Genomic DNA, 288358 nt, shown 5'->3' on the forward strand with positions numbered 1-288358 from the left:
GGATATGGAGAGAAGGGTGGTTGTCTCATGTAATTATGCCTTTTTCTTGCCAAGATGTAACTGGTTAGATTTTTTTAATGATTATTTTTTATTTTAAGTCTGCAAAGTTAATCTAAAATGGCCAGCTTTCAGGTTGTTGCATGGCTGAGCCTGTCTGGGAGCACTGGGTTATATTCATTATTTTGAAGTTATCTTCATGAGAGCTTGTTTAGACTGTAGGGCTTCCATGTACATGGTAGAATCTTGAATCATCTGTGACAGTCAGAAACCACAGCCATGGTTGGTAGGGAGGTAACTGGTTCTAAATTTTAAGTACGACAGAGGAATTCAGTTCCTCAAATGATATGTTCTGGTTCAAAGGGTTGTTTAATTCCTGAATGTTCATTATACTGTCTACTCCAAAGCCAACACTTATTTTCCTGACAGTCATTTAGGTAAAGCCAGCTGTGTCAGAAATGTGGATTCCTTCTACTCTGAGACTGATGCATGTGTCTGATGAATGGAGATAGTTTGCTATCTCCGTTTGTGCAGTTAGTATGGCAGAGAACGCCTCTTCGCTTGGTTTGGCCACTCATGTGGAAGAAAAGGCACTGAATCTTATTACATTTCCTTGTGCTAAGGAAGCTACGAAGTGCATTCATGGTATTGCTACCTACCCAGTAGAGTAGCATAAGACGTTCAACTGCAGACGTGATAATGGTAAGTAAATATAGACATTCCACTACTTAAATTAATTTCAGTACCTAAAATCCAACTTCTGTAGGAAATTGACTCCTTATTTGCTGGAAATAGGAAGGTTATATGGGTTTTGGTTTGGAAATTTTTGTGTTTATTACAGTGGTAATTGAATATTGAGTGTAAGCTGATGTTAAATACTTTCGACCTAAAAGTCATCAAAAATGCTGCCGGTATATCATGTATGTATTTTTGTTTTTTTTTTTAAGCATAGCAATCTTAGCAGTTTGGAGGGATTTTTCCATGAACACAGGTATTAAAAGAGCCAGGAACTGAATATATTAGGTACTGAGTTACTGGCTCCATGTGTAGCATTTCCTGTTCATTTTTTTTCAGTTTTCTCTTCTTCAGAGAGATGAAGAAAGCACCTGTGGTCAACATTGGATATTTAAAAACTTTTACTCAGCGTAGCTAATTTGGAATAAGAACGCTTCCTCTGAGTTTAGCAAAGGCGACTTAACTTCATAGATTCCTCATTAGTAACAGTTTCACCAGAAGCACATACACGAAGTTGACTTCAGGACAGTTTCGCTAGACTAATTTCATTCACATTAACATACTTTTTTGAAAGTGTAGGTGGTTTACGCTTGCTTTTGAATTAAGATATGTTCTGAAGAAAACCACAGCAAGGTACTTCTCTAAAAAGCTGTCAGAATCTGCAAGAAGTATGTTGCAGATTTCATGCTAACGTAAGACTTGAATGAATATAAAGGGGAAAAAAAAACTGTCATAACTTGTCTTGCTGTGAGCCGTAGATGGATATCAGCCTTGACAGTGAGTACAATGGAAGCTGGTTTCAGAATACTAATGGAAATTTTCTGTGAGAACAATCCTTCAGTTAAAATTAGGAAGGGCCTGGAAGATCATAAATCTATCGGATTTAAAGTATTCTGTTATGGAGTTGCAACATGGTTTTGCTTATCGTTGTGATCTTACAATGGGAATGGTGTAATAAATGATAGTTAACAGTTCATAGTGGCTTACTAATCTGATAAGTATCGAGTTAGGTTTATTGATGTTCTGAGCCGTTGGGATTGTCATGTTTCTGTACTAACAAAAATTTGGTGTTAGCTGATCAATAAGTCTCAGACTAAGTAGTTCCTGCTTTTTGGTCTTTTCTAAGGTTGAAATTAGTAGGGATTTCTAATGGGAAGTACTGAGGCTTGTTTTTCTGTAATGCCAAGAGCTAAACCTTTACAGTTTATTACCTTCAGAATAACATTTTGAAGAGAACTGCTTTCAGTGGATAATAAAACATGAGTACGCAGATGAATTGTGAAGAAGCATTGCTGATGTTATGCATTTCAGAAGTGAAGCCTCCTGGTTTATAAAGACACTCTGAGGTTCACTGAGGTGTACACGGAACTCAGGTACAAATTGCAGTGGGGTGAATCAGAGAGCGGTCACATTTCAGCAAGGATGGTGCAGATTGCCCTCAATAATGGCTCAGCCTAAAGTGTCTGTTTTGGTACAGAGTTGCACTGGAGCGCTTATGGCTTATGTCATTTTTTGTGGAGTTGGTCAAGTACAGTTGCAAGTCGATGATCGTCCACTTATATTTTGTAGTCTTAGAAAAACAACAGTTATTAGAAATAACATTTTTAAAGCATCTTTTAAATTTCTATGCCCCTTTCAGACAACCTTCCTCCCTCCCCCTTCCCCCACCCTCCTTGATGCAGTGATTGACAACAAGGGAGGCTCCTCTCAGAGGAGTACTAAGGAGCGTATTTGTTTGGAATTCAGAGGGTTGACCTAGGAGTGGTAGAACCACTTATCTTCATTCCTTCAGAAAACTCAATAAACCATTCTTGTCTGCTCCCTGAGAAAATTTCAGGTTGTGTGACAGTGGGAGAAAGAAATCCTCAATTTATGGGCACAGTAATATAATTATGTGTGGCTTAACTAAGCTACTAGCAAGTATGTAGTACAGGGTTAAAAGCAAAATAGCCAGGTAGGTAACCTGGCAAACCACAAAGTAAAAGAACTTCATTTGGCTGTGTTACAGCTTTGTGGAATCGTTCTTATTATTAATAAGTCTGTCCTTTTCCTGTGAAAGGTAGATATACTTTAACCAGGCATCATCTAGCAGCCACAGCGAGATGTGAAGGGAATGTCAGGTGGTGGAGCTTGCCCAGGTTCAAACATCAGTTCAAGAGCAGACGCAGGTTCCTTGGACTTCATGTGGAAAGGTAAGGAGATTCTGTTCTGGCTAGTACGGCCATCAGGGCCTCTTCATCTTGGTAGGAATTTTAGAAGAATGGCAAGTAGAGAGTAGGAATATATCAAAGGGAGCTAGGGAAGTCTGAAGTACCTCTGTAAGAAAAGATGTTTCAAACTTAGTGAAACAGAAAAACTAAATGAAGAAATACCATTAGTGTGTATAACGGTGTTTCAAATGCTCTGCTCTGAGAGGTGAGTGTGATACCCTGCAGCTGATAATTGCAAACCTGCTGTTTTGAAGTGATGGACTAATTGCCACAGTGACAAAAAAACAAGAGGCAGCCCTGAATATCTGCTGTACCTGTTCCAGTGCCTGACCTGTTCTTCAGTATAGATGAAGAGTTAGTCCATTCTTTTTACAGTTATTAAATGAATATGCTTCTCACTGCTCTTAACAATCCCATAAAAGGTAAGTAAAAGTGGAGAAATATGAACTTAATAGGGCTTTATGAGGCCTCCATAATGAGTGATGTTTAGGAAACATCGTTTTTGTAGTGAAGCCTGCACATTGAGTCTTGATTTGCACACTTTAGCCCAGGGCATGCAGTGACTGAGAATAGGTGTTCCACCTGGGAAGCTGCAGTGACACAAAGCCCACTTAGCAGCCTCTTTAGAGATCTCAATTTGAGAATGACCTAAAGGGTTCCCAAATACAACACCTGGTTCCTCAAGCCCTGCATTCTGTGGGAGAGAAGTGACAGAGCATTTCTTGGGACTAGATTGGGATGCTGTTAAAGATTAGGCAGCACAGGTAGCGCAGGTGTGTGTAGTCTGCACTAGAGACGTGCTCGGAAATGAAGCTCTTTGCATTGATCAGTATGAGCTTCTGCAGGATTGCCAGCAAGAAGGATGGTAGACTTTAGTCTGAAGATGTTCATTTTTAAGTTGCAGCAGAGTTTACATTTTTTTTATACCAGAAAATAAACTGTCAGATGCAAAAGCCTGTACCAGGTGATAAAGCAGGTAGAAATGGCAAATATATTCTGTCTTATCTTATTCTAAGCTTCGTTTTGTCAGGATTCTCTCTCCTTACTAAGATGAAAGAGGATCGAGAATAGATGAGGCTTTGTGTATCCTGAGTGCTCACGGACAACACACAGAAGCATTTGTTTCATAGGCAGCCTTCACTGGGGAAAAGTTGTCAGTTTCTCTGCAGGTGAGTAGTTATTTTTGAAGACTCAATGGGAGATGGGAACATTCCTGTAGAAGGAATGGGAGACAAAGCATCCAGTGGAGACGGGGTTGTATATTCTAAGTTCTTGGTGACACGCAGGTGAGCAGCTTTGAACTAAAACACCTTGTGCTGTGTGCAAAGATGTCTCCTTATGACCAGAACTGCTTCTCCAGATAATCTGTGACCTTGTTTCCTTTGTGCTGGCTTTTTCCTCTGGGCATCAGCAAATGAGAGGGGAGAGCCAGTACTGTACAGCTAGCTTGACTTCTCCAGACCTAATGACCAACTAAAGTAAAAAGGGAAGAGGAATTGTGCACTGGTGCCTGCTGCTTTGGTCCAGCAGAATCCTCAGACAGGCAGACTTTTCAGAATTAAGACCAAGTGGTATGCCAAGTTTCCTGAACATGACTTATCTCAGAAATACAGTGGTCGTAGGCTATAAACAACAGTCTGGTGATAGGTTGGTACTCAATTACAATTTTACCATATTCAAAGTGGTGGATGGTAATGATCAGCAGAGTTTACTACTGTGCCTAAACAAATAATGTCTTAAGGGTCCAACACATGCCCCTGGGAATCTGTATGATATTAAAGCCGCCTTTCCCCATTTTGATACCTTCATTCTGAAGCAAAATCTGCTTTCTCAAAGGAAAAATTGTCCCCTCTTGTATCTGAAACACGCTGAACCCAACTTCAGGTTTATCTAAAGCCTGCCATTTCTATGCAATATAAAGAGCTATCTTAAATTCATCTGTTGAAACTTCAAATCTCGATCATTAGAATTCTTGAAGGGAAAAAAATACCAGAAACAAGGTGTACAGAGTACCTGGAACTCTGGAGATAAGAGTAAATACTCGCAGCTCCTTGAGGGGAAGGAAATATAATTCCTTACAGTTTGAGAAGAAATATGGTAAGATGATTTTCATATATTAACATGCCCATTTACTAGTATATACTTAAAAATATTTATGTATCCCTGAAACAGGAAGCTTCATGACTACCTTATGTTTAAAGTAGATTCTTTTTATACTTTAGTGCAATAACACAGATTTGCCAGGTAGTTTATGTAGTAGCAAGTCATTCAGTCACAAATAAGCAACTGATCTAGAAAGTATCATTACTGAATGATGGTATTCCCTCATACAATCTCAGTTCCTGTTAGCTCCAGTGTCTTTCCCAGCTGGGATACTAGTTACCTAAAATAAAAAGCAAAACTTTCAGTAGTGCAGAAATTTGATACTTAAATTGGTAAATAGAGCAGGCTGTATTCTAGACAAAATGTTCACGTGGTCTGAATTCATTTATTCAGATCAAATTATCAACTTGTAAGAAACACGGTTCTAACTCTTCAGCTAGTCATACATTTAACCATAGAACACCTTCAGCTGTCTCTTCCCATGTGCTGATTTCATAACTTGTCCTGCTTTCATACAGCTCCTCTTACTTGCTGAGTATGCATTCTCCTTCCCCAAAGGAGCAATTCAGGGAACACCACCACGTAGGTGGTGAGCATGCATTGTAACTAGGAACTAAGTTGCAGATTGTCTGGGAGAAGTCGCAAGTAGCTGTTCTTCGTGGCTCAGAAGAGAGGTTTAGCAAGCTATGTCTGCAAACAGGTCTGTGGAGGAATCATGGTCTTCTTCAGAAGCACCATTACTGCCAGAACTAAAAGTGGTATACAGCAATAACACCATAGTACCACTGGTCTATTTAATATTCCAGCAGTGTGGGGAACAAATGGTTCGGCATACCTTCAGGAACTTTGGCAGCTGCTGTCTGATGAGGGCAACATTGATCAGCTATCAGCTGTAGAGAAGCCTGGCTTTGCAGAACTTGCTGCTGAGCCCAACTCCTTAAATTTTCTCATTAAAGCTCATATTCCTCTTACAGCGGAGCTTTACCGTTGGGTTTTGTGCTCAATTTATACATAACAGTTAATACTAGCAGATCGCCCATATGCATCAAGAAGTTTCTTCAAAAAGCTTCAAAACTCATCCTTGTGTATGAGGAGAAATAAGTCTCTCTTCAGGCTTATGCAGCATCATCTTGTGCATCAGTCTGTTAGCATAAAAGAGAATTTTTATGCTTTTGTCATACCCCATATTCTTGCCAGGAAAACTTAACATTTATGTCCCATTATTATTTTTGTCTCTAGCCATTCTAAAAATGCCTATTTTTTGCTGTACATCATATAAATGAAGGAAAAATGTCCAACATACTGCATACATCCTCAGTCAACAAATGGTAATCAAAACAGCCTTGGTTATACAGCTAGCACTAACCATTTCTGTGAAGTGGTTAATGAAAGATTTAGCTGAAGTGCAAATAATGTGGTTTTTTTTGAGGGTGATAATAAATGTTGTTTAGCTCTTACCCTACACTGTTCCTAAATGCTTCATGTTCTCAGAGAAACCGGTTGCTCAAACTAAAAATATCACTCGGAATGCTGACCTAACAAAAACACTTCAGGCATCTGCTGTTGTACCTACAAAAGCTAAAGCAGTGGACTTCAGGGTACCAGCTTGCTTGTCGCTACTTAAAAGAAAAAAAATCTCTATATCAGGGTTTACATGATCAATAGCAGGAGGCGTGACAGATTTTATCAGTAGAAAGCCTTCCCTCATACAAGGTGACAGTCTTTAGCTGCACTGAGGCTTTTTTCCACTTTAACAAGTCCTGTGTGTTGTCTAGAACTCAGCTATGTGAAGACTTGAAGTGGGGGGAAATTTTTCACTATTTGAAAGGGGAAAATAAATAATAATAATAATAATAAAATAAAAAATAAAAACAACCTAGTCGTGTACAAATAAGACAGTAATTCATAATTTAAAGTAGAAAAGATACATTCAAGTGCATCAAGGGGGACAAAAAAACCCAAACTATTAAAGAACTATTTAATCAAGGCACCTAGGCAACTAATAAAAATTGTGGAAGTTCAGTTGAACACTTTTGTTTTGCCTGCTGCAGCCTCTCCCTACTCCAGCACTACAAAACAAAGGATAATAGATCTGGAAATGACAAAGAGAGCAGCAAAGATGTCCAAAAGTACAAAGGTGTTCTCTTGAAGAAAAATTAATGATGTAAGTTAAAAATGCCAAAAAATCAATTCATTTTCTAAAGGATGGCTTGCTGAGGAGGTGAGGTTAATTTTATACAGTGATAAGCAGCAATTGCACTACGTAAGAGATGATTTTTTTTCCACTATCTAACTCAATAATTTCACAGTACTAAATGAAAGTTCTTGAGCCATTCCTAAGCATTGTCACCCTCACAAGCAGAATTAAGTGGTGGAATGCCTTTCTCTGTGACTTTGGTGGGTGTTTATGCTCATGGTAGTTCAAAAACTAATTTGAAACTCAGCAAAAAAATTCCTTTTCAGGATATGCCCAAGATTCAAATCAGAGTCAAGAATGTTCTGGGAAAGTATTATATTCTTGTTATGTTTTTATAACTCTTTCCTAGGTATCCCCTGTTGGCCATCATCACAAGCAGGTTGCTCACCTGGATGAACATTTGCTGATCCAGCACAGCTATTTTATGTATCCGTTGAGTATCTCTTGTGAAAAACTTGCACTGCACTTTGAGTCTTACAGGTCTCATCTTATTTATGAGAGGCACAGGTGCTGCATCACCTAGTCTGTACCAGAAGTGCATGTCATCTTATGAGTGCTTTCCTGACACTTTCTAGTTCAGCAGAATCGAGGGAATGTGGCTCAGGCTCCTCCTCAAATGTGAGAATTTCACTCATTAACCATCAAGCTATCAGTGGAAACAAACTCAGGATGTGACATACTTGGTGAAAATAGTTACCTTTCCAGGACAGGATTTTCTTTAAACCCCATTCTAAACAGATAATTTCATTTAGATTGAGCTCTTAAACATGTGCTATAACATTCTTTTAACTATTTCCATTGGTACAGCTCTTCTTTTGCAATTTTTTTCTTGCAAATTCTCAAATCCAGCCACCATGAAAAATGAAAAAAATCCTCAATATTAGGTTAAATTCATACCTAAACAGCTTATCTCTTGCTCTTATACTACAAAAACTGGAGATTATACCTTTGCCAAACATTTACCACAAACCTAATGTTAATTTCTTCAAGCATATATGTAGTGTCTCCTCTATTGGTCTAATGCCTCTCTTTACAGGTATTCTCTGTTGGGGTTTTTTGGGGGGAGGTTTTTTTGTTTTTTTTTTTTTGTTGTTGTTTTTGCCTATATTTATTTCTTTATTTCTTGTGGTCTGTGAATTATTGCCTTCTGCAGCCACTTTGCAAATTTCCACTCTACATCCTTGTTTTAATGTCCCATGAACTACTATTTGTCAGAGGACAAATTACTTTCACCTCTAATATACTCCGTTCTTCTCTCTGTAATTTAAAAGACAAACTGTGCAGATCAATGATCTTTTGAGATGTTTCACCTATCTTTCTTAGCAAATTTTTCCTTTCTTTCTGACATTTTGTTCTCCCAAAGCAGCTCCCCTTCCCTGTTCTTCTAAAGACAATTCATGTGGGATTTTGCCCAGTAATCTAAAGGCTCTGTTGCTGTGTCCAGAGGTTAACTTATGCCCTGGCTTATCCCTATCCAATTTAATCTTGTAATATTGTGGATCAACTCGTGGTTGGAGAATGTGGTAGTCCAGGAAGCAAAGGTAAGAGCCCAGTCCCATGGAGGGCAGCACGCGATCACACAAGCAATGAGTGCAGGTCTGTACAGACAGTGCAGGGAGCTGACCCTCGAAAGGCTGTAAATCTGATTATTAGCAGACTATTAATTCAGTAACAGACAAATGCACGTGACTGCATTTGTAACAGTAGAACCAGTTTTCTTTACCTAAATGCTAATAATTATCTGAATTCATGAACTGAAGCGGTAACTTGGTGGACATTCTTAAAGTTTTCATCTGAAAAGTTGAATTGCCTGTTAATGCTTAATTTTCTTGGGATCTGAGTCTGTTCACATTTCTTACCTATTTGCTGAATGTTCTTTTGAAATTTATTTCAAGAAAGCTTTCTGCTGAAAAGTTCTAGTTAAAAATGGAAGTGAATCCTTTAATTTCAGCTTCTGGAAAGGTCCCACAGAAATTATCAGAACTTGTGGGAAATGATGCATAAGGGAAAACAGGTTAGATATGAAGGATTGTATGATGCAAGTTAGCCTCAGCAGCCTTATCCTTGAGAAAAACAAGTAATTTTGAAAAGGAGACATTATAGACTGAAGACAAAACCAATAAGAAAACCTGAAGGGCAAAAGCAGACCGTATGCAGAATAAACTAAATGCATTCTGCCTATGTGAATCTGTACTATAGCTTGCTGCCTAAAGAAACATATAAGATTAAACTAAAACACAAAAACAACAAAAAGCAATCTCATTTTGTTAAATAGGATTTCTGTTTTGCTGGCAAGCAAATCTCCTCAATGTTTTTCAGTGTAGCAGAAGTCAGGCATGGGCTGTAGAGGGTGCCCCGGGGTTGCACTACGGTGGAGGAGGATGGGGTAAAGCAGGTTGTGGCAGTACGTGGCCAGCAGAGCAAAACTGAATTGAGGAAAATCTTGAGTCTTCTCAGATAATGAGGTGTAATTACTGCCAAATAGGAATGTGTCAGTTTTATGTGAAATAAACATATGCTTGAACTTTGAATCTGTAATTTAGAAGAAATTTTACATAAAGTACAGAACTCAGATAGAAGCAGAATCTGACTTCTTTTCCTGGCTGCTGCTGGTTTGCTTTGAGAGTCACTTCCTATGTCCCAAATAGAGATGTGATGACTAACATAATATATGAAATATTTTAAATGTTACACATTTTAAAGAGTTATTCCTTATTAAAAGCATTAAAAAAAGAAAGACAAAAAAATCCCAAGAAGAACTGAGAGGATCAAGTTAGAAAGCAGTAAAAATGCATATTCTGAGGAAAATTAATTTCCTCTGAACAGGCTGCACAGAGCCTTGCTGTAAATGTGCACCTTATTTGTGTGGGTGTTTTTTTTTTTTTTTAAATGCCTAATAGAAAACATGTGGACTGGCATGAAATAATACTGTGCAGGCACTCTTAAGGAAATCCAATCCTGCCTGGGGCTTGTGCCAGGCTCTCTGAGAAAGGTCAGCATGCTGAAGTCAAACTGCAGCATTTCACCTGATGTGGAGGTCAAGGGAAGTGTTGCATAAAATGACAACCATCTGAGGGATGTGTCTGAAAGCTATTTTCAGCTTTCGTTTTCTAGATATTGACTTGTGTTCCCAGTGACGGTTTTTCCTTCAGAGAGTTAGGGATTTTGCTGTGCATTTGTGAACATGGCTTGTCTTCTCAACAGCACTTTTCTATGTGTCCTTTGCCCAGATATGCCCGTATGGGATTATACACCAAGTAAAAGGCAACGCCTGCTTCTCAAGGTAACTAAAAAATAGGCGCTTCTGGCTGAGGAGGTCTTCTCATGTTTGCAGCCCAGAAGCCCTTCTCGCTGTGATTTCCCAGGAGCAGCTGCTGAAACGTTTGTGTGTGTGCGCAACGGCCCATCTTCCCCTCATCTGCGCTGCCACAACTTGGAGCCTCACGAGCTGGGATAACCACAGTGCTGACGAGCATTCAGACAGCGCGGGATCTCGTGACTTGCTCCGCACCAAGAGGGCTGTTATTAACGTGAAGACGGCTTGAAGCCTTCCTCTCCAGCAATAAACTACATTCCAAACAACGCGTTCCGTCTCGGTTCTCTGTAACTTTTAGGGGGAGCCGAGCGGCGCGCGCACAGCGGGGCGGGGCGGGAAGCGCAGGGCCCGCCTTCCCCGCCGCCAACAAGATGGCGGCCGCGGCACCGCCCTCGCCCCCGTCACGTGCTGCCGGCGGCGGAAGCGGCGCGGCCTCCCCCGCTGGCTGGGAGCCGGCTCGGCGGCACCATGGGCTGGCTGCGGGCGGCCGGCGAGAGGCTGCGGCAGCGGGTGAGGGGCGCCGAGGCTCTGCGGGAGACGTGCCGGCAGTATCCCCTCTTCTGCTGCTTGCTGCTGGGACTGGCCGCCGCCACCCTGCTCCTCAACCGGTAATCCGGCGGGGGGGAGGGGCCCGCTGCTGTTTAGCCGTGTGCTGCTGCTTCCTGGCCGCGCTGCAGCCCGCCCTGTGCCGCGGCACCGCGGAGGAGCGCTGATGTGCGTACCGGCATGAAGGGAAACGTCGTCTTTCCTTGTTTTTCGTAAGGTACCTTCACGTTCTGATGATCTTCTGGTCGTTTGTGGCTGGCGTCGTCACCTTCTATTGCTCGCTGGGACCGGACTCCCTCCTGCCCAACATTCTGTACACTATCAAATACAAGCCCAAGGTAAGCACGCGTCCCTCTTCACGTTTGGAGGCTGTGCACGTGGATGGCAATTCGTGTGCAGCCCTACTTTTGAAGTATTAGATATCGATACCACTTATATCTACGTGCTGGCGGCTCTCGTGGCACGCATGTGGTGATTAGGACTGTGGATTCCTCCTGTGTTTATGCATAATCCCATCAAACCTATGAGTCTGCAGATTGGTCCCTGAAACTTGTTGCTGGGAGCCTCACTGGATGTGGCCTTTTAACCTTTTCACTTATTTTTCACTTGGCATTTCAGTAGTAAGTAGCTTAGAAAGTACTTAGTAGCATATTACTTTATGAATACTTTTTTTTTTTTTTAAAGATACCTTTTCTTTCGGTAGCTAATTTTGGCTACAGCTTTATTGATTGTAGTCAAGCTTCTTTTAGTGGTGCTGAACTCCATAGGAAAAAAAGCATTTATATAGGAGAGAAGGGGACAGGCTCTTTAGCAAGGTCTGTGGCAGTGGAACAAGGGAAATGGCTTTAAGCTCAAAGAGGGTAGATTTAGGTTCAGCATAAGGAAAAAGTCTTTTACAGTGATGGTGGTGAGGCACTGGAACAGGTTGCCCAGAGATGTGGATGCCCCGTCCCTGGGGACTTTCATGGTGAGGCTGGATCAGGCCCTGGGCAATCTGATCTAGCTGTGCATGTCCCTTTTCATTGCAGGGGAGTTGGGCTAGAAGGTCTTTAAAGGTCACTTCCAGCTCTAAGAATTCTATGATTCTATTTTATGAAATCCCTGTTTCTGTCTTTAGGGATACAAGCAAGGCAAGACTTGTAGAGAAACCGTTTGTTCTAGTTATAGACCATCTCACGTATGGGGAGATGTGAGATGTGAGAGGGTATCTGTCATCTTAAACTTTGTTTAGCAAAAGTGCTTTTTCTGTTTGGTTCAGTTGTTTCTCATATTGTACCTTGCTGCCTTGTTTTCCTGCTGGGAAACAGCTTTGTCTTTCTACCACTCAATTCTCTGTAACTGCATACTCTAAAGAGAAATTTACTAATGTATCAGTATATCATGAGAATCATCATTTCAAAAAATGTAAACTTGTCCAAATATTTTCTCTTAGCAATTGGAATTGCCGGAGCTATTTCCTCATGGTCACAGTTGTGCTGTGTGTGGCAAAGTCAAATGCAAGAGGCACAGGTAAATTAAATATGTGGCACTGACTGTCCTGTTGTTTTGTGCATGTCAGTGGGAAAATTGCAGTATTGTTGCATCAACTTTTCCATGGTTTCCTACAGACCTGCTTTACTCCTGGAAAACTATCAGCCGTGGCTGGATCTGAAAGTGCCTTCCAAGGTTGATGCATCCCTGTCAGAGGTAATGGCTGTTTCATTTCTTCAGTTTCTTGCAGCTCAGTGACTTCTTTAATTATGTGTTTCTTAGGCCTGTTACTTCTGGCTTGATAAATGAATCAGATGTACTTAGCATGCATGTTAACTTTTCATTTAACAATCAGATCAGAAGAATAAAGACTGGATGCAGAGAGGCAAGATGGCTTATTTGTTAACAGAAACATGACTGTTCCTGAACAGCACCCTTAGAACTCAAGAAGTGTGTGTGCACATTCGGAAGTATAGGAGAAAGATCAGGTATAAGTAAGTGACTGAAAAACATGTCTGATTTCAGTGGATTTCATTCTGCTTGGTTGGTTGAAATAGTGACAGATTAAAAGATTACCAAAAGGTACCAAAATTCTGTGATGATGTTAAATGTGATTGTAGGTATTTAAAATCATCAGACAAGCCGTAATGCAACTGATCAAAAAAAAAGAAGATATTGGATTTACTCAAAAAGAATAGCATAATTACTTTATTTTTATTAGATTGTAATTCGGGAATTTTGTTTTCTTCTCTTTAGAAAATATACGAAGAGCTGTTTTGCTTTAGGATCATTTATTTTTTTTTCTTTGTTGCTGCTTCATGAAGCTCAGTAGATAATCTCTGTCCTTTTTAAAAGCTTATAAATACAGAAACCCTTGGGTGGCTTTGTTTCCATTTATTTAGAATTTCCCCATTGGAGCTCTGTGGTAAAAGGAGGAATAAATGGCATGTCAGAAGTGAACAAAGCCATACATGTCAGCTCTCACAACTGAGAACCTGTGTGCGAAGCCAACTGTAATTCAGCTCTGTCTTCAGAGCATGCCCCTTAGCAAGTTGAAAAACAAAACTAACTCACAAAAAAACCAACATGGGGATAACTTGTTAACTCCCTTTAGTTTAACAGCATGACTTCTGTATTTCATAAGTAATCTTAGCCAGTAAAGTTTTTTGTAGTGTGTTACTCAGAAGAGCTGAGTAGATACTGTAGTTACATTTCAGGGGTGATCTTTTGTTGGTATACAATGACATTTTGTATTTGATTGCTGTTACTGTACTTCTGCTTTTACCAAAACAATGTGGCCCTTTTTGTTAGTTTTTTGGTTGTTGTTGCTTTGTTTTTACTTCATTGGCTTCTCTCTGGGCCTACTTTATTTATCAGCATAGACATGGCTTTTCTATATCTATGCTACATTTCTTATTCCTTTCTCTACTTTGAGTGCTTAACTGGAGGTTCTGCGCATTTCTGGTGCAGTGCAGCAGGGTCATAACCTTTGGTGGACCCAAATAGACTTCTGTTCGCATACCTGAGTCACCTTTTTCACATGCTGTCTATAATGCTGAATTTCCCTTTGTTGTTCCCTGTTACAACTCTTCCGTACTGGTTAAAGGTTCTGCCCGCACTGTGTTCCTTCCTCATCATCCCCTGCACTGGGAATTCAGCACTTAACATACAACTGGAACTAGATATCTGCTTAGGGTTGGAAGGAGAGACTGCTCGTGTTTTCTTTTGTGGGTTACTCACGCGTTAGAGGGAAGCTGATACAGTGAGAAGTGAATTAAGATTAATGAGATTCCAAAGCAGTGTGAAGCTCAGCCCACTTCTGAAAAAGTAGATTCTTCAAAAAATTAGAATAGCTCTGGGTTTTTTAATTCTAGATTAGTGTTTCTAGTTCTTCTTTTGCACGTTGAAACATTCTAGCAATGTTCTCATTTCCAAATGTTTTTTGTTTGAATCATTGTATCAGGCATAGATTTTCCTTTACTTACAGATAATGCATTTCAAACTTGAATCAGAAGAAATCCAAATTCTTGTCACAATATATGGATTTTTCACCTTAGATCGTGACAACAGTTCATCTTGTTTTGTAGTTTCTTAATCTTCTGCAACCTTGCCTTACTTATCTAGCCCCTCTATTGTTTTGAACAATAAGAGAAACATGTGATTGGACTTTCCTCCCTCCCTTCATGATTATTGTTACAGTTGAGCTCTGAACTCCCTCAGCCATGCATCTATCAGTGTTCGATCGTTTGGGCTGTATCCTGTATAAAAAATACTGCATTGACTTCACTATAATTTTGTTTGCAGTGTTTTTTTTTTTCCTATTGCCTTTTGCTTTATATTAGTTTCCTGGCGTTTTCTTTCTTTTTGAATTAGGATATTTCTGTTGGTCAGCTTAATCGAGGTGCTACGGATTGCATACAGGAGAATCAAATTCTATTATTCAGGTAGTGAGCTCATCTCTACTTACAAAAGGATATTTGCAAGTCAAACCTACAGAAAACTGCTCATTTGCTTGTGATCAGCATTGTTATGGAAATGGGCTAGTGAATCAGGGTGCTGTCTGTTGATCTCACCAATGTTTCATTCATGTTTAGTTTCTCAGATTCTTGCTCTTAGTATGGGACCAGATTTTTTTTCTCTTCTTTTCCTTTTTTCTTCTAGAAGTGAAAAATGTACAAATGAATGACATACTTCCTGCCAGCCCAGAACTCATGTAGCTGCCCTGTCACCTGCATGCTTTCATACTGGGAGTTGCTTGTTCTCTCAGGAAGCAGCCTCTGCTTTTTTAGGGCTTTTTATATTGTGTCTCTGGTTTACTTATCAAATCCTTGCTACTTTCCAGTCCTATTTGGCTTGGTAATTCTCATTCCTCCTCCTGGCAACTGGAGCCTCTACTATGAGAACAAACAGAAAGCTTGTCTCAGCGGCTAGAAACTGATTAGCTGCAATGATGTAGTACTTGCTAGAAATGAATTTCTTTTCTTTTTTTTTTTTTCCTCCTCCTGCTTATAATACTGCTACCTGCAGTATGTTTGGTTGTACATTTCTAATCTCTTTCCAATTGAAAACTTCACACATGCTGTAGGACCAGTCATTTTGTGAAATACTTGACAAATAGGTAGGCTTTCAATGAAATGACTCATTATTTCAATTTAGAGCTGGAAAATAATACTTTATAGAAAAAGAAATTGCTTCTCATTAAATGGCATTCTTTGAGATATTCTCTCTGCTTGAGTGATATTTTTGGTGCTGCTGAACTGAAAGTGGATATACATCATGCCTTATGAGAACATGGTGAATGGAGCATCATACTTAACTGCTTAGCAAATGTGTGAATAGGGATTACCTTCTATGTGTCCAGGACCAAGGCTTTTTTTTTTTTTTTTTTAAAGGTGATATAGATAACCTGAATTCTAATAAGATATGTCTTGACCTTTTGACCTCAGGATCACAGACTTCAGGAGTATTTTGGGTTAGTTATCTGCCTGGTTTCTTTGTCTTAGTGGATCTGTCTGCATGGCTTTATCCAGCAGATAATCATTAATACAGAGCCCTTACAGTCATACGGTACAACTCTGGAGGTAAGAGATACCAAAAGAAGCCCTGACAAATCATGTGAAGTGGTTCAGGTGGAAGTCAACAGAATGAGTCTCAAGAAGGTAGTGCGGGCCATCTGATCTTGCACCTTTCCTGCCCTCCTTGCTGATCTAATAATGACAGGAAATTTTTTAACAGAACTTGTATGTTTGGTTGAGCTAAGCAGAGTTGTTAGAAACAGTTCTTCTAGTAGGTTAAGAGAGCATCAATAAGTTATGTTAGCAGCTGATAAAGATGCATTAATGCATTTGATGGGCAGGTTTTCAGTTTCAAAATAGCAATCAGATAACGAAAGCTGAAGGGTAGTGCATTGTAATCCCTTTGAGTCTTATGGCTTGAAGGCTCTGCTACAAGGGGAAGATAATCTCCTATAGTTGCTATTGCTAGGGAGGTGTATAGCAAAAATAGACAAAGAAAAAGAATCTTTAAACAGATATGGATGCATAGAACAGATTTTTATGCAATTCTTTCCCTTTGATAGGCACTTCTTTTAACTCAGCTCTAGTATGACCCGTGAAAGAGGTTTTTGTTAGAAACTGCATGAACAAAAATAATGTTTCAGTACCTGTGAGACTGAAGTTTCTAGAGTAAATTGATGTATTATGTTCTGGCTGTATTACAGAAGGCATTGGTGAAATTGTCTTGGGTACTCTGATCTTTTGCTGTTAAGGCCAATGGTCTGTGTTTGCAGACTGCTGCTGGATTGATTTCCTCCCTGTTGTCTGAAGATTAACTTCCAAAGAAAATTTTCAGGTTATTTTTTTTTTTTCCTGGCTTGGGGTGTAATGAGTCTGTGATGTTGTCTCCCCTCATCCTTTTAATGGAAGTAGAGATGGGGGAAGTGGGGAAGGTGCTCTGCATCCATCATCATTATGTGATTGTATTACAATTTCAAGATTTCAGAAAAGCTTTGGTCCTGGGATTGCATAATTAAGGCCTTAGACTAGATGGGGAAACACAGAACAACGTTTTTGTTCCAACAAGAAAAAAAAAACAAACGTACTAATATCTGTTCACTTAGAGGTTAAAAGAAAAAAAAAAAAAAGGTGTTAATCACTTCATTCAGTCCACAATCCAGATACACAAAGTTATCCCAAACCGGGAAGCATCCTTTCATAAAGGGTGAAGGAACACTATTTTTTCTTCATTGTGAAAAACCAAAAGGGAGAAAATCTCTGAAGTGGAATAGTTGCAAAAGGAAGAGTGTCTTATCAAATCTGAGTAGACAGTATTCTTAGTAGAAAAGAGAAAAATAATGCTCATCAACTGCTTATATCTGAAGAACTGAGAGGAATTTAAAAGGCCATGGTATGTTTATTACTGAGTGTACTTGTATAATTATGAGTAGAGCCCTAAAGATAGCATAAAATTATTAAGTCTTGAGTTTCTGTATTGCATCCATAGCGTAAATGAGACCTGTCTCAAATGCTCTAAGAGGAATAATGCTTACTCTCATGGACTAGTGTTCTGCTTACAAAGAAGTAAGTTTGCTTCTGACAGGGGCCCTCTAACAGTCCTTCTCAAGAAGCAGCCTAGGCCTAAGTGATGCTCCCCCTTCAGTGGCTGCCCTTATGTGAGCACAGGGTAGGTCCACCCCTTCTGGTCAGGAGCATAGGAGCAAACAATGTGTTTATGCTCCCTGGGCCAGCCACAGCCCTTCACCAGGTGCTCAATCACCAGTTCAAACCTTGACCTAATAGGTTCCCCACTATTACGCTGTCATATCAGCTGTTATGTTCAGCTTTACTTTCATACAGACCTTACATTTTTCTTTGAACACAAAAACAGTGACAGGAAAAGGTGGTATGGAATATATCTTGGGCTATAGTGAAGGAGAAAAAATCTCAAGAAAACATCATCCTTCCTTCTCCGTTTTTACTTGACACTGTTTCTTCATCTCTTCAGAAGCTTTCTTTTTGCTGTTTGTGGTGCTGTGACTTGAAACATTTGTGTAGGCATAAGGAGAAGTGCCAGAGCTGCACTTTGGCTTTTACTTTCTATGGGAGTGGTGAGCATGCTGTATGGACTGTCCTACCTGGAGCACAGAGGAGAGTCAGAGAAGAGGAATGGATGAAATGAAATGGACGGATGAGTTCAGAATGGGTAGCTGTCCACGTGGGACACTGGACACTACCTCAGAAAATGAGGTACTGAGATACTGAGGAATTAGGGAATTAGGGAAGTGATCCAAGGAATTCGGGAACTGTTGTGTGAAGCAGGGTTTGCATTGCGGACTGGCCATAGTACTGTGCTTTGTCCATAGCACTGGTGAAAGCAGTTTCACTTTGAGACTTCATAAAAAAAACAGTTGATTACTCTTTGCCGAATGTACTGACTATTATGCAAAACAATTGATCTTACAATAGGTCTGCATTGTATGTAACTGTATGTTTAAATGTTATGATATAGGAGACTGCTGTGTGGTCTTCTCTAACAATTACTTATAGTGCACTTATTTATTTTGCAATGACTTCATTCTTCACAGGTGCTTGAATTGGTCCTGGAAAATTTTATTTATCCGTGGTACAGGTATGAGCTTTACCTTAAAGTTACTATTTTCAAATAGCATAAATAAAGTAATCATTACTCAGAGGGCAGTGAGGCACCAGCACAGCTGCCCAGAGAAGCTGTGGGTGCTCCATCCCTGGAGGTGCATAAGGCCAGGTTGGGTGTACCCTGGGCAGCTGAACTGGTGGGGGACAGCCCTGCATGCAGCAAGAGGTTGGGGCTGAGTGAGCTTCAAGGTCCCTTCCAACCCGAGCCATTCTGTCATTCTATGATAAGCAAACTGTTAAACAACATTCATTTTCCTTTAAAAAAAACCAAACAAGACATGCCTCTAAGTGCTCCATATTCATAATTATTACATAGGATAGAGCAGGACTGTTAATAATTTAGATATGGTAGAGATTGTCCTGAAATTTGTATTTCATCCTAAAAACACATTTTTAGATTGATTATTTTTAAATGTTAATTTTCGAAGAACTCTCACTTGAAGATTTGCATGGCTTAGTTTTTATAAAGTTTTAAATGAACTGAGCTAAAATTATTTCCAGACTAAAGAAATTCTCATCTCTGAGCAAAATATAATCTTTAAACATAGCTTTTCAAAAATAAGAATTCTGCTTTTAATTAGTGCAGAAAATACTCTAAATACACGTTTTAGCCTTTTTGTCACGGATTCTGATGATTTGCTGAGATTTAAAGCTATGAGGAGTGCCTATTTTGAGCTGAGCATATTAGTATTGTGTAAATAACCTTAAAATTAGTATATAAAGAAAAGTTTATAGCTGTATTTATATAAATTAGCACCTCAGTGTACTTTGTAGGAAGATACTAAAAGAGATTAAAATTTTAACTGGTTGTGCTGCTATTAATATGTTAAAACCACGTTCTTTTTCATTAAATGGAGAGGTGAAGTTCTGTGATAAAGACAATTCATATGTTGTTTTGTTCTCCACTGTTCTTTGTCTGTCTGGGATCTGGAATTTTTGGGCAGTCATTTTGCCTGACTGGTTTTTAATTATGGCTAACATCTGCATGCATCACATCTGTCTTTGTTGTCTTTGATGGGTACATTTAAGTATAAAACTCAGCTGCTTGTGCAAACAGCAGAGGGAGCTTGAGCACTATGTATTCACTGTGTTCAAGTTGGAAAACTCAAGGTTTTTAACTTTCAAGTACAGAAAACTAGGGTGTGCTCTGAGTTTGATCAACAAAGAAACATAAGGAGACAATCTTCTGCGTTTCATAATTTGAAATTAGGATTTTTTTTTTTTTTTTTTTTTTGTGACTGGTGGACAGTCACTTCAACATTTCACTTGGTTTTGGCTTGCGAGGAGATTTGTGTTCCACAAATTACCTGTGTGCATCTCCAGTATCCTGGATGACTGCTGTTTGGAATACAGCATGCAGTTGGCATAGCGTAGCTGGAATATGCGTGTCTGCAAGTGCAGTGCAAAATATACTTGATACGGAGCCAGCCAGCCTAGACCATATTACATTTTGCTTCCTGGTGAGCTGTCTTTTGTTTTACATGGCTACAGACCTCCAAGTTTTGAACTGGCTCCATAAATCCACACCATACTGATGAGATGCAATGGGCTTCCCATGAACTGTGCAGTGGGAGTTCAGTGAGCTCTACTGCGATGGTATCTCTGATTCTTCAGGGAGAGAGCTTGGTCCTGAAAGGTTTACAGGTTTCAGCCCAGCAGTAGCATTGTCAGCTCTGGTCGTCTTCTCTGTAGACATTCAGGTGGTTCTGTGCTTTCCTGTGATCTTCAGCAGTTTTGAAGATTAAAATTTAAAAGTAAATGTCCCCGAACTGGGTTTAATTTCAAGGAATGAAGTTTAGTACTTGAAGTCTCATGAACACTACTGAAGTAGATGGTTGTATCTTTGTGAATTGCTTAATTGGTATTTCTCAAAGTATATACATTGATTGAGTCCCAATACTTAAGTATTATTTTTCAACTCTGGAGTACTGTTATAAGTAATCCAAGTTTACAGAACTACAAAACACCAGTCAGAGTCAGAGTTGCTTATGTAGTCTTATACCACATGAAGTCTTGCTTTTAGCAACTAATTCTGGATTTTAAATAGGAGATTCTGAAGTTGGAATGTGTCCCTTCTATGCTGTTGCCATTCCAGCTCTCCAGATTCTAACCTACCTTAACCTACCTTACTGCACTTTTGTGATACGTTCCTGTGAAAACCTTTGTTCCTTGACAGTGACTAAAATAAGAGTTTTTGCATTTGCAGAAGCAGAATTTTTACTGAATTACCAAGTGTAGCATGACAGTTTGCAGTCTTTGTAGTGCTTTTTATAGGAGTTGGTCAAATTTCATATGGATAATTGACAAACAGAAAAAAAAAAATCACTTCAATATTTGCATATGTTTTTTGTTTATCAGTAGACCCCGTATGACTTTGCATGGACAAGCAGTTGGGTGTGTATTTTAGGAATTATTTGATTCAGTAACTGTTTATAATTAACAGACTGAGTCTTTTTCTTCTAGCGTGGTTTTTTTTTTTTTTTTTTTTAAAGCTTTTCCATTCTGAGAAAATGCTGCCAACTTCTAAAATGCTTTTAAAATGTTCTTTGGACCTTCTTGCCTCGCTGGAGATTTGGGGTTTTACAGTTGCTTGACCTTTTAATCAGTCTTCAGTCCACTGATGATTAAAGGAATGTCTCTGCGAACTGATGGCATTTCATGAAAGTACGTGGCATAAAGTTGTGTCCAAGTAGAATTAGCCAAAATTTCCACTGGTTATCCAAGTGTCAATAAACAATTTCTTGGTCCAAATTACCTCATGTATCCTATTATCTGACAAATATTAGTAATAGTCATACAATGTGTTTGCTGATCCCTTGGCTTCCTTACAAAGTGTAGATATTTGTGAGTCATATAGCTTCCAAAATGTGAGATCTTAAAGCAAACCAAGCCCTCCCTTACAGTATTTTTATCAACATATGATTAGCTATTGGAGGATCATTGTGTTCCTCATGCCAGGCCACTTTCTTTGTGGTGTTTTATCTTCCAGTTAATTATATACTTTGACTGCCAGGTCACCAATATCTGTAGCTAAGAGGTCGCCTTCAACATGCATTTGGATGCTAAGTAACCTAGGCTCACACTGCTTTAAAAACTCTGATGCTTAATAACATAAAATGATGCTGTGGGCATAACTATTTGCTTTTCAAACACAGCTGCTGCTGCTTGCACTAATATATGTGTATTTTTACACAAATGATGTTTGGAATTAGTACATAGGCAGAAACGTTTAGGGGTTTGCATATGCATTATGCAAACTGAGATCTGTGATGTCTTTTATGTGTGGTAATTAGGGGAAGCAATGTGTAGCTTTCTTGGTTGTGTTACTGCTCACCTGTTACAGTGCAGTTTTATCAATATCTTTACTCACACTCTAATGTCCACATATACTTACATTTTGGTAGGCTTTTATTTATTCCATTGCAATTTGTGGAGTGCCACTGTTAGGGTCTCTTCTTTCACTCAAACTAGTTGCAATTTCTGCATCTAAGACTTAGTATTTCCCATTTTCATCCAGTTTCCAAATGACATAGAATTAAGGAATTTTTTCCATAAACAACTTCAGGTATTTTTAACGTGATTTTTCACTGAACTTAATGTACTGCAGCAGGTGGAAAGCCAGATTAAAAGTTTAGATGATATTTTGACACAGTGACTTGGGAATGTATTTTAAGTTCTTTATTCCTTTTTTTTTTTTTCCAAGTAGAAACATACTAAACAACTTCCGTTGTTTCATGTGGCTGTAGGTAGATGTTCTTGTTTTGTTTTCTTTATAGTTTCTTCTGTACACTTCTTCTAGTGTATAAAGTTGTGGAGTACACAGGAATGGGAACATCCAGTTCAGTCTAGCTTAACTGGGGAAGATGCTTGCAGTTCTCTTACTCCAAATAATTTACAAAGACTACATGCTACTGAAATAGAAAACAATCTTTTTTTCAACTGTTTTCACATATGTGGAAGCTAAGTTAGATTTTACTTGTTCAAAATCATGCAAATCATAGAACGGTTTAGGTTGGAAGGAACTTTTAAGATCACCTTGTTCCAGCCTCTCTGCTATAGGCAGATAGTATATTAGAGCAGGATACAGTTCCAGTTTACGCTCAGACATTTTTCTTAGGGCACTGTTAAGTGCACAGATGAATGGTAATGCTGTGTATTTTGCTCAAGGAGAAGACTGCTCACTCTCTCCTCACACTCTGTAGCTTTCAAGCCAGTTAACGTCTGTTGATGTGCCACTGTTGGATGTTATTATTCCAGTTAGTATTTTTACTATTTTAGTTTTTTGTCTCATGTTGGATGAATACAAATGTTCAGGTTTTTTTTTCCTTCTTATACAACTTGTTTTTATGACACTGCAGAAATATTACTGATGATGAATCCTCTGTGGATGAACTGAGAGGCACACTGCGTTTCTTTGCATCTGTCTTAGTTCGGAGAATCCACAAGGTAAGGCCACTGAAAGGTATTCATATTCTTTCTCCATTTGCAGCTAGTTCTTTAGTTTTTCAAATGATAATTCCTAAGTCAATCTTATGGGTCATACATCAGTTTGTAATTTTTTTTGTGTGTTATCTGTTTCCTTGTTTTGGTGTTCATACCGTTTCTAATTGTAAACCATCTTGCAAGATTCTTGCAAATGGATGTCTTCTTGACACTGCTGCAAGGCAGTATTAAAACTTTGAGATGATCTTTTAGCTGTCCTTTGGTGACTTAATCTGAGTGGAAAAATTTTTGAGAATTATTTAGAGAACTATAGAAAATGGTCTCGTGGTTTCTCATTCCTTGGATTCTTTAAATACAGGTAAGATTCTTGTGTTATCTAAGAGGAAGAGACTTTAAGTGAGTAGCTTACTGTAAGAACTAAAATACCATTCTTATACTAATATAGTTGTTAAGAAACAGTCTGCAGAGTACGTTATAAACATCTAAGTAATTTGTTGGTGTGTTTAATGATTAACACATATACCCAGTATTCCAGTAAAGTGCTTCAAGTCTTTTTTACAAATAAGGCTTCAGAATTTCTGGCTGTTCTAAGCAGAAGGAGATTCTAACTCCGCATCTAGGTTTATTCAGTGCTGGCCCCTCTGTTGGAGCAGTTACTAGAAATTTGTCTTTTCCCCTCCTTCGTAACAGCAGTATTTTCTGCACTACAAGTTGTATGTGCACTCTGTGATGACTGATGAACAGCCAGATTCTCTCCTTTTTATATATCAAATCCAGATGACTTTCTTGTTTACTGGAATTTGAGTCTGTTGCTTTTAAAGCGAATCTGCAGGGAAATTAGGAAATGATCTATGTAGACATTATGTAGAGAGAGATTTGAAAGTGAAATAATTCTTTCAAAGTGAAAATCTAGAATGAGATCTTCACATTTGGAATTCTAATATGTGCTGCAGGTATTAATTACATTGTTTGTAGAGCCATTATTGGTGCAGAAAAATAGTTGCCTCCTCTGTTGATCTTGTAATAAGGTTTATTAGTTGTTATATCAACTGTAGTATCTTTTAGTATCAAGTTAGAATTTGAGTAATAATTCGTTGTGTCTGTCTTTGTCAGTAATAAAGTAATTATATTCTGTGACTGTTTAGACAATATATACAACAAAATAAACTTAAGCACGTACAAGTACTAAGAACTGTCAGGGAACTGTTTGCTTTCGTTGGTGGTCTTTGCATAGAACTAGGCTTCATCCACAGTGATCTGGAAATCAGACAGTATTACTATAATTACTGCAGTGGATGAATCACGTTGTTAAAAAGTTGAAAATAAATGTTAGCAGTATTGTTTACAGCATTTAGTTCTACGTGATGTTGTGTGCTTTATGCACAAGAATGAGCACAGTGTCCATTTATCTAGAGAGAATTCATTGGTTTGTTTCTGAATGATTCTTTTTATAGTTAGAATGGGGACAAATTAATATGTTTGATATTCGTTGTCTTTAAGATGCTGTAGGGAAGAAACTGGAATAATTCTGTTTTTATTTTGAAACTGTTACTTAGGTGGATATTCCAACTGTAGTAACAAAGAAAATGCTGAAGGCAGCAATGAAACATATAGAAGTGATAGCCAAAGCCAGGCAGAAAGGTACTGTAAAGATTTAATATGTTTTCATTTTCACATGGCAAGTATAAAAATTTATTTCTGCATGTTTGTTAATATGTTTGCTAAATCTTCTTATCATTGCTGCCTCCTGTTTAAAAACAAACAACATCCAACCAAAAAGATCCTTTCACATTTTTCTTAAGGAGGTGGAGGTTGCAAAGGCAAATAAGGAAAATGGTATGATACAAAAAATCTTTCAGATTTGAATTCTGACATACTTGTATCCCCATACTTTTGGAATATTAAACTTCTTTATCTGTGTGGTGAACAAGAATGTTTTTTGTCTGTTCAGAGCAGTCAAGATCATTTAGCAGTGCTTCCTGAAGATTTTCTTCTGTGTTCTATCTATGCAATTACAAATGAAAAGAGTGCATGTTCTGTAGCATGACTGTAACTTTCATAGCTTGAATGAGTTCACACCTAACACTGATTTCGTATCTGCATGTTAACGTAATGAAGTTGTTCATTATGTTGAAAAGATGTAATTATGCTCACGGACAATGCATACGTTTTTGAAAAGTAGCATCTTTTATTCATATCCAAATAAAAAATTACAAACTCTACGTTGAAGGAATATTTAAAAATACCACACTTAATGTTGTCTTTACTCTTTTCCACGGCTGTGTTCCACAGCACTGTATCTACTAAATGTGGTTTCATTCAATTTTTAAGCATAGATGTTTACTTTCACTGCAGTCATGAACTTTCCTCCCTTCCCTCAGAACATCTGCTTGATATCTATAAATACATACTGTTACTTGAACTTTGGAAATTCTTATTGATCGTGTGAGTAGTGGGTATGAATGAGAGTGTGATCAGATTAGATTGGATTATCTTGAAGTGCTGTTAATGTCACGTTTCATATTTCCTTTGATTTCTGAAAATGCTTTTCCCCATTGGCAAATGGATTTTAAATGTACAGCATTGAAAATGAAACAGTTTTCTTCAGAGGTTAAACACAAAAAAGCTTCTGAAGGCAGATACATGAAATGGCACCTGAAAATGACTTCTAGCAGCTCTTCTTAATAAATGTTGCTGAACCAGTCACCTATTGTACATTGTTTGGAGGTAGCTTTCAGGCCTTGCTTTAGCAACTGGTTGAACTTAGCCTTTTCTGTTTGCTTTCTATATCCTTCTTAAAATGATTTCTCGGAGAACTACTTCCTTTCCTCCTACTCTTCCTGCCTTTACCTCTCCTACTATTTCTGCAGACACCTCTACAGTTCATTACCTGTTGCTGCCAGACTGTGCCTTCCTCCTCTCTGCCTTTAGTGATGCCAACTAGGCAGACCTATCAGGCAGTACACGTTCCCACATTCCCCGTATCATCTGTTACAATAGAGTGGTTGGAAAGAACCTACAAAGATTGCCAAGTCCAACTTGCAGTTCTTAGTTGTGCAGCACAAGTTAGCAGTCTTCTGTAGTAAATTCAGTAAGCTGAGAACAAGCTTTTGCTTTGCAGATAGCAGGAATATATTCAGTGTCTACCCCAGTATGTTTCTTGGCACCAACGTGTGACGGATTGTTCACACAACTGGGTGCAAGTTATTGCAGCTCAATTCTTGTCTTTTGAAGTAACTTGGAGGAATGTAACATTGTTGCTGCTAATTAGTATGTATAGTTTTTAACCTGGTAAAGCAGGTACTCTTTCAACTCCAAGCACCTATTATGAGGCAGTGTTCCTGCAGTTCCCATGCTTGTCCTGGTTTGATTCATGCTGTTTTTATATGTACTAATATATGTTCCTTCGTGTTTATTTCTAAATGTTCTAAGAAGGAAAATGGATATAACAGGGCTGAATAAATGTTCAAGTTTACATTAATCTTGAATTGTATTGTATGCAAGGCAGTAGATAGAAGCCCAGTAAAATGGAGACCAAAAAGGAGGTCAGGAAAAAGCAAATAAAGATATACTTTAGCCAGTGCATTTTTTCAGAAGAATCAAAATGTTGAGTTCTTCAGTAGTGATGGATGAAAAAATCATTGAGGATATAATGCAAACTGCAATTATTTAGTGAGGGAAATCATATTCCTATGGGATTTTTCTTTTAGCATAGCCAGACTCCAAAGTCTAAGATAAGGTTCTTTTTAAAGTTACAACATCGTATTCCTTTGGCAGTTGTACATGTACTGAAAGTATTAATTTTTAGCTGAAATGAAAAGCAGTCACCTCTTATTTCACAATTAGAAAAAGCAACAGCTTGTGACGTATTTTTTTTTTTTTTTACTACTTCCAGTTAAAAATGCAGAATTTTTACAGCAAGCTGCCTTAGAAGAGTATGGACCAGAACTCCATGTTGCTTTGAGAAGCCGAAGAGATGAACTTCACTATTTAAGAAAACTTACTGAACTTCTTTTTCCTTATATTTTGCCCCCCAAATCAACAGAATGCAGGTATAAAAAGTATTTAAAGTTATTTTCTTCAAAGTATACACTTACAATGTAGTACTATAATTTTAGGGACAACAAAATGAATTCCAAAGTTATCCTCCTCCTCACCTTATCCCTTTACTTGCATATTCAAGCCAGTGCTAGCCCTTTGCTGCTGAATTATGTGATTGCTATTGGAAGTATTGCAACACTCTTAAAATGTGTTTTTAAATACTAAAGTATTTCCCGGTACAATGTAATGTTATTAGTGACTTTATTCCCTTAAAAATTGTTGTTTAGTGTGGGTATTGATTTTTTAATTTTCTTTATTTTCAGATCCCTGGCACTTCTTATAAGAGAGATTCTGCCTGGTTCTGTTTTCCTTCCCTCTATGGATTTCTTAGCTGATCCTGTAAGACTTTAAAACATAAGTAATCTTTATTTATTTAGTAGTACTGTTTTCATCCTAAGTGTGTTATGGTAAAGCAAATTACACTCACTAACTTGCTTGCTGTGGGCTTTGTTTAGCTTAAAGAAAAGGAATCTTTGTGGCTAATGTCTTTGTTCATTACAACTGATAAGGGTGAATAGCAACAGGACAAGGGGAGATGGCTTTAAACTGGAAAAGGGTAGATTTAGACTAGGTATTAGGAAGAAATTATTTACTGTGAAGGTGATGAGACACTGGAACGGGCTGCCCAGTGAGGCTGTGTATGCCCCCTCCCTGGAAACATTCAAGGCCAGGCTGGATGGAGATTTCAGCAACTTGGTCTGGAGGGAGGTGTTCCTGCCTACAGTAAGGGGGGTTGGAACTGGATAACCTTGAAGGTTTGTTCCAACTCAAACCATTATATGATTTGAATGCTTAACTGACTGAACTGATTAAAATACAGCATTAGCATGATCTCTTAATGTAGTTTTAATGAAGGACTACAATTCCTGTCAAATGAGGAGATGTTGTTAGTATAAGCACCCTCAAATTGATACAATTATCAATTCTATCAATTACTTGAGCTCTAGCTGTATGCATCTGCATAGCAGTTTAAGTAAGTTTAAGTAAGCCAGCCTTTTAGCACCTGTATTAAAATGAATTACTTTGCCCTTAATTCTGTAAATTAGAAGATATTTGCTTATGAAGATGGGATACTGCCATCTTTGATTTTCATAGAGCCACAGAATGATTTGGGTTGAAAGGGACCTTTAAGATCATCTAGTTCCATACCTCTGCTGTAGGCAGGGACACGTGCCTCTAGACCAGGTTGCTCAAAGCCCCATCCAGCCTGGCCTTAAGCACCTCCAGGGTGGGGGTATTCACAAAGTCTCTGGACAACCTGTTCCAGTGTCTCACCACCCCACAGTAAATAATTTCTTCCTAATATCTATCCTAAATCTACCTTACCTTCCTCTTTACAGGCATTTTCCTTCGTCCTGCCACTACCTGCCCTTATAAAAAGTCCTTCCTCAGGTTTCTTTTAGGCCCCCTTCAGGTACTGGAAGGCTGCAGTGAACTCCCCCTAGAGCCTTCTCTTCTGCAGGCTGAAGAGCCCTGGCTGTCTCAGCCCATCCTCCTAGGGGAGGTGCTCCAGCCCTCTGATCATCCTCTGTAGTATTTACAAATGTATCAGCAAACTATAAGCAGAAGATACTGTAACTGAAAGTATTAGTAGCTAGATCTGTTCTATCAGCAAAAATACCTTGTAGATAATTCCACCACTAAGTAAAGACTGTTTCTGTGCAAATCTTGTAGGAAATTCTCTGACTTGTAAATAATATATATAAAGTATTAATATGACTTTAACACAGTATTGAAATATTTCCAGCTATTTGAGTTTCTTTAATATTAAATTTGTATGATGTTTTCTTGCAGGACACTGTCAACCATTTGCTGCTCATCTTCATTGATGATAGTCCAGTGAGTACTAACAAATCATAGAATCATAGAATCACAAGGTTGGAAACAACCTACAAGATCATCTAGTTCAACCGTCTTCACGCTACCACAAGCTACTAAACCATATCTTGCAGCTCCTCATCCAGACAAAGCTAAAACCAGAGTAATTTATACTTCTTTTAAAGAAGCTCTCTTACCCAGTTGTTTTCTCTCTCTTTTTTTTTTTTTTTTTTCCTGCAGCCTGAGAAAGCAACTGAACCTACTTCTTCATTGGTTCCATTCCTTCAGAAATTTGCAGAGCCAAGAAATAAAAAGCCATCTGTAAGAAAAGGCAACAATTATTTGCATTCCTGTCTTGCCTAATTGTTTTACTTTACCTGTTGCTTTTGTTCTACAGTTCTTTTCTTTATTTTTGTTCTCACTGAAAATATGAAAATTGACTGTTCTTTTTTAAATTTCCTATGAAGGTCCTGAAACTGGAGTTAAAGGAGATCCGAGATCAGCAGGATCTTTTATTTCGATTTATGAACTTCTTGAAACAGGAAGGGGCAGTCCATGTGCTGCAGTTCTGCCTGACTGTAGGTAAGGTTACATGTATGTACTGAGCTGTATTTGATGATCTTACAGGGTTTAACCATTTGTATGCTTAAGTGAATATTCAGACACAGAGCGAAGCAGCATTGTTGAGGAAGAGATTACCTTTCAAGGTCTGTGTTTGTTTACTTATGTACTGATTCTTGAATGCTAATCTTGGTAATATTGATGTCAATGTGGACTTCAGGTCTTAATTGTGTTTCTGTTTATTGATAAAGGTTGTACATTTACAAATAAAGTATTTCTGTAAGAAGAAACTTCTAGCCACAGATACATTGTGCAGCTGCATCCTTTAAATATGTGGTTACTGAGGTATTTCTAAAATGAGCTCCACATCATGAAAAGATTTTCATGTTTAGACCTAAAGCTAAAGAGCAGAAACACAGCAGGAGCAGTAAAGCTGCTGGAACCTCCTCTATTCAGTAATCTTGGTTGTGATATATGCATTTGGTTTTACTGTTAGATGAGTGTTGTCTGAGAAGCATCTTGCTTTTTTGTGAAGTTTCTGTAATTTAGGATGGTTAAATGTGTTGACTTTATGTCAGGAAAATCTCTTCTCCTTACCAAAAAAGAGCCAAGTGGTTTTCAGTTTAATGCTAGTGCAATGTATAGAGCAGTCTCTCAGCCAATACAATTCTCTAGAGATTCTGCTTCTAGCAGGAAGGTTACTCAAACTCTGGCTATTACCAATGATCAATTTTTTTAGTAAACTTTGGAATTTTCTTATTTCTAATCTTCTCTTGTGTTTTTAAGTATGGTGAGACTGTATATTAGCTTATAAAGCAAAGGGCAAGAAGTAGGTCTCTCAGGTTATGCTGTATAAATATATACTGCAGGTGGTTTTTCACTTGGTGGAAATGTTTTAATGTTTTGGGCAAAATCAGCTTGAAGAAACAGAGAAAATCTTGGAAGACTTTCTCTGAAGAAGGTTATTTGTGTCAGTTAATTGAAAAATGAAGTGAACACTACCACGTCTTCCCTTCTTTCTGGATAGTTTTCATACCACTAATATGATGAGTAATAGATCAAACAGGAATTGCACAATAATTGTGTTGAATATATGTATATTTTATGTTGAATTATTGTGTTGAATATATGTAATACATATAGCCAGAGGAAATTAATTTTCAAGTTGTCCTGATATTAAAGATATTGAAATTATTAAGATAGGATGGAACTTGCATAGGATATTGCATAGGAATGAAATAGCAACAGAGGACGTGGATGATTAGTTTAAAGGGCTGTTCAGGCCCTTCATGGATTCATGGATTTATCCTCACTGTGATGAGGAATAATTATTTTTAATGCAATTTATTTTTAGGAATAATTTTAATAAGAGTGCAGCTACCTTGACATTTTGAGATGTCTTCTGTTTGTTCTAAAGCTGTATGAGTGACTGTATCTGCTGGAAAATGAATTTATTAATTTAATGCTGCTACTTGTTTGCCAAGTTGATCAACAAATGCATTTTTTTTCCTTAATTCTCAGAGGAATTCAATGACCGAATTTTGCGACCAGAGCTTTCAGATACTGAAAAGGTGGCTCTTCATGAGGAAGTCCAGAAAATTTACAAAACCTATTGCCTGGATGAAAGCATTGACAAAATTAGATTTGACCCCTTTATTGTGGAAGAGATTCAAAGAAGTAAGTTTGAATTTGGAAGGAGTGATGTATCACTGAAAGTTAGACAGGATTTGACAGGACTAATTTATCTGAACATGATCTCAGTCTTCTGCTGTAGCTGTTAAGACTTGTTAACCCCTTATTAAGCTGTACTTACGCCATGCTTTATCAGTTTATTTCTGTTTTTTATCTGTTGGACTTGTATTAGCTTGCAATGCTGATTTTTTTTTTTTAAATAATTATTCTGCAGTTGCTGAAGGTCCATATGAGGATGTTGTGAAACTTCAAACCATGAGGTGTCTTTTTGAAGCTTATGAGCACGTACTTTCTCTCCTTGAGAATGTTTTTACTCCTATGTTCTGTCATAGCGATGAGGTAAGTCTGAAACATTTTAAGACAAATCCTAAAGCAATATTGTTATTTTTTGTAGTTGTTGTTTTTGTAGGATACACTATTTATAAGCTGCACACATGTGTATCTGAGAAATACATCTTCATTTTTCACTTTGGTCTCAGCTCTGACATCTAACTAATCTCAGAAAACTAAATTTATTCTAGTTCAATGCGTCATCAACAGAATAAAAAAAGAAGAAAAAATAATATTTTTTGGTGTAATAATTTCTTGTATAGCACTGCTACTACAAAATCCCATTCCTTCCTCCACTTCTTTTATATGCAGGTTTGGTGCAACAGTTGTCTTCTTAATAGGCATAAAATACTATTTAGAATACCTTTGTTTGCTTGGTAAAATTCATTGATACTTAAAGTTACAAAGATTTTATTTTAGTACCTTCAGTGTTACTCATTCCAGCATCTGAAAATCAAGAGTATGTTCTCCAGAAGATCATTATAAGCCATTTGCGAGGTATTTAAGATTGTTCTATGATTAGTGAAGAAAACTGGGCTCTGAATGCAAGTTTATATAAATAATGTCATCACACTGGCCACACAGCTGCTTTTAAAGCCTTCTAATAGACAACACTTTAAACACAGAAGTTGAGTCCGAGTTTCCATTCCCTTTGTAATTTGTGTGTATGAATCCAACTGTGTGCTAAGCTTCTCACATTTGTTTGAGGCAGAATATATTGACTTATCCTAGAATCAGATATTTACCTTGCTTATGTTCTGTTTCATAAAATGTATCTCTCAAAAATGGTATTGATGGTCACTTTCCTAGAATAGCTATAATACTTCAAGGGCTTGATTTTTAACAAGGATTATACTGCTTAATTTTAGACTTTACTTTTAGCTTTTATTTTTTCCTGTTTGTTTTAATCATGAGATGATGTAACTAAAATAAGTAGTCCTGGAAGCATGTATTGCAAATTCAGTCAATTCTTTTCTAGAAGAATGTTGTAGCTGCAAGGTTATGGTTAGTTTTCCTATTACTTCTGGTCTTTCTTACTGAATTCGACAATGTTATGTCATAGTAGCCCTTCCCTCCTAGCTAGTCCAGTACTCTATTCAGTGTTTTATTTCTCTCTGTTGTAGTACTTCAGACACCTTTTAAGAGGAGCGGAGTCACCAACACGCAATTCAAAGTTTAACAGGTATCTTTAGCAGTATGTTTAATTTTTTTCTTTGCTTTTCAGTTGAAAGCTTCAATTTATTAAACTGGGAGTTTTGCTACTGCTTAATATTAATGTATGTAAATTTTTAGTAGTGTGTTTTTTAAAATGCCAAGTTGCATGCTGAAAGAACAAATTTTTTGAAGTGTTCTACAGAAAAGAATTTAAATTGTGATTTAGACTTCATCATTTTAGAGGAGGGAAGGGGAAAATAAGTGTACAAGTGAGAACAAAATAAGAAAATCAACATTTTATTTGCACGCCTGTAAGTGACTGTGCATTTGCATGCTGTTGTGTTGTGAAATGATGTATCACCTTCAGTTCTTAAGGGGATGCATGTAACCAACTTAGTCATGATATGAGAATTCACTTTAGTTGTGACAGGAAAAGTTTGCTATTCCTCCTGGGTCAGATGTGTGTTTATTCCAACAGCTATTCTCATTCATTGTAGAAATGTAGTGTGAGAAGCCTTGTTTCTGGGTTTGGGCTATATGCTTGCTTACCAACTTCACGCTCCAAATGCCTGTAGAGAAGAGTAAGTGTCTATTGCAGTGAGAGTGGGAGCCTTTCTACTGTGGTGTTGGAGCAAGTTAGAGCTTGAGAGCTCTTCTTTTCTTGTATTTTCTGCTATTCTGGATAGCTCAGTCATGGAAAAGCCCAGTTCAGAATCAATTTTTTTATATTCTAACCAAAAGAAGGAAAACTTCATTAAAACATTCTATAACTTGGGTTGGGTTTCTTTCTTGGGATGAAATAAGATCCACAGTACTGTAGAAAATACTCGTGTTTATCTTCTTAAATTACCTTCTATGGGAATAATAGCAAATTGTGTAACAACGTCTACACAGATACACCTAGCAACAGCCCTCTTGACTCGTAGTTTACTATGAATTTTATGTAACATGAGATCCCCTTCTTCTCTGCTAACATTCTGTTTTTCTCTTGTTTCTCAATCTGCGACATCTATGTGTAGTCTTTGTAGATCTCTTGACTCCAAGATTCAGGCTTAAGAGTAGTGCCTTCTCAGACTGGTGGTGATAAACTTCTGTTCCCTAGCAAAGAAGCATACAAGGCATCTTGTCCAAATTGTGTTTGTCACCTACGTGATATTTCATTAGGAATATTGACTTTAAACCACACTCCAGCTTTTCTTGGATGTGACTACAAGATTTCATACAGATCTAAAAATTTGCCTCTGGTATCTTTTCCAAAGTGATCTATCTCAAGAGTGAAAGGATCCTGTCACACACGTCCTAAATCTAGACAAATTAAGGAAATATTTAGGCTACCTTCTTGGTGCTTTGTTTTCCAAAACAGAAAGAGTGAAGTTACATAGAGTTTTTAAAATAAATCTCTGGCTACAAAATAACCAAATTTTATTCTGTTTGGGGAAGGGCTGTCACACTTCTTGGAGTGCAATCACCATTACTGAAAACATATCTGGTTCACATTTTAGAATGATTTGAATGCCCTGAGTAAATACAATGGTTTGCAATAAGAGATGTTGTTCGTTCCTGAAACGATGCTTAAGTGAATATTCCCATGAAACAAAGATCCTATCTGAAAGTCGTTTGCTCATTGCTTTGGATTTTCCCTCTGCTGAATCTGCTATGGATAATCGCTGCCAGAAAAAGTAGAGATTACTTGTGGAATTACTCCAAATACTATCCATGTGCATTATGCCTTTTCTTCTCTCTTTTAGCTTTAGCCCCAGTTGAGAGAAATTACAGGCAAAGTGATGAGTTTTGTTTTCCACGGCTTTGAAGTTTTGCTAGAGCAAATGCATGTATTGCATTGATATGGTGGATTAACTAAAAAGTCTGAGATCAAGTAGTAGATCTGAAATCCCAGAGGAATGAATATATGGGCAGTGTGTTGAAAGATTTTAGTTATCAAAAGACAAGGAAGTTATTTTTATAGAGCAATTTCTAGGGAGTAAAGTGGGAAATTTCTAGGGAGTAAAGTGGGAGATTATCAACGTATAATTTCTATTTTTAATCACTTTTTTAACTGCACAAAGCAATCATAACTTGTACAGAGAGACAAATAATGTCCAATGAAAACTGCTAAGGTAACAAGTCACAGGTATTTCTGGAGTGTAAAGAATTCATGCAGGATATTTTGATGACTGACTAGCAGTTCAACTCTGTCATTGGTATTTTCTACCTACTAGTTAGTGTATGTGGCCATGCTTCCCAGACTTCTGGGTTTTCTATACACACCTTGAACATACAGCAGAATAGAATAAAATAGTTCAGTTGGATTTTCAAAGATCATCTAATTCAACTGCCTGACCTCTTCAGGGCTAACCAACATTAATGAGGGCAATGTCCAAATATCTTGAATGCTAACAGGCATGGGGCGGGGGAGAGGGCATCTGCTACCTCTCAAGGAAGCCTGTTCCAGTGTTTGAAATATATACAATAAATATGTTTCTCCTTATGTGTATTCTGAGAAGAAGCATCCCAGTTTCTCATCACTGGGTGAACAATAACATTAAAACATTTTTTAAATGTAGGCCCAAATAGAAGATGTTAAAATTTTTGAGGAGTGTTTAGGAATAAAACCCACAGAGTTAAGCAGCTGTATCTGATATAATAGTTTCTCTTAGTCATAAACCTTTCCAGTTTGCTAGTATGTGTTTCCATTTTCACAGTTGCACTGTCTTTTATCATGGTGCCTTAGAAGGCAGTACCTATTGTAAAACAGAATCTGAAATTTGAGTATTTTAATCCAGTAAACTATGATGTTCATAAAATCGTTGAATCATTAAGGTCGGGAAAGACCACTAAGATCATCTGGTCCAACCACTGACCCTTCCCTGCCATGCACACTAATCGTGTTCCTCAGGGCCATATCTACAGGTATTTTGAACACCTCCAGGGACAGTGAATCCACCTCCATGGGTTCCATCAGTTTGTCCAGAGTTCAGTAGCTCCTGTGAAATAAAAATGCAGCATGTATAGTGATTTTATGTATGGTCAACCTGCTTAAACATTTCAGCAAGAATTAATGAGTCAATGGCTGAGGGATTGGTTCCACATACCAAAAAAAAAAAAAAAAAAAAAAAAGCTAAGTGAACTAGAGTCCTATGTGAATTTTTCATGTAGATTACAGAAGAACTTTGATACCTGCTTGGCACTGCAATTAACTTTAACAATGAAAACCAGCGTAAGCAGCTACTGATTTAAAGAAAATCATTCTTTAAAATGAATCTTAAAGAAAATTTTAGTAACAGGAGTTTTAAATTCAGAGGTCATTGTGCTGATGACATGTTCAAGCACTGTTCTCATTTCACTTTGTAAGGATTTTAGGTCAGAAACTCTATTCTCCCATAGCTGTGTTCAATCTGTAGCAATGGCCCAAGCCTATTCAGTTTTGTTGGGATAGGTCTGTTGAGATTTTTTGTTGTTGTTTTCTTTTGACATTATTTTCACCTGGGCTCTGAGGTAATGTGTGTGCCTGTTGTTGCAGAAGTAGCCTGAGTTTGGATGACTTCCGGTAAGTCTATCTAACACTCAATGAATGTTGTGTGTTAGTTGCATTGCGTCTATCATGACTGCATCACACAGCCTTTATAACAACAATTAATCATCCATTTTACTTTCTAAAATGTGCCTTCTTCAGACTAAACATTTGTCCCCATGTTTTCTGCACCATTGTTTAGAAAGTGCTTAATTACTAATTTTCACAAGTTTGCAGTATATTAATATTCATTGCTGTTAACTATTTGTTTATTGTTGTTAATTTTGGAATACGTTTCTTAACTTCATGTATCTTTTGCCTGTGATTGCTGGCTCCTCTGAAGCTTTCCATAATTTTCTTTACTCCACATTTCCAGATCATGTTTGAGGTTTCATCCACATAACGTCTTGTTTTGCCTGGCACAGCTGTGTTCAGTAGGATCATTGCCTGGCATTGCATGCTCACATAATGATTTTATAAGTATTATCATATTTAAAGTCAAGCACCATTCTCCAAATTAATCCTTTGTGCAGCCCTTCTTTTGACTGCTGGAGGTTTGATTACAACATATCCTGTTTTTTTAATAATTTTCTTTGTTCATGCTCTAGGTTGTCTGTCACTCGTTAATGCTATAATTGCTGTTCAGTGATTTTTCTCATCATTTATGCTTCTTTTAATACGTGCTATCCAAACTCAGTATCTTTTCATAAGGAACTTTTCCTGGAAGTTGTCAGCAAGGACATTGGTATTTTATATATTACTCATGCTATTCATGAGGGAGCATTAGCAACTTCATTTTACAGAATAGGAATCAAGTTCATGGGAACTTTTAATCTTTTACGTGCCAGCTCAGTTACAATTTGCTAGTGTGCTGGACAATTAATAACATTTTTAACTTACTCTGATTTTAAAGCAGTTCTGTGCACTCAGTGTTTCTACTAATCAGGTGTACGGATTTTAGTCGGACAAAAGAAGATGGTACTCTGATTTCATATACATGTAAAAATCCAGCTTGTCTGATAGCTATGACTTGTCTGGTACTACCTTCCCCACACAGGTTCACAGCAGCATTCTTCACCTGCATAACCCAGACTGACCACTTTATAAGTTTGATCCTGTGGGAGAATTATTTTGCAGCTCTCCATCATTAAAGAATGCTACAGTGTGGGATAGCACCAATGCAAACTTTCTTTGCAATTCCTAGCTCTGGAGTGATTAGCAATAACAATTTTTAATGTTACATATGTGTGAATTCTGGAACTTTTAAAAAAATAAAAATGAAATCCAACCTGCTGTCATCACATCATTCATCAGGAATGTTGGAACTTACAGAATCTCCCACCCGAAGCCCTGCCAAGAAAGTAACTAGATTGATGGTTTAGCAGTGCTGTTATGTGGATCAGCACTAGAGGGAATGGGATATTTTCCCAATGAAAGTTTTCTACGTTATTTGTTGACAGTAACAAATCAGCAAGTCTTGGTGGACTTCATTTCTGTTCCAAACTGGCCACCATCTCTCCTCTTTCTTCTTCCTTGCCTTGAACCTGGCCATATCCTAGCCCCATTTCTTCCTTTTCACCTACACTCTGAATCTGTGAATTTCTTGGGACTTTTTAAAATTTTGCTAGCTTCAAAAGCTTGATCATCTGTTATTTCTCTGTCTACTAACTTCCCTAGGTTTTGTCCATGCTCATCTTATGTCTTATGTCTCATGTCTTATTTGGCTTGTGCTCTGTTTAAGTATTTGGTCAAACCAGTCCAGTGTTGTCACCATTCTTTGCTGTGTGTCTGTGTAGCATACAAGCCACCAGTTTGTATTCTTAATTGGTACCATTCACTGTGAAGATAATCCTATCCTAATCCATCACTGCATAACTGCTCCAGCATAGTGCTTGCTCTGCAGTCATGAGGCATGTTCCCTAGGTAGGTATTCTGCCTACTGCTACATCATTATCAGAGTGAAAACATACCTTCACCAATCTGAACTTCATTACTCTACCAAGTCTATGAACTGGTACAAAATAATATTCATAATCTTGACTACTGCAAAAGTTTCATGCAAGAATAAAAACAATGTCTTTGAAAGTCAAGCCAAGGCTGTAAAGGATTAGCCTTCTAGGAAAACTGTCTAACTTTGAATATGGTTTGTATTTTGCTATCCTTGGGTTTAAGGTCTTGAACAAGATTCAGATCTCAAATGTGAAAAAAGATCAGCTCAGAAACATGTAGAGGTTGTTTAAAATTGAGTAAGATTGTTCAGCCATATGTTTGTGCTGTGACCTTTGGTTAACAGAGATCAGAAAGATAGCTGTTGTCTGTCTCTATGTTGGAACTGATAATAATGAGATAGGAAAAATAATACCTATGAAAGAACAGTGAATTATTTATGTAATCTTTATCATGTACAGTCTGGGTAAAATTACAAAACAGGAAGATAGTCTGTTAGTAACACACAGGTGCTTTGAGTCAGCAGTTGGTGATGTCAGCAAGGTTTTTTGAGGGGTGAAGATGCTTTACCTGTGAACTACTGAAAAGCAGTAAAAGAAAGATTTTTTTCTTTTAAAGGAAAAAGAAAATACTTTGAATATTTTTGTTCATGTAAAATATTGTCTTTTGAATCTTAGTAATCTATAAAGTCATAATGAGTCCTCGATTCTGCAGTTCACTGTATTGGTTTTTAAATTGCCTGTGAGCTGCGCAACTTTTTTCTTTCCAGAATTAGTCATGACTTGCTTTTCTTCTTAAGAAATAGTCTTTGGTGTCAGGTCTTGTAAGGGCATAAAAATGCTATAAAAACTGTTCTCAGTATGGAGTGCTATTCGTTTCCAAACTATCTTCCCGTAACGTGTTTCTTATTGAATGATTTATCATGAGTTCCTTTATTTCTGAAGAAGACTTTAATTCTTCATCTTTCAGTCAGACTGACTCTTCAAGCCAAGATTTTTCAGTTGCATCTGTTTTGTCTCATGCTCAGTCTTGTTCCTTGCACATTCTTTCTGTCTGTTCCTAATGCTTAAAAGTCAAGATTTTACATGCTTGTAAAAATCTGGGATGTTTATGTAAAAAAAAAAAAAAAAAAAAAAGTGCATCAAACTAGGCCATTTATAGTACTTGGCAACAGTGGGTAAATGTTTAAATAAGAATACATGGAAAAGGACAGAGTTAGTGACCTTCTTGGTGTGTGTGCATGTACAAATACCAGAGTTTCTGCTGTCAAAACAAAATTGTTTTATACAGTTTATTGTTTATTCTATGGACTACATTACTGTGATGCTGTTATTAGTGTGTTAATATTAGTTCACATTTAAGCATATGAGAAATCCAAATTTCTTGTGAGTGTAACCAAAAAAATTCAAGCTTTCTCTAAATGAATTTCAACTGAAGTAGAATTGTAGATATTTATAGTGTAGATGTATTGACTATGTATGTTTTGCATTTTTCTCTTAATCTACAAATTATGTGCAATGGCCTGCTGAGCTGAGGTTTGTAGTATGCCCTATAGTGTGAACTCTGGCTTCTGTAATCCTAGGACCACACAGAAAAGAGGAGAATCATTTGGCATCAGCAGAATTGGCAACAAAATAAAAGGTGTATTCAAGAGTTCTGCAATGGAAGGAGCTATGCTACCTAACTATAACTTAAATGATGGAGAAGATGACTTTGTAAGTAAAAGCTTTTGTTTTTCTTTAGACTTTATATTAGTTGTGTTGGTTTTTTTCCCTCACTTATTTGAAAATGTTAAGCTTGTGTTTTTCTGCTGTCTTACTTCGCTGCATTCCCTGATTAACTTAATCAGAAGCCAGCAACTTAGCCTCAGTTTTTCTGTAGTCATTTATAAGCCAAGGCTTCATCCCCAGTTACTGTACATTTGAACTGATTTCTTAAGTAGACTTTCTTTGAAGAAATACTAATTGCAGTGTTGTCATACACTTTTGTAAGCAATGCATTTTTCTCTAAAAACTTAGTGTGCCATGTTATAATTCTGGATAATAAGGTGGTATTCATGGGATGTGATTTTTCACTCTGAAGTTTGCCACCAGATCATAAAAGCTTACATTACTGGAGAAATTGCTATGAAGCTGGACTGTGATATGTTGTCTTTTCTCAAGATCATGAGCTAGTAGTCCTTTCTCATTTGTCTTGTGCATGTCTTTTTGCTAACGTTTTCTTTCATGCCAAATAGCAATGAATAGAGGCAGTGGTAGAATTATTGCTTGGGACATTGGTTTCTGAAGCATAGTTGGGGGACAAATGGAAAGTTTAAAAAAAAAAAAGAAAAAGAAAAGAAAAAAAAAAAGAAGTAGGAAGATTGGTCAGCTGTTGATAGCCATAGTTTTTTACAGTGTGCCTATCAACAGTCTTTCATACCTGTTCCTTACAAAATAAGACCTGTAAGCATTTATCAGCCTTATAAACTGCCAGTTCATTTTCCACAGCCTAAATAAAGACAAGTGTAAATACAAACTTACATTATTCATCTAGAATTTCTTTCAGAAGAGAATGGGAAAGAATCAGCAACTTAGAACTCTAAATAGTTGGATTTTTTTTCTTAAAATGGAATGCTTTCTGCAGTCTGAATCTTCATATAGGCCACGTCTTTAAACTGTTGCTATTAATTTACTAGACAGTTAAATTGTTGTTGATGTCACTTGTCTGCTCTCTCTTGGGAGGCCACATTATGATGAAAATGGATTTATTTTCCAACATCGTTCCTGTGGTTTAACCCAGGATGCAGATAAGCTTTTCATTTATTCCCCTGACTCCCAGTGAGGTGAGAGAGAAAACTGGTGGGAGTTTGTGGTGGAACTCATAGTTTGAGATAAAAAAATATTTTCTGAGGCAGAAAAGGGAGTGAGAAATAACAGTAATGATGATATGTGAGGGTGTATATTTACAACACAAGTGATGCACAATGCAATTACTCACCATCTATGAGCATGAATGATGCTCAGCCATTGCCCAAGCAGTGGTTACCCCCAGCAGCCAACTCCCAAGTTTTCAAGCTTTTTCATGTGATGTGTTATCAACATTGTTTTTCTTCTAAAGCCAAGATGTAGCATCATCCAACACCATGAAGATGATCAACTCTGTCGCAGTTGAAACCAAGATGATCGCTTTTATAGACTCTAGTAGCTAAAGGATGTTGAAGTATAATTCCCGTGTGGTAGGGAGGAATTAATAGATGAAGTATAGTTGAAATATAATTGAAGCAACTGTGCAAGAGAAGGAACATGGTTTTGTATCAGAGAGAGGGCAAGAAGTTAACTTGTGAGAAATTCCTGAATTCAGTGAGAGGCAGAACATATGGAGACTTATCCTTAGTGAGGTAAGTTTTCAGACTGACAGAATGATTTTATCTTTGGCAAGAATAGAGAGTTTTAAGTGCAGCATTATCTCAAATTCCTTTATTAAATTCGGGAGAAAGGAGGATTCTGCTCTTAGTAAAAACACTTGAGACAAACATTGGGAAAAACCTCAGTCGCTTCATTTGTAAGTGTGATTGGGAAGAAGAAAAGGGAAAGAAAACATTAAACTGTTGCAAGGTTACTGTGCTTCCAGTGTGCTGGACAGACCCGTGGCTTCGTTTCCTGAGTGAATACTGAATATAAACAATTCAGTAGTTTAATACAGCTTTAATAATGTCACAGTAGGAGCTGAGGTGTAGTTTCCTAGCAGGCGTCACAGAGTCAGAGGAAGAGCTGTCCCAGTCTAAACATGAGCTGGCAGTGCTTAAGACAGCATAATTATAGGGTAGTGGCAGTGCAGAGCACAGTCTTAGCAACTTTTGATTAATGTGTGTGTGAAAGAAATGAAAGTTATTTCCTCCCACTGAGTTTGATCTTGATTTAGTATTTAAATAATTGGTGATAACATAAGCTAGGTGGATTCAAGGTTAATAAAGAGTGATAGTGAAATGGTGTTTGGAGCATTACTGTGTTCTGACAAAAATTGAAATATCTGTAGCTTCTTCTATTTATCCTTTTCTCTCTCTCTCTCTCTCTCTCTCTCTCTCTCTTTTTTTTTTTTTTTTTTTGACAAAATGATGATTACAGCTGAAAACCTGTAGGAGAAAACCATGTAGTGTAAGGAAACTGCATACAGATAGAAATGAATTAGCAGATTTCTGAGGCTCCGCAGTTTTGCAAGCTGCTAATATGGTAATGCCAATTACGTGAGGGCAGCCTTAATCTCTGTAAGCTAAATTAAAATACAGCAGAAGATGTGCATATTATAGCATGGATATTGTTCCTAGGATAGCAAGAAGACTGGTAAACTTGGATTTGTGGCTTTGTTGGATAAAGGAAATAGAAAGAGACTGAGGTAGCAATGATTACTATGGGTTGGTAGTCTTATTAGAAAGGATTGAAAACCCCAGAAATTCATGCTTTCTTGCTTTCAGTTAATGTAATTACAGTGAGTTGCTGTAGTTGAGATGTGTAAGAAATTGCATAATGTCAGCACCAAAATCAGGCTAGTAGTCAGATGAGTAATCTGGTGAAGACAGCAGTTTCACAAACTCATGATAGAGTGAAGCCTTGGAAGGGTCATGTGAACAAGACAGCAAGGTTCTGGCCCTGAGGCCACAAGGATAATCCAGTGTATGAAACGAAACAGGAGGTGAGAGTTGCAAGCAGTAGTAAATTAAAGGAGGAAAGAAATCAGAAAATGTAGGCAAGAGTTCAGTATAGAATTGTGGATTTGATCAAGTCCTTAACAAAACAAGTTGCTGCTCAGAGCGTCTCTTCTTTGGTGTAAGTTAATCCTGTAGTTGTGGTGTTTGCAATTTGTTCACTTCAGGCTCAGTTTATTTTTGTTTGCTTTGTGAAAGCACACAATCTGTGATTTGGCTCTCAGATTGTGACCCATCTTAGCTGGGTGTGGTCTGTGTGGATTGACCATTGAGACAGCTCTTTGCGTGTGGCAGCTGCTCTTCTCATTGAATGAGAAGGGTAAACAGAAGCAAAAAGGCACACTGAGGTGATTCAGTTTTTGCATCTGTTAGAGGTCTGCTTTGGAAGACATTGGTCCACAGTGTGATTTGCTGGAGAATCATTCTAGCATTGTGCAAAGGCAAAACAAAATGGAACAAAGATTGCTTGCGTATTGATCTTACATGGCAAGGTTTTGGTAGCAGGGGGCTGCAGAGGAGCCCTCTGTGAACAGAGCCCAGCGCTGCCCCATGTCAGAGCAGAGCTCCAACTGCTCTCTGAAGGGGACCCGCCGTTGCCACAGCTGAGGGTGGACGGAAGGGGAAATGTGTGCAACAGCAGCTGGGAGAGGGGAGTAGGATATGGGAGAGAACAGCCCTGCAGTCACCAAAGTGAGAGCAGGAGGAGCTCCAAGCATGGAGCAGCCTGCAGCCCAGCAGCCTGCGGGCCCTGTGGCTGGTGGCGGTGCTGGGAGAGCTGCAGTCCATTGGAAGCCCACGTGGGACCAGTTGGGGGAACACCAATGTCCCATGGGAGTGACCAGGCCCTGCAGCAGAAAGTGGGTAGGAGAAGGTGGTTTTAGTTTCTCAAGTGTATGTGTCTGTTAGCAAAAGACAATAAATGAGATTAATCTCGCATATGCTGAGTGCATTCTGGCTCTTCTCATCTCCATCCACAAAGTTTTTTCAACGCATTTCCCTCCCAGCCTTTTAAGCAAGAATGAGAAAGCAGCATGGTGGCGTTTAGCTACCAATATCCATGTGAGACCACCACAGAGAATTGAACAACTTGTGCTTCAGGTGCAATTGAGTCATGGCTGTGTGAATGTTGTGGTGCAGACACAGCCAAAATACATTGGTTCACATGCAGGGAGCCAAATCTGCAGCGCAGATCTCAATATATCCCATGTATTCCAATACAGGCAAAACTTTTTCAGACATCTAGACTTGGCCTTTGAGAGGAATTCATCTGTAAACTATGAAGCTAGGGGAAGTTGTATCCGAAAGTTGGATTCATGCTTCTCAGTTTGCTTTAGTTTCACATGTTGTAAATTCTTGCATTAAAATCTCCTATTTTAACTTTAGCAAAGGCAGTGCTCCCAATTCCCAGCCCAGCCCTGCACTACCTTCTTGTAAATACTTGATTAATGCCTCCTCCACAGCACACTCCAGCGCGCTATGCTTTGGGAGTGAGAAACCTGCTAGTTTGGTGCACTGCTGGCTTCTGTCTCTAATTGTATTGGGATAACTTTGACCTAATAAGCTCAGGTCTTCAGTTTGGTTCCCAGTATGCCAGGAAATGCACTGCATCTGTGCTGGATGTAAGCAGGTTCCAGTAGCACTCAAATGGTCTGTGTCTAAGGCATTCTTCCAGCTGTTCCTTCCAGTGTTCTTCTCTTATCTCTCTCTCTGTTTTCTTTGAAATATCAGATATGAAACTTGATAATGCTATAAAAGCTTTAAGTTCTCATTAAAATATGCTAATTTAAAATTAATCTATAGCCAATCTAAAAATAAAAAGTCTATCAAGAACTCCATTAATGGCATGAGGGTTTTTTGTTCTTTTATTTTCCCAAGTGATCCTGAGCACAAATTTGATCACTTTATTATCGTGTGTGCTTTACAATGGTAGACTGAGCCAATTAAAATTGAACTCTCTGGAGTGTTTGAATCTTTACAGATTGAAGAAGGCGTGATGGTGATGGAAGATGATTCCCCTGAGGAGGCTGTTAGTACCCCAAACACACCTCGCAACCTTTCTGCATGGAAAATCAGCATCCCATATGTAGATTTTTTTGATGACCCCTCCTTGGAGAGAAAAGACAGAAAGGAGAGAATTCCGGTGTTCTGCATTGATGTGGAGAGAAATGATAGAAGGGCGGGTATGTAATGCTGTGGGTAATTAAAATGTCATTTAACTCAGAATGACTGCTCTGCTGTGCAGTATTCTCATGACTGTTTGCAGTGTGCAAATCATGCATGATTTTTCTGATTTTGAAAGTGACTCCTCAGAGTGAATCAATTCCATCTAGACTTAATGCAAAAGTTCCATAATTTCGTTTTCCAAAAGAGAGAGAGAGTGGGGAGAAGAGTTGTTGCTATGGTTCTTTCCTTGATCCTCTTTGAACTTTGGAATAATTAATAGCTTTATAAATGATATTACAATGTAGTTAGTAATGAACTGAAATATTTTGTACTGGGAGCCATTCTGGCTTGCAGGTAGCTTGGTTATACAGATAACAATATATCTGTACTGAGTGAAAGAATAGCATCACTCTAGGATCATGTGGATTTGTATTAATGAAAATAATACTTTCACAATGAGCAGGAGGTGTTTAAGTGTTTTTTAGTGGTATCTTCTGGTATCTTCCAGGAGGAAGAACGATCAGGATGCAAGATAGTGATGCTGAGAACTGCAGTATTTATGTAAATCACTTTGTTAAAAGTTTGAGAATAGATCTAACACAGTCAGTTTTGCAGTGCTCCACTGATTAGAATTTAGGTATCCACTAAATGAGATGATGATTTCCTTGTTGGTACATTCTCTCTACATTTAGATTGCGTTTTAATTTAATACTTTATACCTCAGTGGGATTTCTTATTTTTTTTAATTACTGATGTAGGGTAGGCTAAGTATAATTGAAATCTTTCCTATAATTATCTAACATATACTTGCTGTTGCATAATTCATCTTCCAAGTGGCGTAAAACCTGACTTATCTTTACTGCTGTATTTTTTTTTCCAGTTGGGCATGAACCTGAGCACTGGTCAGTCTACAGGAGGTATCTGGAATTTTATGTGCTTGAGTCAAAGCTAACAGAATTTCATGGTATGTTTTCCATTACCTGGAAACTCACTTTCCTACTACTGCAATTATTACCCAGTACCAAGCTGGAATTTAAAATAAGGAAAGCAATGTTTGTTCTGTTATGAGAATAATTTAATTTGCTCAATATCTTTGCTAGGTACTTTTCCTGATGCTCAGCTTCCCTCAAAGAGAATTATTGGTCCCAAGAACTATGAGTTCTTAAAATCCAAAAGGGAGGAGTTTCAGGAGTATCTGCAGGTATCAGTCTTGTGGAGCTGAGAATATTCCAAAACTAATAATTTAAGACTAACAAATGAATGTCTGCTATTTCTTTTTTCTTTGCTTCTAATTAATGGGTTATTAAAAGGGTTCAAGTGGACAAATGAAACTTTAACTGCAGGTTTCACGTGAAAAATATTTTGGAAATGACAGTTTCTATGGTAATATAACACTCTTTGGGTGTATATGTATATATGTATAGCTATAGACAAATTGATTTTTTAAAGATGAATTTTAAAGTACTTTTTTCTTTCCTTCTATTTCAAAGAAACTTCTGCAACATCCAGAACTAAGTAACAGCCAACTTTTAGCTGACTTCCTGTCCCCTAATGGAGGAGAGACTCAGTTTCTTGATAAAATGTTGCCTGATGTGAATCTTGGTATGTAATACGCAGTTGTTTGTGCTGGCAATTACTAATACTGTATGTTCTGTGATTAAATGATAGCAGTAATGAATAGATAAGCTTGTGTAAGTATATGGATATGGGAATGAACAGTTATGCTCCTTCACACCTCTTATCACTCACAAAATAAGGTGTGCTGGTACAATAAGATTTATGGCATTGTCCCAGGTCAAATCTAGCCAAGACAGACATTGCTTGTGGACGTGGTGGTATAAACTGTTTCTTATTATAATTTACCTTTGAGTATTAGTGGACCTGCTGGGGTGGCTGTGCTCAACAAGTTACCAAGATGTGGAATGAGTTTTGATGGTCCTCTTCCAGTTAAAGGGTTGGTTGGTTTCAGACAAAGGGAAAACAAACAAATAAACAAAAAAACCTCTTCCCTCTAGATGAATCTGTGTCATTCAGACAGGCTTGGCTCATTTACTTTAAGGCATCTCACACATGCTCATGTGAGAGTACGTGTCCCTCCCATAAACATCATTTTAGCCACGTGTGGCATTTCAGTAGGGCTTTTAGTGAGAGTTAGTAACATTATCATTTGATCCTTGCACATACTTTCCAATGTACGTTCCAAAATTAACAATATGTAGATAAGCAATATGTTCAGAGCAGTATTTTTCCTAAAATAAAACTAATTTTTTTGGCATTTAAAGTTACTACACTGTATTCTTATAGCCTTATCAGGAGAGAGAGCTCTTTTGAAGATCACAGCTGTAGCCTATCCAATTTGCAAACCATTGCTCACTGGTAGTTTCAAGGCTTCAGCCTTCCAGAATATCTCCAGATAAGCCAAGCTTTTCAGGACAAGAAGAGAATTTCAGTTTTTATGACTTTTTTGTGATAAATGATTATGAAGGATTAAGAGCTTAGACACCAGAAACTGTAATTGCTTTTTAAAGCAATCAGATAATCATCTTGATATTTTTGTGTTTAAGTATTTTATCTTGAAGAGTACTGAGTACTAAGTTATAAGCTGGATACATGGAAGACTTTTTCATAGCTTTTTGTATCAACTTTTAAAATAGTATTTTAAAATGAAATGCTAGATACTGATTGGCAGAGAAAAATGTCTTGTTATTGCATCTTACTCGTTATTTGTTGTGTGTTGTTCTTAGTTTTAATAACTATTTTAAAATTTGATATATCAAAATGCTACAAAGAGCTTGGAGTCAGAATGGGCACCATAAGGAATGGAAAAAATGGAAAATGGGGAAAAGAGTTTTACTGTGGTATGTTTAAGATCAAGCAGTGACTTTTTTATTCTTCCTAATTATAGGTAAGATTATAAAATCTGTTCCAGGAAAACTGATGAAAGAGGTAAGTCTTCCAGATTGCCAGCCTTTTAATTTCAATTACTAATTTTAGCAACTCAGTAATGTATAAGCTAGTGAAAAACTCGTTTGGAAACTCATGTTTTGTGGTGGCTTTTTTTCTTGTTTGTGTTTCTTTTTTCCTCCCCTTCTGTAATTATGCAAGTGACAGGCCACTCATTTCTTATTTCAGAAAGGTCAGCATTTAGAGCCATTCATCATGAACTTTATCAACTCCTGTGAATCTCCCAAGCCTAAACCAAGCAGGCCTGAGCTTACAATTCTGAGTCCCACTTCTGAGAACAACAAGAAGGTACAGTAAGTCATCTTCCTTCTCCGCTATACAGGAGTGGGGGAAAGCGATCATGCTCTGAAAATGCAAAGCAGAAAAAAATCAAATAAAGCAGCATATATATTTTGTGTTGCTTTTCTCCACGAGAGAGATCTTTCACTCTGTAATCTGTCACAATGTGAGCTAATTCTGTTTGGATTTTTCTTGTTTTGTTTTTTTTTTTTGTTTGTTTTTATTTTTAAGTTCTTACTGGATTTGGAGATGAGAATATAAAGAACCTGAGAAGTTCTGAGAAAAGAAGAGCTGGAAACTTAAGTGTAAAGTGGGGAATATTTTAATACTGTAAGGCAGCTTCCTTTTTAAAGTAAAGAACTTGAGTGCGTGGAAAGAGTGTTTTTTTGCAGCGCTACAAACCAGAACTGTCACAGTGCTGATACTTGTTATCTGCCTTTAAAATGTTTGTATACAGTACCTTAATGTCTGGTATACATTATGGGTCCTGACTGTTAGTTGCTCTCTCTAACATCAACGAATCTAAAGCCTAACGCTTCCATTCAACCTAGAGTATATTTGCAGTGCTTGCTGGTGATGGGCCTTTTGATTTCCCACAGTATGGCAGTTTTTTGGTAGTGTTATGACATTGGAGAACTTGCAACTACAAGTTCTATACTAAGTACAGTGGAGCTAGCTCTAGCTCCCAGTTCCTTCTCACTGTCTATCGTGGGAGTTTTCTGTTCCTCTAAGCAACTTGATTGTAGTTATCTGTAGAACTAAATACTTACTCATATGACAGCTATTTCAGAGTTTCCTTCTTCCCCTAGAAGAAATGAGTTTGAAGAACTTGATGGCTGCATGGAAAGCTTCAGATATTCATTCACCAACTGCAGAGCCACAATTATTATCAAATGATGGGCGCTCAAGATACTTTGCTTTGAGGAGTGCCCTAATTGTGCTACAAGTTTTGACCAGCATGTATGCACATGGCATTCACATGCTGACTGCTTTCTTGCAAAATTGCTATCTACTGTTCTGCCGGAGCACATATACTTACGTAATCACTGTAATTAGTAATGATCTGATGAGCTAGGGCTGAGTTGTGCTATGTTCTAGCCTCTTCTGAGCCTTTGCATTCGTGCTGTGAAATTCAGCTTTCAGCTGAATTGTTGGAGTGCTTGTGCCTCCTTTGGGAGCCAGTTTTCTCTTTTTCATCTCAGCCCATGCTTGGGAAAAGCTTTGTGCCAGTTCCACGACTCCAGGCCATTTGCATCTGGCCACTTCTTGGATTCATTTTGTAAGCCACACTGCTTTCAACTGCTGTGCCACTGTAGTTCAGCCTACTGAATTTGTTTGGGAAACAGATGTCCTGATCACCTCTTCTTGCCATACTAGAGAGCTGTATGAGAATTCATTAACTGAGATACTTTCAGATAAAACTAAGCTGGAAATGCAGGGGCTGTTCAGTGAACTAAGGTAAACCCAAAACATGTCTTATAGACTTCAGACATTTGGTTCTGCAGTCTCAATTCTGCAGTCTCAGTTCTATTGTTTCACTTGGCTTCATTCTGAAGATTATAAGTGCTGTGCAGCCCCAGCAGAAAGTGTTGGTGGTCATATATGCAAAATGTTTGTACAAGGATTGTGTGAACTACGTGTATGGAGTCAATGAAGAGATACTGCAGTGGAAGAGCCAGAGGAGACAGAACAAGCTGCAGCACTTCTAAGTGCCCATCTCTGAGAAGAGCGTGTTGCCTCATGGCAAGAAATTCCTCAACCCAGATCTTTTGGTGAAGTCTAGGGTAGATTTTCCATTGATATTTGCATTGCCATAGATGTAGATCTGCTTATTCTAGTGTCAGCATGCCAGAATCCACTGAGAGTACAGGATGTGCGTGTGTATGTGTGTGCTGCCAACTCAGTTGCCAGGAATAAAGTACACCCAGGCTATCCCTTCAGCAGGCTGAATAAGAAGTGCTGGAAGGTCTGTCAGGGCAGAGAAAGTGTGAGCTTAGTTGCAAAAGTTCCTGTTTCTCTGGAAAGTTGTCTGCATGCTGCTGCTTTTTTAATATTCCTGGTGTGCGTTTGTATGCTTGAAATATCAGTGATTTCCAGCTAATGAATATAGAATCATAGAATCATGAAGGGAGGAAAACCCCACTAAGGTCTCCTAGTCCAACCATCAGGTCATTTCCCCCATGCCCACTAACCATATCCCTCTGTGCCACATTCACACAGTTCTTGAACAGCTCCAGGGATGGGGACTCAGCATCTCCCTGGGCAGCCTGTGCCACTGCCTCACCATTCCTTCTGAGAAGAATTTTTTCTTAATATCCAACCTGAACTTCCCTTGTAACAACCGAAGGCCATTATCTTTGTCCCATCGTAATATGTAACGAATGTGAGCAGTTAACCTAAGTACAGCCAATAGCAATTGGATTTTATCCTGCATCAGATTCATCAGATCAAGTTACCAACCTTTTTTCTTAAACAACCGAGCAAAAAACTGCCCCTTCTAAGGGCACCAAACAGCATTTTCAGCTTTCCTACCTATGTTTCTAGTTTGTCTGTACCAGCTCAACAGTCTTCTGAATGTACTTCTGTCAGAATTGCTAGAATGCAACAGGACTTCTCAGCTGATGCAGGCTTTGAAAAAAAGCATGCCTGCAAAGGCATTGTGCTGCTGGCTTGTGGTGAACTGCCAATGACAATAAGAACTGTTCCGAAACAACAGTATAAGTTTATATTTGCAGTTACTTGGAGGAAAACACAGCTTTTTCCTTATGCTAATTGAAGTGGTTTAGATACATACGCTCTTCCTAGCATTTGGGTCCACATTCTCTACTTTGCAAATGAAGAAGGAAAATAGTTTATGCTTCTGGCTGTGGATGTTGTTCAGAACTGTGGTATTGTTTTTATCAACTTCACACCTACACAGGAATGTATGGGGGCATATGTACTTACTGGCAGTCAGGTAACTGTTAGATGCTTTATGTAGATGCTTATACTTTGCTGGCTTTTCCCATGGAGTTACAATAGGGAACCTATTGAACTAGAGATTATTTTGGTTGTTCTCATAATTTGGGTTTTTGTGTTTTCGCTTGTTTGAAGAGGTTGACTTCCCTTATTAGCTAGTACCATTAAATGGAATTTTCCCCTTGAAAGCCTTATAAGAATATTTTAGTGCTGTAATCACAATTACTGTCTTAAAAATTTGACTAAGGATAACATTGCTTGTATTTTTTGTGTGATTACAATAATGAGCATTATATCATGTCCCAGATAGTAAAATGAGCAGAAATGTAAAAGAGAAATCACATATTTTTCTGAGTAATGAGTATAACCCCCATGTTCGTATTAGGTACACAGTTATATGCTTTTCACTTTCAGTCAAAATCTTAGAGTAAAACGTGATAGTGTCTGCATCCTTCAGATGCACATTGCTAAAGACTGTAGAACACACACTGGATTAGTATGAAGTATATACTTTATTAATCTGTTCATCTGCTCATTTCTTAATGCCACGTATAAGAGTGTGAACTTTCAAAGCTTGGCAATGAACAAGGAATCATTATGCTCAAGGCGCAGGAAAGACTATCCATAAGCAGAGGCATAATGCAGTATTTGAAATATGTTGTTTCTGGTTTGGGGTGAAAGCAAAAATAACTTTTGGAAGCTGGAAAGCTCTGCCGGAAGACAGCATTTTGGTTTCAGGTTACCTACTGGAGTGCTGTTAATGATTTAATTTAGCTTGTACACACTCCTCTGAAATTTATCTCCATTGTACTGCAGGTTGCTATGAGTTGGTGCGCTGTGTGTTATCTCAGCCAGCTTGGAGGTATCGTAAAGAAAAAAAACAAAAACAAAAACAACGAAGAAAGCTCTTGTTGAAGTTGCACTAATTCCACTAAGATCTTTTCCACTGTCATAGTTCCAGTTTTGAGAAGGCATATAGACTTCAGTTTAAATAGGTTTCTTTAACCAACATACCAGGTGTACTCCATACAGTAGGCACAAATAATTATCTGCTCTTCTTTGGTTTGTTACTTTCTTGGATTCAGGTCATCCAGCGTACATCAACTATATTTTCTCTTTCATGTAATTTATGTAATGACTTGATGTTGTTTAATTAGGGTGAACTTTACGAAGGTGATGCCAGCTGTTTAGCACTGACAAAAGAAAGGACCTAATGAAGTACAAGTCAAATCTTCAATCTTGCCGGGTGTCCCGATGTAATTTTTTGTGAGAGCACAGAAACTCTGTTTGGAGACATGGTGGATTCAGAGTCCATTGTGACCTGGATGTTTTATGGCTTAATCTACTACAGGGAACTCTTTGGAGAGTAGACCAAAAACAAGCAAATTAAGGACCATTCTTCATTATTAATTTTTAATATGGGAGTGCTATGGAAAAGTCTACTGATAGTAGTCTTGTCAGTCTCATAGCAAGGAACTTCTTCAACACCAAATTTTTGGTGAACACTAGGATAGACTTTCCATCTAGGCCATACTATAATTGCACTATATTTTCTTCTAACAGTGAGATAGCTTTGTTAGAAGCTTGGCACAGGCTTTTGAGCTTTCTTTTCATAATACAGTAGTATTTCCTGATCTTTGCATCAACAGTTTTGGGGATGAAATAACTTAAAATAAACACTTAATGGTTTTTATGAGGTATTTTAAGATGTGGGCCTCCAGGACTCAACAGACTCTTCCTTTCTGACTGTTTTGTCCAGAACCCGTTGCCTATTTCATAACACAAGATAAAAGGATGTTTTAGGGAATACATGAATGTCCCCCTGTGATTTAGGGCAGACAGACTTGCACTCTTCATGCCTCTGAAAGTGCATTGAAAGGTCAAGGCCTTCAAAGTCTAGTTGTGTGAAGGTACTTGGGAGCAAAAGGGTCTGTGAAATGAAAAGCAAACACGCAACAAAAGCCTGATGGTCCTTTTGTTTTTGAAGGCAGTGTTTTCTATGTTATGTTTCTATTTTTAGCTTTTCAATGATTTATTCAAGAATAATGCAAACCGGTCTGAGAATACAGAAAGACGACAAAATCAGAACTACTTCATGGAAATGATGACTGTAGAAGGAGTCTATGACTACTTAATGTATGTTGGTAAGAAGCGATTTCTCTTAGTTATTCTTATACTTCTTTTCATTATGAAGGTCAGGTTCTTTGGTGGGAAATAAAATTCTATTGTAGATGTCATACATAACCTAGGACATGCAACCATAACAGTATACAACTTAAGAACACAGTCATTTAAAAAAAAGCAGCAAGCAACCCTTATTGCTGTGCTAAAATATTGCAATTTATCTTTCGTTATTGTTCAGTTTTGCTTTATCTTTCTGCCTTTCTGAGTATAAGTTTGTGGGTATAGTTTCTCAGGTGAGCCTATAGAACAAAATAAAAGTAGTTAAAGAGTATTTGATGAGTAATATGAACAAGAATCACTCTTCAAGCTGAAGTCTTTGCTTTCATGCATTTTTCTTTTGAGTTAGTGAAGTCATGGCTTCTTCTTTTGACTCCTTTGTCATCTTATTAAGAGAACTATATAGATATCTGTTTCTATAACTTTGCAGGTAGAGTGGTCTTCCACATTCCTGACTGGCTGCATCATCTCCTGATGGGAGGAAGAATTCTCTTCAAAAATACATTGGAACTGTACACGGACTATTACTTGCATTATAAGTTAGAACAGCTATGTGAGGAGCACCGTTTGGTTTCTCTGATAACGCTGCTGAGAGGTCAGCAGTGGTTCCATATTTGATTGAAGTGTTGCTTTAGTATGACATTTGAAATCCCTTCTTTTGAGTATTACACTATAATGCTGAACTAAAGCCAGTGGAATTCTAAAAGTCAGGTGGGCCTATAAAACCATTCCAGAAGTTTGTTGCTGAAAGATGATGTTAGTCCTGTTGTCTATCAAGCATAATTTACAGAAAAAAGAGGTATTATGAATATTAATTTATGAAGGAGTGTGCAGGAGAATAAAGGTAGGTTAGTGTGTCAGTTTGTGAATGGTTCATCCTTTCTTTATATTAGTTTTCACTTATGTGCTTCTTTAGTCCTGCTTTAGGTTTTTTTTTGTTTTTTTTTTAAATTCTCTTCATTATGGTAATTTTAACCTTCAAAGAAGGGAAGTAGACAAAGATTATTTAAAAAGAAACAAGCAAAACCTCACAACAGTAGAGACTCGGCTAAATGAACCATGTGGTCAGAGCTCTGCAATCAAGGCTAACTCTGTTCTTATCAAACCAAGAAGTCCTGTAAAAGACAAAAAGACAAAAAAAAAAACAGAAAAGAAAAAAAATGACCATCAAGACTGAACTGCAAATACTTCCTATGAACAGTAATTTTTACAAGGTGATTGCAAGGAAAATTTAAAGTAAGAAGGGTATAACAAACTTAAAGAAGGATTGAGCCAAAGCTAATGCTTTCAAGATTTGAGAAGAGACAAATCTGCAAAAGATTCTTGTCCTCTAAGTGCATGGGTTATTCTGGATTTGATCAGGCTAATGTAATCAAGGCTCAGAATTTTCTTCCAGTTAAGATCATACAGAAAAGCAGCTCAACTTTGAACCATAATCCAAACCAACTTGCTTATGCTGGTGATAAGGAAGCTGCCTAACGATGGTTTCATTAATGTGTCTTCACTGCAGATGCTGTGTTCTGTGAGAATTCTGAACCGCGCTCTGTCCAGGACAAACAGAAGAGAGCGAAGCAGACGTTCGAAGAAATGATGAGATACATTCCAGGTTAATAATGGCTCTTTATGACTATAGTTAATTGTTCAAGCGGAAGTATAACGCAAGTGCAGTAATGTTAGCTTTCCAAATAAAATAATTTCTGTGCTGCTGAGGTTTGACTGGAATACTTAGGTGTGAAAAACAAAGAAAAAACCCAAGAGTTCAGTTTCATCATTTAATTTAATGTTTCTGAGTAAGGCTGCTGTGTAATCATTCATGAAGACTTGGGGTAACAGAAGTCTTCACAAATGTCCTTAAAACCATAATTTCTTCATGTTTAGCTTGTTTGATTTGTATTTTATCCAGCTGAAGACCAGATAAAGAAGTGATAGTAGAAAAAGCCAGAAGATAAATCTGAGCTCTATTGAAACTATATAAACTACAGAAGAGGGGCTCATTTCCTGGGTTATTAAGAAAGTAATTAAAACATTCCAACTTGTCATGTATTAAAAAAAGGGTTAGGACAATAGAATGAAATTCTTAAAAGCATAACAAATACTTCGGTGTGCAGCACTGAAAGATGAGGAAGGAGGAACCAAAGGAATATTTGTTTTTTCCATTGACAACTGTAGAGGGATAAAATTTGAACTCTTTCTTTAATTAAAACCTTTTTTTATTACTGGAGGTAAAGAAAAATGCTCTCATGGAATTATGGTGTTGTTTTTGTGCCAACTAAAACTAATGCTCGGGATGTTACTTATTTAACTTCAATTACTTTGCAATGCTTCCTAATGACTTGTGTATTTGTTGGTGATATCTGGCCTAGATTTAATAGGCAAGTGCATTGGGGAAGAGGCTAAATACGAAGGCATCAGGCTTCTGTTTGATGGCATACAGCAACCGGTGCTCAACAAACAGGTATTTTGCAACACTTGGGAAACTTGCCATTTCCTGAAGTGAATGTATGGCTATGACAGAGGGCAGAATTCTCATCCAGAACAAAGATGAAAAGAGGTGATGTTGCTTTGGTATAACTTAGTGGCTGGCTTATGCCATTTCCTTCATTTTGTTTTAGTTAACTTATGTGCTGTTGGACATTGGGATTCAAGAACTCTTCCCAGAGCTAAGTAAGGTATGTGCTCACACTGTTCCAATAGGTACAAAATTCTTCAAGCTACTGGCAGGTTTCATCATTGCTGCACACTTGTTGTTCCCTTGAAATACATTAAGTTTTTGGTGGATAATCTGTTTTTCACTAATGTGTTGAAATCATTTGAATCTGGCTTTCCTAATTTCTGTTAATTAGGTTTGGAAATCCATGTAAATCTATTTACCTATCATGCAGTGAGCTTGGGGTGTCTTTCAGCATCAGTGGACAGTGATCGTTTGTCAGGATTCCCATGCCTTTCTGTATGATTGTCTCCATTTTAATTCAGGGATTTCCCATCTTTCAGAAGTGAGTTCCACATGCAGAGCTCAGGTTCAGAGCTCAGGTTCAGTTCCAGCACTTCTGTTTGGTAGATGAATTTCTTACTCTAAGTTTGGTCTCTGCAGCGTTAACTTACACCACTCAGATAAAGGAGAAAGAATCCTATCAGAATGTGTATCATCAGCTTTGTGATCCATCCCATTTGAAAAAAAAAAAAAAAAAAAAGCCTTTAATTTATCATTTGGATTTTTGTTGCATGAGTCCTGTGTCCAGGAACCACCAGAGTACACCACAGAATTGAGCAATGATTTGTTTTGCATAATAAACAAATGACAGATTTCAGGACAAGTTAGGGCACCTTCCATTGTTGCCACTGAAATGAGACCAGCTTGGCAAGTTTACCTCCTCTGTGCATTGGTTCTGTAGCTGACGTATTTAGGGCAGTGTTCACACAGTCAGGAAACAGAACCAAAAAAGCTGAGACAGGAGAAGCTTTCCTAGCAGAGGAAGAAGAGAAATCCAATAGTAAAAATATGCCAATGCCCCTTCCAGAGCCAAAATTTGCTGTGTATAAAGGAGTATGCTTAGCATTTAAGAGTGGAGGAGGTGAGAACTTCCAGAGAAAGAATAAAATGCCTACTTCAAGGAAAGTATTAAAAACCTGGAAACAGTAGCCTTCCTTTCTCTTATCTCTGATTTCAAGTAGATATTTTCAAATCTCATTCTGTTGTAGATCAGTTGTCCATATGTAAATGCGTATTTTCACACTTACGTCAGTTTCTTTCTTGATTCCTCTTGACAGGGTCCAAAGGAAGCTAGCTCTGCGACGTGTTGGATGTGAATGCAGAGACCTCACTGGACATGTGGTAGAAACATCTGCTGTGCATTAATGTAATGGATGTGTGACATTTTAGCCTTGCATTGTATATTTTTTTGTAAATAATATTAGATTTGAGTTCTAAAAATCTTTCTGCTATAAAGAATTAAAATTTAATACCACTTACAAGTAAATAACAGATATCTGTATTTTTATTTTATTTTCTTTAGCTGTTATCAGTAAAAGCCAGATTTATTTCCCTAAAGACTCTGTGAGCAACAGTACGGGATGATATAAAATAAGGCTGCTGAGTGCATATGCTTTGCTGAAAGTGCAGTTATTGTTGTGCTCCTTAAAGGACATTTAGAAGAACGGATTAGGATTACAGGGTTAAAAAGAAGACAACATGAGTCTGTTCTTAAAGTTTTCTAGAAATTTATTAGTACAAAAATGTGTGGAAGATTTTTCCAGTAAACCTGTATGTGTTGGCTCAGCCTTCCTGAAGGAGACTGCGCAAAGGAAACATGCAGGGATTTTTTTAACAAGTTTTAATTGCAGAACAACACAGAGATATTTTAATATCTTAAACATTTCTTGAGATTTTTGCTTTTCAGACAATTCCACTTTTTTGCTTTTACAAATGATCCAAAATAATACAGTATTAATGTTCTTTGTCTAGACAGTTTGCATTAACTGTCTTTATTGCTTTTGTAAACCTGTTCTTGCTGCTTGCTGAGAGAAGGTGTAGCTGTGTTATTTCCTTCTGGGCACACCAAAGGAGTTTGATCTCACTTCCTTTTTTATTTAAACAAACAAACACAACAAACCAAACAAAATACCTGACATGCAGATACAGCTCAAAATCTGATGTAAGGGTACAGATCAGTCCATACATACAGTCTCTGTTATTGGTTTTACCTTGGTTTGGGGAAGACTATTCTGTAAATTAATAACTTTAGGAGTTACACTGACAAGTCACCACTGCCACCAAAGTCGGCTGTTCCTTGCCTCCTTGTTGCAGTAGTTAAATTGTTAGAACTCTGTAATCAAATCTTTTCATGCAAAACTCCTGAATTTATGTGAATAGTCGTTAGATCTTGAAATTCAAACACACTGCAGTTTACCTTAATGTGATGCACCTCCACTTTATCTGTGGGCATAGAGTGTTGAAGAAGTGAGGTAACTTGGCTCTTGATAAAAAGTGTCATTTGCTTTCCAGAAAATCAGGGTAGGTTTATTCAAAATTCTGCACATCCATTTAATAGAGCAGTAAACAGTATGGAAGTATGTTGATGTCAGTTCTGAATGGAACTTCACATTTATCCTATTTCTGACTCGATCCTCATCAACTTGGCACTGACAGCTGGGTTTTTAAAGCAGTCTGTCTGTATAGGAAAGAGGCTTTTGAGTTATGATTGTTGCTACGATAAGCCAAGTTATGCTGTAAAAAGCCCCAATACTGGGAAACTTCCAAAGGATACCCTGGCACTGCAGGCATCTGTGTGTATCTGGTGTCCTCTGTGAACACTGCTGGTACCGGTAACTGCTGGGATTCCTGCCTAAGTGTACAATGGAGCATCTGCCTAGAAAATAACCTTAGATACTTTGTTCTTACTCTAGCTATAGTCCCCACATCAGTCGTATTAATTGGTGAGGCTATATATTTGATTTTTCAAAATTTATCGAAATCAAATCAAGCTTTCTTAATGGAAAACATAAGTAAGCTGCTGTGTCTTAAAAAGTAAAATACTTTTTAAATTGCACATAAATGGACCAGTGCTTTTAATGGCACTGAGTTTGATCCAACTTATGTAGGCATCAGTGCAGGTAAGACAATAACTGGAAGTAAGCTAGATTTCTGAGATACAAAGCTTAAACCATGAGTGGAGGTCAAAGAGAAGTGTGCGTGCTTATAATATATCTACTTCTAGAAGCTCATTTACATTACTGGAATCAGATTTGTGATCAACTTAATGAAGCAGCTGGAAGAATCAACGAGTTTAAAAGATCCCATTTTGGTCAGTGGTTGTTTTGCGATGGAGCATTGATACTTTGCTTCTTGAAACCTCAACCTGAATGGTGGGTCACGCCAGTTTGTGCTTGCTCTTTCAAAGTGAGAAAAGCCATGAATTCTGCCCCAGACTCACTTCAAAAATGGACGGATCAAAGACAGACAGTCCTTGCTATTAATTGACTCCATGCAGAAACCCAAACATTTGTTTTAAGGTTTGAGAAAAGAGAACAGTCCTCTTCTCCCCACCTCAGCACCATCTCTATCCTCCTTTCTTCCAAATGTAAACACTTGAGGAAGAAAAATCAGCAATGCCAGAACGTTACAGTGAGCAAAGCAGAAATCAGAGTAAGACTTCCTTGGATAAGACTCCCAGAAGAAAACTTTATTCGACCTTCAACTGCTGGGTAAACTCTCTTCATTCTATCAAGATAACGGGAAACAACCTCGATGTCAGGTTCACCTAAATAAACAAGCAGAAATGATGAGCATTCTCTGCAGCAGCCAAGCCCTTCACCCAATTTAGAACTGCAGATTTAGCACAAGCCTTAAGGACTGGCTTTTATATTCATGGCCCTTTTGACTCAGGCGGCTTACGGTCAGAACAGTGTAGGGTGGGCAGAGAGTTGGATTTTATGAAGAGATAAAAACACCACTTTGTGATGGCTTGTAGCAAAAAGTTTTGGTGAAAACATATTTAACTGGAGAACAAAACCTTTCCGTTGGCTGGCTTTCTTGTTTGCTTTTGTTATAATGGAAATTTGGGTAGTTCCCACCTCCTTTGGATAGAGTGCTATAGAGCTGGCTTTCTTTTAAAAAGAATGTCTGATCTGTGTATTGCTGTGCTGCACACAAAAATTGTCTACAGTCAAATATCCCCATGAGTTACTGCAGCCAACCATTTCCAGTGGGCTCTTTCTGATGCAGACTCCTGGACTTCTGAAATGCAACACATCCCTCTTCAAAGTAATTTCCATTTTGCTCCATTGATCCATGGAAAATGCTGCAGGAACCTTTCAAACTGGTCACCTTTCACTGCTCCTACTGGATTTCTCTGTGAATTTGTTTCTGCATCAACAGTTATTTACTAAAATCTACAGTCCCTTGTATAAACTGTGGACTGAATTTGACTGTAAATATTGCTCCTGTTTGTGAGAATCAACTTTAAATTGAAACATCCTGATGAACCAAAAAATAGTCTGTAAGAGGTCTGAAAGGAAGTGGTTTTTTGATAGTACAAACATGTTTAACTAAATCACCAGAAGTATAATCACTCTGGGATCAGAATGCGCCAAGTGCAAATTCTGTATGATGCAGATAGGATCCTAGAAGAATTTTTTTATACAGGGCATTTCTGAAATCACAATGTATATAATGAATTTCAATCTCAAATACTTTAAAAGTTTCCTTTTATCCTAAAAGATCCCTTCGTCAACCATTTGCATACTGATCTAACAGCTTGTGCTACGATAAAGGATCTTAATACACTGGGCATTGGGTAACACTTCTCTCTGTAGCATGGCTTCTGTCAGCACCCTGAGTTCTGCTGCCTTACAGCATCATGCTGCAGAGCTCATGAGAAGCATGATGCTATTGGGGTGTGAGCTGATGCCCCCTCCTCTGGTGGTGATTGCTTGAGCCCTATGTCCTGGAGTAGCAGAGGTGATCATTCTGTCTGTAAATACCTCCACAGAGTGCAAGTATGAGGTCTGCAGGAAACAGCACCTTTCCTTCAAATGCACTGTTTACTAATTAGTGGAAGTGCAAAGTAGCATGCAATACTTACTCTCCACTGTGTTTGTTTTGGTTTTTTTTTCTTCTTCTGTGGTTTACTATGATTCCAGAACTGTGCTCTGAACAGAGCCAAATGGATGAGGCTCACCTTCTTTGTGAAACTTTTGAACTTACTGAAATGTTTGTGATTTAACTGAAATTAAAGTGTAGTTGCTGACTAAAACCAAAACTAGCACTCCAGAGCCATCAGATTAGAAGCAAATTTATCCAATAAGAGCAAAAAATCTGACACTTTTCCTACAGAAAGATCTTTTAACTCTTAGGATTTGTCTGCTACATTCTCAGAACCTGTACATACCTTTGCTGTATGCTAGGTGGTTGTCTCTCAGCATGTGATAACCATCTCCACCAAACAGCAGATAGGACGGAAGAGTCACATTGTATTTTTCATCCATCTGCAGTGGGACGTAGGCTGGGACTCTGCAGGCTGTGCAAAGCACTTCTATGCTAACAGCTCTGCTTCCTGGGGCTCTGGAGAGATCATAGACCACGTGGATACCTAAGAAAATAGGTTTGAGTGTCGCTTTAAGCAGTGCCTGTTGAACACATGGCACTAGAAGCACCATCCTCCATCATTATTAAGATTCTATACATTTGCTTCTGTGACTGAGAGATTATGTTGGTTCAAGGGATGCCAGTTAATGCCCTGTTTTCTTAGTGCTCAAATCAACTTTTATGCAAGAAAACACATGAATTTAGAGAATTGCTGAAATACTGCCTTGCCTCACCTGTGTGATCACCTGCTCTCTTTTTACTGTAACTCTCCAGAAACAAACTGGAAACTGTAAGGTTGAGAATACTGTCTCTGATTGCTGTCAGCATCTGCTCTTTCCACTGTCTTGTTCAGTTAAAGTGACTTTTCAAGCCAGGCAGCCTATTATGGGTAATGAGCGCTGTCCTGAAGAAAGGAGAGCTAAGCCAAGATTGAATTTTGCAGCTCCTACTCACTGTAGGAGAATGAATGTTTCTCACAGTGAGCCCTCCTTGTGCAAAGCCTGGGCAGGGCTAGGTCGTGAGAACAGCATTACCAAGAATCTGCTGCTCAGGAAACCACTATCAGCCAACCTAAAGCACAGCAGCTCATCTGACCTTGGCTCTCTTCCTCTCTGCATCTTCTATCCCAAGCCCTTTTCAGAGCTACTAGGTATCCTTTCTTTGTAAGACATGGCAAGACAAGGGTAAGTGCTGCTGCCTTCCCTGGCGGTAGGTAACTCATTGGTAAGAGCACTTGCCACCTGCGAGATATGGGTTGTGTCCTTGTACATGGGGGTTCTGAATCTCCGGAGGAGTGAGTGCCCCCATCACCAGGCTATATGGAGAGAGGCAAGGAGGGAAATCGCTTGGCCTCTGCCCTTTGACCTGGCTTTTCTGCTACGTAAACAAAGAAATCTGTGCAGTATCGCAGGCAGAGCAGGAATAAACATGCCTGTAACTTAGCACGCATCTGGATAAATATCTGGGGAGCTGTGCTTCAAGAAATGCGTGCTTTTAATATTAACTGTTTTGTCTCTAAAATATTTAGAAATTCTCTGGAACAATTCCGTGGTCTGCCTGGACTAATTCTAAACACATCCCCAGTCATTAGGCAGTGGCACAAACTGATTTTGATAAACCAACAATGGGCAGCAACAACACTGGAGGTCTGGTGTGGGGTACGAGGTAGGCTGTTGGTGAAGAATTGAGAACAGGAGCTTGTCGCAGCGATTATCGTGTTAAAGCTCTACCTGACCATGCCTTCCTGTAGTTAATTAAAGCATTGAACTGCTGTTGCTTATGGGTTCCTGAAAGAACAGGAATCCTGTCTCTGCTGAAGAATTATTGATAGCTTATGTGCTGTGGGGCTTGCGCAGCTCAGCTAAAACATCTTCAGGGTAAATAGTGTCAGTTAGCTGGCACAGATGAAGCACGGAGCTGGAGTACGCTGCCAGTTTGCCTTCCGTTTTTGCAAAAGTCTTATAAGTGTCAGACAAACAAGGCCTGTGAAAAGGAGGGCTCTTTCAGAAAACCAAGGCAAGGAAGGAAGAAAGAGCATACCTCCAACCTGCAACAGCTCTCCTGTTCCTCTTCCATACCTGCGCACGCTGTGCTCGAAAGCTTCTTTCAGTGTGGAACCTGTCAGCGTTACCAAATCAAAACGACCTCCAAATGGCAAAACAGACAGCAAATCTTCCATCGTGATGCTACCTGGAGAAATGAGACTTTATTTACACTGGTTTTGGAAAAAAAAAAAAAAAAAAATTACTATCTTTAACTTTGGCAATTTTTCCAATTGGTTAGGATGAACTCATGTAACTCTGAAGAAGGATTAAGCTAAAGTGAAAAAATGTGTTTGTTTTCAATTTCCATTTATCTGATATCAAGAAAAAGGGATCTGTAAATTTCAAGCATTCAGAAAAAAAAGATTGGTTTCATTGCAGACTACAGAAAGCTTCCAGCAACCATAGCATATGTCCTTCTACAGTAGGAGGTGAAGAACAACTACTGTCTTCCTTTGTTCCACAGTAGCAAGGTGAAAATGAAATTATAAAAAGCACTGTGTATAAACAATACTAAAAACTTCTAATGTCAGCTTGAATGCAGTTGCACTGCAATAGCAGATAACTATTTCAGAATGTCTCATCAAAACAAGCCCATGCCTAACACTGTGTTCAAGCTTGCATATTAACTTGCTAATTCTTTCTTGAAAAGCCAGCTCTCAGCACGTAGCTCTACGTACCATTAGCACTCTGTTCATCGATGGATGCCCGTATCCCACCTCCATTCAGGATGCACAGTGAAACATGGTTCCATGACTTTCCATCTGGACGTCTGACATTCTCATAAAGCTACCAAAGGAAAATGTTTAAACTGATTTTTAGTCTTCACTTAGTCCAGGCTGTGGATGTTTACACTCTGAGACTGAAAACAAGTAAAAGGTTTTCTGTTTTCTCCAATATTAACTTTGTACCGACTGTAAAATACCGATTAAAAAAAAATATGGCAGATCACATTATTTTGCTTTTTTAAACTATTAACAAGAAAAATATTTGCCTTTTTCTTTAGTGAACCCTCAACTTTTTCCATGATCTGTGTGTACGTAACATTACAGGGAAAGATAGATGAACAAAGGATGATTTTTTTATGATTCAAACCATTGTGACAAAGAAGACAAATTATTTGAGCACATTTGGAGAATGAGAAAGTAAATAGAACCCTAAGTGCAGCTGTACACTACAAATATGCAGGGGAATGTACTGAATAACAGCTCCTGGTGAACATTGCAGGAAATTAAGGTTTTTTCAGCTTCTTTAAGATTGGTTTTCGATATTTAGAATGCTGTTGGCAAAGAAGTGAGATGTAGAAGAGTGGTGGAATATGAAACAGGCATGTTAGATCAGACCCAAAAATCTACTTCATGCAGCATCATGTCTCTAACTGTATCCAAACTCTGACAGAAGCAACTTGCAAGGACAAAACAGAATCTGCTTGAGACATCATAAGTAGTCAAAAAAATGGAGGACAGTGATTTACTCTGTTGACAAGCCTACAGGATCAATCATTAGAAATAATTGAGTAGAAAAGGAAAGGGTTAAGAGAAAGGAAACAAGGATAATGGCAGGGATGGACTCATTTCCATAATGGAATGGCTATGGTTATGTCTTGTCAGTTGCACAAAGAGACAACTACAGGAAGGGCAGGACAGAAATCAATAAATATCAAGAAGGGCATGTGGAAGTTGGATAGGAATCATTTCAAGAATAATAAAAGGTGAAAAAGATTCAGTGAGGGGGTACAAAGATGACCAAAGACACTGAAACACGTCTGATCATGGAATGCTGACGTGGGCTAGGACTGTCTGTCCCGTTAAAAGACAATGGAAGGAAAATATCTGACATGCAGAAAAGATCATGAGTGGTGTGAAGAGAGTGAATAGGGACCAAATGTTCCAGTGCAAGGACGGTTTCTTGGCCTCCAGCAGGCATCCAGCCAGGGCACAGCAGGCAGTAGATTGGAGAAAGCAAGATATACAGGTCAGCTGTGGAACGCCCTGCCACCGGATGCTGTGAACAGCAGAAAGGCTCAAGGGGGGGTGGGGTAAATTGAAAAACAGTGGTGAATACAGGGAATACAAAGGTGCTGCTTCTGCCTTGGGAGCTTCCTGAGCTGCAAGCTGCTGGAAGCATACTGGAGTATACAACATCTCCATAGGCTTGTCCATACTGTATGCTCTGCCCTCACCACCATCCCTCAGCCACTTTCGGAGATGAGACGCTGGGATGGATTTTCCTGTTTTCTGCTCTGGTTCATCCACTTCTTTTCTGCATCCCTTCACTGGATGTTTTGTGACTTCTAACTTATAGGTGCATAAATCCTTTGTTGCTCTGAGTCCAAATCCATTCTTGAGTTCATAACTCATACATAATGAGTTGATTTTGCCTCTTGCTGATTTTTTTCAATCTGAACTATACCTTCTGATTTAGTAATTGTCCTGGAACAGACATCAAGATTATAAATCTGTAATTCCTCAGTACCTAAAAAAAATACATTTAAAGTGTGCTCCTACACTCTCTGTTCTCTTAGCCTTGAACGCAGAGGCAATTTAGACAAGAGTTTACATGCTCCAGTTAACATTCAGTCATTTCCCATTTGAGTTCATTCAAATTATTTTGTAAAATGCCATCTACATCTGTCAACCTGTTACTCAGATGTTGGGCTCCTGTTGGAGAAACATCGCTGAACTACATGGATCTCTGTTATGAACAATTATTTAAACAATCTTTCCACATTTCTCAGTCTCCAGATTTCCCAGTGCGACTCTAAATATTCAAGCCCATGTTTTAGACAGGTCAGTTTTATCCCTTGATACCGCTGAATGCACAGCACCAGACAGGAAAGCAAATGTAGAACTTGTACTGCAAAGAACATAAAAGGTAACCCATGTGGATTTATGACAAATGCAGATGGTTGACAGTCTACTTAACTAGAACAGAATTTTATATTCCAACACACAATGTGTATCAAGAAAGCCCACAGGCTTCTGAAGGACAATGAAATGATTTTCTTTAATCTTAAAGAGTGCTGAAGTATTTGATCATTTTTTTTTCCCAAATAAATATATAGTAACATCTAGTACAAAGCAAGGTACTGCCTTTTTAGCAGAACTGAGTGCAGAAACACCAACTCTTAATCTAATCTGGAAATCAGCCCATGTACTAAAAACTGTCATAAGGATTACAGTGAAAGCCATCCCATGGACTAGATAAACAGCTTTTGGGAAATATCTAAATAAAAAGTTATTATTAACTGCAGTTTGATTTTGTGGCAATGCTAGTGGAGATCTATGGCAATTCTCATTTTCTGAAAACAGTCGCATTGGTAAACGTTTCTCTCTGGAGCATGCAAAGGAAATGGTGCTACTGTGGGAGAGTAAAACAACCCAAACCAATTGGTTTAAAACTGATAAGAGACTTCTAGTATGATGTGATGAAGCACAGTGACACCTGTAGGAGCAGAGCAAGGCTCCAGGATGGGGTGCTGGGAACACTGGGGTCTCCCCATTGGTCCGCTAAGGCAAGCCTACTTAGCCAAGGCCTGTCCTAAGGCCCTGACCAGGAGTGGGGCAGCCAGAATCACCAGTACAATCGCAGACACTGGACACTGGACTGTGAGGAGCCTGACCCTGGGGCTGGCACTGGGTCCTTGGGCAGGTGGGCAGGAACAGCAAGGGCTGGCAGTGCCCTCAGGGCTGGAAAGTACCCTAAGACTTTCCAGCTCCTGAGACCTGGCTCTGTTTCACAAAAAGTCCATAAAAGGGCACTGCCAGCACTGGCTGAGAAAAAAGCACTGGGCACGCTCACTTGTCAGAGTGAGAATCAGAACAGCAGAGTCACGGGCAACTGAGCTGATTCTCCCTCACTCTTAAAACTGCAGCCTCAACAGAACAAACAGTTCTCTATATGAGCGTCTATATTGAGAATAAAGTGCTCCCTACTCTACAAAGCGAGATTCATTGCAGCCTTGCTCCTGCCAGTCTTTCAAAGGAAGTATGACATGTTAAAGGGACAGAAAGTAGCAGAGAGCACATCCAGGGACAGTTCAGAAACTTGGAGCATTTCATCTGATCATTCCATCAGAGTAATACATAGATGTGATTGCCACCTGTGGTGGTAGCTTCTTACCATAGCATCACAAAGCAAGTTCCCCATGTTGCATTCTTGGAAACGGCATGCTTCGCCTGTACCGTTCAGATAAACACTAGTTGTTCCAATCTCTTTAGAGTAATTCCCCAAGTTTTTCCTCCACTTTTCCACTTCTTCTTTAATCTGCTCATCTTCAAATTAGCAAAAAAAAAAAAAGTGTGAAATAAGCAGTACACACATTTTCAATGTATACAAAACTTAGAAAAAAAATCCACACTGTATGTTTCTGAAATTTTACCCTTTTCCTAGAGGCTTTTCCAACAATATGGCATCCACACTCATTCTAAACAAAGCTTAGGGAGGGAGGAGGCAGAACTGCACAAACCAGTGAATAAGTTGTTCTCTTGCCACAGCAAAGCCCTCTCTTCTATTCCACTTACACATATTTTCACCCAGTCCTGCTGCAGCTTCCGAGCAATGGGGTTTCTGGCATCTGCCTTTGCAGATGGCAGCTTCTATTCAAGAATTTGTAATATACAAGTGAGCCTGGTCTTTCTTTTCATCATCTCCTTTTTTTTCCTCCTTCTAAAGATAGCTCCTTTCCCTTTAATGCTGTGCTAAAAGGAATACTTGCTCAAGTATCAGTGCCAAGGAATAAAGCCATTATAGAAAATAACTATATACACAAATCTGTGCAAATCTAATTCTATCAGAAAACAAACAGATACAAGAATGCTTGTGTATACAGATGTGTATAAAGCAGATAACTGCTTTATTAATTTTAAGCCATTTGCTATATAACTTTGTCAGCGACAGCAACATTTATAATGTTATGTCAAAATTGTATGTTTATGAAATCAGAGCACCTATCTCAATTTTTGCTTTTTACTGACTCCTAAGTGGGAAGATAAAGTATCACCTGAGTTCCCACAAAAGGACTCTCACTGATTTTAAACAGACAAAGACATACATTGCACTTGCGTGTATTCAAGGGCCTTTCCATCTTACTCTTTAGAAAAGGAAATACAGAGGAAAATGAATACAACAGTGACACAGCCTGAAATCCACACTGAAGTGAGCTGCAAGCGCAAGTAGAAAGCTGAATTCTCCTGCAACATCGTGCTACGTATTTAACACAGAAATATTGGAACTGTAGTAGAGCAGGCAAATTCAAAGTCCACTTACCTTCAGGAGCACTGCTGTCCAGCAGGATAGGATTCCCAACTGCTTCAACTACATTTCCTTTCTTGTCAAATGTAACATTCAAGTAACCAAGATATTTTCCATAAGCATAAGCTTGTACCACTGGCACCTTCCTCCCATCATCTGAGTCAACCATGAAGGGATATGGGCCAGCTGGCTGCTCAGTGGAGGGAGGGGTTCCTGCGCAAAACAACCATGTAAAGAGGGGCTTCAGCTCATGTGCCCTTCAAGGAATTGTAAGAAGGAATTTCAAATGCCTCCTATCCTTAAAAAAAAAAATAGTATATTAAGCAGAACCAACTATGAAGGCAAATGCACATTTAGTTGTTCAATTATGTTAATTCATAAGAGATGATGTTGTTTTGAGGACTTGGGCTCTAATTACTACTACAGTGTTTTTTAAGTTGTGACAGTGCATTCCTCCAATGACATCATGTCACAATAGCAACAAAGGCACTTTTCGTTCAGATGATCCAAATTTAAGCCTCTAAGTAATGCACACACCATCTTCTGGCTGAAAAGCCTTCATACTACATTGCTCTGTACCAGCTAGAAAAAAAAAAAAAAAGAATATGAGTAAAACAGAGGGGAAAAAAAAGATGTTGAGATAATACACAGAATACTGCAAGCAGTTCTGTAATTTTTTTTTTTTAAATCAACACCCAACTGATTTTTACTATACCAAACTTAGTCTCCAAAATTTCAGACAGGTTGCAAACCTGTTGCAAAAGAAAATTTCATCAGCATGAGAGTTAAGTAGTCATGGATTTAAAACTTACTGCCCTGCAAAGTTTGAAGTGTGTTTAGATGTAAGACTTGGAAACAGATACATTAAAACAAGATATTTCCAGAGCTCTTGGCTCAATCAGCATAGGCTACTTTGAGTTTAGAAACCATGCAGGGGAGGAAGTGGCAAAGCAAGCCATGTAGCACCTGTCTCAGCATGCCAGCTGCCTCCCTGTAGCCTTGATAATATACCTGAGTAGCATCACACCCTCTGATATTCCCATCAGCACCTATCGCCAGCAAAGGCCCAGGTTGGGTGGCTCCAAGAGGTGTCTCACGCATGGTGACAGGTCCTGCTGCAAAGCCACACAGCCTGCTGCTGTTTTCCATGTTTTCCATTCATGGGAATGCTTCCCTCTTACTCCAATGCGTGAGAGCTGGGCTGCCTGCAGGCAGGGGCAAGTGGGTGTGTGGAAGGGGGAGTGGAAGGAAAGCACACTCCTTACTTCCACTGCTCACAGCGCAGCTGGTTTCCTCTCATTTGTGGTTGTTTATGTAGCATGAAATCCGGGGATGATAAGCATGACAAATGTTCCTTCCAGAACTCTAATGCAAATCATATTCATCTCTAATCCCTCCTCTTCTCAAGAGGGAATGACTGTAACAAATGACAAGCTGAACCAAGTTCACAAGAGAATCATTTTTTCCTACTTTTAGCTTGACTGACAGAGTTGGTTTCATAGACGAATCCAGGTCCCTTCACAACTTAACTTTTATTTTGGGAAGAACTGAAGGAATCCTGTAACTAATGAGAACCCTGAAGTATTTATGCATACAAAAGTAGCTTTAGTTTTTTTGAAACTGGAAAATGAACTGGTTTTGATCTTTTGCCCTTCTCTATTCTTTGAATGAATGGAACATTAGCAAGAGAAAGTTACGCTTTCTGGTCATTATTTTAGTTTCTATCTATGGCTAATGAGTCCTTTGCAAAGGAGTCTCCATTCTGCCATATAAATCCATGATGAATGCACACACTGAGTACTGTATCCATCCTTCATTTTCCCATCTCCAAAACAGTTCAATAAAACTTCAGAAAGAATGCCATCAGCGGTCAGCAGGCTGCAAATAAGAAAAAAAGGGCAAGGTCGCTGCAGAACATGCAGCTCAGCAGTGGAATGCCCTACAACCAGCTGTTGCACGGAAAGGCTGAAGGGCTCAAGGGCAGATGGGGCAAGTTCAGGGAAGAGAAGTTCCAGCGGTGACTAAGAAATACTAAGGAGCTGCTTCAGGCTTGGGAACTCCCTGAGCTGCAAGCTGCTGGCAGTATATTTGAGTACAGCATATCCACAGACCAGTCTCTGTTATCACATGTTAGCACCATCACCAAAGGATGATGGTGCAGTTATGGATAGGTACCAGATATGAATATGGCCAGCATTGCTGGCAGTAAACTGTATTTGTGAAAGTCCTCTGAGTTTAAAGAGAAACAGTCAGTTTCAGTTTTGTTTTAGAAATAACACTTCAGCATGAAGTAAAATACCTGTATAGAGAAATGTATTTGTATGTCCTCCAATAACAACATCCACTCCTTTCACCTTTTGGGCAATATTTTTGTCCACAGTAAAGCCAGAGTGCCCTAGTGCAATTATTTTGTTTACTCCCATTGCTGTAAGTTTGTTCACTTGCACTTGCAATGCTTCAATTTCATCTTCAAAGATTACATCATTCCCTGGGGAAAAAAAGAAAAAGGAAAAAGAAAGGAGGAAGCATGAATAAATGTATTTACAAAGCATCTTAATTACAAGTTTTTCTAACACATAAATGTCATATTGGATTCTTTTTTTTTTGCACAATTAATGGAAAGTTGAATGGCAGTGGCTTTCAAATGTTCATAACTGGTTCAAGTTCCTAACCTGATCTGAAGTTCCTCTGTCTCTCAAAAATATCTGCATGCTTAGACTAATTCAAGTTTTTGGTACTGAAATGTACCTGCCTATACTAAATAAGTTACAATTCCACTTAAAAAAATTAATAATGCCAATTATTTTTATTTTATTTAGCTGGAAAAAGGAAACAAAATGTCAACAAGTGCCTGGGTGTAAACATTTGCACATAGAACTATGAAGCTTTTTTCTTCTCAAATTATATTTCTCTGAGATGTTCCCTCTTCGCTTGGATTAAATCTCTCTCTTTTTACTGTACACTCATCTCATTTTTTTCCCCTCTTCTGAGGCTTTAAGCATCAACTGCTTCAAAGTGCAGCCTTGTTATACAAATTATCTCATCTAATATGGACCTCTATCAGTAACGCCAAATGGCTGCACAGCAAATGAGCTGCTGTACCAAAATGAGAACATAAGGAATGGAAAGTCTGGAAAGGAGAAAGCTCTTCCGGACTACAGTGTTGGGAAACTCACAATCTTTCTGAAATGTTTCTGTGCGTGCTGAAATTATTCTAATGTGACAAACAGTTACAAGAACATTAGACAAATAGGGATTCTCATCCTGGTCACAGTGCTTATGGTTGCGCAAAAGGACTTCCTATGTAAGAAGTTAATTTCTTCAACAAAGTTTTAAGAACAGAGTCAACAAACTGTCAGCCTTAACTGTTCAGTGAAGACAACTGAATAACGTTCAACCTCATCTACCTAATGCCTCTTCTTCCTGTAGTTTTTCAATCAAGCAGTTTTGAAATATGCCTTTAAAGTCAAAAGATTTACATTATTTCATAACAAAGGGAGGAGTGAAACTAATTCTTAATTCAATGCAAAATGTCTCAGGAAATGAAGAGGAAACTGCCACAATAGAAGAGATAAAAGGGGGTTATATAAATTGGTTACCCACCACACCCGCTGAATAGCTCTACAACTGCCAGAGGGAATCTCTGTACTGCACATTTCAGAGCAAATTGTGTAGAGCATCCCCACATTTTTTTCTTGAGGACCTCTTCTTAGGATCAAAGAGTCAGAAATTAATTGAGGTTTGGAAGGGCCCTCCAGGGGCCATCAACTCCAAAACCTACTTGGAGCAGGAACTCAAAGCCAGATGAGGCTGCTCAGGTCCTGTCCAAGCAAGCTGAAAATCCACAACCTCACTGGGCAACCTGCTTCATGGCTTAGCCACTCTTAGCATGACAAATCTTTTCCTTACATCCTGCCATTATTTCCTGTGGTGCTACTAGAGCCCATTGTCTCTTGTCCCTCCTTTGGACCCTTCTCAGAAAGGTCTCTTTCTGTTTTCTTTCTATTAAGACAATGGAAGACATGAATTATATCCCCCTTAGCTTTCCTTCTCCAGGCCACCAGCTTCAGCCTCTCTGTGGGCTTGATTGAAGCTGGGCCTAGTGCAGAGCTCCTTGCAGAAGACAAAGTCTGAAAAGCGCTCCATGAACGTAGGCCCTTCATGTGCTCATCTCATCAAAGAATCACAGAATGGCCTGGGTTGAAAAGGACCACAATGACAATCTAGTTTCAACCCCCCTGCTATGTGCAGGGCTGCCAACCACCAGACCAGGCTGCCCAGAGCCACATCCAGCCTGGGCTTGAATGCTTCTAGGGATGAGGCATCCACAACCTCCTTGGGCAACCTGTTCCAGTGCCTCACCAGCCTCTGGCTGAAAAACTTCCTCCTAATATCTAACCCAAACCTCTACTGTCTCAATTTAAAACCACTCCCCCTTGTCCTATCACTATCCATCCTCATAATCAGCCATTCCCCCTCCTGTTTATATGCTCCCTTCAAGTACTGGAAGACCACAATGAGGTCTTCCAGGAGCCTTCTCTTTTCCAAGCTAAACAATCCCAATTCCCTCAACCAGGGTGCTCCAGCCCTCTGATCATCTTAGTGGCCCTCCTCTGGACCCGCTCCAAGAGCTCCACATCCTTCCTGTACTGGGAGCCCCAGCCTGGATGCAGTACTGCAGATGGGGCCTCACAAGAGCTGAGCAGAGGGGGACAATCACCTCCCTCTCCCTGCTGGCCACCGCTTTCTTAATGCAGCCCAGAACACAGTTGGCCTTCTGAGCTGCAAGTGCAAGTGCTGGCTCACGTCCAGCTTCTCGTCCACCAGGACCCCCAAGTCTTTCTTCACAGGGCTGCTCTCAAGAACTTCCCCTAGTTTGTATAACTACTGGGATTCCTCCGGCCCAAGTACCTTGCACTTGGCCTTGCTGAACCATCTGTGAACCAGCTACAACAGACACACACACCGCAGCATGAAGATCAGTAGAGAGCAAAGATCTCCAAATGAAGGGCTAGATGTGGAATGGCTGTGACAGCAGGCAGTTCCCTGTACCTTCAAAAGGGATTGCTGCTCTGGGGATGTGAGTACTGCTCTTACAGGCTTTCCCTAAGCTTCATGTCTTAGCCATTGCGTTGCTTCATTAAATTTAGCTGAAATTGGCCAGCAATTCAACACTTATACAGCAGGGAACTGCAATAGCAATTGAATTTCTAATTTCTCTAAGGCATGAGGCAAAAAGCAACAAACTGCCTAGTGCTCCACTGCCCGTTTTTTCAAAAAAATCTGAATTGAAATACGGTTCTTAACTGAGAGTTATCTACTGCTTCTGTCAGTATTTCACTTATCTCTCAAGTTATTAAAATGAAGTGACATCCTCTTCTCCTTTTAGCCAGGGGTAGATTTTCAGATAAAACATCCAAACTGAACTGAGGAAAAGAACTGGCTGCATGTTAAAAATATTATACAAGCCAGCCAGAACAAAGTAGATAAATGGAATTTAAAATTACATTTTAGAAAACCAGCCAATTTGACATTTTTAGTAAATATTTTTCTGCCATTAGGGTTTTTTTGAGTAAGCTACTTTGGGTTTGTACCTTACATGACAGTGGACAAAATGAGATGTATTATTTAACAACACAAATGGGTATATAGCAGGTATGTGGCACTTCTCGGGACAGATAAATACATGAATTATTTTGGGAGTTCACAACACAAAGAATAACAAGTCAGACACTCAGTGAGTTGGTATCATCATATACAAGAATGTTGACCTTCAGATTATCAGACACTGGTCTGTCAGCATATCAAGGTATGAACAACTCATGCAGGACATGTGGCTGGGCATTCAGCTGAGATAGATGTATACAGCCACTTTGAGAGGAACTTTAGAAAAACTGCCAATTTTCTCTAATCTATAAATTGCACTGAGTGTTGCCCATCCCTATGGTTTCCCATCAGTAAAATTAACAGTACCTTCAGCAAGGATTAATTGTTCCTTCACAATAGCAATGCTGAGGTTTAAGGACTTCTTAATTTTAGTGTGTTTTAGTAAGTTAGCTGTTCTACAGTATGAAAAGTGCAAACTTTAATAACAATTTAATAACTGTGTCTTGTTATTGAGATTTAAAGATGGAAGAAATCATACTTAAAAAAAAAAAAAAGAAAGAAAGAAAAAGAAAAAAAACTGTGGAAAATAGTGTATAGGAATTCACATTTCAGCATTTTCAAGTTTCCTATTATGAACTCCTGAAAATGCCCTAAGAGTGTAGAGCATGCCAAAGCCATTACAGCTCAGTCTGAGCAAATTGCACTATCTGAGAGAAGCATGTGGAGATCAGCAAGGGAATGAGTTTAAAATGCACTCTTTATGTTACTCATGGCTCTAAGAAATTAGGCTGATACCTATTTTGGTACTGACCCTCCTCTACCACAATTTTATCAGTCTGAAGGATTGCTAGGTCCTAGGTTCTAGTCACTGAGATACACAAACATATTTTGAACTCACAGTTTTCAAAGCTTCCAAATGTTCCTTCATTCACTCACTGAGAAGGCAAAGCAGAAAGCTATAAAAACCCTGATCACTATAAATGGTAGCTGTTAGATTTTGCCCTGCTGTTCACTTGCACTGTGGGATATACTTAGCTTAGTGCTTCTGTAGCTGCTTATACAGAGCTAACAAGCTTTCCCTTCTAATATTGTCTTTTCTAGTCATGGTCACTGATAAAATGTCTCAGCATACTGAGGCATTCAATACAATATTTTTATGTTGCTGGAGATGCATTTAAATGCTGCAAAAAAAGCAGTCCAATGTTATCTAGATTTTCCTCTAGTAGAATTACTTGAAAGGAAATCAGCCTGACATCACCATGCCAATACTGTTGTTTGGAAAAGGAGCAGAGATCTACTTTATTAACTGTGAAAGAAGAACAATATTGGACAAAATTAGCTGTATGAAGAGTTCTTAGACTCAGCATGATGTCAGATGATACTGGTACACTCTCATGCACTGGTGAAATTCTATTGCCTACTTACACAAAATATAGATTCATTTCCTTTTTCATTAGGGAAAAAAAACAGACAAGGCTCCCAGAACAGTGTTGAAAAATAGGAGTCAGATACAGAAGTCTATTCTGACCTCATACATCCGCTCCCTGATAGTTTAAATAAACACTGTAAGAATTAAATGGCACGGAAGGAACATTTTTACATCGCAATACTTGAATATTCCTTTTCTCAGGAAAGATATGCATTACTGCTTTAGCTTTGTTGATGTCCAATGGAAAGAGACATAAAATGAAATGGTTTCTTTTCAGTACAGAAAAATGTATTAAATCAATGTTTAGAGCATTCCAGTTCCTTTTAGAACCGATAGAAATCCAGGAAAGAAAGTCGGATTTTCTTAGAATGGGACTGAACAGTGAGCAAGCAGTGACTCAGATCTCCTACGGCTGATTCAGATGTTTCCATTCTGTTTTATTTATATTTATTCATTTCAATTTCTTTTTACTAAGACCAAGAAGAAAACAAAACCCCTAAATTGATGGAATAGTCAGAAATTGAAAAGTGTCTTCCTCATCAACTCTAATTTTACTCATGAATGAAGCAATTGTGGTAAAAGCTGAATGCACGTTCCTTCTTTAGTCTAATTTATAGAAATATCTGAGAGGCCAAAAACATCTTGAGCAACTTCTGCTTTAAAAACACAGAAGCTCTCCATGATTTTACTGGTGCTCAAGCATGGAGGCATCTGTGGGTAAAATTTCAACACAGAGTGATGTATTTGCCTGAACACACATCACTCTAGAGACAAGCTTTATTCATGACTTAACACTTGTTTAAATAAATAGCAAGATGAATATGTATTTAAAAAAAAAAAAAAAAAGTGCCAATAAAACTCCCCCAAGCCACTCCCCCCTGTTTTCCCATAATGTCACTGGCCTTACTATTATTCTTAGATATTCAGTGACGCAAGATAATTAACAAACCTTCACCAGTTTAAAAATGAGGAAATTAAAATGCTCAATCATACAGGGATGTACCAACCAAACAAGAAACTTTCCATTGAAGACATTCATCATCTTTGGGTTCAGACAAGTAGGTAAGCAATAAAACACAGTAAAGGGTACAGACATATTAAAACATACCTGGCTGTGAAAGAAAGGAAGTTTCCTTTGTAGTGTAGCCAACGATACCTATTCTTTCTGAGTCAACATGTAGTATTTTAAAAGGATGAACGTATTTCATCATTTGATTTCCTAATGGGGTTTTTCCCTTAATGTTTGCACTCAGAATTGTAAAATTAGCATTTCTAAGTAGAGGATCCAGTAATCCACGCACACCTTCATCAAATTCATGGTTGCCCAAAGCCTGTGAAAAGCAGAAGAAAATGTAAGATACTTCCTCCAAATCAGTATAAATACTCTTATAAATGACATACAAAGTATGTTTGAGAAAACCAAGTCGGTGTTCTAGGGAAGAATTCAATTTCTTGTCTAAACCATCACATTTCTGTTTCCCACAAACATAGGAATGTTACTTTTTATGGTTTAGGTTTCTGCTTTTCAGATGTTCTTATATCAGTACAGATGTGAAAGTGGGAATCTAAAATCTAAGTAAGTGCTCATATTCATAAATAGAATTCATAATTCAAATTCATAATTCAGATTGGAACCCAGCAGTTTTACATCCTCTAACTATGAAAGGATTAACAATAACCAGCAAGGAAAACATGCATTTTGTGTTGAGGAAAAAAAAAAATACTGAAAAAATGTTACAAGCCAATCACAATATATGTTAACTTTAAATAAAAAGTATTTTAAGAGCTCATGCTTGGATTGCAGTTTTAAAAATATATTTATTGATATTTAGCAATAATTCTTGAGGCCACACACCTGGGCCTCCAGGTTTAGCGCTAGCCAGAAAATCACCACAGAGGGCAGCTATGCAGAAGCTCAGCACACACAAGAACCTTGTATCACCCTGAAGTGTTAGGAAAGAAAAGGATACATCTATGGAAAGACAGTGATAGCATAAATTGGCACCTGTAGCAAGATGCCAGGTGGCAACTGAGCAGAGTATGAGGGGTGCTGAATTCAGTTAGCCAGCTCTTCTAAACAAAAAGGTGCTCATGATTTCATCCTGAAGGTTAAATAGGAAAAGCTGTATTCGTAATCTAAAAAGGCTTATATACCTCCCTGCTCTACAAACACACATCTGTGTTCCTGTTTTTATTCCCCAGACTACAGAAAGGAGGATCCTGAAGCCACAAGCATGGGAGGTCAGCATTTGAGCAATGAATTGATAATGTCTTTCTTTCAGGGGAGACAAGAATCCTGGCTCCCACAGGCAGAGAGATGCTGGTGTGTTGGGTGCCACAGCATGATTGAGGAAAAATCAAGACACCAGCAAGATCTTACATATCTTGCATTTGCAACCAACTGCTCCTGCTGATGCTAGTGAGAAAATTGCTGCCACCCCAGGGAAGGAGGAAAATGGTTCTCGTGCTGCTGCTTCTGCATTTTTCAAGCAGAACCAAGAACTATCTTGAAGAAAATCCTGACTTCAGAAAATGCAATGTGTTCCGACTGTGTAACATTTATAACCAAATACTGACTTCAATCTAATCTGTGGTAAGAAAAAAAGAAAAAAATAATCAAATCTATAGAAACTCATTTTGATGTCAACTGATGTCCTGAAAGAATGGTGACAGATTGATGGAGCATCTGAGAACAGTATCAAGCCATTTCCTTTGGCTGATGCACATACATTTTGTTCATCCTAAATACAAAACTATACCCCAAAACAACTGGTGGCAAAAGAAATAAGAATTGGAATTGCGTATAACAGCCATCAGCACATGAAAAAACAAATAAACAAACAAAAGAAAAACAACCAAAAAAAACCCCAACACACTTATGAAACCTTGTTTCTCTTGGCTTCGTAGCATTTGGATTATTTCATGTCCATTAGGATAAAAGCTTTAATCAAAACTTTTCCCATGATGTGGGCAGTTATAAAGTCTCTTGTTCATGAGAAGTCACTGGTGTCTAATAATACAGTCTTATTTTTGATGTGGCTTCTTCTCTGGGGAGAAAGATGTGCTGCTCATTTGGGGTTTCTTTACCCAACCACTTTATGCACAGAGCTTCTATGACTTTTTAATCTTAGAGAATAAACCTTCAACAAATCTGAATACACTGATCAATACAAAAATGATTCAAGGAATGGAACATCTCCTCCATGAGGACAGGCTGAGAGTGCTGAGGTTGTTCAGCCTGTAGAAGGCTGGAGGTCTGATATCTGCTGTATCTAAAGGGGGCTGTAAGAAAAAAGAGAACAGACTCTTAAGCAGCATCTGTTGTGATAGGACAGAGGAAGTGGTTTAAAACCAAAAGAGGGGAGATGTAAGGAAAGGGTTTTTTAATAAGAATAGTGAAGCACTGGGACAGGTTGCACAGATGTATTGGATGCCCTGTCCCTGGAGACATTCAAGGCTGGACCAGACCCAGAGCAACCTGATCTAGCTGTACACATCCCTGTCCTTGCAGAGGAGTTGGACTAGATGACTTTTAAAGGTCTCTTCCAATTCAAACAATTCTATGATTCTATGACAATAGGGAATAAACAAAAAGATGCAGGCATACAGCATGTGGTTATATAATCCCCCTTGCACAAGAATCGAAGCTGAAAATATTTCAAAAATCAGGATTCAAGTTAACATATGGATGCAACTTAAAAGTAAAACTAGAATGCTTCTCTCACCCCTCCATTTACTGCCTTTCTGGTACTTCATGTGGATTTCTGTGTTAATCACACCAAAAAGGAAAGCTAGTGGCAAGAGGATTTGGAACACAATACCTCGCTAAACGGGAGAAAATAGGCTTGAATTGATAATGGGCACAAATGAGAAAATGAGAAATCTAAAAAAAACAAGTTTGTCTGACTTGTGGAACAAACCTGATAATGCTGCCAAGCTGTCCCAAACACTTCCTTGGCTCTCCTGCCCTCATTCTGTTACGATTTCTGTGACTCATGTTCCCTTCATCTTGTTTGCAATCTTACTTTGGTATCTCAGCTTCCAACCATTTTGGTAAGCTACACCCCTTCTGCCAAAGCTATGACTTCTCAAATTGTACTTACAGAAGCACTGACTCACCTTTCTGCAGCATGGCTCTTTGCTCACTCCCTGTGCAAGTGGCTGACTACTTCACTTAAGGCATTAGCATTCACTACAAACGTCTGGATATCCGATATGGTTCAGATTTTTTATTACTTTTATTTTATTATGACAAAAAAGCTAATGAGGTGTCCTAACTGAACTGCTGATGCTTCCTACATTACATCTTCATAATACTGGGAACTAGCTCAATATTGCTGATCTTGCCTAAAGAAACAACTTCTAATACAACCAGGACTGAGAGAACTCCAGTCTTGTCCACGGACCAGTCAAACCAGCAACAACTAAGGGTGAGAAAGGGCAGCCAGCAGCAAGATTTGGGAAGGAAGGTGGAAAAAAATATCTTTAGTATCATCTTCCTGTGTTCCAGAACTCCAAAGCCTTTCCCAGTTCTGCAGGCACACATTCTTCCCCATTATCACTGTGAGGAAACCCCATGGCAACGTTAGTTTTAAAATTAAACAGTTCAGGGTGCCAAACCAACAACAAGCAGCATCCCTCACAGCACTGCCTGCCTGGCATGAGGTGTGGCAGGAGAATGCATGGGCCAACACTTCCCCTTCTGGAGCTGGGAAAGGAATGCCTTTCCACAGAAAGCAAGATAAAGACAGAGGATGCAGTGTGCTCAGAGCAAGATTTTCCTCTCAAGCTGTCTGCTGTGATCAAATAACTACACACTCCCAAACATAATTTCCATCCCTTTCCTCCCTTCTGGTGTTTTACACAAGTAGAACAAATTACAGTAATTCTTTATCATTCTGAGAGAAAAGGTTTAAGACCATGGGGTGACCATGTCCCCCCAACCTCATCCCAAATCCTCAGCCTTCCCGGCGGCGCTCAGAGGAAGCAGATTGGAGGCGCAGTGCCGGCTCCCTCAGGTGCGGTGACGGTCCCCATGCTACCTGCAGCCTGCCGCAGCCGGAGCCACTTCGCACAGGACCCTTACGTCCCCTCACAACCCCGGGACTGGCAGGACTGGACACGAGCGGGGGTGTTCCGACTAACACCCCAAATCCAAACCCTTTGAAGCAGCGCTGCCACTGTGAGCCGGACCAGACACAGCCGGGCAGCCTGCCCCCAGCATGCATGGCCAGGTGTAACCCCTCGGGCATGCGCTCCTCGACCCGTCAAGCCGGTCTCGGCTTTTTTTGTCGATTCCACCGAGCCCCTCGCCACCAGAGCCCCTCCAGCCTGCTCGCCCCAAGCCTCTGCCAACCAGCGGCTCTTTAGCCGCGTCCCATCCTCTCCGCAGCCTCGGCACACACTCCACTCCTTGGCTGCCAGCTGACGCCTTTACCCAGCGGGACGCCCTTCACCCAGCTCAACACTTCTCTTGCCATCCTTTATCCCCCCGAGATACTCAGCCCCTCCGCTGCAACACTCCGCAGAATCGAGCAAGGTAGGCACGCACCCGCCCCCCCGGGGAGCTAGGAAAGCCCCGCACCGCTCCTCTTTACCATGGCATCGTAGCGCAGGAGGTTCATGAAGTGCACGGCCTCCCGACCCTTGAATCGGGAGAACCACACGGTGCCCTGGTACTGGTCACCGGCGTCCAGGAGCAGCACGTTGCGCTGCGCCGCTCGTTCCGCCGCCACCCGCGCCGCCCGCCGCGCCACGCCACCGAAGCAGCTCTGCGGCCTCTCCGCGCAGCCCCGCGCCTCCACGTGCGCGTGGACATCGTTGGTGTGCAGCAGCGTGAGCCGCAGCCCCGCCGCCGCGCTCAGCCACAGCCACAGGCAGAGCGCGGCCGAGCCGTGCGCCATACCGCGGGCTGCGCGCCGCTCCGCGCCGCCGGGCGGAGGCGGAGCTCGAGCGGCTCCGCGTGGCTCCGCGGGGATGGACGCGCGGGTGGCGGGGGCTGAAAGCGGAGGAGAAATCAGGTGGCGGCGAGAGGACAAAATCCGGCGCTTCCAGGAAGCCTTGGTGAATGTTTAGTGCGCCGAAAGGAGTTTCTCCAGCTTAGATGAAAGTGTTTGTTTCCAGGGTTCCACCCAACCTATCCCCTCCTCTTTCTCCAACGATGCTTAAAATAAAGCGTGTTGTTTCAGCCTGAGAATGACTTTAAGAGTTGACTTAATTACAGCTTTCGCGTTTTCAGTGTAGGCTCACGAATTGCTTTCTGTGACTATTTCTGTGGTGAAACACTGAGCTTACGGTTGTGGCTTGGCATATGCTTGCTGACAGGAAAAATGACACAGATGCCTTAAATAAGCAGCTTGTAGGGAGCTGTGTGGGGTAATCACCGTTTGGGTAAATCAGAGAGACCGGTGACCCCCACCTGTCTCTTTAAGCTGCGTATCCACAACACAGTAGATGATGACCAAATCTACTGGAGAAAGTTATCTTTCTAAAGGCTCCCTGCATCCTTTGGACAATCTCATACTATAAGTAGCGACTGACTGGTCGATTTTTCCCTTAAGAACAGAAGCGTCCCCACCACACGGAGAAGTGTCAGTTTCCGCAGCACTACAGCGGCTGTGTGAGGCACTGCCTCCTTGCTGCTGGCTGATGTCACGCTGAGGTTTCCTGGGTACCCAAAGTCCGTGGGATGGAATCTGGACTCATTTGGTCTGTTTGTTTCCTCAGATGGCTGGAAAGTAAATGAACCCGTGTTTTCTTCTACGGTGACTATATTCCACTGTGCCTGTGCTCCCATACGTGACTTGGATTAAAATAGCTGTGGTATCTTCCCATTTCCTTGGATGACTGTGCTGTGCAGTACCTATCCCGTCCCTGAAAAATCCCCAGTGGCAAAATCTTGGTTGCACTTCCTCTCCTCCTTTCCATGTCCCCCTCCACTACCTCATGAAAACAGCCTGGCTGGGATCCAGTTTGAAGCCAAGGTACATACATTGTAGGTGTACACACACAGATGCCTACAGTTTGGCTAAACTTTCATTGTGGTCAATGGAAATTTGGATGGGACAGTCAGTGGAACTTAGAGAATGACTCAGTCATCCCAGAGCAGACACACGAGCTGTAACTCATTACTTAAAGTAAGGTGCTGGCTGGTGGTATCCAGGTGTCGTTCTAGAAAAGATGATTTCCTGCAAGTCTTTTGTCCTACCTGCCAGCCTGCTTGGATGTCTCCGGGCAACTGAGTGCCACCTGCCATGGCTGCTCTGCTGGGCTGCTCCTTGGCACATTACTCCCTGTAGTGACTAGATCTCCACTGACTTTGTGAGAATTTAAACCGCTCATCACAGGTAGCAAACATCTGCTCTGGAGTCAGTCATGCCCTTTCATCCTGATCCAGCTCTGAAACTGCTAGCCCAAATAGCTACAGCAGCATTGTCAAATACTCACAAACTGCCAGGAAGTCTGCCATGTTGACAACAAAGACAGCCCTGACCAGTCTCTTTTTGCCAGACTTGCACACATGTGTGCACCTACCACCTTTTAACTTGTTGACACCTCTATGACCTTATCTTCTTTCCTTGCCAATCATAGTTCACAGCCACACCATTTCTAAACAAGTCCTGGTCCTGCCCTCCACAGCTCTGTGCAAACATGAGGGCACTGCAAAAAGTTCAAAAGGAAGCAGAAAGTACTTGCACAATATTGTTTTTGACTTGTACAGCACAGCACAGCCTTAAATTCCATAGACCTACTTCACTTCTGGAACAGAAATTCTTTAGTCTGGTCAGGGAGGGTGTGTTGAAAACAGCCTGGGATGTTCCAAGGCACTGCCCCCTGTATCGGGGTGGGGGGCCCACACTGCCTCTTGTGCCTGCTGGCCATGGCCATCCACAATGTGACCTTATCAGCTTTCCCACTCTGATTCTGCAAGGATCTCACCTCATGTAACCTTCATTTACAAGGTGATGAGAAACATAAATAGACAGCAGAAACAGGAAGCATAACAAATAGTCCTTACTCTGGGAAGGACTCACTGATAACAATGCTTTTACCTTGGAAAACACCTTGGGCATTAGTTAAGGCAAGAAGGAACAGATGTGGGATCAACCTTGTGCTGAAAATGTCTACTCCAGAACCATATCTGGATGTCCAGAGCAGGAATATCCTGTTACTAAACAGGATGCACTAGATACCATCTACTATCACAGCCTCTCCAACCTACCACTGGTTTAAGGAAAAGCACAATGTTGTGATACTGCACAGAAGTGCACCTGAGACTGTTGGAATTGGAGCTAGAGAAGACAGTGGAGACATTGGAAAGTGAGTGCAGAGAAAATTCTATGAGAGGGGGGAAAATGTGCATGCAAAACTGTTAGTCGAACCCCTTCTTTCTGCACTTCTGCTTCTCTGAAATGAGTAAACCATGCTTTGGTGTGAGTCAGTGGTGCACCCAGTGATACAGGAGTCTGATCTTCATATTCAGCAAGTGAAATATCTTAGGACAGCTCTTCCACAGCTCCTTTAATCACTTCCAGAGCTCTCACACAGGGCTAGATCTGACATAGGTTGTAGATATCGGTAACGAATGCTGCAAACCTTGTCCGGGCAGAGGTGAACTCTCAAGCAGCAGCTCGGGAGAGTGTGGATATACTCTTTCCACTGTGGCAGTTTCTCTTCAGAAAGTGGATTGTTCTGTGTTATTCCTTGAGGTCACTCGATAGAGTTTTATGAGCAATTAGCTCTTGGTCTATCTTATTGTGGAAAGTAGCATAGAACAAAGTATGATGAATATGTAATGCTACCAGAATTAATTCCTGGAACTTTTTCAGTAAAAAGCATATCCTGCCATGCTATTTCTTCCATGCATCTCTGTCACGGGGCCTCATTAGCTCATTAGCACCAGACACTGCAACACATTTGGTTTCAGAATATCCAAAATAAAGATAAGGAGAGCCAAGGAGCCACTTGGCTGTACTGGTTTTAGAGGGACTCTGTGCACAGAGGCCAATGAACCCTGCATTCGGGGACTGGCTTTGAGGTGACTAAGAGCCGTCAGAGACACTGGCAGCTGGCTAGGTATGCACCCATGCACCTTCTTATGGCTCACAAGGCTGTCTTGGTTGAGCAATCAGCTGAGTGAGCTGCTCAGAACAGTGTTTCCTGGTATTCCCCCACTGAGACGTGTTAAGCAATAAGCAGACTTCTCTTCTTGACCTTAATGTGGAACTGAGCTTTCACTGTTATCCTTTCAGCTGTATGTTTGTAGGACTCTAAATGAAGGCCAGCCACTTCTCATCCAAGAGGAAGACCCCGGAAACAATGAGCTGTCTCAGAGGGGTTCAGAAAACTGTCAGTGTCCTGAAAACTGTCATCCAAAACCCAGAAAGAAAACTTTCTGACTCCAATGTGGTGTTAGAAAGTGACATTTATTACTTACAATATATACTGGGCCATTTGACAGTTCAAGTGCATGCTCTCAGAGTTCAAGTTCCACCTTTAAACAGTTAAGACATACCTATGCAGTACATTGCCATATATATTCATTATTTCCCAAGAACTCGTTAATATATGCTAATATCCCTCTGTGCATGCGCAGTTGCATCTAAGGTGGTCATACAACCACTTACTTTCTCCCCATTTTTCCATCATTATCTTCATCACAAAGACTTTCGGCTGATCTCTAGCTGTTTTTCCCAATTTGGCAAATTTCCATTGCTTGTTAGACCGTAATGAGCAACTTTCTACCTTCTACACTCCAATCCAACGAAGGATCTCTATAAGATAAGGTATAAATCTAAAACAAAACAGAAGTTTTGAGATCAAACTTGGAGTTTACCTGTGCAATCATTATTTGGAGAGAAATTACAGTCTGGAAATTTAATCCACTGATCAGTTTGTTCTCCTCTTGCCTGACCTGTTAACCTAAGTAGCTGAGTATTTTGTACCTACCATTAATAAAGTAAGTTGGTTGTTACTAGTAATGTGGAATATCATCCTATTTTTTTTAAGCTATGATGTATAATCTCTAGTTCTTAAAAATATTCCACATGATGAGACAGCTACCAAGAGTGGGCCTCACAGTAGTCAGTGTGAAGAGAGGCATCCTGACTCTCACAGGCACCTACTGTAGAATAAAATATCTACTGATTGGAGCAAGTCTAAATGACTGATGTTAGGCCAAATAAATCCCATTTGTACACAGGATATAAATATATAAACAATCTTATAAGCATGTAACACGTAAATCTGGATGAAAAGGAGGTTATCAGGAGTAGTCAGCATGGGTTCACCAGGAGGAGGTCATGCTTGACCAACCTGGTAGCCTTCTGTGATGTTGTCGCTGGCTGGGTGGATGGGGGGAGAGCAGAGGATGTAGTCTACCTTGATTTCAGCAAGGCATTTGATACTGTCTCTCATGACATCCTTATAACAAAGGATGGAAGTGTGAGATAGATGAATGGACTGAGAGGTGGGTTGAAAACTGGCTAACTGGCAGAGCGCACAGGGTCGTCGCTGGAGGTGCAGAGTCTGGTTGGAGACCTGTAACCAGCGGTGTTCCTCAGGGGTCGGTGCTGGGTCCAGTCTTGTTCAACATCTTCATCAACGATCTTGATGAGGGGATAGTGGCCACCCTCAGCAAGTTTGCTGATGATACGAGGTTGGGAGGATTGGCTGATACACCTGAAGGTTGTGCTGCCATTCAGCGAGACCTGGACAGGCTGGAGAGCTGGGCAGTAAGGAACCAGATGAGGTTTAACAAAAGCAAGTGTAGAGTCTTCCATCTGGGGAGGAATAATTGCACGCACTGGTACAGGTTGAGGGATGACCTGCTGGAGAGGAGCTCTGCAGAGAGGGACCTGGGTGTCCTGGTGGACGGCAGGTTGGCCATGAGCCAGCAATGTGCCCTTGTGGCCAAAAAGGCCAATGGCACTCTGGGGTGCATTAAAAAGAGCGTGGCCAGCAGGTCGAAGGAGGTGATCCTCCCCCTCTACTCTGCCCTTGTAAGATCTCATCTGGAGTACTGTGTCCAGTTCTGGGCTTCCCAATACAAAAAAGACAAGGATTTCTTGGAAAGAGTTCAGTGGAGGGCCACAAAGATGGTGAAGGGCCTGGAGCATCTCCCCTATGAAGAAAGGCTAAGTGAACTGGGTCTGTTTAGCCTTGAGAAAAGAAGACAGAGAGGGGACCTGATCCAGGTCTATAAATATCTAAGGTGTGGGGGGCAGAGTGGCGAGGCCAGACTGTTTTCAGCAGTGTTTGGAGACAGGACAAGGGGAAATGGCCAGAAACTGGAGCATAGGAAGTTCCGCACAAATGTGCGCAAGAACTTCTTTACGGTGAGGGTGATGAAGCACTGGAACAGGCTGCCCAGGGAAGTTGTGGAGTCTCCTTCTCTGGAGATATTCAAGACCCACCTGGACACCTACTTGTGCGACCTGGTGTAGGGAACCTGCCTTGGCAGGCAGGTTGGACTCAATGATCTCTGGAGGTCCTTTCCAACCCCTACGATTCTGTGAACACACAACATAATGAAATATAAAATTAAGATGAAGAAGATAGACGTAAGGTATACCTAAAAGAAAGAATAACTCAAAGCCAATAGTGGTCATGTAATGCTAATTTGTTTTTGTATGCTGACGTATTACAATAGAGTTTTAATTATAAGATTATAAAATGCCCTTCTCTTTTGGACTTTAGATCCATGTACTGTGCATGATGGACGATGGTATTCTTCTCTACTGTACTTGAGTATTACCAAAATGCTATTTAATTTCTAGAACAACCCTTCAAGGAAAAGTAGTGATCTCATCACTGTTTTATAAATCAGTGATTTATGACATATAGAAATTAAGATCAGAAATGTCACCTTCCCCATTCTCAGCATTCTGAGTGCTTGGGTGGGCAGTTCTTTTCTCAAACACGATACTTCAATTTCAGCCTTTGGTAGTCCTACACACTGCAGATCATAGTTCCTCAAGTCAAGTATGAAGAGGATATGATCACCACGTAGAAAACAAAAGTGAGCAGTGACTAGCAAGTGTTTCAAAAGTAAATTTCCAAACATCATAGTGAACCTACAGAGGTGCAGAGTGCTGAAGTAAAGTACTGTTCTTCAAAGTTTGACCTTTAGCTTTTACCATAATAAACCCATACCTCATGCCTCTATATAACTTATACTTCTGCATTAAAAGAGATCTGAGGGAGGAAACAAATGAGGTCTGGGGGAGAGAAAACACTTTCCATCACTATATAAAGCTGATCAATCCTAAAACTTTTTTTTTTTTTCCCATAGAGAGAATGAAACAATTCAAGTGGAGAAATAGTAGATGACCATCATTAATACACAGGACTGGGTAAAAACAATCTTAAATCCTGCTGATTTACCTAAATTTGATTCAGAGACCTTAAAAAAAAAATAAAAAGAGAGACCTTAAAAAAAAAAGAGAGATTAAAAAAAAAATTGCCTGTAATTTTGTAGGGCTTTTAAAAAACAAATTAAAACAAAACAAAGTCAGAAGTTCTATTTTGAGGTAATATACTATTATCTCCACGGCGGGACAGTTGGTTTGGAACCACTAAATCTGTACTGTAGACCTCTTCCTGCTGTTTTCTACTAAAATGACAGCAATGGCATGTTTTCTGCCTTTGTAGTGCAATATAGTATGAGGTCAGACATAGGGTTTCACAGAGGAAGCAGCTCAGTGTCACATGCACATCCTAGAGCCTGTAGAGAGATGGTCTTTACTGGTTAACAGCACACCTTTTCCTTGATCCTTCCTTGTTAGATCCTTCCTGTATCATCTCTTCCAGCATGTTTCTTTTTTTTTTTTTCCCCCATCTGGCTCCAGGTACTAATCCCATTCTCTTTATTTGTACTACTGCTTATTTCATTTTCTGTCCTGTCAGTCCTGAGAGTTCATTTGATTTCAATATCAATAGTCCATTTGATTTCTTATCACCAGGCTACCAGTCAATCTACCACATCTGGCTTGGATCTTCCAGTCTCTTACTTCCACTTCCCTTTCCCTTGCTCAGTAAATCCCATATTCTTTCTCCTACTTTCTTAAAGTAACGCTCAAAACATTGATGTTGAAAAATAGTTTATCACTTAGGAGTATCTAAGTATTATTCAAAACGCATACATGGAAAGGTATTCTTTTCCTGGGAGATTTGCTTGTTTACACCTGATAGCTACTATTTAATCAGTGGGAATACAGTTCACCATCGTTGCATCCACACACCACCCATCTGGCGTGATGCTGCACTCTGCTGGCCGTGACTTTGTATTGTTACTTGCATTTTCCAGTCTCCCTCTCTATTTTCCTCCCACTACTGTGTGTGTCCAGTACTTTCCAACATAAATGCAGGCTTGGCACAAATTATTCCTACTTAGCTGTACTGGCTTTCATGAAATCTGATGGACATCCCTCTTTCTGATTTGCTTCCATTATGCTCAAATCTTATAAAAAAATTAGAAGATAAAGAAGTGGAAAAACAGCTGATGATCCAGGTGTTTCCTAACTAAGTGTTTGCCAGACTTCAGTTCTGCAGGTGCCATCTCTTGTGAGAAAGGTCTCCATAGTCCGTGCCCCTCTGACCAAACATCCCAACTATGACAGGCTCCAGGCATCTTCCTGTAGCTCCTCTTTCTTAGAAGCACCGCTAAGGAAAAGTCTGCATGAAATTTGCAAACAATCAAAGACTCAACTGGTCTAATTAAAACAGAATGTACAAAGAATGTATAGGAAAGCTGGAGTGGACCAAAAGGACTTGTCTGAATAACTAACTCAGTTTACTCAGCAAATGTCAGGCCAGGGAGGTACATCTTGGATTCATTACAAAGGAAGCAATATCTTACTTGTCCTCTGCTCCTATCCTCGGGCAGCTGTCAGCAAGACAATCTCTTCCTTCCTCCCCTTTCTGATCCTCTTGACTACAGCGTCTCAAAGACACAGCCTCGAGTGTCTGACAATTCTCGTCCCTACTGCTCCCACAAACACCGTTCCTTTATAGCCTGTGACCACTTTTGATGTTCAAGTTGTGACAGATTTCATTACCTTATAAGATAGGCTGGTCACAGTTATATTTCAACAGTGAAATGTCTGCACCATCTGGGATAAGAGTCTCTTTTTCTACAGTGGTTAACACCTTCTAACATGACCCTCATCCCTGCCCCCTCCCCAGCTAACTCTGGAGTTATATTTCCCAATTTCCTTTCTCAGAACTTGGCATTTCAAAAGCCTCTTTGATCTTGCCATCACCTCAGTATGCCTGAAGGGTAAAGATGTGTAGACCGTGGTTTGCATGTCAGTCTCCCCTCATTCAAGGTGTTGGATTGGCTAGGTTGATTTGTCCATAAAGCAGCAAGACCGTTATTTTTGTACTCTTTTATTACTGACTGTCCTTCATAACACTGATGAACTATTGACAAATTAAAGTTTATTGAGCCCAGAGCCCTAGGCTAAAGGCACAAAGCACCTTTTGCTCCATGGCTGTTGGCTGTTTAATTCAACATTTTTTATATCTTATGTGTTTGATTCCTGTTTGACCTGAATTGTCAGCAAAGTCAAATATTCCATTGGTGAAATGAAAAGCAAAACAAAAGTAAAATACTGCACTTCTGATGTTATTTATGGCAAAGATGGGGACTGTGGGATCTGCATGGCCTCACCTATAAACATTAAGTCCAGTCAAACTTCGGATTAAAAAGTTACACCATATGTTCATACAGGAGTTGTTTCTCTTCACATAGTAATTACTGCCCGGCTGGTAATTCCCAGATCCCTTGAAATTGTTAAGTGGCATAATTTTTGCACTTCCCATGCTATGTAGCGACAAGAGGAAGTATTTTATTCTATAGAAATCCAGGATAACTTCAAAATACTAAGATTTTGTTGTAGTACAACTTGAAAAATCTGCAACTTTCTTCCCTGGGCTCTAGCTTCGGTATTTTCTTTCTGATGCTGCCCGTACTACAAGCACTTACTGATTCCCAAAGGCTGTGCACACAAGAAGGACACAGACGACCTGTGTTCTTTTGCCATGTTGCACTCTCATAAACCAGCTGCTGTGTCTGAACTGTTCTCATACAACCTAGCATAATGGCCAGAAGGCTCTTCACAGAAAGTTACCAATATTTCCCCTTAGCTCATTCATTTCCTATCTCCTGTTTTGGAAACAGCAGCTGCGTGCTTATTCTGCTTGTTACAGCCAGAACAGTACGTAGTAACAGGTATTACCAACTGATAGCTGTAGATACTAGAAGCACTGGGACCCTGGAAGAAAGCTGGGACCTCCTGGTACTTATGAAGTCAAATAGTGTTAGTGACATATTATAGTTATTCCACTAGACAATGCTATCTTTGGAACAGAAGCCACCTTAAAGAGATCCATTCCCATTAATCTCCTGGCTGAAAAGCATCTTGAGAACATGCTAAGTTCCTGAAATAGCTTGCTTCATGTTTTTATTATTAACTATTATTATTATTAAATTTGGAAATGCATGCTTATTTGGAATTTTAGTTAATTTATGTTAGAGTGGGTGGAAAAGTGTTAAGGTGAAAAAAAAAAAAAAAAAAAGTGCTTTTACTTTTTTTTCAATCCACCTAGCTTTCTTTCTATTCAGATCATTGGTTCACAAATATTTTTACAGTGTTGGCTCTTTGACTGGGTTTAGAGCAAGACTTGTTTTGCATTAGGATGGTATGACCAAGTGCCCAGACAACAGCAGGGGCAAACACCTTGATCAGGACTGAGACAAGACAGGTTTTGAAAAGAAACTGGAGAAGCGTTTAGGTCACAAGGTAGGGTGCGAACTCATATGGACTTGAGGCAAATCCTGGGAGCTGCCAGCCATAAAAGCCCCAACACAGCACAGCAACTCAGCATCTTCAAAATGGCGCTGGTGGCAGCTCCCACAGAGGATGTTTTCCCGCCTTATCCTAACGGCTCCGTAGCACCGAGCAACAGCGGGCCCCAGTTGTTCAGTGACCAACGCGCTGCCGGTGTACATCGGTCTGAGGTGCCGCAAGCACTGACATTGCCCCACAGCCTCCGTGGAGCCTCCCGTCCTCCTCCACCGCTGTACACCAGATCCTGGACACGCGCTGCGCCAGGAGGCCGCTGTGCCCGCCGGAGCGTCCTTTCCTCGGTCTCCACCAGAGGGGGCTCCGGCTCTTCTGCCCAGGCAGCTCGAGTGAGTCTTAGAGCTGCTTGAGTGCAGCTTGTCTCTTTAATACCGTTGTAATATGCATAGGATTATTAAATTGTATCTTACTTTTCTAGAATTTGTTCTCATGCTACGGCAATGGGCAAATGAGACAGTAATTGAAGTCTCAGCCCGGTATTCCCAGCTGAGCCTCAGCTGATGGCAATTTCAGGTGGAAGAGGGGACACACAAATAGCAACTCCCAAGCATTGTCCTGTTTCTAAATGCCTGGGGTTCTGCAGTAGGTCTGAAACCAGAGTAAAACCAGGCATGGAGATGGCTTGCTGCTGGTGTTTTTCATCCAAAGCTGTTATTTTCAGCTTTCATTGTCAGAGGGAAAATCTAAAAATGACATTTGCTTCAAATAAAAAAAAAAAAAAAGATAAAGTAGCCCTGAGAGAGCAGAGCTTTGCTAACAGCCCAGCAGACCTCTGAGCACAATGGCTGCTGCCTGTGTGCATCAGCAGAGGTAATAGGAAGCAGGGAGGATGCACCCAACTGCTTGCTCCCTTGATGCCATCCTTCTTTGCAAGATTGAGGAATTGATTTTGCTTTAAAATCTGTGAGTGTTTCCAGTTACAACTTGTTATGCACATTTCTCTCTATAATTCCTGGCTATTTTAAGACTCTTCAGGTAGTCAGACTAGAATTAAACTCTAATATGCAATTTATAAGTCTTGCAAGGGTTTAGATATTGCATATTCACATTTCTTTTGCCAGTGTATAGTAGGGAAGGTGTGTGGTTTATGCAGATTTGAGGAGGTTTTGTCTCACTAGAGGTATCAGCTCCAGTCCTGCTACTTGTTCAATTGAAGGGAGAGACAGTTTACACAGTGGTTGTCATCACAGAAAGCTCCAAGTATGTGGCTGTCTTCTAGCTACTACCTCTGTCTCAAAAGACCAGTTGATATCAGGATTGATAAAATGGTAAGTGACAGGGATGCTGACTATCTTAAGGACAGGTAAAGTCAAAGATGAAAAGGGAAAACGTCACTGATTACTTATTTTCTTACAGTTCTGTACTACATGTAATGTTCTAAGTACATGTGAAGCAGGGTTTGTTGAGAGTTTAAGTTTTATTAGGCTAGTTTATATAGCTGGAAAAATACAGACAAGCAGTTGGACACGTGCTTCTTCAGAGAGCTTGTCTGGTTTTTTTGTTTGTTTGTTTTTCTTTTTTTTTTTCCAGTTGTGTCCTGTTTTCTGACATTTAGTTGAAAATCTGAATTTCCAGGTGTCTGAGTTTGTCAGAGCCTTTCTCAATGTCTACTAGTGAAATCCTGTGATTTGTGTCTGAAACTTTTTGCAACTCGTTTCCTTTGAAGCTGTGTGTACATAGCTCTCTAATGCATCTTTAATATGTGTGTGTGTATACCCTTTAACATCAATGTAAATAAACTGCAATGGAAAGAGAAATCTACAAAAAATATTTCCGATAAATCAAGAGTAGCTAATGACATTTTTAAGTATACGGAAGACTGAAAATGTCTAGTGCAGGAACTGAGAACATTTTGTATTGAATATACAATTTAGGATGGGCTACTTTCCATATTCAGCTCTTCTCTCTCAATAATAGTTATTAACCATCAGAGGGCACTCCTGATCCTACAAAGAAATAATGTAGTTTGCTAGAACAATAGTGAGCAGTCAGACTTTCCTAATCTGGAAACATGCTTTACATGATTTATATCCCATTGGCATCTGGATTATGAGTCAACAGATGATAAAGTCAGATATTTATGACACCTCCGTTTACCACCCTTTACAGCACAGTGCTAAATACTGTATAACTGATGCACTTGATTTAAAAGTCACTTGCAGCATAGTAGTTCTAGTTATTTCTTCACAATTTAATATAGTGCTTAGCTCAGGCTGTGAAGGAAATTTGCTAAAAGAAATGATTAACAATAGAGTCTGTGTTTCTTTAGCAATGTCCTTAACGTCCATATAAGAACGTTAGTCTGAGTCAAGATGCTGAGTCTGGCCTAGTGCAAGTATGCTCTTACTAGCATTAATGTTAGAATAGCTTATTTGGCTGTAGGTGAAAGGAGCAACAGTCAGATGGGCTAGATGAGCTTAGCAAAAAAGTGTATAAAGCTTTGATGTTTCCTCTCAGATGGTCTTGCACTCCTGAAAATTGTGCTGTATGTATTTTTTTTTTTTGTATTTTTTTTTCCCTATAAGAAACACATTTCTTTGTTTTCAGTGCACTTACATCCTCTGAAAGAGAGCACTTTTTTTCCCTATTGCAAAAATCAAAACTTGAAAACAGTGCAATTTCTGAGTTTCTAATAGAATGCTCACAAACCCAGCAATTCAACTTCCAAGACTTCCTTTTTTTTTTTTTTTTTTTTTTTCCCTGCAAGGATTTTAATGTGTTGTTTAAAAAATGTTTTACAAGCTGTGATGGCAATCCCTGACTCTAAGAGGCATGGAAAGTGGGAGTAACCTTGTCATATATATAATTTTTTCCCCTGCAGCCTCAGTCCCACACGCATATTAGGATGTTTATTCCTTGAGTTGAGATCCTCACACAACTGATTATAGAACTTTCCTTGTAACACTGTCAAGGCTGCATGAAAGGGTAGGTGGGAAACAGGAACATATCCAAGCCAAGGGAACTGCAGGCACTGCTAAATAGATGTTTCAAGATCTCTTTTCTAGGGGAGACCAATTTGGACTGTTGTTAAGAGGTGTTTCGTGCAATTCACCTTAGCTCCAGTACTCTACTGTTTGAATGAACTTCATGTCCACGTGAAATGGTTTGTGTTGTTTTGAAAATGCTCCATGCTGCTTTGATGGTACAAACTGGGTTTGTACTGTAACATGTAACTTGACCAAAATCCCTGAACCTAATCAGAAGTGTTCTTCAGAAGAGTTGTGGAGAAAATCTGCTATCCTGTGTTAGATGATGGCTGGAAAGCTAACACATGTAGGCAGTTTCGGAGAGTCTCAGAGATGTCTGGAGTGCTAGAGGAAAAGTTGTCTCCTTAATATTGTTGAAATATGCGTAGGCTGGTTAAATTATATTTTACCTTTCTAGATTTTGTTTGTGTGCTAAGGCAATGGGAAAATAAGACAAAAGACATCTGATTACTTATTACCATATCTCATATAGGTGACAGAAATATGCAATGTGACTAAGACCATCTTGCTTCTTGGGTGCAGCGTGTTGTGTAGTTGGGTTTTAGGAGGTAATGCTGAGCACCAAGTCATTTTTCTGTTTGCAGTGTAGATTCAGAAATGCTTTTATCTAATGAAATGCACCCAGTCCTTTTCTGTGGATTGTTAAAATGTCTCCACCAATAGTAAAGAATAAGAAAACAAAGTGCGGCTTGGGAGGATTGAAGTGAGAACATGCCAAAAGTTCATTTGTCTTCATCAGGTCAAATGTTTCTGTTCTGGGAACAAGAAACATTTTGAATGGCCTGGCATATTCAACGGGAACTGCCTAGGGAGAGGGTGTATGATGTATACACTGCACTCCCAAGGGTTTGCCAGAAGCCTGTAGGCACAGACACAGCTCCTTGGCTGCATCAAGGATGCATGATGGCTACGCTGAGCATAGCTGAGCCAACTTGTCCCATATTAGCAGGATACTTGGACAGTCAGATACTTAAATCCCATCTCAGTCCCTCTGCCTAGTCTGTGAGGAGAACTGGGCAGCTCTGGTAGCTTCTGGAGAGCAAGAATATAAACAAGATGCTGAACAGGGAACTACCTAAAGGAAAAGGAAGGACAAGTTGTTTCCAGTCAATAAGAAACATTTACTGAATGTTCCTATGCTCATAGAACTGAGATTTGGGTGAAATTGAAGCTATTAGGACAAGCTTATTCTATTCTGTAATTCTCTCTCCCACCTTAAGATGGGAAGTACATGCAGTAACTGAAGGAATTGGGGCTGTTAAGTCTGGGGAAAAGGAGGCTGAGGGGAGACCTTATTGCTCTCTTCCGTTATCTGAAAGGAGCTTACAGCAAGAGCGGGGCTGGTCTCTTCTCACGGGCGACAGGTGACAGGATGAGGAAAATGGCCTTAAGTTGTACCAGGGTAAGTTTAGGTTGGATATCAGAAAACACTTCTTTACAGAAAGGGTTGTTAAGCACTGGAATAGGCTCCCCAGGGAGGTGGTTGAGTCACCATCCCTGGATGTGCTTAAAAACCATTTGGATGTGGTGCTCAAAAACATGATTTAGCGGAGGGTTGTTAGTTAGGGTAGTATGGTTAGGTTGTGGTTGTACTCTATGATCTTTAAGGTCATTTCCAACCTGAGCTATTCTATGATTCTATGCTGAATTAATGCTGAAAAGGCCAAAGCTAGTCATGCTACTTTCAAAGTTAATACCCATGACTTAAGATCTTTGTGGTTGGGGCCAAGAACTGATGTGACTCGTTAAGATTTTTGTGCTTAGGAAAGCACAGCCATCTTGATCTAACATCACTTTTTACCCTCTTCGAGATGGATGGTACAGTTTTTCTATGCTTCAGACTAGCTGATTATTAGAGATTTGATTTTGCCTTTTTTTTTTTTTTTTTTTTCCATATGTGGGAAATTATGCTGGAGAGAAGTTGTAATTATTTGGCTAAAAATTACTTTAAACTTTCTAGTGTTGACTGTCTATTTCAAAAGTACTTATCAGCATCCTTTTTTTTTTTTTTTTTTTTTGTCTCCTCATATGCTCACACTTTCACAAGATCCATTAAATGCCTGCCTGCTGGAAAGAATTCCGCTGGGATTTCTGCTCCTCTTAAATCAAGGGCAGCAGTCATAAGGCTTACACTGCATCTGCTCTTACGTCTGTTTTTATATTTTCTTGAAATGATTTATTCTTGGGGGAAAATGATGGGATAATGAGATTCTTTGAAATTCGGAGAGTCCATCTGAAAATGTGCTTCAAGGGGCTTAGTTAGGTGTGGTGTTGGCCAACATTACAGCTCTAGCTTTTTGTTAATTCTTGCTGCTGGAAGTTTCTGCCCCTGCAGCAGTGATAAGAGAGGGGTTGAGGCATGCCAGTTTCTGCCATGTCTGAAATGGAGTGACAGAAGCTGCACTTGTAGCACCCAGTGAGGAAGCTGACTATGTTGCAGCCTGGTGGCCTGCAAGTGCTTAAGGTCAAGTGACTGAAACGGTGAAGCCAAACCCTTCTCAGCAGTTTGAAGTGGCAAAACAGGGGGATGCAAAAACACAAGGGTGGCTTAGGATGTTACAGTGGAAGTTGGAAAAAGCTTTTCTCTTCAAAGGGCAGTGCAGCACTGGAGCAGGATACCCAGAGAGTACATGGAATATCTGGCCTAGGAGGCTTTTAGTGCTTGGATAAACAAAATCACATCAGACTTGAGGTGGTGCTGGTCCTGTTTTGGGCAGGCTTGGATTAGATGACCTCTGGAAGCTCTCCCAACAGCAACATTTCTGTAATTATGTGAAAAATGTAAAGATTTTGATTATAAAATAACACAGGGCTTTCAAGCGGCTTAGAAGAAGTGATTCCTTTATTAAAAATGATAGGCAAAAATGTTCACAGAAAACATTCACCACCACTTCTCGTTGTTTTAAGTGCAGCTGTAGGCTTAGCTTAAAATTTTTCATTTTGAACACTCTTAAAAAGTGAAGTTTATGTCACTTAATTTGCACTAAATAAAAAACTCCTTCTCTTGCCACTGGGCAAGCACTGTAGTTGATTAGGTACATCTCCTTATCCAGTATGAATAGCTGTTGTGCATGGATATGCGTATATGTGTATAGGATATCTCTAAAAGGGATAAATGCAAACATTTTTTCACTCAGCAGACTGCTAGCTCTCAGCTGTCACCTCATAACTATAAGTAATAGTTTTGGAGCTAGATGTAGTTCAGAGAGTCAGAAAGAGCAAGCAAGTAGAGGTTTTTTTTTTTTTTTTCTGTATCATTGGCACGCCATTGTTCCACTGTGGTCAGTGGTAGGATGTACAAACAGTACTTGAGATTCCATAGGAACCTGTTTTGTATTTGTGCTAGGTCAGCATCATATGGAGGGAGGAGAGTGATAACCTGCAGCTTGCTTGAGGAAGGCAGGAGAGATGCTCTTCCATGTTTAATGAAGAAACAGAAATTTGAAATGAAGTTGCACTAAGATGCATGCTTTTAGCACACAGATCTGCCTCCCCAACTAAGTTCTGTCATGGCAAAAGTGCAAAGAGGAATGTGGAAATACTTTCACCAGGTTGTCTTCATCTGAAGAAAAAACAAAGCAAGAAAAGTGAGCAAGTTTTAACCAGAAATTGTACGTTAGCCATTTTTGTGAGTCTTTTAACATCTATGGAAGAAATACTATCTTGCTGTGGCTTTTCCTCAGTGCGTTTGCAGGAAATGCCAAATAGTAATATCCTCCAGTTTAAAACATGACAAAAGGAAGACACACGTGTAAAGCTGATTTCTGGGCTCTTACAATAATTTTAATGAGGAAATGAGCCTTTTTGGTTTGTTGAAGTCAGCTTTTTGTTACAATCCTGTGGGGAGGTAACTGCTACTGCGGCATTGTTTTGGTTGTGCTCAGCAATACTCTGACAAAGTCCCGCTGCTCAGATGCACCCCAATTTGCTCCTGTCACATTAAGGGTGTTTTAAAAATGGCTGTCACTTACAGATTCCACCTAAAGGACTTTTCAGCTGGCCCTGTAGCATGTCTTTATGGCCATTTCCTCCACTGCTTATTTATCCTCAGAGAATAATGCAATGTAAAGACCAAGTAGTTGTTCGGGTTCACTGAAATGCACAGGAAGGATTTTTACTGATAATTTCAAGTCCCGTCTTTAGCTGCATGGAAAAAATACTTAATATCGTTAGTAATCTAGCCATGTAATTCCCCTTGCCGCTTTATCATGTTTTCATGCACTTTTAAAGGAGGAGAAGCCATACTGGAATCTAGCATTTCATCTAATATTTTTGGATATTTCTTCTTTAATATTATCCTTCTATCTTGGGTTCAGAGAGTAGTTGTTCTACATTTCTGAAGTTGTATCAGTGCAGATTAATGCTTTTGCAATTTGCTTCAATAAAGCTGAATTGTCAAAGAAGTGTGGTGTGGCTGTTCAGTTGTACAGTGATACCCAGCTAGCTATGTAGGTGGAAAGTGGGCTCTTCAGGCATAAGGAAATATAGATCTACTGGTTGGCAAACAATATATACTAAAAAAAAAATTTAAAAACATATATTAAAAGTAAATCTGAACCACTTGATTCAATTTTACCTTTAAGTTCATTCTTTTTTGCCACCAGGAATGGAAATACTAAATGACTTTCCCCAAAGTAGTGTTTCTGCTTATTTTATGCTTTCATTTCTATTGCAAAGGGGATTATTTGGGCAAATTGCAATAAAAATTACTGGTGTTTTATAAGTTTATCTGTACTTTACTATTTATTTCAGTACCAAAGGGCCAATGGCAGTTCTGTACAGTAATGCAAGTTCTTACACGCTTAAGTCTGGTCCTGTGAGTATAATAAATGAGATCTACTCCGAAGAATTTGGAAAGCCAGGAGGTTGCAGGGTTAGCCTGCTATGAAATATCAGGGGACTGAGGCCCTGATCCCCAGTCCATTCTTATTTGTAAAAGCACTTCAGCACACATGTATCTCTAGGCATGTGTTTAAGACCCATTGACATCAATGAGACTTTAGCTGATGCTTAACCTCTGAGCATATGCTTAAGTTTCCTGCTGAATAAGGAGGGCCTTGAGCATATGCTTAAAAATACCCTGCTGAATTGCTGATCTCTCTCAGGCCTCTAGCCTGCCCCAAATACAAACCCTTACTTGCTTCTCTAGGTCAGTTGTTTTGGCTTGGTCTTCAGATTTTTTTCCTTCTCCAGCATTTCCTTTTCACTCAGCTGGCCAGATCTATTTTCTACAGCCTCCATTATCACACACACATGGTGTTCATTATCACTCCACATTGCTCCACATTACAAAGCAGAGTACACCGTTGGCTAATTCAGTGCTTTCAGTGAAAACACTATCCATTTATAGTCTTCTGCAAATTTAAAATCATGTATGGAGAAGCTGTTGTCAGCTAAACAAACGTTGTTTATACTCAGGTGCTGTTGGGATACAATTCTTTCAGCATAATCCTTTCACACTTTTTCAGCATGCTATATTATTACTGTGTTAGGTGGGATAAAGGTTCCAAAAATCCATTGTAGATCTCATAGACTTTTGGAAAAGTTGTAATTGCTGTTGGCATTAGTATTTAGTGCAGAAAATTTTCTTACAAAAAATGTTATTTTAAGCTGAAATTTTATAGTGTTATATCCTCTGGAAAATTTCAATTTCCCTACAGCAAATACATTAAATAGTGTTTTTCATATTGAATTGATGTTTCAGAACTATTTTAGTTTAGCATATTGATTTTTTTTGATGGAAATATAATTCAAACGTTCTAAAATTGTAAAAGAAACCCCACATTGAAAATCGATTTCAAAGGAAAAAATCAAATAAAGATTTTTTCCATAGAACATTCCCCTTATGAAAAAGACATTTTCCATTTAGTTCTAGTAAATAATGCATAATTTACCTGGCATCTTTTATTAATGCCATAAAAGGCATGTGAAAGGACTGCCTCTGTATGGGCTTGCTATGCTCAGTCTTCCGTGCAGTATTTGTTGTGCTAAAATACTGACTGTGCTGATCCAAGCATGGATGTAGAAAACTCCCCGGATTCAAAGGGTGTCTAGATAAGTTTTTCTCTGACTTAGTAATGCAAATGATAATTCTTGAACATGTCTTCAACTGCTGGATTTCTGTTAGAACACAGAGTGATTTTAGTAGGTACCTGGCCGCATGGAAAAGGATAAGCATCTCCTAATTCCAATGACCATCTCTTTGGAAATCATAATTGTTAATTTTATTATCCAATGACGACTTTTCAGATATTTGCCATTGAATATTCATGATTCAAGGGGGTCTCTGCTGCACATACTGTTTAAATGCATTTGTTGGGCTAATTAAAAAAAACCCACCCAACTGAAACTCTAGCTCATGCTCTACTAGTCAAGAGATTCAAGATCCTCATGTTACACTGAAACATAACAGACTGTTAAGACCATTTCATAGTTAGCTGGCTTCAAGTAAGCCAGAAATACTAAGGAAAGGGTTTCCTCCAATTTTCGTTTGTATGAATTTGCCAAAATTCAGATCTCCTGCTTTGCTCTTTGTTTCAGTCACTGCATCCTTGTGCTAGTGTGGTGGATTTGGTTTTCTTTGCAGTTAAGGAACAGAATAAACTTTTTTCACCAGAGCATTATGATTCAGGCGTAAGGGGGGAGATTTCTGTTTTGCTGCTAACACGAGAATGGTATGAGTGTGGATGATGTATCCCTGTGCCTCCTTGCAGCACTGTTGTGGGTACGTGGATCTCATGTGAGTATCGGTAACTGGCATAGCCAGCATAATGATCCCTCAGGACTGATGGAATCCTACACATATTTTCAGATTTGAGGACAGATCAGATTCTTAATTCATTGAGAAATTCCTTCAGCTCCTTTCTTTTTTTTTGCTGACTCAGCATATTGTTTGCAGCTGGACCAGAATGTGAATGCCTGCACAGAAGAATTATATGACTTTCTGGCAAAACTAGCTAGTATGGAACTAATTGCAGCCCACCCAAACCTAGCAGGAGGCAGGGTTTTCCTTTCAATTAAAAGCATTCTGTTAAAAGGCAGCACACAAGATCTAATGTGTGCTTTCAGATGAACATTTAATTATAGCTTTCATGAGCTTAAAATAAATTAAAAAAAAAAAAAAAAAGTGGAGACAGGCCAAGGAACGTAAAGTGTCCAACATGAATCCAAAAATTGTGAATATCTTTTCTGGCAAGTATTTATTTTCTACTAAAGGGATAGATCTTAGTAAAATTACAAAGGCCAGTATTAATTGGACTGACCTTATTTCTTCAAAAGCCTGCGACAGGTTGGAATTATTCTTCTTCACAACCTCTCATCAGCAGATTTTAACCCTCTGCTTCTTAAAATGTCTGTTTTGAAGGTTTAAAAGACTGACCCCGTTCTGGTTCTGTAAGGAGGGGAGAAATTAGCTCCTAAAACAAAGGGAGCTGTGATTTAGGACAGCAGTATTTACTGAGGAAATCTTAGAGCAGTTTGACTCAGTAGACATTTATGTTTGTGCTCCTGCTGCGCAGATTACCCACAAAACCAACTTGTCCCCAGAAGGCTAAAGGGTTTGGTTTAAATATGGTGGAGGGACACTCTTCAAAGCAAGCTGGCTTGTCTGCCACAGTGTAAAAATGAGGTTGCCCAAGGAGGTTGTAGATGTCCTGTCCCTGGAGGCATTCAAGGCCAGGCTGGATGTGGCTCTGGGCAGCCTGGTCTAGTGGTTGGTGACTCTGTACATAGCAGGGGGGTTGAAGCCGGATGATCCTGGAGGTCCTTTTCAACCTAGGCCATTCTATGATTCTCTGTTGAGGTTTCAAGCTGCCTCCTCTGCAAGAGGAATTGTGAGCAGGGAAGAAGTGAGTGCAAATGAAGCTGTGAAAGAGTAAGGGGAGGACTTGATCTCAAATGGAAGATAGGCTAGAAATGGTGCTGACTGAATTATTTACTGCCATCGTGCCATGCAGGGATATTGCACAAAGGGGAATAAGATAAGTGAGGTGTAGATGGGCTGAAGAAGCCTGTGTGGAGCTGACCTCTGATGGCAGGAGGCTGAGGAAGGCCCACAGTGCTGAGAGGTGCTTCTAGGAAAGAGCCTAGGGAATGCATGAATGATGCTGACCAGACAAATGGGTGAGAGGCAATGAGGCGTTCCCCACTTCCACTTTTTCCTTCTGTCTGTGGTGAGATGCTACTCAAAAGCAGGGAGGAGACAATTGGGTAAAAGGAGATGAAAGGGACCTGTATTTAGGGAACAGACTGCAGGAGTCTGCTGGTGGCTTAAAGGGAAGCCCGCAGCGCTGCTACTGCTCAGACTTTGGATCCTGCTGTGTTTCTTATAATCTCACTGAAAGTAGCTGGGCTATTCTGCCATCATATAAAGTTACTCTTCCGCTCCTATGCCACTCACTGTCTGGGGCCTTTCGTGGATAATCTTTCCCTCTCTTTTAGAAATGTACCCAGTACTTTTGGATTTTTTTCCCCCATGTTTTTGGGTGCTCAGTGGGATCACCCTGTTATATGCTCAAGATCTCTGACTGCCTTTGAAGATAGGTATTTGGTTAAGGATTATTTTCCATCCGGGAATAATAGAGAAAGATGTGGACTTGATATTGTGGTGCAAGTTGCAAAAATAATTTCTGCTTGCTTGGTAACTTCATCCTTTGAAGTATCCAGATGCTCTCAAGGGTGTATGTGACCTCACCTTCTAGTTACCAAACTTTTCCAAATGTCGGATTACACTCAACACCAGATTAGGAATGTGCTTGACATTACTTTATAAGGTGCAGGAAAATATCTGGGTAGAGATGAAAGCAGATACAAGTGTAACTGGGATACTGGAATATTGCTACTATTACACTTCTCTTCCTCTGTTTCAGCCTACCTTTGTGCTGGAGCTTTGGCTAACATTCAGTTGTCTACATACTTTCTGAGAACTCATGAAAAATTGGTTCGTTTTAAGTCCAAATAACCTCAGAAAAGAAACTGCAACAGTTTGCTGTGTAGCATTTACATTTGGAAACTAACTGGCCGTCTACTTAGACACCCTTTGCTATTTACATCCCCATCTTAAATTGTAGGACACAACCTGGCACTGCTGGTCCAGTATAGCTGGCAGTTATATTGGACAATTTGAAATGCCAATACAGTTTGATAATGTTGCTATTTGTCTCCAAAATTCATGTGCAGCACACTGTAGACCAGCATCTGAAAGTGTTCCAAAATAATTTTGCTATAACAACAAAAATATGATGAATGTTTTACAGATGAGTGAAAGACTGATCATACACCTCAGGAAGATGCATCATCTGTCTTTGTGGATAAACATTTTTAAAATGCTGAGACAAAGCTTCACAATTTGGAATAGGAAAGAAACAAATTTGCTGGGAGATATGCAGGGCTATTCTATAGAGATGTTCAGCTCTGGTAATTACATGATTAATAGAGGCATCATCAAGATAACAATCTCTGAGCATTCAGTATTTCTTATTCATTCTTATTCAATAGCATTCCTATGGTGTATTCAGTATTCTTCTGGCATGGTTTATGCTAATACATTGTTGGTTTTCTTAGGGAGAATGAGTCTTAGTATTTATCATCATTTTAACTTGTGTTAATGATTCAGTGAGCAGAAAAATAAACTAGGTGTTTTTGCTGAATGACATATGCTGATCTGTTTACTTTTCTCAGTGTGCTTTGTACCTACTTACTGCTTTTACTTTTTCCCTGAACAGTTTTCCTCCAGCTGACTTTCCTCTGAGATAAAATGACTCATTCATTCACCTCTTGCTTCTTGGCTTGGTCTTGCTTAGTGTCTTGCAAGGTAGATTTCATGACCTAAGGAGACCTTTGACTGTTCAAACATTCTTTTTTTTCTTTTTTTTCTTTTTTTCCTCCCTTCCTTCTAAATAATTCAGATTTCTTCTTACCCTCTAGCAGACTAGGAGTGATGGTAGAGCAGATCAACTGTGTCCAGTACTGGGACTGTCCTGTCTGTCTGAGTCTGTGGCCTCATCTTACTTCATTGGCTGCTGCTCATCCAGGGGCTCCCAGTATAATGGTTTATGAGGCAGAAGCATATGATGACAACAATCTGAATAACACTGCGGTTAGCAGACTATGATAGAAAGGACTGAGCAGTACTCTTGATTTCAATGATAACTCTTCTATTTTGAAACCTTCATGTTTCTTTGAATCACCTTGCATACTGTATATATCAGGTTTTGAATATAACCTTAATTTCTGAATTGAGGGTTGTTTGAGGAAGAGTTTCCCTAGAACTTCTTAGCAAGTGAAAGCACTTTATGAAACAAGCAGGTGACAATGCTTTTTTTCTCTTGATTTTTGGGAAGATGACAGAGTTTGCCTGTGTTCATTTGAGATTCAGGCAGTGCCTGTGATCTCTCCCCAAATCACCTCTGTCACATGTCAGTCCTGCACATGCCATGGGTACTGTGGTAGATGCACAGGGCAGGACTGGAAGAAACATTTTGCAGCCAAGCCTGTTGCTAAAGAAAGTGGTTGGCTCAGGAGTGTGCTCTGTCATCACTGAACCTGCAAGCAACCCACACAGTGCAAGCTGAACCCTGTCCCTGCCAGAAATCTGAGAGTGGCTGTGGGCCTGTTGTTATTGTTGACCTCTGTCTGTCAAGGATTATGTTTTGTTTTGTTTTTACTATTGGGCGATGTGCTTTACCTAATCTATACCTAATTTAGAAGAGACTCTGAGGATTTTTTGGAAGGCAAAGAAACCACATGTTTTCTGCACAAATATTGAAGAATGACTGCTGACTTGTGGCTACTTTTCAAACCTGAGGGAATGCTACAGAGAGCACCAGCATCTGCCAATCAGTTAGTGTTGATTAAAAAAATTGGAGCTGAAGGATGCTTACGATACTGTAATTACACTTTCTGAATTGCAGAGCTGGTTGTAATTAAGATCATGGCATTCCTCATACACAGCACTGCCAGTCTGTGATGTTTTGTAAAATTCTTGATAAATTGCTCTAGTTCAGAACTGGGAAACACCAGGCAAGGATAACAGTGAGGAGGATTGTGAATTTGTACAGCATTCACAAGCTGAGGTCTGGCATTTGAAGAGATCGGGAAGGGGAGAATATGACTGGGTTGGAAGAAGTGTGAAGCTATTTGTGGCAGTAGTGCAGGAAAGGGATCAAGATGGATGTTCTCAGCTTTGGGAAACTGCTAGGGCTATTCACGTTAGTTAAGCCAGTCAGGCTAGTCCTGTTCTTAATCTGCCTCTGAAGGACCAACAATGGGGAGTCAAGAGGAATTAACATCTCTAGGCAAAAAGCCTTCCTGAGTTTTGGAGATATATAGTCTACTACAGGAAATAACTGAGAACTCATCCAAAACAATTATATATAACATTCATTATGGACACTGATGAAACCTATTCTTAAAACTCTCTGTTAATACACTGGAACTGTTAAGTTTCCATTGCACTGCCTCACTAGCCTTGTGAGATAAAGAAATCTGTAACAACTGAATCTCTACAGCAACCCTCCTTTGCTGTAAGATCAGAACATTCTTTGCCAATTCAAAATGAGCCATGTTCATGCTAGCTGGTTAATCCATTTCACTTTGCGCTATCTTATCTTTAAAGAGCTATTATCATTTTGCAAAATCAGCCTGCTCTTTTGTAGACTTCAATAGTCTGAGGTCCTTCAGTATTTCCTCATTTTCCTCATCTTTCTAGACATCTTCTTCAGACTTGCTGCAGAAGGTTCACATCTTCACTGGAGGCCTATGCCACCACTTGGCAAGGACACGTGGAATGGAAAAATTACTGCAAGTTTGGGGATGGCTTTTGGCAATGCCACCATTGTTGTTTCTTTGAAGAACTGCCATTTCTTCTGGACTCTTTTTTCTTCTTATCTGTTAAAATGGCATTTCTTCTTGGCTATTTTCCTAAAGCTTACAGTCTTTTTTTTGTTGTTATTCTTTGTCTCCTCTTCTGAAGAATTCACAGAATTTCACTCCCATTTTCCTTATCCTGCTTCTCCCTACTCCTTGCAGTGGAGTCCAGACAAGTCTTCTCCTTTTCACCCCATTTCGACAACTTCCCGGGGAGAAGTTTGCTCATGTATGTTAAACATCTAGACATTGAGTACCAAGGCCAGGTGTCCAGGCTCTCTTTCTCATCAGTCAGAGTCAGAGTACAGGGAGGCACAACCAGGAGTAATTTACTCCAGTCTGTGATATCAGTTTGTCACTTTGTTGATTTTAGAAATATTTGAGTATTTGAATAACTTAGATAAGACTTTTTCAACAGAAGGTTGGGAAATTAAATTCTCATCAACTGTATACCTCAGTTAAGGTAGTTTTAGTTATAAACACCACAAGACTTACCATGTGGATTTCCACATGTAATATTATGCTGTGCTCCAATCTAGGACAGTCCCAATAATCTTCTTTCCTGTTAAACATTATCCAAAGACCTTAAAGCAGCAAATTTCCCTCTGGATCTTTGAGGAGGTGTATGTGCTTGCTATGTGTTTCCTTGGCCATCCTGCTTGAACAAACTGCAGCCTCCTATAAACAGGTCTCTTCTGTTATGCCAATGAAGTTGTATATCTGATCTCATATGGCTTATAGATTAGCATTCTTTTTCCCATTATTTCCTTTCTGGAAAATATATTGTTCATTGACAGCCATCCTAATTTAGTCTTCTAAAACTTTATTGTAATTTTATCTTTGATATTTTAAGCCTCCTCTGCAGGTTGCTCTTCCTTAATACTTCCTTGAGGACTTCATCGTCTAGCCTTCACCATTCTGATTTAAAACTCTCATCACATTAGCAAGCCAGTATGCAAAGATCTTGCTTGTTAACAGAAAGCTTAGGATGTGAAGGAGAATACTAGGATGGTAGACCAGTAGTGACAAAGCATGTAGAAAAGATCAAAGCACAAACCTATACCTGTTCAACTTTGGAAGTATTTATCACCAAAAATTTGAAGTAAATAATTAAAAAACCTGTTTTGCAGTTCCGCAGTTCTGGAAAACCTCCTCACAACAGTATTTTTTACTTTTTAGTATGTTAGTCAGGTCACAAGAATTAACAAAAAAGAAGGATCAGCTTTATTTTAGCAAGGCTTTTTTTTTTGTGGCTTCTTCCTATTCTATTTCACAGAGCACTGATGCTTTGAGAACTTGACTTAGTGTAGCAGTAAGGAACTTGAAAGAGTATATAAAGTATGAAAGAAGTTTTTCACTGGAAATTCTGTACTGCAAGGTAGTTTCAAGCAGGCTTTGCCTTCATTCTGAAATTAGTGTGAGCATGAGAGAGATGTAAAGAACAAACCTACATGCTTGGCAGTGATCTACCTGATTTCCATCCTGCTCTAGAATGAAAGTCGTATTCTAGGCAGGCAATGATATTCCCTAATGTGTTGATTTTTTCCACTGGCTGAGAAAAGTAGCAAACATGGTTATGATTGTACTTTGTTAAATAGCATAGCTGTTAAACAGTATTTCAATACATTTCAATTAATATCTAGTTACTAGAGAACAGACCCCACCTAATGCATCCCATCAAACAGCTTAGCAGGTCTAATATTCTGTATAAATTTCAGATTTTCAGGCAATTGTTCAAATACCAGATTTGCAAGTAAGATATTTGACTACATTGCCCTTTCTTGCAAAGAAGCAAGCTGACTGGAGTCTGCCTAAATGTTGTGTCAAGCTCTTTGCTTATGTTGCTTTCTGAATTCTTTTAGAAATGATCCATCACACCACCCAAATCAGGTCAAAACTCAAGTTGTGAGGCCCTTCTACTTAAGACTCCTGCTGGAGTCACTGGTAGTCTCAGTTGGCAGTATTGAAATCTGCCATATCTCCTTTGCCCAGTGTTAATGCTGACTGGGCAGTTCTAGACCATCTCTGTGTCTGAAATATTGCTGGACTTGCTGAGAAATGCTGCCCAAATTGCCAAGTATGGGGTACGTATATTTATGGCAAAGAAGAGGGGGTTATTGATGGCAGTTTACAAGCTCTGGAGCTGTTTGTTTAAGAAATGAGTTCATAACCTGAATTCGTATGTGCAAATCGACGATGCCTCAGAAAGTAATGTAAAAGTTCACACACTGATTTCCGTGCTCTGCATGTTAATGTTGTGTCTCTGTAATTTGTAGATGTCAGATTTGTGGATATTCCAGTTTGAAGTGCAGAGCCGTATCTGGGAGAGAATATTTCTAGAGTTTTTACATGCAGAGCGTTGGTTTCTTATTTTGTAAAGCAAGAAGAATGTTTAAATATTTTATACAGATAGAATTGACTTTCTGTGGACTATAATGACAGGATAGTAAAGAGTGGGCGTTTTTTTGTGACTTGGACTAAGTTGAACTTCTTGAAGAACAAGCTCTAAGTTGTAAATAGGACTCAGAATAAAACTTCTTAAAATAGTCAATTATAGGAGAATGAACACCAGATCCTCAGCAAATTTGAAAGGTAAATTAACATGTCTTCATTGATGCCAGAGAAGCTGCATCCATTTATACTAGTTGAGGCTGTTAAATTTCCAGCATCTGTACTAATCAGAGGCCTGGAAGTGGGTGGAGGCATGAAATTATTTCAGTATTATTATTACTTCAGCAAGGCCTTCTGCACAGCTTCCTACCACGGGACCACCACGGAGCATTTGTCTGAGAAGTTTTGTTGCATCAAACTAAATGAGTTTCTGTTTCTGCTCTCAGTACTCATTCTCATCAAGGGCCCTCACATGGCTATTCCAGCACACAAGAATGCATTCAGGAAGGAACTGTGATCAAAGCTTCCTGGCCGAACTGAAAATTGGTGACTCCATGCAAAACCAATGCACCGTTGCATAGCAGTACAGCTGGAGTGTGCTGTACTGTGGAAGACTGAGGTGAGCAGAGTACAGCAGGCAGGTTCAGATATCAGTTCTGCTCCAGGCTGTCTTGTTTACATTGCCTTAAGTGTGAAGTTTTATTTATATGAATTTAATTTACTTTAATGATTTACTCTGATTTGTTTTTCGTTAATGAATTCAATAGAAAAAAATCTATACTGCGAATCAGAGAAAAAGCCACACAAACTGAACTAAGTTGCCTGATGTAGATTTTTCAAGAGTCAATGACTGCCATTAGCTGTGGCCCTGGCTTATTTCATTTTTTAGTTTTTGCTGGAGTGTGAGGTAGATCCTGAGTTGTTTCCTGCTTACAGGTTGCAGCAGATGTCTCATCTGGAATTAACTTGTCTCTCCCGAGGAATGGAGCTTCTCTATACAGACTGCCAGTTGAGTTACCAGCTTCATGAAACAAGAGTGGGCACTATGAGAAACACAGTCCAACTCCCACCCTCTGTCTGCATGCTCCAGCCACTTACCTTGGCCTTGCTGTGGGACATTGCCACCCCTGGGGGAGCTGATTCAACTCACTAAGTGGCAGAAAATAAGCAGTAAAGAAGTGGGAGATCTTTTGTTGTTTTGTGAGATAAATTGCCACAGCAAGGGTCCCAGGAGCATCACAGCTAGCACAAGAGAAGGGATGACATTGCATGAATGGAAGTAAGGGAGGAGGAATGGGGAATGAGACACCCTCTCTAACTCCTTTTGAGCAAGACGGATCCCACCCTGAAAGATCTGCTTATAAAACAAACAAACAAAAGAGTTGTTCTGTGTTTTTCACTGGAATGCCACTAACTGTGTTAATGACAATGGGGACCACCAATAGTGTGAACTCCCTGTTCTAATGCAATACTTCCAGGCTTCTTTAAACTACATTTTATAAGAGGCATCAAAGGCGAAAAAATACTGCATTAGCTCGATGGGAGCTGCGTGCATACATCAGAAGGCAATTTGGCCCCCAGTGTTCTCCCTGCAGTGAATTTGAGTCTCTGATAGCATCAGCGCAAGAAGAATAGAGCAGTAGCTTAGGAGGCATGTGGCATTTCCTGGCTGGGTGCAATGGATTCCCCAGCTGAAACCAATAAAAATCAGTTCAGGAAGAATTTTTCAGAAAATCAGTGGTGAAATTGACAGTCTTGAAATGCTCACACAATTCTTGCAGCTGTGGAGTCCTTAAAGTCAATGAGTTCCAGGAAAAATGACAATAGTTCTGGAAACTTTCCCATGACTGCCTCTGGGCAAACATTCAGAATAGCTCGTTTACTCAACGATACTAATTCATTAATCATTAGAGATACTTTTGTTCAGTTGCCTTTGAAGTTGGCCACAACTTTTCTTTTCTCCTAAGATGAAATGTGGTCAATTATATCCATACATAGATTTAACACGGGGCAGGTTCTTCTCTCTGACAAATTATTTACTTGCTTTGTCAATTCAGACTTCTAGCTCTCTGATGTTTCTCAACTGTATATACTGACCAGAAAATTCTGCGAGTCTTACGGTTTTACTGCATTAGATCGGCTTTCCTTAATATTCTAAATAGTTGTAGCAGATTTTGATGTGCTTGGTCCTAAATTTTCTTATTAAAGGACAAGCGATTTTTTGTGCTCACATGCAACTATAGCATTAACCTTCAAAGGCATGATTTGTCCAACAGTATCCCTTCTTCTGGAACTGATAGATTTTGGCAGCTTGCTTGTCTTTCTTGCCTTTCCTTCCATTTCTGTGCTGAAGGAAGAGCAGACTTGAAGGCAGATGGTGCTGCAGTGTTCCTCTGGGCAGGCTCAATCTTAACCAGCTCCGCTTTTTGAATGACTTGGACCCTTCAGCACTGCAGCTAGGTTTGGAAGAGCTCACTCTATCTCTCCTGATCCTCTTGAGTCTCTCCAGTCTCTCTGACAGGCCCTCTTCTCTCCTGTGGGTGAGGTTTCATGAGGCGATTGTCAACCCACAAGCTTGCTGCTGGTGAAAGGGGCAGGCGCGTTCCTGGGCACATGCTCCATTTAGCTCCGTTCTGTCATCTCTGGGATATGTCCCATCCATTAGTTCACTAAAGTGGTGAAAACTATTCACTTTTTCTTGATTTGTGTTGTTTTGTTGGGTTAGATTTCTGCCAGTTTAGTGAGCTAATTTCACTTTCTAAGGGGTCACATGAGTGCCAGAGCTAGTGAGAAGTGAGGGTAGGTCTTCATAGCTGGCAGCAAGAGAGGGAGTGGAAATGCTGCTGGTTAAACTAAGCAGTTTTGAAAGAGGATGGCAACAGCTGTTGCAGTTCTGATGTTTTTGAGAACACTTTGTGGACTGAGTGTCTCCAAAGAGATAATATGGACAGAGAGGTCTGATTTGGGAATCTTCGGTGTTCAGGCCTAACATAGGTGCTAAGCTGCTCAGGCTGTTCATGCTGTGATGTTTCCTAGTAGTTGTCCAGAAATGAAATTTGAAAGGACGAGGGAACTGTGGATTTTAGGCACGTGGAAAGTAAGCATGTGTGGGGCAAGAGGTACTACCTGTTGCAGTTTTGAGTGTTAGTGTCTAAATTTTACCTGAACTCTGTTTGCCTTTGGGTACTTCTTAAGTTTGGCTAAGAAAGTCATAGTGGAAGGGACAGTAGGATATCATACTGGTACTTGGAGGCTATATTTGGGCTTGCAATTTTAGCATGTAGTGCTATCTATGAGGGAAGCTCAACAAATGGTATAGTAGTCACAGGAGCGCTGTACTGATGCTCCAAAGTATAGCACAGCAGAGGGGCAAGCTTCTACCTTGCTGTAACATTAGAGACCTTGGAGCAGATCCTGCTGCTGGCTGTTTTGGGGAGTGCAGGATTTCCACTGAAGAATAGCAGATGGAACATTTCCCATCAGGAATGGGGTTTCCCATCAGCTGATGTCCTAAACTCTAAAAATGTTTACACCATATTTTAATTGTTCCAGGTGTCTGTATCTCAGTCACTTGAAATCAAGGTCACATGAGTCACTCTGTTTTAAACACACTACAAGGCAAATTTTGCTCCATTTTTCTCCATTGTCTAAGAAAACCTAGATGGACAAAACATTCCTGTATTGATGCCCACGTGATCAGCTGAATCTGGTTTGACAGTCATCATAATCAGTATTCTTATCAGTTTCTGTGAGTTCAACAGTTTTTTTACATTTATAGGACCAGTATATGTTTTCCTGATGACTGCTCAGCTGATTTATAGCTTTAGGAAAGCTGTATCAGTCTTTACTTGAGCAGAAGGGATAAGAACATGAAGAGAACTACAGGCAACCAGACACATGCAAGAATTCCAGTCTGGATGGGACAATTTCGTGGCAGGAAACAGGATCTGAAATTGCCTGTAGCAGATTGAAAAGAAAAAAAAATAGCAAGAGGTCATATTTTCAATAATCTTCTCTAGAAGAAGTCAACAAATTCATTTGCTTTTAAAGCTTTATATCATGAGTTGAAATGCCAAAGTTTACTCTCCTGAAACAACATCTTCAGGATGCAAGAGCCACTTTATTCTGACTGATTGGTGTATGGGAAGTTTGGGGGCCCAATAGTTTTTCAAGGAGTTTGTATACACAGAAATTAGCTTTAGACATAGAGAAGTCTGTTTTCATTCTTCATTTTGCTAATTAAATTGAATTTCTGACTTGTACTCATGGAAAGTTCAATATTTCTTGAAGGATTCATCTATTATACTTTTCTTTTTACATCCGCTGTACTTTATGGGAAGAAGAAAGATTAGTTCCTGTGTAAATAATTCCTGTGTAATTCCTGTGTAAATGTTGGTGAATTACTTATGCTTAAATGAACTATTTTCTGGAGTCTTTGCCTGTTTTTTCCAGCAAATAGAATTACTTTCTCACTTCTTTTTTTCTTGGTATTTTAACACAGCAAGAACTGCTGAACAAACTGAATTGGTAGTCACATTGTCTTCTGGATGCAAGACTGTTAATTATCATAATACACAAATCTGCCAGAATGACATATGTGTAATAATAATAGTGCCAAACATTTTTTTCTCAATCTTCATGTAAGTAAAAACCTAAGAACTTCACGCTTATCCCAGTGTTAAATGGACCCTGTGAAGATGTTGGCCAAATACAGTCTTACGTAGACAACTGCAGTTCTGCTAAATATCTTTCACTTTATTTGAGATGGCATATTGGATGGTGTGAAATGATCTTGGAAGAATAAACAGCCCCGATGGACATTAGCTAATGAAAAATACATGACATATACATTTGGTGGAGCCTGAAGAGCAAAAGGAAGTAAGCAAGAAGTACCAGGCAAAGAGTGAAAGAGAAAGCAGGCCTCTCTCATATTTAGTTTGATGTCATGGGATACTTGGGCCTCTTGGGGACCACATTTACGTACCTGATGCAATCAGCCACTCCTACCACTGACTTCAGGTCTGAGAGTTACACCCATCTACATCAGAGGATGGAAATGTTCCTCAAAGAATGCTTGTCTCTGTGGAGTTTTGACCTTTAAGCTACTCTACTTTGTCATTTCTTTTCTGGGAAGTCTCATATTTGTAATTTAATTCTAACTGCTGTTGCACTTGGCTTCTAGTATACGGGACCACGGAGATAAACTAGAGGTAACTTTGTGAAACAGTTTAAAGAAGCAACTCTTTTAGTTACACTGATTTTTGCTCCAAATTCTAAGTTTTCTCTCTTATTTCTTATTAGTCTAACTGATGAAATAGCACAGGCAAGCTTTCAGGCATACTAGTTCTCTTTCAGATATGAAGCAGAAACAGAAAACTGAAAATTAAGAGCATAAGTCACTGCATGCTTGAACACTCATGCTTCAGGGCAATCTGTCTGCTGACTTCAGTGTTAAGCTGGGAGATCATGTAACTGTAGCAGGTGAGAAATGATTGTGTTTTCCTAATTTTTCAGGCAAATGAGCTCTTAGGTGCTTTTCTACTGGCACAAGAGAAAAGAATTGACAGTGGAGAAAAGAGGTTGACATCAAGTCTGGGCAGACCATCTCTAGCAATACTCTGTGCTCAACACAAAATTGGGATTTATCAATGTGATGCAGAACTTGCACTTAGGAATACTAATCTCAGTTTAGATTGCAAAGTGAACACATCATTTGAATCTATCATCTCTCTCCTCTCTGTGTTTCTGATCAACTTACCTATACAATTTCTGATGCCTGAACCCTTGATGTCCTTTCCCCTGTGTTTCCAGTCTGTTGTGCCTGTTTTTATAAGATATTACCATATTATAATCTAAGAAACGCAGGTACCTCACTATTCTTGCTTGACTGTTGCTATAACACACTTGTTGCCTTTGTACATTATCCTCCATCTATACCTCTTAGGACTACCATTCCCTACAGAAATTTCTCCTTGAGTTGTTCTACAGATTCCTTCTGTCTTTGACTTCCATTGATTCTAAGAGGATATGAGATTATTTAGAATCTTTGAAAAGTCTAGAATGTTTTGAAGTAGATATCTGAGAATGGATCTAAGTGAAGATGGGAAAAACCTACTGAAACTTATTTAATGACTAACGCATCACAACTCATCCAGTGAGAAACAGTGGTCACCATCTCTACCTTAGCGACTGCATAAAGGATGTAAGCTGTGATGGTTTTTATCTGTGAACAGTATTCTCAGTTTAATTGTGTCCTTATTTCTGAAACCATGAACAGTATATTCCCAGCAATTAAGTTTAAATTAAGAAATAATGGTGGCACAAAATGGCATGGAGCTCTAGGCTGCACTGCTGGGAGTGACCCTTTGAAAGAAAATGAATGGTCTCTGACATTCTTTCTCTCTTCATTGTAGCTTAACTGGCATCAATACAGAGGTTTACATCTGTATTAAAGATGTTGGTGATTGCTGAATGCATGATACATGGATGGCCATTATCATCTGCAGAGAGTTAGTGTACTATACATATAATCAATCAGTTTCTGTTCATGTCAGGAGCTGGCCAGCTCGTTACAGCCCGTATCACATTAACCCTTGCAGTGGAACAATAAAAAGCAGAAATATTGTGGAATATGTTGTAAAACTCAAGAAATGAGCCAACCTACCTAATTCTTGCCTGCCAATCACATTAAGTGCATAGATTTGTTAAACATCAACCCAGGTAGCCTAAACAGTTAGTGTTCAGCCACTCGTGTTTAGTCTGAACCTGTTTTAATCCCTTCTAATCACTTTATAGTGCATTGTGTTCCCTGTACTTCTGAATGAAAATGTCTGCGTAGACTGAACTTACAATTAGTACAGAAGAACAGTGTGGTCACAGTCAAATATGACTGCATATGTTATGGCTGTGAATATAAATTGTGGTAGCAGGCCACATTGGTGGAAAATTCTGAATTTTGTGTCTGGCAGAATGTGGCATAATCTCTGCATTGGTTTGGCCTCACCTCAATCACAGTGCACAGTTTTGGGTGCCACATTGTAAGAAGGACTTAAAACTATTAGAGAACATCCAAAGGAGGACTACAAAGATGATGGAGAGCCTGTAATTCTGTGATCTGACAGCAAGATGTATGAGGAGCAGCTGAGGTCCTGGGTTTGTTCAGCCCAGAGCAGAGGAGGCTGACAGGAGGCCTTATGGGGGCTGCAGGTCCTCATGAGGGGGAGCTCTGCAGCACTGAGCTCTGTTCTGTGGTGACAGCAACAGAACCTGACAGAACGGCATGGAGATGTGTCAGGGAGGGTCAGGTTGGGTACTGGAAAAAGGTTCTTCATCAGAGGGTGGTCAGGCCCTGGATTGGTCTGCCCAGGGCAGTAGGCACAGCTCCAGGCTGCCAGAATTCAAGGAGCACTTGGACAAGACTCTCAGACCCAGGGGTTGAATTTTGGGTAGTTCTTTGTGGAGCTGGACTCAATGATCCTTCAAGGGTCCATTATAACTTGGGATATTCCATGACTTTATTATATTTCTGATTGACAAGAGAGGATTCATTTTCCTGGTTAGAACTGGGCTGCTGTTCAAATTCTAGACAGTGTGATACTGGCTGAAATCTTGTAGATGGGTTTGAAAACTGGACCTGGTCAGCAGAGTAACTGGTGTCTTCTGATGTGCTTTCATTTGCCTTCTGTATGATGGACTGGTGGTAAAAGCTCTTGCCCAGGAAGTCAGAGGTGATGAGTGAAGAGCAGGAGGGAGCCTGACTCTGGTCCTGCACTGCAGGCTGTATCCAGACTGAGGGCAGAATTTGAATTCCAGACTGTGTTCTCAGTCCTCTGTTGTTCTATTCAAATGGCAAGTTATTGAACTAAAGTAAAAACACATTGAGAACATGGTTTGGAAGGGCAGGTTTGTAATTTGCAGATATTCCAGGAAAGTAAGCTGGTAAAATAATAGAGGAAATACTGCATTTGCTGGAAAAGTTAAACAGAAATTAAATAATAAAGCTAGTTCAGATGCAAGATACATAGATTAAGAGCATTTATGGACTGTATTAAAAGGAAATCAGATAATCAATCTTGTTTCATAATCTAGAAAAGACCTTGCTGCTCTACTGATGCTTCAGGACCATGATGCTGGCTTAACTGGTTGCAACAAGTATGGAATGAGGCAGATCTTCAACAATATCTAGAGAAAAGATTAGCTATCTGGAAATCAGTCATTTTGCTATGAATTTTTCAGGGAATAGGGAAAAAAAAAAAAAAAAACCAACAACAAAGAACATCATGTTTCAATGGTTGTGACAGAGTTAAATTAATGTGACTATGCCTTTCTATGCTCAAGTAATTGCCAGGCTTTACAGGATGTTGAACTTGCACTGAGGGATAGCCCATGCCCATGTCTGAGAAATCCAAAGATGTCTTCAGACATGCTCCCACCTCTTGAAATAACTGAGCTGAAATCTGAAACCCGATAAACAACCAGAGAACCTCTTAAAATAGCCTAAGTATTTTCAGTGAGCTGATGACATCTTTGAAACCGTAGTCAGGCTTTGCAATAGAGAGTAGTAAAACTGAAGCTTCTGGAAATGCAGACCCAGACCCTGGCACAGATGAGTGCTCCTCACCCTGGGTTTGGTTTACAATTGTTGGCATAATTTTTGAGTTACTAGAATTTCAAGAATAAGAAATTCTTCTAATCTAAACAAGTAAAATAGCACTATAAATATCATTTAATCTTCATTGTGACTAAATTAATTGAAACAAGAAGTTATTAAATACATTCCAATTCATTGCCATTGCTTCTCTTAAATTTTATGTGAAGCAAGAAGCTGCAGTTGAAAGCAGTGAAAGACAAAGGTCTCTACTGGGCCAAGGATGTGACACAGCTGTGAAAAAGAGAAAATATAAATCTCAGGCAAGATACTGCTGGCAGAAGCATTAAATAGAGAGGATTTTATTTTGTGTGGCACTGATATGACTTTAGCTGAATTTTTACACAATTTCATCTGCCTGGCTTAAAAAAACAAAACACAAAAGATTCAAAGTAGAACAGGTGCAGAGTATGATGACAAGATAATCAGTGGAAAAAGAAGCCTGCATCAAGAGAGCATTACAAAAAAAAAAAAAAAAAAAAAAAAAGAAAGAAAAAAGATATATAGCCTGACTGATTAAAGTTGAGTAGGGATGTTAATATTCTTTATAAATACACTTTGTGGGTTAGGAGAGTGATAGTAAACATGATTGGGTATCTAACTCCGGAAGGCAGGCACACAGCTGAAAACTGACACAGCTACATTTAGGCTGAAATTTAGAGAATCATCTATACCCGTTGATACCTAACCCTAATCAGGGTCAAATCTTCACTGAGAAAGGGCCAAAAAAAAAAAAAAAAAAAGAGGAAATACAAGAGAAGAATTAAGGTAGGAGAGGAATTGATGGAAAATGAAAATGATGCTTGTGCTCATCAGCAATTTTGCTGCTACAGTATGAAGCCTCACACAGAACTGGTTAATTAAATGCATAGTTCATTAGAAATGTGCTGAGTAGCATTAATCTACAATTATATCTTTAGGAAAACTAAGCCAGATTTTGTGTGTGTGTGTTGTTTTTTTTTTTTTTTCTTTTTCTTTTTTAACTTTTATAAGAGAGAGGTATGGAAAAAAGCTTCAGGTTTCATGTCAAGGTCTAGTCATAGTAATAAGTCTGAATAGGACTGGTTGTTAAGACAGATGCCTGTGTGATACTGAAGTACAGCAGGGTTTATGAATAAGGTTCTTTTAACCTAAAAGTGGAAAAATGCTTCTCAGATTAATATCTTTACATTCCCGTGTTTCATTCACTGTACAGAAATGGTTGAGAGAAGTCAGCCTTGACAATGCTGTGTGCCAGAATCTGTCTCATAAAGACATCTTTCAAGCACTTGGGATTGTTAGTTTTTTAATGCCTCTAAAAGTAATATAGGAGAGAAACTGAAGACATTGCAGCAAGAGTCAAGAGCAAAATTGCTGAAGTAACTCCAATAGAAGAGGAAAATAAATTATTTCTTACTTTCTTTGGGAAAATTCATTACATTTCTCACCAGATTCAGTCTGGAAGCATAATTGCAACAAAGATACTCAAAGATGTTTCATAATTATCCTTTTATCTTTCATTCCCAGGTCTGTATTTACTTCCAGTCCCCATGAATTCACTGGAAGAATGGATGCCATTAGAGCTACCCAGCTTATGTGTCCCGAGGATCTCTTGCAGTTTCCTCACCAAAATCTCTTTGGATTCCTTTTGATATGAAATAGTTTATTGCTGTGATACGACAAAATCCTGTTTACTTAACGTGCAGGTAAATACATGATTGCTGTTGTTGGATGACCTTCTGGAATCAGTATAAGAACTAGAGAGGCTCTTGTTGATCCCTATTTTACCTGAACTGTTTTTTCAAGCCCTAATTGTTAGACAACATGTAGGGTTTTTAACAGTATTCATAAGCTTTGTCCTAGGGCTGTGAAAATACAAATTTGGGGCTTGAGGGGCCTTTTTGGCTTTCCATTTTACATGGCTTGTAGCTAGGAGCTCAGAAAAAAATCACTTTTACTTAGCTGTATTTCACATAAAATTGCATCGGAGTTCTCAGTACTTCAGATGTCTATCCTCCTGAATCTTAATGGCCTCTAGTTCTGCAGTCTCTGGAAACATTTTTTTCTAGCATTTCACTGTCTTTCTTTACTATTGGAAGGGTTTTCATTAACAGGTTTGTTACTTATGAGCTCTCTCTTCCTGTCCTAATACTCCCAGAGACAGAAGACAGGTTTGCTTTTCCCCTCTGTATCTTACCTGTTGTATGGTAACTGCTGAGTCATGGCCTGAACCACTCATTGAGCACCTGGGGAAAAGACTTGGTTAGCCCCCAGAGCACAGGTGAAGGCAATTCAGCTGTGTGACCCAAAGGGGTGGAGCCTGACTGTACCTCTCTTAGACCTCATTTAAGGGCTGACTGCCACTGGGGAAGAATCTCTGGTTGGAGATCCCTCCCTTGTGGAGTTTTTCCTATGAGACTAGATCTTTGGAGATGGGTGAACATTTTTCCTTTGAGACACCAGTCCATCCACACTAGTCCCTTTGCTGTTATACTTCTGTATTGCTCTTCTACTGCATTTATCTTTCTGATTGTAACACCTGTTTTGAACACTGTTATTTGTACGAGTCACAGTTGCTAATGGTGAAATCCAATTTCTTGCTCTAGAACTTTTACCGCAAGTAAACGTGCTGTTAAAGTGCTCAGGTAGCTTCAAGCATTGAAGGGGAAGACAGCACCAGTGTGACTTTATTTACAAAATATAAGCAGGGTGGCATACAGCATGGCAGCAGCTGGGGTTAGATGTGTGTACTGATGCTGTGAAGCAGGGAGCAAGAAACTCAGGAAAACATATATAATGATGTCTACTGGGACTGTAATTTTAATGGACCATAGTAATTTTGTAACTTTTAATGAGTGTTTCTCTGACATTAACCCAAATAGTGTTAATCTATTTCAACCATAGGTCACACCAGTTATGGAATAACACTTCTGAGTTTCAAGATTAGTGAAGTGAAGATTAGTGATTTGTCTCCCTGGTCTGCATGTTGTCTTTTTCAATGCTACTCTTTGTACGTTGGAACCGTTGAACCATTGTTGGAGCATTTTATATACCAATCTTCTTCTATAGTATTGCAATTACAGAAAGCGTTACGCTTTTTGATGTAAGTTAAATAAAAGCTTAAAACTTTAAAAGTCCTTTCTTCCAAAAATTAATGACCAAGTACTGTACCTAAAATGAGAAGTGCTTTGATGTGAGATGCATTTGTTGGCTTTGATTCATTTTGATATTATCTAGTGCTATTAAAGGGACTATTCTCCTTTTGGCTGGGGCTGACTTGCAGTCAGCCTGACTTATCCGACTGCAAGATAAGAACTCACCTAGGAGCTTAGCCTGGCTTCCTCTGTCACTGAGACAGGCACTAACATGATTCATCTTGCATGTTTTCAGCAGCAAGTCTAAGGTAAGACATTGCAGTCCAGAAGCATTTTCCTTCCTCCTATTCTCCACACCCAGGACTTAAGATTCACTTTGAATAAGTGTTTGATTTTCGAATAATCACCTTGAGATGGCATAGAATCTATACTGTTTAGGAAGAAGGTAATGTTAACTCCAGAATATTTGAAAGCTAGTACTGTGATCTAGTTGAAACTTTATTATTGCTAGGCCTATTTTGAATAACGTGCTTTGGTAGTGGCACTCCATAATCTTTATTTTACTTACATGCTGCTGGTTCCATTACTAGCTCATGAGAAGTTAGTGGTTTTTTTTCTTTTTGCTGTGTCGATAGGCCATCTAAAAATATTTGCTTAGCTTGTATTAGTTATGGTATCTCTTGGACGGCACTTGCTTGAGATAAATAAAATATGGTCAGTTTACACAGATTAAAAACATGTGATTTGAAACAAACATGCATTTAAGAAAAGGAGACATTTGGAACTTGTTAGTTTTGTGAGCATTTCTTGCAAATAGATGTAATTCTTATAGTCTTGAGGATCTATGCAAGGAAAAGAAGGACTTTCTTTCTTGACCTGTGAAGGAGAATGATTGGCAAGTATTGGGACTTAATTTGTTGGAAAACAAGTGATCTCATGGTTAATTAAAATGGCTTTGTCAGTGAGTGCGGTAAGAATTATGAAGACGCAAGTCACAGGATATGAAATAGATTTGGTTCCACATCATTTGGTTATCATAAATGTTTTCAGTAATGCACTTACTCTAGTATTTTCTGTGTTGATGTACAGTAACATCTGTTGGTCAGAGAAATCCAATTTTTAATAATTGTCTTGACGAGGCACAAAAAGATCAAGTAGCTTGTTCAAGGTTGCACAGAGTGAGATTTAGTTTGTGTTTGCAAAAAAATATTGCCTGGATTCCAGCCTTCTACTTAGCTGTTAGAGCTCTTATTCTCCTTAATATTTAGAACTGGTTCCATATAGCACATGATTAAAGTGGCTATGGCTACAGCTTCAAGAAACGCTGTTATTTGAGTTGGAACTTGAAGCACTTCTATTCAGAGTGCCAATTAAAGATATTAGATAGAAAAGTAAACAAAGCATGATCTTGTAATGTATATCTCTAATTAAATGGGAAAGCTAAGCTTGCATCTGCTAACAGCATAATTACTAATATGCAGTATTCTAATACAGCTGAACAAAAATATTTTTACATTTTTTTTCCACTCAACCAGGGATAGAAAAAAATCAACTCATGTATTTTTTTTTTGACAAACAGAGCTGGGAATTTTAAGAACATGATACTCTTCATCTCTTAAATTTTTTATTTACTTACAGAAAGATGTTTCACTTTGAGGTATTTTTGTGATTAAAAATAGTTCTCTGTGAAGAACATTTTGTGAGTTTTAAAAAAAATATGTGATGTTGCAAAATCTAAAATATGTTCCATGCTTATTCCCACTACATCTTTTTTGGCAAAATACTGCTTGCATCAGCTCACAGCCCGGTGAGTTGGTACAAATGTGTAATACCTGTATTCAAATCATAAAAGCATTTAAATGGCATCAACAGATCAGAATAAAGGTTCTTTTTATTGTCCTCTATCTCCAGTGGTGACTTGGAATGAGGTGGAGCAGTACCAGCCCCTCTGTTCTCTCCTGGCTCTGCATGATGGAAGGGACCAGGCATAGCTGAACCTTTCTTCGTATTACAAAGAGATGTTGCTTCACCACAGTTTTTTGAGATAAGCACTCCTAACCTATCCTACAAATATCTGCAATGATGCTCAGTTTGTCTCAATGTATATTTTAAAATGTTATTTACAGACTTATCCCAGAGATAATGTCATGGTTTTTAGCTTGCACTGTTTCAAGCTTTCTATTCTTCAGGTCTGTTTAGAATCATTTTCATTTGGAAAACTTATAGTGCATTTGAGTTTGCTGCCCACACAGTAATATCTAGACCATGACAGAAAGAACATTCCATTTGAGTTGTCTTTAATTTACTGTTTTTTTTTTTTTTTCCACTCTTTCAGTGTACATAATTTAGTCTTGTTTTTAATCTCCTCAATTCAAGGCTAGTCTGCAATAAAATCTTGAGTCCTCAGATACTGCAGTGATAGGACAGAAAAAAGTGTAGGTGTTTGTACTACATTAATATTCCAAATAAAAACAAACCAAATACCTTGGTGGCTCTTGCGCCATATCAATTTATGTTCCCTGGTTATTGTGGCAGATTAGAAAAATTAGAGAGGAAGTTCCAATAAAAAATATCTGTTGCAGTCATAAAGCTTTTCCTGTGTATACGACTTATTTTTCCCAGTATCAGAAAATGAGAAATAATATATAAACAATTGTTTAATTTTAAGCGTAGTATTGGCAGCTTCTCTCAATGATCTCTAAGATGTTCAGCTTCATCGTGTGTCAGGGATTGGGCATTAATGCCAAAGAAATAGGCAGGATTATTCCTTAACTACCCTGGGCACCCAGCTTACTGATATATTTCTCTGTAAGTACACACACAGTGTGAAGTTGTTACAGGATGGGGCGCTGCCAGTGCAGAGATGTGTGTATAAATGGGACCTTGACATTGCAGAGCATATTCTTTTAAAATGTTGCCGCCTTCACTTTATCCATTTGAACACTTGGATACCTTAAAAGTAGATGTAGAAGGACTGGGAGTGCTGTAAGAGTCTTACATCAGAAAGGAAGGGAGAGGAAGAAGGTACGGTATTAAGTATGGCAAGGAAAGGTGTTTGGCTCAAGCAATGCAACGTATGAAGACTCTAGTCCAGATCTTTCCTGAGATAGTCAGCTGGCCAAGAAGAAAACATGTTACACTTTTGGTAGCAAATAGTCCTGCCAATTTAAAACATTCCAGAATTGTGAATCAGGCCCCTGAAAACACAAGATTAGGAAGAAAAGGAAACCATGAATATTTGGAGCTATTTGTATCCTGTTCTTTGAATCTTTACTGTATGTTATGGATGTACTTACAGTTTTCTTCCACATCCTGTAGAAAAGCAGGTACTGCTTTAAAAACTTATATTTTTATGAGGTAACACAACTTGAAGAACTTACGCTTTTTGGAAACTCCTGGACATCAGAAACTTTGATAATACGTTCAAAAGGTTTAACAATAATGAATAAAAGAACATCAAAATGAAGTAGAAAGGCTTCATAAAGGTTGAACTGCATCTCTCAGTGAGTTGACTTGTGTTGTTACTGAAATTAAAGCAAGCCTGGCCAGATGAGAGGAGATTGTAAAGATTTTATTGATTAACCTTTTACAGGGAACACACATTTCATTTTTCCTGGTAAAACAGAGCAGGCTCCAAAGAGTAAAATGCGATGATTTAGAAAATGCTCAAAGGAGAAGCAATGACAGGATTTATGGCGTTCCTAGAAATGCAGAAAATAACAAAAATCTGGAAATGTTGGTCCATCACTCACACAATCCTTGCATTTTGATTGTGTTTTGTAAAGGTCTTATAGGGCAGGAGTACAAACAGCCTCGGCTCCAGCTAGGATACATAGCTTTCAGTTTCCAGAATTACCAAGCTCAGCAATATATATATTTTCTTAATAGACAGTCAGGAAGAACAATGAAGAACTGTATAAGAATAAAATTATCTGTTTTGATGACAATTACTACCCTGAAGTTTAGAAAAACCAGCTTAGGAAAAGGGGTAAGATTCTTCATTTCATAATCCTCCTCCAACCTCCCGCTTGACATTGCCAACAATTGAAACAGAAGCAGTGGAAGGATTAAACATCTGAGCCACAGTAATTAGACCAACTTCTAATGTTAAAGCAAATTCACCTGGATTTTGTGGAGGCAGGGTGCCTGACATATCTCAGGACTGCTGAAGGAAGAAGCAGGAAGAAATGAATTGTGAAAAACAGAAATACTCTGCTGTGTTCAGGGAACAAAAAGGACACCCAGTGGAGGATGTGCAAAGCTATTTTTTCTAGGAGGCAGTGTTCCTGTATCCAGACCTGTGGAGGAACTTCCAGAAGCCTTCAGGCTGTTTGAGGTTATGCATTATCTGGCAATGAAGGGCCCAAATGAGTGGTTGGGAATCAGCTTAGAGAAATGCTGTCTTCTGTGGAAGCAGTAAAAAGAAAAGGAAATTCTGAACATAAACTTTCATTCTCTAGTGAGTACTGGAGGACTCCTTTCAAGCTGTACTATTTCCTTGCAGGCTGGCTATGCTGGGCTTAAGAGCAATGTTTTTGGGTCGTGAAGTCACACTGAGAAAGTGGGCAGGGAAGAACACCATGTTCCACCAGAATAGGTTTAATAACCAGAAGTTAAGGGGTGGTATTTTGAATAGTAGGAAGGGCAATAACTGACAGGATGAAGATATTAAAGGATGAGAGTTTCTATTGGGCAATATGTGAAAGGAGCTACTGATAGGAAAAGGGGAAATACTGATAGGGCAGAGGAAAATATGGGCTGGATAAATCTACCCCAGATAATTTAGAGTTGCATTCTTCCTCTCACTTTAGTTCTTATTCTCAAAAACAAAGAGGCAAGGATGAGTAACTAAAGTAAAGACTATTGCAACATTCTGAGCTGTTTACCCTTCATATTCTTTTACTACAAAATGAAAGCTGTTAAGGAAGCTTTCTGGGAAGTCAATTCTTTGCCTAATTTACTGTTAAAAATAGTAGTTGTAGCTCTTAGCCTACTAATCTCTCTGAAGCCAGGCAGATTTTCTGCCCAAATGAATCTGAGCTCATGGACAAGAGATTTAAGTTATTTGTTTATCCTAGCCGAGATTTTTTGCCAGGTCAGCATGGCTCTTTACCTGGAAAAACAAAATTAATGATGGCTATGTTATTACACTGTGCTGGATACATTTGTACTGCTCTTTCAGTAAGTTAAACCTGAAACTAAGGAGTTGCATCTTTTTTTTTCCCGCAAGTTTCCTCTTTCTCAATGCCTTTGCCAGCAGAGATAGGTCCATACTTACACCTTAATAAATTCCACAGCCCTTCCATTCATGTGGAAGAGTAGCTATGGTGCTTTATGTCCTTTACATTAGTTTATTTTATGGAATATTAAGATATAAGTATATAGATTCATAAAAGATTTGGTGACTCAATAATAAAGCACAAGTACTGGCCATTAAAATGAATGGACTTTAATCTTTGAAGGGCTATGGTGAAAGAAGCTTTGTATGGTGTTCACATGTAAACAATCTAAAGGGCTGCACATCAAAGAGCAGCAACAGGATTAACTGCTGATTAACCTCTTTGAGGGCTGACTTCTAAAATTCAGATGCCAGGAAAGGGGAAAATGCATGAGATTTAGGCAGCACGTTGTAGGCTAAAAGTTCTGAAAGTCTTCAGCCATGCTGTAATTATTTACAGTGGTATGAACATGGAATTAGCTATGCTGAGCTGAAGACACAGCCAAGCAGCCATAGGGATTTTTGGGCTGAATAAATTCAGCTTTGTTCAAATGTAGCCAGTACAAGCAACACATCTGCTGATGCTTAAGGAAGCTTCAGTGTGGCTGGAAGACAATATATTGTAAATTGTATGAGCAAATTATTGTTGGCTCTGTCTGTTACTATGACAGTAATGGTGTGTAAAATATGAACTCTAGCCAAGGTCAGGATGGATGGTATCTCACTGAGTAAGATGCTAGGATATAACTTTCAGTGTCATTCTGTCCAAGTATAAATTCATGCTTGCTATGTTGTTTAATGTGGCACAGTTTAGGTCTCTGAAGACAGAAGAGAAAACCATGCTGTGTTTAATTCTCAGTTGATTTATCTGAAGATAAGAATAGATGCAAGTAATTCTGCATTGATAACAGTTTCATATGGAATATTTACCCCTGCTCTGTACAGTCTTGTCATAACAGTGCAAAATGTACAGAGGCATTCTGCTTATGTGAATTTAACAGATGACATAACTTATTGGTGCTAAGATTTGCATGTATCTGAACTGTCAGATATGAGATCATCCTTCTTTTTTACTTAAGTTGACCTTTTCCTCTAGAAAATATTTTAACTGCAGTTTCCATTACAGCTCTGCTTTGGATATTATGTACATGCACAAAAAAGCTTTCCATCCCCTCTGCAAACCTGAAAACATTGTGTTTCCTGGGACACATCAGGTGGAAAAGTAAATAAAGAAGTGAGAACGAAGTAAGCTGGCAACTAGTTGTGAAGAGTGTAATAAGTAACATTCTTAGCACCCCAATAGAGAATTGTCAAGCATATTTGACCTAAATTGCTCCATAAATTATTGACCTTACTTTACAAGATATGCTCATTTGCTTTTAATTTCACTACCACAACCTAACAGTCATTTCAGTTTATTTTCAACTGTAATACGTTTCAGTAACACATCCAACGAAAGTGGAGCAGAAGGCTGAAAGCTCAAATAACTTATTCACGTAAATGTTTTCATTTTGAAACTATAATTTATGGAAATCTGAGGGATATTTTGGGTGGCACATTCACTTCTGTGAAGTCCATGGAATTGTGTGAGATAAGGTTGGAGTTGGCAGTAAGTTTGTGCAGGTGCTCATTACAGGCTCTGGTTAGCCTCCTTCCTCAGAAAGGGTTCAGAAAAAAATAAAAACAAACAATTTAATGAAATTATACTCCTTATAAAGAGGATCTATTGTGTTAAATAGGTTCAGGTTGGCATCTTTTGGTCTCACCGTGGGAGAAGCTCAGCACTCAGACCCTTCAGGCTATTGCCGTAGGACCCAGAGCTGGACTCTAATCTGTTCTTTTAGGATTACTTACACTATTTTATCCCAAATTAGAATCTCAAATGGACAGACTATAAAGCACTTCTCTGTAAGATTTTCTGCTGGCTTCCTTTCTGACAGTATTGTGCATGGCATAGAGAGCATAGGTGGACTGTACACTGCTGATGGATTGGAGACTACAGGCGTGTAACATATAAATTAGCTATTTTGGTGCTTGCTAGCACTTGCCTGAGTCCTTTTGCAAGTGTCTTAGTAAAGCCATGACAACAGAGGTACAGAGGGAAGCAAGCAGTCTCCAGTCCTCAGAAAGAAACATGTTCCTAACAGTGGTCCCGTCTTCTCTTCATGCATGGAAGATGTTCTTCTCTTCACTGTTGCAGATCTTTCCCATCAGCAACTTTTGCTCTTTATTTTATTTAATCCTAACTCTCTCTGTCACCAGGTGGTTCTTTCAGCTCAGTGCCTTAATTACCAGGCAGGCTAGAGCTGCATGTGACTTACTGAATGGTGTCTCAACAAGTAAATAAGCTTCTTTATTCAAAGGAAATGAAATACAAAACAATAACGTCCATTGGTTTTTGCTTAGGAAAATAAGCCTGCTAAGATTGAAGATTTTAGTCTGTGTTGATATTTAAAAAAAAATTGCATGGATGCCAGAGTTCCAGATATTTTTTTAGGATAAGTTCATGAATTCTTCAGATGTGACTTTGAAGCTTTTCCCAACCTTTTGGAAGCATAAGTAATAAAATTGGGTGGGTTCAGTGCCTCAGATGGAATCTCCTAGACGTAAAATCCATCTACTAAGGTGTTTCATATTTTCTAAAAGCCAAAATCGTGCAAACTGCAGCCCAAACTACGAGGTGCTTGTTAAGCGTAGGCAGAAAACAGTGTCAAATGTTCTTTAGGCCACCTTTCATAATAACTCGTTGGCTCCACTCCTTTAGAACCTCCTTGTAGGAGGTCCTGGCCATGTTCTAAAATAATACATTTATCCATAGGCAGCAAAGACTACAGCTGCAGTCTGCTGCTTGTGTGAGATTTGAACACAAATGGAAAGGTCTTTTAACTTCCCTGAATTCCTCATTAAACTGCTAGCGTGTTTTCTATCTCAGCAGAGAGTAGCAGTCCAACAAAGCGCTGGAGGAGACTGGCATTGTATGTCTCTTCCTGAAATATGGCAAACCAAGAAATGAAATGGGATCTCCAAACCAGAAAAGGTTGGAAAAGTATTTTTACCACCAGCTGCTGTGTGTGTGGATTCTGCGGAGGGGGCTCTCCTGCGAGGAGCTAGTGGTGGGAAGTTTGAGGAAAGATTGCAGCCTCAAAACACTGCATGCCTTTCTGAAATCAGTTGTCTTAAAAAAAAAAAAAAAAAAAAAAAAAAAGTGTTGCCGCATCTTTTCTAGCTGGACTTTCCCCTTTCCAGATCATTATGTCCTTCATTCAGATCTCTGGGAGCTGAGGGAAGACAGGATAGGTATGTCAAGGCTGGATATCTGTAGGTATGATTATGAACAGGTTTATTTGTCCAAGGAATAATGAAAACCAATAGCCTGAAACTGAAGCCAGATAAAGTCATGTTGGAAATAAGACATGAGTCTTTAACAGGGAAAAGATTAGCTGTTGGAAAACATTGTTGCAGGGAATGTTAGTGTCTCCATCTCTGGATATCTTCAAGTCAAAGCAGAGCCTCATTTATGCTGCAGTTGTGTGTTGTCTGGCACTGCTGGCCTAAGAAAAGCTGGGTGCAAGTTTCTGAGCCCAGCATAACCTCCTGATCCCAGCACAGGAGTAACTGGATGCGATTTAGAGCTTTGGAAGGGCTGGCTAGCTATGTGAACCAGTTCCAGTGCAACCCCCTATCCTGAATGTGAGGCACTTCACAAGAAAAGAAAGAGTGCTGAAATTCAGCCCAGGTTGAGATCAACAGGCTCACCTCTATTACATATTTGATTTTACAAGATGTGTAATGCTGTAGTTAAAAGGTGCAGTAAATAGTTCTATTTACAGCCTGCTGAGGTGTGTGAGCTTTTGAATGCAGTTTCTCAAGGCTAGCATTTACCTGATTTATAGACATTTCCTAAAGCAAATCTAGTCAATTTTGTCATAATTTTTATTGCTTGTGCTAGAGCATAACAGATTTGCTACCTGTTCTTAGTGAAGTGATGGTCTATCAGCTGAACAAAGCCACTGTGCTTAGGTGTACTGTGCAGTGCCAGGTAAAATATTCAGTTATACCAAAATGGATGGGATTGGGCCCTGAATATTAATTATATTGAGAATTTCAGAGTCAGGCCAGCAGTGAATATTTGTTGCTTACATATTATCAGAAACTTTACATGTGGAAGATACTGTTTGTTTTCAAAAGCTTGAAATCTGATGATCTCAGTTTGCCCTTCTCATGGTGATTAGTCTGAGACAAGTCCAAGGACTCTGAAGGAGCCAGAATTAAATGTACTATGAGAGACAGCTGCTAGAGCCAGCCCTGTTACTGAAGAAAATAATTAGGAAGGTAATTATGAAAAACAGGCATGCATGTAGTGAAAACAACTGGAATTAGAAAGTAGTTTTTTCCATAACATCCCTTGAAGAGAAACCTGTGGCCATATCCCTGCCTTGGAGATGAAATTTAAAAATGTGTTCAGTTTTATTTATTGGGACAATTTGCCTATTCTACCACTTCATTGTTCAAAAAAAATGTCTTAGTGCTAGTGCTTAGAGCTTGGAAATGTCATCTCTTTTGCTGAGACTGATAGCATTATTTAGAACTATGATGTTCAGAATATCTGGGATCCTGCTGATGCATTTATAGTGGCAGCCACAGACAGTATTGCATGAGCTGGTGATAGCTTTATGTCTGAAATTTTTTATTTTAAATCCCATGATCTCCATGTGTACTTGGCACAAATCTGTTTTGCTGTATAAATTTTTTTTTTTAAGGATTAAGTAATCTGGTTTTCCCCTGACCTTAGAATGGCCATGAATTAAGTGACTTTATAAGGATTTTAGGGTCAGAATAATAATTTTATTGTAAGGTCAGGAAAGGGAAGCAAATTGTGGCTGGGAGTATTTCTCCCACTGTGGACAAGTAGCTACTGAGCCTCAAAAACTGATGCTATATTAAAGTGCTTTTACTTGAGGAGGAAAGAAGCAAAACCAGCAGTGGTTATCCATTTAAAAGAAGCAAATGAAAGAAAGTGCAGTATGTAGCAGTTTACCACTGTGCAGTAAATAATTGTGCTGGAATAGATTTGCAAGGCTTCACCTGGCCTTGATATATTGGTGTCTTAGAAGAAGTGAAATCTGTGTGAAAAATTGTGATGGAACACCCATGTGAAGGAAGAACTGGTGGTGTGGTTCAGTAGATGCACCAGTCAGAAAGGAAAGGGAATTCAGTCATGTAGCTGGGGACTTTACTGAGGGAGATTTGAAAAACAGAGGTTATAATCAAACTGTACCACTGAAAGGCACTGTGGTAGGAGCTGGACTTTAAGTGTAGAGTAGAAGAAGTAGGAGCTCAAGTGCTGTGTGTGATTGAATGTCTGCTGGTATTATTATGTTCCACCTTCCCGTTCAGATTCAGTAGCATAAAGCATTCATCACATCCTAGTCTAAAATACTGTAGAGAGCTTCTGTGCTTTGGTAAGCATTTATGACAGGTTGTCTTGAGGCTGAGCACATTTCAGCGGTAGATGAAGAGTTCCCTGTGTACATTGGCCATGTATCAGTTTAAGTTTGTAAAACACTTTGGAATCCTTTGGGGCAAAGGCCATGCAATGTAAGGCCATTATCATGTTTGCTAAGAAAGCTGACTTTGGTGCCAAAAATGACAAAATCTCCTTTAAGCTTTGAAAGTCTATAGCTAGAATCCGCTTTAAAATAGTGCAGGAACAAAACGAAATGGGACTTACCAGTAATTTTAGTGTTGCCTTGGCTCTGCCTCTTCCTGATCTAGGCAGTGTTGAACCTATTCCTTTTCACCTTCTTCCTCTGGGTTCTCCAAAGTCCATGGCTATAATCATGGGGTGAACTTGGCAGTATTATATAGGACCTGGAATGTGTTTTTCCAGCAGCCGTGTCTGGTTTTGTGGCTGACTTCTCTGGCTGACGCCACTACTGGCTCTGCTGGCAGACAGATCTTCTTGGGACTGTTTTGGGTTCACAGTGCTGTCAGCTTGCTTCGTGTTCTGACTTGGATACCATTTTCCTTGAATCACACTTTTTTTTTTTTTTTTTTTTTTTTTTGGAAGACCGCATTTGTGGACAGAATTCCTAATATGAAAACACATGATATGGCAAAAATCTTTCCATATTTCTGAGTTCTTGTAAATGTTTCCGTGTGAACCAGGAGGAAATTTGCACATTTGATCAGAAAAGTGACTCCTGCTGCAGACGTGGTCATTTCCAAATAAAGTTGTTTGGCTGGAGAACTTCTTTGGGAATTTCTGTCTCTTGTACTGTGGCAAATACCAATTTCCATGGCAAAAAGTGCCCCATAGTGCCCTTCACTGAAATAAGACCCCAATTTGCAAAGGTATTTACATGATTAACTGGTATAGCATCATAGAATGGCTTGGGGTGGAAGAGATTTCAAGGATCAAGTTCCAACTCCCTGCCACAGACAGGGTTGCTAGCTGCTGGATCAAGTACTAGACCAGGCTGCCTAGGGCCCTGTCCAACCTGATCTTGAACACTTCCAGGGATGGGGCATCCACAACCTCTCTGGGCAACCTGTGCCAGCAGTTCACCACTCTCTCAGTGAGAAATTTCTCCTTGACATCTAATCCTGATCTTCCCTCCTTTAGTTTAAAACCATTTCCCCTTGTCCTATCACTATCTACTTGTGTAAAAAGTTGATTTCCCTGATGTTTATAATCTCCCTCTAAATACTGGAAGGCTGCAATGAGGTCTCCCCACAGCCTTTCCATGTAGGTGCCTCATTTCCACTGACTCATATGAATAACACTTATTACTTTTAAGGTTGTGAGCTTATACTGTGCAGGCAGCCAGATCCAGTTACTCATGCCAGGTTGGCAGGAAGGATGCTAATTCCATCCTGGATTTCCACCTGATTGCTCATTAGCTGACTAATTGCTGCAGGAGTCTTAATGGATTGTTGTAAGCATTTTCACTAGGGAATGGGTTATGTCCGTTCACTGTCAACTGAAAGAACCCTGCTGGATCCTGATGAGAGCTGTCTGAGGTTTTTTTTGCTTTCCCTGAGATTTTGAAATGTATTTTCAGTCATCATTTTTTTTTCCTGTGTGATTTTTTTCACTGTCAAATCTTACTTTCTCTTTCTTTCCCTTTTTCTTCCTCTCTACCTTCCATTCTTTCATTTTTTAGATTTCTCTCTTTCAAGATAGCATGGAAAAGAAAGACAACAGGAAAGCAAGCAAAAGGCTGAAAAAAGGAAAATTGTGAAAACCACAGATCTCTTAATTTGGAAAACAAGCCACTCATCTTTAGAAATGCTTTGAGTAGAAAATGTTGGGAGCTATAACCGTGATAATGGTACTGAGGCAATAGTTCCCCATGTGTGTTAAAAATGCCTTTAGAGAAAAAATTATTTCCTCATGTATGTTAGATATTCATACAAATTGTATGGTTTGATCTCTGTGCTCCTTAGATGAAATCCTGAGCACATGCTCAAGGCCATATTGGAACGTTAGCAAATTTCATGTGGCTGGCACCATCTTTCAGCCGCAGGCCATGGCTTTCCCACTGCTCAGGCAGCAGAGGCTCTGCTTTGCTTCTGAGATTTTCTTCTCAGATGAGCCAGCTCTTAGTATAAGCTTCTTTCCTACACTGCTGAGCACCTAATTGACGTACATTAAAGTCAACGCCCCTTTACTGGGTGTGCTTGAGTCTAATTATTTCCAAAACAGACATATATGTGGGATGAGGCTTTGGTGAGGAACTTTCCCTGGAGTCTGTCTTGAGTACATTTTTATCTATTTCACCTTCTAATCCATCTCTAAAACACAGAAGTAAGACTAAAAGGGAATTAGTAAATAATGATACGGCTTTGTGCAAGAGTAGTGGGAATATCGAGTTTCTCTTTTGAAAATAAATGGGAATTCCAGCTTTTTACCAGGGAACAATTTTTTCTTGTTATAACGAGAAAGCTGAGCAGCAAAGGAAAGGTACAAAATAACATTTATTGAAGGAAAATGTGTATCCCTGACCTCTGGATAAGAACCACAGTGATTTATACATTCATTAGGTAGAGACATGAGAATAAAATAGCGGAAGACAGTGGTTTTCTGTTAGTAATTCCAAGATTGTACACTTCCTAAACAATGTTTTTTTTTTTTTTTCTTTTAATACGCAGGTTAAGTGACATAAATTACTAATTCAGTTGAATGAATCACCACTTGGATTTTGCTTTTTGTTTTATAGATATTATAAAAGAAGAAATTATTAAAAAATAGTAACTGGCAAACTCTCTTGCCAGACAGCCCCAGATAGATCCATAATGCTAGTGGATTTTTCTTTGGTGATTTATCCTGTTTGCTCTCAAAGATACTAGGAAATATAAGGCTCTTGATGCTTTGCTTCAGATCACAGAATCACAGAACGCCTTGGGTTGGGAAGGACCTTAAAGCTCATCCATTTCCTATCCAGTGCCATGGGCAGGTCTGCCACCCACCAGATCTGGCTGCCCAGGGTCCCGTCCAACCTGGATGCTTCTCTTCAGGTAAGAAAGCTTATTGTCAGGCATTTCCCCTAGCATTTTCACTGTATGTATTTGAAGTTACATCTTCTTGTTCCAGCCTGGTTATTCGTTCCTTTCATTGGTGTTTACACTCTTCAGATACTTGAAGTCATTAACATATGGCTGCTGGATATTTTACAGACAATAAATATCGTTCATGTAATCTCTCCTCATAAACCAGATAAACCAGCTCCTCCTTCAGTCTCTTTTTTTTTTTTTTTCATGCAGCCATTGATACATTTTTCTCCTTTCGATGTTGAAGTACCCAGAACTGTGCAAGGACTCCTACATACAATCTCCTCAGAGGCCAACTAATTTATTCTCTGCTACAATATCTGTGACCTCATACACAGCTAGCTATCAATTCTGCTTTGAGTTGCTGTTTCCCATCTGATTGTTTGATGCTTTCTAATACTTCCTTAATTCTGGCTAATTCAGAATAACATTTTGGACTGTTTGAAAGTTTGAATAATAGGTTTATGGTTTTTAGAAATTCTGGGAAAGATGATGTAAATCAATGATCATAGTATTACAACTAACGGTGAATAAGGACTGGATGTATTACTGCAATGTAAGGAAGAGATGTGTTAGGAACAAATATTATGAAATTGTGTAGAAATGAGATGTTGTATTTGTATACACTGGAAGATAATTGGTAATATTACTAGATCAGAAGAATAAGCCAGGAAGGATCTTATGATTCTCCTGGTTTATTATCCTGACCAAAGAAAGGTCCACTGTACTTTCATTGCTCGCTGATTGGCATCTTTCCTGTTATTAAGGATGCCCATGAGGGAAGTTCTGTAATTTCTACAGGAAGTCTATTACATTATTTACAAGCAATTCTACTAGAAGAATTTTCCTGTTTCACAACCTGCATAAATTTGATTTTCAGGATTCTCAGGAGAATTAAGAGTTGCCTCTTTTCCTACTTTAAATGACAACATTGATGAACTATGGGACTGGGACTTGGGTGCACCTGTTCCTTGAAGCAAGAAGAAGACATAAATGGTGATAGAAATATGGTGACTGCATGGCCTGTTGTTATTAATGATAATCACAATGAGCAGCCACCATGAGAGCTCTTGAGAATGACTGCCTGGGATGGATAAGGTGACAAGAAGTACTATTAATTCAACCATGAAGGCTTTATCCATGTCAGAGTACCAGCTGCCAGTAAAGAAGGTTGCAGTAGGGATGTGCTGATTTGCATCTGCTGAAGGTTTACTGTCTGTGTAGACCGAGTTTGTTTGAAAAAAATACAGAATTGTGGCAAAAAATCTGCACTTGTACCCTGAGTTTTACTGTTTTTCACAATTTAAATACTATCAATTAAAAACTGTCCTACCAGATGAAAATAGCTGTGAAGATGCAAATCTGCAGACCTGCACTGTAGAAAGATATTAATTTTTAAGTTGTATTTATAATGCTTTTTTCTTTTTTTTTTTTTTTTTCTCCTCCTGAGTATAAGTACATTGCAAATGGCTTGTGGTTTTACTGAGACTTCAATCCCATATTCTAGATGGTTTCAGGAAATTCAGGAGGAGATAATGCAGAAAACGCCACCCAAGTCTAGAAAATGTTCAGTGGTCAGGGAAATCATCCAGATTGGATATTCTAAGCAAAATCTAGAATGTTTTTAAAGTCTCAGAAGTAGTTCTAGTTCCCATGGAAGTTGTTGCATTTCCTGAAAATGTGGTACAGACATGCACATAGGTCATGCTTATCCCAAAAAGATTCATGTGGTGTACAAGTGAACACACTTTTAAGTAAGCCATTTCTCAATTTTGAACTATTGTTAGTGAAGAAATTAGGCGTTCAGACTATTGTGTGTCATACTTTCTGCCACTTGCTGCTCATAAATGAACTAATTATGGTATCCTCTGTGTGGATAAATTTGGTAACAAGACAATGTTTCCCCGAGTTAAGTACTGAGAAAACATATAAGAACTTTCTGATATCTCAGACAAGGGTACCACGAGTAAGAGTAGTTCTCTGGATATGCATCTATCAGATGTGAAGAAAGACATCAGATATGTCAGGAGGGTGCATCAACATCCTCCCCAAGTTGCCTAGAAGGCAATACAGATCTTAAAGTCTAAACCCTAGTGTTAGTAGAAAATAATTCTCTTTCCTTCCCCAAATCAAATCCGAACATTAACTAGAAAAAAAACCCTATGCTATTTACCATCTAAATTAAAATTGCAAACCTTAGTAGCCTGCTAATACCACAAAGACTCTTTCTACAACTCTCTTCCAGTCAGTCAGCTTCACTGTGTGGATTTTTGTGGAAACAGACAGTGATTTACTAGCCACCTCAAAATCAGTAAAATCAGTAAAATCAGTCTGGGAAATGTCCCATATTTAATACGATTCTTTCTCATTTATCATGGGACCCAGTCATGTGGGTGATGGAATTGCTTGTTTTTGGAACAATACTTAGAAAAACTGTGTAGAAGATTACTTCATACTACTCAAATTTTTTTTTACACAATTAAGAAAGCGTATTTCTGTATATTGTAAATTGTGTACCTACATGTGAATATATAATTATGTATTATATTTTTTCAAAAACACTTCTGTTTTGGTAAGGCCATGCCATCACAGAATTCTTCTATCTGTACTGATATTCATTGTTGGAGATGGCAAAGAAACTACGGGTTAAAGCATCTACTTCTAATAAACTAGGAGCTTTCATAAGGATAACAGTATCTAGTTGTTTGCATCTCACTAAACACTATCGCTTAATTTTAGAGTACTGTCTTGTGCTCTTCCTCTATTTTTCTTAAAATTTATGTTCTAAAAGAGAGATTTCTCTTCTGTAAATTAAACTTTAAAAATCAGTAGTCCATTTCTAAGCTAGTCAGCTTTATATCTGTAAGTATTCATCTGAAAGAAATGAGTCTCTCAGGGATCAAATGTATCTTATCTCTTTCCCAAAGACGGGATCACAGACTTGTGCAAACTGGAAGTGAGCTCTGGAGTACCTGTTGTAGAGTTTGCAGCTCAAAGACAGGCCAGCTGGGTCAGAATGCTTATAGACCTACCTAGTCTGGTCTTGTAAATCTCTTGGGAACCTTGTTCCAGTGTTGCATTGCTCTCATGGTAAAAAGTTTTTCCTTTTATGTGATCAGAACTGTTGATGCAATTGAATTGTCTGGGCAGCCTGTGCCTGTGCCTTACCACCCTCTGAATAAAGAACTAGTAAAGAACTTCCTCTTAACATCTAACCCAGCAGTGTCCAACCTTTTGGCTTGCTTGGGCTGCACTGAGTGAAGAGGAATTGTCTAGGGTTGCATCTACAATAGTTGCTCTGAAAGCAATGCCTCCAAATTATTTCAGTGAAAACCGCAACTGATACAAAGAGCGAAATAACACTATTTAATAGAGCAAATTCTCAGCTACAAAGCAATATTTTTCAACACAGTCACCACCATTAGCTGTGCAATTTTACTAGCAATGAACATGAACCTGCATGCTGTTCCTGTAACAATCTGCACCTGCACAGGTTCCCCACTGTCACCACTGCTGAAATGTACCATCCACCACCTCAGTATGCTCATATCCACTGTTAGGACTTCACAGATGTTCAGAAAATGTCAGTGAATGTCAATGGGTACAATTTTTTCTGCATGGAAGAATTCAATTCCACACCTTTGCTTCATCTGCACTTCTATGTCACATGCCATTTTGTCAGACTGTCCGTCTGCTGCCATCCATCACACAGAAACAGGATGTAATGGATTATTGGTGGGAAGGTTCAACCTCTACTGCCATACCATCAACATCTGCCTCTGATATCATGGGCCAACATAATAAAATAGAAGATATTATTTTGTGGCAGCCCTCATAAAATATATAATGCAGTTAGTGTATGTAAGTAACAAAACTTATTTTATTTTATTAAATCGTGTAAAAAAGAGAGCAACAAAGGCATTAAATTAGTGAGATATATGACCTCGGTGTTGTGAAACTAATGCATCACTCTGGTTCGATGGAAGTGGATTCAATTATTAGCGAACTCTCAAGGTGCTCACTCTGTGACTTTTGATGAAATGTTACTCCTCCTGGGCTTCATCCTTAAAAACAGTTGTCCACAAATACATGTACTACCAGAAAGTGATGACATGAATAAGGCAAATTGTAAAGTGAGGGGTATATCTTTCTGGTAAGAGGGGACTTACAGAAGTCTGGTAAAGAGGCATGATCAAATTTTTGATTGCAACTCTATATACGCTATTTGAAAATTCCCAAGTAATGTATTTATGTTGACTGAAAATGGAGTCACAAATAAGCAAAAAATTGATGTTGTGGTTGTTTTTTTTTTTTTTTTTGCAATCTTGAAACCTATTCTCAAATTCCTTTATCAGAATGGAAAGCACAGCTACATATTTTCACTGTTCATAGGACTGTGTTTAGCCAACGTATCAAAATGTGTGACAAGTCAGTCTCACTCCTTATAAGCTCCCTCAAGTATTAGAAGGACACTGTGAGGTCTCTCCAGGGCTTCCTCTTCTCCATGGTAAACAAACTCAGCTCAGTACTGCTGTTGGTCTGCAACCCTTTGATGTTAGAGGCAGTTTTACTCACTGGAGACCCATTCCCAAGGCGCGTGTTGCCCCTATGGGTTGTTTCAATGCTCCAAGTCTCTTGAATGTTAGACTTCATTGTTGGTTGGTTGATTTTTTTTTTTCTGGTTTTATACATCAAGATTGCAGTAAGAATCAAAAAAGATTACTTAAACTTAAGTAGACTGAAACAAGGGGGAAAAGCACTTTCTATCCTAAAACTCCTAAAGAGAGTACTCTATGTAATGCGCTGTGAATTTTAATTGCACAGTAGATGGAGTCACAACAGATACTTATGAGAGTGTAAAAATAAATTAATTAAAAAAAAATCAGTTCATTTCGTTAACATCTCTGCTAGTGCAGGTCTTCCTATAATGTATGATGTAACACTATTCCAGGTGATTTCTGCCTACGAGGAGAGAGGTGTTCCCAAAAAGTGTGCAACATGTTGAAGGCCTGAGTGTCTATCAGCAAGAGCAAGGGTTGGATTCCAGGTGACTGTAATGCCTTCTTAGTCCAGACCTAATGCTTGCAGTTAGCATAAGACTACGGTTAAATAAAACCTTCCTGTGCTTAAATGCCCAGAACCACTATAGCAAACAGTGCCAGATTAGCAAGGCAAAAATGACTTTATAGATCTTCAGGCTGCTGTAAAACTGTTGTATATGAATCTTAGTTACCTGTGAGCTCAAGGTACATCTGGTAGCAAGGGAGGAAGCAGTATTGAAACTGCACCCTCTAGCTGGAGAAGGGAAAGTGGCATACAGCTGCTATTGCTGCTTTGAATTACCCTATATTCCACCAGGAGAGCAGGTTGTTGTCTTTCTGGCTCTTTTGTATTGCAGAAGTGGCAAAGGCAACTGGGGCAGACCTGAGAATCACACTGTACAGCTCATCACATTTTGCATGCTGATATATTTTTTCCTGTTTCTGAGCAAATGGCAAAATGTTCAGTTGGCTTTAATTACACAAACTATAACTAATCACTCATCATGCACTTTTGAAGACACTTCCTGACATGGAATAATTATGTTGGAGATGTGTGCTCTTATAAAATGAATAATCCTCAATAAGTTTATGTCCTGCCATCTAGATTTGGTAGCATAAATTATAAAAAGAGGAATTATTTAAAACAATATTTTAAAAGTCAAAGCTATGTAAGCTAATCCTATGGAAATATGTCTTTAATAACCAATGGCTATTTTTTTAAAAAGTGCAATTAGAATCTTATTAAATCTAAATTAAAAGCTTACATGAAAAACAATTTAAAAATAGATTTTGAAACCTTAGAATTCACACTCTTCAATGTTTGCTCCTATTACGATACACACTTAAGAATTTCATAATTTTTTCCAGGTGGACAGAAACTAAAAATGGTTTAAATTTGTAGCTAGTTTCAAATTTTAAAGTAGGCAGGCTATTAAAATGAGAGGACATTGTTTGCCCTGTTGTACTCCTATGAGAAAATTTAATTTTAAACACATCATAAAAATAAGGCAGATTAACATTTTTAAGTAACTGCCATTTGAAGTGAGATTTGATTTTCATTTAAGACACTGAACAGGAGTTTTCTGACACGCAGAATGTGGATGAGTGATAGATACAGGGAAACAAACCAAAGGATGCGGTGGAAAGGCATTCATTTTTTGCCAAAAGAATTAAAATAAAGAAGACTGTAGAACCCACATGGTATTCAGGTATAAAGTACAGTACTCAAGTATCCATTGTTCTCTAAGAATTATCCTTTGTAACTCAAGAGGTTCTCGACTGAATTTTTGGTGGATAATTAACTCTATGGAAGAAAATCAAGCTCATTAGAGCAGGGTATTTCACAGCATTTCACACACAGGTTTGAGGCAGGTTTTCTGAAATGTAAATTTTTTTCCACAGCTGCAGAGGTGGGTCATTTGCCAGTTTACTCCTTGAGAGAGCAATGAAATGACTGGAACACAGTTTTCTTCTTCTAGAAGGCTGTCATAACAAAAAGGTCTGAAGTGGTACTGTATCGCCATCTCAGCAACATGTCTGTCTGGCTTGATACTCAAGGAGGTGGATGATGTAGCAGCATTTTAGACAAATACAGAATGTGTCATTTGACTTTTCTTATCCATCATGTAGCAGCATGGTCTTCACACCTCTCATGCTAGCCATGTCTAAATACCTGTCAGTATATATGGCTTACATGTCAGTAGTCTTAGGGAATTCTTTTAGTTTAATTGCAGGAGAGTTGCTGGGTTGTTGAAACTCATGGGACAGCAGCAAGTAGCAATGCCTGTTTCTAGGCATTGCTATTACAGTCTCTGTGACATAGGAATTTGTGGTAATGCAAGGACAGGGTGTAAGTAAGTAAGACAGCCAACAGTGGCTGTCTGGCACATGTGTGGGCTGTGTTCTGCAAAAGGGACCTCTTGGTAGCTTGAAATATTGCATGCTCACAGAGGCTTGTATGCAGAACTAATATGGAAAGGCACCTTTAAGATCTGAACCTTAGGTCTCCTCCTCTGCTGGAGAGATAATTGCTTTCCTTATTCATCCTACTGAACTGTGCTGTAGAAGCTAATGGTGTGAATATCTGTCAGCACTGGAAAGACACATGCAACATACTCCCAAAAGTTTTTTGTTGCCTGCTCTAGCTGCAGCAATGGATAGGATTGACATTTAAATCCTTTGGTCTAAATACTGGAATCCTCACTCTCACTTTCTGTTTTACAGGACTTACATTATAAGAAAGAATTTATAAAAAGTGACTGTCAATCTTCTTTCTGCTCTTAGAAATCTGTTACAATTACTAAGTTTAAATACCATGAATGAAGTAGCTGATGATGTTTAAGAGCTGCTTTGGTCCTTCTAAGACTCTGATACATGCTCCAGCTAAGGTCTTAAAGATCTTTCCATTGTGCTCATAGGGAGGACAGCAAATTCTAATGGCTAAAATGTTTGTGATATTAATGAATGCTCTGTTCTTGTTCCCAAGTCTGTGGAAAATTAAGGCCCCAAATTCTGGCAGTGCAGGTAGGCAGACCTTGAGGAGCCTGTCCAGGAAACTCTAATTTGCTCTCCCTCTTTTCCAGAAATTCAGAGTCTCTGCTGATTAAAAAGAGACGTTAGACAACCAGTTTAGTCAGAGATATCTATCCTGTAGATGGTTAAAGATGGGAAAGGGACATCTCACTGAAGGATCCTACAGCTTGCTAAAATCTCAGGCTGACTGATGCATAGCTCTGTTTGTTCCTGTGTCTTTGCATGCTCTTTTGAGTGTTGCTGTGGTGGTAGAAGTCTTAACATGGATGAGACTTCCTTCCTTCCTTGCTGGAAATAGATCTTTTCTGAAAGTACTTTATCTGTAAAGGACTACCCACAAAATATGCATGTGTAAGGGGCTGGAACCCGAATGCTGCAGCCAGTGAAGTAGCAGTTCTGCTAATTTTGATACTGGGATGTTTTATGCCAAGAGTCCTAGTAGAAATCTCAAATATTTATTCTTAAAGAGACTATGCTTATTTAGTTTGCTACACACTTTTCTGTAGTATTCCTCTGTATAATCTGTAACCGAAATCAACATCCAGAACTGCAAAAGTGGTGAAAGAGGTGAAGGGGATAGTTCAGTAACATTATGATGCTGACAAATTTTAATTTCAGATGTGTGGGTGGGCCAGTGCATGTTATGTACTACAGAATGTAAAAATTGTCTCTCTATGTATAAGAAAGTGTTTTTTTATAGAAGAAAATATGTTTATGTATTTTTCAGGCTCAGTTCTAATTTTGTAAGCACCAATATTATGCTTTTATAATGGTTTTTGCATGCTGCGTATCTTCTGAATTTCTTAAACTTTTCATATACCCTATGGTTAAAACCCAGGGAAGGAGTTGATCCATTTCCAGATAAGGTGTAATAGTTTTAACACTGTTTTTAAGGAACAAACAAAATGCTCCCGTTTCCCTTTTCTCATCGTCTTTCTGATATAGGCAACTGGTGATCATGAGCTGCCTCCTCTCTTTTTGTGAGCTGCTGATTTACAGGGTTTTGTTGTTCATAAGCTGTAAGGTGAGAGGGCTGTGAGAGAATGAGTCAGTCATTTCAGTCTCTCTTTAGCATTTTAGGCAGTGCGGATGTATCAGCGTTACAAAGGCTATCTGATGTCAGAACAGATGAATTATTCAGGGATTTTCAGAAGCTGAACAGAAATTCCTTCACTTGCTAAATTATTAATCTTCTTCATTTACGTATTTAAAGAACGGTGACATTAAAAGTGCAGTATGAATACAGTAACAGGATTTTTTCATATTTTTTCAACTAATTTTGCTTCCTCGTAGGTCTTTCTATGCATATATTTGCACTCCATACCCAGAATTTCCTGTGGTTTGAAATTCTTTTGCTGACATGAAAACAGTTGTGATTTGAAAAGCAGAACAGTGTTGAAAATGGTAATTCATAAAGCAGTTGAACTTATTAATATGGCTCAGAAACAGGATAGTAGTAAAAGGTGCCATTTCCTATGTGTAAATGGAAAACCTATGAAATGGAAGGCTGGGAATCTCTTGTGATTGCACTGACAGATTGTGCAAAAAGCAGGATCCATGCATAGAGACCCATTTGAAGGACCTAGAGCTCCAGTGTTTACCCCTACAGAGACTCAATGCGGCATTTGTTTGTACAAGGGACTGTAATGAAGTTGCTAAATGCTCCTTCAGAAGCTTTATGTTTGGGAGCCTGTAGCTGTGTGTTTCCTCTACCAGTCTATAGAGAGAAGGTGTGAAAGCCTCACTTTCCACTGTCACCTTGCCCTGCATCCTATTAGCATTGGCTGTTTATCAGAGTTGTAATAGTACTCTACTCAGCATTAGGTATTTTCAGTAACCTTTCCTGAAGTAGGATGCTGTGGGACTCATGGGCAATGCATTCAACTCCCCTCTTGCATCCTCCATCTCCATAAATTACACTGGTCAAACACTGCTCGGCATGACTCAGTGCATTTCTGGCCAACTGCATCTTAATGTATGTTTTCTCGCCAAGCAGCAATGTCCTCTTCCTTAGCTAGAAGCATATTTTTTCTTTACATTGTTTTAAATAAAACGATGGATTCCAGAATCCCTAGTTTTTTTTCTGCAGACATCACATCTCTGAAGCATAAATTTATCACCTGCTGAAGGGAAACAATTCTGTGGGAGCCACTTGTTAAAATACTGGCAACACCTCCCTGCCTGGGCCACCCATGCAGCCTGGCTGCCTGGAGGTGTTTCCATCGGCATGTGCTCCATTATCGGCTATAAGGCACAATGCTTCCTGCCCCTTCCAAGCTCAACACAGGATCCAGGACCAGCACATATGGCATTGACCCATTAACCACACTCATTCAGAGTGAGGTGGATTTTATTTTGAAGCGTTAGTATATGCGGAAGATGAGGGTTCCTGTTCAGATATGGCCGTGCTGTGCTAGCTGCAGATACATTTTTCATTGGTGTTGGAGCAGCTCGGGAGAAGGCTAGGTTGAAGCTAGCCCTTCAATACCTGTATGGTAAGTAAAGGAAGGAAATCTCTCTTCACATGATATCTATACAACAATACTTAGCTGTGGAACACTGAAGTAACTTTTATTCCTGCATTGTGCCAAGGAAGGCAGAAGGTGGCATATTGTTAATATTCCTTTATTTTAGTAAAACAATCGTAGAAATAAGAAATGATGTTGCCTTGAGGATGGAAAAACTAGAGAGAGATGGCAGGGACCCCACAAAGACTTTCACTCACTTAACATGGGCTTTGTTTTAGCCAGGATCTGTAATGAGGTCTGGGTGTTCTCTTGTGGCTGTCTTCTCTTTGGCACTCACATGGACACATGTGGAGTGAGTTGGTAAAGGAGAAGCTTCTCTTGCTCTCCTCTAAGAGCTTTCACAGGGGATGGAAGATGATGGTAGAGCTGCTTGGAAAATGAAGTTTCAACTCAGTGGAAAAATTAGAGAATTTTGATGCTATTGTCATCTGGAATTCAGGGATAAAGACAAAATATTAGAAAGTGTCAAGGAAAGAAATTTTTCATGGAAAAAAATGATGTGGAGGAAAAAGCTTTTGGACATTCATGGTCAGATTGAAGCGCTTCAGTATTGTGAAAGGAAATAGTAAATTGAAGTGTCAACTTACAGCTGAAACCATTTGTGTCAAACTGTATATTCAAACAAAAAGCATTTTCTAAGGCAAATGCAAAGCTGAAAATGCTGAGACACAAACATTGCATAAATTCTGCGGGAACCAGGTTTTCCAAGAAAAACTTTATCTGAGAATCACTCAGCTACCTCCACATTCTGACTTTTGTAGTACCACAGTCTCTGTGCTGCTTGTTAGCTTGGGAGCTCATAAAGCAATTGCCAGGTTTGTGCTCGCTCATCATTTGCCCCTGTCCAGAAACCAGGGGCCCTTCTGTCCCCTCTGGGTTTTTTCTATAACCCAGTGATTAGAAGGTACATACTCCTACAGTCCACAACTACCTAATTCCCTAGTTGAAAATGGATAACTGAGCAAAATCTAAGCCATTGAACTGTAATGGACTTAGCAGTGCTTAAAATATGAAGAGGCAAAGAGCTTCGATTCATAAATTTATGAAGAAAAACAATATGCATAGAACTCATCAAAATCTGTGGTTGTTTAAGTGAAAGCAATGTCATGAATTTAGCTGTAGGGATGACTACCCAAGTGATTCCCAAGTATCATCTAGCATTACTTAGAAATCTTTGAAAACCTTCTTGTAAGCTTGCAAATATGAGGAGTCTCAGTGCATCTTTATCTCTGTTGTAGTGAGCTGATCTCAAATCTGTTAAGTTGAGAGATACAAATTGATATAAAATTGATTTGAGGACAGACTTGGGTTCCAAGGTTAGTGCTATGAAAACATAACTAAGAAGCATAAGTATTTGAAACTGAAAGCAAATGCATGTTTTCAGTAGTAAGGGACAAATGTGGCAAGGGCACAATTGCAAATATGCAATTGGAATTAGATTGTTAAATTTACAAGGAAGTGTGGATTTGTTCTTTTCAGGGGAGATACGTTGCAGTCTCCATTAATTAGAATACACACAAAAATAATAAGTAAGTTAAAGACCAGGGCCATGAGCACTCTGTTTATTAAGACAATTTAAAAAAATCTGTTCTTACATTGCTACTTCTTATTTACTTTTGCGTTATGTTCAGAGCTTAATGAAAGCTGCCTGACCAGATTTATTTCCTGAATTGTGTGCGTAAGCACAAGTAACACACGTTTGGAATGCATGTATTGATTCAAAATACTTAAAAACATGTCTTCTGTCTTCACTTTTTCACTTACATGTACTGGATGCTGTACTGTTACAGTGGTGTTTATTCTTTTGCATCTTTGGTGTGCCCCAAAAAAATCTGTAACTCAATTTGTGATAGAAGTTGGAGGATACACATATAATCCTTTTTTGTGTTTAGAGGTGTCATATGTTCAGATTTAACAAATCTTCCTTCCACATCTCCCTTGGTTTCTGACCATCCTTATTTCTCTCCCACTCTTTCCAATTTTTTTTTTTTGCTTCTGATGCTTTGTGTGTTCTTTATTTATGTAAAATTTAACCTTAAAATCTCTGCTTTTTCCCCAAGCCTGGCTTGGTATGGTGGAGATAAAGCTGGAAGATTTAGGTCTGTAGTTTTAGATGTACATCTGAGTTGGTTCAAGTTTTTCTTAGCTTTCTTGTTGCAACAATAAGTTGGTTTTTCTTTAGACTGCTTCAAACTTCTTACAGTAAGTATTTGCTCATGGGACATGGGGAAGGCTGGTGGTTTTGAACCACTGACTAAAAGCAGCGGGCAGACATTTGTATGTTGCTGTGATCCGCCTAGCCTGGAAATCTTTCTAGCCTTGGTTTCTCTAAGGGCAGTTTGTTGCAGCCTGGGAAGAGGGGAGATCTGGGGAGAGACAGTCATTAGGAGGTTGGTGCCTTCTTTACCAGGGTGCCATTTTATTGGCATGGAAACACTGTCATCTACTGCCTTCAGAAGATCTTTAAACCTCATGTCCTGCTGAGGCAAAGGACTCCTGGTAATAGTTCTGCTTTCCATTAGTGACCGAGGAGGCACTTTGCTTGTGCTTGTCACTGCTTGAATGTTTGAAGAAGGAGATTGGTTGTTTGCTACTGTGGCCTGTGATTTCTCCTGAAGACATGATTTTCTGGCTACAGTCAAGTCCTCAAAATCCTTCAGATTCTCCTGAAAGTCCAAGAGTGGCTGATATATAGGTTCACATAATGTACTTTTGCTTGATGATGTAGGAAGTCCAAGATGAACCAACTCTCTGTCTGCAAACTTGGAAACTAAATAGAATATAGGATAAGTCAGATTGGCTTTTGCTGCAATGAAGAAAAATGCCATGTTAATATCAAAACAGCTTTGTCACATATTTAAAAAAATGATTGTCAACAGAGCACTTGTAAAGGCCTAAGTAGGAACAGGTCTTGACATAGGAGGCAATTTTGCACTTAAGATTTAAAAAAAAAATAATGATCTGGAGGTAAGCAACAAGCTTACCTGGCGTTCTGATTGGGTGAATAGTCTCTGCCTAATGCTGCCTGCCTTAATTTTGGTGTCCATTATTCCTTTATGTCTCTGGGGCTATTTATCCAATTAATTTAACTGTATCTCATATGTGAATAGATGTGGGCATGCAGTTACCAGAGCAGAAATAGGCCTATGTTCAGATCCGGAGTTTGATCATACAATATTATACACCTAAAAGTACGCGTATTTTTGAAGACTATTGAAAATGATGCCATGGAAGTGAGTGCAACAAATTCTTGAGTGTGCACCATATCCACATTCAGCTTGAGAATTCAAATAATATCCTTTTTTTTTTTTAACTAATAAATGTCTATTTTTTGAGGCACTGTAGTAATTAACCTGCATAATGACATACAATTATTTGTAAAGGGAACCTGCAAAATATAAATTAGATCAGGTATTGACTTGCTAGCTTTTTTTTCACCAGATTAGCATTAAATCAATAATCAAACTTGAGGGTGAAAAACAATTTCTCAAAATATTTATCATTTCAAAGCAAAGTGAAGGGATATTTCTATGCCATTTTTAGGAACTGTGTTCTCTCTTATTTTTCCCAGATGTGCATCCTAGAACTCTCTCAGGCCAAGATGCCAAGGCAGTACCTTTTGTCAATTTTTCCTGGTTTTCAGATACAATTGCAATCTCATCTTGTTGAATAGAATCTGGCATTGCCAGGGTTACTACAGAAGGGAAAGACTTACTGTCATGATTTCTGAGATTTTCCAGAGTGTCCATTTCAGCCTGCTGGGAAATTGGAATTTCTGACTCCCCATTCATGTGCTTATTGGGATTAATGTTGTGTTTTTCTACGGTGCTTTCCCTCTGCAAAATTATCAAACAGCATTCGATTAGTATGGAACAAAAAAACACTTTGAACTTGAAAGGAAATCACAGTACAACATGTGTAATGGGAAATCTTGCTTATACAAAGACACTATTTTTACAAACCCACGGTTCCTCTGAGCAGACTCCATGCCAGAGGTTCTTCTTGAAACTATGCTGCACATGGACTGACAGACCCTTCCTCCTTCCATACAGGACACAGGGAATTTTGGTGAAAACCCACATAAATATCCTGTTACAGCCTGAAACCCCGTGATGAGCTATCTGTACCATGTGCTGTTTCTCCTAAGACCCTCTTCCCTTAGGGCTGGCCTTCTTGAAAAAGATGTTTCTGCAATGCATTAATTGTCTGTGTGGATGTTCCAGTTCAGTACCAAGCTTTTTTTTTTTTTTGCACATTTTCTGCATCATCTCTGACAGACCCACTTTGCTGACATACAGCTGCCACTTCAAGGATTATCTATAGTGAGTTTTGATCTTTTCACTGGAATCCCCACCTCATGCGATCTTCTTGCTTCAGAAAAAAAAAAAAAAAAGTTTTCTTTCATTCTTTTCATAGAAAAATATTCCCCTTGTGAATGATATGTTTTTAATATAATGAGCCATCAGAAGAAAAGTGGGAGTAATTTTGGAGAAGAGGTAGTTTTGAAAGTTTGCATGTATTTTGTGAGATAGAAAAACATTTGGGAAAATCTTAAGGGCCTCAAACCTCGTGTTTGTGGGGTTTCTCCATCCTTCTTACATATTTGCAGCACCCAATCAAAATCAAGGAAATTATTTTTTAAGTATTTATAAGAAGAAACACAATATGTTAAAGTTGACAACATATTGCTAAAACCACATTAGATCAGCTGGGAATTGGAGATGTCATAAGCATTTTAGGCTCTGCAATCAAATAGTCCCCCAGGATTTTACACACTGCTAGTTAAGAAAACAAATTTTCATCTTACATTTTGCAAGCTGTCACCTTATATACAGTATATCAGAAAACTTGCCATGACTGCTTTTACTGCCAGACCTCTTAAGAGCTAATTGGTTAAGCACCTGGGCAGGAAGCTTTTTGGCAAAAACGCTATTTTCTGCAAGGACTAGCTATAAAGTTCTGGATGGCAAATTGTAATCATTAGGGCTCCCACTTCTACAACAGAACACATAAAATGTAAATACATCGCTTGGAGAAATTACGATGCATAAAAGGACAGGCTGTGTTTTAAGTTTATCCAATGACTTATGGCTCAGATTTGAACATGGAAAGGATCTTATGCTCTTTTCAGGATCGAGCTTTCAGCAGACTTCTCTAATTGCACCCAGGAAAATGAGAATCCCATCTGTTTGCATCCAACAAAACTATTATTTGTATGTACAAATGTTAGCTTGTGTATACAAGGAGGAGCTGCAAACACAATGACTCACACTGTTTTCCCAAACACAGGTTTTTTTGTACATGAAAAATAATTTCCATGAGCTTTTTTTTCCAGTGGTAGAAGTGCTGCTAAAGATTTGTCCCCAGGAAATTGTACGTTTCTTTGGTATTGTGTTAAAAATCACAGCCTAGTCTGCTGCCTGAAATGAGTTGAACGTGGTGGTTTATGAATATGTGTTTGAATACCAAATATGTTTTGCTCTGATTGTACTGGTCGAGCTTTTATTGCGTGTTATTCATGAGCACTGTCATGAACACAAATACTTTTCTGTTTGTGTTGATATTTGATATATTTGGCTCTTTACAGGCAGAACATTCGAAGGAGCTGGATGCCAACTTTCTCAACAATTAGCTGAGGAGAAGGAGGTTTTTAGCTTGCTTGTATTCCTTTACAAATGTTAGGTCTCCATCAACATCTCTTTTCATAGGCACAATATCCTTTATGGTCCTAAGCAGAAATCATTTCAGTGAATGGTGGATTATTTTCTGCCACTCGGTTTTACCTGTGACTTTGTTAGTTGTTATTATTTGCTTCACTCAGATTAAAACTGGCACTTAGATGCAAAAGTGAATGTTTATGCATTAATTTTATGCTCATGAGTTCCTGTTGAACTCCATAAAATTAAAGCAGATGCATACATTTGCAAGTTCTGGAAAGCTGAAAAAATGTTGTGTGGTTTATTGACAGCTCACACACTGCTAGTAATAAATAGCAAATAGTTGGCATTATGCAGAACAGAAAGAACATCTATCTATGCATTTTGAAATATCCTTGGCATAATTTGCAGTACAAGTATCAAATACCCATGCTGTTGTAATTAAGCTCCAGTACCATTACCAGGGGCTGAACTAGAAGGTGAAGAAAAAGTGGCAGGCTTCCCTTCTCACCCTCTGTTGCATCCTCGCACTCCTGTTTTGCAGCCACAGCCAGGCAATGCAGCCTGCCAGGGAACATGTGCTTGGCCTCTTTTGGACCAAAGAGTAGAATCCTCCCCAGGGCTGTTGCCCCACCAGAGCCTTTCTTTCTTTTTCCTATTTACTCCATTTATGCTTTGGGCTAAGTTTTCTCTTTGTGTCAGCATATGTGTGAAAGAACTTTTGCTGAAGAACAGACCAGAGAATACTGGAAAAATAAGAGCATCCAGTAAGAAAGCTCTGTTTGATATCCTAGCTAGCATTCCCAATCCCACCCTTTTTGTTGCCTGAACCTCAGCCTTTCTAGGCAGTAGGAATACTATTGGAGAAACTGGCAAGGAAACAGCAGCACAGCATCATTGTTTGAAAGAGCTCTTTGGGAAGAGTGACTAAGGCTTGAATGAAAAGCTTCTGAGAGGTGATCATTGTTAACTACAAGTGTTTGCAGAGCCTAACTGCCAACAAGGGAGAAATACTCATTTTCATAATGTAAAAGAATGTAAGTGGGATTAGAGAGATACAATTAAATAACAAACAATGTAGAGTGAATATTTGGGAAAAAAAAAACACATGAGCTTTATGAAAACTCTTAATTAACAATAATCTCTAAATAGTACTGCAAATGGTGCTCTAAATGGTAGCAGGTTGTGAGTTTTTTAGTTCATCTTTTACAAACTCTGTGATTATAAACAATAGGAAACAAGCCTTTAATGACAAGGAAAGATTTTCATTATTCTCTTAGTAACAGATATTACAAAGCATTGTTTATGTTAGAGTCCAATCTGCCACAATTATTCACCACGGGAAAAAAAACCCACAGTCATGCCTTTCTTAAGTTTGTCCTCTTCTCCTTCTTGCTCTACCAAAATCTTCAGCCTGCTTGGGCAACATATATATGCTGAGACTTCAAAACAATAATTTATACCACTATTAGCCAGCAGCCAAACTGCTTTTCAGTCTGTGTTTGAATTCCACTTAGCCCTCTGCCTTGGGAGGACCCTTTGGTTCCGGATGGCAGAAAGCAGCACAGACCACTTCTTGGTTTGTACCCTACTTTGTGCACTTGCTCGCTCCCCTGCCCTACTGGAAGAAGTGGCAGAGGATTTGAAATGCTGCCACTTACCCAGAAGGTTCCATCTTGGAGGGCTGTAAATCAGCTTGATATCCAGAGGTTCAAGAAAACTGGTCCACAGCCTTGACAACACAGCTCCTTCTGTCTGAGTTGTGATTTAGTGGACTCAATTTAAAATTATGATAGGAAAAAAGCCAGATATGTGAAGGTTGCCTCCTCCCCCATGTAAGTACATACTCCCCTACTCATAGTTTTGAGTTACGGCTCTGCCTGCAAACAATGCTCAGCCTGCTGCTACCTTGGGGCTGTGCATTGAGATGGAGATCTGGATCTTCTCAAGCTCATCTAAATAATTTCTGGAGGAGTCAAATGGACCTTCTCAAAATACAGCTTCTCCGGGGTGAAGGTTTTGAATGGGAGGCTAATCGCTGATGTGTGTTGTTTTGTAGCTGAAACTTTTCCCACTGCACTTGTGTGTTAGGAGCTGGAACTTGGCTTCCTGTCTGTCCAGTTTCTGCCTGAAGCAAAATTTTTATGACTGAGCTGTGAACCCCTGAGTGGAGACGGTTGTAAAAGAAAAGCTTACAGCCTTTTTAACTAGTTGTGGCCTTACTAGTGATTACCATAATATTTTCAATTTATTTTTTAAAATTTTTGTTTCCTCTGATCTCACTTCATGTCCCTGAGTGAGTCAAAGCTGGAGTCCAGGGGTAAGATACAGTGGCAAAAGCGCCAAAAAGATACTGGCAAAGAATTTTACAACTTTCATAGTTCTCCACTCACCTTCCCAGACTTTGGACCATACCTGCATGGAGCAGTCTGAAACAGAAGGGATGGTAAGGTCGTTGGGATGCTAATGCTCCTTTTCCCAAAGGAAAAATATTTTTTTATGTAAAGCATATTAATTCTCAATCCCATTACAACCAGCAGCTCATTAAAAAAATAAATAAAAATCGTTACTTAAAAAAAAAAAAGATATTTATCTCTGTGAAAAATCTTTTAAAATAATCGCTGCTGAGAATGCCAGAATGCAGGCTTCCAAAGGCTGCACTTAGATATGCAATTTCTTTACCATTTTGGGTAAGTTTTGTCTCCATTCCACAACCTGCCATGTTTTCCTAGATGCTACATGGCTGTAGCAATGTTCCTTGTAAGAGTAATGCAGAGAGAACACTGTGCATATCATGATCATCAAGTCTTACCTGGATTCTTCTGTGTGCTTTCTGGTACCTGAGCAGTTTCTTCAGCAATAAGTAATAAGAAGCCATGGCAGAAGAAGGTCTGTTATTTATTAGAATTTTGGTAACTTCTGAAAGACTGAATTCCATCATTTCTGTCATATAGTTTAAAATAACAGGATTCAATTCATCGAAGCAAAGTCTGAAACAGGAAAAAGTACTTAAACACAAGCAGTACATCCAGGCACAGTATCAGGATTTACTACGAGCAGGCATTTGCACTTCCCATGCTGTGTCTAGAGGTGGCTGAACAGGTTGAATAGGCACAGTGCTATACATCATTGTACAGAAATACTGTGCCTGGCTTTGCTAACCTCACTGCTGGGCTGAGGTTCTGTGACTGCAGTATTAAATGTTCTATTGTTGATATAACTGATTACTCTGAAAGGACATCTACCAGGATTAGGCTTGAAAAATTAGAAGGTGGGAAACAGCATTTTTTCATTCCAGTGTGTGTATTTGGGTTCTCAGTACAGTAATCTCAAATGGATTAACAGAGGGAGATAGCAGGGACATAAGAGGGCAGGAAGAGCCTCAAAGGCAGGAAAACCTTAAAGGACAAAAAGATAAAATCCTAAGGAAAGTGTGGGATGATTTTTGTTTTTAGAGACGTGAAATAGCAAAATTTAACTAATTATGTTATAATGAGAAATATTTTACTCACAGGGTACTGTGAGTAGTAAAGTCTACTAGAGGCATTTTAAAAATACAGTGGCTGTGGGTTCTAAGGCAGTGAAGATGTATTTTCAAACTTGCCCACAGAATCACAGAATTGTAGAGATTGGAATGGACCTCTGGAGGTCCAACTTTGATGCTAATGGGAACAGCTGTATTTCAGTGGAAGGGGGGTCAGAGATAGGAGCAATGGGCAGTTCTCAGAGAGATGAGCAAACTGCAGATAAGTTTCCAATAGCCCTGGCTACGACTGGTGGTAGAAGACACAGATTGTGGTAGGAAAGCCTTCTGTGCTTCCTGTAGACACCAATGAGGAGTTCAAGCTTTTATATTGGTCTTAAACAATACAATGGCTCGCTAAGGAAAAGTGAAGACTAATTATGTCCAGTTATGAGATGGATCAATATCAAAATCTTCAGAGTGACAGGAACTTCAGTGTAAAATAAAAATTCGTTCCCTCAGGTAGAAATCTGAGACCTTGTTATGCAGGAAAAGATTAAAAACAAACTCCCAAAATTAGTGGCACCAGTGAGGCATGTCAGGAGCAAAATTACTTATACCACAGATATGAGCAGTTTCATAAGAATATTTTCTCTCATATAAAACTTATCTGTGGTTAGAAAAGTTCACATATTTTCTGAAATAAAATTTCAGAAATGGCATTTTGGAGCACCCTGCAACCAGTAACAAAAATTTCTAAACAAAAACCTAAAAAAACCAATTCTGCCCTCCCCCCAAGCCCCAAATCCTGAAAACCAGAGGGAGATGTGAGATTAATTACCTGTTCTCACTGGTAGTAGTGTTCAGGATATTCTTGGTGAAACCTTCGTTCAACCATTTGTCTTTCATTGCTTCTTTGACTCCAGGCCTCTTAGCAGGATCAGGCTCAAGTAAGGACAGCATAAAGTGTACAGCTCCTGCACAGGATTTGGATGAAATGGTATCATTTCCAGTAAGCCCTGATTATTCAGGCATGTCAACATTTTCTTCTTCGGAAATGTTGCATGAACACTGCTTCTCTGCATTATAAGAACCTAAACTAAAATCCACTGTCCAGGGCTACTTGCTCCATAAGACAGCTCCAGTTCTCCTGAGGCTGCTGCAGTCCCATGTGGTCCCCTGTGTTCCCAAGGACATCTGAGCAAGTTGGACAGTGTGGTCCCTGCCAGGAAGCAAGATATGGACCTGTGGATGCTGCTATTGATGTGGCACAGGACCTTGCTTCCTAATTTGCTTGATTTATCTTGATGAATGTGGTGTATGGAATCAACAAGTAACTACAGCATTGTGCCCACTCAGCATTTGTTTAAGGCTCTGAAAAGGGGCACCTGAAGTTATTTTGTCCAACAAAGAAAATAATCACACTGATAAATCTCTGTATGGAAGGAGGGAAATGCACCCCTGTGCCCAGATAACATAATATGCTTTGACTTCCTAGTGTTGGGTCAGAGCAAGCTTAAATATTCCCGTATGTTGGCCATCTAGTTTCAATACTGCATGAAGTCCCTCTTTATTTATTTATTTTTTTTAATTTAAGAAAACTCTGCCAAAGTCTTCCATATTCCTTGGGGATTCTTTAAAATGAGCAAAATGGCAAGTGAACATTAAACTGGGGACATAATGCTCCTTTTACTTTGTAATCTCCTTCAGAAGAACTTAGATCTGAAGTATGCAATGCTGTGCTACTGCTGTCTCACTAAATTCCCAGTGGACAAGGAAACAATGGAGTTATCCACAATCTTCCACTGACTGTGTGGGCTTTGTAGAAAAACAAAGATAATGTATTTATTAGTAGCAGCTATAACAATAGCATAAATAAGAAAAATCAGAAATATTATAATTGCATCAATGGAGAGCTTGTAGAGAAATGAATCTGCCATCTGGTAGTCAATCTCCAAAGAAAGATAAATAAATAAGAATTTAATGTGTAAATATTCTGGAGAGCTAGAATAGATATCCTCATACCATTTACTGGGGGAGAAAAAGAAATTATATTATCACTTTATCTTAATATTGTGACTGCAGACTAGATCCAGCTAGCTCATCCTGGAACTGTCTGCTGCTTCCCAGTGCTTGGCTGAAGGCAGACACTGCAGCTCATCTTGGTTCCCCTGCTCATTCTTGCCTAATGTCGGAGCAAAGCTACTCAAAGCGATGGGGGGTTCTGGACTTGGACTGGCAGACTGCTGGGCAAGACTCAAATCATTCTCTGCCTTCTGCCTTCATCACTGAAGCTGCAGGATTTAAAGGGGCTGTGAGAAGCTGCCAAATTCTGTGATAGTCAACAGAGACGATGCCAGTCCAGGTGTAGAGAAAATAGGGACTAAAGCCAGAGGTGTGTAGGAATTCTGAGCTTTATGGAAGTAAATTTATGAACACAGATCCAGAATGTGCATACACCAATACTGCTCCTGTGCTTTAGAGCCGCAGGCTCTAATCCAGGCTAAAAAACTACATTTGCCAGTAGAAGACTCCATAGGCTGTAGATTGTTAAACACTGTCAGTAAATCTAGGTGGAAAAGGTTGTATTTCAATGGTATTTTTTCTCATGAAAACCATCAGGATTCATCATTTCTTTAATTACTTGAATTGATGCTGTGGATTTTGTTGTAGTCAAATGTAAATTATTCAGGAAAAAAAAAAAAAGTCTAATGTTTTAATAATTTAAAAGGGTTTTCTGGGGGAAAGACAAGAAAGAGTGCCTGTCTATAACCTGCATATGATGCACTGAACATGACGGTGTTCTCATTTTCTGCACAACTGCTCTTTTTTGTAAAAATAATGTACATTTTATTCCACCTGTATATAAGAACCAAGCATAGTGGTCTTTTCAAAAGAAACAGCAGTGTCATCTTCCTGCTGTCAGACACAGAGCTTGTCTAAGACACATAAGCTATTTCTAAGAGAAAACAAGCAAACTAGAGAAAGTTCATACTGTCTGCCAGAGAGAAGTTTATAGTATTGATGGATTGATTTTATCTCATGAATTAGACCTTTATATATATATTTATATATATATAAATGCACATTGGTATTCTTTATAAAAAATTGAGTGCATTACCAGGGGAGATATCTGATGGAATTGGGCTGATTTCTCCAATTACCATCTTTTGATGTAGTTGCTTGATATTAAAAGGCTCCACTGTGAAGGGTAATGTGCCAGTTAGCATAGCAAACATGCTAACACCTCTGTAAAAGAAAAAAACACAGACATTAGAGCTCTAGATAATGCTAATAAATATCCTAAAAAAAAAGGAAAAATGACAATGCTGAGTTGGGTTTCAGAGATTTGTCTTCAGTGTCAAGAACAAGTTTACCAATTATCAACTCCAAACAGAAATTTGCACTGAGGAGACATCTTACACATTTTCTGTTGAGTAAATGCTGTTTTATTGATAAAAGAATTCTGTGGGAAATGTACATAAAAGAGTCTGTAGAGTGAGTGACTGGAAAGCCTGCACTGTTGAAAGTGCTGTTTATTTTTAAAATAAACTCATTGAAGTGTTAGTGCAATGTACCCAGCCCATCAGAATAAAGTATTTCTGTTTGGAGACTGAGTGACAACACAGAACTGCAACTGATCCAGTAGATCCTGTTCCAGATTGTAATTCAATTCTTCTTGCTTTGCTCAGATTGCTAAATTAGGTGTGACTTACGCCTAGAAGGCATTCATTTGATAATAACTTGCTGCTGACAAGAGACCTAAAGCTTTAACTCTTGCAAAATAGTGGCAGTTTGCTCGTATGATGATCAAGCTTTAGGAAGGCTGAGGACACTTGGGTTGTCCATTCTGGAGGAGGCTGAGAGGTGACACTGCTCTCTACAAATTCCCAAGGAATGTAAAGGGAGGTGCTGGGCTCTGCTCCCTGTAACTGGTGACATAACACATGGAAGTGGCACAGTGCTGCACCAGGGGATACTTAGACTGGATGTTAGGCTAATTTCTTTACGTGAAAGCAGTCAAACACTGGAACAGGCTTCCAGTCTAGAGAAATTGTTGATGTCCAGTGCCTATCAGTGTTCAAGAGGCTTGAACACTGAATAATGCCTTTAATAAAATGCCTTAACTTCTGTTTGGCTGTGGAGTGGTCCGGCAGTTTGATTTAATGATCTTTGATGGTCCCTTCCAACTGGAAGGACATCATATTCTGTCCTATCCAATCCTATCCTATCCTATCCTATCCTATCCTATCCTATCCTATCCTATCCTATCCTATCCTATCCTATCCTATCCTATCCTATCCTATCCTAATTGTTGAGTTGAACTGCATTTGAACTAGCAACCTGTGGATTAATTCTTTTAATTGCTAGAACTAGATCAGGACTTGCATTACTTTAAGCAGCTAAAATCTAGGCATCAGTAGTTATCAACAGAAAGAGACAAGCCTCTCCAAAAGTCATCACAACAATGTAATACAGCTATTTGGTCCACAGTTAAGTGTTTCAGAAGATAAGCTACCTCTCTGCACTGACAATAGCAGGACACTACCACCCTGGAATAACTGATGCCTGGTTGTTAGATGGTCAGAGCTAAGTGAGATCAATCTCTTCTCACTTTATCAAACCATCTGATAAATCTAGTCCTTGAAAGCAATTTTTGTTGTACAACTTCCCTGATGAATTCTTTGAGGAAGGGCATACAGAGATATAAAAAAAATATATTGCAGTGAAACAGCATGGAAATGCTTGTTGACTGGAGTAGCAAGGATTGTAGTTCTATAATCCATAACATTGTGTGGGTTAAATTCAAATGGATTCAAAGTAAGAGGAGAGCCACTTTATTTTCTCTGGTGAATAGGAGCAGCATGCAGTGCAAGTGGATCTCTAATATCATTACAACATTAAATACATTTCTGTTTTCAACACTGCAAACACTAAAACACACAGTTTAACTTTCTGGTGTTGGTATGCACAGTTGGTGCATTAAACTGGCAATAATTCTTTTCATCATCCTATTGGGTGGAGAAATCCCCAAGGAAGAGGAATCTGGGGAATGGATAGAGCTGCTGTCCTAAAATCTCCTTCAAAATCTGATCTACAAAATGTAGCACAAAGTAAGTAATTGCAGCTGGCATTGTAGTGGAACTCAAACATTAGCTATAACAGACTAGTTTTTCTCTACCCCATCTAACTCTCTGTATTAGTTTGGATACAACAGCTGCTTTCTTAATTCATCTTGTGCACAACAGCTAATCATTTTCCAGTTCTCAAAAAAATCTTTAAAATCTTATACAGAAAAATCATCAGTAGGCAAAATGGGCTGTTCCATGTTGCCTCCTAGGAGACTCAACTGTATTGCACTTCTATATGTGGTTAGTTTTCTGAATGTGTTTCTGAGGGAATTTAGCTGCCTCCTTCATCTGTAACTACTCCTTGTCAGTCTTACTGTGTAAAGTCAAGCACTGGAATCCTTCAGTTCCAGAGTCCAGTTAATTTGTAATCCTTTATTTATTTTGTGACAATAGGACTAAATTATCTGTCTAATCAATGTTAATCCATCAGAATTCCCTTTCCCATAATGAGAATGAGAACAATTCAGGTTCTCATTCTTTATGTTTAAGCTCAGAATATGCCTGTGTTAAATACCAAGGGTTCTGTATGAATTTTATATAGTCCTTGATATGTTATGTGATGTTTATTAACAGAGTAAGCTCAATAGGTGGTTCTAAGGTTACTGCTTTGCCTTCATTCAGCCATCCAAAATGTGAAAGAAGTATAATCCTATTTAAGTGCTGACAGCATCCTTTAGACTTGATTCATCTGGGTAATGTCTAAATACATTCAGAGTAGGGCTCTTGAAATCCAGACATACTGAAGTAGTTGAGTAGAATTTGTCCTTCATCCCTAACTTTGTGTACCATTAATATCCCACAGATTTAGAGGAAGCTGAGGTATAAGAATCATGGCTAGGTCAAAACCTTAATATACCGTGTGTCTGTCAGAAACGGGTCATGAGAAGAATAATGTACATTATTTACTTACCTGCATATATGCATGTGTGTCAGTGTATGTATACACAGAATTGTAAAGCTGATTGAGAGAGGCAGCCTCTTAATGTAGATGCTCTGAATCATTCTCTGGGTGATATAATCCCTCTCTTTTGAGCACACAGTAACACAAAGCTTTTACTTTAGATATCTGAATTAGATGCCTAAATGTAGCTACCAGCATTACTGTACTTCAAGCTAAAACCTTCTGTCCTCTCCAGATACACAGTTTTTAATAAGGACTGCCAAGAACTCCAGAAAGAGATTCTGTATATTTGTAGATGGGCAAGGAGGTGGGCATACCAGTTCTGTACAACCAGGCCTCACTTTCCTTCTGACAGATGTCCAAAATGAGGTGGTTTGGGTTTGGATCAAGTGCAATATTGCGTGCTGAGCAGCAGTAGAACATTAAGATCCACTAGATCAGTGCAGATGTGGAGTCGAATGGGATTGAAGCACTTCAAAGTTAAAAAGTGCAATTACTCTTACATACCTTGTGAGATGTTTGAAATCCACCGGCATTTATCATGGGTTCGGTAGCACCCTGAACTTTACCCACTTGTTAGTTGAGATACTGAAGTTTTGATTATTTATTTATTTATTTATTTATTTAGTCAAAATATACCTTAGACAGAAAATGCCCATTTTTCAGCATAGAACTTCCAAAGAGCTGAAATTGTGTGCCAGAGTGACAGGAGGGTGAGAGATTCATCTGGGGGGCCATTACGTGCAAGTTCTTTTTCACTTCAGAATATGTTCCTAAAGCCTGGAGCAGCATGCATATTGTTCAGTCATTCTTCTTCTGTGGTGTTTTACAATGAATGCACATTTCAAAACTCATTTTTCCTTCCTTTTTCCTAGCAATCCTTCTCTGATGTCTCTCTGATATCCTAAGGCAGATTGCCCCCAACCCATTTTTATCAAGGTCATATCCAAACCATTAAGTGCTGAGGTTGTTTCAATAATATATTTTTAGATCTACTTACATGGACCAGACATCCACCTTTGGGCCATACTTTCTATGAGCAAGGAGTTCAGGGGCAGCGTAAGCCGGGCTCCCACACTGGGTATGTAACAGCTCCTGAGAGAGACCCTCAAACTTTGCAGTATTGCTCAGTCCGAAATCTGATGGTCATAAAAAAAACGAAAGCAAAATACTTTTCTTAAAATACTTTACCAATTGGCCAAAGATAGGAGAAAGATACAGAACCAATACACATTATGAGTGCAGCTAACTGTGCTTTATCTCCTTGCACAGCATTTGTGGTATTGCAGATGCCTTTAGGGCAGAGTTGCACATAATAGAGCAATCTTCTGTATCTGAAAAATGAGGACTACAGGAGGTTTGATGTGAGGTAATTGAGGTAATGCCGTTGCATTACTTGCAACAGCAAAATATATGCAGAGCAGTAGAGACAGATAACTTATATGTGCTGAAGCAGTTGATGGAGCCATTGCTTAGTCCACGCTACTTCACTGGTGGGCCTAATGTAGTGGTTGATAGATCTACTTCGGCACACCCAAAGCAGTGGGTTGAGGGACTGGGGACAAATGGAAGGTCTCTTGCGGTGTGACCCGCCTCAGGAGATAGCCTGGGGTTTTCATCAAGAGAATGGGGCCTGGTGGTCACTGTTGGTGTCCTAAACAAATCCCTGGGATTTGCCCAGAGGAGGGGGAGGAGGAGGAGGAGGAGGAGGAGGAGGAGGAGGAGGAAGAGGAGGAGGAGGAAAGTTCCTTCCTAATCATTTACAAAGAGGAGACAAACTGAGTAACCATCTCCTCAGGCATCATCTTCTCTTGGCTATATTTGCCGACAAAAACCGCTCAGTTAGCACTAGCATCTGGTGACATCAGAGCTTGCTTGGGTACAAACAAATGTGCCTTGGATGACTGGAGCAGTAACAGTAAAGCTACCCATCCATGAAGCTGTACTCTGGCTTTGGTAGGGTTTGGTTTACCTATTCTGGCTTGCCTCAGTTGACTGCATACTCATACAGGAGCTCAGCCTTACAGCTGAGTGAGCACGGCTGAATGAGTTACAGCATCTAGCTCAGCAGGCTGTGCTTTAAGCCTATTGTAAATGTGGGGTAAAATGTGCTGGCTTAAGCCTTTTTCTCTGTATGTGTGCATGCGTGCAAGGGCAGGGGGGAGAAGGTACGATTGTATCAGATTGGCTGGCAGTCAACCTGGGATGAAGAACTGGTTCCTTTTTTTTTCTCAGAGGTGTTAAGCTTTCAAAAGTTTGGGAAACACTGGGTTAAACATGTGGTGTCTCTAAAAGTGAGCTTCCCTTGCGGGGATTTTTCCATGCGGTTTCTATAGCATAAAATTAATGTTTCTCTGAGCTGTGTTAACTGCTTAGTGAAAATTCCCCCATTTTTATATATGTTTGCCTCAGAACCCTAGCAAAGTTTCTGTTAGTGACCAAACAATGAGGTTTCTAGTTCAAATAATGACTCCACAGAAGCTAGTGCACCCATACCCATGTTTTGCTCCCAAAAGATTTATTTCTTTACAAATCACTTCTACTAGGAACAGCTTTCTACATATAAAAGCTGTAATTTTCTCTTGCTTCTCAGCAATACAGTAAGGAAAATGGCAAACAAAATTGTTTGCCTTGTTTTCCTGAAAGTATGTTTTAATTAAAGCTCATAAACAAGCTGTGAAGTTAGACTTCATGATTTTCTTTATACTAAAAGCTACAATATAGTCACTGAATAATCGCAAATTCAGTCATATCAACATGCTGTTTAAACAGTAGCTAAATTGTCACTGAAAGCTGAAGTAAGAAAGCTGAAAACACACTTAACATGTACATACCAACGATTTTGATGTTGTTGTTTTCATCGAGAAGAAAATTTTCAATTTTCAGGTCCCTGAAATGAAGACAGAAAGCAAACTTTAAGACTTCTGTTGTCCCAGTTGTAGATATATTTTAGCAAAACTTAGTTGAAATAACAATAATGCTGCACAGCAATGCCTTCAATTGTAACAAGATCCTAAAGTTTTCATGCTGTGGAAACTTTCTGTATTTAGGGGAGGATTTTATGAGTATTTTTAAATAGATTCTTCATTTTAGAAATCATCCATTCTGCTGGTGCATTATTTTGGAAAAGAAATAGTATTTATTTCTTTGTTTGAGTGAAAAAGGTTGCCGCATGCTTGGACTTACAGTGCTTTTGTCATTGCTTGAAGCACTGAGTGTTGTTGAATACTTCAACTTTCCTGTGGAGTACATTGTGTTTGTGGGATTTGGATGATGAGGGGGAGAAGAGAGCCATGCCTCTCCCCCTGTGATGTTCCTGAGCTAGGTTGGGGCAGATACTTGAAGGTGTAGTCACCTCCAGACTAATGTCTGTATAACCAGAACAGCCAGGAACAGCTGCCGCACTGGAGGATGTAACTCAGAGCTGCAGGAGTAATACTCCTGCCTGGCTCAGTGGCTTACTTACTTATTGTGGGAACATTTATATCCTTACAAATTAAAACCAAAAGATAGAATATTGCTCCACAGTGGGGAGTGCCCAAGTGGCAGCTGAAATGTTTTGCAGCACAGGGGAATCCTCTGCTGGTGCAAGCTGGCTGTTGGCAGCCAATCTTACTGCCTACAATGCTTTGCTGGACCCCACTGTGGCCCCATGTGAAATTGGAACTGGTGTGGCTGGCAGTGATGAAGAGTTTTCCCTTGGTTCTATAGGGACACAGAGAGGAGACAGTAAATTTGAGAAGCAGCTGTGAGTATGTGGAAGTGCTTTTGCTAGCCCAAAGACCTGCAAGTGTAGATGAGAACAAGGGAGGACAAAGGATGGGAGGAAGAACAGAAGCACAGAACATGGATTGGAAGGACCAGCACCATGCAGCCAACACTGTGCTTCTGCAGAGATGGGGTCTGGCAGTGTATTGGTGCTCCCAATGCCTGTTTTTCTGGGAGCATCTGTTCTTCTCAGTGGCTCTGGATGAGACACTTGAAAAAACTGCCACCCCAGGCTGAGAATAGGATGGGAATGGTTTTAATGATAACTTTTTAATAAATTTTCATCTGAATAGAGTGTGTTCTGGGGTGGCAAATCAGTCAGTGCCCAGAAGCTTGGAGGTAGATGAAAGATAACTTTGTACCACTGTGGCTCAACTCTGTGCACTAAACTGTGTGGTTTAAAATCAGTTGGGCTTCAGGCCACTGCAAATCTGACATTTCTATCTTTTTTGAAACCCCATGGAGCACTCTGATGACTTTTACTACTCTCCAATTAAACGATATTACTTTGGATCCCCATGACTGCTGGTCTGATCCCCACAACGGAGATGAGTGCTCAGTTAATAGAACATTTGTTCTCTTGCCTGATAAACTGATAATGATAGCTGTTAACATTTACAAAGTGTCTGAAGTTATCCTGCATCAAAAATACATTTTGTTCTTTCTTTTCTGAAGGAAACTTTCCCATAAATGGTGTAACTTTAAGTAACTTCATGCAATTTTTCTCATTCCCATGGGGACTTCGGAAAGAGTGCCTAGAGGGCAGCTTGTGATGTTTGTCCAGGTCTTTGGTTCAGTAGTGATTCAAAAGGATATATATGAGCTTTTTTTATGGGAGAGGGGAAAATATCCAGGAAAAATATCCAGGAAAAATTAGAAATTGTACACACAGGCAGATTACTGACGCTTAGCAAACACCAGCTGTAGGAGATGATAGCAGGCTGCGCATGCACTACCCCAAACAGTTTCAAGGTAATGTAATTTAGCTTATGTATATATTTTTAGAGGCTTTAAAGCTAAGATGTATTACCTCACTGCTTCGGCATGTCTAGAGCAGACACAGGAATGGTTAGCAGAGCTCAGCTGATGAGTGCAAGCTTATGATGCTGCTCTACCTGGTTTTGTGCCTGAGCCCTCTTAGACAGTGAAAAGTTGTGTGATGAATGAGCAGGCAAATGAGGCCATGCTCTGTCTTATTGGTTATTCTGTTACTTAGGTGTCACAATCTACTGTGCTTTTTCATGGATAAGAAAAGTAGGCTCTGCCTTAATTTAAGCCATAAGCATTTGTTGGATAGGTGCTGATTTTTGTGCTGAACAGAAAAAGTGAAGCTCGGGGGAACAAAATAGCTGTCAAAATAGGGCACAAGATTTCTGGTGGACCATATTAACTTGTATTATTAAAAATAGCTAAGGAAATGGCCAGTTTTTCCATCAAATATCTTATTAAGACAAAGGGAAATACATTTTTTCAAAGGGGTTAAAAATCAGAAATGCACATGTGATCAAAAGTGAATTAAATTAGCCAATCTCTAAGCTCCTAGGAATGAGACCTTGCAGTCACCAAGCATCTCCATTCTAGTGGAGGTCTGTCCCAAGCATAGCTCTAGGCACTGGCACACAGTTATCCACATCATGGAAGTGTTACCATGGTGTCTGGTTTTACCAGCAACTCCCCAGCTGTGCCCTCACACCTACAGAGCAAACTCATTCCTAACAGCAGCTGGGGATCCCTCCCTATCTTTGGTGGAAGTAATGTGAAGAGTTGAGCTCTACTGACTACTTAGATGAGAAAATCAGATTGACTTTGTGAGGTAACTTTCCTATTTCTGCGCTCATCTTGCTGGAAACATTGATGCCTTCTTTTCAGAAGAGGATACACCCACAGTTTTCCTCATTGGTTTAACCTCTGCAGTGAGTGGCTGCAAATCACAGCAATTGGAACTGAACGCGGGAGCTTTTCCAGATCCACAGGATGTGCTGAGGATGGCAGGCCATCACCTTGGCAAGACAAATTTCTGCTTCTTTCCAGTCTGCTTATGGTTGCAAGTTTGTGACCATTGCTATGACCCTCAAAGCTATCAGCAGATCGTAAGCTGAGGAACATATCACCACAAACGAGTCTCCCTAGGAGCACTTTGCACTATTTTGCTCCTGTCTGCTCTTAGAGCATGCAGTAAATGTCTTCTCTTGCAATGCTTTCCCAGCAAAAGGATAACAACAGTTCAAGAGAGAAGGATGGAAAGAAATCAGGCTACTCCCCTGCTCACTTGGAAGAACTGTTTCCAAGCAAAGAGAAGGGAGAGGGCTTATGAAATTCATAAGGAATGTTGTCATGGGAAGAACTTAAACATTATGTTTGTGGGCACTGAAGAAATGCTGTAAAATAGATTATCTAGGGAGCCAGCACATCAGAGATATCAGCCTGGACTGAATGCATGAAGCCCCTTGTGTTTGTTTTCTGGTGTTTTCTGTTTGTTTAAATGTTTAAATTCTGTAGGTAGATAATGACTCTTTCTTTTCTGTTCCTTATTAATTAAAAAAAAAAATCAGTAATTACATGCTAGACTGCAAGAATTTCATGTTTAGCACACAAAGCATTTGCAAATGCTGAGCCATCACATTCAGAGCTTATTTGTTTCATGGTTGCTGTAATGATGCACTCAGCAGGATTACTTGTTAGGTCTTGGGGGCTTTCCCAGTGAGTGCATTTATCATTTAAAATGAAGGATCTGATTGACTGTGAATTATTGCAGAAAAACAGAAAAAGATGGTGGGAAAAATTGCTTCTTGCTTGTCTTCTGTTTAAAATGGAAGTCCTTATTCTGCTGCTCTTGGCATGCGCTCTGGGATTCATAGCAGGGGGAAGAAGATTAACTCTCTTTTCTCAGGTCCCTCCAGCAGTAGAAGTAGTCATGATCTGTTCCAGTAATGCAAAAGCCAATGTGGCAGGTTACTCAGCGTGACCCACTGTATGATTTTCTCTTTGCAGCTGGTGAGCTGTGATTCTCCAGTAGCAGCTCGCTCAATTGCTAGTCTGTCCTGGGTGATGGGTAGCAGTTTCACTATGTTGTGGCTAACCAAGTGAGATCAGTATTTATTTACATAGCCACTCTGGAATATTTGAACTTGATACAAGTTTGTCATCAGCTAATACTGAGATATTTGTGGCAAAGTGTTAATGTGTTGTGCTCATCAGCCTTTATCCCTGAGCTTTGTCACTTTATTCCCCCACTCTGCCCCCCAGCATGTTAATATAATAAATATAATTATAATTAATATAATATAATAAATAATAAATAAAATGCTTTATTAACATGGGGTGACAGAATGTTGTTTTTCGAAACACTATTTTTGGTAGGGAAAATTTAAGAAATTCTCTTTATGAATAAGAGTCCTCTTTTTCTTGCACACTTTCTTGCTTTACTGTTCTTTGGGAGAAAAAAACATCTTACCTGTGAACAATCCCGTGGCAATGCAGGTACCCGACCGCAGACAGAATTTGCCTGGTGTATCTCCTTACTTCCCTTTCTGCCAGCCTCTGTTTGTCACAGATTCTGTCCAGGAGGTCCCCGCCGAGACACAGCTCCATCACCATGTAATAGGAGTTGTCAGTCTCCAGGGTCTCATATAGCTGAACAACATTGGGGTGCTTGATCATCTGGTGTATCCGGGGCTCCCGCTTCATGTTTTTTACCATGTAGGAATCCTGCTTGGCTTTTCTCTTGTCAATGACTTTTATGGCTACCTAAATTATAGGGTATATGTAAACAGGCAACAAGCTTTGCAACCCAGATTAATTTTCAAAAGTATGAGTGGTAAGCTGGCATGTGGGAAAACCTGATGTAGTCATGGTGTTAAGAGTTGCTATCACTAAGTGAGTCACCCCCAATGGAAGAAAACACTTCTCTTTAAGGCCAAAGCAGGAAGGCTGAGCTCTGCCATAGACACCAATCAGACTACAATAATCAGTATATATATATAACACTCTCAGTTACAAAAAACCTACATACTAACTTCATCTGCAGTGTACCACATCTTTTTTTGCCAGTATGCTCCCCCCTGGTTTGGTCTAAAAGCCATACATGATACAGCAAGATGGGATCAAAGCCTTTGCAGTTTGGGAAGTCAGTCAAAAAGTGATGCTATTGAAGCTGTAAGGAAAGCAAAAATCAAAAAAATTATTACAATAGTAATCCACCTTTCCACAGTTAGAGTTTGTAGTGCATTATTTCAGCCCTTCTGGAGACAACAGATTATTTGTGTCCTGCCATAAAAGTGAATGAATTAGGAGTGGATAACTTTCCAAATGTGTTGTCTGAAACCTTAAGGGTCAGATACTTGTCCCTAATTACTCAGCAAAGATTACTGGGAAAGCAGATTTGAAATTGTCCTTGTGCCATACCCAACTCTCTTTCACAGGGAGTATATCTTTGTTGCCTATATTGTCTTATAATTGTGAAAACAGTTGTACTCAGTACATATTCGCACATGTGACTGATTATACATGAGCAATAAACTCAATTTATGAGGTTAATTTATGAGGATAAGGTTCAGAGGATAATTCGCTGAGTAGATTGTGGTTTGCAGATTAAATGGTCTGCAGTTCTCTGACATAAGCTACTGCAAGGCTACTCACAGTGCCTGGTGTGCGGTGCCCTCCCACCGCGTGCTTACCTTCTCCCCCGTGGGGATGTGCAGCCCCTCCATCACCTTGGCAAAGGAGCCCTTGTTGATCATTCTGCCTACCAGATAAGTCCCCACTTGTTTGGTGTGAGGGAAGTCCTTCCCACTCTCCTGAGGCATCTTGCTAAAACAAGCAGGTATTTTTATAGCCTTTATGTTTTTCTCCTGTTCTGGTAATATCCTGTCCACGTTGTCAGTTTCTGTCATTTTGTCCTCCAATCCTGCATTGATTGCTGTGGGCATCCCTGGAGAGGTATTGCTGCTTTCTAGATGCAGCTTCTGATTCCTGGCAGCTCCAGGCACTAAGTCTGCATGTCTTATGGTGCAGGTGCCACCCGCTGAGCACAGAGCAAGTAATGCTTTCCCTCTGTGACTTCGTTTTGTCACTGATCTCCACCCTGGGCACACGGCTCTGCTCAAGCGGAACCAAGTGGGAGATGATTAACCTAACCTGATACACGGTGTCAGTGAGTGTCCCAGAGCTGCTAAGCCAGGTGACACATAATCCCAGCACCAGCCTGCAACATGCTGCTCTCTTCCACCTGTAACAGCTCTCTAAACACATAATAAGTGCAAGCTGCACCAAACTGAGCCATAAAGCTCCTTGCTAGTGTGCGAGGGCCCACGGTTATTCTCAAAACGCTGCGGTAGTGAACATCAGTGCAAAGCTGAGCTATGTACCTGATACTGTACGAGCATTGATGCATTTGCTGCACAGAGCACATAAGTACACACTTGTAGAGCCTGTAACTCTCAGAGTCCTGAGCTGAGCACAGGTCTCACAGGTATCTTTCACTTCCTGGGACTTGATTCCTCCTCTGTAAAATGTAGCAGTATGTGATAGCATTTTTCTCCTCAGAAAAATGACTCACAAAAACAAGAAAAAATAGGTTTGTAGTTTTTTTTTAATTTTTTTTCTTCAGCTGTTGTCCATCTACATCTGGCTTCATTACCTCTGTCCTTTCCAAAGTCATGGAGAGAAAAGAGCCTTTCCAGAGAGTGCTTTCACATACCTGCAATTTGAGCCGGGAGTTGCCATCTCTCTGCACTGACTGCAACGTAATCTCAGGGAACCAAAGCTCTTCCCATAACTTAGCATGATGACGAATCCTTTCTCCACCCTTCATCACTTGGAGACGAACAATAAGCAATGATCTGCTCGCTTGATTTGACTCACGAGCTCAAGAGGAGCAAAACTTTTCCTGGATGAGTGAAAGTGAGAAGGAATTAAAAAAAAAGTGTTTAAAATCTAAAATGGATTTAATGTATGATTTACAGTTTCAACTGTTGTGGAGAAGTTCAGTGCATCACCATCTGCATGCAGCTGCTGGCAGACACGGGCACTCCTTGCCTTCTTGTGCTTAAGGAAAAAATGAAGCTGTGCAGGTTGTCTGCTCGTTGTCATGCTTTGAGCTCCATCTGTAGCTTTGCTGGAATGGGTCTTTACTTGCTAAATTAATGCCTTTCTTTCTGTTCTGCACAGAAATCCAGAAGCAAAGAGAGATGGTTTTCCAAGTAAAGAAGAAGGAAATTCTTAATTTGTGCTCGTTGTTTGTTTTGCCTCCTTCCTGTCTTCCTAGACCACTGTTCATCAACTTTCCCACTAGAAATAAGGAAAAAAAACAAGCAAGGAGAACCACTGCTTGGGACAGAAACCCCATATTTCTGGCATGTTTCAGCAGAAAGGAAAAAACCTCTTTAAAAGTATAACAAACCTTAAAACATGATAGCTAGCTAAGTTAACTATTGCTGTTGTTGGGGAGAAGCCCAATCTGACACCTTCAAAAACGTTGAAGTCAAAAAGCTTCCAAATATCTTCTAGAGTGATTTTTTGGCACACTGGAGGATTAAAAAAGGGAGACAGGGAAGATGGAGCAAAAAAGAGTCCGCTGCTGTTAAAGAGTCCACTATTGCTGATCTCAAGTCTTATGAAGATGTAATCCTGTATGAAGAAGGGAGCCATCAACCAGTGCTAGTAGTGCCTCTTTTCTGTGATGTAATTTATACATGGCTTTCTGTACTGCAGTGAGAAAAGAGTGTGAGAAGAGACAAAGTAAAGCAGATCACTGATAAAAGAGAGATGCCAATAAGCGTTTATCTCCAGCACAGAGAAAGGTTTAGCACAGCAGAAGGAGCAACCACTTAATGACTTTGAAACCCAATCAGCACTCTTCCCCAAGCATGCATTAGGCCAAACCATGTAATATTTTTACCATCTTGCATTCATTTTGTGGGCATTAATACTGCCTTGAGAAATTAAAAACCAACCCCAGATGTAAAGGAGGCATATAGTTTTCCTATCAGCAAGCACAAAAATGTCTTTTTATAGATTGGAGACTAATTCCAGGTTTGAGAACAGAAAATTTACTTTATCACTCTATACACACAGTAACCTTCTAGAGAAACTGAAATGAAAAGTGTTCCTTGTCATATCCATACTACTGTGTCGGTTACTTTATGCAAAGGCCAAGCTAGTTTAATAATCTAATTATGTTCAACAGAGATAATACAATGTGATGAGGAATCTGTACCTTTGAAGCCATCATCCTGGATTTCCTGTTGCAAAGCAAAACATTACATCTAGGTGTATCCAAATCTTTTCTTGTCTCAGGTTAGAGATGAGTCAACATGGTTTTTGCTTTTTGCCAATCGTTTTTCCAGAATCAGGCTTTGGTTTAATGAAAGGTTGATTTTTACTTCTTAGTAGTTTTTTTTTTTAAAGTCCTAATTGATACCCTTGTGAATATTGCTGCTTATGAACGATCTAGTGTGAGATTTTTCAAAAAGGCCAAAAAGTCAGATTTCTAGAGCTGCAAAGTCCCACTGATTTTACTGGAGTTTCCTCTGAGTCTGTCCCTTTGTGACTGCAGAATGTGTACTAAAAGATGTGCTATACCTAAAGGCGTGCTTTCCAATGGCAAAAAATGCATGCCAATGTGGTGGAGGCTGCAAGCATCATCTGTGTGGGAGCTGCTCTGGGAGATAAGGCTCATTAGTTGGGATGCAACGTCCAACCCCTGAGACAAAAGGCAGCATCTCCTCCTTGATGGCCATTGTCATGACAATGTATTGACAGAGCCAATGCAAAAATCTCTTCTCCAAGCGTGTACTTCAGTGTATATTGATTCTTGGGCACTGATAAATCTCCCCAGTCCCTTGACTTGCTGTATCTTTCCCACTAACCACTGCTGCTGGAGGTGCTGAAGGTGCTGGCTGTGCTACTGAGCTTGGCCTGCTTTTGAGGGCTTGATGTTGTGAATAGTTCATGTTTCTACATGGCCTAAGCTACCTAGGTGTAGGACATTGGCTCAGTAACTCCTTTTAAGACTGAAAACTTTTCAAGTTTGACACTTAGGAGAGGGGATTTCCTTTTCAGAGAAAGAAATCCAAGATAATGGCATGTAAATTGAGTGAATAAGAGGAAATTTTTTTTTTGTAGAAATAAAAAGAGGAATTTCAACTAAATAGCAACCTCACAGCCTGTACTGTAATAATTCAATAGATTCTGGAACACTTCAGTCTATGTTTCATAACATATCTAAGATGTGCCCTTATTGCACTGTAACACCTGCCATATTGTAAGTTATTTCTGACTTCTCATATGCTTTTTGGCAGCTGTAGAGTTTACTTTAGAAGTTACTGCATGTGCAAGGTCAGCAGCTTTCCTGCAGGATTTACATACTGCCATGTGCTAAGGGGTTAAAAAGGCATGGACTCAAGGGTGGGCCAGACTCTGCTTCCAGAATGGTGCAAATCAGGGCTTATCAGAGCAGGCAATGCAATCTCTGTCTTGTGAGAGCCTTAGTACTTCCTTAGGCAAATTGTGGCTGCTCTTTGCCATCATGAGGTCCACGGAATTGGAAACATATGGGTTATTTTCTCAGCATTGATCTGGTCCAGCAATCACACAAGTAAATAGGAATATTTCTTTTGACTTCATAAGAAGTTGGATCAGGTTGTAAAAGTGCTGAATACTTTGTTGTTCATAACATATTAAATATTAATTCATGTAAGCGTGTTTCCAAGATGTCACTCATTGAACATTTTACTCACACAATCCATATCTGCGTGGGTCTGTCTGATTGTGTACTGATTCCTTAGGCTAGCTGTAAATTAAAAGAATAAGTTTACTTTCTATTACTTGTCTTTCTGCCAAGCAATCGGTACTTACAAGATTTGCAGAAGTTTTTCTTGTATATGGATATTCATTTTCAGATCGGTTTCCATTTCTAGAAAAAAAAATCTTGCATCTTGTATTAACCATCTGTGAGTATTGATTCAAATGTATTTCATTCAAAGGAGGGTCTTTATTCCCCATACATATTGGCATCTTTGGTCTGTTACCACTTACTCTACTCCTTGAAGTAGACTGTGCAGTTTCTTTAACATCGCAGTGTCATGTCTGGTTCTTGAAACAAGACCATCAATACCGAAAAGCATGTATACTGGGTCAGACTGAAAGTCTGTCTAGTTAGTGTCCAGTCTTTGAGTGACCAAAACCAGATACCTGGAGTCGAGCAAGTTAAGGGGAAGCCTGTATGATAAGTCCTGGTAATACAACTACCTCCAACCACTTGTCTCTCAATGGCTTCATAAGACAAAGGTGAATTCTGTGAATTCAATAAATTTACAATAATGTCTTTCAAACCCTATGGATGCCCATAGATTTTGCCTTCAAAGCCAACACATTCTGAAATGCTGTGCTATAATTAGAAGAAATCATCTTCCATATATCTGGACCAGGTACAGGAGTGGCAGAAGTATCTCAATAACCTACTTTCAATTTGGCTTGAAAGAAATAGTGATAAGAGAAGCAACAGCCATTTCCAAATTCAGACCACATCTATCACCAAATGTGCCCACAGACACCTACAGCTATCTTTTGGAAACTGTACTGAAACTTTCTTTTCACTTCATGAAGGCATTAAGGATTTATGGCCAGAGGCATGAGATGGAGTCTAAAAACTGATAAAAGTGAAGTTTCAAAGCATTTTGCTGAAACTAGAGTTCTTTTATTGTTGTTGTTGTCGTTGTTTTTGTTGTTGTATCAGTATATTCTTTTTTGTTTAAACATTTCTCAAAATATTTTACACTTTAAGATAACAAAGACCAGGAAGCAAATCTGTAATTCTCTCAGTGTGCATTGGCACAACAAGACTTCTCCATTGCCACATTTTTAAAGGAAAGCAACAACAATCAGGAGAAATTACAAATCTGCAGGAGACAGAAAAAGTTATTTCAGAAAATAACAAAAATAGAGTAGCTGCATGTAACACCATTGCTCAAAAGAGCAAGGAAATTAATGAGCTGGCTAGCGGCATTCTGAAAGTTTTACAGAACAGATTGCCAGAAATAAACAATATACTACACCAAAAGACACACAGGGAAAATGTGTTCAGACTAAAGGTATTGTGCTGCATTCAGCCCCACATTGATATGGGGTGAACAGAGAGAAAGAAGGGAAGCAGGCTGCTAATGCCCCTCTAGGTAGTAACGTGCTTAGATCTCAGAATTAACTATTTTGCCCAGCTTAATTTCGAAAGCCAAAAACAACACTTGCTACTTTACTCCAAAAAAATGTGAACATCTAGTGTAGATTGTAAAAGATTTATCATCCATCTCTCTCTCTCTCCCTCTCTCCTTCTATATATGTATGTATGTATGTATCTATCTATCTAATGTACCTATCCATCTGTATCTATCTGTCTATCTACCTATCTATCTATCTATCTATCTATCTATCTATCTATCTATCTATTTATTTATTTGTATGACTGGGAGAAGGTATTGACCAAAGTGACTGCAAACTCTACAGTCTGGATTGTTTTACTTGTTTACATATAACCTGATGAAAAGCCTAATCATTACATTCATAAAAAGAGACATCGCTAGGTATAAATATTCACTTTTTGAGCTCTGGCATCTTCAGTTGTCACTGATTGAATTAAATTCAAGAATACGACACCATGAGGTCTAGCAAAGAGGTTCAGTTGCCTAAATTTGGGTACCAAGTGCTGCATGAATTGCTTGCAAATACCCTACCAGCTCTCAACTTCTGCTACATGTGGGCATGTGTATCCCTGGGGATCCATGTCAGATTTTCCATCCCAAAAGTCTACCTTGGAAGCAACAGGGCATCACAAATGACATTAGAAATCTACACATAGTTAACTGAACAAAGCTCTCAGTGACAACCTAATGATGAGATCAATCACTGCCAAGGCTTCCCCACTTACGCTAGGATCTCCACAAAGAACAGTGGGAGCTTTGAGTCTTGTCTTGCCCACAGACACCAGTATGTAGAAACTGCCATATGGCAGTTTTGATCTCAGACAGAATCCAATCCTCAGTATGCAGAGCATATGTGTGAAGATAAGACTGTACCATTGATAACATGTTAGTTTAAAAATTACTTTTATCACTGTGGCATCATAAAATATTACACATAAATGCTGTAATTCTCAGCAGCCTGGTGACTTCAGAAGACAAAGTTGTATTGCTGGGGCAATTCATTAATGAGATAAGGTCAGATCTCATTATTACCTTTCTTCATTAATGACTTTCGAAAAGGGAGAGACATTCATTTTTTTGGTCTGTTTCTCTTTATTGAACTCAGGGGAAAACAACAATATCAAACTGTAATTCTTATTAGATTGAACTTAGAATGAACTTACTTTTTATCATTTTTCTTTGTTTTATATTTGCTTTACTGCTTTAAAGCTAAGAAAGTGATAGTGTTACTGTCTGGGGCCAATTGTAAAGGGGCAGTTTCTTTCTCTCTTAAAACTCTCAATATAGACCTCCATCCTTCCTCAAGCAGATGAAAAACTACCTCTTGCTGATATGGGAGCATTATCATGCTGATAAATAGTCTTGAAATCCCACTGAAGGTAGGTGGAGACCATATAATTTCCTAATGAACTTTAATGTAAGCATATGTTGGACCTTGAATTAACAATAATCATTAGAAATCAAAAGAAGGTTGGATAATTACAAAAAACAGTTTCTTGAATGTTTTACTCATATTCGAAGACTTAATATACAGCTGTCAGCAAAGAACCAAATAGGAGCCATTAATTTGTATGACTGTGAGACACTACTTTCTTTCTCTCTGTTTCAGTCCTCACCATCCACTGTTTCTGAGTATGCAGTACCATGTAGGAGAGGCACTGCCCAAGATCACTGATATACTGGACATGCAAAGATCACAAATTTTACAAGATCAATTGTGTTTTTGTGATGTTGAAAATCCAAATTCTTACTTTATAATACAGTATCCATGTTCTTGATTGTCTATCTACCGGCTGAAATAACATAGTTCTGTAGCAGTTTGCATCTTCTGTTTGGCAAATTATTATGCAAGCATTGTAGTAAGCTGTTACGCTAATGATAATAAGCTGAAGAGTTGAGACAAAGCTCTAGAAGACGTATTTAGGAAACAGATCCTATTGCTTCTTCATTTGGGTGATTTTGTATTTTTGCTTGTGTAGTTTCTTTGGGCAATCAAAAATTTGTTGTGATGAATCTGAGAGAAAAAATTCTTTGGGAGGAAATAAGATAAACAAAACAAAAAAAAGAATCTCTTTTTTGAATAGCAGCACTGAAGAAGTATTTCCACTTTTTAACAAGTTAACCAGTGTATTTATTAATGAAGTGTTTAAGTTTTTGATCAGTAGTGTGTTTAGAAGTTCTAGACCTGTCAGAAAAGCAAATGTTTTGCATAACTTACTCAGTCTACGTAATTTCTCAGCAGCTGCTAAGTCAAGGAAATACACAGGATATCTACACAATGTGAAAGCTGTAAATCTATGATCAAATAGTAAATGGAGCCCCAGTTAGAAGACTTTGAACTGAGGAAAGAAGTTTCTTGCAGGATAGTGCTGATGGCATCCCACTGTCTTACAGCACATATTTCTATAGGCACAATTGCTGAAATTAGGGAGGGTGAAATAGGAGTCACAGAGCAAAGAGAGCTTCAGCACGAAGCAACCCTGCATGACAGATCATGGGCTGAGAGCACTGTGTGCCTCCCAAATAAAACCCTAAACCTGGTCTTTCTGCGCCAAGAACTGAATTGGGCATTGAGAAGAACACAAATGTAGTCAGGTTTAATGCATCAGGAGGAACATGCCCAAGACTGTGAAATTCCATCAAAGATTTTTACTATTATGTGAGATTTCACCAAACCAACTGCAGTTAGCACTAAAGATACCAACTTGAGCAGACACTATTTACTGCTGTTTGTGAGACTGGAAAAGGCTGGGGTTTTGTCAGTGAAGGAAACTTTTGTTAGGCATATATAAAACCGTTGTTTTATGGGAACAAAACAATTCTGATGAAAATGATTTCTCAGCTCCAGGGTGGAATTTGATCCAAGTATGATAAATATTGCAGGACCAAGTAAATAATAGTTTATTAATGCTAAAGCTTTTGTATGGGCTGCGGGAGACACATGCCTCTGAATCCCTGCTCTTAAGTTTTCTGGCACAGATAAATGCTGTAACAGGAATTATAAGGGATTGCCTCAGTTCTGTGAGTGAAGGAAGGTTTATTAAGCCAGAAGAGGCAAGACTGGATTACTGGCTCATGGGCTAAAGCATTGTCTTAGTTACAAAAGCAGCTGGAAACAGAAGGATTTGCACCTCAGTTTCCCTTGTCCTAGAACAGCTGGTGGTTACTGTGGTGGTCTTTTTGCACTCTGTTCTCTTTGTGGATAGAAATGCAGTGATTTGGTGTCATTCTAATGCCAAATGTAATATTCTTATTTTGTTTAATTTTCTGTCCTGAAAAAGTCTTATAAAGTGAGAAAAGCATTTCTTAACTCAGTTCTGACAAGTTTGAGCCCAACACTGGCCGGGTCTTACTCCCCTGAAGTCAGACATAAGATTCCCATTGACTCCACTTGGAGAAGGTGATTTCTTAGGAATCTGCTGCTCGGTAGAAAAATGACATTCTTTTACTGTTTTCTAACTCCCTAGGATTCAGAGAAGAGCAGGCCATCCTATGATGATGTGCCTTCCAGAAAAGCAATTCTGCAAACACCTAAGAAATGCAGTGGAATTGGAAGGGAAACAGGGTTAGAGGCAAGGGGAAGGGTACCGGTGCATTATGGCTAACTCACGCTGTGCTGCCCTTCCCTCCATCCTAACTGGTTTGTAGAAGACAGCCTTAGTGGAGGCCTCTATACTTCAGCCTGTTCTGGTACATCTTCTTTACAGGATCCCTTGTAATGTACTGGAACCTTCATATGATTGGATTTGAAATCTCAGAACAGCATTAAAAATGGCAAAAAAGAAATGGGAAAATATTAACATGTTCTCTAAGTGTCTTATTTTGGCTGTGTTCTTGACAACTTTCCATTAAAAATTTCCATTTTTTTTGAATTTGAAAGGAAGAATTAGAATTAAAAAACATATTTCCATGCAAGTTATTTTCTTTCTTTATTGCAAATGACAGCTGTATAATTTGTCCCTACAAACCAAGCAACAGAAAGGAGCTGGAGTACAGGCCTCAGGCTGTCAGATTTAAGCAACCTGGAGTTTGATGTACCATGACAATTCACCAAGACCACTGCAGAGGTGGCCAATTTCAATAATAAGTAGTTACAAGAGGGAAGAAGAGAGAAACACATTTTTTTCCCTCTATGAAGCTATGCAGAATGCAGTTTGTGTTACCTTTGGATTCTCATTCCCCTATGGCCCAATAAATTAAGTAACACATCAGTACCAGAGAGCAAACCAATCTCTGCTCCCCACTTTGGGTTTCTCTCTTGTCACGAGAGGTGTTTGATCTAGGTGTGCTGTCATAAAAGGTAAGACCCACTTCGTCATCTTTGAGGCTTTTGATTTACTGACCAAAACTGTTGGGATACCTGTTCCAGAGATCCTGAGGTGCTTTTATACATCTACTCCTTTGTTAAAGCATTGGCTTTTAGGGGAAGAATAACAGTCTGAGAGGGAAATAGTTGTGGAGTTGTGGAGACTGCCTTTTGAGCAGCTGCTACACAATAGTCCAATGGCACATGAGGGCACAACGCTCCCCTGGAGGCCTGCTCTGCACGAGTGGTGTTTGCTGGGGCCAGACACTGTTAAACCAGAGCCGGATGCAGGATTGTGGAAATAGCTGACACTCCTTGTGTCTCAACAAATGGGGCTCTGCTTATGGCCTGCAGAAAGAGCAGCCTTGTTCTGTTAACCCAAACATGGCATTTCTCATCCTCAGCACCATGCTTCCATGATGATTTACACAAGAGAACAGGATGCAAAATATTTTTTTCTCGGCCTAGGGTTCTAGGCAAGGTGCTCTGTGCTCATGTTAGAGAGCAGAACTCTGTATGGGAAGAGCATGATGCAGGAGGATGGTTTGTTTTACAGGGAGAAAGGAGTCCTTCCCCTTTTTACCAAACCAGGGGTGAGGCAGGATGGGTTAAGCCCACAGCCTCTTCCAGTAGGGTGACTTTCCATGCCACATCTGCCTGGAGCTCGCCAGCTAGACATCAGTATTGGTGAGCTGCTTGTAAATTCAGATAATTAGAGATGTAGCTGGCTATAACATCTTGAAGGAGGCTCAGCATCGGGCAGTGACTTTTATTTATCATTCCACAGTTAAACATATTACGTTGAAATGGATTGATTATAAAATGTATTTTGGAAAGTCCGCGTGCCTTCCCCACAGAGTGCTAAACCTGGTGAAAAATGGGTAGCATCAATAAACACCAAACCTTGTACCAATAAATGCATTCCCTTCATTACTCAAAGAGCCCAGAGCTATGGAGGTATAAAAGGCCCCATTCTCCCCTGCAGGGGAATAACACATGTAGGGTAGAGGAAACTCAGTGAATTTCAGCGTGCTGTTTCCTGCTCATTTCTGCATGGCAGGGGGATGGGGAAGGATTTGGGGCTTAATTTCTCAATAGGACAAAAAATAATAAGATAGCCACCTCTCTAATTTATAGATGCTGGGATACCCGAAGAGCCAGGAACATCTTGTTAACTGTTCAGTAGATTCCGTTTTTGCAGCTTTCCTTACATACCCCTCATCAGTGGGTTCCTCTGCTATGAAATTCTGCAGGATGGTTGTACAGCTCCCTGTGTTACACATGCTTTATGTATACACACAAATATACAAAGAGAGAGTGCACAGTTTCTGTTAAGCTTTTTAAGAAACCCACTTGTCTGAAGCAGCTGAAGAACAGAAGCACATAGGGCATAGAGCCATCACCACCACAGCAGCAAACCACACAAGCCCAGAAACTGAACGGGGGTCACCTCCAACCCAGATCCATGCATGTGAAGCCATCCTATGGAGGATGAGTGCTGGCCCCCGGCTTTAACAAGCAGGTCCATTGTTTTCCCTCCTGTCTGGTGGGGAGTCCAGATCTTTTCCACTTCTCCTTCCTCTTGCATTTCACTAGGTTGCTAGTGATAGGACAAGAGATAATGGCCTTAAGTTGCATCAGGGGAGGTTTGAGTTGGGTATTAGGAAAAGTTTCTTCTCAGAAAGAGTGGTGAGGCAGTGGCACAGGCTGCCCAGGGAGGTGGTGGAGTCACCACCTTTGTAGGTATTCAAGAACCATGTGCATGTGGCACTGAGGGACACAGTTAGTGAGCTCTGTGGGGGTGGACTAATGGTTGGACTAGGTGATCTTAGAGGTCTTTTCCAACCTTAATGATTCTGTGATCCTATTTGCAAAGCAGACTAGAATAAAATTAGAGTACATTGCAATGACTGAGTTCACTTTTTGGAGCAAAATTTCTTCCTTTGATTTCCAAATCTCAGTTTGAGTCTAAAGAAAGTCTTTTCCCAGATCTTGAACCGGAGATGAGCTTATAAACTGACTATGTGCATGTATGTTTTTTAGTATCTACAAATCTCTGACAACATTGGTCATTTGAGAGGGTTATTCTCATTGTGTCAAGTGACTTTTTACCTGATCTATGACCCAAACAAAGATTCTCCCATGCCACTCTGGTCTTGCAAACCTGTTGGATTTTAGTTCTGCTGCGTGGCGGGGGGAACCTGGAGGAGCTGCCACCAGGAATGAACAAGAAGCTCTGGCAGGAGGGAAGAGCAGCCGGTGGGGATACACAGGCAGGTGCTCTCACTCTGCTGGAGTTTTTCTCATTGCAGATGCTGAATTTTCTTAGTGAGATTGTTTCTGACTAAACTTTCCCTTACTTCTCAAGCACAGACCCCAGCGCGGTGCCCCGCCATGCCTCGATGCGCAGCTGCTGTTCTGCAGCAGCCTCCCAGCAGTGCCTGCAGAGCCATTGCCCCTGTGTGGCAGAGGAGAGAACGAACAGCACAAACACCACTGCACGTAGAGCAGCACAGGAGCCCGTCTAAAATAAAATAGATTTTTTGCCCTAATCTGTTTCAAAGTGCCATAAAATTATAAGTTTATTTCAGGCACATTACCCCAGCCCTCGTTTTCATTACATGGTTCTCTGAGATGTAAGCTGGTGGATCTGTGTGCAGTGCCGTGCCTCAGATAAGCAGCAAGATGCTTGCTCTAAAAATCCAGCAGAGGTGCAGAATTTCACCACTTGCTTTTCTGTCTGCAGCCTGTGGGCTTGCTGTGCTCATACAACCCTGAGCTACTACCGATATTTTGTGCTTGCCCCAAACACAAGTGCTGTTGTGGCCTTAAAGAAAGCTGCTTTTGCCTCTAAATTCCTGAAAAAGCTTTAAGAATGTATGATTTTGGACCCCAATCCATCCTGGCAGTGGAAGCAGGAGGTAGCACAGTTATTTGCCCGTTGCCATAGACAGCTGTTAGAGTTACAATAACTTTGATCTTTTGTTTTCCCCACTCAGAGAAGCCCTCATTACCAAAGCATCACCTCTGACCTCCTTTTATATTTCCAGCGTGTGTTTTATTAACTCCTTTTTCATACGGGACATGTGGTGTCTGCCACTTGGTAAAAAGGAGGCCAAGTTCACAGTTTTGATGCGAAGAACAGCAGCGAGGAACATGGCCCCTTGCCAGCAGTTTATGCAAAAGCCCTGTTCTGGGCAGGGGTGCATTAAATCTGTGCGTACGGAGCTGACTTTCAGAGTGCACAGCTGGGATGAGCCTATTGCATTTAGTGGGATGCAGCTTTATCCCAGCCCTGCACGCATCTTACACAGACGTGGCAAATCTCTGCTGATCAAATGAGGGATTTATTGTCACAGCACCTCTTTGCTTGGCAGGCTGAGAAAGGAGGCATCCGGCCCTCCCCTGCCAGCAGCACCATGGCTTCTGCCTATCAGGAGCTCAGCAAAATTGTACATGACAGTGAAAATTTACTGGATGGTGTGGAAAGAAGCAGGGGAAAGCAAAAGTGCAGCCCAGAAAAATAAGTACTGTTTGCTCGTGCTTTTATTGATCTCTGACAGCCGTGGTATTTTAAGGGACAACAGAAGGGAAAATAATTTTGGTCTGTGAATGGACGAGTGATACACAACCCCTTATTTTTAACTATTCTTGTGTATATATATATATATATATATATATATATATATATATATATATTTGTCCTGGTGCGTGCCTGTGCAGAAGGGTGTCTACCTAATTGGCCTCGAGGGGGGATTAAACTAAATAAAATCATGGTCCACAGTGGGCCTCTAAATATGGCTTTTTAATTTGAAAATTTTTGTGGGTTACAGTGTAATTCAAGCTTTTCAAACTTTATTAGTGCATAGCAGCTCGGGCAGCTTGCAGAGCTCCCATCCCACCAGCCCGATACGCTGCAGCAGAAGGCAGGGTGCTCTCTTTGGCAGTGAAACAAACGCCGCGACACAACCAAAGCCCTCCTGCAAATAAAACATGTGCTAACAACAGTGGCAGGAGGCAGCTGGAGCCAGTGGTGTGCATCCAGCAGTGCTGCCTGGAGGTGGCTCTGAGTGGGGCAATGACAGCTGCCGAGCATCCCTGCGCTCTGCCCGCAATGGAGTGCGGGGAGCAGATAGCAGCGAACACCAGCAATGCTGCATGTTCTCTTGCAATAAAAGTCAAAATATGCAGCTTGGTGTAACTAATTGCTGTGGAAGGAGAAAGAACCAATAGTGCTCGTTGCTGTGAAACTGTTAATGGAGAACTTATGGAGAGAAAGTCCGAGTTCTCTCGTCCAAATTGGAATGTGAAAGAAATCTGTTGGAAGGTGATGACAGAAATGAAGTAAAACAGTTGTTTCCTGATCCATGTGCCAGATGTGTCACATACTGTGATAAATAAGATCTGCATCTTACACTCCAGAAATTGGGGAATATTACAAGCGTTTATTATAGTGAGGTACAAAAAATGTACTTGAAATGCTTTGTTTCTCCTGGCACCAAGCAGTGAGAAGTTATTGCACAATGCCTGGAGCTGCTAATTCTTTTGTTTAGGTTCAATCCAACACAGCCTATTAAAAGCTTAAATTCAATTTTATTGTTAAGGTATTTATTAACTGATTATGAAAAGACATTAAAGGGCTCATAATTAAACTACTAAATTGTTCCTTACCTTGACGAATCCCCCCTTTTTCCAAGACTGACTTCCACTGTATAAAATATCTGGGTTTTAATTTAGAGAAGAATGCTGGTCACGGGCGAATCTGAGCTGTTGCTTCAGCTCCTGAGCCGATCCCAGGCTGCCTTGCTGCTGTTCGTACGCCCAGAATATCATGGCAGAAAGCCTAATGCATTGGTGGCATTTCTTGGGAAGACTGCTCTGTAGGTTTGTGGCATGTTGTCACACATTTGCAGAAATAGCTGCGTGTTGATGTTGGATAACCCAGCCTTGTTGCTCAGGAAAAAAAAAGTCTTATTGACTTTTGGCCCATGTGCTGTTTGAAATGTGTGTTGTGAGCAGCCTGCTAGCCCTGCTGAGATTGAAGGCACATGCTTCCAGGCAAAGCTGGTTCCCATAGTCGGATGTGGTTCCTGGAAACCTGCTATGTACATAATCCCCCCAGAACCCAAAGCCGGGAAAGCAGGGGGAGATGAGGGACTGGACCTCACTTGCCAACACAGCATACAACCTTGAATAGAAAGTTGGCTCTCCAAGCCATGGATCTTATAGGAGCAACTGCCTTCACTTAGACTGCTGATTTCTGGGTTGGATGTGAGCATGTGGGAGGCATTCAAGGAGGGGTTCATTCTTTTGTAGTTTTCTTTTTGGGATTTGCTCTGTACATGCAAAGGGTCTGTGTCCAGAGCCTGCACCAAAGATAACTGGGAAACTGGGTTGTCCATCTGGAGATAACTCCAGCTCTCAGCTGTCTCTGGCTGCCTGGACCTTAGCAGAACTCACTCGCAGGCTGTAATAGTGGCCTTTTATCATGACTTCATCAGGAGGCTTTTGCTGTCAGGACAAGCAGAAAGTACGCATCTGATTATTGCAGGTAGAGATGAAAGCTTGAAACCTCTGATAAGCACCATTACATGAACCACACAGACCCTAAAACCTGGTGGTGAAGAGCATTAACTGAATGTTAGCTGCTTTTAAAAAAGCAGTGTCTCATGGTCTTGTAATGCCTGTAATGACCCAGACAAACCTTCTGTGATTTGCTTTTTGGATCTTGTCCTTGGCAGTACCCGTGTTCCCAGAACTGTCTGGGATGCATGGGGCAGTTCACATTTTTCCTATCTGATGGTTCAGGCTGTCTGCAGACTGAGTTTATTGCCCAGGCTGGGTGCATCTGGCTGAAGGAGCTGACTCTAAGCACCACATGGAAGCTGAGATGAACTGCAACCTTTGATGATGAAGGGAGCCTCGTGGCTGAGTGCATGTAGGTGGAGCTCATCCTAGTTATCATACATTGCATTTTTCAGGGTTCATTCAGAGAGGTAGGTTTGAGATGTGTTTCTAAAGATGGGATTCACAAAAATGGGGCTTTGGGAAGATGCCAGCACCTGTCTCAATGTGTAAGACGTGGGTGAGTCCCAGACAGGAGCACCTTCTCTTCTGCTGGAAAATACCCAGTTCGCCCACACAGATCCCCTCAGAAAGATTTTTAACCTTTTCTCTGTAGGATTAGTCTGATCCACTCTCAAAGTCTGACATCATCTACAGTTGTCATCTATATCACATCAGCCTCTACTCAAATTTCAGAGGGAAATATACCCTAATCAGTTTTAAAATTCTTGGAAGCATCTTTATTGCTGTGGTACTACTGGCAGTGTGTTTGCTTACTCCATGGTGGGTGTCGTGCTCTAAAACCCCAGTCTGGAGGAGCACAGGTAGCTTTTACTTTAAGGTACGCATTTCACTCCTCCATTAGTTGCATGGACATAGAAGTTCTCTTGCCCTTCCCTTCACTGATGTTTCTCAGTGAGATTCTGAATTTAGCAGCCCCATCGGAAAAACAACTCTTTTTTTTTTTTTTTTTTTTTGGCAGAGAAGCTGCAGCTGTAAGTGTTTATGGGAAATAAAGATATCTGATTAGGTTTTTTTTTTTTTACACACTAAGCTGCATACCCTCTGGTAACCTTATTTGCTATCCTGTTGGAGGCTGTGGAGGAGTGGAAAGATTGCAGTGTCTCAGCACCACAGTGAGAGCTGGCTCACCTTCTGAAATACAGAGGTGCTGTTGCTGCTCAGAGATATTTTACTGAAGAAAGCGATACTGCTTTTGACAAAACCAGGCCCAGCCTTACAGTAAGGGCTAGTTAGGAACCTCAGCAAACTGTTATTGTCATGAAGAGCTGTGTTTACCCTTAAGGGACACATTAGGGAAAACAATGGACAATGAGCCATACTGACAGATTATGGGAGCAAATGAAAGAAATAAAAGCTAGAATGCTCTTGTGAAGCTGACATGAAGACAGCTGACAGAGGTCAGTACGTTACAGCTTTGCAAATGGTGAAAATATTGATTGTCCTGGCTTGTCACAGAAAGTACAAACACCTCTTGTGTATGCCAAAGATACGGAAAAAAATAGGTGATACTTACTGCAGTGAATAGCCAGTGATGAATGTAGAGTATAACTCGGTGCACATCATCCAAGCCACGGAGGGAATTCCCATGGGGGAGGGAGTATTTTTATGTTGCCTCTTTATACACTGTGAGATTTGCTTCTCCTAAGTTGAGGCGCCAGAACCTAAGACCCAAAGTACAGTCCAGCCACTTAACTATCTTCACAGGCAGCTATGTGCTTTTCTCCCTAGCCCAAGGGATCCCTGGACAGTAAATTTCTGAGGCCAGATGTAGTTGTTCTGCAACCCAGAGGCAGTTGGAGAAGAGCATCAGCGCCATCTGGGACAGGGCAAGTGGCTGAACTCAAACATGGCTTGGATCTCAACAGAGATCCAAAACCCAAACCAACACAACTGTAGGTCTCTGCAAGAACCTAGGGGAGGTGCACTCAAGGGGAAGCATGTATCAAAGTTGGGAGGAATTACTTTGCTTTTTTTTCTGGGGCTTTTCAATGTTAGCAATTATTTCAGAGGGACTGGGAATCCATACACTTTGTGGGACAGGAGCCGAAAATTGGAGGTGGAAGCCACTTGAGTCCAAAGGACTGGGTTGACTGGTTGCCTCTCGATGTTACTAAACTGTATTCTAGTCAGGTTCGTTCAGCATCTGTGCAACAAGGGTGTCAGTAATAACTTGGGATTATTTATGTCTCCACAATTCTGGAAATTTGTGCTGTGGATTTCTTGGTCCAGCTCAGCTAGACACTGCCAAAAATGTACATTCCTAACTCCTGTTACATAATCAAAGTTTTGCTCTTTTGATCTGAATTCTTAGTGAGAACAAGATGTGTTGGGTTTAAGGCTGTGGCTGTACTTCAAGTTTATGCAGAAGCTTGGAGCGGGTCCCATGGGATGCCCCATTTTTTGGGCTGCTTTCACCTCATCCAGGTAAACAGGAATAACCAACATTAAAGTCTAGAAAGCTCTCAGGATCTCCATGGGGTCCTTCTCCTTGGAGATGCACATTATATGGCCAGTCAGTGCGGGTGGTGCCATGGCCACCGGAGATGCCAAATGGAACACGGTGGTGGAAGGAGGATTCCCATAGTTCAGGGTAGCTTTCCCCCATGACCTCTGCTGATATGATCCATAAAGAAGAAGCTGGTTATGCTTTGTGGCTTGTGCTATGGATTTTATGTCTGGATTTAGAAAATAAAAGCTTGTCCTGTCTTTATAAAGCTAGCACTAAATTCTGTGTGTGGGACTCTGCAGTGGGAGAAGGGCAACACGCAGTGTAGGGGCAGAGCATGAACGCTCTCTAGTGTCTGAAGCAATCTCCAGTGCAAACCGCCCTGCCATCAGCTCCACTGAGGACATGTCCACTGGCAATCCCAGCCCGTAGGTGTTACTGACTGACAGACAGTTTTGGAGGCAGAAAACTGTCAAAGTGTTAGAAAAGTCAATATTATTAAGACCTTGTTCCCCTCGCTTCCCTGTTTGGAGTAGTTTCTTGAGTATGACCAATTACATTCTTTTTTTATGACCAGTCACAAATGCAGTTTTTATGAGCTGGTTTGCTCAATGATTCAAATGTATAGACTCTATTTCAATCTCTTTTGAGTTGGAGGAAAGCATACAAGGATTTTTGCTGGCTTAAATTAGTGGAACTGCCCCTTTGGCTGAATGACAGGGCCCTCGCCTTGTGCAGCGGAGCTCCAACCCCGTCTCTGACATTTGCCTGTAAATTAGTTTGTGAAGTGGTGTTTATTGCTACATTGGGAGGTTAAGACAGCCTAATTGTATGTTTGTACAGGAGAAAACATCACGCCAGAGCCTTGAGCAATTATTCTTTCCATGTCCTTTCACTGTTTAATCTTGACACTGTTCAGAGGGGAAGGGAGACAATTTGTCTTCACCCTGCAGCCAATTAGCAGTAAAAGTGCAGAACTGTTAATGCAGTATCCACTGGAGTGGCATCATCCATTCATCAAGATAAGGACTTGGGAAAAACAGGCATCTAGAACCCCTTCCTGGGAGTTATTTTAAGCACAGCCAAGGACATGGCCATGATTTATGGCCCACTGCCTACTTTTAACCTATTGCAAAGTTCAGCACCTCTCCTCCCACTTTTCTCCAGTGGCTATCTCCTCTTTGTGGAGGAGTTACTCTCCAGCAGATTACTCTTTTTCATAGGCCATTACTCACTGAAGTGTTCTGACTTTTCATAATAGTTACAGTGAATAGCAGGGAATTGCCTTTCTTCCATAAGGAGGGCATACCAAATATAAGACAGACAAGAGTAGTGTCTTCCCTGAGTTGGCTAAAACATGTAGCACAATAAAGGTAGATACTTGACATGTCCCTCACTGTATTAAAAAGAAGAAATCTCTCTTTCTGATCATGTCTAGTGTGTGAAAGTAGCAACTATCTTCTGTAAAGCCACCCAGATCTTCCTGCCCCACATGTAGGTGCAATTAGCCTGGAGAGCCGTGGTCGGTGCAGGTGTAAATGACTGGGGACAGTGAAGCTTTGAGCAGATCCACATGATCTGAAGTTGGTTTGGGATGTCAAGGATACAGCTCCCTTGAAAGTGCCCTCAGGAAGGTTGTCTCAGTGTTTTTCTTGTCTGCAAAATACTTCTTTCACTAGTGGTGTATAAAAACCATAAGGATCTATACTCCTTGCATAGTCCAATGGCCAAGACAGATCATTTCAACAGATGCTTAAATATATGTAGAAAGTACAAGCTCATACTCAATTTCTGCTTTGAACTGACAGGCCAGAAGTTTACTGCACCTCTCTGCTGGAGTGCTCTACTCCTGTGTGTTTGAAAGAGGTTAAATTCAGCCCATGGCTGTTGGTACAGGCAACTGCATTGCAGCATGACTGGGCCTAACCCCTAATTTCTGTAATAAACAATACAGGAGGAGACCCACCCAGAAATGGTTATTAAATCCTTAGTGTGCTTCTTCACCATCCCAACTCATTTTGGTGGAATAAATAAAGTTTTTTTTTCAAAGATGCTGAGTCTTGATACAGGAAACCTAGACGTTTTCAAAGAGACTTTATTTGCTGGATGGAATAAAAGGGAGGCGCCAAGAACATTTTAATCAAATGCTCATTACTGAGAGGATGCAAGAAAAAAACTCTGGCTCCCCTATTCTCTTCCAAGCCAACAGACCATTTTGAAGGCTTCAGCATCTATCTAGCTATATATATACACACACACAAGATGTTCTTACACTTCCAGCAAAGGAAAAGGTTGAGGAGGACTGGTTGTTAGCAAGACAGGAACAAGATTGCATGTGAGACTGGTCTGGGAAACATGTCAGACAATTCCAAAGCTTCAGTTTTGACTTTTCATAGGGAAAAAAAAAAAAAAAAAAAAAAAAAAAAAAAAAAGTAAAAGCCCTCAGATCTTTAGCTTCTCAGAGAAGCTGTCTTTTGCCAAGTAACACAGTCACTTACTTACATTCCATATGTCTCTGCCAGAGGGTATGTCCCAGGCCTGATGTGCTAGTAAAACGAGGAGTGTAAATCTGGATGAGGTGTGCACGCCAAGCTCGGTGATGTGAGAGGCAGAAGACAGATTTTAAATGCTTTGCTGCCCTAAAACATGCCTAGGAAGGTGGTCATGGGTGCTGTGCTGTGTTGGAAGTTCTGATTCCCAGGTACCCTGGGGGCAGAAGGAGTGACATCATGGTGATGTCACAGTCACCCTGAGCTCCCTAATGTTATTCACAGCAATATCTGCTGCAGGGAAGCATTTCTGCAGGAAAGGTGTCAAAAACATGACACTTTCCAACCATGGTAGAAAAGAGGAGTTTCAAGCAGTAAAGTGCTGACGCTGCATCCCTTGGGGCATGAACCATGTCTCTTTTAGGTGTCTGACTGTCAAATCTGGTGCAGTGCATGTTTTTCCTCTCTTCCATTTACTTTATTGAGGACGGCATTGGTTAACAGCTGTTTAAAAAATATCTGAGCAGGTTGTGACGAGAAGGGACAGAAGTTGTTCCTGCACAAACACAAAAACAGCTTTTTTGCAAAGGCGAAGATCATTTGTGGTTTTTCATTCAGGGCTGCTTCAGGGGAGAAGAGGCATCTTTGGTGTGAAAGAGCTAGTAGAACGGGTAGTCGGGGATTTTGGAGCGCTGACAGTGACTCTGGCTCTCAGTCCTGCTGAAACTTAGCTAAAAATTTCAAATTGGAGTCTCTGAAAGGTTGATAATAATAAGTAATAGAGCTGGATGGAGAACAAGAATTCTGTTTTGTAAAAAATGTTGTGGTTTCAAAATTTGTTTTCATTCCAGTGCAGAAAGAATATGAGCTCTTTCTTCCTTTTTTTTTTTTTTCTTTTCAAGGGACGGAGGAAAAAGTAGAAAACAGGAAGATTAAAGAAAGTCTTCTAGTCTAGTAGGTTAGGGCAACAGTTCGGATGAGGAACTTGACCTGGCATCCCCCATGCACTAGGTGTGATGAGGATCTTAGCTATTCAAAGCTGGATTTCCCACCTAGAATTTTTTATCCCAGAGATTAAACATTTCCTAGATTTTTTTTTTTTATTAAAATATTTGTGTTTCTTTTAAAAAATATATTTTTATTATTATTTATTTAGAAAGAGGAGTGAACCATTTCTGATCACTTTTAATACTGTATTTTTTATTACTTATAGCAAATTGAAGGTGCAGAGACTTTTCCTTCATCTCTTTGAAGTTGTTCATCTTCTTGCTGAAACTGGGGAAGATACAGACAGCCGAATACTTGACCATTCCTATATGAGGCTGTTTAACATTCCAACTGTGTGTTTTGCTCTTCAGCTTCAGACAGATGTGTTTGAGATAAATGTTTGAGTATCCCCGACTGAGTGTCTTCTGCCACCTCTGAAATGTCACTGGTTATACCGGAATGGCTTTCCCCAGATGGAAAGGATGTTGAAAAGGGTCGTTAACATCTGCACAGCTCTTTGAAAATGACACCCTCAGGTGCATTTATGAACACCTTGCATACCGAAGAGGTAGTCAGAGCTGTAATCAAAGGTGCAACACATCAGCAGTAGCACTGCAGATTTATTTGCATTAAGCCAGCCAAACAAAGGTCTGGTCGGCAGGCCAGCTAATGTCTGTTCTTCATTTTGGCCCTGGCATAACAACACGAGAACATTTATAAGTAATCAATGTTTGTTTACCCAAGTGTTTTGTGTAAAAGCTTTGGAGGGTTCTCCTAGGTATGGTGAGCCAACATGAAGTACAGTGGGGATGAGGTGCAGCTGTAGCTACTACTTTGCTTGTAATAGCTAATAGCCAGTGCTTAAGCGGCGCGACAGGAGATGAGATTGCATTTGCAGAGAATTCACACAAGAAACAGACTTCTCTGCAGAGTACTGAAGACATTAGACCTACAGGTGCAGCCTGTGAACTTGCAAAGTCTCTTCAAAATTCAGCTGGGGCTTTTCCAGAGCAAAATACTATTTCTGTAGGCAAAATAGATTTAGCACCTATTCTTGCATAGCTGTGAGTTTCCTTAGCTACCACTGAAACCAATGAAATCTGAAAATGTGATATTGAACTCTCGGTGTATATAAGGCCTATAATAGTTATATGCTGACTAGCTCTTGGGTCACCATATTTTAGCCAAACAGGAAAAAATACATAAGCAGGACTACAAAATCTTCTGGCGCTGTGCGAGTCTTAATGCTTTGTTCAGCCTGAAAGAAGGTAACACATCTACAGGGCTGAGAAAAGAGCTGGATTTCAGAGACAGGTACACATTTGTGACTGTTGGTATCAGTAAAAATCCATTAGTTCAATAACAGGTTTTACATTTAAAGTATGATTCTTTCATAACATGACAGTTTCTGGGAAAAAAGTTCATGTCTATCTCTACATTAGGAAAACAAGCCCTTGACCTTTTATAAGCATTATAGGGAAAGGAATAGCTGGACCGTTATGTAGGACACAAAACTTCCTGCTGAATAAGGGAATTAACACACAGTAATACATTGGCTACACAAAATCCCAGAATCACAGAATTGCAAGGGTTGGAAATGACCTCAAGAAATCATCAAGTCCAATCTCCCTGCTACAGCAGGTTCTCTTCATTAGGTCAGACAGGCAAGCAATAATTTTTATTATAATATTGTGCTGTATTGAATTAATCCTCTTTAGCATCCAAAGTTTGTGTAGCTGCAAGGTTAAGTTTGAGTTAACGCTGTTAATTTGTTGTTGGAATTTTCCTACTAAAATTCACCTAGAAGTCTAACAAGTCAGTGATATGAACTGTTTTCCTGCAAGCAAAAAAGATATGAAACCTCACTTAGTTAAGCCCATAGACCCCAAAATAGCAATTTTAAGGCCTGAAAATGCACGTTCTTAGTTTTGATGGTTTTGTGTTTTCATACGGAATCTTAGCATAACTAAAAGAAGGGGAGGGAGATAAATGAGGTTGGTAGCCCCAAACAACAGCTCTTGCAAATTCTTTATGACTTTTTTTTTCTGTTCTTGTCAACAACATCAGGCAAATGATTATATATATTCATGTGAGGACAGAGTTATGCTTTGGACTTAGGAAGACACAGTCAAGTTGGTGGCTATCATCTTCATAATGCAGGAGAGTAACTAAAAGTTCTCTGCAAGGGAAGGGACCCGCTGAGGGAAGGGACTTACCCCAGGAAACGAAGCTTTGGCTACTGCCACAGATCCATTTTCCCAAGGTTAAAAATAACACAAGGGAAGAGTTTATGGAACCATCTCCTGAGACATCAGGTTTTTGGAATTTGGAATCAAAAATTGATTCTTTTGGCCCACGTTTGGTGAAAACACTGGAAAAACTAGATTCATTTGAAGGAGAAATTAAAAAAACATGAATGGTAATAAAAAATAGTACCGATGATGACAGTAGGACAATTTATAATTGGGGGGTCAAGTATCCTATTAGTTTGGGGTTATTTCTCTTTAAATAGAAGACCAGTCACAAAGAATTCCTGAGAGATGATATAATCTGAAACTATATTGGAAAAAAGTTTGCTTCCCTCTTAAATTACCAGGGCCTTTTGTATTCTAGTAAAATTCTTTATTACTTGATCTGGCTCTAGAGAAACAGTGATTCCATAACAAACCTTTCCCAGGACTTTAATTATTTCCTTTATTATATCTTGAAAAGAGACCAGATCACTTCTGAAGGGCACAGAAAGAATAAAAAATAAATGCCTCCTGAGCAAACAAACAAAAAACAAAGGAATGTTTCTTTATATCACAATCCTATATTAAAGTTAGGTTGCTAAGTACTGAGAGTGAATAGTTCTATTACCAGAAACATCTCAAAATATATTTCAGACAGTCATCTGATTATTTTCCAGCAAATCACTTGAAAAACAGACCTATCCCAATGCAAGTGTGATTCTCCTTTGTCACTAGGAATACAGGGAGGGTTTTCGGATGGAAGCCTGTGTGGCTTGTGAATCATTTAGTTGCTTCTCTAAAGGTACTGATGTTCGATGTTTCAGTGACAGGCCAAGCTGTGCAGCACGGAGCATGTTCCTGCATTCAGCAACCAAAAATTTCTGACAGTGCTTGACTGCTTCCCTGTATGATGGTCAATTACTGATGTTGTCCCCCCTGAAAAATGCATATGCCAATAATTTTGTAACAAATCTGTAAAATTTGTACCTTGATTCCCTTAAATTACTAATTATTCCTTCCTTCCTTCCTTCCTTCCTTCCTTCCTTCCTTCCTTCCTTCCTTCCTTCCTTCCTTCCTTCCTTCCTTCCTTCCTTCCTTCCTTCCTTCCTTCCTTCCTTCCTTCCTTCCTTCCCTCCTTCCTTCCTTCCCTCCTTCCTTCCTTCCTTCCTTCCCTCCTTCCTTCCTTCCTTCCTTCCTTCCTTCCTTCCTTCCTTCCTTCCTTCCTTCCTTCCTTCCTTCCTTCCTTCCTTCCTTCCTTCCTTCCATGTTTTTTTTTTTTTTTTTCCCTCTCTTTTATAATTTTCCTCATTTTTTCCCTTTTATCTTTCTAGGTATTGAACTCTAAAGCATTTTATTCCCTCTAAATATGATTGTCTATATGTGCAGAAAGGGATTTACTTCCCCAAGGAAGAAGAAAAGGAAGAAAAAAAACCCATAAACCATGCCACCATCTCATTAAATGCATAAAAAATTAACTGTCCTCATTATAACTAACATTCCACTTCCTCTATTACTGCCTTATATTTCAGAGCATTCAAAACTTGCCATTTATAGAAATATCCCAAGTGAATAATATATGGTCCCAGACTGACCTTAAATGTATAATTCAATCATGGGCTCTTACTGACGTTGGGAACCACCAGGGTACAACTTAAGGGTTTATGAATGGCAGGAAGGCTCCCAGGTTGAATTATGGCTTTGTTATTCAATCTGAGAACACATTTCATTATTTATAGAATATAGAAAAATTGTATGGACTCCTTTCAGGTGAAAAATGATAAATCAGTATAATGATAATCACTTCTGATTTTAAATGTGAAGTCTATGAAGCAGGGAGAGAAGGATTAATGTGCGCACAATGCATGGTTATGGAGGTGTGATGGGGAAGGCAGAGGATGGATTACAGGGTAATCAAAGGAAGTATTTCACTGGAAAGTAAGCCCTTTCTGTGGAAGTTATTAGATGACCAATGACTTCAACTAGTCCTAAAACCATAGTAACAAAACCCAAACAGAAAGACAGTCTGCACCAGTGGCTTCTCCCTCCCCAAACACCTCAGGTCTATCTTTAGTTACGAATGTGCTGTTTATATATTTGCCAGTGGTTGTACCCTTTTGTATCTCCTGTGCGCCTGTTGCTCTGGGAGATTCTGCAGATCTGTTGATGCCAACAGATCAATCATTTTGAAGGGAAACGAAGAAAACATCAGGCTGGCATGCAAAAACTGTTGCAAACATTTGACAATAGGAATTCAAATGTGTTTTTCCTTTGTTTCTTTCTGAGTCTTTTATGGTGAAAAAAAAAAAAAAGGCAAATGGTCTTAACTGGTTACATGTTAACTGGGAGTACTTTTATAGCCAGTGGTGATTCTTGGTTATTGATTCTTAGGCACGTGCAGGTTCACTCTTCAGTATACCAATTTAAGAGTATCTGTGTTGGTTTTGCAATCCATTTATCCGGTCTTTCTCCTCCACCATCTTTTCAATACTTTGAGCCTCATTTCCTATATAACAGTTAATAAAAACAAACTGGCAAGAAACACTCTTTCCAAATTTATGAAACTTTTGTCTTACTGTTATTTCACTTTTTTCTTCTTTTTTTTTCTCTTCCTTCCCCCCCCACCCCCCTCTTTTTTTTTTTTTTTTCCTCTTTTGCCCAAGGTTCTACTTGCCTGTCAAACTCATTGAGTTCGAACTTTTCGAATTTTAGAAACCTAAGTGCACACAATAATTGGAAGAACAGTTTCATAATTTCCAGCTCTGAGGGGAAGATATCTTGGAACACTACAGCAAAAAGAAACCCATGGGTGAAAGAAGAAACCTGGTCAAAATAAAATCACAGATCATTGATTGAAAATGTAGATGTGATTATTTCTAATAACCAGTGAGGGAAGGCAATTAGAAGAAATGGTGTACGTTTGGAGCCCAGCTGAGTAGTCATTTTTAGAGTGATGAAGATTTACTGAAGATCCGGTTTAAAGAAATAAATGTAAATATTATGGGTTCTTATGCTGGAAGTTATCCCATAGGCATGTGCTTAGCGTTGCATCGATGGATGGATCTGAAGGCCTTCTGGTGCCTCTGCTTTCACCCTTCCACACCAGCTTGCAGAACTGCATTTTGATAGGGAGTGCTGCTCTCACAGAGAGCCCCACCAGCCTTATCAGCAGATGGTGGTGTACTGATTTCACCAGAGAACCTGAAAGATCAATTGTGGTCCAGTGGACCCATGAAGAGAGCTGTGCAATGAATATTGGCACTATTTATTCACAGCCTTTGAGGTTGCAAGTTCTGCTCTGTGGCACAGGCCATGGACTAGCAGTGGTACTCTTCTCTGTGCTTCATGTGCCTTCTCAGTCCTCTCTGCTGCAGACTACCTCTCTCTTGGTAATCGCTATGAAGCTGGGAGAGGGAGCCATCATAAAAATGTTCTGGATTTACGTATCTTCTCTAACACCCTGGGTTCAGTCCAATAACAGCAACATGCCAGTGTAGACTTCAGAGACTCAGTACCAGGAGCAGATCCTGGCTCCTTCCTCCATACCAGCTCTGAGCATGCAGTGGGAACACTGCTACTCAGCACCACCGACGGCATCCTTCAGTGTGGCAACAACCATGTGAAAGGCAAAAGTGTGCAATCATTTTTCTAGGTGTTGCTAAGTGTTGATATTGGCATGGTTGATGCAGGAATTCAAAATACCTCTATGCTTGCTAATTTTGGAGCACGTGACTTTCAGCATTCTGGAATGCCAATGGTGCCACTGTACCTCAGAAGATAGTAAAGGAAACTTGCCACTGAGGCACTGGCTGGTGCCTCAGGTCTTTCTCTGCTGATCAGGATGATCCTCTAAGACTCGAGATACCACTCTGCTGCCCCTCTCCTTCACGGCCTCTTGCATGCTCTTGTTTGGAGTTGCTTCTGCTGATCAAGAACATAGTGGAATCATAGAATCATAGAATCATAGAATCATAGAATCATAGAATCATAGAATCGCAAGGTTGGAAACGACCTGCAAGATCATCTAGTCCAACCGTCCTCCCATTTCCACTGCTTCCACAAGCCTAAACCATATCTCATAGCTCCTCATCCAGGCGCCTCTTGAACACTGCCAAGGATGGCGACTCTACCACCTCCCTGGGCAGGCCATTCCAGTGCCTGACCACTCTGTGAGAGAAAAAGTTCTTCCTTAAGTCTAACCTAAACCTCCTCTGGTACAACTTGCAGCCATTTCCCCAGGTTCTGTTTGTTGCCTGGGAGAAGAGGCCAAACCCGTCCTCATCACAACCTCCCTTCAGGAAGTTGTAGAGTGCAGAGAGGTCTACCCTGAGCCTCCTCTTCTCCAGACTAAACAATCCCAGCTCTCAGCCACTCCTCATAAGACTTGTGCTCCAGACCCCTCACCAGTTTCGTTGACCTTCTCTGGACACGTTCCAGGGTCTCAATGTCTTTCTTGTAGTGAGGAGCACAAAACTGAACACAGTACTCAAGGTGTGGCCACACTAGTGCTGAGTACTGAGGGATGATTGCCTCCCTGCTCCTGCTAGCCACACTATATATATATTCTTCCCTTCACTATGTAGAGTGAAGGGAAAGGCTTGGTCCCTCTTCACACCTCATGGACAAAGTGCTGAGAGAAGCAAGCAGTGTCTCTGATTTTGAGGTGTGATATGTGGATCGTTTCACAGACCCATCCTCCCTCTAACTTTTCCCAACACAGATAATCATAGAATCATAGATTGTGATGCTAAAAGATAGACAGAGGGAGCAAGAATCTTTAAGGCTCTCCACATAGCGTGTGCTCAGAGAGGCTGGGGACATTTCATCATACATCACCTCTACCTTTGCTGTGCACAGCTTCATTGCCATGTCTCAGCATTGCAGTGTAAAGACACTTCCCTGCCAGCACACATTTTCTCTGGCAGAAAGGGGCAAGGAAGGAAGCTCCTGGATGCTTTCTTCCACTCCCCAGTTGTGATGGTGCTGCCAGGGGGGCTGGCCTGGCTGCCTGTGGAGACATGCCGAAACCAAAATAGCAATAATCCAGGTCAAAAAATATAACATATTTTCCAGGAGAAGGAGATTTTTGTTTTCAGCCTCCAACATGCGTGGACTTCCCATGGATACTCGCTTGTTCAGGTAATGATTGGTAAACAGGAAGTGAAGAGTTGCACGTAGATAGGAGCAGGGAAAAACTACCTTCGCTGCCAAAGGAAGTGCATCCTACATCAGCTTGGCTACTGAAACGGGGCAGAGTAAGTCATAGCCAGTGTGCTCTCCAGGTCTGACTCCAGCCTAAACAAAGGAGGCAGCCCTAACTGTCCCTGCTCTGGGCTCTATTTTCATACCCCCGAAAATAAATAACGTAACACATACTTCCCCCGGAAGGTAGCCAAGGATTTGTCCACAAAATGTTGCACAATGTCATATGATCTTCACATCCAAGGGAGTCTATTTCTCTGTTTTCAGTATGTGAAATATATCTAGCATACTCAAAGATGGGGTGACAATTAGAGTGTGTTTTCCTCTTTGTGAATTACCTCAAGATCTGGTCACACAAGCTGTCATACACAAAGAACAGGTATGGAAATTCAATCATAACCTCTGAATTTAACTCCCCTCCTGCTTGGGGGGACCAGGATTTCACCCAAAGCATCGCTAATACCCAATTCATCAGCTGACACAAAGTCAACAAATGCAGAACTTTGCAAGAATGGGAAAACGAAATGTCATACAAATAAAACTTTATAGCCATCGAGTTCTGTGGAGCAGAGCAGGAGGGTGGCTGCAATCCCCATTGCAATTAGGGTCATGTCACTGTTCCCTGTCAAAGGAATGGAGATTGCCTTTGGCCCTTTCCTTTCGTGGAGCCGTTCCTGGGAACGCAGGAGCTGCTGGCAGGCTCTGCTCCAGGTGTTCTCTCCTATTAAGCTGTTCTTAATCTCTGCTCTCCGTCTTGAGCTAAACAGGCAGCTGCAAACTAGAAGAAAGGAAGTGGTTACTCCAATGCCTATGGGAAAGGCATTGATGTTGCAAGAGGGCTTATCAACAACTGCTATATGTACAAAATTCATGAAGCGGCTGCCTCCCCAGGGGCTGGCAAAAGTGAGTTCCCACTTCTGCTGCTTCTGAGACTGACCCGGTGCAGGGACTTCTGCTGACAGAATGGTGTTGGTCTGCAGCATGGTGGCTCTTAGGAAATCTCTGTACTGACAAAATCCGGAGTGGAGGCCCAGCTTGCTACAGCAAGGCAGATATTCATATTACAAAGACCTTGGCCTACCTATGCTCTTTTATTATTTTGCTGACTACCTCTCTGCAAGAGCTCGTAAGTTAGTGAGGAAGGTGGCTGTCTTCTAGTGGTACCACACCTTAGATGAGGACATGTCCTGGCACACAGAAGGGTGGGAAATCATCTACAGATGGGAGAGATTTATGGACTAGTGGTGCAACAGGGGCTCCAGCCACTTTTTGCAGCACACACTAGGATGTCCAGAGGTGTTACCTGTAGGAAATGTTGGTGCATGGAGACAACAGGGTCTCTAGAGGGATGAGTGGTGGCCAAGTTCATTTTAGAGAAAAAGGATTTGGGACTCAGACCTAGAAGGGCACAGAGGCAAGAATTATGTACCCAGCAATTGTGTGGCTCTGGCTTTTAATATAAAAAACATGTGAGAGTGAATGCTCTAGATACCAATGGAGATGTGCCTATAAATACTCCTCCCCCAAAACAATCACTTGGCTCTCTTAAAGCAGTGGTAATTGTGCAATTCAGTCCTACAGCATCAGGAACAAATCATAAGAGACCCTACTGATAGCATCCCCCAAATTTGACCACTTTGCCTATGCCTGTGACTTCCTCTCCTTTTTGTTTTTCTAATATCAGGATACCTTTTGTCAACAAAATAGCACAGAGGACACACATCTGTAGTAATGACCAGTCCATCACAATTGTGATCTCTGATCTCTGGTGATAACAACAGGGCCCAAGGGAATGGCATGGAGCTGTGTCAGGGGAGAGTCAGGTGGGGGATAGGGAAAAGTTCTTCACCAGAGGGCAGTGGGCATGGAACAGGCTGCCCAAGGCAGTGGGCATGGCCCTGAGCTGCTGGAGTTCAGGGAGCATTTGGACAACTCTCTCAGATGTAGAGTTTGAATTTTGGGTGGTGCTGTGTTAAATCAGGAACTCAACTCAATGATCTTTGTAGGTACCTTCCAACTCAGGATATTCTGTGATTCTCTGAATTGTACCAGCTCTTGTTGGTAATGGATCCATTAACTTCAGCGTCATAGATTGCCTGTAGTCTTTTCAGCTGCCAGGTCTGGGTGCATACAGAGACCAAGAACTGAATGAAGAGACTGCTGGGTACAGAAGAAACGCCTGAATGAGAAAATTTCCTAGAAACAATTGCACAGAGGAAGAATGTTATGGTGTTAATGCCAAGGAATTTATCTTAGTCACTTCCATTTCCTCTGTTATAAAGGACCCGATATGACATACCATTTTTTGTAAAAATATATTCATTTTTTCTTCCAAAAGCTATTAGTCTGAAGAAAAGTGTGCCGTGTTTGTCCAATTTGGGAGTATTTTATCAAGGCAGTGGAGGAGTCACTTGGAAGTCAACAGAAGTTTTCTAAAGAGGAACTCTTGATTTCAGCAGGGCCAAAGTTTCACTGTGTGAACTGTTTGATTTATCCCACAGTACATGAATATTTTAAAATATTAGACTTCTATTCTTTGAAATTTGATTAGAACCTGCTAAAGCAAATAGCTCAGTAAAATACTTAACCATTAAAATAATTTAAAACCAGGTGCTTTTCAAATCACCCCGAAAAGGGTCAGATCTGCATACAGTTTCCAACATGCTTAGATTTCTAAATATTTTTTAATTTATGTTCTCTGGCTTGCATCCAGCAGCTTCAGCCTTCAATACCGTATTGATGCCACCCTCAAGACATTCAGTGCTTTGGTTCCACAGAGACAGCTTTGGTCTGAGGTTACCAGTTGACATGGTTTTGAGTGCACATAGTTATGCTAAGGTACAGGAAATCAGTCTATAACTCTAGCAATAAAAGCTTCACAGCTATGAGGCAAATTGTACCTTGCGTCTTAATGCAAAGTCTCATATTCATTACTATAAATAATCCTTGAATCTGCTTTATCTCTATTTTGGGAAACAGGTTTGTGGTGATTTTTTTCTATCAGGGATTTTAGATCTTGTCCACGCATGCAAAATTGACTGGCTTAGCTAATCTAAAATAGCACATTTCCAATATACTTTAACAACACCAAAATAACTCCCATATTCTCTCACATGATAAAACTAGCTCATAGACTAAAACTACCTATCCTGAAGGATAAAACTAACTTTGTTTGAAAATAATGGTTATTCCACCTGTAAAAGGTGGAGCTGATTATTCTGGGAAGGGAACAACTTTGATTCAGAAGAGAGGGTCCAACTGAGGGGTTTGAGGGGAGAGCTGGGAAGGGAAGATGGTGGAGACTAAATGACCTGAAAGATCTTTTCCAACCTTAAAGATTCCACAATGCTATGACTGCTTAGCTCTGTTCCATAGGAGTGCACGAGTCACAGGTTGCCCTTCTGCAGCTCCCAGGATTTCCCCAAGGGAATCCTTCTTCTGGCAAAGCAGGTTGGGCCACCAGGAACCGTCTTCCACACACCTCACTGCTGTTCCCTGGGGAGCTGAGGGGTCAGAAAGGCACTGGACCCCACAAGGATGGGGTGAGTACTGTCAAGACTTCAGAAGCTTACAAGGTTTTAAAGGAAAACCGATGGGCTGTTACACATGGCTGTGAATCCCAATTAAGAGTTAAGCCCCTCAGCTCATCTTGCAGATGGGCACAATTCTGTGCCTTTTCTTCAGGCACACTTCTTCAAACTTGCCTTTGTGCCAGAACCAGTTGTAAAGCTGAGATATGCAGCATTTATTTTATTTTTTTGTGTGTGTGTGTCCCACTCTGGCTTGTTCACCACCTGCTTTGCTGAGGTTTTGAGGTCTCTGACTGCGATGTGTGAAAGTTTAGGCACTGCAGTACTGAGCCTAGCCCTATGCCATTTCATGTTCTGCTTACACTAGTTTAATATCAGCTTGCTCTCCTTTAATATTGGGAAGCTCTGCCTTCAGTGCCTTTGGGGAAGCTGCTCCTCAGTACTCAATCTGAACATCTGCAGCTGCAAGCCTGTCCTCTTACACAAAATCGAATAATGCGAGGGATAGAAAAGTAAAAGAAGTCTAGAGCAGCTTCTCTGCTTTAATTCTGAGAAAGGAACCCCTGCCCCCACAGCAGAAAAACAGGATCAAATGAGCACTTATACTTATCTGCTAGATTCAGAGATCAAAAGGATGACTAATTGACCAAACCTGAGTGGGTCTAAGTGACTTCAGTCCTGTACTATCCTGCACCTGTTCTGGAGGCAGCCAATTCAGGGCTCAATCCAAAGCTCACTGTTGACTTTTGTTTTTTTATCAGAACTCACAATTTCAGCTGAAATTGAGCATTTTTTGTTGATTTTGGTGAACTTCATTGCAGAATCCTTGTCCTTTCATAGTATCTCAGGTAACCTATGAAGCTGCACGGTGAAGTTGATATATGGGATTAATGAGTACATCTGAGTGCCAGCAAGACACATAAGATTATCCCAAATGCCATATGGAGTATACAGCTATCAAGCAGTACTGTTGACACTCATTCTGTGTATCCAGTCCAATTTAATCTGAAAATCCTGCAGATGATGGAGAGACTTTGGAGCCTTAATGCTGCTTAAAGATTTGCTTGTTGTGCCATCATTCGTCATCCACTGGAATTCTCAGTTCCATTTTGCTCTTCTCCTTCTCTAACACACAATGTCCAAAGAGATCCCTAGGCTTCCATTTCCTGTTGAATACCAGGGTCAGAGATATTTATTCTTAAGGGAACAACAGTTTCTATCTGACACTAGTGATCTTTACACCACTGAAAGTTTGGTAAATCCTATACCTAAACTGTGTCAAGCCTCAGCAGAGATAAGACCCCTCTTTCTTTCTCTCTCTCTCTCTCTCTCTCTCTCTCTCTTTCTCTTTCTCTTTCTCTTTCTTTCTCCTTCTCTTTCTTTCTTTTTCTCTTTTTTTCCCCCATCTTTTCACTTTCTCTTTTATCCTTTCTGTTTTCTTTTCCTTTTCTCATTTTCTTTTCTTTCTCCATTTTTTCCCTTCTTTCTCTATTTTTTCCCATTTTTCCCTTTTCTCCTCTCCTCTCCTCTCCTCTCCTCTCCTCTCCTCTCCTCTCCTCTCCTCTCCTCTCCTCTCCTCTCCTCTCCTCTCCTCTCCTCTCCTCTCCTCTCCTCTCCTCTCCTCTCCTCTCCTCTCCTCTCCTCTCCTCTCCTCTCCTCTCCTCTCCTCTCCTCTCCTCTCCTCTCCTCTCCTCTCCTCTCCTCTCCTCTCCTCTCCCCTCCCCTCCCCTCCCCTCCCCTCCCCTCCCCTCCCCTCCCCTCCCCTCCCCTCCCCTCCCCTCCCCTCCCCTCCCCTCCCCTCCCCTCCCCTCCCCTCCCCTCCCCTCCCCTCCCCTCCCCTCCCCTCCCCTCCCCTCCCCTCCCCTCCCCTCCCCTCCCCTCCCCTCCCCTCCCCTCCCCTCCCCTCTTCTTTCCTTTTCCTTTTCCTTTTCCTTTTCCTTTTCCTTTTCCTTTCCCTTTCCCTTTCCCTTTCCCTTTCCCTTTCCCTTTCCCTTTCCCTTTTCCCTTTTCCCTTTTCCCTTTTCTTCCACCAGTGCAGTATTTTAACACTTCCGTGCATTCAGAAAAACAAGTCATGGTCTGGTCTTTAAGATATTGTGAGAACTGACAAATTTGGTCAAGGGTGAGATTTTGCAAATGCTGTTAAAAACACAGCTTTTCATGTGGCAACATATTCTTTTATGCTGGAACACATCCTAAATTTTCACACATGTGCAGGAAGTGAAATCACACCTTTTTATGGCAGAAACAGCTTAGCACGGTGAAATGACAGCTTTTCCTTATAAAAAAAATGCCCTTAGCTTTTGTGAAAACCAGCGAACTACTTGAGCAAAACCACAAAGTGTTTCATCATCAGCACAATGGATTTTAATGCAGATCTGCCTTGAAAAAAGCTGGGGGAAGATGGAGATCAGGGGATGACACTACTGGATGTATCAATATTAAAGCCCAAATATGCTGTACAAGATTTGAGTGTTTTTTCAGAAGACTTTTAGCTCCTGATGTTTTACTTCTCCCTCCTTCCCCATCTTCAAAGTCTTTTATTTCCTCTGCTTTGATCCCAAAATTTTATCCCATGGTATTTTTAACTCTGCCTGTTGCCACCAGACTGACGCCCACCCTGCTCCGCTCCACATGTGGCTGCACACTTCCTGAGCACTGAGAAAAGCCGAGGGACATTCAGACTCATATCAGAGCTTTCTGACCTGCTTTAGCATTGTGTGCAGGGTCTGAGTTAAAGACACCCCAGTGTGTATCCTGGCCAGCAGGACATCTGATACCCCGCCACCATAATTTTATTGCCTTCCGTGGAAATAAGCATGGCAATTACCTGTTGATGGGAACTCTGTTTTGTGAGCTCACGGCTGGATATACAACCAGGAGGAGAATATATTTGCTTCTAAGCTTGCTTCCCAAAGGTATAGGCATTGTGGTGAGGTGAGATGCGTTGCTATGAGTTGGCATGTTCTCTCCAAGATACACTATTCTCAAACGTAATTTCCCTTTCCTCTCCTTTACCATTTGTATGCACCTTTCTCCCCTTCAGCCACGGAGAAGCCTGTAGTCAGGGATCTCTGAGGATCTCTGTCAGCGAGATACTTTCAGCAAGCGGGTGCCTGGCAGGGGTCAAGAAGAGTCATGGGAAACCCTCAACATGGTGCAGAATAATTTAAGTTTTTGTGCTGTCATGAAGGGCCTAAACTGTGACACAGGACCAATGAGAGGAGAAGCAAAATTTGATGTGGTTGGAATGCAGAAGTAAATCACAAGGCAGCAAGCAATGCTACTGTCCCATTTCAGCAGGTACATCTGCTAGTATCAGAAAGGCAATAAGTGATAAAGCATTTTTACAAGTTTCTGGATGAGGGCAGGTTGGATGTGCTGTTGTACAACTCCTTGCCAGTTGTAGAGATGGATTTTAAACCTGCTTGTAAGACCAATAACCAGCTTTCTAACCACACACATCCCATGCCTACATTTTTGTGTTCTGCAGCTTTCATGTTGGTCAAATAAAAAGCATCAGCACTACATCTACTTGTTTGCATTGAGGACCAATATGTTTTCTTTGCACTTTAAATACTGTTTAGAGCTCTCTTTATGAGCTTCAATTAGGAGTTTGCTATGGAGGGCTTATTAGAGCAGTTTTATTGGTACTTTAACACATTTTCTTTGTTAAAAGCTAGTTTAGAAGCTAGTTTAAGAAGCTTGTAAATGGGAGCCACAGTGAGCTGTCTGTTCCACTGACAAACCTGTATCAACAGGCCTCCCAGAGGGTCCCTCATATCACCTGGTCCAACTCCATGTGAACATCCACAGGTGAGCCCCAGGTCCTATGGCTCTCAGCAGCAGGAGTCAGGTGGGGACAACAGGCAATATATATTAAATCTGGATTTATGGGGAGAAAACAACCCCAAGCTGAATGATTTACATTTGATATCAAGTTCATATTTATGAGATATCTCGTTAATTCAGTATCCAGGGCACTTGGGTCATTAAAATACAAAGAGCTCACTTAGACTGGTTTAACTAGCAGAAGTAGAAGCTGGGAGGCCTTCCTGTTCAGGGCTCAAGCTGGAGAAACTCACAGTGTCAAGCCCCTTTTTCTCTTGACCAAGACATGAGGAAAGCCCACTCTCATCATCTCTGAAGGCCCCCTACTGTGGAGGTAGCTGAGAAAACCTAAGCCGTGTATGAGGAACAGCCAGAGAACGTTCAGAGGGGCTGTGACCACCCTCATGTTTGCACTTGTCCCTGGAGCAGACACACCCTGTATGCTGGTTACTGCTTTCACTTTCAGTAGGGATCTGATCGATTTGTGTTTCAAAGGCACCTACATATGAAAAACCATCCCTACAAGGGTCACACTACAGAAATCCAGGCAGCGTTTGCTGAAGTGAGCTTAGAAATTGTTAGTGAGCATCTTCTCCAGATCTCTGAGGGAGAGCTACAGAATATCTAAACAAGTCTATTTCATTAGCCACATTTATATTTTCCTACTAAAAGTATGCATGCAAATATTTTCTCCAGTCTTTTTTTTTTGCTCTCCTCTTTTTCTTGGCTCCTTTTTTTTCCCCTGTAAACCTACAGTACATCACTCAGCAACTTAAATAGTGAAAACTGTCTACAGTTTATCTAAGGATCAAACAGCTGTTGTCTTCACAGGCCTTTTTTATTAATATGAATTAATGTTTTCCAACTTATTTCCTACATTTCTACTGGGAGGAATAACCCTTCCCAGAAGCATTCTTTGGCAGATAGCAAAATAATCTGAGTAGCAGATATATGATCTCATTTTTTTCTGGACAGATTACAAATTGAATATTGGCTAAAGGTGGATGAACACAATAAGTATTTTAATCTTACAGTGATTTCGTGTACCTAAATACATCAGCTGCCTACACTTTCCAAGCTATGAGCTGCATCCTCAAGCACTCAAACCACCTCTAATTACAGAGAATACCATGGCCCAGACCTACTGTAATGGAAGAGGGAGTGGGTTGTTTCCATTTGTATGTCACAGCAGAGATTTCTAAGCATTAAGTCTTTGCCTGAATACTGTTTCTCAAATGAAGAGCTTTGGAAATATCAGTGTTCAACTCCTACTGTGGCCCAATAGTCGCAGAAATAGGTTGTTTTTTGACACAGCAGGACTACTGTATCTCAGCAGCTGGATCTTCTATAGTGGGTCTGGAAGTAAAGATTGAGAAGTGCTGCCTTAGAAATGCTCTATTATTATCTTCCAGGGAGAGTTTTACTGCTTTAAGCAGCTTTGTGGAGAATCAGTTCTGAAAGTTTACTGTTGAGTCTGAAAGAGCTCTTGGATTTACTCGTGTGAGCTTTGTAATCTGTACATACATCACAGATACTTTTGTCACCTGTTGTAGGTGCTCTTGGAGCTTCTGTTTACCCAACCAAGTTATTGCAGAGACACATGAACCAACACTCCTGTGTCCCAGCATTTCTGATACAAACAATTGTGCATTTCTCTTCCACTGAGAACTGATGGTCTTCTCAATTTGCACCCAATGGAGTGATGATGGAAGTTTGTCAGAGACACAGCAGATGGAAGAGAAGCTGTTGAAACTCAACTCCAATTGTTTCTCCTTTTGGAGAATTAATTTCCAATTGGATGTATTCAGTATAATTATCCTGTGTTGGCTATAATGATTTTTCCATGTAAGCACTGTGTTCACTAATAGTCCTTGCTTTTTTTAGTGCCCATATATAGCCAAGTAAGGAATGATAAATAACTAGGAACCCTGTCTCCTCTACACCTCAAATTATGTTCTGTTATAATTTTTGGAAATCCTGGTGAAGGTTCATTTTGCTTAGTTGATATGCAGTGTATATGAAATGATAAGTTGATGGGGAAAGTCTCAGTGACCTCCTGGAGCTGTGTGCCATACCTTTGCTCTACTTCATTTTTCTCAAATAAAATCAAAGGACTGAACACAGTAATGAATTATGAGGAAGGTTGTCTTCTTCCTTCTGAGACGTAGTCATAAAATCATAGAATTGTTCAGGTTGGAAAAGACCTTCAAGATTATCAAGTGTGACCTCAACCTAACCATACTACCCTAACTCTAACAACTCACTGCTAAATCATGTCCCTCCACACCACATCCAGATAAGACTGAATGGTGGATCTTGCTCAACCATAACAGATGCTGGTAAAACCAGGAGGGAACATCAGAGCCTATGGCACGTCCAGTAATGCATGTTTTGACCAGCACTTGCTACAATAATTTAAGCAGGAGTAATTTATTTAAATTCGTATGAATTTTATACCTCAGCTCCTTTTTCTTTCTTTGCACTTCATATAATTCTCTCTGTGTTTCTATTTGGCCTCTTGATTATTTTCTTCTTCAGGAGTGCTTTTCTCTGTGCAGGTGATAGGGGCAGCTGGATTAAACGATGCAAGACTTATATGTTGTAAGGAACACATCATATTACCTTCACAAAACTGATTCTTGACGCCTCGATTCTTGGCCTTGTGCATGGCAGAAAACTAGTGGGCAGGTTTTCATCAGTATCTTTAATCAGGTTTCAAGACACTATAAAAATACAACCAAATTCATAAAAATTCCTTTGTCTCAAACACATACCTTAGCAATAAGGGATGTATCCTTAAATATTTCCTCAGGAAAAATTAATGAAGCAAATTAAAAGAAAAATTCTTTCAAGCTGTTCCAAAAAAACTCATTTCTCAGCCTTTTATCATGCTTCCTTGCCATTTGGGAAATTTATTTAAGTTATTAAAAAATTCCCTAAAATTCTCAGCTGAAAAGTTAGCTTCTGTTTTTTCTACAAAGCTAACTCACCTGATTTGTCAGAACAGCTTGAAAATGAAGTGCTAACTGGTGGGTTTTATTGAAAGGAAACCAAGTGGAACAACATATGTATTTTCTTAGGAAACTAAAAAGCTCACAGTCCTGTGGTGTTCCTCGGGGTAAATTCTTTGTTATGAATTACAACCTGCTTACTGATGAGTTGTTAATAAAAAGTAGACCTGCTGGGCCATTATTTTTTTCCACACAGTATACCCAGTTTAGCTTTTTTTAACGTTTTCATTAATGCACTGAGTGTGAATAAATCTGTTTCCAATTTGTAATTGTTTTCCCTTCATCTGGACATTAATTTATTGCCAAATCTAACACTCTTCTATTTTTAATATCCCTCCAAACTGAAGAGCTGTTTTAAAAAGAAAGAGATTACAAGAATGCAGGATATTGGGAAGAATATCCTTTTTTTTCTTCCTTTTTTCCTTTCCTTTTCCTTTCCTTTTCCTTTCCTTTTTCTTTTCTTTTCTTTTCTTTTCTTTTCTTTTCTTTTCTTTTCTTTTCTTTTCTTTTCTTTTCTTTTCTTTTCTTTTCTTTTCTTTTCTTTTCTTTTCTTTTCTTTTCTTTTCTTTTCTTTTCTCTTCTCTTCTCTTCTCTTCTCTTCTCTTCTCTTCTCTTCTCTTCTCTTCTCTTCTCTTCTCTTCTCTTCTCTTCTCTTCTCTTCTCTTCTCTTCTCTTCTCTTTCTTCTCTTCCCTCCCTCCCTCCCTCCCTCCCTCCCTCCCTCCCTTCCTTTCCTTCCTTCCTTCTTTCCTTCCTTCCTTCCTTCCTTCCTTCCTTCCTTCCTTCCTTCCTTCCTTCCTTCCTTCCTTCCTTCCTTCCTTCCTTCCTTCCTTCCTTCCTTCCTTCCTTCCTTCCTTCCTTCCTTCCTTCCTTCCTTCCTTCCTTCCTTCCTTCCTTCCTTCCTCTCTTTCCTCTCTTTCCTCTCTTTTCTTCCTCCCTACTCCTCCCACTCTCTCATTCTCTTTCCTTCTTTCTCCCCATCCCTCCTAGAGAAACCTTCCTTTGGGACCAGGAGGAAGGGGAACTGGAGGTCTATTGGCTTTCCACCATGTTTGGAAGCAACAGCCACCAGCTGGACCTTTACGTAGTTGACAAAACTGTCTGAAGGAAACACTACAGTTAAAGCATTTCTACTTAGGTTACAAACGATAACCTGAGGTTGCAGAACATTTTATTTAATGTGGTATGAATTTTGATTTATTTGTTGATTTGTTTGTTTATCTTCTAGTTCAGCATCTTTCTGCATGGGGTAGCCTCCTTTCTCACTTCGTACTGTACTGTAATATAAGAATAGCAGCAAAACTCATTTATTGAAGAAAATAAAGTGATTAAGCAGAAGGCAGTCAAATGCCACTGTCTTTCAGTAGGTATTAGCAGGTGGCTTTCATGCTATTCTGGTTCAACACATTTGCATGTATCCAAATGAAGGGGGGGCACAAGCCCAGCCTCTGGTGGTGGAGCATTACTATCACAGTCTGGAAAATCTGTAGAATAAGCAGAGAAAATTGTATCTGTTTTTCTGTCCCATTTCTTGTGATGAGGAGGGTGTGTGGAGGAGAAAAAGGGGAAGGGAGGGTTGGTGGTTCCTGGGGTGCTTTCAGGAGCAGCAGCTATTAGAGGTGGCAGATCTCTTGGCAGGCGTTAAGCTGTGCTCACACGTGTGAGGGGCTGATGTTGGATAAACCAGAAGCAGCTGATTTGGAATTACAGAAGCAGTTCCAAGCAGTTATTGCCTGGGCTTTTGGACTCAGCCCTACTGGAAACAGTGGGGTGACTCTGACATCACTGATGTTGTTTTTTAACTTATGAAAAATTCAGGAGGTGAATAAAAATGCCAAAATAGATAAGTGTATGTGTGGTGTCAGTAAAGTGATTACAGTCACACCATGTACCCTTTTGTGATGGGCTGGATATGCTTATCCTAAAACTCCAGCCAGCAGTTGCAAGTACTTTTCACTACATAGGTAGTAGTGTGATGTCAAAGAAGAGATGACACAAGAGAAAGACAGAGGAAAAAGAAATGAGCATTAATAAATGCTTTTCCTCTACTCCCACAGAGTGCCAGCATCCACTCCAAGTCCATCACCCCCTGGAACTTGAGAGCAAAGGGAATGGGGCGTGTTGCAGAGAGCACTGGTGGAGTTTCTTTGCCTCAGATGCTTTTGACAGCAACTCTTGTGTTGCCTCCACACCCCAGAGATGCTGAGTTTCTCTCTGTGTGAACTGTGCTTTTTGACACACTAGAGAAACTGATGCAGACACATTTTGTATCTCAAATCTCTCTCTCTCTCTTTTTTTTTTTTTTTTTAAACCACATTTAATTCTTCCCTTTTGCCCTGGGTTATAGGACTTATATCCGGAAACAATAGGAGCCTAGCACCTTCCCATATGATCTCTTTCTTCGTTTTAGCTGCTTGTAAAAACCTGTCTTGGTCCCTTGAGTTCTAAAGAGTAATAAGTCCATTGCCTCCACAATTGCCTACTCCATCTGGGACTCTCATTGGGATTCAGTCCACACATTCAGTTCAGGTGGGATCTTCAGAAAAATCAATAACCAACATGTCTGGCAGCACTTTACTGCATGGTATCTGTGTCCTGCTTCCTGGCTGGGACTCTCAAAATACTGATGTTCTGTTGAATTGGTTTTTTTCCAAGGTTTCCAGCCACCTCTCTGTTGCTGTGTGATTATTCTTTTCGTCTTCCATTTCTTTTCTCTTTTGTCTGTAGCCTACCTCTCATAATCTGTGCAGAGATGGCCATTCCTCCTGCTTTGCTGTTTCCCCTCCAGCTGAGGCCTTGCTGTTTTCTGTGTTCAAATCATGTCCTTTGGTATTCCTGAGTCCTGCTGCAACTCTGGAAAGACAGGAGTGAATGCAATCTTTATTTCCATCAGCTTTGCTGGAGCCTTTTGGTGAGAATTGCATCCAACAGAGGTGGACTTGGTGGGGCATTGGAGAAATGGAGGGCACTGCTAGTGACATCTCTTATGGCTCCTTGCAGTGACATATTCCATAGTTAATTTTGCAAAGCTAGAAGAAGAGAGCATTGTCAGGGCTAAAACTGGGGTGAAATACATTTCTCCTTTCTCTCTGTAGGCTTTATGGTGAATATTAATTAGGGTTCTGACCTTGGATTGTAATGTTTAAAGAGAGATAATATGTCACAGTGAGGTGAATACCTGGTTTTCAGTCACGCTCACTGTCTCACCACTTGTGAATGGGTGCGTATTGTAGCCTGGTGAGCACTTCTGAAGGAACCAAGCCCTTGCTGAATTATTTAAGTTCATAGAGGCAACATCCGATAGAAGCCCTGGCTCCATAAGCCACAAGTCCCAGGCCAGTGGGACAAGTGGAAGGCCTTCGTTCCTCTCCAGGAGCATCCCCCTTGAGCGAGCACTAATAAAGACTTGACAGTGTGGAAAACTGTCTGATTTAGTGTAATTATTGATTTTGTTGAGGCTGGCCATGACTCGGTGTATCAAAAAGCTTTTGTACCTGAGAAAACTTATAGAAAGCTGTTGGTCTGTGAGATGGGGAGTTTTATTTGCTTGTGCAGAGTTTCTACTCTGTAAGCAAGGAAAACTGTTAATGACTCTTGTTTTCTGTTTCCGCCACCAGCAGGCTTGTTTCCTTTCAAGGAATGGGAAGGGTGAGTTCTGAGGTCCCCTGCAGAGATGGTTTCTGTGGCATTTCCAGGCAGGACAGGAAAGCACCACGTAATTCTGGCTTTGTGCACGTTGCCAGGCAGCTTCCCAGACAGAGCGGTTTGGGTAAATTTGGAAAACTCTGAATAAACAGGCCAGAGTTACCGGATTACGTAAATCCAGTCTGCAGATTACCAAATAGGAGAAACCAGACAGGAAAAGCAGACCTGTGAGCTACTCTAGCCTGTTGCTGTGCTAATGCTGACTGGTTCCCTAGTGTACACTTACCTGTAAATGTTTATACAGAATTATAATACATGCAAATACAAGATGAACCCCTCTTTTTATAGAGAATGGGTTTAGGCTGACTGTTTCACAAAGTATTGGTAACTCACCGTAACATTCTTCACCAACAACACTCGCCAATCTGTGGGTACTCCTTTGTTAGGCACAAATCTTTTCCATATCTTTTAGAATGAAAAGATATGTTAGAATAAAAAAGATGTTTAGAATCTAAAGATAGGGGGTTGAAATAGAACGTAAGGGTTTAGACCAACTCCTTGGCTGGTCAAAACACATAAAGCATCACCTGCAGATATTTGCCTCTTGTATACTTAAAACTCTCTATTGAGTATATTGATAAATTTAAGGAAAATTCTATTCAATCAAAATATTCATTGCTGATTTCTTCTACTCACAGAGGAGAATCAGGTATATTGTCTCATGTTTTTTGTATAATTAAACTGTCCTGAGGATTCCATTCATAAGCAGTATTTAGCACTATGTTCACGGTGAAGTAGCTCAGGACGCTGGGGTACTGTGAAGAATTTCAGCTTGGCAGATACAAAAGAGAAAAGACTTATCCAAACCAGCATGTTCATTGCTAAAAGAAATCTATGAGCTGAAGGGAAAGACCTGAGTGAATACTCCATTTACTACAAAGAAAAATGAAAATCCTCATATGATCTAAATATCAAAATACAACATATCTGGATACATTGCAGGAAAAATTCCCCCAACAATGCAATATAAAACATTGAATATTATTTTTCATGTTACTTATCTTGTGATCACTGTTAAAAGAAAAATGCACGAAGGGTGAAGCAAAAAATCAATACATATTGTTACTTTAGCAATGCAATCACTTCATTCTTGATCACTGAAAATTCAAGAACTTTACATTTGGCAATGTAAAGGGGAAAGATTCTGCTTGAAAGTAGCTTTATTCATCTGTATTTCATGTACGCATTTAACTCAGCATCAGCAGAACCTGAAATGAACAACGCGCTTTCTTGTACCGTTCTCCTGTATCCTGGCCCATGGCACACTGTCCATTGTATGTTGATCAGCCTTCAGAAGCTCTGATTCATAAACTTGCTATGAATTGCATGCATTTACATCATGTGATATTTAGCAGGGAGTAAATTATCTGAGATGAAGGAATTTTAGGCATTTTCTTTTCAAACAAATAGCTATATGTTTTCCTTATGCCCTGGCTGGACTCAATAAATCTGATCTTATTTCATCTCAGGAGCAAAGATGTTAGTAGAGAAACTTGGCTCAAGACACAAAGTCCGTATGAGAATTTGATAATTATTAAACCAAAGAAACTAAATGGAAACACTGTTTTAAGTTCCATCATCACTGCAGAGCAGATGGACAGGAAAACAAATGCATAACTTTCCCTTTCCTGTTACTGAAGATTAGGGTACCACATCTATCTTTGTGGTAGCTTTCTTGTACAATTGAGAAGCAATCATTCAGAAAAACATTTTCAAAGGCAATTGTGGCATCAGGGCACCAAAGCATCAGTGAAAGCTGAAAGGAGTAAGTAAGCAAGTGTGAACCTCTGAGCCACAATGTCTGTGTCCCAGCCATGAGGTGGCTATAATTCTTTCAAGCTATTTCGTCTTTTTATAGCACAGGCGGCTTTTGACCGGCCAGGAACGGCTGGAAATTCAAGATTTCCATTTTGCGTGACATTACAGCATGTCAAAAAAGATTTCACTCTCACCGAAAGGAAAAAATCTCTGTGTCTCATGGAGAAGAAAATTCTGGCAACACTTCATTTCAGGAATGTCAAGATAATTTCATCTGACTTCTAAAAAATGAAACAGAGCAGCCAGCTACCCTAGCACAACTTCCTCCATGCAGGTTGTCATGGAGCCTAAGTGATCTGGAGGATTTGGGTTCCAGGGGGAATTATTTCCTCCTTGAACTAAAATGAATTGAAACAGACCGGAGATAGTTGTCTTTGTCAAAGATATTTATGTGTATTTATGCTGCTGAACAGATCTGTTAGACAACAAAATTGAAGGTTATTTTTTAAATCACAGGTCTTCGGGCAACATCTCCACCCTGGCTGATAGATTGTCTCTGTTTGTTCCTATGTTGCTTAAATCTTTTTCTAGATTTGAAAAGCCCTTGGCTTAAATTGTTCCTCATGATGACAGTAGAACTACACTAAAGCATAAAAAGAAGCCAGCTCAAGCACAGATCTCAGCAGTCGCTTCCCTGATACCTTCTCCACTATCTTTGCGTAGTTTATGGGTGCTTTATAACCTTGCCAGTGTAATCACTTACTGGTTGGACCTATCTGCACATGTTGTGAGGTCCTCAGAGTGTCTAAGCTCTTCATAACAATGATCTTCGTTAAAATTGACACAAAATCACTATTTCCAGAAGACCAAAGATGCATGGTGAACAAAGTGTCCATGTTAAACTATGGAGCACTCCCTGGGAAAGCTATACCATTGCAATTCATTTCTGAGGAATTTCAAAATCATAAGTATGCATGGAAATATGAGAAAAAATGATGAAGGAGAGCCCCTTCACTAGAGGTCTTGCTTTCCACTGAATAGAACAGGACAACTGTAACTTTTTTACTCTTTATCCTAGCTTTTCAGAGAAGCAGATAACAGGTCTGGAGAGGAAAGTAAGAGGCATCTGGTCCCTTCTTCAGCCCTTGGAAAGGACCTACTGTCCCTCAGGCATCACTCTCAGACGTTTACCTGGCTTGTCCTCAGAAACCTTCAGTGATGGAGCCTTCCTGAAGGCAATGTATTTCAGTGCTTCCAAGTAATTTTTCTAATGTCCAGCCTCAATCTTCTTTGGTGCATCCTGCACTTAACTATTTCTTACTCTAAATCTATAAGTGATGGAAAACAGGATTACTTCCTCACTGAAGTCACCTTGTTTGCACACATTTTCTATCTCCCTTTTATTCACCTGTTACATTGTCAGAAAGGGAAATGAATCAGTACAGGATGCCTTTGAGCAATCCATTGGGCTGTTATTAATCGTTGACTTTTAAGCACTTATGAGTTATTTTTATTATTTGTTCCAGCCCTACTCTGGGGGTTGAAGCCAATGCATCACACCTATGTTTCCAGCTGTGCTCTTTTAGAGACAGGAATGCTGCTTATCCTTTTCACTCTTCTGCATCCTCACTTGAACTCTATCAGTTTATCCAGAGTAACTGCAGTCGGCAATTAGTCTGAGAGGGCTCTGGCCATGTATGATGAACGATGTGTCTGATACAAAAGTCTCTAATTTACCTAAGCACTTTCTAGCTTTTTCTTCCCCTATTTAGCAGATCTTACCTTTTCTCTGTCATGCTATACTTCACTCACTCAATTTTATACATTACTTTCAACAAAAGATGAAGTAAAGTAGCTTTTAGCCTCCAACAGATTATCTGTCAAAAGCTTTCCTTCAGTACTTCCTTAATTTTCCTCTTTCAGAATAACCTCTTGTTATTTTGTGCCTTTGCCTTCCTATTCTGTTTCTTGCAGTCACATTGCTTATTTTCATATTTAGCAGTCTAGCCTGGTTTCCACTGTGTGTGTGTATTCCAGTGTTTGAAGCCAAGGAAGAGTTTATGCTTTAATCAAGTTCATTTATTACTGTTGCTTCTTCTTCTGCTGCTTTGGAATGGTTTGCTTTTTGATGTGCAATATTTATTTCAACTAAGAGTATTTTGATGTTCTTTATCTCCTATTTCCTGTCAATTTGTCCTCACATGGCATCTTACCTACCTGTTCTCTGAATTCCTTTTCCTTGAAAGTTCCTATTTTGACCTTGGTTCTTCCTCTTTTCTGTCCTGCAGATCATAAATGGTGTCATTTTGTTGTCACTCTCATCTCAGTGTCCACCTTTGTATTTTCAGACTTTTATTTCCAAATCTGTAGAAATTTTCGCCCTATTCTCTCTGTTGGATTTTCTTTACCTACATGTCAAGAGATTGTCATCAACACATTCATAGAGCTTGCTGAACACACTGATTGCATTTTGCTACACATGAGATGTATGCACAAACGTTCTTTAAAACTGAGACCAACTGGTAGAAGGTGGCCCACATCTGGGCAGCTAATGTCATCTTCCAAAACTGTTGGGCTATACTCTGCCCACAGGGACTGGCTGCTGCACTCTGCTCCCTCCAGTCAGTGTTTTGGAATTGTTTTGGGACAGTGCCAGTTACCTAAGGACAAAGCTGTGTCAGGGAATTTCAGCTCTACAAAGAGCAACACATCAATGCTGAGGAATGTGCTTTGGAGCAGTTACATTTGCTAGAGTCGTAGAATCATAGTATCATTTAGATTGGAAAGACCTTTAAAGTTCACATAGTCCAACTCCCTTGCATTGAACAGACAGCTACAACTGGAAGGGACATCTACAGCTGGACATTTACAATTGATGATGTCTCTTCTGTCTCAGTTTATTACATTCTCAGCAGATTGCTGAAGAGCACAGATCCCAGAAGAGCAACACCTCCTGCCAGGAGCTCACAAGATGGCACCTCTCTGCACTTGCTGGGTGCAATGTCCATAGCAGCTCCTTACCCGAGAGGATCTACATCCCCCTCTTCCGTGGTCAGATGTTCAACAGCTTCTCCTCACTTTGGGTTTGGAAATGAGAAAGAGCCCCACGTACGAAGAGTAATAGGAGTAATGGCTCCTATTTTATTATACTGGCCCACAAAGTCAGAAGTGGATGTTGGTGGTATGGCAGTAGAGGCTGAATCTTCCCACCAATATTCTGTTACATGTTGCTGTGTGACAGATGGCAGCAGAGGGGCGGTCTGACACAATGGCATCTGACGTGGATGAAGAAAAGGTGTGGCACTGAATAGCTCCTTGTGGAAAAAACTGCTTCTGTTGACATTCATCATTGCTTGCTGAATGTTTATGGAGACCAAACAGCATATGTGAGCACAGTGAGGTGGTGGGCTGAGCGTTTCAGCAACAACACTGCCATAGCAGCTGTGAAACAGTGGGTCACCTCTGCTGGTGCGGGCTTTTATGAGCACAGCATGCAGGCTCTTGTTCGTTGCTGGTGAAAATGCGTGGCTAATAGTGGTGACTATGTAGATGAATAGTGGTTTGTAGCTGAGCTTTTGCTATATCATCTAGTGCTATTGTGCTCTTTATTTCTGTTGTAGTTTCCAAGCACACACACTCTCATGCCTCTTATAATCCTTTTTTTTTTTTTTTTTTTTTTTTTGAATAAATCTGTGATTTGCTTTGGCTAGAAATTAGCGCTGAAAATTATTTTGGTGCTGTGAGCACAAAGAAAGAAGTTGATCAGCTATGTTGTGCTCAGCTTTAGATCAGGAAGAAGTGCAGCAGCAGGACAAGGACACCCGCCCTCCATCTGAGCATGGTTCATCTTCTCGGCGCAGGGAGCACGTGATATCCTGGCAGCAAACGTCCAAGAGGGAAATGACATGTTAAAAAGAAAAGACAAACACATTTTTCACCCTGACAGACAGCTGGCTTACATCTGTATTTTCACAGGCATCAGCAGTGTTGACTGTTATTGTTAAACGCTCCGATGCTGCACTGAAGTGTCAGAGGGCCTGGATTCTCTGCAGCACTGTTGCCCACGTCTGAGACATCCTGAAGTGATTAATGGGCGGCGGGGCCTTCTTTCCAGGACGCCTTCCCTCCAACACCCGCTTGCCGCACAGCGGCACTGCGCAAAGGTGTTTCTCGTTAGCCCTGCACTCCCCCACGTCCCCCGTGGGACAGGACCGGCCGTGCACCTGCGGCTCCCGCACCGCTGCCCACGCGTGGGCGCCCACGGGCAGCAGCGGCCGGAATGTCCGGCCCCGGTTCCACGAGAGGGCAGCAGAGTGTGAGTAGTGCGGGGGGAGCCCCGTGCTGGAGTGTGGGAGCCCCGGGAGCCGGGCTAACATCCCGCAGTGAGCAGCAAGGGAGTGAGTGAGGAAGAGAATCCCCCTGACTGCCGGATTAAGTCAAAATGTTAAGTCCCGGCTCTGTTTGTTGTTCATCTGTTTTCTACAGCATCGCATTTAGGGTCAGGCAGAAAGGCACCCCCGGCAGGTACAGCCACCCACTGCTGTGCCACAGCTCCGTGTCGGACCGGGTCTCTATCACAAACAGCTGCCCAGGAAACGCCTCTGAGGGATGACCTGAATGCGTACAGGGAACACGTGTCCCTGCCCAGGAGCCTCCACCAGCGAGCCGGCCGAGGCTGAAGGCAGGAAGGTGAGGAGCCACGTCTGCCGTACCCACCAGCTGGGTCACTCATCCTCCCTGCATCCCAGCAGTGCTTGCAGCTCATGCCTGAGTCTCTTCTATAAGTTCGATGCCATTTCTCTGTCACGAGTGCCAAGAGAGATTTGTTTGAGATTTAATATTATGTTTTTATGGATTTGGGCTAAGCTGGTGCTTTGATTTTATAATCCTCCTACAACGGCTTGGAGCAAAAGTAGGGAACGTTTTCCAATCAGCCTAGCTGAGAAAATACCGCAACAAGCTATCTTGTTGGTGTGGTAGATGAACACATGCCAAAGCTTGTGTGCTAAAACGGTTGTGAAAGATGTCAAAATAAAGATGTATCCTGAGAACAACAGGTTCTGGGCTTCTGTTCACGAGCAGTTGTCCCATCTCTTATGCAACCTTGTTCTGGCACCTAGTGCCTTTGCAACAGCTGGCTGACTACATTTTGTGGTTTGTCCATCATAGAGTCATGAAAAGCCAGAGTTGGATATTGAGGGGTAACCTCCTGCTGCAGGGGAGAAAAACCTGGGGGGGAAGGAGGGAAGCTCATCTGTGGCCATGGTGTGTATCTCTGGAGCTGGTCTGGAGGACATCAGCAAGAAAACAGACATGGGGAAACAGGCCCTGTTCTTTTTCTCTGTGGTGCTGCTGCCCTGGGCCTCTTGGAGCATGTCTCCAGCGCCACTCAGAGCTGTATATACTTAGGATCCTGGGAGGTAAGTGAGCCTTGAGTGCTTCTGTCTTCCTCCCAGCCTCTGAGGGGGCCTTTGGGTAGCCCACACTTATGTCCTCTCTCCATGGAGTATAAGAAAATACTTAAATGATATTATGCATGATGGCCCAAAGAGCAGGCGGATGAATGGTTCTGTTTCCCTTCCATGCCCTAAGAGACCTTCTGGGAAGTTCCTCTGTTCCTCAGTGCTGGAGACCCCATGTCCTCATGGTGCAAGGGGCTTTAGGAGGATGAGAGCTATGAGGGCTCTGCATCTGCTAGGCCTCTCTGTGTGAAGAAATCTGCCTATCCCAGGCATGAACTGGCCAAGTTGCTGCCTCCTGGGGGTTGATACTATTTCAAGGTAGAGCTCCCTAATCCCAAAAAATTGAGAGGTGTCAGCCCCTAGGCTCCTCTGGCTCTGGAGAGAATGGTGGGGATGTTCAGAGCAGTCATTAGTTAGTGCTGCTCTCAGACTGTGGATGTACATGAGGCTGAGGGTCTCCAGGGAGGGTGGGATATTTTTAGTTGTCACTTGGCTGATGTTTGCTGTCATGCAGAGAGAGTTTGTTATTCTTTCCTGTATGGATTATATTCTTTTAGGAATAGCAAAAGCTCCAAGTCTCTGGGATAGGTGCTTGTTCTGCATTCACATAGGAATAATAGTAGTAATAACAATAATAACAGTAAATTAATAGCTTTGCAGAAATAACCAAGACTTCCTTAGAACACCCTGTTTTATTCAAGCTGTGTAGGCACTGCATTTTAAACATACACAGTCTCATGTTAGTCTTTCAGAAAAATAATAATAATAAAAAATAATAATGTAATTGCATTACAGACCAGCAGTTTTTCTATTGTGAACTTGTGTAGCAGTTGAAAACAGTAGTTTTTGGCCCAAATTCAGCGCAACACTTAGGCATATGCTTAACTTTGGGCATGAGAATAGTCATATTGAAATCAGGGGGACCATTCACATGTTTACAGTTAAGTCTCAAACCAAATGCTTTGCTGAATTTTGGCCTACTGGGAACTGAGAATGCTCATACAGTTTTCAGAGCCTGACCCTGTAAAATATTAAATACAGCTGAGCCTTCTAATTCCCACTGAAGCTAATGGAATTGAGGGTACTTGGCATTCCTTGGATGTGTTCAGCACAGCACCGAATCAATCCTCAACTGCGGCAGCTGAAAATGTGCTCATGTGCTTCCTTGGATCAAGGAATGATGCTCCTCGAGTGCAGGCCTGATAGCAGGAGTGCAACCCTTTGTCTGAAAGAAGAGGCTTCACTCAGAGCTTTGGGAGTCCTGAGGATCTGGAATTGAGTTGTTCATATCATGAGAAATGCGACAAAGAATGGAGGTGGCCAAGGCAGTCACAGCAATGTGCCTTCTAATCTGCACTTATTAATTACATTCAGAATGTGGTGCTTCAGAGGGATCTAGAAGAATTGTCTCCTGATTTGCATTTGCCTTGGCATTCACTGGTTTGCCAGTTTCTTGTACCCAGTTGAGGGGGAGTTTTGATACACAATATGGAAAAGAAGAGCAAGCCTGGCCGCAAAGTTCACATTTTGAATATTTTATTTTTATGTTTATATTTTTATTGGATTACACTCCATATTTTTATTATGTTTTATGTTGGAAATAGCAATTCTGAAGAGGAAAATCTCCAAAAGTTTTCAAACCACAAGATCAACTGCGTAACTTAAAATTCTAAAGCAGTCTGCGTAACAGGCTCTCAGATTTTGGCAATCAAAAATGTTGTTGAAAAATTTGATAACTGGTAAGAATTGAGTAAAAATGCATTCATATTTTTTACTTGTTTTTCTCCAACAATTTCAAGGAACTGGCTGAAATTGTTGATAACCCTTCTAAAACCAGTAACATTTTTTTAAAAAGCCAGTAAATAACACCAATTTTTCATAGAATCAGAGAATCATTAAGCTTGGAGAAGGCTACTAGAATCACCAAGTTCAACAGTCAGCCCATCCCCACCATGCCCACTGACCACGTCCCTCAGTGCCACATCCACACGGTTCTTGAACACCTCCAGTGTGACGGTGACTCCACCATCTCCCCGGCCTGCCTGTGCCACTGCCTCACCACTTTTTCAGAGAATAATTTTTTCCTATTATCTAACCTGAAACCAGACTCAGAATTTTGCATGGCTTTGCAGGTTGGTTTGGGCTGCACAGTCATGAGGAGGTTGGCTGGCTGACAGAGAAGATGTAGCACTGAGTGACATCAGGGATAGGAGCAAGAGTCTGGAGGGGGATTATGAAGAAGAGGATTTGATGTTAAATAAATAAATATGAGGAATTCAATGAGGCGTCAAGTGGTGCAGGTTAAAGCAGTAGCAAAAAAAGAAATTGTTACAGCTGAACTGCAGGGTTTTGGATGTTTTTGTCAAAATAATTTTGCAGTTGAAAACACAGCTTCTAGGGAATGGATATTTTATGTAGCAAACATGAAAAGGCTTCCTTTAGAGTCAGTTTTATCCAGCCAATTTTTTTAAAAGATCTTTTTTTTAAAGATCTACAAGATTTCATTAAGAAGATAATAACTCAGATAGAAGCACAGCTATCCTTTAAGGGAAAAGAAAGGGACGTGGAGACCCATGCCTGCCATTGTGAAACTCACAATCAACTCATCAGGTTGCGTGGTACAGGAACGAGCATTGGTTTACTGCCTGGAGACAACTGTAGGACATCTCCAAAGCTGCTGCCCTCTATTCCTTTCTGGATGAGGCCCCTATCTATACCATTCATTTCTCAATGCTCACAATATGGTTTTGTCTACTGCATCATGCAATAAAGATTACATTTCACTGAAGTGTGGGTTCCTGTAGATTTTGACTTACACAAAAGAGAAATATTACCTGCACAGGAATGGTAATGCACCTTGGTGTTGGTTTTATTCAAAATAAAGCTAGTCAAGGAATTTAAGCAAAAGTCAGCACTTCAACAATTAGGAATGTTGAAAAGTCTTGCCTATACATACTGAAGTTGAAATGCCAGTATTTTTGAGATGTTATTAAAATTTGAGACTTTTATCCCAAACTGAATGAAAATAAATGTTGGAATTACCAACTGGAAATTCTGAGGGGCTTGAGTTAAATGATGGGAATAAAATAGCAGAACTCAAGATGTGATGATGAGAGATGGATGAAAATTCTAGAAGTGTGTATGGGAAGTCTGAATGATTTAAAAATTGTAGAGGAAAATGCATCCCAACCTCTCCGTATTCTAGGCAAGTGTAAGAAAGGTTATGCTCAAAAATATTCACAGCTCTTGAAACTATATGGCAAAGAAAATGATGATGTCAAGAGCATTCGAGAGTGAGAGCTGTCTTGGAGTAAAACTGGAACGTGTCTCTCTCAGGCTGGTGCTGAGATGAAGGGAAGCGGACTCAAAAAGGCATCAGAAGTCAGATCTGAAGTCATAGGAGCAGGATGAATGCCCCAAAGAGGTGGGGGAAAAAAAGAGCAATCTAACACTGTGGTGCTTTCCTCCTTTCCCACAGATCCTCATTTAGTACAGGTAAACTTGACCGTCCTCCTGGGACTGCAGCAGAGCGTGGAGCAGCTTGGCACACAGGTCCTCTGGCACTTCAGAGAGATTTGCACCTCTCAGTGCTGTAAACACTCACAAATGTCACAGATTTGGTTTCAAGTTTTCTGGTAAATGCAGCCAATCATGCAGCCCCATTTGACAGTCCCTAGCAGCAGCACTGCACGGGTGGGATCTCTTTCTCCTGGCTTTCCCATTCCCTCTCTGGTGTGCCCTGGGAATGCTCTGCCCCGTGCACAACTGAAATGCCACGAGACAAGGAGGGATGTTTGCACTTGCCTGTGCACTGTTGCCCTCTGCTTCTCCAAACTGCAGGGGCCACCTTACAATAATACTTATATAGGCTTATATATTTTCCTAGTATTGTACAAATATTAACTAATTAATACCCAGGACTCCCGTCGCCCAGTCTGCTAGACGCTGCCAGCCCTGGGCAAGTCATTTAACCTCTGTTTGTCTTGGCTACGCCATCTGTTATGTGCTGTTTTTAATTGTCCTCTGAGAAGTCAAGTAAGTAGAGCAAGATCTTGGATGTGCAAAAATGATTTGCATGAGATGATAAGAAATGTTCTAAGATTCCTGTGGACCCATTGTCAATCCAAGTTATATTTTAGCGTTGTCTGTACCACTAGGCAAAGTTCTTTGATGTGCAGAGTGCTTAAAGGTTCCTTTAAGTTTTGAACAAGATCACTTGTGATCATTGAAGTGGGAAGTATATAGCAGGAGAGCAGCTCATGTGCCAGATCAGAGCTTAATGATCACAGCTGTGTTACCCTACAAAGGAGAGAGTCCAGAGTCCCATGTGAGAAATGCCATCAGTTTCTCCACCAGCACTTGCTCCCTGGAATGGGCTGGCAGCAATGTAGCTGGGTTCCTGAAAGGCTCCTGGTAGAGAACAGAACTCAGAACAGCACTTAGACTCTGACTTCTGCATGTATCTGTGACCCTTACCTGGCCACAGCCTGGGCTATGAGCATGCCCTGCATGTTTAGGAACTAAGCTCATGGGATTTCCTGACCACAGACGTATTTCTCTGGAGTATAATTGTTGTGATAAAGCTGCAGAGCTTTGGTGTTGTGTTGGTCTGAAATAGGCTTTCTGGGCACAGATGGCTGGTAGGAGACGCGCAACAAGTAAAGCTGGGCACCAGTGGTGGCATATTAGCTACTGGTGTGCCCATGCAGTGTCTGCCCAGGAGCATCTCTAACCCATGGGGGAGCAGTGAAATCCCTAGAACTCTTCTAATAGGATTGGTAGATTCTGCATACATCTGACATCCTTAACATTATCCATGTGAAACCCATGGAAGCTCCTTTGATAATAAATTGCTACAGCAACTCTGTACAACTGTGGGATTTCCTTCAGAGGAGACCCTCACCTGCTTGGCCTCAGTATGCTATGCCAAAATGCTTGGCTCTACCCAGAATTTGCAGATCTAACTCACATTAGAACAACCTATCAGAAGGAAGTGTTGCTGCATTTTACAGGGCAGAAATACTGTGAAATGCTCCTAGTAGTTTTTTCTTCACCTGACTTTCTACTTATGCACGACTTGTTCTTCCCAATGTTCTTAAGTGTGAGAAGGCAGCTCAGGATTTCCAGTGCTGTTGTTAAAAAGTAAGAAAGTAAAACTTTGCACAAAAAATGTTTTTGACTGAGTGAAAACCCTTTCACCGATTTAAGCAGCTTTTAGTTTGGTTTTACAACCTGTATTTTTAAATGGAGGAATAAAGATTTGAAATCTTGACACAACAATGTCCTTGAATACACGTTCAACAGTACATGTAGAATGTTTCAGGCTGGATTCAAGACATTCAGAGAGCAGGATTATATACAAACATTTGCAAAGCTGGTTTTACTTCTTAATGAAAATGAAAAACTAGCCCTTTCAATACAGGAGATCTATAACTGACCACTGCAAGTGCATTTGTAGCATTGCAGGCTGTTCCTGGGCATAATCAATACGCACATGAGAAAAGTTCTGAAATTTTAGCTTTCACAATGTGGTAAATTCTTGAAAGTATGGGAAATCTGCTTTTAAATGAAGACCGTGTTAGGCTGTATTTACAGCTGTTAATATAAACAAGGAAACCTAGCTACAGAGCTCACAGCATGACTGCGACATCATGTTTTTGTTACACTGACTGAAAACTATGCATAATAATCAGCAGATTATTTGGCATTTAAATACAAGTATGGATTCAGTTATAAACCTTGGAAGGTGGATATTAAATCAAGGTTTCTTACTTCTGTCCTCTTTTAGCAAATTCCTAATATTTATGTGTTGCTAATTTGTGCTTACAGCAAACCTGGAGTTTAAATGGTAGCAATTAAGCAGTTAGATACTGTAATAAAGAATTAAGCTGGAAGTTAACTCAGTGAGTGTGCATGCATGGAAAGGGTGGGCTGAGTGAGAAGGTGTGGATTAGACATATATGTTATAAAAACATAGCTTTTCCTCACACAGTACAGATTTTGGAATGCTTGCTTCTCTGTGCTGTGTAAAGTAAAAGAATTCAGCACTGGCATCTTTACTGGATTAAAATAGACTTGTATGAAAGAATTATATTCTCACTGGCTTCTCAAACCTTTGCATGGAAATATTGTTTGGAAAAAAAGAATGCCAGCATTCTCCCCTCCCCACCTCCACAAACAAGCAGAAAAGTAGTATGGGAAGAAACAGGAACATAGTGTTGATATTTCCAGAAAGATTTCTAGTGCTCCCATGACCTGGTTTTGGCCGTGTGGTTTAGAGACATCTTTGCTTGAATTTAACACTTTGGCAGAAAAATCAGGCTGAGTGGCGGTTAGATGGCAAAAAAAAACCTCTGAAGGCCCTCGGGGAGCACATGCTGTGCATTTTCCATGTCCTTATCTGGGTGGTCGCCTTTTCATTCCACTCTTTCTGCCTCCAGCAGAAACTATGAGGTGCATTTGCAAATGCTGCATACGTATCTGACTGATGGAGGCCACCACGTATGCACCACCCTTTTGGTTGGGGGCCTAATCCCATGTTATTTTTAGAACTTTAATCAATCTCAGCAATTTTTGCAGTGGTCTGTGACTGAAGAGTGTCATCCTGACCCCAGTCATCTCATCAGAGCCCAGGCCATCGTCAGAACAGGAACTACTCTCCTGCTCCTTGTTCATCCAGAGGGATCTTCTGAGGAAAACATTTCACAGCAGTGCAGCTGTTTAAATGCAGTAAGCAAAACTCAACACATCTGGACATACAATGTGGTTAAACAAGCCGATGTTCAAACAAACGCAGTGATTTTGCTTCATTTTCCTCCAGATCAGAGCCAGATCCTTTCCCTCAGTATTGCTGCGAAGGTCACCCCCTCCACAGCAACAGTATAAGGAAGAAGGCTGGTGGGATCTGGGAAACTCTGGTCTCCTCCCTGCCTTGGCTGAGACTTACCCTGGTGACCTTTACCAAGACACTCCATCCAACCATTGCTTCTTTCTGTCACTTATAGATACAGAAAACATCTAGAGAACAGTCCAATGAGGATGAAATCTAGCAATGACTCCAAGAATTTTGCTTGAAAACCATGTAAGTGTGTAGGTGAAAGATTCTTTAAGGCTCCTCTGCTAGCTATCATACTTATTGCCCCTTGCGTAAGCAAACTCAAACACCCTTTCATCTTTTCTGAATGAAAGAACTTAAAAAGAAGATTCTAGAGGGAGAGGAACAGGGAGAAGCCGCCACATAGGAGACTGTCTATAATTTCTTTGCTCTATAAATACAGATAAAAAATCATAAAACTTTTGGAGAGAACAGACTATGTTCCTTCTGACCCAAACACTCCAGACAAGCACTTCCTTCTCTTTCTCTATCTTCAGTACCTTTTTTTACCCCAATGACTAGCTATGTTGTATTTATGAGGCAATTTTTCACAGCATGGAGAAATCCCTCATGTCACTTCATGTAGCAACTTTCCTACTCCAAGCAACTCTGAAGCATAACAATTTCCATCTCTCAGTTGTCTACACAAACAGTTTTCTCTAGATCTAACTGCCTGTATATGGGGGTCTGATTGAACAGCATGGGACAGGCAGGTGCTGCTCCAACCCCAGGTCCTGATGCACCCGTGGCGAGGAGCTGCAGACATGTAATGGCCCCTCTGCAGTGAGCATATCTGAAAGCGGTCAGCTCCCACATCCTTTTGTGAATACAGCCTGAAAAATGGAAACCTTTTGTTTCTGAAACAGTTACATAAACTCTCAAGATATTTCTAATGATTGCCCCCCACCCTAAATTATTTTGGGCTGAAATCTAGTCACTTAATCTGACCCAAATTCAAAAATATTTTTGGCTTCCAATGAGGAGAGAAGGGCCTGACTTGAGCGAGGTGTTCCAAAAATCTGGGTTTCAGTCTAAATTTAAGTAAGGGGAGTACTTCGTATTTTATTTTTTATGTTATTTTTTACAGTCTATCAAGCATCATCCTGTTCTTGTATTGGAGCTCAGAGCTGGTTCTGCTTCACTGGTGCTGCATACCTAGGAGTTTTGACAAGACATTAACATGGTGTGCTCAGCGTGTTCTTGGTTCACAGCAGTTGTTGCTCATTAACATCTGAGCCACTTTCTAAGCAAATGTTCCAAGTAGGGTCTTCATGATTAAGGTTTTAAAATTTCAATTACAAGTTTTTTTGAAAGATAACTCAAATGCAAAAGAAATATCCTCTCAGCATCCAAACTGTCAATCAAAGTAGAAGGGAGTGCAGTTTTTAGTTTTACTTTTCAGCTTTGGCTTCAAAAGACTGTTTGGTTCAACTCTTCTTGTTATGGCAAGACTCTTTTTTTCAAATCCTAGAATTTCTTCTTCTAAAATCATTCCATTCTGCAAATATCCATGTTTGGGCTTCTTCAACCACATTATTTTAACCAAAGGCCAAGTAAAAGGTTTTCTTTTCTTTTCTTTTTTTTTTTTTTTAATGATTATAAGTGAAGGGAGTAGGAGGGCTATTTTTCTTCTACTTGGATAGCTGTTTGGCGACACACAACCTGCAGGTGGTAAAGGCTAGGAACTCGAAGCTCCTTCCTGATTCTCCAGTGCAGAAGTCAAGTGTGCATCAGCCTATATCAGCCTCTGTTAGGGTAAAGGGTGAGATCTTGCACCCTTATTTTGAGTTGGCTGCGAACATTCAACCTATTGACTTCCTTGGAGTCACTACTCCTGAAGAAAGGATTTAATTGGTATGAGTCAGGACAGCTATAGTTGATTTTAAGGAAAACAGGGATCCTTGCTAATTATGTTAATTTCATTAATAGAAGTTGTTTCTTGGGAAGGAGAAGACAAACATGAACTGTGTTAACAGGAAATGAAGGCTGCCACAATAGTTCTGTGAGACCTGTTTGTGGTCTCTCTCTCAAAACAACTAACAGCAGCCAAGCATGACTCTGCCATTGTTTCTAGGGTAGCCCTGGTAAATTTTTTACAAGGCTAGTGATAGGATGCCTTGGCACACAGCCTAGACTCTGCTGCTTCTTTCACGGGACAGGGATTGTTGGGTTTTCCCTGCTGTCTTCTGCTGCAGAAGTTGAACTCAGTTGACAGCACCCTGAGAATAGAAAGTTTTGTTCCCCTCTAGTTGGCTGTTGAAATAAGCTAGGGCCCTGAGCCACTGCTGAGCTTGCATGTGTATCCCACACAACCACCCCTTTGCAAACACAAAGTACTTCATCAACATGAACACGCTGCTGCTATCAGCAGCGGCTCCCAGGGAGAGAAGGATGAACGTTTTCCCCATAGCAAATGAGGAAAAAATGTCATAGACGTTGGTGGTGTGACCAGAACCACGCAAAGAATCTGTGCTGGAGTGCAGCTTTGAAGGCATGTGTCTGTGGCTGAGTGACGTGGGACTGACATGACCCCTGAGCCTTTTGCCTTTTCACTCTGAACTTCCTGGCTAGGACGGAGCCTGTGGCAACTGAATCATGGCTGGCTGGCTCATGTGGACTATTCCTGAACTGCAACGTCAAGTGTGACCTTCCCATCAGGCAATGGTAATGGTTTCTACCGGCTTTGCTGGTGAATCTGGTCTATCTCAGAGGGACTGTTACTAAGCAGCCACCTTGAGATGGCGACCAACTTTCAATCAGAGAGATCAGTTCATGTCCACTTGTGCATCTAGTAGTAAAGCTAGAAACATTTAAAAAGAAGGGAAGCCAAATTTCTCTTCTCTCTCAATGGATTCTGCTGATTCTGAAAAGAGTTGATCTTGTCTCTTGTGTTGATAATGACTTGTGCATGCTTATGCCATATATCCTTACCAAAAAACCCTCAGCAACTCCTGTTTATTTGAGTTGCTTCATAAAGTAATGTGTCAATTTGGAAATCATTAGGTATTCCTACCAGGAGTCAAAGACCACATTCAGAGTGGATTACATGCATGTTTCTTAAAAGTGTTAATGTGCTAATCTGCTGGTTACTTGATCCAGGCAAAATGCCATGATATTCCACATGAGCAAAATACCATGGTTCTCGGAGATTTCATATAAATATTACCCACTGTGCTTCCACATTTGAAGTGTTATACTTGTCTATTAAAATCAACAAGCTGGAACTAGTATCTGGATATACGTGATATTACTATTTTATTTATGAACACTCCAGACTCAGATTCCTTTTAATAAAATACTTTACAAATAAGGAACAGAACATGAATCTTGCTGTTATTTCATGTATTCCGTGTAAATATTTCAACTATGCCTTGCAGCAATAAAAAGACATTATATGTACTCTGCATTACCATTGTGACCAATAATGTTTGACTTACTATACTGTGTTTAGTGCAAAACCAAAACAGTCAGGGCAACACTGTGGCTGTTTTAACGGTATGCTTCAAGTAAAAAAGTAGACTTGCTATGAATAAGGCCTCACACTAAAAAAGAGCTTGTTCATTATGAAGCCATTTAGATTATAGAGTACTCCTGACTCTGTTAAAAAGTCAAAATTTCTTATTTGTGCTCTGGCAGGGCTGTGATGAGGCCACCCAAACAGTAGCTTGTCTGTGATTTTGCGATTCACAGTGTGGTTCCTGGTGTTTCTTGCAATACAAATGGATGAATATGAGATTAAACTGATTTTTGGTATGGTGGGATGTGAACAGTGACTGTACAGGCACAACCCAGACACAAGTCCAGAAATCCTTCCAGTGGAAGCTGTAGGGTCATTTCTTCCATGCCTAAGGCAAATTATCTCTTAGCGGGCTTCTCCCAACTAGGAATAAAGCCCAGTACTGACAAAGCCCTCCTTTTCACACTTTTTTGTAATCTTGTTCTTTTCTTTCAGTAAAACACCAGGGATAATATATTTCTAATTGGCTAAAAATTCCTTCAGATATTTACTTCAGATGAATCCTGAGTTGCTTTTCTTCCCCACTTCTTCCCTCTGATCTAATCTGAAAAATCCACATTTTCTCAGTGCTACTTCACTGGCTACTATTATACATATACCCATCATTTCAGGCTTAAGTAGAAGTTGAATTATATGCATTCTTGGGGTATAGATTTCACTCTGTATGGCTGCCAGAAGCTTACATTCATCTTATCAAGAGGATCACATGAGTCATAAGGAGAGAATAGACCATATATCTTTGTATTCAGTGATAGAGGCTTGGGCCTGCCCATCTGCGATCTCTTAATCCTTGATGCAACCCCTGCTACAGTTGAACTTTAACAAGTGTCTTTTATTCAGAGCTTATTTGGAGTGGACGTGGGATAAAAGGGTAAAAAATCACCTCCAGTTTAGAGACAGATGTGCAGCTAATGATGAAGCCTATTCTTTTGGATCATATTTTGCTCAAGATGCCAGCAGTTACAATGGAAAATGACCATTTGAGAACCACTAGTGGCATCTGGTAAATGAGCAATGCAATCTTATTTTCTTTCTGAGCACAATTTGACCAATGTTGCTGGCCCTGCTGGTAGCCCAAACTGCCACAGTGAAAATATTCTGCCATTGGATCCCCATAGCTTGTATGCTCCTCTGCCCATCTGCTCCTGCAGATGCCACAGACTGACACTCGCTGCATGCATTTTAGACCCTTGGCTTAGGTACAGAAGTAGCAAGATGTGTAGGAGACAATGGAAGCCGTGCCAGAGGGCTATTCAGCACATGAGAGGCAGGGATGTGTCAGTGCCTTCTTCTGGGATCGCTGGAGGAGCCTATGTTGTCCGTGCTCCTTGCTGAGGGTTGTCATGTAAATGTCTAAAAGAGGATTGAGGTGAGTCTCCAGAGTTTCAAAGTCAAGAGCTTTTTGTGAGCACTGAATTAAATTAAATTATGACATAAATACAGCTAAGATGCAAGTTCAGCAACAGAAGAAAGGAATTTTATAACTCAATTTAATATCACAAGAAAACCTTATTCATGAAGGATCCTATGCTCTATCAAGAGCAAAACATGTTTTCTTGATATTCTCCCTTTGTTAGGTCTTCTGTGAACACAAATGTTCTTTGGAAACAAAATGAACTAAGCACTCCAAACTCTGACTTAGATGGTGTTAGAACTGCAGTTCTCCTGAGGAACCAAAATTAAATAGCCACACACAGACTGAAATGGTAACGTAGCAAATCAGCCAAAGCTCATCAGCATGTAACCATGCCTGCATTGTTCTTCCCTTCCTTACTGCCAATAATTTTTGGGTCTAAAGATATCCTGTTATAATTCATTTCCTGTGCCAGAGAAATTATGTCTAGGGTGCCAGAATATCCAAATCTGATAATTGCTTCCACTGGCCCACTTGGCACAATTCATCATTATCTGTTTGAGCTCCCAATTAAATCTTGCAACAGGAAAGCAATTCTAACACTGGATTACAGCATCACTAAATGTAAGCAGAAGGCAGCTTTGCAGATTCCCTTGAAATGAAGATGCCCTCATGTAAAGGCAGCAGCCTCAGTCATAGCCCATCACTGACTTGAAGAAAGTTTTCTGTCAAGGTTGTTGTGAGTAATACTCATTTATGCAGAGCTGAGACTTGGACTGCATTTACACTACAGCAAAGGGGTAGGGGAAAAAAATGTCAGTGGGTCTCATTGGAGTTATCAGAAATCTGTTGTAATTCAGCTGAAATAAAACAATCAAGTTTTCACATAGGTATTAGTCCTTAACGGCAGTCTTTCCCTGCAGCTATTCCATGCTTAGTTTCAATTCGTAGGGCTCTTAAATTGATTACTGATACAGCATAATCCTAAAGCTATCCTGCCTCTAATCCTATAACAATACATTTTGTCATTTGAAAAATGGCCTCTTTTTTTTTGTTTGTCCCAAAGGCAAAGTTAGATCATACTCCAGGAATGTATCTATTGTATCCAAAAGAGGAAATCCAACTAACCAAAATGTTATCAGCAATTAACGAAATAGCTTACCTATTTTTTCATCGTTTCAGAAAAAAGAAAATATAACACCAGCTCAGACTAAGTCCATTTGGCTGCATTAGACTTTGGTACACTGCCAATATTCTTTATAACAGAGATTTAGAAGTTAATAGTATTGGAGATTAGAAATTGGTTTCAGTTACAGAACTGTGCAAAATGATTTCTTTGCATTAAGACATAACAGCTGAAATGAATAAAATACATTTCTTTCTGATTTTTTTCTCATTTGGCTGTAATTGCAGCTTTGGCACACTGACCAAATCTCTTCTAACTGATGGGATGGCCCTGCTTCTCATTCAAAGAAAATTAGGAAAAAATTAAAAAAAGGAAATGAATATCAGATCTTATTCTGAAAAAAAAAAAAAAGTAAAAAGGAGAAAGAAAGACAGAAGGAAGGAAGGAAGGAAGGAAGGGAGGGAGGGAGGGAGGGAGGGAGGGAGGGAGGAAGGAAGGAAGGAAGGAAGGAAGGAAGGAAGGAAGGAAGGAAGGAAGGAAGGAAGGAAGGAAGGAAGGAAGGAAGGAAGGAAGGAAGGAAGGAAGGAAGGGAAAGAAAGAAAGAAAGAAAGAAAGAAAAACAAAATATGCCCTCTCCTTCATTTTCACATTCAATTTAAAAAGCCTGTGCTTAAACAAACAAACAAACAACAACAAAAAAAGCAAAATGTTTCTGTTGGCCCTTTGAGCAGTAGAGATGTACTGGTGATACAGCCAATGCTGAGCTACATTTGGCAAGACCTATAGTAAGGAGACTCTACAGAAGCCTTTCAGTACCTACAAGAAAGACAAGGAGAGCCTCTTTATCAGCAAATGTAATGATACAACAAAGGGTACCAGTTATAAACTAAAATGTAGATGTAGGTTAGAAGTAGGAAAAAACTCTTAATTATGAGAGTGTTGAAGCACTGGCACAGCTGCCTGGGGAAGCTGTGGATGCCCCATCACTGGAGGCACATGAGGCAGGTTGGATGGGACCCCTGGAAGCCTGAACTGGTGAGGGGCAGCCCTGTACACAGCAAGGGGTGGGATTGAGTGAGCTTTAGGATCCCTTCCAATGCAAACTATTGTGTGATTCTTTCATCCTATGCTACCAGGCCTGACCCCATGTAGACTTGGAGTAACACATTTCTCAGCTGCAGCAGGCATGGATGTGCTTGGCAGAGAGGGAGAACTTCTGATGGCTTCACTTATGCCAGGTTATGAATATGGAGTGGCCATATCATGTCCAATAGATGTTCTAGATATGCTTCTGTTTTCCCCTTGCAAGGTTTATAGAAACAAATGCTACCCATGACCAATGTGTGATGGAAAGCTTCCCAGCTCCTCCTGAAGACAGAGGTATAAAGACGTGTGTAGGTATGTTTTCATGCTCTCCTGTAGCACTTCACAACTGCAGCTAAAAATACTACACGAGAACCTTCAAAGTTGCCCAAAAGCTCTTAATTAAAGTTGCTGGAAAAAACAGAAAACCCATTGATTAAGTTCAATAGGGCCTTGTTTTTAAAATGGAATTTGGGGCCTCAGAGTAACCCTTTAAATCGATCTTTGTCAAATACCTTAGTGATTCAGCACGTGCCATTCCACGCCAATGATTTATTACAAACTTAATAATATAAGTGATTTTAATAGACTGTGTGCACATACGTGTGCGTGCGTGCATGCTCGTAAGGGGATTATCGTTTTCCAACTACTAATTTCCTTGCAAATTAAAAAGTTAATATTTTACACACACTTGAAAGTCCCCCAACAACAAACAAAAGTTAAGCTGAGCTGTTAGCACACAGAGAAGCACAGAAACTTGCCAAGATCAGTGATTTGAGTTTTATGTAACTAATAGCTTATAAACACTTAATTGGAATTTGTACAAAAAGAAAAAAAAAAGAAAGTGTTTCTGGGTTGAAACCACCTGCTACATCCGGCCTGGAATAAATGCTACCTGCTGAGGATCAGCTTTTGACAACATGTAAGAAGAGAGGGTCAAGGAGTGAGACAGTCCCAGATGTCTGCAAGAGCTCTGTACTGCTGGGTGCTGCCCACGCTGCAACTCACAGAGCTTAACAGCTGTGAGAAGGACCCCTGCAAGCATACACCCACTGCACTGCATATTACAATGTGCAAAAGAGACTTAACACAGGAGTTACCAGAGATGTGCCTGGCCTGCTCCAAATCCTGCATGGCCCAGAGGGACCACTAGCCTGAGCAGGACCATGCCTGCTAGGCCCTGGCTGAGTGCAGGAGCATCCTATGGAAGGTGTGCACAGAGCACATGTGTGGGAACCTGCCTCCCACAAAGACAACCCTGCAGGATAACAATATCATATATTTCACTGAGTACACAGTAAATACTAGTGTGGACCATACTAAATGTGGAGGAGCTGATGCTTCTCTTGAAGGCAGAGAGGACTTAAAAAGTGATCTTGAAAGATTATAGCATTGGGCAATCACCAACCATACAACATTTAAGAAAAGTAAATGCAGGATTCTGTTCCTAGAACAGTGCAAATGTGGCTGTACTTATAGGGGACAAGTGGCCAGAGCGCATCCATGAAGTCTTGGGGATTTTGGTTGATGGACAACTCAGTATGGTTCAACAATGTGTCCTGATGGACAAAAAGACCAACATATCCTGAGGTTCATTGAGCACATTATAATTAACTGATGAAAAGATATCATGCTTACCATTAGTGCAGCTTCGAGTACTGCATGCAGTTTTGGGATCTATAGGAATATATATATATATATAAGAAGGATATAAAAATTTTAGATTGTATCTAAACAAGAGCAACAAAGATAGTGAAAAGTCTTGAGAGTTTGACTTGTGAAGAGTGTCTGAGAATCGAGAAGAAGAAACTGAGGGGTAACTGTTTCCTCTTGGGAGGGGTCCCAACGGAAGGCACTGATCTTTCCTCTTTGGTGACAGGTCATAAGATGTGAAGGAACGGCTTAAAGCTGCATCAGGTAAAGTTCAGATTGGACTATGATCCTCCCAGTCATGTTCTCAGTTGAGCCCATAACAGCATTACCAGAGAGCCACATTATAGAGTGCTTTCTATTTTGGAAGCTCTGATTACCGATTCAGATCTGCTTTATTTTTGTATTATTCAATAGGAAAACATGCACTCCTTTTCGCAGTGCATTATATAGCTTTTCTGAGAAGTTTATGGCAGCAAACTCTGGAGCTGAATACAGTTTTCAGTCAGGACTAAGCTGCGGGAATAAAACAGCACTTGATCTACCCACCTGTTTAGACAGAGGAGAGGCTCTCAGCTGCACGGCAGGATGGTGCTGTCCTTGGCCGTGCTGGGCGGCGCAGGGCCCCATGCAGCAAAAGCTGTTTTATTTCTTGCCAAAGAAAACTTCTGCCTGCTCCGGGACAAACAACGACCTGGGCGCCTTGGGGAGCATTTCCTCCCCAGTGGGAAGTGAGTAGCAGAAGGTGGGAATGTGGCAAACGCCTCTGCTGAGGCTTTGCTTCTTGTGGACCAAGGAAATGCAGCCTGGGGATGAGAAGATGGGAACTGAGACCACTGGCCAGATTTCTCTTTGCCTGAAGAATGGCAGCCAAAAGTGTGCCAAAATGTGCCAAAGCAGATTGAACATGTGGAAATCTTGTTGCTGATTGGCCATAATCCCATGGCCTGAGCTGTGCTTGTAGGTCCCATTTAGAGGTGGTACTGTGTGGGCACAGGAGTTTTGGTAGGAAGGGTGAGCCTTCTGTGTGGCAGAGGCTCTGTGGAGGTCCTGGCTGCAGTGCAACGTCACCAGCTTGTGGGCGCTCTGTGTGTGACACCTTCATGCTTAGAGAATTTTCTTGGCATACCGCAAATCCTGGACTGTGCATCCACATGAGAGCACAGTGTATGCAGCACTGGAGAAAAAGCAAATGTAACCTACAGAAGTTCATCCTCTACTCAACCAAGAGATAGAGCAACTTCAGGGGTGCCTTTATGACACCCAATTCAGGATGACATGAAACCTTGCTGGGACAGATGCTCTCTCCTTTGGCTATTGGCTATTGGCTATTTTATGTCATTTAAAATTCTGTACCTTACATACTATATTTAATTTCATATGATTATTGTCAAAATAATATTTTCACTGACATAATAAAATGCGTTTTTCTTCTGCAAATGGAATACTATGAACTTAAGCAGTTGGTGTTTTTTTCTGATGGGGAGTGGAAAAAACTCAAACATGTCAAAATATATCCAGAAATGGCAATTTGGTTTTTGATTTTTTTTCCTTTTTTTTTTTTTTTTTGACCATCTGTACTGACAATGCTTGCTATTTCCCTAGACATATCAGAATTTTTGTTGCATTTTTTTTTCAAGATCCAGACTATCCTTTTCTGAAACAGAATTTTCTGTTTTAAATAGTTGCAAAGAACTAGAAAATGTATCCTGCCCTTGAGAGTCCAAATCAAGAAAATTATGAAAAGCTTCTTTTACATGCATAGTAACAGCCAATAATTCTGGGACAGCCTCTTGGTTTTGCAAGCCTCGGTTGCCTGATTTTTCTCTGATTTTCTCTCACTTATGGGGTGGGTTCGCTCAGCAAAATCATTTGCCCCATGAGAGGAAAAGGCCTATCTGTAAGGTTGTGGTAGGACATGGAGGCTGAGAGTTGTGTGAATGTTTTACATCAGGAATGCTTGAAGTCAAGTACTATCTGCTCAGGATCACCTGAATTTTACTTCACCCACCATTGAGCCCTGGGCACGTGGTACAACAAGCAAATGGGGGTAGAGGCAAGTGAGAAAGGATGGCTTTCACCCCAAAGTGTGGAATAACACGGCTGAAATATGGCTGAGGGTTTGTATAGCATAAACTAGGGATTAGATATATCAAGCAAGTGCAAATGCACAGACTGGCAGCATGTCTGCTCTGGCCCTAGCTAATCCCAACAGGTGCCATGCAGACATACTGTGCATTGAAGATTTGCTGTGGGGATGAGGACAAAAATAGCAAGGGGATGGGAGAAAAGTACATTTTGAAAGTGATTTTCCCCTTCGCTTTCCTAACAGAAGTAGTATACTTGCAAACGAAGTTCTCTCCCCATGCGAGAGCCACATGCATCCATTTTATTTATGTTCATATGCAGTTTGGGGGAGAGTCTGAAATATGCCGATCCAGCATTGTTGGATTTAAAGAAATTAATAAAAACAACTCCAAGCAGCTGGTTGAAACAATTATGCTTTTCACAGAAAGCCTTGCAGACTGCACAGAAAGTTATGAAAATAATCCTTTCAATTAGTGTGTGGTCAGTGCACCTGCAAAGGAGACTTGTCCAAGTAAAAGTATCAACCAGTGTCAATGAGAACAATTCATGAATTCATCACAAGGACCTTTTTCTATTACCACATTTACACAGATGTGAATCCCCGGGGTGCAGACACCAGAAGGGTAACCCTACTGTAATCCAAAGAGCATGAGAAACATGAGTTCAGATCAGGAAAGCTATTAATTTTTGTGAATATTTGACTTCAGCATCTTTCCCCTCTTGCACATACTGCATTTAAAAATCATATCTATCCACCTTTCCTGCGCTGCCCAGTTTTCTAGAAAGAAATAACATGTTATTCCCAGTGAAAAATGACATCAACTAAAGGACTCAAGAAGACCAAAGGGATTTACAGCTGAAAATAAGTGCATCGAGCTGCAAAAATAATACCTGCATTATAGTCAGGTTTTAACCCATAGGTACTGTCTGCATGCATCATGGTTATATATTGTTCAACTGGTCATCATAGCAGAGTACCATTAGAGGAGGACGAATGAATAATTGCAAGAAAAATATTGAAAGTCTTGGAGAAAAACAGCTGAGATGAAAGTGGAAGCTGTGCAAAGTACATAGTATGTCTTCTTTGTCTTGGGCTTCTGCAATTTTCTTTTGCAATTATGAAAGAAGCCCATGTTTCCATAATAAATAAATCTTACACACAATTGTAACAACTCTACACAATTACAAAATGAAGCAGACTGCCAAATTTGTAGCTGAACAATCACAGAGAAGTGAATCCTAACACTGTGTAAAACTTTAAAGCCAGAGAAGGGGATACATGTGGGCAGGGGATGTTATTTTAGTAAAAGTATGCATTTATCTACTTCTTCTGTACCTGAGAATAATATCCTGGTGACTGCAGAACATAATGTGGAGGCTAGCAGGGTGTATGTCAAAGGGCCAGGCTGCAGACGGGTTGCTCTGCTATCAAAGACCTCTGCACACTTTGAACATTTAGATAAACATTAGTTTATCCAAATTGCTTTGCAGCTCTGCCTGGTGAAAAACACAGAACTGGCAGTGGTGAGGCTCTGTAAAAGTGTTAGTTTTTTACATTTGGCTAGTTCCAGCACATTTTCATTTCAGTTTTTCAGCTATAATGACTGATAAAAATGCCTACTGCTATGATATGACACGTGTCTCTTCGTGGCCTCATTTTGTAGTCCATGCAAAGAAAATGATGAACAAAGATAGATGTTTGCAATGTTTGCTCCTTTGTACACTAAGACCAAGGAGAAAGCTCCACCAGTGACTGAGCAATGCCTGGGAACTGCTGCACTGTCAATGGGCAAGCTGAGGTTTTTCCAGAGCACCCGGATGTTGGTGAACACTCCTGATAATGGAGAACAGACTCCACCCCCAGCTTCAGGTACGCAGCAGGACCACACTGTCCATTTCCAACAGAAGGAATATGGAAACCATGATCCCTGCTTGGATCTGTTAATTTGTGCACAGAAAGCATTGGATGGAAACATGATGGTGGAGCCAACCTCTTGTTCATGGCTCCAGGGAGGTTAGTGTGTCTCCATTGGCATGGAGAAGTCTTGACTTGAGTAGCTGCATGCCAAGCCAGGAATTAGAGATGAAAATCTCTGTCTCGCTTGATCTGGGGAATATTTTGCCTTCAGTCAGTAGGATTCAGGGGTGTTAATGAGGGCAGGGCTTGGTCCAGTGGTTTTATTTCCCCTCTTGCCTTTTGCTGGAAAAGAGGCCTAGCAGCCCTGGGTCCCTGGAGGAGCCATTTGCACCTGCACAATATGTAGGCAGCCCTGCCAAATCGCAGGAGAAGCCTCTGCGATGCCAAACTGGCCTAGCAGATTTCTTATTTAGCAATCGCATCTTAGCACGTTTTTCCTTCTCCCTGGTGTATCTCCTCAGCTCATTGAAAGGGGCTCTTTAGAAGCAGTTTTACACCCTCACAGATGCATGTAGCCCTGGAAACACTGAACTCTGGCAAGAGGAGCCTAGCTCCATGTTCCTTATGATTCCCACCTCAGGGCAAGCTGTGGGGGATGCAACCCGTGCTCCTCCTCCCCAGGATGGCTGCTAAGATTCAGCCCGTGGGGGAACTTGTGAATGTTTCCAGAACCTTAATCACAGATTTGGGAACCAGAACTAATGATCCTCTGAAATCTAAACCCCAACATTTCCCAGCCTGACTGGGTGTTGCTTTGTCCCCAAGCAGATCTGGCAGCGATTTACAACCCCAGCTCACAGGTGCAAATGAGTGCTGGGCAGCCATGACCAGCACAGACCCTCTCTTCCCCAGCCAAGGTGGATGTGAGTTGCAGCCACTGGAGATGCAAGATGAACGATTCATCTCAGACATGACCTCCTTTCATTGCTCTTTCACAGCCATCACACAAAACTGGCTGTTGGGACAAGCTGGTTGGAAGCTCTTTGTTTAGTTTTATTTTTCAAATGAAATGAAGAGATATTGGTGACAGTGATAGGACCCGAAGGAATGGCATGGAGCAGCATCAGGGGAGAGTCAGGTGGGGGTTAGGGAAAGGCTCCTCACCAGATGGCTGTTGGGCACTGGAACAGGCTGCTCAGGGCAGTAGGAACAGCCCCAACCTGCCAGAGTTCAAGAAGTGTTTGGACAATGCTCTCAGTCATATGATCTGATTTTTGGATGGTCTTGTGTAGAACCAGGAGTTGGACTCGATGACCCTTATGGGTACCTTTGTACTTGGGATGTTCTGTGATTCTCTGAGCGTTTAATTTCAATGTTAGAAAAAACACATAAAGTGATCCCAGTGTTTGAAATCTATTCTCTTTTAAAAATTTAATAGAATAGGGTTATTTTAATTTTTGTAGTATATAATGGAGGTAAAAATGCAATGCTTTGAAATTTGTAGCTGACACAAACAAGTCAATGGAGGCAGTATGGTTGAGCGTACGGGTGACATTTCCTACCTCTTCTGGCTGTCAATGGAACTGCATACCACAAAAAATAAAAAGCAAAAATAATAAAAAATAATAATAATAAAAAAAACCTTCCTTTATTCCTGAAGTGTCCTAGAAAAAAAAAAAAAAAGGGAAAAAAAAGAAAAGAAAAGAAAAGCTTTACCTAATGTGTAAGTTTATTTCCACAGAACTAGTCCCTTTGCTTTACTTACATGCCTGGATTCCGTAAGTGCTCAAACAGCATCTTGCCAGAGATGTCTACATCATCCTGATGCATCTCTGGGAAGCTGTCTCTCCTGAAGGATTGCTACTGGAATTTTTATTCTTACAAAGATCTGATCCATGAAAGATAAAGTTATTTGCTGTACACACTGGGCAGCAGGTCTTTAATCCAGAAAGTCCTATCATGGCACAAGTTTATCATTTCAGAGGATAAATGGAAAGTTCAACACTTATTTCAGGGAAAAATGAAATATGTTCTGCTGTTCTCAGAACAGAACATGTCAAAATGCAATGTCTGGCCCTTCCCAAGAGACGTCCCTTCCTTTCTTATTGTTTTTTTCCACCATCTACAAGCCATGCCCCTGCATTGGATTTAGCTCACCTTGCCAGGCAGATTTTGGAGCCCTGAAACTGCCTGGTTTGATGAATACTGCAAACCGTGCACAGTTCCAACCATGAGGGCTCTTCCCTGCATGGCAACTAGTCTGCAGCAGGTACAAACAGAGGGAGAATGTATCCGTCCATCACTGCTGGGCATGGTGTAGCAGCCTACCTTAAGCATCAGTCCTTATCACTGCACCATGGCTGTGCCTCCAGATGGAGTAAAGAGCCACCTCCTCCTTCCTGCCAGCATCCATCTCCACTGGGTGAGCAAGGGGAGGTTGGGACAACATCCACCACAACACAGAAGGGATGCTCCAGTATCTCCCTGCTTTAGGAGGAGACCACAAGTCTGGTCCTGCAGATGCTGTAAATAGTCACAGAGCTTTTTAATCCAATGCAACCTTTATTTACATCAGCTGATCTGGCCCCACTCCTCCCGTTTTCCTGTGCTTGCTTCCTTTAAGATGTACTTTTATAGCCTTGTAAAACACCACTGTATATTCCTGTATAAGCTTGTAAAGACATGAGCATAATGCAGTTCTGCTGTTGTTATTGCAGCAGGGCCAGAAAGGGGCAGAAAAGCGTGCCAGGCTGGTGGATGCACCACGAGATGTGCAGGGCAGGCTGAGGGGGAACAATCAGCTATGTGAGGAAGCAAGAGGAGAGCAGAGGGGAAAGGAAAGTTTGATCTAGGGAGGAGAGCAGTGAGAAGGCATCAGGAGATAGCATCCAATATGACTGAAGCTGAGATGAAGAAATGTGAGCCAGAGAGGGAGATGGGGTTTGCAGCAAAAGCAGTGAAAGGCAGAGCTGTGAAAGACTAAAGGACACCTCCCTGGAAAGCTCTGGTCCATCCACCTGAGGGTGGAGTCCCCAAGTCTATTTTCTCCTTCTCTGTCCCCTTCATTAACACTGCTTAGCCCAGCATGTGAGCAAAGCACCAGAAGGAAATCCTGGTAGAGGTCTGTTGTTGGGTGCATTTGGACCCAACAAAAGAAAAAGAGAATATGGTGGAAACAGCCAACTTCTTCTCCAAGCCCTCCAGTATTTGGAAGGAAGTATCTACCTTGAGTGGAAACATCGGGCAATCTAAGCAAAATGCCATCCAGCTATCACCATTTCAAAGTCCCACCAAGCATCACCACCCTGAAGAAGCACCATAGACACCAAAGCAGTGCTGTGTGTAGACCCAGTATTCTGTCTTCAGAAGACAGGGAGGATTCTCTGCCATCATTCCATACTGTCTTGCCATAACCACTGAAGGTTGCCTTCAGCATGACAAACCCAATAAGACTATTAAGGATAGATGCAGAGGAATTTTGGAAATAAGCAAACTTCAGATACAGAGAAAGTGTTTGGAAATAAAGCTGATTTGGAATTAAAGAATGGTTCAAAGAAGAGACCAGAGTGAAAAAAATAATGAAGAGGAACATAAATAATGGAGATAAAGGGGAAACAGGACAACAAAATGCTCCAGGCAAAGAAAATTGATTCTACCATACAGAATAATTTTTCAGTGACAGTAAGTGCTGACTCCAGGTCCTGTGCCTGGAGCAGCAGTTTTGAATCTGAGAAAGGTCAGGAACAACAGAGAAAGGAGAATTCACAGGGCAGATGGGGGGAAGTATAAAGAGAAGAGATGTTTGCTTCTCTTGGCAAAGCATTCCTGAGCGTCTCAGGGTGGGAGTTCTCCACGTGGACAAATGCAAAACATTGTGCATCTGCTCCACCTGCACTCAGAGCAATCCAGAAGCTGGACAGTTTGCTGCCAAATAGTGGCAATAGCATAGCACAGTACTGGCCTTGAGCTATGTACACACACTCCAAGCAGGACTGACTATTTCATGCTCTGGGACATACTAATGTGACTGCATGCCTTGCAGAGCAGAATTCTCCAAGGCAGTGCCTGAACAGGGTTCTAAGCACGACTGTCTAGACCTACGAGTATCAACGTACTTAGGGACCTTCTATAAAAACCTATTTACCTTAGCACCTGCTGGTTACTTTAAGGAAACAAATGTCTTCTTCTGTTCAGGTGTCTTTCACTGCTAGCTTGCTTACTGGGGTATTACTAAGCACAGAGCTGCTTCAGGAGATCTTCAACTTGTTCCACTAGGAAAATGTTGATTCACCTGACCTCTTTTTCTTTTCTTTTCTTTTTCTTTTTCCCAAGAACAATCAGCTCTAAGCAAGTTTTTGCTGACAAGAGAAATTTCCCATTAAGATATTTCAGACTTGGGAATTTCTGGAGGCAGTAGAACATGGGAGGCTCATTCTTGCCCAGCCACTACTGATTCTGGCCTCCCTCCGTTTGGAGATATTTCAGTGCATGAGCAACTACTCCTTGGCACTGTGGCCAGGATCCTTTTCTTCCATTTTCAGGAGTGCAGGCTGAGGAACAGAGAAAATGCCAAGCAAAGCCAGCATGTAAGTGGCAAGACCACCGCTGCCTATTACAGGGTCTGAAGAGCTTACTTGATTTTGTCACCTGAAACTCTCTTGAAGTAACTGCTCCATCATTACTCCTGTGTTAATCCTCGACCATTTTTACCATTACTTTATTCCAGACAACTACCTTCTACACTGCATGTGCCCAGACCAAGTGCAGGAAGTAATAACAGGAATAAAATGAAGGCAATGAGAGAGATGAAGTACATGGGGAAGGGTGATTTCAGTTTACACCTTCTTCAGCTGGGACAAACCTTTATGGAATGGTAAACAAGAGGGAATTTGTGGTACAATGACTGGAGTCAAAGACAGGTGGTTGTATTTAGCTGTACTCATTTGCTAACCTCATGCATTTTCCTTTTCCCCCCTAGCATCTCATGCATACTCCACCAGGGACACCTATAGCATGTCAATCATCTAATGAATTTATTTGAATAAACATCTTATGTCAACCTGAGAACCAAAAGAAAAGGGTCCTAGCTCAGGAGAATAAACTGCAAAAAGTACGTAGAGGAGCTTTCAACAGTAGTAAAAATCAGTTCTCCTGAACAAAATTGCAAGGCTCCAATAATAGACCTTGATGACAAGTGGAATTAAATAAAACATGAGTGATGAAACCCTGTAATGTTTATGGTGAGGTAGTCCAGACAGCTGATTATTAACTGTTACCAAAACAGTGTCTTGGCAGTAGATACGCAGTAACCAGGATGTAGACTGGTAGCTAGTTTAAATTACTGGTAAAAATCTGCTATACTTTTCAAAGAATTCTTCCAACACAATGAAATAATAGCATGAAATCAGTAATTGTAGGTGTGGGGAATAGTGCCTGACAGATCATGTTCAGAGGAGGAAAAAGAGTTCTTTCCAATTTCATTCTGACTTGCTACCATATTGCACTGTCTAGATCCGCAGAAAATACCTAAGGAGTAGGTTTGGGGCTTGCATGCTGTTGGCTTTAGTTAAGTACATACTATGTATCACCTAGCTTGATTTTTTTTTTTTTTTTTTTTTTTTTAAAAGGAAAACCAGATGAAGATTAAATACCTGGAAGGAAAATGACAGCAGTCCCTAGATGTAATGCACTGATCCATTCCAGTCTCAATGAAACACCCAAATCAAGCCTGCCTTTTGGTCAGGAGCAGTGACACCTGCCAGGCTCAGAAGTAAATACTGAAGAAGCCCATAGGGACTTCTTTGGGAATACCTACATCTAAGCTAGCCTGGCCCAATCCAGAAAATCCTTGATCTACTAGAATGAACTGTTTCTGACCCATCACAGACCTACAGGTCCCTCCCTGCCTGCTGCAGCAGAACATTGTTTATATCCCTTACTGACAGTCTGTTCTTGTAAAGGCTTGGGAGCCCTCAGGGGGATTCATAGACATTTCCAAGGCTTGTCACCTTGCTACAAAACAGTGCTTGTCTCACACGTGTGCTGCCTTAAGTACCCCATTGCACTAGTCTTCACAACAAGAATGGCCTGCCATTTTCAACTCCTGAAATCTTCTCCTGAAGTCATTCAGACAGTGTTTTCCAGACTCCCTTTGGCAATATTTTTCTTTAATTTCTGTATGCTATTGTTCTTGTGCTGTTATGTTCATGTCCTTGCACCTGCAAATCCTGGCAAAGTTGTCAAGACGGGTCCTCATGGGAAATAGCTTCCCTGCTGGGGGAATTGACCTCCTCTCCCCTCTTTTTCTTTGCCTTTTGGTTTGTAAATGTTCATTTGTATTGGAGAAAACCAAACAGTGCACAACAAACTAAGCAATAGTAATTATTACTGCCAGTGTTGAAACATTTGTGTTTGATTAGCGCACTCTGATCGACACCAATACCATCATAAACAGGAACTCTCAATGAGGAGTTTGAATGAGTCCCAATGGAAAATAAAGTCTACAAGAGGAAAAGCATCTTGAAAATCATTCTCATGCTCACCAGCTGCTGCTCTGGAGAGAGTCCCAGAGGATGACTGTGGTCTGGGTCCTTGATGCTGCTTTTCCCAGCTGACCCTGGGCAGAGTTTTCCTTTAATCTTTTGTATTCTCTCTCTGTTTTTATTTTCCCTCAGAAGTAGCTGCCACAACTAGAACTGACATTTGTCTGGTGGCTGTGAGGTCTGGGCTGGTCCCATTACCACCTCAGCCCAGCTCTTGTTCTAAAAATTTGCTTACTCAAGTCCATCAGCGTTTGTCACCAAATGATACATCATCCTGACATCATGTCTAACTGATCCTGAAGACCAACACAGGTTGTAAACCTAAGCAACCCCAATTAGATCCAGTCATAACTCATGCTTCCCATTTTAACCCCAAATCCAAACCTACTGTACAAAATAATAGATAAAAATGGTCAGCTCTGTCAGGCTTTTCAGTACATGATCCCATCACATTAGTTCCATATCTAGATAGGACGCTTCTCAGGAAGCCATCACTCATCCTCTTGTAGTCCTAGACCTATCTCTAACCCTAATTCTCACTATAAACACAGTGCTGAGCATTTTCCCTGAATTACAAGTGTTTGTTAATCCAGTTTCAGTCTTGTAGCTGAAGTAGATCATGTAGATGTGAGCAGTTTTGGGTCTAGCAGAAGTCATGGATCACTACGTGATCACTTCACAGCTCAAGGTAGAGCCAGGTCTGATGTTATGTTTGAGTTTGGGGTTAGCATCAGGCTTTCATCCACCATGGAGCCGGGAGACTAAGTTGCTGCTGCACCAAGGCAGTATTGCTGAGGTAGGTATGAGGATGTTGTTACCAGAGCACATCTTCTATTCTTAGATGTAATCTGACAGCCATCACTGGCCTATTCTCGAGTGGGTTTACAGTTAGGTTTTATATGTAGGCAGGATTAGGGTGTGACTGGAATTGGACATTTGTCCTGAATCATTGTTTGATTCAGAAATAACTACTGAGGTATTTTAAAACCTCTTGTAAAAAGAGTGAGAGAGTCTATGGTTATATGCTGTCTGGCAGGATTTCCTGAATGGTTTTTAGAATGAAGATTTCTTCTAAAATATAAAACAGGAGGTTGTTGTGTTTTTTCCCCTACTTAAAATCTTCTTCCCTGCCCATCACTGAATTTATTAGATGTTGGTCTACATTCCCTGCAGCCTCTTTCCCATTCAAACAACCAACCTGGATTAAGTTGCACTGACAAAATTTCACACCATTCTTATTACATATGTGGTGCAAAACCACAGCCCCAGCATGTGCTCATTTGTTATCTGCCCTTGCAGTCATCTATGTGATTCAGACCTGCTCAGCAGTAAGGATGAAGTGCTGGTTGCATTAGCCTGTGGTAATGCTCCTCTATACTTTGCCTCTGTGGAACTACAGTGAATCCAAACTATGTCTCTGTTACGCACATTGCTCAGGCACGAAGATATGGAGTCACCTGCTTGGAGTATTTTTCCATTCTTGGGCTAAAAGGCAAAGATTTACCATTCTGCCTTTGGCTGACCCTCCAAGGGCCAGTAGATCCATACTACTATTTCATTTCAATAGTGCTGTAATATTAATAGCCTTAATTTCTTCTGCTTCTTAAGATGCCTCTGAGCCAATTTGTCTGCTGGTTACCTGGCTGAGGACTAGTCAGAAGCTTCAATCCACTCCTATTCCTGTTCTCAAAAGCACTGAAAAGCTCCTCCAGCTCAGTGCAAGTGCAGGCCAAATTCACATCACATTGATCTTGGCATGACAATAGCAGTCACGTGCCCAGCTTTCATTAAGTAGTAGGAAGAACTACTTAATTTGCAATATATAATTTCTCATTGCTAACAGAGACCCCAAGTCATATTCCTTTGCTTGTACAGTCTGAGACCTCCCCCAGTGGCCCTCTGGATCACAGCTGCCTATCATTTCTTCTATACATAAAGTATGAATTAGCATTCTACTCCAATTTTAAAGCTGTTCATCATTATAATAAACTGGATGTATAAACAACACATTGGACAAACTCATGCCTTAAAAAATTATTGTTAGGTACCATAGGATTGAGTCTTCTTAGCTCTCTCTTGTTTTTTCTGTGTATTGTTTTGGTGTTTTCATCTTCGCCGTAGGTCCCTTCTTTCCTTATTGAATGCCCCTCACCACTCTCAAAGGGCTCAGAGCTTTCCTTACCCCAGAAAGCAAAGGACAAGACATCAAATCCAGCTCTCTTGGAAAAAAACATAATGCACAAACCACAGGAGCAATGGGTGTTCTGAGAGTGCCTTTTCAAATGTTAACTTTGTCCTCTGCTTTGATGATTTCCCAGATGCTCTTCTAAAAGATGAGGAACCTCAGCTGAAGGTTCTACCTTTTGGATTTGTCCTGCACAAAAAGCAGATTCTGTGTTTCTGTAAAAGTTAGTAGTATTGGGTAATAGGAAAAGTATGGGTAAGATTTCAGACCAGAGGAGAAATTAGAGCTGACAACCAACATGCCACCCACTTCCTATTAAAAGATAGTGGTTATTTGCTAAAGCCCTGAGGATTAAATCCCAGTATTACCTTTTACATTAGCTTTAACAAACATCTCCCACAAATCACAAACAGATCTTCAGACAAATTAGACTAATGCCATGTGAAAATTGCAAGTGCTTTTTCACTCAAAGTTAAGAAATGGTCACAACACAAGAAAAGCTGCACTTCTTTCTCTGCTCTCACATCCCTTCTTTTTTTTCCTGGTTACAGTAATCTTTTTCAGGGTGTCAGAAAGTATGCAGTCGGCACTGGAGATGAGGCAAAATGCACTTTAAAAAAACACTGGTCCTGGCCCCAGAAGTGCCATGGGTTGTACTGCCAGGTTCCCATTCTTGAGAAAATTCCCTAGTTATTGCACCATTATACATGTGTAAGAGAGGCCATCTCTAACTTGTTGGCATGCATCTGAAGTTTGTAATAGCATATGGACCAACATATGGACCCATTGCTTCAAGAGCAACTGCCTATCACAGCACACATCCATGCAGATGCATTCTTGTCTCTCCCCAAAAGGGGCACCTTTGTTCCTGCTGTCTACCAGCAGCAATTCCTGGCCTTGGTTTTCCTGCAAGAAAATCCTGGCCCTACCTGTGGGAAGTTTGGGTTGGCACCAGCCAAAGCCTCATGAGGAGAACAAAGGAACTGCTCAGGCTGGATTATCCCATGCTATGGCTTGAGGTCACATTTGTTTTACTGTTACATACATGAGCCAGGAGCCTGGAACAAGAGGAAAAGACAAAACAGTGCGGTCCTAACAAGTGATGAGGATGATCAAACAGGGCTGTGACAGGGCACAGATTCATTGAGTGGCTGAGGTTGGAAGAGACCTCTGGGTCACAGAATCACAGAATCACAGAATGGCCTGGCACAACCCCTGCCCAAGCAGGGGAACCCACAGCAGGGTGCCCAGACTCATGTTCAGGCAGCATTTGGAGATTTCCAAGGCTGAAGTTCACACTTGTGGCAGTTCTCAGTGACCACAGAGAAAAAAAGTGCTACCTGGTGTTCAGAGGGAACTTCCTGTGCTCCATTTTGTGCCTATTGCCTCTTTGCCTGACACAGGGAACTACTGGAAAAAAAGTGGCTTCATTTTCTTTGCCCCTTCTCTCACAGCCCCCCTGCAGAAGTTGCCTTTGCAGCGCTGGTGGTGGAGCTCTTACTTGAAACACACAATATGTTGCAATGACAAGCTGACTCTGGATGCTGCCTTATTCATTGGCACCACGCTCTATAATACTTCTGCCTATAAAATATTTTGCAAAAGACTCCCACGGGGATGAGGATATAAAATCAAAATGAAAGATGGGAAGAATCATAAACACAAGGGTAGATCAGATGCCTAAGCATATTGAGACTGGTGACAAAATTACTGTTCCCATGTGTAAGCACAACTCTCTGTAGAAAAGCTAACTTTTAGCTTTGTTCAAGCGGTGGAAAGTCGCAGAATGCCACCAGCTCATCCATGAGAAATCTGGGACATGCTGTACTTGGTGAGCTGCACCTGGAATCGATTGGCGATCGCCCACAGCGTCATGGCAGGGCTGGCCTGGGAATTGTTTCCCACTTGAGCAGCTCCAAGACACAAGTTCCCTCTCTAAAGAAACAGCTGGTATAACTCTATTCAGTAGAAATGCTGAAAAGATATATAAAAGCATCTCACAGCACTATGTTCATCTCCTGCTCACCAGCTTTGAGAAGCACAATGCTTTGAAAATCTACAGGCTGTGCAATTGCAGACATCCATTTAGCCAAAAAGGAGGGTTAGTGGTAAGATGGGGTTATTTATTTTCTACTTGCCTTATGGTTTATAATTGTTTTGGAGGAATGGTGGAAGGTTGTTCATGTTATGTAGGTTTTGGAGTAGGCACATCTACTCAACCTCACTGCTGTTTGTCAGTAGAAAAGGCCAGGCTCACGCTGTGCTTCTAGGGACAGTTGTGGGAAGGGATTAAAGTAGGAGCAAAAAAACTTTAGGAACTGGAGAGTTCTAGGGGTGGTTTTCATTTTCTAATGCAGGCATTTGCCAAAGTATGTGAGCTGCTTCATCCAAAAAAAAGGGATCAGCCCACCCTTTTGGGCCAGAAAAGCTCCTCCTGATTGGGCAGTAGCAGTGATTTTAGAGAATGGAAGAAACATTGCAAACAGGCAAACTACAGGCTAATTGTTCACAAGTTGTCCATTTAACTATTTATCTGTTGATACGTCCTGTAGTGGCAGAAACACTTATATTCCTTCCAAATTTGCCTATTTTAATTATGACTAAGAGGACATGCACTCTTTTCTAGAAAGAGAACAATCATTTCCTGTCTTTTTTCAGGAAGAGATCTTACAACATTTTTCTGTTTTTGCTTTCTGTCTTCTCCTTTGGTACAGCAGCAACCTAAAGTGGGGACACATGAACAAAGAAGCTTTCTACTTCTTCCTTTATTTTGGAATTTTCTTTTTTAATCAAAGCCTTTTTTAATCAAAGTACTTCAGGGTACCTTACTTATCTGACTTGAGATTTTTAATCTTTTGGAATATATCAGAGTGCAAAATAGGGAATGCTTGGGTTTTCCTAACTTTTCAGTGTCTCTCTCTACATCTTTTCTTAGTTACGTGACTTATGTATTTTTTAAAGTGGTTTGCTCAGCAAAATATTTTTTCCCAAAATCTTTTGTTTGAAAAAACAGACCATTTTTTTTCTGAAGTTCCTCCCCCCCTCCTCCCCCCCCACTAGTTTGTATTAACATGAATAAAGACTTTACAGAAGGAATGAAGTTCTGTCACAGCCATGCAAGAGAAAGGGGACACATGAGTGAAGTGCACTGGGATCTGGAACATCCTTTTCTTACTGGTGTAGTTAGAACCAACCTCAAAAAAGAGCTTTTCATCACTTAAGCAAGCAAGGCACGTGTAATAAGCTCAGGAATCTGACTAACATCATAGTGGTGCCAGTTTCACTTAGCTAGTTCTTAAAGTAGAACCACACATTAGCAACTCTGAATTTTCTTCCATTTCCCTGCCCATACTTTGTGGCTGAGAACTTCTTGCCAGAGCCACAAAGGTATTTAGGTGCCCAGATTCTGTATTACATCCAACTCAACAATGTGAATTCAAAACCTCTTGAACCCTGCCTAGCTATATCCTTCCTTGCCTTTGTTATTATGAACTGCATTTGGCTTTTACGGCATTTATTTTTCAAAAGAGGATAAAACATTTTATCACTTATGAAAATGTGGTTACAATTTGTATGCAGCTCTATAGAATATTACTTAGAGGTGTAACTCTTACCATGCCATTTTCTGAATAGTCCATTTACTAAGTGTTAATGTGAGCCTCAGCAGGGTTCAGTTAGTAAACTCATGGGTGTTTAGAAGTATTACAGTAATGGCTGTATTAAGTGCTTGATCTTGTAATTAGAAAGCATGCAACTAATGTTTATGCATATAAATTGTTTCTATTGTCAGAGCTGTTTAGATGTAGCTTTGATTTGGGAACAATAAAGCCACTGCTTCTTTCAAACCCTACACACAGACAGAAAAATGCTGCTGCAGGCATGAGTGCAGCCCTCAGCATTGGGAGCATGCTGAGACTGTCCTTATTCTCTCGTGGGACTCTGAAGCAGCAGTACAAGTGCCACCAGGATGTGTTCGGTGCAGGATTGAGCCACTTGCAAAAAGGATGGTTCAGGAATTAACCCTGAAAACTCCTGCTGTGCCTGTTTCTCCTGTGGAGTTAGAGATACCAGCACCGGCTTCGGGCACAGCAGTATGTCTGTGAGACACAGGCAACTGTCTGCAAAGTCCCACAGCACTCAGGTGAACAAGTTGGCCTTTTCACAGGGCCACAAAGAGGCACTGTTCTGGCTCTGAAGCCAGCCAGGATGTCTTGGTGACACCTCAGAGAAGCTCTATGCTAAGGATGTCACATCTCTCAGCACCTTCCTTCCCCCAGTGTGACTGAGACAAAGTCTGTGTAAGCACTACTTCATAGACAAGGTGCAGGGATATTCCACTTACAATTACAGTTATGCAGCACAGCAGTGAGTCCAGTGCATGTGTGTTACACAGAATCGTAGAAGTTGGAAGGGATCAAGTTCTACCCCCCTGCTAAATGTTCCTTACAGTAGGTCACACTGGAAAGCATCCAGGCACGCTTTGAAGATCTCCAGAGAAGGAAATTTCACACTTTCTCTGGGCAGCCTATTTCAGTACTCTGTCATCCTGATAGTAAATAAGTTCTTCCTCATGCTTTTATGGAACTTCCCATGTTGCAGTTTTTACTCATCACCCCTTGTCCTGTCTGTGCACACCACTGAAAAGAGCCTAGCCTCATCCATTTGACTCCCACACTCTAGACATTTATGAACAGTTAGGTGATCTCCTCTCCGTCTTCTCTTCTTCAGGTCTCTCAGCCTTTCCTCATATGGGGCAGTTGCTCCAGGTTCCCAGTCATCTCTGTGATTTTTGGTTGGCCTGTCTAGAAATTCCATCTTTCTTGAATTGTGGAGCCCAGAACTGGACCCAGCACTCCAGATGTGGCCTCATCAGAGCCACGAGGGCACACTGTTGGTTCATGACCAACCTGTTGTCCACCAGAATACCCAGATCCTTCTCTGCAGATTCCTTTCCCGCAGGCCCTAACCTGTACAAATGCACACACACATTTTTCCCCCTGTGTAGGACTCTGCACTTGCCCTTGATGAACCTCACCAGGTTCCTCTCCGCCCAACTCTCCAACCTGTCCAGGTCACTGAATGGTAGCACAGCCTTCTGGTGTCAGCCACTCCTCCCAGTTTTGTATCATCAGCAAACTTGCTAAGAGTGTTCATTCAGGTAATTGATTAAGATGTTGAACAAGACGACTCAGCACTGACCCCTGGGGAACAGCGCTAGTTACAGGCCTCCAGCTAGACTGCATTGCTGACTGTAACATTCTGAGCTCTGCCAGTCAGGCAGTTCTCAATCCACCTCAGTGTCCTCTTAACTATCTCACATTTACTAAGCTTCATTACAAGGATGCTGTGGGAGACACAACAAAAGCCTTGCTGATGTCAAGGTACTCAACACTAATTTACACCCTCTCAAAATGAGGAATCCAGTCCCAGCTTGAGAGGAGTCACTCTCTTTCCATTTAACTTCTGAGGACACCCAGATCCAACCCAACTACTTTGGCTTTTGGTTCGTGCGTATGGGTGAGTCCCATTCCCAGTGATATCTCCAAGAGCCCATGTTGGTGAGGCTTGGAGTGGTGCCAGGATTTGTGAGTTCCAACTAGCTGCTCAGCCCATGAAACAGCTTTTCTTTCCAGCCAGTGTAGATTTGCTGATGTCAAAGTGAAACCACACTTCAGTGTGAGTAGAAATCATAATTTTCTTAAATTAGGCTTGAAATTCATTTTAAATGAATTTAATGTGGCCTTACTACAGTTAGTGTCCATCTATCTATCTGCAGACAATTAAAAATATTACAAAAATGAATTTCTTAGGTTTATGTGGCATTAAGTTCCTGAACAATGACTGTATCACAATTTACCACATAATGATTAGACTGCCACATGATAAACTATTAAAAAAAATGAGTGAAAAAGTCTTATTATAGCCAATTTATTTGCATTAATTTGCCATTACTTTTTACATAGGTATTCTCAATATGCATCATACCTGCTGGCTTCATGAGCTGGAATCTGGAATTACTAACATTGATAAATAAACCAAATTGCTGCCTTGCTTCACCAACTCCTTCCCTTTGAAATACAGCTTCTTGCACTGTTTTCTGGAAGTGGTGCAAAATCAACAAGATTTCCAATGTTATCATGGACATATGGTATTTGTGGTCACAAGTGTAACAGACTTTCAATCAAAGTCAAAAGTCATTCAGTAAGATTATAGAATCATCAGGGTTGGAAAAGACCCCTATGATCATCAAGTTCAACCATCATTTGCTGACCCCAGGTCTCCTCAGTTTACTGTTGGTAGATGGTGAGTCTTCAGATGAGGCATGCAGACGAGTCAGCCACATCACTGAGGTAAGAGAAAGAGGTGAAGAATGGTTGCTATTAAGAATTTTCTGATGGAGTAAACACATTAAATAAATCCACAGATGATTAAAAGAATATTGCAAAACAGCATCTGTAGTATGGTATGTTTTTAATGAAAATTATAATTGAGAAAATAGTTTTTCTTTCAGAAAAGTCAGTATTTCCTAAGCCAGCAGCAGGAGTCAGTACAGCCTAGATGTCTAGATTTTGTTTGATTTTAATCTTGTAGAAGAGATGAATTTAACATTTTTATTAAAAAAAAAGTGAGGAAGAACAGTGAAAACAAAAATTCCCAATGCTTTCATCTTTCAAAGAGTTTCTTTGGGCACCATAATACCTGCTGAAACAGTACATGTCTACATACGTATGTCATCATGTTTTGAGGGAATCCTGGCTTTGCAGCTATTTCTGTATATGGCACTGGCAGTCCTGCTCTACCACCAAAGATCTTTGCTCTCATGTCTGTCTTCTCATCCCCCCAACACTGCAACTGTTCTGTGAGCTGACATGGAAAACAAGCTTGTCCCCAACAGCTGAGGCAAGGAGGGGATCAGGCATTTGGTCTTGAGCACTGAAACCAACTTTGTTTTGGTTAATGTGAGGTGTTTCTTGATGAAAACTTTGGACAAACTTTGGATAAAAACAACAAAAAATACAAACTGAGTTCATGTAATGTAATGGGAATTGTGGAGGGCAATATTTTATTCTTCAGGCTAGGAAAATGTGTGCCTTTTTCCACACCTGAAATCTCCAAAGACATGAAGGAAATCAAAAGAAAGCAGCCAATCTTTGTTTTAAAACAAATGGAAAAATGTTCCCTGGTAGATTGTGCCTCCAATCTTCTCAAGGCAGGTAGTGATGCACACAACATACTAATTAGTTCTAATTGCAAAAGCCCACTGTGCGTTTCAGAAAGTACGATACCATATTTTTTTCTGATTTCCTAACCAGAATTGCTTGGGATGCTCATTTATTTAATTCATCTTTTAGTTATAGTGGGAAATGACAGTAATATGATCAGATGTTAAGTATGAGACATACATGTCTACTTGGAAATACCACTAAAAGGTTTTATTATTGCAAAGAATAATAAATTCGACCTCTGCAATCAAAGAAAACTTAATCTTACATGAGTATGTAAAACCAATAGGTTATCCACTGTCTGAAGAAGGATTCTTGGTACAGATAGAAACAGCCATAGGTTTTAATGACTCATCTCCTTGTAAACAGACTAGCAAAATAAAGCTACTGTAGAGACCTTGGGATTTCCACCTATATACATTTTATAAATATTTGGTGATACCTAAAATGTATTTTGAACATGTGTTTATTATAATATAGTATACCAAAATTAAAAACAGAATAAACTCCAATTACTTCCTAAACATTTTGCCTGATAAATCTGGAACATGTTAAAAATATTTTAGGAATAATTGAAACATTTCACACATACAGTATTGATGCAACATTCTTTTTTATATCTAAACCATCTGTGTGCTACCCCGTGCTTGTCAGATGGGCACTGTGAAAGGAGCCCACTGATTTGCTGGGAATTGCTCTGGCTGAGAAAGCATTTGACCGATATAACCACACAGGTCACGATTTATTAGCCAAGGCAGCGTGTTGCAGCACATAGGCAGGTATCCAACACTAAACTCACCTCAGAAAGCTGCAACCCCTACTGATTTCCTCTGGAACATAATCCAGAAAACATGACTTAAGGGAGCGTCCAGCAGAGGAGTTGCATGATCTGCTGTTTCATGGAAAAACTTTTGGAAGCTATTTTCTGGGGTAATCCATCATGAAATAATCATGGAATATATGTGTCCTATTTGAAGATCCTGATCCTTTAGCTATTTTTCCCTTGGCTCTTCTATCCACTTCAGTGGCCACTGCAAAAGTGGTCCTATTTCTGCCTTATACAGACAGAATATTGCATCCCCAATCCCAGCCCCTATCTGTGTACTTCCAGTGACCACTGTAGCTGTTTTAATAATGAGATCACAGTAGGAGTTCATGAACAGTTGATTACGTGTGACAATCCCCATAGCCCTTTTCAAGCTTTCTGTGATACAGTACCCAATCCTGTAAATACAGTTCATGCTTTCTTGTTTCTAAGGATGAACTGTTTTGGTTGCATTTGGTTATGAAGTGAGTCTGATCACTTTCAAACAAAAGCACTGTCATCTTTATTTTTTCACATTTCGGACTATCTTAAAAATGTATTTGCAGTATATTTGTGATTTAAAAACAGATTGTATTGGGTGGAAAGGAGAAATGAGTGATTCCCTTCTGGAAAGCCTTCCCCACTGATAACTGCCCATAAAATACCTTTGTTGAAATCAAGTAGCTACTTTTAAAAATGCTATATTAAAAAATTTTATAGTCAGATGACTGATTCATCAGAGTTCTAATCTTGAAGTGTTTTTTCAACTAGTGATACAAGGATGACTTGACAAGCTCAAATTCCACTAAAGTTAAATTAATTGGAACAGATTTTACTTTTGTCTTCAGTATCAGCCATTTCCTGTATGCTGTTCCCAAGACCAATAGTAAGCTAGGCCAACTAGCTTACTATTATTTGGGTCATACCTCTGACGTCTCAAGCTCAGCATTCATTACCTGCCTAGAGAAAGTACAGCTTCCAGAGTCTCAGTGCCATTTTACAGAGCCTTGCTGACACAGATCTGAGTTGACTTGCATTCACCCATTTTACTGTAAGACCAGAAAACATTTCATCAGCTTCATAATGTACTCATACTTCCTCCTGCTTTGATCCACCAGAACAGAAATACTTATTGAATGCATCTGTCTCATAACGTCTCATTACTAGCACTTTAAACCATCAACATCAAGTAATAGACTTACAGAAGTTCCTTTTGTTCCTCATGTAGAAGGAACATTTCTCATAGTACATTTCTCATAGCACGTGGATTTCACTCATTTTTACCTGTGCAAAACCTATGCAAAACTGGGGGGGGGGAGAGGTAAAGCAGCTGGTTGGTATGGTCTGAGTTGACTATAAGCTCAGTTTGGGCAAAGAAGACCTTGAGGAGGCAGAAGTGATATGGACCACATTTGGACAAAAACATTCAAACACTTGGGAGTTCCTTCCATGGGAAATCTGCTAGAGGAGATCTGGAACAGAACAATATTTCAGTGTTGGGAGACAATGTCAACTGCAAGGCTCTTGTAACAAAACTTAAAGAAGAAAAAGTTTTATTTCCACATAAGCTGACCAAATATTTTCATGCTTGACCACGCTATCTGGTATTGGATAGACCAATCAGAGGTAAAGCATTACTGGACTCAGTGCTCATAAATGTAGATCATTAAAGAGGTAAAGATTGAAGGCAGCCTGGACTGTAGAGACCATGCCCTGGTTGAGTTTGTGATCTTGAGGAATATGGGCCTGGCAAAGAGCAGAGTCAGAACCCCAAAATTCAGGAGACTGAAATTCTGGCTGTTTAAGGAATTATTGGATGAGGTCCCCTGGGAAAGTTCAATACTGGCAGAACTTTCTCTTAGCAGTACAAACTGGCAAGTGTGTACACGCCTATTGTTGGTGGTTGACTGTTGAGAAACGCACGAAAATGTCATTGTCTTAGAAATTAAATCAGAAGAGACCATCACTTCATCTCATCAGATCTTTTGTGCTTGGCAGATGACAGGTTCTCACCCAAACAAGCCATCTCATCTGCAGCCAGGAGAGATAATCCTCTCGCTGTTGGCTCATGCTGAGCTCTTGGTTCTCATCAGGCTGTGTTGATCACCCTGGGAACAATTAGGACACCCAGGGATTTATTGGCCATCTTAGGCCATAGTGCTCAAGTCATAGTTAGGGCAGAAGCAGGAGGAGCAAGAAAGGTCTCTGGGACTCACAGTGATGGAAAGTGCCTGGGTACGTAACAGCATTTGCCCCAGACTGGAGATTTCCTAGCCAAACATGCTGCAACACTGGACACATTCTGACCCAGTGAAGAACCATGTTCCCAGGTCAGGATCTACATACAGGATTGAGCTGGAAGAGATAAAATAAACCCAAATCCACCCATCTGGTGCTCAATGCAGGACCTGTGCCAGCATGGAGCTCCACTGGGACCCAGGCCTTACATGTTATATTTTCTGCAGATACTCTTACAATTAAAAACAGGACTACAAAGGAATCTGGGAGGGAGTTCTTGGCAGCATGTTGAAAGCCCCTGAATAATTTTTTAAAAGAAGATTAATGTAACTATTGCTGTTACCTCTAGGGAAAAGAGCAACTCCATTATGCAGCAGTCTGTAATTTGTAAATTGAATATAATATTGCCACATAAATAATACTGCGGAGATTAAATCTGGGAAAAGGTGTGAAATGAGAGAGCTTCAGCATCTAAGAAGAAAATGCAGCAAATATTTTTAACAGTCACTGCGGAACAGAATGTATTAACAAATATTTCTATTGTTCAAGTCAGCTCTCGTCTGCTAAATGAGAATAACATGCACTTTACATCATAGGGAAAGTGCCAGATATTGCATTTTTTTTCTATTTCCTTGGAGTTAACCTCTTTGGTCTCCATGTTGCAGTCTTGTGTTGTTGTTCCAAGAATATTTTTTTTCTTTGTCTTGAATGTGTTCTCTATAAACTGTGAAAACCCCAAATAAATATAAAAAAAGTTATATTTTTCCTAGATGAGAGAAAATTTGCAATGCTACCAGAATGCACCATGTACATCGAAATATTTCTATCTCTTTATAAAAGTTAGCTAAATATTTCTTTTTGTCATTTTGTCTCTTGACACTGTGTGCCATCCAGCAGCTTTGGCACAAGCCTGTTCCTAGAGTGCAAGGGTTTACTGCTCTTTAGGACATGCTCTTGTAACACATTATTCACTGAAATCTGCTATATCCACTAGAACTTATATCTAGTAGAGGAAAAATAGAATCCCCATGTGCTGTTAAAGTGGTTAAAACAGTCATTTTCTGAATTATTAGTTCAAATTTTATCAAAGGAAACTTTTTACAGGCAACCATGCCTTAGTATTGGCCTATGATCTATAGGTTTCTCTTTCTCCTTGCTGTGTATTTGTCACCAATGTTCTCATACCCCCAAAAAAACTTCTCCCTCGGCATGACAGAGTAGCAGTTTGGCCTTTGTTTAAAGTACAGTACAATGTGATACCATGCTCCAGTCCAACACTTTGAATGTCCATTATATAGACAAAATACACTCGTATATGTTGTGGAGTGACCAGAGATTGTTTTTCAGCCCTGAGACGGACATTGTTTTGACTACCATAGTATCCTATCACTGGGATTTGAGTGTGTAAAGGGAGATGAGTTGAATATTATAACTGTCACGCTGTTGAGCCAAATGGACCATCTGCATTCAATAACATCACAAAAAGACCAAATTTTTCACAGCTCTTTGCCTCATTTTGGGTAGTTGCAATATTCCACTTGCATTTTTTCTCCTGTCAGGATATTTGTCTTATCCTTATGCATTTCTAATTACTTATGCTTTTCTAATTAGAAATGCACGTCTCTATTGACAGTTCTGGAGTTTCCTGAAACCTGTGAGGAATTCGAAAATTTCCAACTTGGAACAGAATGTTTCTGAAGTTCCAGTAGATGACTATACTTTTTTTTTTTAGGACTGAAAGACAAACCCTTTCCAAGCCACCCAAACAGCTGCCAGTCAATTCCCATGGAGCCTCCAGTGTTTATTGCACTATGCGTATTATGATGGAAGATCAAAAAGGAGAGAGAGATTTAGTAAACATACATACCATTAACACCACAGAGGATGTCCAATCTTCTGTCCAATCTGCTGCAACATAAATTTCATGATGAAAGAACCTGGAAAGTGTTAAAACAGTTAGTTATATATAACACTTCAAACAGTGGTACTGAAAACAATCAAACTGCCACCAGCCCTTTGAATCTGGTGCACTCTAGAAGCTGCTTTCTTGCAGAATTTCTGCTACTCCTTGCAAACATCTTGAATTTTGTCATTTTTTTGAAGATGAAAACAAACCGCACATGATACTTGGGCAACAAGCCATTACTTTCTGGATTTTTTAAATGCTTAAAGTCTCATAACTTACAAACATGAGAACAGCTGTAGTGGTGAAATGAAGGCCCTGTCCAGCCCAGTATACTACCTCTAATAGTGTGAGAAGACCAGAGGGAAGAGCAAATGAGCAAAGCAAACACATGTGATACTTCTTGTTGTCTGCCAGCCGCCCACCACCTGTGCCGCAAATATTTCTCAAGAATGATGCACAGATGTAGCTTTTATGAACTTGATATCCCTTGATATCCACCAAAACACAAACTATTCGTTGTTGTTTTTGTTGTTATTCTTGTTGTTTTGTGGAGTCTAACCATTTTGATCAATCCAGAAGGTAGTAACGAGAACAAAACACTGCACAGGATGGGAAGGGAATACAGGCCACACAGTTGTGAATGGCTATGGAAGAATTTTCCAGCTTCTTGTTAAAGATGAATTGACTTCAGAGTCTGTGATAGCAATATTCAGATTGCAATTACTTCAGACTCTCTCTCCTGTGATAATTTTTGTATGCTTCTCCCATTACTTGCAGTACCATGTGTTAGCACTGTACATTTTTAACTCAAACTAACCAACAAAGATCAACTAAACATCTTTTAAAATGAGTTTTAGGGTGGAGAAAACAGCTTAATAGATGTGTCTTGTCTTGTTACTTGATTGTTGCTGTGCTCTGGGTACCCAATCAACAAATACCTACCTCGGGTACTCACTGTATGCCTTCTACAGGAGATGTCCAAGACATCCAATGAAGTTTATTCATTCACCTGTCTTTTCTGTGCCCTCCTGGAAATAGGCTTGGGATATGCTGTGCTTCTAAGAAGATTTTCACAGGGATGGGAAAAGCAAACCTTCTCTGCTCAGTGTGCTAACTCCTCAGTTTTGAAGCTAGTATGGATGGGAGCAGGGGGTTAGTTCTGTGTTGAATGCCCTGTTTCCAAGGTTTGGTAGGAAAAGGCATTAGAAGGGAGCAGTTCTTCTCCAGCATAGAGATGCCTGTTGTGAATGGTTCTTAGCTAATCCTTCTGTCATAATTATCCCTGAGGATCTAGATGGGTTCTGTCTGTCATCTAGCCACATCGATTGAATCATATCATGTCCCTGATAAGTGAATATTCATTAAAGACCTCATTCTTTCTTATTCTTTCTTTCTCAAAGTAGAATCACTCCTCCTCCCCCTGCTCCTTATAACGAAAAAGGAAAAAAAAAAAAAAAAAAAAAAAAAAAGAGAAGAAAGACAAAAATTCTAAGTTCATCTAAATCTATCAACATGTGCAGAACGCATGTCTGTGCCTATTAATCACTGCTGGGGAAACACAAAGCCACAATGCCATTACGGAAAAGACAACAGATCATTCCAAAGCCATATGGCCACCACCATTGATCCTGACATCCAGGAATCAGTGAATGATCTTGACTGGTAAGAATGTAGAATGAGAGCCAATATTATAACTTCACTGCTTCTACAGACTGTGAGGAAACACGTTTTGAGAGTAATGCAAAACTGCAACAAAGGGCACATGGATATGCTATCAGTATTTGCTATCAAAGGATCTCATCATATGGCATAATGTGCTTTAAGAGTGATTACAGTAACTTAAAAAAAATTGTATTAGCCCATTTGTTCCTCAATAAATCTGTTTTTAAACTGAATGAGTTGGAACGTTAAGTTATATGGACAATTTTCCAAATCCTTGTACTAGTACATGATCCCATTTATTTGGGTAGAAATATTAACACACACACATATTTATACATACTAGTTCTTATTAAGCAAAATAATTATCTCACATTTTCAAGACTGCTTATAGTAAAGGCCTTGAATCTCACAACTGGGTGTATGACAGTATCTACACTTGGGGCCCACTACTGCTGCAGAAACCAGATTGGGAATTTCCAGCTAGCATAACAGCCTCTAAATATCTTCATTTTCATATAGTGTCTCAGAAAGTAGATGGTCTCTGACATGGTCTTTAAGTGCAGTGGGCCAGATACTCAGCTGGTATTAATTGTCACTCCTTTGTCTTTGAGAGCATCATGCCAATTTAACCCAGCATAGGATTTGGCTCAGCATGGTCCTTTCCACACTGTCGGCTTAATCTGTCTAAGTCTACGTTAATCTAGAGTAGCTTTCAGTATAATTTAAAAGTACTTCAAGGAATAAACTTTTCTTTCAAATGATGAAATAACATCCAGAGATATTTTCTTACAAAATGGGCTTTAAAAAGCTGATCTCCCACATGGCAGAAGCATCCCACAATTTTCAGTTCTTGGCTGACACATAAAGACAGTCTAAATTTCAAGAAGGCAAGACAGCAGACAGACACCCTGTTTTGGGGAAAAACATAGTGAAGATGCATGGACATAACCGTTGCAGTGATTATGGTCTTCAGGACCAGAGAAGTGTCCCTGACATCTTTCATGCAATAGGGTAGATATAGCCCCTCATTTTCTTGTTTAGAGAAGTTTTGCTTTGCATAAAATACTGAAATAGTCAATGGAGCTGTGTCTGAAGGCAAACCTTTCCTTCCCACACCTGGCTGCAGTGAGGGGAAGTGGTGCCCAAACACTGACCTCCTGGATTGCACCCAGGCATCCTTCTCCCATCCCTGGCACAGGGGCACTGTGGTGAAGCTGGAGCAGGGCAGGAGAAGAGCTCCAATCATGGACTTCTGGGGACTTCCAGTTCTGGCCCTCCTTGGGCCATGTTAGCCCTGGTAGGGAACATGCAGCTGTGACCATGCTGTTTCCTACTTTGGAAAAACATCAGCCTATGTTTGTGCTGCTAGTGCAGCCTACAAGTACCTGAACAGAAAAGGTAAGTACCACTGCTGCTGCCAGTTGTGTGAGCAGGGAGAGTGCTTTGCACCACACAGTTCAAACGGGTTGTCTCTGTATCTCAGAGGCAGGAACTATGCATGTGCACCCTTCAGCTGGCTATCAGGCAAGAATGCATGAAAATTAAACAAATTACTGGCTATTACAAGAAACATATTTCACTAATTGGCTTCTGAGGGCAACATTTTATTGGGCAACAGCTATCAATAGGCAAAGTGTGGCACTTGTTTAATACTGGAGCTTTATTCTAGCCTAAGGGAAAGGAAAGACTAAAGGATCAAGGAGACAAATGAAAAACAAACACGGAAAGCTGCAAAGTTAAAAACACTGAGGGGAGGAAGCCACAAGGGAACAGGATTAGATTTCAGAGCCTCCATAAGTGAGCACTAGGATCTTTCTTGTAAATTAATTCCACACTTAATTTTTGGAATTCTTTCTTACTTTGCTAGACTCCAGCCAAAACTAAGTCAGATGAAATGTTATAAGAGACTGGCATCCTGGGATGCAGTGGTAAACTAGTTTACTTTCACAGTTTCCTTTCATATGTAGATTAAGTGCTGCATTTTCTTTTGTCATTGCTTGCAAAGATCTGAGTTTCCTTCCTAAGGCATCATCTTTTATTAATCAGCTTATCCACAACAGAGTCCAAAGAGACTGGAAATGGGTTCAGACAGATGTTGATAAATGTCTAAAGTTTCTTATAAACTAAATCAAGGCCAACCATGTTTTATTAATAAGCTAACTTTCAAACATACTTTGCCCTCTGTATACTGTATCACACTTTATATGCCATCCTGTTTACACTGCTTGCCCCAATTTTACTCAATACTGTTAACATCCTTTACTTAAGAAGGCAAACCTCAATGTATATGTATAACATTGTCATAAAGGGTAAATGTTATCATCTGCAAAACTACATGCTACATACCAGGTGTGGTAAGAAAGGGCTTATTCCTTTATTGCTCCATCTCCTTTCCTCTAATGTTCCTAACCAAATGTACTCAACCAGCATGCAGCTCAGCTGATACTATCACCTTGCCATGGAAAATAGACTTCTGTCATGTCCTTGAAGATTTTCCCCCTCTTGAGCAACATTGCTGTGGGGCGGATGCTAGATCACACTATCCCACTTCTAAGCAGTTGTTCCCAGCTGAGAAAGATGAGAAAACACCAGAGTGTTTCAGCCAAGAAGAAAGACAACATTCAGTTTCTTTGGACCCAGATCCTTCAGCTATTGCCAAGCATGAAGAGGGCATCTGAACATGTATTTTTGTTCTATAGAACATCCTTCACATAAATTATAAGCATTTTGAATAATGCTTCTGTAAAATAACTGTATGAATCTATAAATAAGTGGGAGAGTTCTGTGACTGGGTTGATCTGTGAAATCAGAGGATCTAAATAGTATTTCCAATTTAAAATTCAATGATGAGAACAGATAACAGCCTGAGGTAAATGTTTGGTGGGGTGGGGAGGGGTTGGGCTGTGCTCTCTGGCTTGGAATGTTAGGGAAATGTTGATCTGGATGGCTCCTATTGACAAGAACCATGAATGTGACTGTAGAGATACATGGGTAATTTTTTTAACCTGTCTCTAGAAATGAGCATTTTAAAGGCATGGCAGTGTTACTGAAAGAAGCATTACAGCAATTACAGAAACATGGTGTCCTGCAATATGCCTTACAGTATGATATCTATTGGGGGGGAGGGGGTGCGGAATCTTCATGCTCATCAAGGTCAGCTGTGAGACATTTTGCAGGATCAGCCTTCATTGAAAAGGTAAGGAAAGTAAGGCACTAAGGAAAAAGCATGTGTAGTGAGAGGCCCTCTTGCAAATACAGCTCTGGTGAATGTACTGAGAACAGGATGTTCACACAGGCACAAAATCCCAAGCAACATGTATCATGAAACACTTCCCATTAGGTCAGAGTTGTACTGCTGATTCATTGAAATGCAAAGCGTTACACTCAGACTTCAGCTTTCAAACGTAATGTTCTGAAAAATGTTCCTTTCTGCTTGAAATAACTTGTCCTGTCTTCTCTCCTTTTCTGATTTTTTTTGCAACGTTTTCCTGTGGGAAAAGTTATGAGAAGATACGCAGAAGTCAAGTGGAGGAGCTTGAAACCCATTGGATAATTAAAGTGATACATGATTGGGAAAAAACTTCTGTCTGTGTCAATTAGGCATCTGTTAAAGGTTTTAACAAAAACTAATGAAACTGTGGAGAAAAGAAAAAAAATAAGAATGATGATTACAATGTACTAGATCTATTGTTTCACAGATGTGTTTTCCATCCTATCACAGTATGCTAAAGCACTTTAAAGCTCTCACTCTTGTCAGGTTCTTGCATAAAAGATCCCCTCTGCTGTTTAGGTGCCTTCTGACAAGTGCAGGATTCCTCTTTGCTGACCAGCCTCAAACCTCACTGAAACTAATGGGAAATCAGGAAGTTCCTCCACTGGGCAGATTTGGGCCCAGAGGTACAAATGAAAATATTTTCACTGTCTTTATCGTGTCCAGGAGATGAAAGGAGAAATTTCAGTGGCGCTAAGCACCAGCCCTGTAGACTCCATATTCTGGACCTTCTGCAGGATGTACAAATCCTATGTGCCAATTCCTCTTATTTTTATTGTAGCTGATGAAAGTTCTTAGTGTGGGGAATTATGAGATTTCGACTACCTCAGTTCCTGTGCAAAATCCCTCAAAAAAATCAGTTTTCCCTTCAGAAAGAATGAACTACCAGGTTCATGACTCAGTGCATAGTCTCCTACTGACCACCACCTCTCTCCCTGTCATTTCTGTGCAGTCTCCACATAGAACTGTAGCATTTCTTCCTCCCAGGCAATTCTGTAGTAACAGCTACAGCTAAAATTCATTGCGAGATAGAGGAGAACAAATTATAATATGTTCTTTGTAAAAACCAACTGAGTTGCAAGATCCACTAGCTAATTAACCAGTGAAAAGAAGAATGTGTGCTGTCAATGGATGCACTAAAGCTTTAGATGCCTTACAGTTCAAAATCTTTCATTTATTTTCATATTGGCTGTATTTACGTGTATAAATACTTGCAATAAGAAGTCCACTTAAGCTGGACAAGAAATTTCTTACATCAAGGTCATCAGAAATCTCTTAGTCATCAAAATCCATTACTCTAAATAGTAAAATGAAGGCTATGCCCACCCTAGAAAAATAAATAAGGATATTGGCACAGTCTTTCAGCACGGGTCAACTATTTTTCCTCCCAAGCCACTCTCAAGCATAGCTCAAGTAAAGTAAAAAAGGCCTTTTTCTTTAGGGTGTTTTTGGTTTTTTTTTTGTTTGGTTGGTTTTTTTTTGGATTATCATAGAATCATAGAATGGTTTCTTTTGGAAAAGACCTTAAAGTTTATCTAATACAATGCTATGGGTAGGGGCAACTTCTGCAAGACTGTTCAAAGCTCCATCCAACCTGGCCATGAATGCCTCCAGGAGCACCTACAACCTTTCTAGGCAGTCTGTGCCAGTGCCTCACCACCCTCTGAGTAAAGAATTTGTTATTTGGAGTGGATTTTCACAGTGGTTTGTACATCTTATTCTGTGAGACTTTCCGTGAATTACCAACTGAATGTCTTCAATACAGGTATCTTGAAAGACCAGTTGCTCTTAGTACAGCATCCTTCCTCTTCAGTGCAGGGTGTGGGGACAGTGCAGGACCCTCCCAGAATTTTATGGCCAACTATACCAAGGGATCCATTCAAATGTTGTAGCTCACATGTGCACGAGCACGTATGAGTTTCCCACATGCATGCACCTTTCTCAAAAAGGGATCACGACACCGTCTAATGCCACATTTCTCACGTACATGCCAGCAAAGCCTTGACTCTCTCCTTGGCTGGAGAGAACATTCAAGCCACAGAGAGCTCCTGACTGGCATGGAGCTGGGAGGTGGCCCCTGCTTTGCAGATGTCGAGCCAAGCATACAAGCCACAGCTGCTGGCCCTGAAGGTGTAACCCTAATCCCGTGCCACAGAGTGACTGCAGAGCAAAGGAGCCTTGGGCATGAGAGCTGACTGAGAGGTTGTGTGTGTGTTTTGAAAGAATTAAAATGGCTGGCTGTTGGCGGGAAAACGGCTTGTTTAATTGCTCAGTGGAGGCCTGGCTCACCTCTAGTGCGATTGGAGCAGAGTATAATCAGGGAGAGTGTAACTGATGGGAAAAATGTGCTGCTTTTACTGAGTGTAATAGATGCTATAAGGTACAACCTGCTGTGTAGTTTAACAGCCCCTATTAAACCCCCAGACAAAGCATTTGCTGGGATTGTGGAAATTCTGCAAAATGGCCTGTCACAAAAGTGACTGGAGAGCACAGATTGTTTCTTTTTTTTTTTTTTTTTTTCTTTTTTGTATAAACCAAATCATAAAAATTTAAAAAATAGAAAAAGCAATTTCTGAATATGTGGCTGGATTAATGAAATTAACAGAGCGCGCTAGTTCAGAAGAGTTTAATGACACTCTAAGGGAAATACAAAATGAAGCCATTCAAACCAGCAACTGAATTAAGCTGACTTGATCCCTTCTGTGCTACAAATTGATTCAACAATGAAGACAACTGCTAAAAATGCCAGGGAGCTCCAACAGCATCTGGTAATCTTTACAACAGATAAACTGGTGGTGAGGCAGACAGCACAGGCAGCACATGGACTCTACGTTTTTCCCCCTATTCTTGTAACCAATCTTCAAAACATGTTCACTGCAAAAATACAGAGGTTAAAAAATACAACTACCACTTCGCAAGGGGCATGGTGAAGGTCCCAAATGGCCTCCTGGAGTCTCTGGGAAATGCTGCAGCAGCCCTACAGTAAATTAAGCCACGGTTTTATTTCTATATAATTAAAGGAGCAAGACTTAATACAAAGCTCATTTCAGTCTGCTGCCTGTAACTGTGCTAATACTGTTAGGAACTGCTCAAAAGCACAACTGAAACATACAAAAAGAAAATCCTTGCTGCACTGACTGTTGCTACAGTGAAGGTAAAGAAAATAAAAAGGAAGAATATGTTAAATACCCAAGGAATGAGAGGATAGTATTCCACTCTGCAAGTGAGCATACAGTTGGTACTGCTGGAGTAATAGCTCTGCTGCCACAGACACAGAATCAGGCCACTGGGATGCTCTGCTCTGTATTTTCTGCTGAAGACATCCTGACTCCTGACTCCAGGGCAAGAATGCACCTCCTGCAGGCAGTACAGGCAGAACAAGCAGCCCAAGTTACATAGATACTCCCAATCCACCCCTTCCAGCCAAACAGGAACTCATAACCCCCATGGCATGAGGAAAGCAGAGAAGAGTCTTTTCTGACAAGTAGAAGGATTGCAACAAGAAGTTGATGACCACAGTAACAGAAACTGGGAGAATCTAACAGCAGAGAAGTTATGGTCGTGTACTGTAGGGGTGAAAGAATCTGTGCTACCTATATGCAAATAAACAAACAAACAAACAAACAAACAAATAAATAAATCTGGAGAATATAACTAAGGATCAGGAATTCCTGACCATCAGTCAGTTACGGATTACAGAGCCACAAGTATCCTGTGGCTGGGAGAAAACGAAATGTCTCTGAAGAATATATTATAGTGGCATTCTGAATATCCTATGATGTGTTGGTGCTATTGAACAAGGAAGGCCTTGGGAGACCTACCAAGATTACTAATCTGGTCTGTCAACAGCTGCTTTTAATACTACTGATGAATTTCCTTCAGTTACCCTTCTGAAACAAGTGTCTCAGTTGCTCTCTGAAATTTTAAATTACTCAGAGTTGGATTGTTTGGGTCAGTCTCTCTGTTGTCACATCCGTAACGAACCAACTCTCATTACTCAGTAAAAAAAGTTTGGAAGAACATACTGCATGATTATTGAGGTAGTTAGTCCTTGTGATGGGAAAGCTGGATCTGTCACTGTAGGAAAGCATGCTCACCAGGCACAGGATTTAAGTCTTGTAGTGCCTGTGTTTCATCGTGGGTTGATTTGTACCTACTGACAAAATTAGGGAGGGGCAAAAATCCCCTCTCCAGACACATAATGCAGCAGGAACAGGTAAGTGAGGAGGCACATCACCTTCAGTTTCTCTTCCCCAGTAACTGCAGTGCCTCAGCTGGAAAATTTTTTTACCATCCATGAAACAGAGCCCTTGACTGCTTCAAGTTGCAACTTGGATAAAAAGAAATAAAAAACAACTGAACTGATACTCTTCCAGCTGCTATCTACCCAAGAAACAAGTGTCTACTCCAGCCCTTCTGATCTCCCATTTTCTACTGTTTCCACAGACAAAAAAAAAAAAAAAAAAGGTCATATCTGCCATATTGCCTCTGTTGTAGATATTGAATATTAAATTTAATTTAATCATCCAGATCCTACAAAACTCTTTCATCTCAAACAAATCTTAGAAAAAATTTCTTCCCTCAAAATCTTATTGCTCATAGAAAATGCTGAGCCGTGGACTAAACTATAGCTTAAATGAATTTGATTATGAAACAACATTCAACATTCAGCCCTGATATACTTTGATATTGCTGTAAAGACACCAATGGATCCACTTCAGATCATTTCCAAGAATGAAACCAGGCTGAATTTAAGGGCTCATACTTTCTCCTAAATGCCTGGAAGCCGTGGATCACTGAGCTACCAAGTTTTTCAGCCCTTTATCTATTTTCATTGTACTTTTATTCACATGTACTGAAAACAGTCAGCAATACATAATGTTCTGACTTCTGCTGTATTTGTATATTGGTGCAATATTTTTTGCTTTGTTTAAAGGTCAGATTACATTAGCAGTTCACATTCCTGGTTAAACATGCAGGCAGATGTTTTCTTCAGGGGGCAGATCATGTAGGAGGAGGCATCTTTCTTTCCTCCGGTCTTCAGTCAAGCTAGGCTTGTCATCCTCAGCTGTGTAAATGTGCATCTTAACTGAATGGCATATGCTTCATTTCGGGCTAACATTTCAATGAACTTAAAACCGTTCAAGGGTTTGTTATCTCTTACTTAAATCCTGGGACACAGAAATTAATGGCAGGTCTGCTGTTGACTTCAGGAAATGGTACTGGAACTCCTGCCTCCCCCTCAGCAGAAATGTGGTTCGGTCATGAAAAATGGAAATATATTTCACTCTATTTAGCAAGAACACATTCTGAAATGCAATTTGGCACTGAGGAAATAAGTCTGGTTCATAAAACAGCCACGTATGAAGAAATGAATTTTTCAAAGCCTCTAGCTTCTTTTTAATTAGGCTAATAACCCAAGGCTGTGACAGGTCTTCTGCAGAGCTGGAAGTCCTTGTGGACTCAGCCTCCAACTGCACGTGCACATTTGAGTTCTACACTTTTTCTATTCTTTTCTGTGAAACATGCATCCTCCCGCTTGAATTTTCAAGGTCTAGTTGAACACGCAGGGTTTTTACAAGGAATTGATTAAAACAAATATTTCCAAGTTGGGAGATCGTGGCATTACTGCAGCTTTCCAAAGCATTTGCTTTTAATTCATGACAAAGAGAAGTTTGAAATGATGAAAAAGAATGTAAACAAGGCAGTCTCCCCCCTCCCCCCCCAAAAGCTCTCACGATGGCTGAGACTCTGAAAGCTGCTTTTTACAGAACAGAGGACAGTGGACAGTGGACCTGTCAGCTGTTCTCTAGTAGGGCACTCTCCTGTGTTCAGACTGGGTCAAGAGGTAGAGGTTGTCTCTGGTATTGCCCCATGACTCCTCATTGAGTGTCAGAAGCCTTCACCCATGGATTAAATCAGCAGCTGTGTCTCCTGGTGGCTTCCTTCAGTCCAGTCACATATGGCTCAGTCAGCAATTCTTACTGCCACAGACGACTGAGAGGAAGGTTGGATTCTAAGCTTAGTCAGAATGACCCTGTGTATGAGATGTACTTTAGAGTGATATTGCAGGGCTACCTGCTGTTTGCTAAGACATCTCAATTCTGTTTTCAGTTGCTAACGAATCTGCAAAACCTTTCCAATAGTCATTTGTAGCTGGGTGTATCTTTTGAAAAACAGATGAGTATCTACTAAAAGAAAAAAAAAAAAGTATGACCACATCCAAGACTGTACCAACAAAAAAATAACCAGCTTTGCCACTCTTGAAGAAATAAATCTGGCTTTTTTAACCAGAAAGCTTGAAAGCAGCTGTACTAGTGAGTCCAGTCTTTCTCATGTGATCTCTATACCAGGGATGGGTCTGCTCCTGTGAAAGCCTGCCCAGACTAACTGAGCTCTGAAAAAAATACTGGGCTTATAGGCAGGGGCCTTTTCCTGGTTAGGTTGGAAGAATGTAAAGCTGCTGAGCATGCGCATGTTGCTTCCAGTCTGCAGACATGTCACCACTTGAGCCCTGCAAGGGCCTGAGCTTCTCCTCATGTGGCTCCATGTCTGCTGGCATGGCCTCCCACCAGGGGATGCCTCCGGAAGAGGAGGAGGAAAACTCTCTGATCTGAACCTTGCATAAGACGAAAGCAAAGCTGGGTGGAAAGGAAAGAGCCCCGTTATGGCAGCAAGATGTTTCCTGCAGGATCACTGGCAAGTGGAAAGGAAATATGGGACTACTTAGGCAATGAGACATGGTCTGAGAGATGGAAACGAGGAAGGAGCGATAGATCAGAAGAGGATTTAGGAGAGAGAATTGGATATGGGCTGGAAAGGAAGTCACGGCTAGAAGGTGAAATCTGAGGAACAGATCCTAGCCTAATAGGGTAATGAGGAGAAACTTCTCTTTGTCAGTTGCAGCTTTTTTCCCAGTCTCAGAGTCAATCAATCAAAAGCTGGGAACTTTGAAAGAAAGGTTATCTTGCAAAGGAAAAGATTGCAATCCTAAGGGGAAAAATACTATGTGATCATTTAATTAACATCTGTATCATGATGCATATGCAAAAGTAGGCCAAATTTAAGTTGTGCAGACTATAAATATTATTTTTAATTAAATTGAATAAACATTTTATGATCTGATGATTTTTTTTAATTATTATTATCATTTAGGGGAAGGAAAATTGTGGAAATATTTACAGCAGCCAAAACAATGAGATAGAGAACACCAATATTGGAAAATATTCAAGTAGCATATTCAAGAGACAAGAAATTATCTCAGGAGAACCACAAGCTACCAGAAATTATTTCCACTTCACTTGAGAATTCATTTGTTACATCTTTTTGTTACATTTTTTTAATTCCCTGGAAACTCATCTAGTATCTAGTATGGGGATAATTTTTGAGTCACTACACTGCTATTCAGTGACTAAAAACTGCTGATGTCTCTGTTAATGACTCAGTTTTCTGTTATTTCAAGAGGAAGTATGTCTACTCCTTCATGATAGGGAAAGAAGCCTGAATTCTACAGAAATTTTTCAAATCTTCTGAACACTATCACATCCGGCTGCAGATTAAACAAACACACCCAGCAACATATGGAATTAAGAGCTAAGGAGAAAGCCCTTTAATGTTGAAGGAAATGTTTCTTCAAATGCTTTGGATCAGTCCTTGCGTTTCCACTGGAAACCATGGTACGTTTTCCACTGGAAACTTTTACATCCCTTTGTACAAGGAATAAAAGGAATAACTGAAGTGAGGGTGTTGCTTCATGTACATGTATGCTGTAAGTTCACTGTAAATGCTCAACATCGGAGATCACTTCTGTAACTTTCAGGCAACATTTCTTTTGCTGTCAGAATGGAAAATGGACAAGCTCAACTTCTACAAGTTGGCCATTTGGTTCAACAGAGCAGAGTCTGGAAGCAGTAGCACAGCCCTGGCATCACTCTTCCGAGGATATAGAAGACATTCCACACTCAGGGCAGATTCCTTTTGGACTGACTGCTTTTCTGTGAAGGAGATCACATTGAGGAGCACCTGGCTCTGCAGATGAGCTCCTCCTGGAAACAAAGCCTGGGTTTCCAGCAGGATGGAGCTTCCCACTGCAGCACTCCACTTGGATTCAGCCGGTGGGAACCTCAGCACTTCATGTTACTGTGACAAGGGGGTGTCAGAATTTGGCTGAGAATCTCTCCCAAAACAGCACACTGTCAGATACAGAAATCTCATGATTTTATCTACAGTACCATTATTTTCCCTTTCTTTGTGTTTGCACAATGAATTAAGTTATTTTGGATTGGAGCCAGCATGCTTCTCAGCCTTTATTTGAATATATTCCCAATGAGCCTCGTTGGAGTTTGGAAAAAAAAAAAAACCAACAACCAAAAACCTAGATCAGATCTGCAACATTTTACTCCTTTTATTATTAGTTTAAAGCAGAGGCTATCTGAAGACTCACTAAAATAAATGAAGTTGAGAAATATCAGTGGGAGTTTGGCTCTCCTGTCTGCTGAGGGCAATTTTTTAAAATTGATGTGTTTTCTTCTATGTCATCGATTTGGCTTTTATTATCAGGCCCAAAAGCATGTGCTCTCATCCCAAATATGGTACTTGTATTGATTTTAATTCTTGTGCTGGAGGATTAGAGTATCTCTACACACAGATTGCTACAGGACCATCCCCTCCAACTCTGAGGATTGAATTCCTCCTAGTGCACTGAGGGACTTCAGCTGTAGTTATCCCTGTTTCTTGTACATGCGTGTTGCAAACGTGATGTGTCATTTTTGTGCTGCAGTTGATAGGCTTAGTGAGCAATTATTCTGCAGGAGAAGCTGCTCTTTGAAGTTAGGGCTTGAGATCACAACATAGAGGATGTGTGCCCAGCCGCTCACAGGAAAATAAACAGAGAGGCCCACTCTGCTGTGCCACCTTTAACAAACATGCAGCACTAGTCAGGGGTTTAAAAGAAAACAACACAGTTCCTCCTGCCACCCAGTAAAAAATGTACGTTTGCAATCTCGTCTTGTTTTGCATATGATTGGTAGCATACTTTTAAACTGCTGTAAGTAATAAAAATATATATGTGCAAGTTGGCTATAAGAAATGCCAAAGTTTCACCTAATAAAATTTTGGTATGCCTCAATTTTCAAAGTAAATTTGATTTATTTGAGCCACCAGCCATCTGATGACAGCCTTGTGTTTTTTATATGACTCATGTCCCAAAGGGTCTAGAATATGCCAATAGTGTACCTTGGACCAGATCCAGTGTCCGCAAACAGGTTTTCATTAGACTTTGATGCCAGTTGCGTTGGGGAGCAGAGAGGCTGCTGAAAACCAGCTTTACTTTGGGATCATTTCTTTCTTCTATAAGAAATAACAAAGATCTTTTTTAGAGAAGCTTTACGCCTCCACATTGTAGGTGTATGGCAATATTTTAGGGAACAGTAATCTGTTATTGCAGGTGGTCATGCTTCAAGCACTTCCGTATTTTGAGAATAGATCAGACAAAGTGCAACAACTTTTATTGAAAAATTGCCGAATTTGTAAATTAGAAACACATTTTTCTGTGACTGAGATTAAGTTAGCATGTATTACAGTCACTGGGACTTCTCTGAAGCACTAAGAAGACTATAATTGCATAGATTATTCCACATATGCTGTGTTGGGACCATGACCATCCCAACAGCACCTCAACCAACCATTTCTAGATTATGTTTAATATCTCTGCCAATATCGTTAGAGTCTTTGGGCTTAGGCTGTTGGCACAGCAGCAGGTACATCCCTTCTTCTCATCCCCGCAGCTCTGGCACCACTGTCTCCTGGTCGGCCATGTGAGAAGGCAACAGGAACTGGATTAACTAGATTCCAGTTTCTGGGAAGAACCCAAGCTGAATGTTGCTTTACTGTGGTTGCTGTAATAGATTCAGTGGTACCGTGTTCATCCTAAAAATGGATGCGTGCTTGCTCTCCTCTTCCTTTAATGGTACCACACTGAGGAGTCTTAAACAGGACTGGAGTGTAAACAGCAGCAGAGGAGACTCAGCCATTGCGAGATGCTGGTGGGTGTGTACTCCAGTCTGGTAAAATTACGTCTTTGAGGTAGACAGATTTGCATTCATCACTGATAATTATGTAGGAGTATGAACAGCCTTTGGCCTATATCTTATCATAAACTGGCAAAATATTCAAAAATTATGGGTATCACTAGGATTTTTGTTTCTTTTATAATCCCAGAGCACTTCTGACCCTTACTTAAAGTTTCCATGGGAAAAACAGTTTTGTGCATCTTTAGCTGGACACCATTGCTGACAAAGGGGACAGGGAACAGTTTACTGTACTGGAGCACTGCTGGCCATGGGGTGCTGGACCTCAGCAAGAGGGAGGGATGGAGGCTTGTGTCTCCAGCGGCATGTGGCACTACACCCACACTGCAGAATGCCATCACTACTATTTTTGTTACAGTTAGTATGAATATTGGTATTAATTCCCTGGTTCCTACTACTCCTTGTTTTTTAATTAATCAAAACTAAGCCCTGAAGGCAAATACCACATCTCTCCCTCTCACTGTGTGCAGCTGAGTGGTCTCTCAGGATCAGGAAGCGCTAGCTGTGTCACTGTGACCGTCCCCCACCACAGGAGCCTGTGTAGAAGCTTTCTTTCCTATTTGAGTTCCTTCATGTGCTGCTGAAATTCCACCTCAAATGATCTGGTTTCACAGGCTTGATGCTTGCAAGCAGAACCCATGTAAATACCCCACATCATACGGTCATTAGTCACGCTTGGTTACACTTTTCATCAGCTTCTCAGTGTGAACCTTGAAAAGGTCCCGCTCTATTTTACAGTTTTTTAGAGCTTGCAACTAGTAGAAGTGAAGGGCAGGTTTCTGAGTGGATTTATTTGGCTTTTTAATTCCATTACACTTTTACAGGAAAGAAATATTTCTGTTAGCTTGTGGACACCTACAGAGTGCAATGCTAAATTCATTTAGATGTTTGGAATACAAGAAATTGGGACGTGCTTTCCCAAGCTTTATTTTCACAAATAAGACTTTCCTTCTGGCTGTGGTGAAAGCCTTTGAAAAAACAGCCCCAAGGAAATGCAAGAATTTCTCCCAGACCGACACGCTTCCCAAAACTGTCTGAGCCTGGAAACTGGAGCAGCATCTGCAAGAGGGAAGAGCCTAGGATATAGGGCTCACCAGAGAAGCTCTGGAAATATGCAGTTTCCAATAGCTCACTGAAGAAGCTGTGTTAAAACTGAGGTGAGGACAGTCAGCCGCACCCAACCATAATTTACACTGTGAGAGATTCCGGACTCCTTCCACCAAGTTAAACTTCCTTACACACACTTGTAAGGAGAGTAGCAAGGGGACTCGGGATAAACTGGTATAAATCAGTCACAGAAAACCCCAAAAAGATTCAGCTGAAGTGTCCTGAGAGTGGAAATGCCAAGTGCCTTCCACGGGGACCCCTCACAGAGGGCTTGGAGCACAAGTTGGACCGGCTTAAACCTGATTTGCACTTTAGTGGGTGTGATGTGAGTGGGTTTAAATTGGTGCCTGAGCATGACTGAAACTGATGTTGCATGGCAGGTTTTGCTCCTGAATGTAGTCCCATCTGCATCGGCAAGAGCTGCTGGTGAAAAGCATCGGCAGGCCCCAGCGTTGCAGCAACATTTGGCTCCAACATGATGGAATATTGCAAAAAATCCACCATGTACACTGTGTATATATATAGATATATATATGGTGTGTGTTCCCATGCACAAAACTGTCAAAGTACTGCCCCACCTTGGAGCAGAGGCAGATGCTGCCAAGCTTCTCTGCTGCCACCAGGCCCACCAGGCCCACCAGCCCAGGGCTGCCTCCAGCATTCCTTTCTACACTTCTGCCTTGCTCCATCTCTGTCAGTCTGGCTATTTCTCCATTCCACAGTTTTAGGAAGGAAAAGGAAAATTTGAGAATATTTCTCCATCCTAAGCCATTTTCCTCCAGCCAGAGCAGCCCAAGAAGAAATAACTTGCCTATTTCTTACCATTTGGCTGTTGCCTCCTTCTGGCTTAGCCTATGATGGTTACGTCTGCTGCTGCTGAGTGTTACAGCTCTGCTATAGATGGAAATGCTGCTTACGCCTCTCAGCTTTGCACCCTCTCATTCATGCAGCCCAGGCTCAGCAGGAGTGGAGGAGGGAGATATAGTAATGGCTTGTTGTTGTTGTTGTTGTTGTTTTTAATCTTGAAGCATATTTTCCACTAAAATCTACCATGTATGAGGAATAGTTGCAATTTTTCTTATAGATCTTGGTATCAGCTAAGGTTCCTAAGGTTTCTGTTGATAGCTTAGTCTTTTTTTTTCTTTCAGACTTGAAAGATTTACGCTACCCTTTCCAAAAGTCCTGCTGCCCTTTCCCAAGGTGCAGTATGCACCTGTGAAATTTTCAGAGTTCATTGGATTTGTGCAGAGCTCAAGAACATTTTCTGCTCCATCCTCAGTGGATTCCAGGAGCAAGTGTTAAAACAAGGTCGGCTTGCCAGCTTGCTTTGCACAGGGACATATAACAAACACAGGAAAAAAATAGTGTAAAACACATCTACCTTCAATGACTTGAAGAATAACTGAAAACTGATTTCCTTCCTCTGCCTAAACCAATAATAATTATTTTAAAAAAATCAATCAAATCCCAAAAGAAAAAAGAAAACTTTTTTATATTTAATCATCTTCTTATTCTTGTTCTTTAGCGTGTAACAAGCCCTTTAGGCAGCCAGGGAATGATTTGTCAAGAGTGGTGTTAGTACAAGTGTTGTGTGTGGTGTTAGTACAAGTGTTATGTGGGGAGGCTGACAGACTGAGGTTGTGTTCAGCCTTAAAAAGAGAAGATGACCCACAATTAGTTCCAGGCAGAAAGAAGGCAGAGTCTGATTCATTTCAAGTGCAGTATTGCAAATTCTCACTAGATATTAGGAGAAGTTACTCAGAATGAAGGTGGTCAAACACTGCAAAATGTTGTCCACTATCTTTCTGAACATGCTCAAAATTCTGTGATTCAGGCAAGCTGGTCCAGCTTTGAAATTGGACCTAACCTGACAGTTGGACCAGATGATCTCCAGGTATTTCTTCTAAATTAATGACTGCAGAAAAGTCATGAATTAAATTCTGTTTCTCTCTTGAACCTTTCAGTTGTTGTCTAGCTGGATGCGGGTTGAAACTCTTATGTGACAGTTTTCTATCAGGGCAAGTACTATTGAGTTGTTATAGCCCCGTGGATGCATATTGTCCAGGGGACAATCAAGCACTTCAGTCACTGAAGTAATGTGGGATGGGTGTGGGAAGGAAAATTACCAGCCCTAGGACAGAGAAGCAGGAGAAGAGCTCTAGAGAATTATCTCAGGGTACTGTCTGCTGCCAGAGGATGTGAAAGATGGGAAGTTGGATTATTTACCTTCTATCCAGAAGTATTACCTCGTTATATATAATCCCAGGCAGCCATTGGCTCTCAAGGGCTCTGGGAGAAGCAGGAGAGGTAGCAGCAGAAGCATGACAGTATGTGAACTTGATATATTCAACTGGCAAGCAACAACAGGCTATGTAACTGTTCTGGAAACTAACCAGTTTCCAGATATCAAATTGTATAATTTGGTATTATTCTACAATGTTCATTTTTTTTCCTAGGGATGGATTGTCTGTAAGGCTTTACCACCATCTTAGGTGAAGATTTTATTGCCTTATGAAGCCCTTGTTGACATAGGTATGATGTTCGGTGTCATTCTCTTCATGTTCCAATGTCAACTCAGAAATATATAAGAACTATATAAAAGGAGGTGCTAATAGCAGACTACCTGTTGAACTTCTGTTCAGCCTGGAGAAGAGAAGGCTGCAGGGTGACCTCATTGTAGCCTTTTAACTCTCTTCAAGGGTAGATAATGGCAGGATAAAGGGAAGTGGTTTTAAGTTGAAGGAGGGAAGATTTAGGTTGGATGTCAGGGGGAAGTTTTTTACTATGAGAGTGATGAGGTGCTGGAACAGGCTGCCCAGAGAGGTTGTGGATGCCCCATCCCTGGAGGTGTTCAAGGCCAGATTGAATGGGGCCTGAGCAGCCTGGTCTAGTATTAAATGGGGAGGTTGGCAGCCCTGTCTGCGGCACGGCGGTTTTAGCTTGATGATCCTTGAGGTTCCTTCCAACCCAATTCTGTGATTCTGTGGTTCTGAAAATCCTCATTCCCTTTCCACATACTTGTTTTGAAATGAACTGAATCCTGCAAAATCCATCTCTCCTCTTCCTAGCATTCAGAAAGGCAAAAGAACTGCAAAAGAGAATAAATGACAGAAAATCAAAATTCCTAAGTCTGTTGCTGTGTTGCCAGGGAAGGTGAAACTGAAGTGGATCTGGTACAATTGAGAAAGTTACACTGATGCAAAAAAAGAGCATGTAGCTATTCCTTCTTGCTATAGAAGTCTCCACGAAAAGAACAATGCCCTGGACTGATTTTTCAGACTTTGCCACAGAATGTCATGCTAGTCTGATGAAGGTGACTTAAAAAATGACTAGATCTTTGCTCTGGAATGGACCAACTTTCCAGAAAGATGGAGTATCAGAGTGCATTTCCTCTAGATTGATTATGTAAGCTGGCCTGAAACTGAATTTTTTTTTTACTCAAGTCTTTGGTGTCGGTTGATAGTTTGCTATATTCAGAATTAATCTCGTACACTGATTATAATTTCCGTAGCAGTGGTTTACTGATCTGACTCCAAACACTGGTTCATTTGTGTTAAATTTCTCAGAAACAACAGCATCTTTTTACCCTACTGTACTTTGTTTTCAGTAAGTGGGTATAAAAAGGAAGAATTCTAAGACTAGATTTAAGATATCTTATTTATAAGATAAAAACAAAGTCTGTGGATTTGTGTTGGCTTGGAAACAAGCATTAACTTGAGAATCTTTTCCCATACAACAACTTTTTTATTTTGAGATTGTTTTTAAACAACCACAGCATTCATTCTCTATCCAGGGATAAGACAAAAATCATCCAAAAATATTTTCTAGATGTTGTCCTATTTAGCAGTTTGATACAGGGTATTTCTTAGAAAGAGCTAATATCTTTTTCCAGTAAATGTCCCACAGAAAAAAAGCAGGCTGATAGTCTGAAAACTAAGAATCCCTAACTTTCCTTTACTTGGTAAGTCTTAATGTGTAATTTTGTAATTTTTATGTGTAATTACTTTTGGCCATATATTATCTCTACAACTATGTGAGTTTCCATGGATAATTCTATTGAAAGTGGGTTTTTTTTTTTTCTGTCTTCCATTTTCACTTCTACCTCTTGACTATAGAAAAGGTGGAAATATGTTCTACTCTACAGCTGCACACACAATGATTCTTCATTTTTTTTTTTTCAGTACAGTTAATATTCAAACTCTCACTAATTATATCTCAGTGGATCAACCAATGGGAAAAAAAATCTTCAATCAGTGGTAATAGGGACAGGCACAACAGAGAAAACACTCACTGTAGTGGTGTTAATGGGTGCAGAGGCAGTCCAGAAAGGCTATTAAAAGCTCTAAAATCTGGAAGTAAACTGAAACTCAAGCTATACCTTCAAAGACAAAGATAAATGTGAGATTTTTATATGAGAGTTTCTTCCTAGGAGCTGATAAATTTCCACTAGCCATGTTAAAGAGAGGATTTGGTCTCAAGCTCAATCATGGTTTAAAAAAACCTGAGAGGGAGCTTGAAGGATCTAATTCAGGTAGGAAGCTTCAAGCAGAGCATTATACTTGTGTCTTGAGCCCCTGTTAAAGTTGCTGGGATGCAAGCAAATGGTAAAAATTAATTTTTCTATCCAGTAGTGTTTCAGAGAATGGATATTCTCTCCAAAATTGCATGGGAGGATTCAGGGAGAGCCTTCAAAAACACCCACTGTTTTCTAGCCAGTCTTTCTAACTTTCTAGGTATATGGTCATAGTTTTCACTTTGGAGAGAGCCAGAAGTCCTCACAAACAAACAAACAAAAACAAAACAACCAAAAAACAACCCTAGCTTATTTCTCAGCAAGCTTTCTTCTTTCTCTTGAACTCTATGGATACTTCTTGTAAGAAAAGTTTTTCAGTAAAATATGGGAGCTGACATGGGTGTGAAAATACTGCCCAGTTTTTGTCTTGCTGCTCATGATCATTTGAGCCTTTTGTATTTTCTGAATGTTGGTCTCTCCTACACACTTCATATTTCGTAAGGAAAACAGCCTTTTTCTCTTGTAGCTCTGCTTTTAGCCATGGGCTTAGACCATTCCATGAGATGAACTGTAAATCTCCCTGGCAACTACTTCCTCCATTAGTGCTCAACATTTTGGCTGTACAGGATTCAGAGATGGAGAAGAGCTCTTGAGCAATGGGAATAATATACATGTGTCCCAGCTGAAAAAAGGACCTACTCTCAAGGCTTGGGGGCACAGTACTTTCACCATGTCCTGTAAAAAGGGCAAAAGACATCAAATTTTGTGGTGAAATGCCACAGACCTCAGTAGAATAATTCTGAATTTAAATGTATATTTGTGCAACAAAGCTGGCCCATGACATCCTCAACCAAAACCCCATCATCAAATGAAACACATTAGGGGAGTATTTCCTGATTTTGTTTTGGGAATGAGAAGATAAACCACTTTCTTGTTGCTAAGCAAATAAGCACTAAAACACAGTACAAAGCTAAAAAAAGGAACAAAATTTGAATGGCTGAGCTGAGGAGACCATACAGAATTTTGCAAGATATTGACTCTTTTTTTCATCCAGTGATAGAATTGTGTAAATCTGATAAATAATAACCTTAATAACGTGCATAGAAATCACCATTCATTTTTCCAAACTGCCACTGGAATTGGCTCAGACTGTCCGCATTTATAATATTTGAGCAGCATTTCACAGACTGTTGTGCAATCTCTCACATCTGCTGTTTTGCTATAGTGAATTAGAAAACCTTCTAGAGCAGTCCATTAACATGACTCCAGAAGGGGAGTTTAGGAAATGTTGGATGGAATATGGTCTGAGGGGCCAAAGACTGTACTGTCCTATGAGCCGGACTGCTTCCCTATCTACCCTGTTCTCAGGCTGTGCAGGACTCAACCCATCAAAACCATCCCAGCCCTGGAGGTGCTTTCCTTCATTCATTCTCTATCTTTTTAAAGATGAATTGCAGGAAGATGAGCATGCTTAAGTGGAAGATGAATCACTCCTACTCTCAGCCAATTGAGTAATGTAGGAAATATGAATGAAACAGCCCTTTTAATAGCTTTGGCTGGTTCTGCAGGGGAATTTAAAAATCAGGAGTGAAGCACTGAGCTTGGCATTCAGCTGGGAACCAGCAACATATGGAACAGGGCACCTGGATGATGTGCTCCTGGCAACTTGAAACAGGCCATTTGTGTTCTGAACCATATGGAGTGTCTCTATAAGGTCAGTGATTTCATTAGTTAGCAATCTCAGTCGTTCATCTGCAGTTCATAGATATGTAGCTCACTACAGGTAGGTCAAAGATGATGGGCTGGAATGAGTCCCTGTGCCAATAGCAGTTGTCTCTGAATCTAGCAGCAGGTGAGTGGGGAAGCTCATCAAGACTATGGGACATCTGAGAGCTGGCCTATTGATGCATTAAGACACCAGGATTAGAGATTTCTAAGTTCTTCACTCCTGATTTTATTGTCTGTGAGCCTAAATAACTGCTTGGATCTGGGCCAGATGTCTCTGAAGTGTTTATGCTACTTATGGCATCTATCCTTTGTAAGCCATATGGGAAGGTGGCACCCAGCAATTACTTGGAGAATAGGTGTCTAAGAACTGTACCATGCAAGTGTTAATTGAAAAGATCACATGCCAGGAAGGATTCACAAGCAGGTATTAGACCGCAGGCTTGGGTGAAACTGTTTAATAGCATTCCCTGCAATCTCCCAGAGCAGTGCACACCTCATAATAACACCAACATTATGTCTGAGAAAAGAGCAGCAGGAAGGAATTGGTAAGGCTCAAGGCTGACTCTCCACATCTGGCTCTGCAATTTGAGCCTGGATCACAAGCATGGACTTTCTTGGAAAGAAGCTCGACTTAAGATGGACAACTGAATAGAACAAGGGGAGGTGCTGGGCAGCAGAACAGAACCTTTTGCTCAAGTATTTTCATGTACAAGGCAGAGGTAGATATTGCTATCCCTTTTTAGCCTTTTCACAGCATGAGGTAAGCCCTGAAGCAATACTCCTGGATAAAAATCAGTGGATTGTAACACATACTATGCATTATATAGTCACATGTTTGGATATTCCTTCCCTGAATGTGAATTGAATGTCTTAATTTAAATCACCAGCTGAAGGACTGGACCCTTATTCTCTAATCTCTGAGAGGGCATTTTTAAGGGATAAACTACCACATCAGTAAGTGGACTCTCCTCAGTAAAGGAAAATGGTATTAGAGAAAGTTTAAATAAACCAAACATGCACATGTCCATGGTTAATGATGGGATGCACTCGTGAGTGTAGGGGGATCTGGTCAACGTAATTGTGAGACCACCCTTGATCATCTGTGACAGGTCATAGCAGAAGGAGGTTATTGAGGAATATAATAAAATAAATATCCCTGCTGTCTTCAAGAAAGGCAAGAAGGAGGGTCTGGGGAATGAGGTTAGTCTGCTTCACTTCTTTTTCTGGGAAGAGATGGAGGAAATAATCCAAATAATCCTGAAAATTTTTCGAAAGAAGTTAAAGACAAGAAGGGAATTATGAATAGACAGCATAAATAGGAGTAGGCATGTCTGACCAGTTTAATAGTCTTCTGTGATGAGATGACTAGCCTAATGGACAAGAAGAAAGCATGAGATGTTATTTACCTTAATTATAGCAAGACTTTCAGTGCTGTCCCCAGTATCCTCACTGAAAAAAGGATGCAGTGTAGCTTGTTTAAGTGGGCAGTGAGGTACACTGAAAACTGTCAGAACTCCCTTGTTTAAAGAGTAGGTGAACAGTGGCACAAAGTCCAGCTGGAAGCCACTTACTGGTGGTGTACACTAGAAGCTGGTACCTGAACAGTATTCAAAAATATGCCTTCATGTCAAAGGCCACAAGCACAGCGAACTGCATGAGTGGGATCATTATCAGCAGTCGAGAAAAGTGATCTTTCCCTTCTACTCATCCATAAGCGTGACATATTTGGAGCGCTGTGTTCAGTTCTGGATTTACCAGGACAAAAAAAAAGATATGGATTTACTGGAAGGAGTCCGGAGAATAACTATAAAGATGGCTAAAGGGGTGGAACATCTGACTTACGAGAAAAGGCTAAGAGCTGGCACAGTTCAGCACAAATATTAACATTACTTTACAGACTATAGACGATTATTGGCCTGATATTAATGACATTCTGTCAATCTTCTGTTTTATTTTGGCAAGACTTACTTAATATCAAAACATGTGAAATATGTAAGCCTTGTGTGGACTAAATAGGCTACAGTGAAGACAATTAATGTTAAAAAAAAAAAAAAGAGACGTTATGATTTGGGGAATAGGAGGAGGTGTTGGTTGGTCCAGGGGGATACAGGCCTTCCCACCTTTAATCTAATCCCTTCTGTTTTGTGACCAATTACTTATACACATTAGCTTTCCTATGAACACATTTTTGTCTGCATGACTTCAGCTTTGGATAGGAGGTTCATAAGGGTGGAGAGACTTGTTTTGCTTTCTAGTTTTGGGTGGAGGAGGCCACTAGCTTCAGCTGAAGGAGTTAATCCCTCATTGGCTTTAGTCTCCAAGAATTGGTTGTGCAGAATAAAGTGTACCTCTGAATGCAATCACTGTTCGGCTAAACTATGTCACTTCTCACTTAAGCAGAGGCACTTAAGTCCTGAAAGAATGGGATGAGTATGAGGCTGTGTAGGATTTTTGGAAAGTATTTTTCCACTAGCCCCTCAGTAAAACCCAAGTAGTTCTTCAGGCTGATTTATATGCAAGAGATTTTGAAAAGGACTGACCAACATTTTGTTTAACTTTTAAGGAAGTCAGAAACTGAGATCTTGTAACAATAATTTATTCACTGGGCAACAGTTCGTCAAGCATCCATGAAAAAAGTCCTGACATATTGAGTTGATTTTAGAATTATCAAATGGATAATTACATATTATACACTGTGAGAAATAATTTTATTTTTTGTTTGTTTGTTTGTTTGTTTTAATGCCCTATCAGCAGAATCCTGGGACATGTTACATAATCTTCATTATTGATTTTGGATTACGCGTGATAAAATAGAAAATCACTCTTGCACTAAAAAGTCAGTGGTATCAAAAGCAGAAGCAAAAGTCATTCACGAAACCTGCTTGAAGTAATCCCAAGGTCAGTAAGGGAAATTACTTATTTTTCTGAATGCTAAATGTGAAAACTTAGAGAAAAATTAGGCATCTTTATATTTATTGCCATCCCATGTGAGAATCTGCTGTCATTACACAACAGATAAGTATTTGGTGTGAACAACATTGAGCTTGTATGGAATCCAACATTGTGTTTCAGTGGAACAAGGATCTGACACTTTTGCTTTACAAGGAGAAAAAGGAACCAAGCAATTTTCCCTGCTCCTCATTAAAAAATGTGGTCCTATCTCTGGGTGAACAGATATTTGTAAGTATAACCATATTTTCATTCATACGTCTTCCTGTGACCGAAGGAAAAATCCAGAAGCAAAAAAAAGGTTTCCCCAAATATATGCCTTCTCATACCTGTCCATGACTGAATACTCTCCATTCCCCCAAGAAACAAAAGTCAAGCTTTTAATATGTTTAACTTAATGAATATAAATTGCCACTCTGAGTGCAAAATTTCACTACTTTTGCACAGTAAATGTAAACACCAAGGAGGAGACAAATGACTGGGTGAGAAATAATCACCTAGCTGAAGCATGGTCTTCTCAAGCTTCACCAAACAATGATGGAAATAACGGAGAGAAAGGAGAATGCATCACAGGGAACAATTATTGTTTTCCATCCACATAATACCAACGTCTTGCTGGATTTCTTTTTCACCCTCTTGGTACTGGCAAGGCAAGTGACTAATATAGCTAGTGTTATGAGAACTCCGCAAGGCAATGACATCACATTACTCAATTTGCCTCCTGTGTCCTCCAAGGAGTCAAAGGTCTCGTGTACACTCAAAAGAAAATCAAGTGACCTAGTTTGAAACGAAAGCAGCTTCCAACATAAACAAAACCAAAAATCCAGTATTTTTGCAGTTATGACAAACTAATTTGAAACTTAACGGTTTGGCCCTTGTTTTGAATTAGTCATTTTTTATTTTATTTTTTGTGAAGCGAAAGGAAAATGCCAAATGCTGTCAGAGCATGAAACTTATTGGTATGAGATTTCTCTGTTAGATGATGTTTCCTACACTGATCTTATGCTGCCAACAACTAAAATACCTTTTAATGTGTTCTGGCTTTTAATGTATAGCACTGCCTAAGCTCCATATGTTTACCATTATCCATAGACTCATCAGTCCCCTTTATTTTCAAGAGAGGCAGTGATGGAAGGAGGCCAGATTGTGCAGCAACACAGTTCCGGTAGTGAAATTAGCAACTGCACAATATTCCCAGAGAAGTCCTGTTTGGTTTTGGCCATAAGTCTGTTTCTGACACAAAAATGGCCATAGGAAAGGAACTGCATATGCATGTGTGTTTACAAAAGCATGTGTACAATACAGCATGTACAACAGCCATTCATAGAGAGCCCTTCATATGCAGTTCTGATCTTCTCCAGGTTGACTAGCACTCAGTGACTCCATTATGCAAGGCCAAAAATCAAGGCATTGAGGTACAGTGATGCCAAGTAACTTTTCCAGAGTCCTGCCCTGAGTCTGAGCCAAGCTGCAAGCTGAACATAAGGCTGCAGCTCTGCAATGTCCTGTCCCTTGCGGCAGTAATGGCCGGAGGTATTTTTGCCTCTCACTCCATCTCCTGATCTTCTCCCCATCTCTGAACTGCAGAACAATGCTCCAGTGGCTCTGCCAGGACAGCTGTTTGTGGGGAAATGCTGTGGAACAAATCAGGAAAATGGCTACAAGAAAACCTTTTAATTTTAGGTGTTTTTGTTTTTGTTTTGAAGGGAAGGAAGGCATTTTGCAAGTCCAGACCCCTTGTCTGATCATGGTCACTGTGTTGGTGCAGAAACCATTTTGTGCTCTGAAGGCAGGGAGAAGTGACAGGCAAGAAAAGATGAACAGGCCAGAATGTCATAAACTAGCATTAACACATAAATAGCCTAAGTTATCCATGCGTGCTGATGACATCCATGAGGCATTCTGCAGAACAAGGCAGTAAATTGAAATTATCATGTGCCTTTCACTTACCTCACTTCCAATTCCCTGTCTACTCTATAACATACTCTTCTGGTACTCTACTTATTCCTAATTAACTATTACTGAAAAATGCCTTAAACTCCTCCTATTCCCTGAACATGGAATATTTATTCTCAGCTTTCCCTGTATTTGGTCTTTGCATAGGCAATGCTGTTGACACATAGCGGTGAAAACATTGTAGTTTTCTCAGCAAAAATAAAAAAGCATCAGGGGGACAAATGGTACTTTTTGGCTTTCCTGGAAAAAGTCTTGCTTAAGTGCATCAGAATATGGTGGAAATTGGTTGAAAGTAACCTCCACACGTGTTACACAAACACAAGCTACAGACCATTCATACCTTCATCCCTCCCAACAAAAGAACTAAACTCATGTTTTGGGATACATGAGGAAAGTGGTTTTGCAGTGAAGACAAGAAGAAACTCCCACAGATGTGCTGTTGGTTCTCAGGAAAGCTCAGGCCACCAAATTGTACTCTCCTCCAAGTTGGGATAATAAACACCTCCCATATACACCCAGCAAGCAAATAAATACAATGCTTCTGCTGACTTTACCATCAGCACTGCCCAACATGAAAACATTTCAAGAAAGTTGATCATGAAGATGTGATGTACTGCTGAGGAGGTCACCACTGACTCACTCCAGGGAGGTGCCAGCACCACACTGGTTTCACATTCTGCAGCTCAGGAATCCCCTGAACCTGAAGGTTCTTCACTGACCATTACAAGCCAACTAGTATTCCATTAAATGGAGATTCTACTGCAAACCTGCTAATCTTATCCAACCCATAGCCTTATCACTTTTCTCAATAATGAGAAAAATAATTAATCTACCAGCACCTTTTCAAAATTGAGGTTTAGGTTATTTTGCTTCTTTTTGACTTCTTCACTAGATCTGTCCTTATCTCATTACACTTGAAGTGTTCAAAGTCATGTCATATTCCTACACACTTTTGCCTCTTTCCACCTCACTATCTATGGAGCTATAGCCAGAGTATTGTAGGGAAAGACAGATTTAAGATGTGCAGGCTTTTCCTATGCTACTCTAGAGTTTGGACCATGTACAGAGCAAACATCTGCCAGCTTGTGTGGTTCTGCTTGTTTTCTGTGTAACACAGATATCATGCGGGCTTTTATTACCTGTTCTCCACCATTCACCTCAGACAAGCCTATCTCCTGCATCCAGGCAATGCAAGGAATGCTTTTTTTTGCTTTGCTGTGTTCTTATGCGCTAATATAACCTGGAGTTATGAGCATGATGCTGACATTTCCCAGAAAATCATCTTGGAGAATCACAACTTGTTCCATCTGGTCTTGAAATCTATGGTAAACTTAAAGTTTTTCTTAGGTGAGCATAGCCAAGTTGCTTGTTCTGCCTACTTTTTGCTTTTTTTTTTTTTCTTTCCTATTAGAAAGTGTAGAATTTGGTTAATTTGACTTTGCTTATCAAATATTCAAAATAAATGCCCATTAAATGTATGTTCAGTGCATATTCAATGTATATTGAGTATATACTTGGGAGTGTAAATAGAAATTTATACATATATGTTGAAATGAATACATTCAAATATGTAGCAGGGTAAATTCTAACTTCATGCAGATCTGTGACTGCAAATCAAGATCTTGAAGTTCCTTGACAGGTGAAGCCAAGCAAAAAACTTTGTTATCTTCCCTGTATATAATCATGGATGAAGTTTGCTCTCAACCAGAGATTCAATACTGAGTTGGGTGCATTGTCTCCCCGCACTCACAATTTCATGTAGTATTAAGCGTGCAAACTGTGCAACCCCATCAAGATCCAGGATTACAGAAACAGTGGAAAAAGAGGGTCTGCATGGGCCAGTAATGGTCCAATTTCATACCTTGTCCCCAGCTTTATGCCACTCATGCTACATCACCATGTCCTCTCATGTGTACCCAGAAACAAGAGATAGAAGGGGCTGGAGTAGGGTGAAGGCAGTGTAGAAATAAAAACGGAAACAGAGCAGAGAAGGGGCATTTGATATATGATGTTTGCTTTGGTCCTGCTGTCTGCAGGAAGCCTGAGTGCTTGCACTAATGCAGAAGGCTCCCGTCTATTCTGCCCTTTTGCTCAGTGCTTGTAGGTACAGCTGAGCAGGCTCAGCTCACTGGCCTCAGAAAGGAAAATCTGAGGAGGGAAATCTTCATGCTACTGGATTCCAGGAGATGAAAAATCACACAGAATTTTGTAGAATAAGTCAATTGGATGGAAACCTTCTGTACCCACCACACATGATCTGATTAAAGAAAATCTGAAAATTAGCACAACAGATGGCATTAGAAAAAATGCATCTTGAACCTCTGAGCACTTTGGATGTATCACTACTACTGTACAGTGAAGAAGACATGCATGAGATCCTGTGAGGTGATCTGAACATTAACCAGACATTCCAGCTGGTTTTGAATGCTGTCAGCTGGGTGTGTTTGTTGGAAATGTGTCCTTTGGAGTACAGCCACCCTGTTCTGAGTGATGCTGGTGTGTATGCTGAGTTGTGGAGGTAGTTGTGGTACTAATGTTAAACAAAAAAAAAAACAAAACAAAACAAAAAAAACACAAGAGAAATAAACCCTCAGTGATCAAAAATCTTGAGAATACTTGCAAGTAGAGGATGGGTTTATGTTTCTTCATTCCTATTTACATGTCTTTTGTGTGAATCAGAATATGCTGATTACTGGCCACTGATAAGAATGATTTCCTATGCTAAGCAATGGGCAGAAGAGCAAAAGCAGGCTAAAGTTACTGGGATGCCTGTTTCTATTCTTCAGCTTAAACTTAATTTTTCTTTGGGGCTGACAGTGAAATAAGAGACACGATTATGGCACAAGT

General features: G+C 40.2%; 3 protein-coding genes and 2 long non-coding RNA genes across 6 annotated transcripts; 3 read left to right on the forward strand and 2 right to left on the reverse strand.

Annotated features, from left to right (window-relative positions):
* Window positions 1–6180: 6180 nt before the first annotated feature.
* LOC149919120 (uncharacterized) lies at window positions 6181–10824 on the forward strand. Its single transcript, XR_016464449.1, has 2 exons — window positions 6181–10525; window positions 10608–10824. It is a non-coding gene; the product is annotated as an uncharacterized LOC149919120 (long non-coding RNA).
* Window positions 10825–10960: 136 nt separating this feature from the next.
* Window positions 10961–57623, forward strand: SNX14 (sorting nexin 14). 2 transcript variants are annotated; one of them, XM_031611186.2, is made up of 29 exons: window positions 10961–11166; window positions 11322–11442; window positions 12537–12613; window positions 12712–12790; window positions 18657–18700; window positions 23085–23172; window positions 24726–24810; window positions 27065–27221; window positions 27534–27609; window positions 29065–29109; window positions 29329–29409; window positions 29556–29670; window positions 31171–31326; window positions 31556–31680; window positions 32796–32854; window positions 36347–36373; window positions 39867–39999; window positions 44947–45148; window positions 46012–46095; window positions 46232–46332; window positions 46622–46733; window positions 48037–48077; window positions 48264–48383; window positions 53353–53476; window positions 53944–54108; window positions 55024–55119; window positions 55877–55968; window positions 56126–56182; window positions 57282–57623. In XM_031611186.2, the coding sequence occupies exons 1-29, from the start codon at window positions 11027–11029 to the stop codon at window positions 57318–57320; spliced, it is 2841 nt and encodes a 946-aa protein (XP_031467046.1). In that variant the 5' UTR covers window positions 10961–11026; the 3' UTR covers window positions 57321–57623. The 2 variants fall into 2 exon arrangements, with proteins under 2 accessions (XP_031467046.1, XP_031467047.1); XM_031611187.2 differs by lacking the exon at window positions 36347–36373.
* An 88-nt stretch (window positions 57624–57711) lies between these two features.
* Window positions 57712–81389, reverse strand: NT5E (5'-nucleotidase ecto). Its single transcript, XM_031611189.2, has 9 exons — window positions 81024–81389; window positions 76535–76757; window positions 70690–70878; window positions 68406–68603; window positions 67260–67411; window positions 63818–63926; window positions 63136–63285; window positions 61400–61600; window positions 57712–59770 (listed from the first exon to the last, which is right to left on the reverse strand). Exons 1-9 carry the CDS (start codon window positions 81327–81329, stop codon window positions 59613–59615), a joined length of 1686 nt encoding a protein of 561 aa, XP_031467049.1. The 5' UTR covers window positions 81330–81389; the 3' UTR covers window positions 57712–59612.
* A 9660-nt stretch (window positions 81390–91049) lies between these two features.
* Window positions 91050–120582, forward strand: LOC116240677 (uncharacterized). The gene is made up of 3 exons (XR_004169364.2): window positions 91050–91621; window positions 118689–118867; window positions 120066–120582. It is a non-coding gene; the product is annotated as an uncharacterized LOC116240677 (long non-coding RNA).
* A 25116-nt stretch (window positions 120583–145698) lies between these two features.
* On the reverse strand, window positions 145699–167978 carry LOC116240448 (uncharacterized). Its single transcript, XM_031610816.2, has 9 exons — window positions 167727–167978; window positions 166505–166797; window positions 162117–162172; window positions 160283–160421; window positions 156371–156498; window positions 154091–154226; window positions 152599–152776; window positions 147746–147965; window positions 145699–146899 (listed from the first exon to the last, which is right to left on the reverse strand). The coding sequence occupies exons 1-9, from the start codon at window positions 167976–167978 to the stop codon at window positions 146148–146150; spliced, it is 2154 nt and encodes a 717-aa protein (XP_031466676.2). The 3' UTR covers window positions 145699–146147.
* Window positions 167979–288358: the final 120380 nt, after the last annotated feature.

The sequence above is a fragment of the Phasianus colchicus genome, chromosome 2, assembly GCF_987193195.1.
Source record: "Phasianus colchicus chromosome 2, bPhaCol1.hap1.1, whole genome shotgun sequence".
NCBI classification, from domain to species: domain Eukaryota; kingdom Metazoa; phylum Chordata; class Aves; order Galliformes; family Phasianidae; genus Phasianus; species Phasianus colchicus.

Excerpts from the sequence above, each read along its gene's own strand:
- LOC116240448 (XM_031610816.2), bottom strand. The coding sequence starts at position 167,978 with ATGCCCACAGCAATCAATGCAGGATTGGAGGACAAAATGACAGAAACT. Across the intron at positions 156,499-160,282 it reads AAGGTGGATGTCTGGTCCAT|AGGTGTTAGCATGTTTGCTA; the intron begins GTAAGTAGATCT and ends TTTCTTTTACAG. Across the intron at positions 154,227-156,370 it reads TCCATCAGATATCTCCCCTG|GAGCTGTACACTTTATGCTG; the intron begins GTAATGCACTCA and ends AATCCTGTGCAG.
- SNX14 (XM_031611186.2), top strand. The coding sequence starts at position 11,027 with ATGGGCTGGCTGCGGGCGGCCGGCGAGAGGCTGCGGCAGCGGGTGAGG. Across the intron at positions 48,078-48,263 it reads CAGGAAAACTGATGAAAGAG|AAAGGTCAGCATTTAGAGCC; the intron begins GTAAGTCTTCCA and ends TTCTTATTTCAG. Across the intron at positions 54,109-55,023 it reads TCTGATAACGCTGCTGAGAG|ATGCTGTGTTCTGTGAGAAT; the intron begins GTCAGCAGTGGT and ends TCTTCACTGCAG.
- NT5E (XM_031611189.2), bottom strand. The coding sequence starts at position 81,329 with ATGGCGCACGGCTCGGCCGCGCTCTGCCTGTGGCTGTGGCTGAGCGCG. Across the intron at positions 76,758-81,023 it reads TCCTGCGCTACGATGCCATG|GCTTTGGGCAACCATGAATT; the intron begins GTAAAGAGGAGC and ends TGCTTTTCACAG. Across the intron at positions 59,771-61,399 it reads CCACCTAGCATACAGCAAAG|GTGAACCTGACATCGAGGTT; the intron begins GTATGTACAGGT and ends TTGTTTATTTAG.